The sequence below is a fragment of the Natrix helvetica genome, assembly GCF_964273705.1.
Source record: "Natrix helvetica genome assembly, chromosome: Z".
Taxonomy (NCBI): Eukaryota; Metazoa; Chordata; class Lepidosauria; order Squamata; family Natricidae; genus Natrix; species Natrix helvetica.
In genome coordinates this window covers 31722056-32010413 of record NC_138554.1, presented here as the reverse complement: position 1 = coordinate 32010413, position 288358 = coordinate 31722056, and the positions used below count along the sequence as shown (strand labels likewise).

General features: G+C 40.8%; 14 protein-coding genes and 3 pseudogenes across 17 annotated transcripts; 1 reads left to right on the top strand and 16 right to left on the bottom strand.

Annotated features, from left to right (window-relative positions):
* Window positions 1-18312: 18312 nt before the first annotated feature.
* Window positions 18313-25278, bottom strand: LOC309401404 (olfactory receptor 14A16-like; the record flags this gene model as incomplete). Its single annotated transcript, XM_081970471.1, has 2 exons — window positions 18313-18825; window positions 24856-25278. The coding sequence occupies 2 exons, from the start codon at window positions 25276-25278 to the stop codon at window positions 18313-18315; spliced, it is 936 nt and encodes a 311-aa protein (XP_081826597.1).
* A 9672-nt stretch (window positions 25279-34950) lies between these two features.
* On the bottom strand, window positions 34951-35891 carry LOC309401403 (olfactory receptor 14A16-like; annotated as a pseudogene). Its single transcript has one exon. The product of its transcript is annotated as an olfactory receptor 14A16-like (transcript).
* A 9845-nt stretch (window positions 35892-45736) lies between these two features.
* Window positions 45737-46678, bottom strand: LOC309401402 (olfactory receptor 14A16-like; the record flags this gene model as incomplete). Its single annotated transcript, XM_081970470.1, has 1 exon — window positions 45737-46678. The coding sequence occupies one exon, from the start codon at window positions 46676-46678 to the stop codon at window positions 45737-45739; it is 942 nt and encodes a 313-aa protein (XP_081826596.1).
* Window positions 46679-70320: 23642 nt separating this feature from the next.
* LOC309401401 (olfactory receptor 14A16-like) lies at window positions 70321-71090 on the bottom strand (annotated as a pseudogene). Its single transcript has one exon. The product of its transcript is annotated as an olfactory receptor 14A16-like (transcript).
* Window positions 71091-77324: 6234 nt separating this feature from the next.
* LOC309402061 (olfactory receptor 14A16-like) lies at window positions 77325-78239 on the bottom strand (the record flags this gene model as incomplete). Its single annotated transcript, XM_081971569.1, has 1 exon — window positions 77325-78239. One exon carries the CDS (start codon window positions 78237-78239, stop codon window positions 77325-77327), a length of 915 nt encoding a protein of 304 aa, XP_081827695.1.
* Window positions 78240-99409: 21170 nt separating this feature from the next.
* Window positions 99410-229560, top strand: LOC309402056 (uncharacterized protein). The gene is made up of 2 exons (XM_081971564.1): window positions 99410-101431; window positions 229542-229560. Exon 1 carries the CDS (start codon window positions 100199-100201, stop codon window positions 101129-101131), a length of 933 nt encoding a protein of 310 aa, XP_081827690.1. The 5' UTR covers window positions 99410-100198; the 3' UTR covers window positions 101132-101431; window positions 229542-229560.
* Window positions 117839-118753, bottom strand: LOC309402062 (olfactory receptor 14A16-like; the record flags this gene model as incomplete). Its single annotated transcript, XM_081971570.1, has 1 exon — window positions 117839-118753. One exon carries the CDS (start codon window positions 118751-118753, stop codon window positions 117839-117841), a length of 915 nt encoding a protein of 304 aa, XP_081827696.1.
* On the bottom strand, window positions 128880-129794 carry LOC309402065 (olfactory receptor 14A16-like; the record flags this gene model as incomplete). The annotated part of the gene is made up of 1 exon (XM_081971573.1): window positions 128880-129794. The coding sequence occupies one exon, from the start codon at window positions 129792-129794 to the stop codon at window positions 128880-128882; it is 915 nt and encodes a 304-aa protein (XP_081827699.1).
* Window positions 142876-143787, bottom strand: LOC309402071 (olfactory receptor 14A16-like; the record flags this gene model as incomplete). Its single annotated transcript, XM_081971581.1, has 1 exon — window positions 142876-143787. The coding sequence occupies one exon, from the start codon at window positions 143785-143787 to the stop codon at window positions 142876-142878; it is 912 nt and encodes a 303-aa protein (XP_081827707.1).
* Window positions 158981-159898, bottom strand: LOC309401400 (olfactory receptor 14C36-like; the record flags this gene model as incomplete). Its single annotated transcript, XM_081970469.1, has 1 exon — window positions 158981-159898. The coding sequence occupies one exon, from the start codon at window positions 159896-159898 to the stop codon at window positions 158981-158983; it is 918 nt and encodes a 305-aa protein (XP_081826595.1).
* On the bottom strand, window positions 165568-177189 carry LOC309402075 (olfactory receptor 14A16-like; the record flags this gene model as incomplete). The annotated part of the gene is made up of 2 exons (XM_081971584.1): window positions 165568-165768; window positions 176476-177189. The coding sequence occupies 2 exons, from the start codon at window positions 177187-177189 to the stop codon at window positions 165568-165570; spliced, it is 915 nt and encodes a 304-aa protein (XP_081827710.1).
* On the bottom strand, window positions 182718-183632 carry LOC309402066 (olfactory receptor 14A16-like; the record flags this gene model as incomplete). The annotated part of the gene is made up of 1 exon (XM_081971574.1): window positions 182718-183632. One exon carries the CDS (start codon window positions 183630-183632, stop codon window positions 182718-182720), a length of 915 nt encoding a protein of 304 aa, XP_081827700.1.
* LOC309402073 (olfactory receptor 14A16-like) lies at window positions 189400-190306 on the bottom strand (annotated as a pseudogene). The gene has a single exon. The product of its transcript is annotated as an olfactory receptor 14A16-like (transcript).
* LOC309402064 (olfactory receptor 14A16-like) lies at window positions 206151-207065 on the bottom strand (the record flags this gene model as incomplete). Its single annotated transcript, XM_081971572.1, has 1 exon — window positions 206151-207065. One exon carries the CDS (start codon window positions 207063-207065, stop codon window positions 206151-206153), a length of 915 nt encoding a protein of 304 aa, XP_081827698.1.
* On the bottom strand, window positions 212731-213645 carry LOC309402068 (olfactory receptor 14A16-like; the record flags this gene model as incomplete). The annotated part of the gene is made up of 1 exon (XM_081971578.1): window positions 212731-213645. The coding sequence occupies one exon, from the start codon at window positions 213643-213645 to the stop codon at window positions 212731-212733; it is 915 nt and encodes a 304-aa protein (XP_081827704.1).
* Window positions 229561-242694: 13134 nt separating the features above from the next.
* LOC309402070 (olfactory receptor 14L1-like) lies at window positions 242695-243609 on the bottom strand (the record flags this gene model as incomplete). Its single annotated transcript, XM_081971580.1, has 1 exon — window positions 242695-243609. One exon carries the CDS (start codon window positions 243607-243609, stop codon window positions 242695-242697), a length of 915 nt encoding a protein of 304 aa, XP_081827706.1.
* A 24308-nt stretch (window positions 243610-267917) lies between these two features.
* On the bottom strand, window positions 267918-268829 carry LOC309402072 (olfactory receptor 14A16-like; the record flags this gene model as incomplete). The annotated part of the gene is made up of 1 exon (XM_081971582.1): window positions 267918-268829. The coding sequence occupies one exon, from the start codon at window positions 268827-268829 to the stop codon at window positions 267918-267920; it is 912 nt and encodes a 303-aa protein (XP_081827708.1).
* Window positions 268830-288358: the final 19529 nt, after the last annotated feature.

Genomic DNA, 288358 nt, shown 5'->3' with positions numbered 1-288358 from the left:
ACTGACTGATACTAACATGGATACTGAATAGAGGGTGACATCTAGTGGATCAAAACAGGAACCTGTGGTCTGGAAAAATCAGTAACCTTTTATTACCTATTACCCTTATAACTGTTACACTGGAGAGATATTAATCTGTATAAGAAAACTATGTGAATTTGACGTTAAGATATATGATAATTAAGGATTTAAATAGAATGGAAAAATACATAGGAATGTGTAGATATTGAAACATGATATTAAGGAAGATTATTACTAAATATTGAGATAGAAAATTTATTGATAAAATTGTTAAGTCTGAGAACATTGATACGATGGATAAAGTAGAAGCTAAGAAGAACTTATATGCAAGTGTGGACAAGGATAATTAGGGGGATAAAAATGGCAACCTCAGGAAAGCTAATTAAAAAAACCACAGCTAATACGACTATGGCAACACCTCCCTCCTCAAACCAAAGATCGATTGCGAGCGCACTAGGTCTGGAGAAAGGTGGAAAGATGGCAGAAACAGCAGGGCCAGCACCAACTTTGCAAAGTATGCAATTAATACTCCAAACGATACAAGAGATGCTTATAAATAACCAAGGAGTGACAGCTGCAAATCATGAAGAGACAAGGAGGAATCATGAAGAAGTGAAAAATGAAATAGGAGAACTAAAAGGAGATATTAAAACCGTGGATGATAAAATCGAAAAGATACAGACCGCCTTAGCAATCAATGAGCAGAAAATCCAGAACATTGAAACAAAAATAGAACAAACAGACCAGAAGGTGGAAAAAATGGAGCTAGAATATAGACAATTGAATAAAGAGAGTTATCAATAATGCGACTTGAAAATGAAAGAGCTGCATTCTATTTAAGATTCCAAAACATACCGGAAGAGAAGGAGGAATTTCTGAAAGTAAAGATGACTGAGTTTTTTGCCGAAATGCTACAGAGAACAGAACACGAGTTGAGAGGAGATATTGATGAAGCCTATCGAGTCCATACTAATTATGCCAGAAGACACAGGCTCCCAAGAGAAGTAGATGTAAGGTTTGCCAAAAAAACAACCAGAGATGAGATATACAAAAAAACCAGAGAAGGGACGTTTACATACCAGGGAAAAAAGTTGATCACGCTTAATCAGATTCCACGGAGAATCCGTGAACGTCGTAGACAATACCAATTCCTAACAAACCAGTTAAATAAAAACAGAATAATTTACAGATGGCTGATACCAGAAGGGGTACTGGTGACATGGCAAGGGAAAAGATATAAGATAGAGAATATAGAGGAAGCGCAGGAATTCTATGAAAAATACTGTACAGGGGAAGAAGAACAAGGAAGTGAAGAGGCCAAGAGGAAGAAACATCAGAAGATAAAGAAAGAAACAGGAAAGAAGAACAGAGGCAAGAAAGAGAGAGAGCAGAAAAGGAGGGTGCGAGAGGGAAGAGTCAGATACAAACTAGAAGTAACAAGAAAAACCCCATCTAAGGATGGACCAGGAAATAACAGTTATCTCATTAAACTTGAATGGATTGAATGCACCAAAAAAAAAGAGTGCAGATGTTTAACAAACTGAAGAAACTAAAGGTAGATATAATCTGCATACAGGAAGTGCATATTAAAAGGGACCATAAGAACTTATTGGAAAATAAAAAACTAGGGAAATTATATGCAACACTAGCAGAAAAAAAAAAGAGGGATAGCAACCTACATAAAGGAAAAAATAAATTCCAAAGAAGTCTATGCTGATGAAGAAGGTAGGATACTAAGGACTGAATTAGAGACAACAGAAAAACCGATACTATTAATAGTCATATATGCACCAAATCAGAAACAAGAGGAATTTTACAGGAAACTACACAACAAAATAAACGAATTAGAATATGAAAATATTTGCTTAATTGAGGACTATAATGCAATAGCGGACAAGAAAAGGGACTATGAAAGCAAAAAGAAAAACAAAACAAAAAAAATATGTTGCCCAAAGCCTTCTTTGAGATGGCAATTGAATACAAATTACATGACATTTGGAGAGAAAGGCACCAAACAAGAAAGCAATATACCTTTTACTCGAACCCCCATCAGTCACTATCAAGAATTGACATGGCTTGGATCTCATCCAGACTATGCAATCAAGTAGATGAAATTGCAATAGAACCAAATGAGTGGGCTGGTCATAATCCAATAAAATTAAGATGGAAAGGTCAAAGAAGAAGAAAAAGATGGATGATGAGTTCAAGCATCATAAATGAAATAGAATACACCCAAATGCTGGAGAAAGAACTAAAACACTTTTTTAGAATAAATAAAAGAGAAGACACCTCAATTCAAAATATCTGGGACACTATGAAAGCATACATAAGAGGCCTTACGATTGCCTATATGGCAAGGAAAGCTAGAAATCAAAAAAAGCAACAAGAAAGTATGCAAAGGGAACTCATGGAAGCCGAAGATGAACTCCAGAAAGACCCAAAGAATAAAAAGAAAAAAGAAAAAAAGAGAGATAATCAAACATAAGCTCAACCTAATAAATCAAAAGGAATTAGCGCAGAAAATTAAAGCAGCCAGACAAAGCTATTTTGAACAAGCCAATAAACCGGGATGATGGCTGGCATACAGACTGAAGAATGAAAGAGAAAAAAGGATGATATACCAATTGAAAGACGAGAAGGGAACGATTCAATACAAAGCAGAAGAAAAGAAGAAAATTATACATAAATACTTCACAAAATTATACACACAAGACAGTATGGAGGAAAATAAAATAAGGCATTACTTAAACAAAGCAAAGATAAACCCAATCTCAAAAGAGCAAAGGGAGTTGATAAACAGGCCAATAACATTAGCCGAAGTGGAATCAGCTCTGAAAAACCAGAAAAGTAATAAAACACCAGGACCAGATGGAATACCGGTGGAGCTATACAAAAATAATAAAATAATACTGGAAGAATTAGGGGTAGACATGTTTAATGAAATCTTAGGAAAAGCCAAGATACCGGAAACATGGACAGAAGCAATATTTTCGTTAATCCCAAAAGAAGAACCCAGCCAACAAGAAATTCAAAATTACAGACCAATTTCATTATTAAATTCTGACTATAAAATATTTGCAGCAATTATGGCAGGAAGAATCAAACAAGTTTTAAATGAACGAATACACCCAGACCAAAACGGATTCCTACCTCACAGATACATCAGAAATAATACGAGAACCATCCTAGACATAATAGAGTATTATGAGGCGCACCCAGAAAAACAAATGGTACTGGTTTTCCTTGATGCACAAAAAGCATTTGACAATGTAGTTTGGAAATTTATGATAACAGTATTGGATGAGATGAAATTCGGTGAAAAATTTATAAAAATGATAGAAATATTTTATAATAACCAGACAGCCAAAGTTCTGTTGAATGGAGAACTAATAGAGAAGATTGAAATAAAAAAGGGAGTCAGACAGGGATGCCCCCTCTCTCCTTTGCTGTTCATACTGACTTTGGAAATCTTACTAAATGAAATCCAGAAAGACCAGGTCTAAGACTCAAAAATGAAGAATATAAGGCACAAGCCTATGCCGACGACTTAGTATTTGTTCTAGAGGACCCTTTAGATTCTAGTTGGAAATTAATTCAAAAATTAGAAGAATACGGCGAAGTGGCAGGATTAAAGATCAAGAAAAACAAAACAAAAATGATAACCAAAAACATGACCAAAAAACAAAAAGAGGAACTGGAAATAATAACCAATATGCAAATAGCTAAGAAAGTAAAATACCTGGGGATCTGGGTGTCGGCAAAATGTTCCACAATTAAAGATGATAACTATAACCAATTAGTGATACAAATAAAGAAAGACTTAGAAAATTGGAAAAATATTCAACTATCACTCATGGGACGCATAGCGACAATCAAAATGAATATTTTACCAAGAATTTTATTCCTGTTACAAGCCGCACCTATTCACCCAGGTAAAAAATTCTTTCAAGAATTAAATAACATAACCACTAGGTTTATTTGGCAGGGACGAAAAGCGAGGATCAAACTAAAGTCATTGCAGGACAGCAAAGAGAGGGGAGGTTTAGCATTACCAAATTGGGATTTATACGCATTGGCAGTATCAATAACATGGGTGAAGGATTGGATAGAGCTAAAGAATAAAAGAATTTTGACCCTGGAAGGCCATGATTTGCAAGCAGGCTGGCACACTTTCCTATGGGATGATAAAAATAAAACACACAAATACTTTCAAAAACATTTAATTAGAAGAGCGTTATTGCAAAAATGGCTCAGAATAAAAAAAATCCATTATGGCTCAGAATAAAAAAAATCCATTACGTGAAAATCCCGAATTGGCTATCACTAACAGAAAGGACGACTCACCCAAATTTTATAGATTGGAACAAAATACTAAGATATAGAGACTTAATTGATAGACAGGGAAACTTAAAAACAGTTGAAGAATTGGCAGAACGGAACATGAAAGTGGACTGGTTAACCTACTTGCAAATCAAAACTAAATACAATAATGATACCAAATTATATGACATTGTAACAGAATCATACGAATTGGATAAAATCATCCAAAGCCCAGATAGAAAATTGATAGGGAGAATATATAAATTTCTCCTGAAATACAAAATGGAAGAGGAAATTGTGAAAGAACAAATGATAAAATGGGCACAGAACTTTGGACACAATATTGAATTAGACAAATGGGAAAAATTTTGGGGAAAAAACTTAAAAATGACACTCTCGGTCGCATATAAGGAAAACCAGTATAAAATGTTTTATAGATGGCACCTAGCACCAACAAGGTTAGCTAAAATATCGGCAAATACATCCCCAAAATGTTGGAAATGCGAATCAATACACGGAACATACTACCACCTATGGTGGACCTGTGAGGAGGCTAAAAAGTTTTGGAAAAAGATCCAAAAGTGGCTGGAGGCAATAACGGGAGTTAAAATAGATTGGAAACCAGAAATTTTCTTATTAGGATTACTGCCTATAAAATACAAAAAAGAAACCCAGTACTTAATATTGCATATAATAACGGCGGCAAGGATTGCCTATGCCCAGAAATGGAAAAACAAACTAACTCCAAGTGAAGAGGAAATAGTAAGAAAGATGATGGACTGTGCCAAAATGGACAAACTAACTAAAGAAATCCAGGGAAAAGAAGAATCAGAATTCTATCAGATATGGGATAAATGGTATAGGTGGATGGAGGAAAGAAATTGGAATCCTAGGCGATAAATAAGCAGAATGTGGTAGCTCTTATAGATTGTTGTCGGTGTTAAAAGGTTTATTCATTGAATAATATAAATATGAATGATTTTGGATAAAAGTACTTTCAAACAAATGTAGTTAAAGGAGAATGTTGATATATTCTTTGATTTAAAATTCACAACTTAATTTGAATGAAGTATAAAGAATGATTGTAGTAATGCACAGAATTCAAATGTAACCAATTGACATGCTAGCTGGAAGACGTATTGAAGAGTGTTTTGTGTGTGTGTTATCCGACTAATTAAAACAATAAAAAAAAGAAGTAAAATAGACAACTTTAAAAAAAAAACAGCCATTATCACTAAGATTAATTTTTGCCTTATACTCTTTTATTGTCAAGCTGAACCTCTTCTGAGCTTAGGCTGCTCCAAACTTTAATTCACAATGAAAAAAATCAAGTTAGAAGTTTTGGGCATCCCTTAAACAAACGAAGCTCTACATAAAGCTTCTTTCTTTAATTAATGTGAGGAAAAATTAAATACCTTTGAAAAATCTGTCTCATGTATGCAGTTCTGCAGGTTTAACTCATTTTTCCTTTTTTTTAAATCAAAGGATTGTTTATTTTAGATTCTGCTTATGGTCAAGCATTTGAGACATTTTTTTTTTTTAAAAAAAGATCCAGCAGACAATTACAACTTTTATATATTTCAAACTCTGGACAAACACTTCATACTTACCGGACTCTCTAAGTTCCTCTTTCTTTACAGTATATTTCTCTCTTCAAAGTTAATTAATTCTGTAACATGCATAACCTTAACTATTGTTTTTATCTGTGTTCCATTCTCAAGAAAATGCTATATCCAAGTCAGACATGAATATTAGTAGAAGAATGTTTATTTGAAAGGATTTATCTCAGTTTCTTTTCTAATTATGTTAAATGACTATTTCCCTGGATATCATAGTTCAATTTGTTGTATAATCACTAGAGAATCCTTGAGCGGTCCTTAATGTTCTTTGAGCTTGGTTTTTTCCTTGTAGACATTTCATTATCCAAACTAGGTAATATTATCAAAGGGTGTGTGTGTGCTCTCAGTTTATATTCTAATGGTTTGCCCTGTTAGTGTTGATGGGAATGTTCTTGGGGGTTCTTTTGTGGACTTTCCACTGTTAGCTTGTTTGGCAGTTCCTTGAGTGGGTATTGTTTACTTCTTGGATGTTGGTCTCTTGGAGTTAGGTCTGGGTGTTGATTACTGGTGGAGAGCTGTTTTGGTCTTTTTGTTTCCTTATTGGCTGAAGCAAAACAAGCCAGCAATCAACATGTAATATTGCATCATTTGCCAATGGGAGTACCTGTTCAATTTATGGTCACAAGTGAAGGACTATCTGTATATATTATATAAAATTCAACATAAAATAGCTACATATTGTATGGTCACCTGCTTAAACTTAACATATCTGAAAAAAATCTTAATGCCTCTGAAAAGGGGATAGCTTGCAAGGGCAGTTGTAAGCATCTCACAGTTTGCCTATATCACATTACTGTTGCAGAACGTGTACTGGCTGCGAGGTTCTTTCCAAATTCTGGTTATTCCCTTCACAGTCCTGAGGATACCTGCTCACCACTCCATATCAGATAGAGTGAGTACTGATAACCCTCTTTTAAATATTTTATCTGGCAGACCCAAGAAGTGGGCCTTCTCCATAGCAGCACCTTATATAAGGAACAGCCTCCAATGCTGAAATCTAAAGGCTCCTATCTTGCTGACCATGTGAAATACTTGGATAAACATTAGATAAAAAGATGTATGCAGTTGCAGGGTTTAAAAAAGGGAATTGTAAAATTTCTTCCTTAGGAGATTATGTGATGCTAGCAGATGTTTATTTTTAGGAGGAGGAGGAGAGAAGGCAATCCTGCAAGGAACTTGGCATTATATCATATAGGAATTTCAAAACTTGTACAGTTATATTGCAACTTTAACTTTTAACTTTTATTTGATTTCTAGACCGCCCCTCTCCCAGAAGGGACTCAAGATGGATGGAATGAACTGCACACATAACTATCTGTACCATTGTATTCTGGATCAATTGAAGCTTATGAATGGTCTTCCAAGGGAATTTCATGTAGAGCAGGATGCAACTAGAAGGTTTCTAAAGTGTGAGTGCCCTTGAGCAAGGCCTCCTAGTATAGAAATGGGAGCAACTGGTCACCTACAGTCACCTTCCCTCTCACCCATGTGAAACCAGGTCTGGAGGAAGGAAAAATCATTGCACAATAATGCTCCTTGCATTCCCAATCCCCTAAATTGGTTTAATATGTCAATGGTACTGAAGGCTGCTAAGAGATCAAGCATTATCCCTAACGCAAGCTTGCCACAAGTCATTAACAAACATGATCAAAGCTGCCATAGTAATGTACCATCATCTGTACATATACATATACATATACACATACATACATACCAGTGACGTGCAGTCAGGGGAGGCAAGGGAGGCAGAGCCTCACCGCTCTCATGAAAAGAAAAAAAATGTAAAAGGGAAAAGGCGAGTGCTGAGGTGAGGCTTAAAAAAGCTTCTAAAAAGGAAGGACTGTGACAACTTTGATCTTTGCAAGCATGCAAGCAAAATACCCCAGGATCACAGTGGCAGGGACAGCAACTTCTTCCACTGCACTGCGGAGAAGAGCCACGCTGTGCCGGAGGCTTCTCAGGGCTAGCTTCAGATCAGCATGAGCCGCGGTCCCCTTCATGTTGGCTCAGGAAGGAGGGGAATGGGACTGCAGCTCATACTGATCTGAGGCTAGCGCTGAGGAGCCTCCTGCACACGTGGTCCCATTCCCCTCCTTTTCATGAGAGGGGTGAGGCTCTGCCTCCCCTGCCTCCTCTGACTGCACGTCACTGGTATGTATGTGTGTGTATATGTATATGTATATGTATATGTATATGTATATGTATATGTATATCTATATCTATATCTATATCTATATCTATATCTATATCTATATCTATATCTAATCTATATCTATATCTATATCTATATCTATATCTATATCTATATCTATATCTATATCTATATCTATATCTATATCTATCTATCTATATCTATATCTATATCTATATCTATATCTATATCTATATCTATATCTATATCTATATCTATATCTATATCTATATCTATATCTATATCTATATCTATATCTATATCTATATCTATATCTATATCTATATCTACCTGCCTGCCTGCCTGCCTGCCTGCCTGCCTACCTACCTACCTACCTACCTACCTACCTACCTACCTACATACATACATACATACATACATACATGTATCAGTGGTGTATTTCAAACATTTTTAGAACCTATTCTGTAGGGGTGGCCTGTTTTATAGGAGTGGCTTGGTGGTTATGTGACTGAGTGGGAGTGGCTTGGTGACCATGTGACCAGGTGGGCATGGCCAACGTGGAAAATGTGGTGAAACCTAACAACGTTCCTGCTTAGCAACCAAAATTTTGGGCTCAATTATGGTCATAAGTTCTTTCTTTCTCTTTCTTTTTCTTTCTTTCTTTCTTTCTTTCTTTCTTTCTTTCTTTCTTTCTTTTTTTTCTTTTCTTCCTTTTGTCTCTGTCTCCCTTTTTCTTTCTTTCTTTTGTCTCTCTCCCACTTTCTTCTTTCTTTCTTTCTTTCTTTCTTTCTTTCTTTCTTTCTTTCTTTCTTTCTTTCCTTTTTTCTCTTTCCCTTTCTTTCTCTCTCTTTATCTTTTTATCTTTGTCTCTCTCTCTCTTTTCTCTCACTCTCCCTCTTCCTTCCTTCCTTCCTTCCTTCCTTTCCTTCTTTTTCTCTTACTTTCTCTCAAGCAAGATGTGCATCTTGCTTCTCCCACGCCCCATCCCGCCCCACCTGTCAGAGAAAAAATGGCAAGAATCATGGCTGCTTTAGGTTACAGCTTTATTGGCAACTCTACCAAGCACACACTGGGGAAAGGGCTCAAATGGAAGCGAAAGAAGACAGCACTGGTTCCTTCAATTTGCTGAGCAACCTGCACCTCAGGTTTCCAGTTAACCTTAACATTAAAATAATTCTTATTCTCCTCAGTACAAATAAGTGAGATTTCTGTTCCACGCACATTTTAAAAGCACCCATTCTATGACTACCCAAGTAGTCACCCATTCTTTTCAATTCCATTGTATTCGCACATAGACATAGGCAAATTAAAAGCCCTTCTTGGGTGGTGTAATTTCTTTTGTGAATAAATAACAAAGGAAAGGATTTCCTACTGGATTTTAAGTTGTGATCTTGGAAGGCAGGAAGTAATATGCAGTCTTTGGAAGGTTGTTTCTTTATTCAATTTATTGAACTTATGTTTCCCACCCTTTATCTATGGGGGCAGGAAAAAGAAGAGAGATTCCTCCAGGAATGACCACGTGATTTCATTGTGAAAATCACGTGGCAAGGGAAATGTACAAAGCCACCTTGAAAATGTTAAATCTGCTTTAACTGTGAACGTGATCATACCCATCTTCCCCTCTGCACCACAATTCTGGCAACATTCGTCTAGATCTAACTGCCAATTTTACTCAATAGGTCAGGCATGCCCCCTCTCCTCTCCCAAGACAAAGAATGGAAGAGAAAAGTGAAGTCATTTTGGGCTGCAAGATCATTTGGTCTGCTGGTGCAGTAGATCGAGCCAGGCTTCCCCCCCCCCCTGCTGCTCCCACAAAACAAATGCACGAGTGCAAAACAAGCCCAGCTGGTCTTGCAAGGAACCAAGGCTGTCAATGGCCCCGCCAGGAACCTGAAAAAGGTCAGGAGAACCCTACGGAACCGCCACCTCTCCTTCCATTCACCCACAGGCAGAGAAAGGCCTTACTAGTGCACGTGGGTGGTGGTGGATGGGAATCTTCCCATTTTTTCAAACAGTCACTTTGAGAGTCCTGCAAGGATAGGTGGCCAGTTTCCTGCACACCTCGGCTGCAACCTAGAGCTGGCACTGTTGTTGGGAGCAGCGAAAGAAGAAAAGCAACAGGTCCTGCACGGCCCCCGGGGAAAGCAAAGCCAGTGCCGGTTTTCTTACCCAAGCAACTCATAACTGATTGAGGCGGCAAAAGCAGCTGGACGCCCAATGCACCTCAGGCCCCCTTCAAGAACTGCCTTACCTCTATTGGTTGCCAAAAGTTGGTTGGCCCCAACCGACCTGCAGGCTCCCTTGGGTGAAGCCTGCAGCTCAGTGCTTGAGAAGGTCTGGTGGGGGGGGAAGACCCTTTATGCAACACAGCCTCTTTTTCAAGTGGACAGGAAGCTCCCTCCTACTATGCAATGGCTGGTTGAGAATCAGGCAGGTGTGGGGATTGTCTGCAATTCTTGTTACTGTGACAGGCTGCATGTTGCAAAGAATGGAGCAAAGTGCAGGGGTGTGGGGGTGGAGGACAAAGCAAGGCAGGGGCTGCGGAGCTGCCCTAAGGCCCCACACCGGCTTAACTGAAGGCCCTTCAGCCAGGATCTTGATTATTTTTCATTTAAGTATTATTTCTTCAAGAATTAGCATTAAGGGAAGAGTTGCACACAGAATCTTGGCAAATGAATATGCAATTCTCCAATCCTTTTAGACAATTCCTTAAACTGGGGTCTCTATGATTTGTTTGAACTTCTTTTTTTCCAGATTATCTAATTAAAGGACCGATATTTTACAACATAAGATTCGAAGATTCATATGCTTTTTGTTTTTCATGTTTGAAATACTCTTTTCTCATGCTTTCACATCTTGATGTTCTTAGCTCAGTTATAGTTAACTTTGCTGGTCTGATATGGTATTCTGATATTTAAGAATATGTATGTATGTATATATGTATGTATGTATGTATCAGTGGTGGGTTCCGGATTCTATTCCAACTGATACAGTTGGAATGGCCCCGGTGTCACCCACAAGCATGCGTGTGTGCACATGCATGCGTTGTAGCTGGAAACGATGCTTCCACAAGCCTCCACGATGCTCCAGTTGCTCAGTGGAGCGTCGCACAGGCACCATGCGCATGCACAGAAGCACCAACAGCTTTAAAATATGGTAAGGAGAGTGGGTGGGCAGGTGAGCCCTCCAGAGCATCATACCAGAATGGTATCCGGTATTCCAGGCAGGCTCCGGTACACCCATACCGGGGCATACTGCCTGCAATACTTGAGAGGGTCTGGTGGTGGGAAGACCCTTTATGCAACACAGCCTCTCTTTCAAGTGGACAGGAAGCTCCCTCCTACTATGCAACAGCTGGTTGAGAATCAGGCAGGGGTGGGGATTGTCTGCAATTCTTGTCACTGTGACAGGCTTCACGTTGCAAAGAATGGAGCAAGGTGCTGGAGAGTGGGGGTGAAGGATAAAGCAAGGCAGGGCTGCAGAGCTGCCCCAAGGCCCCACACCGGCTTACCTGAAGACCCTTCAGCTAGGCCACCTATGCCAAACCCTCCCCCCTTCCCGGGGGAGCTACATCCCTTCACTAACCTGCTGCGCGTTCAGGACAAGAAAATTAGTCTGTGCGACTATGGCAAAAAACAAAACAAAACTTGAAATTCAGACCTTCCAATTTCTTGCAAAAAAAAAAAAAAGTCTTGCTAAGTTGGAAGCAGTCCCACAGACTACTTTTCTTGCCCTGCACATGGAAGTTGAGAATGGAGCAGTAAGCAGGTTAGTGAAGAGATGTGGCTGCCTTGGAAGGGGTGGGGGGTGCGGGACCTGTGTGTGTTTGTTTGTGTGTGAGAGAGAGGGAATGTTAGATATTAGCATATATCGGGATAAGTCTTCCCTCAGGTCCGCTCCTACAGCGGGAAACAGGTATTCCTCTGATTGGTCAATGGGCGTGCCTCATCCCTATAAAAGGGGAACCCTCCGACCACAGAGTAAGCTGGATCACTACTATCACTAATAAAGAGCTATTAAGTCACTTCGTGTCCGCAGTCTGTCTCTCGTTACCCAGATCTAACATTGGCGACGAAGGTGGGATTGAGAGTCAGATAGGACGAAGAACGCTACTCCAGAATCTCCGGATTTGATCCAGCCCAGGAATTCGGCAGCAATTCCGACAGCCATCTCAGATCACCGCAGCGCGGCAAATTCAAACTGAGAAGATGGCGATGCATGCTCCCCCCGCTCCTTTCGACCCAGAAAACGACGAATGGGAAGCTTTCATGATTCGTTTCGAGTGTTTCCTCGAAGCAAACGAATACACGGGGATCACCGATGCGAGGAAGAAAAACATCTTCCTCGGCTACTGCGGAAAGGAAGTCTTCAATACGGCCAGAGACCTCACTGCGCCTACTCCAATACAGGCAGTATCGTGGACGACGTTGCAACAAACTCTGCAAACTCATTACGCGCCAAAACCTTCCCGCCATGTCTGCCGCAAGGAATCCTTGAGCCGGTAGATCACGCGCGCTGGGAAACGCCCATCGTGACCCCAGTCAAGCCAGACGGATCAGTCCGCTTGTGCGCAGACTATAAATGCACAATTAATGTCGCGCTACAACAGAGCGCATATCCGGTGCCCGTAGTACAGCACCTATTGCACTCATTGGGGCCAGGAAAAGTTTTCGCTAAATTAGATTGGCACAAGCTTACCAGCAACTGCCAGTAGATAGCGCCACAGCGGAGGCCCAGACTATAGTGACGCACAGAGGAGCGTTTAAATGCAACCGGCTACAATTCGGCGTAAGTATTGCTCCAGGATTGTTCCAGAGCGTCATGGAACGACTGTTGCAAGGGATACCGGGAGTCGTCCCATATTTTGACGATATCTTGGTGTCCGCTGCAAACGAGGAGCAACTAAACAAAAGAGTCAGATCGGTTTTGGCCAGAATCAGAGAGAAGGGTCTCCGCCTGAAAAAAGAAAAATGCCAAATTAACGTGCCTAGCGTAGAATTCCTGGGTTATAGAATTGATGGTCAGGGAATTCACCCCACTGAAAAGAAAATTAAGGCGATCCAGGACGCCCCCACACCACGAAATCAAACCGAGTTGCAGGCCTTCCTCGGATTACTTAATTTCTACAGCGTTTTTCTGAGACAGAAGGCGACCGTTGCTGAGCCACTACACCGTCTACTCCAGAGGAACGCACCATGGAGATGGGGACGAGCAGAAGCTGCAGCATTCGCCGGGGTAAAGCGCCTGCTCACCACTGACTCACTACTTGTACAATACAGTCAGACCCTCCCGCTGGTATTGACCTGCGACGCATCGCCGTTCGGGGTTGGAGCAGTCCTCAGCCACAGGATGCCCGACGGGAAAGAAGCACCCATTGCTTTCTACTCCAGAACTCTTTCATCGGCCGAAAGGAACTACAGCCAAATGGACAGAGAAGCATTGGCTGCCGTTGCAGGTGTGAAACGTTTCCATGAATACCTCTACGGCCGCGATTTTGAACTCATTACTGATCACAAACCGCTGTTAGGACTTTTGGCGGGGAATCGCCCCACTCCGGTCTCCCTTTCTCCACGTATGACCAGGTGGACTGTTTTCCTGGCTGCGTACTCTTACAAGTTAATTCATCGACCGGGCTCCACTCTAGGGCACGCAGATGCGCTAAGCCGTTGCCCATTACCAGACATTTTGCCAGACCCCACTCCAGAAGTACCGGTATTGCTCATTGACTGTTTGGATTCGGGACCGGTTTCTTCTTACGACGTTGCAAGGTTCTCCTCGAAGGACAATTTAATAAAACAAGTGCAAACTTGGGTATGGAGGGGGTGGCCAAAGGGAAATGTGGGCCCGGAATTCAAAATGTTTTGGTCTAAACGGGACGAACTCTCCGTGTTACAGGGATGTTTGTTGTGGGGGGATCGAGTTGTTATTCCTTTTGCGCTACGAAAAAAGGTATTGAATGCTTTACATATGGGGCATCCGGGGATCGTGAGAATGAAAGCGTTAGCGAGAAGTTATGTGTGGTGGCCCAATATGGACAAAGAAATAGAGGAGTGGGTGGCCACTTGCGATCCATGCCAGGAGTCGAGACCAGCACCCCCGGAAGCGCCCGCCACAGAATGGGAGAAACCCAAGGCACCCTGGTCACGCATTCATATTGATTTTGCAGGGCCATTCCAGGGTCAAACCTTCCTCATAGTTGTAGATGCTTATTCTAAATGGTTGGATGTAGTCCTAATGACATCAACCACGGCAGAGGCAGTTATAAAGGTTCTTAGGCGGCTTTTCGCCACCCATGGTCTACCAGATCTGTTAGTATCGGACAACGGGCCCCAATTCACGGCCATGCAGTTCGAAACATTTTTAGCAGGGTTGGGAATCAGACACGCCCTCATCGCGCCATTCCATCCAGCGTCCAATGGTCAGGCAGAAAGAATGGTGCGGTTCGCGAAAGAGGCCCTCGCCAGGATGGGCCCGGGGGATTGGCAAACACGCATTGACCATTACCTCCTCATTCAACACATTACCCCGAGCGCAACGACGGGTAGAAGCCCCGCTGAACTACTAATGGGTCGCCGCCTACGATCTCACCTGGACAGGCTCCACCCGAATTATTCTACCTCGGCTCCCCCAGACTCTACAAGTAAGGTCAGATCTTTTAGAGAAGGAGACACTGTTTATGCTCAAAATTACACAGGGGGGACATTGTGGATACCGGCAAGGGTCATTGGCATCATGGGCCCTCGATCGTATTTGTTAGAGCTTGAAGATGGGCGGAATTGGAGAAGGCACATCGATCAGCTTCGAGGTCGCCTAGCACACTCCAACTTAAGGGATGAGGGCGAAAGTTTCCTGTCCACAGAAAGACAACCGCAGGGAAACTTCATCCCAGGAAACGACGACACCGGCGAGCTAAGCGGGGGACAGGACATCACGCACGCAGCGGAGCAACCCCCCGTCATCACAGCCGCTGAGCAAACCCCCGTCATCGCAGCCGAACAAGATACCAGGGAAAAGAGCATCGAAAACGCAAGACCTCCAGAAACAGAAAAAGCACCCGATCCTGCAACTACTTCAAACCAACAGGAAACCAATCCTGCAAGTACTTCAACACAACCTGAACTCCGACGTTCCTCCCGAGCAAGACAAACACCCACCTACCTAAAGGACTATGTCACCTACCGCAACGTCCCATCTAGGAGGGGAGGGGTGTTAGATATTAGCATATATCGGGATAAGTCTTCCCTCAGGTCCGCTCCTACAGCGGGAAACAGGTATTCCTCTGATTGGTCAATGGGCGTGCCTCATCCCTATAAAAGGGGAACCCTCCGACCACAGAGTAAGCTGGATCACTACTATCACTAATAAAGAGCTATTAAGTCACTTCGTGTCCGCAGTCTGTCTCTCGTTACCCAGATCTAACAGGGAATATGGAGAGAACATTGCTGCCAGCCCTGGATAACTCTCTGAGGTTAGATCGGATCTCTCCCCCCCCCTCTCTCTCTCTCACACACACACAAACACACACACATACACACACACACCATTCTTTTTTTTGGATAACAGCACAGATGCCCCTCCCAGGATTGCAAGGCTGAAGGCTTTGGATTGAAGCTTTTGAGGGTGTGTTTCTGGTGCTGCGATCCCAATAAAGAATGATCAGAAGGAAAAGGGGGAGGATTTTCCTGCAGCCTGTCCTTTCTCCCTTCTCTTTGACAGCTGCCTTATTTCCATTGGAGGGAGGGGGGAATCCATGCAGAGGGAGGAAAAATGCATGGATTTCCCCCCCTCTCCATTGGAAATGAGGCATCTGTCAAAGAGAAGGTAGCGCACACCACGTGGGATTGTCCAACAGCTGAGCCCTCACTCCTGTTTCTTCTTCGGCTGTTGGACAAGCCCACATGGCGCACACTGCCTCCTTCTCTTTGACAGCCACCTCATTTCCAATGGGGGGATCCTTGCAGAGGGAGTAAAACCCCATGGATTCCCCCCTCCGAGGTGGGGAATCAAAGAGAAGGGCAGCTGTCAAAGAGAAGGGAGCACGTGCCACATGGGCTTCTCCCAATCCTTTGCTCTGGCGAAGGAAGTGGGTTATAGACAAACATCATAATTCCTCTGTAACTGCTATGGTTGCAAGAACAAATTAAAGTTGGTAGATTCTCTCTCTCTCTCTCTCTCTCTCTCTCTCTCTCTCTCTCCCTCCCTCCCTCTCCCTCTCCCTCTCCCTCTCCCTCTCCCTCCCCCCTCTCTCTCTGCGTCAAATGAAGATGAAATGACATATAAAAGTTATTGAATTACAAAGAGCCTTAAGTGTTTACTATGAGTGAACATGTTATTATTCAATATATAATCTTCTATCCAAATATCTCCATTTTCTCTGGTTTTTCATCCTTCAATTAAGAAGAATTTTGCAATTAAGAAGCAATTGGAGGATGTTCTCTTCTCCTGAAGAGATTCAAAGTAATCTCCACCAATTTTGTTTAATTTTTTTTTTGCTTAATTCTATTTCTATTATATAATAATGGCATATAGGCGGGTGTGTTTATTATTCATTTAAGATGTTTATATAATTCACCATTATTGTCTACTTCCATAGTCTGTATAAATACTGGATCCTTCTATTAAACTTCTTTCTTGGCCCTTTGTCTCATTTAAGGCACAAATAACCACACTCAATTATCCCAGCTGGATATACTTTTGGAAGGAAGGAAGACTAATAGCAAGGTGGATCTATTCAGTTATAGTGTTACAATTTGAAGACCTGAAAGACCAAATTAGGGGCACATTGTCATTAACAAAATCTGTGTGGTCATTAGGAGTCAAAAGATTGTATGGCACAAAATAATCACTCAGCTCTATCTATGTAACTACAGATATACAACCAGGCTCTATAAAATTATACATGTGAAGTTATAGAAGTATGTATATACTCAGCTATGAACCCATTACATTTCTGCCCCATTTCAGAAATAATTAATAACAGAACAATAAATTTTATTTTGTTTTGTATCTTTCCTTATTTCTCCTAATATTCACATTCTGGTTTACAAATATTTACAAATCTGTCTATATATTTTTCTACCCAGTGTTTCAATTGAAACTGTATAAGTAAATCTGGAATAATTGCAAACATAACAGAATAATGGAATAACATTGGAAGTAATCCTGGAAGTCTTCTAGTCCAGCCCCCTGAACAAGCATGAAACATTTAAGGCAAATGGTTGTCCAATGTCATCTTTAAAAAAACCCAATTTTGGAGTACCCACAACTTCTAGAGGCAGTCATTCCACTGATTAATTGCCTATCAGGACAATTTCTCCTTAGTTCTAGGTTGCTTCTTTCCTTGATTAATGTCCATTCATTGCTTCTTGTTTTGCCTTCAGGTGCTTTGGAGAACAGGTTGACCTCCTCTCCTTTGTGGCATATTAGAACAGTAATGTTCAGTAATATGCTTTAAATATTAGAACAGTGATGCCATGTCACCCCTAGTCCTGCTTTTCATTAAACTAGACATACTCAATTCCCATACCCAGTATTCATACCCAATAGCCATAAAGGAGCTCAGTTACAGGTTGAGGCTGTTGAGCTTGGAACAATCCTGGATTCCCCCCTTGTGTAGGGGGTTGAAATGGAAGGCCTCCAAACTCATTTCCAATACTATAAATCTATGATATTTTTTTTTATAACACATTGTGAAACATTTTTTTTGAAACACATTTAAGTATATTTATCAGATAGCTAGAGACACTGTGTACAGAAATGTAGATATAGAACTACATAGAGATAAGGATATAATATCTATTTTAAAAGAATACAAACTGTTTCTATATCTCTACTCAAGCACTCTAATTAATAAGATCTGCCTTGCTTTTCAAAGAGAATTAATGGAGGCTACATTTTTCATCTTACAAAGCATGGAGGGAAAGTTGATTTACCTAGACCAGCCACTTAAACTAAAGGCCCCTACAGCTAAAAAAAAGTTAAAATACCAAAGTGAAATGATCTAACAACATATAATACTAGTACATTTTATGGATTTTTCTGTGGAGTGAATGCATAGAATTGAATTACCCAATTAAAGTTTTAGACAGTACAAATAAACATGCTATTGACTTTCATTGCACCATTTGTTTATGAAATTGGTTTTTCTTTCTAAAAGTAAATACCCTAATGTTAGAAATCCATTTGATAATGAAAAAATAATTATATTTTACTTGATGTAATGTCACACTTAAACATTTTCCGCAAGGCAACTTTGATTTCTCTGTTTCTCATTGTATAGATAATTGGATTCATCAAAGGAGGAATCACAGAATATAGTACAGTGATTACTGTGTCCACATCTGAAGGAGAGGCTGAAGTAGGCTTTAAATAGGCAACACTTCCAGTGCTGATGAACAAGGAAACAACAATGAGATGGGGAATGCAAGTTGAAAAAGCTTTGCTCTGTCCTTGTGAAGTAGGAATTCTAAACAAAGATTTGAAAATCTGCACATATGAAACAATTATGAAACTGAAGCAACCAAAGACAATGAATGCACTGAATAGAATAACTCCAACTTCAATGAGGTATGAATTATCACATGATACCTTCAGAAGTTGTGGGATTTCACAGAAGAACTGATTCAGAACATTGGAACAAAAGTTGACTGCAAAAGTGCTACAAGTATGCAAGGCTGAATAAAGAAGACCAGTTATCCATGCAATAGCTGCCAGCTGAAGGCAGGCTTTCCTATCCATTATGCTTTCATAATGCAGTGGGTCACAGATAGCAGTGTACCTATCGTATGCCATGCCTGTAAGGAGGAACAAATCTGATATCAGGAAGAAAAATAAAGAAAATACTTGTGTGATGCACCCATAGTATGAGATCTCTCTGCTGTTCAAGAATGCATTTATCATGGCTTTTGGAATAGTGACAGAAATAGAACCAAGATCAACAACTGATAAATTCACTAAGAAAAAGTACATGGGTGTATGAAGTTGTTGGTGGAAAGACACTGCTAAAATAATGAGAGTATTTGCTATCAAAGCTGCTATATAGATCACTAAAAAGAGAATGAAATATAGCATATTTTGGTCAGAAAAATCCAGGAGAAGAAAAGTAGAGAAGTCACTTATATTAGGCATTTTTATTGAGAATGATTCCTGGATTCCTGTGTAAAAAATAAAAATAATTTCAACAGATCAGATAGTAATTATGAACAACATTAAAATTAATGGGTGTTGGAATATAAATATGAAATACAGTTGTATCTTCCTTTTCTCATATTTAAGATCCAGAAAGAGTTTAGCAATTAAGGATATGGACATGGGTATTCCATAAAGTCACCAGGAATCAAGTTCAATCTAGATAATATTTTGCTTTACCTTTTGGAATAATTTCAATTGTTTCATCAACTAAATAACTTCTTCTTCCATGAGATCAAACCCCTCTTTAATTAAATAGTAACTAAGTTAATACACAAACATTTTCATTGTGCTGTACCATGGATTATGCTTTCCAAATAAATATGTGAGAGATTGTTCAGAGAAAATAATTATGTGAAATAACAATACCACTTAGACTTATATGCCACTTTACAGTGCTTTATAGCCCTCTCTAAGTGGTTTACAGAGTCATCATATTGCCCCCAACAATCTGGATCCACATTTTACCAACCTTGGAAGGATGGAAGCCTGAGTCAACCTTGAGCTGTTCAGAATCAAACTCCTGGAGTGAGCAATGAGTTAGCCTGCAGTACTGCATTCTAACCACTGCACCATCATTGCTCTTATAGAATACAGAGAAGAAGAGAGAAATTACCTTTCAATTCCACATTTTTGATTATCTGATTGGCGCCTTCAGTAATAGAAGACTTATGCTTTCTGAATATGAGTTGGGTGATATCATAACCATTATGTGTCCTTTGAAACTACAGTTTATACATCTTTCTAAAAATACCACAGGGCCCATGATCACTTAATCACTTCCCGAGAGTATTCAGTAGCATTAGGAATCTGAAATATATCTCAAACAAAAATATGAAGTGCAACAATATGCCTACAGATGTCCTGTGCTTTGAAGGCTTTGGGAAAAATAAGTTTGGCTTCCTTTGAAAAGTATATGTCTTTAAATACAAGATGACCACCAAATAGGAAAAGAGGAATGTACAAAATGATGATTTTTGACTTTGAAATGGCAAGCCAATCTGAGTGATCAAAACTCTGCTTCTTTTTAACAAACATTGCATTCAAATAGATAGGACTGCTTCAGTCACGGTCATGCCTCACATGTTTCAAACTAAGTATATCACAAAACAGACATAAGACAGACATGATAGGTAGGTAGGTAGGTAGGTAGGTAGGTAGGTAGGCAGGCAGGCAGGCAGGCAGGCAGGCAGGCAGGCAGGCAGGCAGGCAGGCAGGCAGGCAGGCAGGCAGGCAGGCAGGCAGGCAGGCAGGCAGGCAGGCAGGCAGGTATATATACTTAAAACCTATGAAATGAGAAATAGGCCATCTTTGATTAGATATTTATTTGAGAGGTTACTAGATGGAGAGAAATCCTAAAAAAATAATATGAAATATATTGAACAGTTCTCTATATAAATTAAAGAAGGAATTTGGTGTTCCCTTAATATTTTTTGAAAATATTTTTATTGAAAAATTGTATTACAATAGTAAAAGCAAAGAAAAATATGACATCTGTGACATCTGATCTTTATAACATCTGGCAGCTTTATAACAGTGACATCAGATCTTTATAACAACAAATATGATCAATATGATAATGTTACAAACAAATATCTGTTCTTCCATTATCCTATCCCTCTTTCCTCCCTTGTCATTCTCTCTCTCTCTCTTCATATAGCAGCAACCTTGTAAGAAATGCCCCCACTAAACCACTTGTTAAACCTGTGGTGGTTTGCATGGCCATTCTAGACTGGAAGCAGGTAACAATTAATTCATTGAAGTGAAAGTGAAAGGCTTGTTAGTTCACAATTCATGTTTGGCAAGCAAATAGCAGGGCATTCTGGATAACAAGTAGGAAGAGCTAGCTTAATTAAGTGACTTTTTACTATAAAGTTAATGATTAAAAGCAGAACAGAAAAACAATGACTTTTGGTTTTCATCTTTTCTGATTGTTCACTTTTGTGCTAAATTTGCACATAGTTATTTATCATTTCCCCAAATATAAGCTCATCTGTACACATTTGTCTCTTGTGTATTTTTCATCCTACAGTTTCAGTTGAACCTAAATTATCAAACTAAATAGCATCATCATTCAATATTACACTGTAGGAAGTGTGCATTAGATTAATTTCTTTAAAGTTTCAGAACTTCTGAGAGCCAATAACATTGATAATATAAATTAATTCAGCTGCAGGTTGAGACATTCAGCTTTTTTGGCTGAAGGGGATCTCAAAATCTTCTATCATCCTCAACTAACTAAATTTTTCCATTTTTTCATTATTTCTACTTTTTGCTCTTGCTGTTTAACTGTAGACAAAATAAGGAATCTAAATTGTATATCTTTAAATGTACTCAGCCAGTGTAATTGCTTGCATTTCATTGCATACATTGCTTCTGAGAATGAACAAGAGAATGAACACAACATCCTCTGAAACTTCTTGAAACAGTTGTGACATTCTTCAGGTGAAGGTGAAAGTTCTAGAGGACAGATATGCAAGCCCAGTAAAAGATACAACAGTTTTTAAGCAGAAGAAGATAAATGTAATGGTTGATTGGAATGCCATGCATCAGTGATGTACGGTGAGGTTTATGGCTGGTGAGGCACGGATGTCATCAAATGATCATCATGCAGGGAGGACTGTGACAACTTTGATCTTTGCAAGCATGCAAGCAAAATACCCCAACATCACAGTGGCAGGGACAGCAACTCCTGCTGCGCTGTGGAGAAGAGTCATGCAGTGCAGGAGGCTCCTCTGCGCTAGCCTCAGATCGGCGTGAGCCACGGTCCCCTTCAGGTTGGCTCAGGAAGGAGGGGAATGGGGCTGCATGTGCAGGAGGCTCCTCAGCACTAGCCTCAGATCAGCGCAAGCCACGGTCCCCTTCATGTTGGCTCAGAAAGGAGGGGAATGGGACCAAATGTGCAGGAGGCTCCTCAGCGCAAGGCTCAGATCAGCGCAAGCCATGGTTCCCTTCATGTTGGCTCAGGAAGGAGGGGAATGGGACTGCGGATCACGCTGATCTGAGGCTAGCGCTGAGGAGCCTCCTGCACATGCATTCCCATTCCCCTCCTTTCTGAGCCAACATGAAGGGGACCGCGGCTTGCGCTGATCTGAGGCTAGTGCTGAGGAGCCTCCTGCACAGCATGGCTCTTCTCCGCAGCGCAGCGGAAGGAGTTTCTGTCCCCGCCACCATGATCCTTGCACACTTGCAAAGATCAAAGTTGTCACAGTCCTCCCTTTTTTAGAGGCTTTTTTAAGCCTCACCTCAGCACTCGCCTTTTCCCTTTTACATTTTCTTTTCTTTTCATGAGAGCGGTGAGGCTCTGCCTCCCCTGCCTCCCCTGACTGCATGTCACTACTCTGCATAGAGGATTCCTCCTCTATGCAGGGCATTGAGCTGGAACATATCCGATGTCTTTTCTATCTCTCTGATTATATTATTTTTTCTTAATATGCTTTTTTCAAAATACACTTATTTCTACTTACAAGAGAAGTTGAAAAACAGTTGGAAAGGGTTTGACCATTCCTTTTTGCCACACAAAAATGTGATGGATTAGAAAGCAATACCACACAAATTGGGTAGAAGTTGAGTTTATTAAGCAAAGGCGTTTATTAAGCAAAGGAGTACAATATCAAGAAATATCCACAAACAATGCAGGGGAAAAAACAGCATATTCAATAAAGGAGCTTAAATGTGTAACAAAATTTCATATCCCTTTAGCTGAAATCTCCTTACCCTCATCAAAGGAAGATACTGATGTTGCCTAGATAATTCCACTAATGACATCTTTCTGAAGTACACTTATACTAAGCAGTCGTATACATAACATCAAATCTAGATATCATATTTGGTATGCCTTATCAATAGCCTTGATGAAATTCAGTCATTCTCAAGCTATTCCATGCTAATGTACATCTATTTGCACTTGTTCCTTCAGGTGTTGGACCAGGGAGCATAGCTCATCTCTTCCAATTTGTATGAAGTTGTGAGATTTCTGAAAGGTTATATGATATTTTATTGGAATTTTGAATCATCCTAATTATATTTCTTATCTTTGTAATTTCTTGTGATTGTCAAGGTACAAGATAGTGCCAGCTTATCCATCATACCCACATTGCCAGATATCTAATCTTTCCTAAGAACTTCTAAGGAAAAGAGATAGTACTCCTGAGATAAAGTATGTAAAAAACAATTTGATGTGGTGCTTAAAGCTTCAGGCTAGGAACAGGGAACTCGTGAGTTCTATTCCACCATATGCATGGCAAACCCCTTTGGAAATAGCTTGCCAAGAAAAATGCATGGACTTGTGTAAGAAGACACCAGGAACTAAGACTGACTCAAAGGTGCAAAATGTATGTGCAAATGACCATTGAAGGAGAGAAGAAGGTAGAATCCTGTGTACTTGTGGAAAAAACTAAAGCTTTAACTAGTCAAATTATGTGCAAGCATTAAAGGGGAAGTCAATTCACTTAGGAAAGTACTGGGAAAAATAGTCCACATCATTTAAACTTTCCTTCTATTGCAGGTTTTTTCCATAATCACTTTGCACCTTTATTTCATTAAATTAGGATTTGTTAGCTTGTGGCATGCCAGAGGTTGCCAGACATATACATTTAGCATCTATAAAGTACACTGATAGTAACTAGGGATGCAGGGTTTTTGCTGAGCAACTACCAGAATTCACTTCTTCTGGATGAAGAGGTTGAATCTGTCTCCATAGAAGGTATGTTTCCATTTCATACTTACTGTTTTAGTCAAAGAAGTAAAGAAATGACAAGAAATATAAATTTCTGTTGAATAGAATATAAATACTCTGTTTCCCCAAAAATGAGACCTCCCCAGACAATAAGCCTAATTGGGCATTCGAGTGCATGGACTAAAATAAGCCTCCCCTGAAAATAAGCCCTCCCCAAAATATTGCAACATAGCAGCAGCTATGAGGTGACCATGCTTGCCACTTCCTACACCACAAAAATAATAAGACCTCCCTGAAAATAAGGCCAAATGCTTATATTATGGGTCAAAATAAAATAAAATCCTGTGTTATTTTTGGGAAAACCTGGTAGCACTAAAATATTTTTTTTAGAATTTCAAGAGTTTAGAAAGAACAAATTTGATATTCTTATTTCTCATGCTATAGATGATTGGGTTAAACAGGGGTGGAAGAAGGGAATATAGAACCGTCAACCCAAAATCTAAGTATGATGGAGTGTTAGTGGGAGGCCTCAAATAGGCAAAAAATCCAGTTAATAAAAACACAAACACTACTGTAAGATGTGGAATACACGTTGATAAGGCTTTTTGTCTCCCTTGTTCAGAAGGGATTTTAAGCACTGCCTTGAAAATCATAGCATATGATATGATAATAAAAATAAAACAACCTATTCCTACAATGACACTCACCACTATAATTCCAATCTCAATTAGATTGAAACCAGAGCATGATAGTTTTAGTAAATGGGGAATTTCACAGAAAAATTGGTTGACAACATTAGAACAAAAAAGAACCGAAAAAGTGCCAGTGGTATGCAATGTTCCATAGAGAAGACTTATAATCCACACTAAAATTATTATTTCAATGCAGGCTTTCCAGTTCATCACCATCTCATAGTGCAGTGGATTGCAAATGGCAACATACCGATCATATGCCATGACTGTCAGGAGGGAGAAATCAGAAGCAGCAAATGAGACGAAGAGAAAGACTTGAACCATACATCCTAAGTAAGAGATGTGTCTGGTGTCCATGAGGGAATTCACTATGGATTTCGGAACAATAACAGAAACTGAGCCCAGATCCTGCACAGCCAAGTTCATCAAAAACCAGTACATGGGGCTATGCAGTCCATTATCTATAGCTACTGCAGAGATGATAAGAAGATTTGCTGTTATAGTTGACACATATAACACAAAGAATAAACAGAAATGTAAAATCTGCAAATGCCAATTTTTTGAGAATTCCAGGAGCAAAAAGGAAGGTGCTGTGGTTTGATTATCCATTGGCTTATGACTTAATTTTATTTAACTTAATTTAATTTATAAGCAGAGATTGGGGATGTAGTTAGTTAAAAACAGTGAGCATATATAACTTGCTATAGCAAATATGAAAGAATGAAAACACTGTTCTGAAAATGGATGCAATAAATTATGTGTCTAATTACAGCTATTATTTATATATTTCAAATTATCCTTGACTAAACCCCAAACCATAAATCACAATTTTATTTCATTTATTTTCCTTGTTGTATATATTAAAACTTTGGCCTAAGACTTGAAAGAACTTTTCAAGTAACTTTAACTAGAAGTTCCCAGGAGTTTTTGGACCAGTAAGTGTCTCTTATCACTCTTAAAGAATTGTTACAATAATAGAAAATTGAAGACAGAATCCAATATAGAAACAATAGAATTAGTTGTTATGTCTTTTATTTTGAAAAATTGAAGGAATGGACGTTCAATTGGCTGAATTTGTATAGCACACATAAAGAAAACAAATGACACACACACATACAGAGACAGAGAGAGAGAAAGAGAGGGAGAGGGAAAGAGAAAGAGAGATTATAACAGTCAGTCTGGGAATGTTGTCATTGACAAAAATAACTTAATGCATCAAGTGAGTGTTTTTCACCTTGACACTCTTTAAGATGCATTGACTTCAACTGGGGTATTCCAAGAGTTCAAATCCACCTACTTTAACATTGCCAGGTCTGAGAAACACTGCCTTGAGTAAATAAATATTAGTTGACAAGCAAATAATTGAATGAATGTGTGTGTGTGTGTGTGTGTGTGTGTGTATGCAGTATGCTCACACCCATATTTGGGCATACCAAATGCTTTGACAAATTTATATATATATATATCCACACACACCTTTAAGTATATTAAGTATATTAATGGTGCATTAGAATTTTTCAAGACAAAACATGATAATTCACACTGGTATTGTACCAGGTGGTCCTTAAAATTACAGTACATGAGGAGGCATATTCATTAAAGCATATTCATCTCAAGAGAAATGAAAGCTAAGGAGGATATATTCATATTCTAATCAAAATTCTCTAGTTAACATTTCCTCAACTTAAACCTTTGCAAAAGTTTCAAAAGTAAGATCAGTTTGATATGGAAACCAATTGCCGAGAATGGAGCTGATTTATCTTTAGTAAATGTTTTCAAGCACTGGCTGGACAAGCATCTGTCAAAAATACTGTAATCTGGGTTCTCTAAAATACTCTATTGGATTCAATATCCTATGTAATCTCTTGATACCATAGTATACAGTAGTTTTGTGAATCTTGGTTGCCAAGATTCATATTTTTATATATATATATTGAATTACTTTTATTTTATTTTTCATTGTTTCCCAGTTTTTATGTAAGGTGAACAGTCACAGATTATGATATATATGTCTACTAAACTACTATCACATTTACACTTTCTAAATTAATAAAGAACTTAATAATAATTAATAATTTATAAATATAAAATGAAATAAGGTCTTATTAATATAAGATTGGCATCTTTTTAACAGTGTAGTGCCAACATTTACCAATACTAACACCATTTATACATTTTTAATCGAAATGTACAAATGAATCTTAAAAAAGAATTTGATTATGCTAAATCAAAGTCAAAGTCACTCAATCCATTTTATTTCAATATTGAAAATAGGTTTCTAAATGTTTGCAAACTATAAGTATCTCTGCCATTAACCATTGGTATCAGTATATTTAAAAAAATATTTTCATGCCTAATATATATTCCATTTAGTATTTAGAATACAATAACTTTGTGTGTGCATTTTATGTATGTTTTTGTGCATGTTTGTGTGTGTGTGTGTGTGTGTGTGTATGCATGCATGTATGTATAATACTTTTAATCTAACCTTTGTCCAAATGACTTAAATTATATCTCTCCTTTTTGTCTTCATTTGTATAACTTATTTTGTGATAAAAGAATAATAACTTACATATCATTTCATTGTATTCTTTTCTCAGTGGGAAAATTATAGTAGCTAAACTAAGTACAATCATTTAATGTAGATTTAAATAAATGCAAGAAAAGCAATTGCTTTTTCTGTCAAATGGCAAATATACTTTCCATACTATACTTACTAGTTTTCTTCACAGAATTGTTGTGCCTTTTGATGTATACTTTTTAGATTGTTAAACATTGGTTCTTCAATAGATGCAACCACACTATTGCTCAGATCTGTCTTCCGGAGAAAATATTGATTTTATATTTAGCAGTCTTATTAATCTTTTTGTTTCCCTCAAGAGGCAATTAAATAAAATATGCAATTAAACAATATATTTTTTTAAAAAAATGACCGGAGTTCTTATGAAAGTAATTAGCCATTAATAGCTGCTGCATTTGAGAATATTCTAATATCAGTTATCCCATTGCATTATCAATTCATCTTTAACTTACCAACAGAATTGGAGTTCAAGTTGTCCAAATCTCACTTTCCAATGGAGAATACAAACTTAGATTATATCAGAAAAGCTACCAGAAGCATATCCTGGAAGACTTTTATTCATTTGGAGCTTTATTTTATCTTTAGCTTTTTAAGGTGTCGATTGTTGAAAGTATATTAAAAATGCAAAAAAGTAAAGAAGGAAGAAAAATAATGATTTCCAATTTTCTTTAGTACATGTATCAAACACTCTAAAATTAACAATAGCTTACATTATTTGCATAATCCCAAATATGATGAAATCAAAAATATCAAAATTTCATATTTTTCAGTTTCTTGGAAATTGACATATTCCACTGGAAAACAATTTCAATTGGATCTTTTTGAGAAGATAAATTGATTTTGCAGAATGGGTTTACCATATTCAACCAAACAATAATTGATAAGAGATATTATTAAGAAGCAAATGAAGATATTTGATCTGGGATGATCCAGAATTAATTGTAGTGATTTGGGATAGATAAGAAGCTGTGGTAAATTGTTAACAGAGCATTTTGAAACTTGAATTTTGTTGTTGTTCTATTTGTTAAATATTCTGTTATTAATATAGTGAATAAATGACAGGTCAATAAGTTGCAAATAGAGTTAGAAGTTAAAAAATGTTGGGGCTGCTTAGCAAGGAGAGGGGGAACTAATATTGTTGCAATATATTTAATGTTCTGTTTAATTTTTCTACTTATATAAACATTTTTTTGGAGTCCATATTTTATTTTATTTTTTGAATAAAAATAAAAATGTTGCAAGGGAAAATCCATTCAGAAGTGGGACTTCTCTGGAACAAATGAAAAACTGGCACAGCTGGCAAAGTGACAAAATGAAGAGCCCTATTCTATAATTCCTCTCCGGATAAGGAGTGGAGTTGAGATCATCCTAGGAGTTGTTGGTCATGAACAATTCTTATTGTCATAAATTGTAATATTTAATAAAAGTACTATAAAAGAGAAACTGCATCTCAAAAGACCTTTTGCATTACAAAGTTACTCGAACATCTTAGGTGGGGCAGAATTTATAATATGTAATATTCTCTAATTGATTTGAATGAGGAGCCTTAATATTGTTGGGTAAAATATCAAGGAAAGTGAATATAAAAGAAAATGACAGAATGATTAGAATTAATAAAATTTTGTAAATAAATTCTAATATTTATATAATTGGATTGATGCTAACTCAGTCATCCATGGTAAACCCCAATAGAAGCAAGGGAAAAAATCCATAGAATTGACTTACAAAATGAGCTTTTATGGAGCAGATCTTGTGTTCCCTTTCTCCCTCCCTCTTGGAATTATCCTCCTGATAAAAGGAAAATTAGCAATGAGAAAATTGAACACCATTCATATTTAATGTCTATAATTAAAGAATAGGACAAAAAATACATTGACAGCTGCAAAGTAGTACAAGCCAGGGGTGATATTCACTTACTTTCCCTACCGATTCACATGTGACTGTGCATGAACTAGTGCATGCTTCGCTTACACCCCTGTAGACCAGGGACGTGCGGTCAGGGGAGCTGCCGTCTTTCTGTAAGTCTTGGTGGGAGGGGATGGGGTGCTGGCTTTGTTTCAGTAAGTGGAATGATTGGTTGTGTGGTTGTATCATGATAGGTAGATTGGTGCTGATTGGTGCAGGCTGTGTGTGCATTGTTGTTTTGTATTGTAATGGCTTGGGTGATGGGTGGTGTTCGTTTGTAGGCTAGGGCTGGTTTCCAGATGTTTGGTAGGCGGGAGGTATCATCATGTTTGTTCATGTTGTGGGGGTGTTTCTCTATTTCGATGGCTTCCATGATTATTCTCTTGTGGAGGTGTTCTGTTTTGGAGATTAACCTGGCTCCTTCAAAGTTGATTTCATGTCCTGTAGCTTTAAGGTGCTGGAAAAGGGAGGAAGTTTTTTCTTTTTTTCTTACTGCGTTCTTGTGTTCTGTGATGCATGCATTTATCCTTCTGTTTGTTTGTCCTATGTATATTGCTGGGCAGATTTTGCATGGTATTTTGTAGACTCCTTGGTTTTCTAGCTGGATTTTGTCTTTGGGGTTTCTTAAGATGTTGGCTATTTTTTAGTCAGTGGTGAAGGCTGTCCTGATATTGTGCTTGTGGAGAATTTTGCTGATTTTATCTGTGGTGCCTTTGATGTAAGGGAGGAGGGCGATGCCATTGTCCTGTTCTGTGTCTTGGTTTTTTGGGGGATCACCACCCTGCACAGATCAACTCTGTAGACAAGACCCTCATCTCCAGAACCAAATGCCTAGCCGACAAAGACCACCTGAAAACTGAATTACACAAACTCACAAATGTATTAACCTCCAATGGATTCCAAAGAAAAACAATCACCAACCTAATCCAAAAGGAGACTCCCCAAAAAAACCAAGACACAGAACAGGACAATGGCATTGCCCTCCTCCCTTACATCAAAGGCACCAGCCGCCTGAATGGGAAAGCAACGAAAGGGGCTGCGCTTTCACCCCACTCAAGCCTTGCCGCCTGCATGGGAAGCCGCCTGAATGGGAAATGGGAATGGGAAGCGCAGCCTCCTGAATGGGAAAGCAATAAAAGGGGCAGCGAGGGCGGGCGGTGGCTGCAGGCAGCAAGGCTTGAGTGGGGTGAAAGCGCAGCCCCTTTCGTTGCTTTCCCATTCACCCCGCTCAAGCCTTGCCCGAGGGAGCTGGGGATCGGGCTTTGGGTTGGTGGGAGACCTTGAAGGAGTGGGTGGGGGAAGGGACTGGCACCGGTGGAGGAAGCAATGCTACGCGGATCAGTGCACTCCGCGGTCCCCTTAATGTTCACTCAGGAAGGTGGAGAATGGGACCACGTGTGCTGGAGGCTGAGGCTGCCTCAGCCTTCTGCACACGTGGTCCCATTCCCTGCCTTCCTGATGACGTCACCAGCCTCACCAGCCATAACCCTCACCGCACGCCACTGCTGTAGACACATATCCACAGCTGTCCGTGCAAGTGCTTTGCTCATGTATGCACCTTGCACACATGTGTGCGACTTGAACACATGCCTAAATATGACGGTATAGAGCCAGAGTGGGTGGGCAGGCCGAACCGGCTGAATACCACCTCTAGTACAAACTATATCCCTTGTTAAGCTTCTGACATGGGTCATGCATGAAAGCAGATAACAATTAACATTAAAAATCAAAATATAATGTTTGCTTTTTCATGTCTAATGCTTGGCAAGCAAATAGCATGCTATTCTAGAAAACAGGGAAGAAGAGCTAGTTTGTTTAAGCAGATTTTTAAAAACATTTTTGAAAGATTAAAAACAGAAGAACGTTAAATGGTTTGCAAAATTTCCTGTTATACACTTTGTCTGCTGAAACTGCACTTTCTCATTTATAACTTTCATAAATGTATACCTAACCACAGAGATTTGAATCTTGTATATTTTTGTACCCGCTGTTTCAGTTAAAATTAAATTACCAAACCTGGAGAAATGTATAAGCCAAAGCATCATTGTTCTTTATTAAATTATGACAAGTGAACATTAAATCAATTTCCATAAATATTTACAAATCCTGAAATCCAGTGACATTCTACCATCTTCCATTTTCCAACAGTTTCTTTTTTCTATTGTTTCCATTTTTCTCTCGCTGCTTGAAGTTTATATTTGCAGGACTATCTTGAGAATTCTTGTGATGCCATGTCATTAATTACATGCAAACAGTTTCTCACATCATACGTACTTCATCAGAGTAGAAGAGAATGGCATATCCTAGAAAATGTGCATTCTAATGTTACAGACCCCAAAAACCTACAGCAGTAAGAATATGCATTCAATTTTTCCATGGCAATCTGGTGTCTATAGACCTGTGGAAAATCCTATTATTCTAAAATATGTATCTTTACTTAAATGTGAATTCTCTCTATCCCATTATTTCTTGTCATTATAATCATAATTGACTGTAGGAAAAATAAGGAGTTTAAATTATATATTTTGGGTCTCTATAAGGAATTTGATCTGATTCCAAAAAGGGCTTTAGAGGACATAGGAGAATGAACAACATTCTCTGAAATGCCTTAAAACAGTTGTGACATTCTACAGGTGCAGGTGAACATTATTGTGGACAAGTATGCAATTCTAGAAAAAAGATACAGCTGTTTGAAAATGCTGAAGATGATGCAACATTTAATTGGGATGATCTGAGGATTCTTCCTCTATGCTGGGATGGAGATAGAAGATGTCCAGTTTCAATTGCAATTCAAAAAGGTGCCTTTTTGAAAACAGATATACTTGGAATTACCAGACATATTTTGTGTACTGGTTAAGGCATCAGGCCAGAAACTAGGAGACCATGAGTTTAACATTGGTGCAAAAGTTAATTGCAAAGGTGACACAAATGTGCAAGCTTGAATAAAGAAGAACACTTATCTATGCAATAACTGCCACCTGAAGGCATGTCTTCCTACTCATTATGATTTCGTAGTGCAATGGGTCACAGATAACAATGTATCTATCATATGTCATGCCTGTGAGAAGAAAGAAATCTGACATTGCAAATAATAATAAACCATTTATCATGTCTTTGGGAATAGTTACAGAAATAGAGCCAAGGTCCGTAACAGGTAAATTCACTACAAAAAAGTACTTGGGAGTATGGAGTGAATGGTGAATAACATGGTAAGGATTCTTTTCATTATGGTCTCTTCCTATTGCACTACTAATAGCTATGAATCCCAATAAAGTATATTTTTCTCAATAGAGTTGTGACTCTGTCCAAAATTATAATTTGAACCGAAATCAATCCAGTTCATAGAGCAAATAGAGCAACAATGAAATTTCTGCTCTGGTGTACTAAGCCTTTTTTATGCTATAAAGCTTCTCCAGCTGGGCATCACATTCTAAGGTATTACTGGGACTCATCAAGATCCTGACAACCTCACACTTCAAACCAATGGGAGACATTGACACTAGTTTCACTTAGCTGTCAAATATATGAGGGTGGGGGATAAGCCCTAAGACAGCCTACATTGGAGCAAGCATGGCTTTAAATACTGTTTTCCTTTGACTACCTTCCTAAAAAGGGGTTCTTAAGATTTCATTCCTGCAAATGCTCCACAGGATAGATGATAGCATCAAATGTAGGTAATCTCTCAAATGACATGAATGTAAAGGAAAGTAGAAGGTTTGTTATTTCATATTTCATGATTGGCAAAAACAACATGATATACTGAAAAACAGGGCAGAAGGATTACTTTGGTTATACAGGCTTTTTACCATTTTTGAAATGGTTAAAAACAGGTGACTATATTCTGGTTTGCATCATCTCCTGACATACACACTTTTCTGCTTGAAACTGCACATTCTGGTTTATCACTTTCCCAAATGATTGCATGTCTATAAATACATGTATCTTCTATATTTTTGTATCCATTATTTCAGTTGAAACTTAATTACCAAGCCTCCAGAAATATACTAGCCAACATAATGTTATTCTACTATATTGCAGTAAGTGTGCATTGGATCATTTTTTCATAAATATTTATAAATCCTGAAATCCTATGAGAGGCAGCCCCTTTGCATTTGTAACATAGGTGTTCAGTTGTAGGTTGAGGTTATCTAGCTCATTCAGCTGAAAGGAATCACAGGATCTTTCATATTCAAATAACCAAAACTCACATTTATTTTTCATTGTTTCCACTTTAACTGCATCTCTAGTTGCTTCTATATTATGTTTGCAGATGCCATCATCATAGATTTCATAATACTACTACACTTACTACATGTCACTTTCTCAAATTATACATCAGGGTAATGGAGGCTGATTGAAAGGAAGCAGAAATTAAACAGCTAGAGGCATGTACAAACATAGATATAGAACTTCATGAAGGTAAGGATATAACACTTATGCAAATAGAATACAATCTGGTTAAGTATTGTACTTCAAAGCACTGGAATCAGAATAGGAGAATAACAGTGTTGTAAGGGACCATGGAAGTCAATCAGATCAATCAGAATAGAGCTCGAAGGGACCTTCAAGGTCTTCTAATACAGCACCCTACTCAAGCAGGAGACCCTGTACCATTTCAGTCTCCTCTTTAAAAACTCAAATGATGAAGCACCCACAACTTCTGAAGGTAAGCTGTTCTATGGGTTAATTATTGTCACTGTTCGGAAGTTCCTCTTAAATTTCAGATTGCTTCTCTTCTTCATTAGTTCAATTCCATGCTCAAGCAGAAGTCTCTATAACAGCGATGGTGAACATTTTTTTAGCTTATGTGCCATAAGCGGGGGGAGTTCAGGGGGATCGTGCATGGGCGTGCTGAACCCATAATGAACTTGCGACCCCCCCAGTGTGCATGCATGCATGACAGGTGCTCCCCCCATTTTTGCATGCTTTTTTGCCCTCCCCAGGCTCTAGAAGCTTTATAGGGTGAAAACAGCCTCCTCTGCCCACCCGGAGGCCCTCTGGAGCCTTCAGGGACCTTCAGGAGGCTTCTGAAGGCTCTGGAGGACTAAAAATGACCCTACGAGCAAACCAGAAGTCATTTCAGGTTTGCTCGTAGGGTTGTTTTTAGTCCTACAGAGCCTTCAGGGAAGCCTCCTGAAGGTCCCTGAAGGCTCCGGATGGCTTAAACTGACCCTACGAGCAAACCGGAAGTCCGTTCCTGAACTTCCAGTTTGCCCATAGGGCCAGTTTTTTGCACTCTGGAGGCTTCAGGGACGCTCCTGAAGCCTCCAGAGGGTCTCCGGGGGGGGTGGGGGCTGTTTTTGCCCTCCTCAGGCTCCTATAAAGCCTCTGGAGCCTAGGGAGGGCAAAAATGGCTTTTAAAAAAATTGAACTCACGTGCCTTGATGAGTGCCATAGGTTCACCATCCTGGCCCTATAACAATTCAGACAAATGGCAGTCCAGTGTCTTCTTAAAAACCTCCAGTAATAAAGAACCAGAAATTTGAAGGCAAGCTGTTCCACTGGTTATTTTTTCTCACCATTCAGAAGTTTCTCCTTGGTTCAAAGTTGTTTTTCTCCTTGATTAGTTTGAAAATTGCCATGTTTTTCAAGAAGAGTCAATAAAGGCTACACATCCCAGCTTGCAAAGCATGGAGGGAAAAATGAGCAGCCATACAATCTAATGGGAATTCTGCAAATGCAGCTAAAAAAACCTAAATAGTGAAGTGAAATGACATAATTTTAAACCAGTACCATAAATCACTTGTTCGCATTATGAATTTTTCAGTTAAGTGAATGTACTAAATTACCTTACACTATGATTGATTCCTAGATTTAATAGTAGATTTGAACATATCACACAATGCAACTTGGATCTCCCTGTTCCTCATAGTATAAACAATAGGATTCATCAAAGAAGGAACCACAGAGTACAATATGGTGATTACCATTTCTATATTTGAAGGGGAGACAGAAGGAGGTTTTAGTAAATTAACACTTGCCATGATGACAAAGAAGGAGACAACAATAAGATGTGGAATGCAAGTCGAAAAGGCCCTATTTTTTCTTTGCAAAGTAGGAATTTTAAAAACAGACTTGAAAATCTGAACATAGGAAACAATTATGAAACTAAAGCAAGGAAAGGCAATACCAGCTATACTGAATAGAATAAATCCAACTTCAATGAAATATGAATTGTCACAGGATATTTTCAGAAGTTGTGAGATATCACAGAAGAAATCATTGAGAACACTGGAACAAAAGTTGATGGCAAAGGTGCCACAAGTGTGCAATATTGAATAAAGAAGACCACCAATCCATGCAATGACTGCCAGCTGAATACATGTTTTCCTATCCATTATGATTTCATAGTGCAATGGGTCACAGATAGCAATGTACCTATCATATGCCATGCCTGTGAGAAGGAAGAAATCTGACATCCCAAAGAACAATAAAAAAATACTTGTGTGATGCACCCAGAGTAAGAGATCTCTCTGTTATTCAAAGCAACATTTATCATGGCTTTGGGAATAGTCACAGAAATAGAACCAAGGTCTGTATCTGATAAATTGACTAAGAAAAAGTACATGGGTGTATGGAGTGGATGGTGGAAGTACACTACTGATATGATGAGAACATTTGCTATTAAGGATGTTATGTAGATCATGAAAAACAAAAACCAGTATAGTATATTTTGCTGAAATTTGTCAGAAAAGCCCAGGAGAATAAAAGTAGAGATGTGACTTGTATTAGGCATTTTTTTTTCTTGAAAACGTTTAATGCACTGCTGTGGAAAGAATAAAAATACTGATTGGTTAGCAATTATGAACAGCAGTAATATTAATGAGAGTTGCAATAAAAATGTAAACATCTGAAAAAGAGATAGATTTTCCTTTTCTAACATCTAAGACATAGAACAAAAGCATGGTTTAGAATTTACAGATGTGGATAGGGCTTTTTAATGAAATTTCCAGCAATCAATTTCAACTTGGAGAATATATTCCTTTACCATTTCAAAATAATAAACAATATTTCAATCAATTGTTTTATTATAACTTTAACATATCTATTGTAATGCTCCAACATTTTTCCTTCTTTAAATTTAGTAGGATTAAACAAGTTGTTTTCTAAATGTGGATACAGTGTTAATACACAAATACCTCAATTGTGTTAGATTGTTTATCATACTTCAAAAAGAATTTATATCTAGAAGAATAGGAGTGATGACACAGAGATTATACAAAATACAGAGAAAAAGAGAGAAATTACCTTTCATTGTCACACTTCAATTCATATCTGTGATGATTTCAATACAACTGTAGAAAATTCATGCTTTCTGAATGTGAGCTGGATTACATAGAATAATTATGTATTTTGTTGAAATTGCACTTTATAGATTTGTCTGCATATCCCACAGAGACAAGCATTGTTGAATAAATTCCCAAAAGTAATCATTAGCATTAATAGACTGAAATGCATCTCTAATGAAAACAAATGAATTTGTTTTTTTATAACTCTGACAAACAATATAGTGGGCTTCCTTTGAAAAGTCTATGTCCTTCCGTACAAGATGATCCCTTTCTAAGAAAAGGTGCACTGGATGATCAAAATCCTCTTCTCTTTAAGTAACATTGTATTCCAATCTGGGTCAGTCACTGGGATTAGTGGTTTCGTTTTCAAAGCTTTTGGACTCATGCTGGAACACATCTTTATGAAGACTCATGCTTGCACCTGTCTGAAATGGCCTCTAGCATGTCCAAAAGCTTGGAAGACAAAACATCTGGTCCTAGTGACCAACCCATTTTAGATCCTGCTACATTATCCTGGGACACATATATTTACTGACATTTTATTTATACCAAAACATGGTGGAACCATGATCATACTCAGGCATTTGACAGATGTATAGTTGGACACAAGGTTATATGTTTAAAATAAATGGTACTATATACATATATACTGTAGTTTTACATCTGATGATCATTAAATAGTTATTGGATAGGTTCTTGAGTATGAGAAAATTCCTGAAAAATTGATGTGAAAAATATTGAATGACTTATATTAATAATTTAACAATTTCCAATTGGCACACTCTGAAAGTTTATTGTATTGTAGCCAATTACTTGTTTTGCTATGGCCTTCATTGCTTAAAAAATAAGTTCTTACAGTATTTTCTTTAAAAAAAAGACTTTCAGGGAAGAAAAGGCAACGTGATAGAGGAAAAATTTTGGCAAAATGAAGAGCTGACAAGCAGATCTGCTATTCATAATTACTCTCTAGATAAGGAGTAAACTTGAGATCATACACATGTATTCCAGACAATTTTTTCTTCATGAGCAAATATTATTTAAGTTTCTAAGAATCAGATACAGTTGAATGATTTTTAAAAATAGGTGAAGCCGAAATGCAAATGTGAATGATTGTATTGCATTAGCATCTTTATTGACATCCCTTGAAAAAAACCTACCTTTAATATTTTTTTCTGTTCCAAGAGCTAAGTTATCTCAAAGGTGCTAAGGAACATACTGTATTTGTAGGATGATTTCAGAAGTTTGGTCCACTGATTCCCAGCTGTTCAATTTAGATTGGCCAAATGGTATTCTTGATATCTCTTTTTCCTTTACAATGCAACATATATTTTAGTCACAATTGAAGGTAGCCCAACCTTCATTCTTAAATAGGCAGAACAAGTGCCCTGAAGGAGACCCAAAATCTTCCTAGTGAAATTGTTTTGGACTACTTCCAATAGGAAATGATCTTCTCATTCCACCCCCAGATCTTGGTCACATAAATATCTCATTTAACTCAGCTTTGTAACATCTTAATTGCAGGGGCGTCTAGTTGCTATTCTTTAAAAGAGAAAAATTGCAGAATAATGCTCATTGTATGCTGGGCAGTGTAAAACTATATCTAAAGTATTTTCCATAAGAGGGATTTATGAAAGGTGATGCCCATTTATATCACAAAGGATTATTGCTATATTTGTTGAACATTAATTGTCAGTTTATGTTTAACATTATTTCTGCCAAAACCTGCTGCCTTTGTTTTATTATGATTTATTTTAATACTTCTTTTTCATAGTCCAATAATCTAAAGCCAGAAAATACATTAACATTGAAATTTTCTGTCCATTGTGTAAGGTTTTCTGACTTCATGGCCACAATAATATTGATATAAACATTTAATAAGAAGGTAACAAATAAAAGATTTGACAAGCACCCATGTGGTTCCATTCTTACTCTACTTGGAAAGTCAATGGAGGAGGAGGAGGAGCTTCCGGAGGAATGGAGGTCTGCCTCTGAGCTCCGCTTAATGCGGAGGGCTCTTTGACAGGCAGGGATGCTGCCGACCCTCGTTTCCAACTTGAGGGTCGGGATTTTTGCTGCTGACCATACTGGCTTTCGTCCTGGACCCAGGCTGACCCGCTAGGTTGGTCTGACAGCCCGACAAAAGGAGGATGGTGCGCCGGTTGGCGTGGTGACTGGCGTTTTTTGAGCAGAGCGGTACGGAGCGGCGAAGCGGTGAAGGCTCTGAGCGGAGAGGGGCTGGAGGACGGCATTGGTCTGAAGCAGAAGGAAGAAACATAGCTGGATGGCGGCGACTCATGAGAGCCGAGCAGCCCGAGCGGCTCGAACAGTGACCAGCTGTGAGCCCAGACCAGCGGGAGGGCCGCGGGAAGAAGAGCGAGGCCCGAGCGAGGCCCGAGGCGCCGGAAGGAAGAAGGGAAGGAGAGTGAGACCCGAGGCACCAGAGGGAATTGAAATATCTGCAGGAAGGCCGCAGGGAGGCCGTGGGGAGGCCGGAGCGGTCTTTCGGGCTCGGAAACAACAACAACAACGGCTTTGGGTTGTCGAACAGGCGGAGGACTATCTGTACAAAGGCAGGCCATGGGGACGGAGGCGCTGGAACAGCAGAGGCCTAAGCAGAAGGTTTGACTCTGCACCCCTGCCGCGCTTATTACAACCCGCCCCCCCACTCATTTACCACTCATTTACCTCGGACTATCTGCCCCCTACCGCCCACTACAAACCATCTCCCAGTCCCCTTTATTTACCAGCTGGCTTTCTCATTATTCCATCAGCCCATCATCGCCATCAAGATGTGGACTATTTCCATCTACCTATCCCTTAGCCAGGACTATCCCCTTAGTGGGAAATTGTGGTTAGCTAACTCATATTAACATCGACAGCACCCACTGACAAGCTTTGGCCCTGTTTAACATGTTATATTCGAGGTTAGACCTACTGCAGCTGCTAGAGTCCCCCCTCTCACAGCTATGGCCTCCAGCCCTTTCAAGGGCCCACCTTGAGGACGGGTTGATTAACCCAGAGAGGTGGAGGAAGCGTACACTGAGGGGTTTTTTAATTAACTGTTTTTTAAAAAATTGTAAGGGGTTCCAGGGATGGGGGGGGATGGACCAGGTCAGGAAGGATGGTAGAGCCAGGTGATTAGGTGCGGTCAAAAGAGGAGGGAGGGGAGAGGGGGAGGAGAGGGAAGACAACATTCCATTACAGGGCTCTGTGATACCAACGGTCGTAGGGAGGGGCAGGTGCGAGGACAGATTAAGAATGCATAGTCGGTTGGGAGACCAGGGTTATTGGTTATACCCGGTCACTTGTACCAACCCCCGCATACTAGGTGGTCAGGATCTACAGACCCAAGGCCTGAAGCTGTTGTTATGCAATGCGAGGTCCGTTGTCAACAAGGCCCCCCTCATCTATGATCTAATTCTGGAGGGAGAGCCGGACCACGCAGGAATAACTGAGACCTGGTTGGGTCATGAGGGAGGTTTACCACTCGTGGAAATGTGCCCACCAGGTTATCGAGCATTTCACCAGCCTCGGGCCCAGGGAAGGGGTGGTGGGGAAGCAGTGATTATCTGGGAAGACTTAGAGCCGAGAGAGTTCACTGTGCCGCAGACATCCGGGTGTGAGTCGCTTGTCGTGAGATGGGGCCCAGGGAGGCAGCTGGGCCTGCTGATAGTATACCTGGCTCCTCGCTATACATCAGCGGCCCTGCCTGAACTCCTCGAGCTGATCGCATCGGTGGCGGTTGAGACCCCCAAACTTTTAGTGATGGGGGATTTCAACCTGCCGTCGATGGGAAAAGCGTCTGAGGGGGTTCGGGAGTTCATGGCTTCCATGACAGCCATGGACCTGACCTAATTAATTCAGGGCCCTACCCATGAAGGGGGCCACACGTTGGACCTTGCTTTTGTCTCTGGCCAGTGGACGAGTGATCTGGGAATAGAGGATCTAACTATCACTCCCCTGTCATGGTCAGATCACTCACTTCTCCGACTTGACTTCCCTGGTGCTACCCCCTGCTGCGGGGAGGCGGAGCCGGAAGGCATCAGATGGTTCCGCCCCAAGCGCCTGATGGAACCAGATAAGTTCCAGACGGAGCTTGGGCCACCTCCTGTAGACCTGACCCGCCCCCGGGTGGAGGACCTGGTAGCCGCATGGAATAGTGCGACTGCCGGGGCCCTAGACCGAGTGGCGCCTTTGCGGCCTCTCTTGCGGCAACGTACCACCCTGGCTCCTTGGTTTACCGAGGAGCTAAGGGTGATGAAATGCCACAAGAGACGCCTAGAGAGTCGTTGGAGAACCGCCCGCTCCGAATTTGACCGAGCACAGGCACGAACCTACTTAAGGACGTACCTTGTGGCATTAAGAGCGGCCAAACGACAACATTGTGCAGCTCTTATTGCGTCCGCAGATAACCGCCCTGCTGCCCTGTTCCGGGTGACCCGCTCCCTCCTGTTTCAGAGGCCGCGGGAAGCCCCTCTACAGGGCAGAGCAGAGGAATTTGGGAAATATCTGCAGGACAAAGTCGCTCAAATCCGGAGGGGATGGGTCCCTTTCAGTGGTCCAGTGGAGACGCCCGAGGTGAGTTTTGAGAGACCATTCTGGGAGGAGTTTGACTCGGTTGCCATTGAGGATTTGGACAGGTTACGTGGACGTCTGCGACCTACCATATGTTTATTGGACCCGTGTCCCTCCTGGCTGGTACTGGCATCCTGGGAGGTTACACGTGGCTGGCTCCTGGGCCTAGTGAATGCTTCATTGGGTGAGGGGTCTCTGCCGGCCGCCTTGAAAGAGGTGGTTGTGAGACCCCTACTCAAGAAGCCTTCCCTGGACCCAACGAAGCTAGCTAATTATCGTCCGGTCTCCAACCTTCCCTTTTTAGTGAAGGTTGTAGAGAGTGTGGTGGCCCAACAGTTTCCACGTCACCTGGAGGAAGATGGTTATCTAGACCCGCGCCAGTCCGGCTTCCGACCCGGGTACAGCACAGAGACGGCCTTGGTCGTGTTGGTTGATGATCTCTGGAGGGCCAGAGATAGGGGTTGTTCCTCTATCCTGGTCCTATTAGATCTCTCAGCAGCTTTCGATACCATCAACCATGGTATCCTGTTGCACCGACTAGGGGGGTTGGGAGTCAGGGGCTCCGTTTTACGGTGGTTCGGCTCCTACCTCTCCGGCCGGATGCAACGTGTTTTGGAAGGGGAGCAGAGATCGACCCTGAGGCCCCTCACTTGTGGGGTGCCACAGGGGTCGGTTCTCTCGCCACTCCTGTTCAACACATACATGAAACCGCTGGGCGAGATCATCCGTGGCTTTGAGGTGGGATATCATCTGTATGCTGATGATACTCAGCTATACATCTCCACCCCGAACCACCCCAACGAGGCCGTCGAAATGATGTCCCGGTGCTTGGAAGCCGTACGGATCTGGATGGATGACAACCGACTCAAGCTCAACCCCTCCAAGACGGAGTGGCTGTGGCTTCCGGCCCCCCGGTTCAACCAGTTGCTTCCATCTCTGGCCATCGGGGGCGAGCAACTGGCCCCCATGGAGCAGGTGCGCAATTTGGGCGTCCTCCTGGATGCCCGGCTGTCCATGGATGACCATGTAACAGCCGTGGCAAGGGGGGCGTTCCACCAGGTCCGCCTGGTGAGCCAATTGTGCCCCTTATTGGACCGGGATGCCTTACGCACAGTCACCCATGCGCTGGTGACGTCTCGCCTGGACTACTGCAATGCTCTCTACATGGGGCTTCCCTTGAGATGCACTCGGAGACTACAGTGGTCCAGAATGCGGCCCCGCGGGTGATTATGGGGAGGACTAGGCACTCCCATGTAACACCTCTCCTGCGCGAGCTGCACTGGCTTCCTGTGGTCTATCAGGTGCGTTTCAAGGTTTTGATCATGATCTTTAAAGCGTTCCGTGGCACAGGACCTAGTTACTTGCGGGACCGCCTCCTGTCCCATACATCCCTACGACCAATTCGCTCACACAGAGAGGGACTACTCCGGGTGCCGTCCGCTAAACAGTGTCGGGGGGCTACACCCAGGAGCAGGACCTTCTCTGTGATGGGCCCAGCCCTGTGGAATGACCTCCCCCTTGACATCAGGATTACTTCCGATCTCCGCTCCTTCCGTGTAAAGCTCAAGACCCACCTCTTTAAATTATCTGGCCTAGCTCAACCGTAGTTTATCCTTTTCCTCCTGACAGTCCTTTTTAATTTGTATTATTATTCCGGGTTATTTTTAATGGCTAATTTTTATTATTATTAATGTAATGTATATTTAATTATCACCTCCTCCATGCATGTATGTATATGTATGTATATGTGTGTATCTACATGTTTATATGTATGTATGTATATTTTTATTGTACGCTGCCCCGAGTCCCTTGCGGAAAGGGAGCGGCTAACAAATTAAATTATTATTATTATTATTATTATTATTATTATTATTATTATTATTATTATTATTATTATTATTATTATTATTATTATTAATGTGAATTTCTATAATTGATTTATTGCTTTCTTTTCTACTTTGTCTCATGATTGAAACATGTCAATGCAATTAAAAGCAGAGGTAAGGTCAATAAAAATGACATAGAAATATTTTGTATGCGAGGACCATTGATTTATTTCTGAATAAGGGGTTAAAATGGCATTGTGATCTCCTGTGCTATGTTCTTTTTTTGACACCCTGCTTCTTCTGAATGAAAGAATTTTGCTTCTTCCTCTCAGTCTTGTAATGTTCAACAGAAGATATCTGCAACAGTGCTCTGAAGAAATATCTAGCAGGTTAATTTGACAATAATTGGCAGGAACTTTTGTGAAAATTACGTATATTTTTCTTTATTTCCAGTAAGGAGTTACAATACCTATTTACAGTATCTTTTTCTCAGAATAGTCTAATAATAAGTTTATGCCAGGATATCTCTGGAGGGGAGGAACTAGATCCTCTCCACAGACTTTTCCAATATGAATGTTGTAAAGAGCTGCATAAACCCAATTTTGAGATTGCTGACCACTTTGACATTATGATTAGTTGAATAGAGAACGTTATTGGCTCAGCATATTAGGAGATGTAAATAGAAGAAGTATATAGGGTCCACCTTTCTGATGATATGCCTGTATGAGACATGATACTGTGGGTGGAAATACCATTAGCGATCAAATCCCCAAAATTTCATCTTCTTCTTTTTTTTGATAAAGTTGGGGCCAGGTTTCCTCCATTGATCACTGTAGTCTGATAACTTTTTGATCTTTGTATCCATAATTCATAATCATAATTAAATCAATGATTAAAACAAGGAATCTTCCCTTTCTTTTGAGAAACCCTTCTGTGGTTTCTCAGAATGGAACTTTTATTTCTTCACTCTTGATCTCATCATCCCTTATGAGAGATGTAATAATATTATGTATTAACATTCCTTCTAAAATGAGAAGTATATGTTAATCAGGAATCTTACCACTCTATTTAATCAAGTAAAAATTAAAAAAAATACATTTGAGTTGGATTGCAATGCATGATGTCTTTGGCCTTGTGGCATATTTTAAAAATCAGTGATTTTTCTCATGGAGGTTGGACTTCCATTTGAGATTGTATTTAAACTGGCTAATGTCTTCAAGTGTATGAGAAGCCACAGGAGAGAAGGACTATATCAGCCAACTAGGTGAGAACCAGTACTAGATGATCACTCTTTGTTTTGACGTGGACATCAAAGGAATTAGCCCAAAAAATGTAGGAGAGATCCTAAAGCAATTGATGTCATTGTATTCAAATGATCTTACAAAGGTATAATCCACATTTCAACTGCCAAAGTTGGAGCCATGAAAACTGTACAGCCTATATTTAAAGCCAGGTTCAATAAGGAAACATCTTGTTTCTTTAGTAGTTTGTTGAGAACCAAGGCAGCTTCCATTCAGCCTCTGGAATGAGCCATACATTATTTACATTAACTTCCCATTGTATTTAAATCATTTTTACTTAAATTATTTTGTCTAAATGTACTATTTTCTTTTTCTGATTTTATATTTTCTTTTAACACTGGCAGCCACCTAGGATTAATAATGAGCAGCTATATATAATATAATTTAATATAATAATCTAATATAATAATAATCCAATATATAATATACTTTAATATAATAATCCAAAATTATCATGGTTTTTTTTAATTGCTTCCACTTTTAACTCTTTCAAATTATGTTTGTGGGTGCCATCTTTAGAGTTCTTATGATACCACTGCAATAACTACATGCAAACACTGTCTAAAATCATATATATTACATCAGAGTAATAGAGATGGAATATCAAAGACAATTTACATTCTAATGTAACAGACAACAAGTATATGCATTACAAAAAAATGGATCCCATTTCTCCATGACAACCTGGTATCTAGAGACCTGTGGAAAGTGATTAGAATCCCATTGCTCTAAAATACATCCCTTAAGTTAAATGTGCATTCTTAAACTTAACTTAAATGTGAATCCCACTATTTCTCATCATTAAAATCATAGTGAACTATGGGAAAAATAACAGATATTAATCGCACATCTCTAAATGTATGAGTTTTCTGTACTGAGTAGGATCTGATTCCCAAAAGTGCTTTAGGGAATGACATGGCATTCTTTGAAGTGCTTTAAAACAAATGAGCTATTCTCCAGGTACAAGTGAAAACTGCAGAGGTCAGAAATGAAATCTTAGGAAAAGATACAGTTGTTTGAAAGAGCTGAAGTTGGATGCAATGATCAATTGGTTGTTTAAGTTTGTTCCTCTGTGCAGGGATTTAGCTGAAGATGTCCAATATCACTCCCAACTCTACAAATCTTTGATTCTATTTTTTCAACATGCTTTGAAGCAGCTTTTTGAAAACAGTTATACTTGCATTTACCACAAAGGATGAGAACCAGTTTTCATCCAGTTTGAAAAAGACCATGGAAGTCTTCTAGTCCAACCCCATGCTCAAGCAGAAGAGTCTGTACCATTTCAAATAAATCACTGTCCAGTGTCTTCTTAAAAACCTCCAGTGTTGGAGCTCTCATAACTTTTGAAGGCAAGCTGTTTCACTGGTTTTTCTCACCATTATGAAATTTCTCCTTAGTTCAAGGTTGTTTTTCTTAGTTTGAAGTTTGTCTTGTCTTTCAAGAAGAATCAATAAAGGCTACACATCCCATCTTGCAAATCATGGAGGGAAAAATGAGTTACATTGAGCAGCCAGATAATCTCAAGGAAATTCTGCACTTTTTCACCTTATGGATTTTTCAGTGAAGTGAATGTACTAAATTACCATCTTGCTATGATTGATTCCTAGGTGTAATAGCAGGTTTAAACATATTACACAATGCAGCTTGAATCTCTCTGTTCCTCATAGTATAAACAATGGGATTAATCAAAGAAGGAACAACAGAATACAATACAGTGATAACTGTTTCTACATTTGAAGGGGAGAAAGAAGGTGGTTTTAGTAAATTAGCACTTGCAGTGCAGACAAACAAGGAGACAACAATAAGATGTGGAATGCAAGTTGAAAAAGCCTTATTTTGTCTTTGAGAAGGAGGTATTCTAAAGACAGACTTGAAAATATGAACATAGGAAATAATTATGAAACCAAAGCAAGGAAAGAGAACACTAATTAAACTGAATAGGATAAATCCAACTTCAATGAGATATGAATTGTCACAGGACAATTTCAGAAGTTGTGATACATCACAGAAGAAATCATTGAGAACATTGGAGCAAAAGTTGATGACAAAGGTGCCACAAGTGTGCAAGGCTGAATAAAGAACAGCACTTATCCATGCAATGACTGCCAACTGCAAGCATGTCTTCCTGCCCATTATGATTTCATAGTGCAATGGGTCACATATAGCAATGTATCTATCATATGCCATGCCTGTGAGAAGGAAGAAATCTGACATTGCAAAGAACAATAAGGAATATACTTGTGCGATGCAGCCAGAGTAAGAAATATCTCTGCTGTTCATGAAAGCATTTATCATAGCTTTAGGAATAGTCACAGAAATAGAGCCAAGGTCTGTAATAGACAAATTCACTAAAAAAAAGTACATGGGTGTATGGAGTGGATGGTGGAGGAACACTACTAAAATGATGAGAACATTTGCTATTAAGGATGTTATATAGATCACTAAATACAAAATGAAATACAGCATATTTCTCTCCACTTGATCAGAAAAACCCAACAGAATAAAAGAAGAGATGTCACTTGCATTCAGCATTTTTTTAAAATTATGTTTATTGTATTGCTGTAGAAAAGGTAAAAATAATTTCAACTGATCAGGTAGTAGTTATGAACAGCACTAATATTAGTGAAAATTGCAGTTAAAAAATGATGGATCTTCCTTTTTTCATATCTAAAACATAGAACAAAAATATAGTTTAGATTTTTCAGATGCATACAGGGCTTTTTAGTTTCCATCAATGGTTTAGTCATAATTTTAAAACATATCTGTTGCAAAATACATTATAATGTGCTGTAACATTTTTCCTTCTTTCAATTAAGAAGGATTTAATGAAATCTTTTCTAAATGTGGAACCAATTTTAATGCAAAAATGCTACCATTATATTAGACATTGATCATATTTCAAAAAAGAATTAATATCAAGAAGGATAGGAGCGATGGCACTGAGAGAATGACTGCACTGATTGGAATGTTTTTGCAGACTTGGATGAACTCACAGATACTGTAACATCATATGTCGTTTTTTTGTGAAGACCTATGTGTGCCGACCAGAAACCTGCAAATATACAGTAACAATAAACCTTGGTTCATACTAAACTTAAGCAGCTACATTGTACCAAAGAGGAAGCCCACAGAAAAGGTGATAGAATGCTGTAGAATCAGGCCAGAAATGTATTAACAAGGGAGGTCAGAGCAGCAAAAAAAAAAGTGACTCTGAAAAGCTAAGGAATAAGTTCTCAAGGAATGAACCAGCAAACATGGGAAAAACTCTTCAAAATATCACCGCAACTCTTCTTACCATGCTGAAGGAAATCAACAACTGGCAAACGACCTGAATGTGTTTTACTGTAGGTTTGAGAGAAAACTACTGCCACTCATCTCCATAATCCCCATCTCAAACACATCAACATCAGCCAAAGCTCCTACAACCTACCCTATGCCATTGGGCCCACCACCTCTGGTGATTACAGAGAATGAGGTGGAAGGTCTATTTCATAGACAAAAGCCAGGAAAACCACCAGGCCCAGTCAAGAACATTCCTCCTTGCTTAAAAGCTTGTGGTGACCAACTGCCCTCCATCTTCACCCACACCTTTAATAAATCTCTAGAGCAGTCATTCTCAACCTGTGGGTCGGGACCCCTTTGGGGGTCGAACAACCCTTTCACAGGGATTGCCTAAGACCATTGGAAAACACATATTGTCGATGGTCTTAGGAACTGAGACACCAATTTTATGGTTGGGGGTCACCACAACATGAGGAACTGTATTAAAGGGTCGTGGCAATGGGAAGGTTGAGAACCACTGCTCTAGAGATATGCTATGTTCTTTCTTGCTTCAAATGCTCTACTATCATCTCAGTGCCAAAGAAAGCCTTCATCAAGGAACTGAATGACTTCAGTCCAGTTGCTCTAACACCTGTAGCTATGAAAACCTTTGAAAGGCTGGTGCTGGCCCACCTGAAAACCATTATAGATCTACTGTTAGGCCCTTACAATTTGCCTACAATAGATGATTCTGTTATATGACTCTGCAGTACATCCTACAACATGTTGACTCTCCAAAGACCTATGCATGGATCCTCTTTGTAGACTTCAGCTCAGCATTCAATACCATCATTCCAGATATTCTTCTAATTAAACTGAATCAGTTAGCTGAACCTGACCACACCTGTAAGCTTCCTAACAGACAGGAAGCAGCAGGTGAAGCTAAGCAAAATCACATCAGATACCTGCACAATTAGCACAGGAGTTCCCGCTAGGCTGTGTATTCTTTCCGCTTCACTTCTCTCTCAACAGTAGAGACCTTCAAGTTTCTAGGTTCTATCATACCTCAAGATTTAAAAAGGACACCTAACATCAAAAACGTCATCAGGAAAGCACAACAAAGAATGTTCTTTCTGTACAAATTCAGAAAGCTCAAACTGCCTAAAGAGCTGCTGATTCAGTTCCACAGAAGAATTATTGAGTCTGTCATCTGCATCTCTATAACTGTCCGGTTTGGCTCTGCAACCAAATAAGACAGACACAGACTTCAAAGGATAATTAGAACTGAGAAAAAACATTTGCTACCAACCTTCCTTCCATTGACGACCTGTATATTGTATGAATCAAAAAGGGGGCTGTGAAAATATCTACAGACCCCTCACATCCTGGACATAAATCGTTTCAATTTATACCCTCAAAATGAAGCTATATGGCTCTGCACACCAGAACAACTAGACACAAGGACAGTTTTTCCCCCGAATGCCATCCCTCTGCTAAGCAACTAATTGCCACAACACTGCCAAACTACTTACTAAGACTGTATTACTATTATTCTTCTCATCCTTCCTAGTGCCTATCTCTTCCCACTTATGGCTATAACCATGTAGCTTGTATCTTTACAATTTATATTGTTTTATTGTTTCCTGGTATGATTTGATTGTTTATTAGTGTCCTATGACTATCACTAAGTGTTGGATCTTATGATTCTTGATGAATGTGTGTGTGAGAGAGGGGGTAGAGAGGGAGACACTGAGAGGATATGCACCAAAGACAAATTCCATGTGTGTCCAATTACACTTGGCCAATAAAGAATTCTATTCTATTCTGTAAGATATAGAGGGAAAAAAGAGAAATTACCTTTCAATGCCATACCTCAATTCATATTGATGATGGCTTCAATAAATCGCTAGAAAAATCATGTTTTCTCAGTATGAATTGGATTATACAGAGAAATTATGCATCTTAATGAAAGCTTTATAAATCTGTCTGTATATACCACAGAGACAAGCACTGTTGAATAAATTCCCAAGAGTTTTCAGTAGCATTGGTACTCTGAAATAGGTCTCTGATTAAAAATGAACTGCCAGATGGTTTGTATTTTTTATAACTCTAATACTAAAATATATTCAGTTTCCTTTGGTGTCCTTGCATGCAATTTGACCCCTTTCTAAGAAAAGGAGCATCTGAAATGATGACCTTTGGCTTTGAAATGGCAGGTTAGACTGGGTAATCAAACACCTTCCTCATTTAAACAGACAGTTTATTCAAATAAAAACATGATGGAGATTTATCCTTACTCATTGTCTATTGTGTTTACACCATGCTCAAGGAAAAAGCAGGCATACAGATGCACAAACAGTCATACATTCAAAACAAATGGTACAAGATATACATATATTGTAGTCTTACTTCTGATGATTATTATATAGTTTTTGGATATGTTCTTGGTTGGGAGAAAAGCCCTAAAATATTAATGTGAAAAAATTGAGCAACACATTCTAATAGCCTAATAGCTCTGCATTGAAACTATCTGTTAATTTATTGTATAGTAACTGTTTACTTTTTGCTATACTTCTTAACTTAAAAAAAAACCTTCCTTCTTTCTTTTCTTTTCCAGGGAAATAAAGGAAAAGTGATGGAAGCAAAGAAGGGCAAAATGAGGATCTGGCAAGCCAATCTGCTATTTCATAATTCCTCTCTGGACAAGGAGTGGACTTGAGATCATCCACATGTTTCCCAGGCAGTAGTTCTTCATGAGCAAATGTTATTGTTGTAAATTACAATATTTAAGATCAGTTCTTAGAGAAAAGGAAATGCAATCAAAAGGCCTTCTGCATTGCAAAGTTTCTCAAGCATCTTAAGTAAAACAGAAATTATTATATTAAATGTCCTCTATCTAATTTGAATATGAAGCCTGAATATTGGTGGGTAAGATATGAAATAAATAAGACAGCAACATAATTAATTAATTAATTATGTTATTAATTTTATTATTAGAATTAATGAAAGTTTAAATTTAAATTAAGCCTTAATACATTTGAAGAAATGTTACTCAAGTGGGCCAGGGTAAATCCCATAGCAATGAGAAAGGAATTCTATAGAATTGACTCACAAAATGGATTTTTATATAAATAAAAGTGATTTGTAGTTCAGAGTTGAAATGATCCTTGGTGCTCTCTGAGCTTCCTTGTTTTCTTGTAAACATTTCATTAGCTAAATTAGGTAACATCATCAGTGCTAATCAGGAATGTGATTTGGTTGAGCTGTTTACTATTGTCTCTTCAGCAATTTCAGGATTGGGATATTGCTTATTTGATTGTTGGTCTGATGCAGGGGTGGGTTCCAATTTGCTCATGGCCATGCTGAGCTTGATGTGTGCTGCACATGCATGCACAATGCAATAAAAATTGTTCTGTGCACGCGCAGAAACAAAAAAATAGATGGTGGCACCTATGACATCACAAGAACCAACTTGAGCTTGTGGCAGGCCTGGGTCGTTGCCAGTTCCAGTGACCCAGGCTGCCAAACTGCTACCGGTTCGGCCGAACCACTCCAAACCTATAGGAACCCACCATTGGTCTGATATTAACCTTGGGGTTAAATATGCTTTATTGGAGTCCTGATTGCTGGTAGAGAATGCTTGTGTCTTTTTGTTCCCTTTTAGGCTGGTTAGTTGTCTTTTTTGCATAGTCTATAGATTTTAATGTCTCTGTGTCTATTAATGGTTAATTTGTCAGAATGCCAGGCCTCTAGATTTTTATATCCCTTTATATCCTATCCATTGAAAAACTCATCCTGATCAGAGATAAATATGAAGGTGAACATTTATCATATTTAGACTCTAATGAAACACTTCTACTGAAACTGCACTATTTTCTGATCTATTTTCTTTTTTTTTAAAGGTTTTTTATTTTTATTCTCTTATATATAGTTACAAGTATACATTCAGAGATTATTCTTATTTATTTTATCACTTTTACATATTTGTTTTTCCATATAAAAGGTTTAAATATATATTCTGGGTTGCTTTGTTTACCATCCCATATACCTATTTTGTATTATCACCACCCCCATTTTCTTTTTTCTTTTCACCCTCCTTCCATTCTCTACTTTCTTCCTTCCTCCTTTCCTTTCCCTTTCCTTCCTACCTTGCCTCTTTCCTACTCATCTCTTCCTCTTCACTCTCCTACCCTCTCTTTCCTTCTCTTTCTATCCCTTCCCTTCTTCTTGTTCTTTCCTCTTTCCTCCTTCTCTCCCCCTTCCTCTCTTCTCCTCTCCTCTTCCTTTCCTTTTCTGTTGTTGTGGTTATCCCTTTTCAATTCTCATCTGGTGTATTTTCAGGATGGTTTTCCCGCAAATCCTATTATAATTTTATGCTTATCCTTTCCTATTCGCTTTTCTTCACTATCATGTCCTAACTATTTTTTCTTCTATATCTCACTCATGAACATATACCTATGTGTTGTGGCCCAGCAGGAGCCGTTGGAGCTGCCACCAGACTCCGAGAGTGAGGGTCCCTATGAGTTGGCTCTGGAGAATGAGGAGGACTGTGGGCAGGGTTCTGACTCTGAGTAGGGATCGGAGAGTCTGGTCGGCCACCAGGAGGCACCTGAGGCATGGAGCAGTGGTGAGAGCCAAAGGAGGGGGGCTCCTGATGCCATGCCTTGGAGCAGTGGGGAGGAGTCATGGGACAATGACTCAGAGATCAGCAGGGAGTTCTTGGATCCTCGTTACCGCCGCGCCCACAGACGCAGGGAGCAAGGGCGCAGTTATCGGCGGTAAGGGCTCTCAGCTGCTGATAAGTAGACTCCCCCTCCGGCTATAAAAGGATTGACTGAGCATACACCCTTTGCAGTAGTCAACGAAGGAATTCTTCAAGAAGTTTGGTCTTGGAAACGTAGCCTGCTGGATAGCTGCTTTCGTGTCTTGTGTCTGTAGCCTTGTCGTGGTGGTTTACTGCCAAGGATCTGTCTGTCTGTCTGTGCAATAAACCCTGTTAAAGTAGTATTGTTTCGGGGCGTGTTCTGTGTGGGCGAGGGAAGAAGGGGGGTCAGAACACCTACGTATTAATACTTTCTTTTCTATTTCTCCCCTCTTCCTCCCCTTTTCCATTTAATAGTGTCTTCTCTGGGTTCTATATCTCTCTCTTGCTTTCTTTTCTAGATTTCTTTCTCTAACCAATTATAAAATCTTTCCCGTGTCTTGAAGTACACTGATTCCTCGTTATCCTTTATTCTCAAAGTTAACCTGTTCATCTCTGCACAATCTATTTTTTTAAAAAAATATCTCTTCTTCTTTTTGTATCTTATCTGATTTCCAATTCTGTACAAATATAATCCTTGCTGCCATAATTACAAGTATAATCAAATATGTATCTTCTTTTTTATATTTCTCTGGAAGTATACCCAATAAAAATACCTCTGTCCTGAGCTCTATATTTCACTGTAACATTTTCGCTAACCATGTTCTTATTTTAATTGAATAGTTCCTTGCTTCTGCACATGTCCCCCACATATGATACTATGAACCCATACATTGTTGACATTTCCAACATTTCACTGATTTATTTTTAAACATCTTTGCTAGCTTTTAAGGTGACATGTGCCATCTATAAAACATTTTGTATACATTTTATATGCTGTTAAATTTAACATAGTTAAATTTAACATAGTTAAATTGTAATTCATTTCCCATTATTGTTGCCATTTCTCTAAGTTTCCTTTTTAAATCAAACTCTTGGTCAGGAAGTGGTATTCTTTTCTTATACCTCTAACCTTCCTTAGCACTTACTTCAGCACTGCTATCTCTCTAGTCTTGTATTTTATCATAGTGTTTCTGGATGTTTGCAATATTTCATCTTCAAAATTTTCTTAGTAAATCTTACATATACCTCTCTAGGCAAATTATTTCTTATTGCATATCTTGTGTGTACTCTAAATATTTCATCAATACCATCTAATATATTTTCCTTAATTACCTCTATGGCCTCTGATAAAAACTCTGCAAACTCCTCTGCTAGATTCTCTCATTTCTCTTCAATATTCTGTAATCTTAAATAAGTAAGCTATCTCCCATAGTAATTTATTTCTCTTCTGACTCTTATCAGTTATTATCAATCTATATTCCATCTCCTCTACTTTTTTCTCAGTTATTTCCATCTTTTCTTCCACTCTCTATAGTCACTGCTCCTTTCTCCCATCATTTCCTTGACTTAGCTCATCTTCCCTTTGCCCCACTCTTTAAGATCTTCATGCATGGCCTATAGCATGCTTTTAACTCCAAAGTGGGTTTATCTTATTGTGTTTTGTGTTTGTTGCTTTCTGTGATGCAGGCTGGGAAATGTTGCTGTTGCTGATCCATATCATGTTATTTTCTTCATCTTAGCACTAACTTCTTCTATTTGTTATATTTGAATTTTATAATCCAGGACTCAAATTTAGTTGTAACTCTAAGATCACTACACCGGCCACATTCAAACCCCAGGTAGACCAATCTTTGCTCCAGGTCACAATCTTCAGGTTCTTGCTATCTTAATCCACCTGCTCTTTAATGCCGTTATGAGAAAAAAGAAAAAAAAGGAAAAAAAGGAAAAAGCTTCCCCTAAAAAAAAAACAATTAAAAAGAGGGTGATAAAAAAACAGTAAAAAGGGGCCACAAAATTAATTCATGGTGGCAATGTATGCCCCCTATAAGAGGCAAGGGAAGAAAAGAAAATAAAGAAAAAAGAAAAACTTTTAACCAAATTATCCAAGTTGTCTTCAAAAGAAAAGCGAAGAAAAACAAAGAAATGCAGTTCTAGCAGTCTATGTAAGATTATTTTAAAAAAATAGAAGGCAACAGTAGTGTTTACAAAGTTGGCCTTATTTTCCCTTTTAGCAGGATTTTTTAAATCATCAATCTGCTTATTCCATTCCAGTCCAAGTCCCTCTTATCAGCCTGCTTTTTTCACCAGTTTCGTTTAACATTGTTAAATTCCCTTTTAATACCACTAGAAAATTAGAGTATAGAAAGTTAGATTCAGCATTTCAGCCTTTAAGCTGGGTTTAACAAAAGCAATCACAGGATTTTCCAAATCACTCAGTCTTAAAGTCATAAAGTAAAAATCAAAAATCCTCCTTCCAATTTGCTTTCTATTCTTTCAACATTTCTCAAAGTCCATTATTCCTTTATTATTTGTATAGTTAATGACCTCGCTCTTTCACCACAAGACCGGAAGTGAAGGAGCTGACAACAGCCTGCTCCCCCCTCTCTTACTTTGCCACTCTTTCTTTTCAAAGTTTGCAACCAGAGGGTTAAAGTAAATTAAGAAAAGCTGTACTTCAAGCAGATTTCATGTTTTCACCCAGCCGATTCACAACACAAATTCTCTCTCTTTTCTGTGGCTGCCCCATCTTTTGACAGCTCACAATGGCTGTTTTCCCTGCTGTTGAGTCTGGAGGCGATTGTGGGCATTTTAGGGGATTTGTGGCTTCTCTTTCCACATCTGCTTGCCCTTCACTGTCCCTTCAAGATGGTTATGGTCCTCAGGAGACCCCCAGGACAGCAAGGACTTTGGTGGTTCTTTGGAGAACCCAGAGAACATGTTGTGCCACTGGCTATGCTGGCCACACTTCCCTGATCTACTATTTTTTTTAAAAAAAAATGTATATGTGTCTGTACAATTTTGCATCTTGTACATATTTCAAATCAGTGTTTCAACACTTGAAATTGCAATACTAAGCCTGGAGTAATACATAAACCAAAACATCATTGTTCTGCATTATACTGCAGGAAGTGTGCTTTAGATTAGTTTTCTTAACAATATATACACTGCAGAGGTAAAAATAAAGTAACAAGGGAGTTTAGTTGTAGATTGTAACTGTCCAGTTTGTTTGAGTGAGGTTGATCTCAGAATTTATTATATTCAACTATCCAAACATTTCTCTCTTTTTTCCCACTGTTTCCATTTTCTCTCTTGCTGCTTGTTGTGCTTGAAGGTGCTTTTTTCAGAATTCTTGTGAAAGCAGTTGACTAACTACATATAATTCCCCTCTCAAACACTATTTCATAAGACTTGTAACTTTACCCAAGACAACATAAATTTCAATGTAAAAGGCCCAAATTATACAAAGCACAAAATATTTGAACACCATTTATCCATAAAAATTTAATATCTCTGTGCCTGTTGAAGATAATTAGAATCCCATACCCTAAAATACAACTCTTCTTAAATCCACATTCTATTCACTCCATTATTTCTTATCATTATAATAGTAGTTAACCACAGAGAAAATAAGGAATTGATATTGTATATCTCTAAATGTATTAGGTCTGCATAGTAGCTTGCACCTGATTCCAAACAGTTCTTCAGTACACAAGAGAATGAACACAACATTTTCTGAAACTCCTTAAATCAATTGTATCATTCTTCACCTGCAGGTTAAAAACTACAGAGGACTCATATACAATACAAGAAGCTGCACCTTTGCAAAAATATTTCAATGCAATGGTCATTTGAGATGATCTGAGGACTCCTCCATTGTGCAAGATTTGAGTTGAAAACATCCAATGACAAATCTAACTGCAAGATTCAATCTGTGATCCTGGGACACTTATATTTGCCTTCTCTCATTTTTGACTCTACAAATCTACAATCCTATATATTTATTTATTTGCATTTACTAGAAAGGTTGAGAACAATTTGGCGTAAAGACAACTGGACTGCTGTTGTTTTGCCAGGAGGAAGAAGAAGAAGAAGAGGAGGAAATGTTTTGCTTCTCATCCAAGAAGATTCATAAGTGGGGTGAAGAATGAAACTGAGTGGTGTGGGATGGAAGCAAAGGTTCTGATAGGAAGGTGATGGGGTGGAAGGATTGCATTTGTACAGTGCATATTAAGGAAGATAGAAACCTTAACATTGTTTACAACAGAGAGAGAGATATCAGTATTTACATTTTGATTCTCACCATCCATTGGAACACAAAATGGGAGAGATGAGAACTTTATGTCACTGAGCTGAAAATTTACCTACCAGTAATGAGGGAAAATAAAAGAACTAAAACACATCAAGGAATCCCTCAGAACTTTTACTTATCCTAATTGGATCTTCATCCAATTTTAAAAAGTCCCAGCAAGAGCCCTTCTATTACAAAGAAGAGAATAACAAATTTACCAATATTGTCATTCCATACATTGCAGAAATATCTGAAAACCCCATGAGAATTTTCAACCAACACAACATATATGTACACTTTACACCCAAGAATACACTCAAGGATAAAACATCCAGACACAACTTGAACAAGGTGATATATGTAATATAAAGCAACGTGCAGATCTCTATGTTGGTGAAACAAAACAACTCACTTCACAAGCACACGGTACAACATAGGAGGACAAGATTCAATGATCCATCTATATTTGAAAGACAATATTCTTTTGAAGACAACAAAATCCACATTTTGGATAGAGGGGACAATTGGTTTGACTTGTTCACATTATGCAGCAACATGGTAGCTTCTGGATGAACACCATTCACTTGTGTTAGCAGTGATTCCTACAACCTTGATTAGACTGGCCACATTGTTGTAGAAGCATACTCATCTTGGCAACTATAGAAGTTGGTGACACTTCTCTGATCTGTGACTTGTACACTTTCATGTAACAAGTTCTACTCCTGGAGTCTAGATGTCAGAAGTTCAGCACATGATTTAATAAGACCAAGGTCTCTGATCAGATCATTGAAGTCTTGTTGGCTGGGTATGGCTTCCTCTCCTCAGCCATATCTGTGAAATTGTAATATGTATCTGCAACATCTTCCTTGATTTCTGACTTAATTCTGTCTCCTAAACATGGTTGATCCCTGTCCGGAGAGTGGGATGGGAAGCTGAAGGCAGTGTGCTACCAGGGCAATAGATGAAGGAATATCTGAAAATATGATAAGAGGCAAACTCTTGCCATTTCAACATTTGGGGTCCACCATGCAGAAGTAGTAGTTGCTTGAGTGGTCAGTAAGTTCCTGCCAAATTCTTAGAATAGCAAACTTCATGGCTCTCTTTTTACCCTAATACCAGCCTGTAAAAATAGCCAAATTATATATATTTTTTAAAATGATGTTTCACATATTGCCTAATAGTGTGCAATATATAACTATAGGGCATAATATATTATTCTGTATTTTCATAGAGCATTGAAAATAGTAAAAACTTAAACTGTAACAAATCCATCCACTAAAATTCCATCCAGTGAGCAACAATTTTTCATCTTACCTTCAGAAGGTTTGTTCAATGTGAAATGGCCAGGGCTTGTTTTTATCTCCAACAGATATGCCAAAATACGCTTTGTAGGCCTCACATATGTATCTTAAAAGACTCTTTCATTGAGTACATTTTCAGTCTTGTCTTGATAAATTGTCCCCATACATATCAAAATGCATCTGCTGGAGGCAAGTAACGACTTGATGCCATCTAAATCAAATATTACTATTCACTATTCTCTTACTCAGCAATTAGACAAATTTAAATGTTGGTTTAAGGCACTTTTATAATTCTATGGATACTACTGGATAGTCACAGAAAGTGCTATAAAGTTCTAAAAGATTCCAGAAAGATCTAGAAAATTCTGTCCAATTCTAAAAACTTCTGAACAGTTCTTGCAGTTCCAGAATATTCTAGAAGTGTACTCAGCACTCAATGTGAATTGAGAATGTTCTTGAAAACAGATAAATTAAAAAGTATCACTGCCCTGACCACAGAAGCAAAGTTTTTTGTGGAGCTATAGCTGTGTTCTATTTATTTTAGGCATACTATATTAGGAAAACACATTTGGTACCCAATAACAAAAACTAAATTGAAATTGGTTAGGTAGTGTGCTGGGATTATATATGTATGCCAGAATTCACAGAAATATTTTATTCATGCTCAAAATAAAATGCATTAAGATTTTAATAAGTCTTTGTTGTATAATTGTGCTTACAATACTTTCCCCTGCAAAGAATGATGATCTAGTTTACAAGCACAGTAAAAACCAGATTTAAAAAAATAAAAAAATATTTAAAAATACAAGCAAACAAAAACTCTATGATAATAAAGTACAGGAAAAGATGAGAAATGAAATCTATATCCCTTCCCTTTCCATATTCATTACATTTATCCCTAATTTTGTTACATTTCTATCTTTATTGACTTGAATACTCTAGAGGCATTTCCTGGGTACATGGAGGAGGTGGTTATGGACTGTTAGGTCAGTCCTTAGCATTCAACTGAAGCAAACTCACATTTGCTTCAATAAGAGTACAAATCTGTGTGAAGCTGAGAGTTCTGCTTTAGTAACATCTCACATTATTTAGAGGAAGATGACTTGTGCAGTCCTCTTTTGCCTATCAAACATGACCCAAATTCACTTAGTCACCTGTTGTGCATATGGCAGGAGAACAACTCATCATTCCTGTTGCAAGAATAGAATACATCCTCTCTTGGTTATTTGCCAAAATCAATCAGCCAACTTTCATGCAAATTTCAGGACTCGAACTCACCATCTACTAGAGATCTGACCAGTACACTTTCATGCCTGTCATCCATATGGCAGGAGTAGAAGTCAACATCTATTGCTTATTGGTACAAAGTTATTCAGCTGCCTGTCATGCATATTGAAGAAATAGTACTCAATGTCTACTGGTGATCTTAACAAAGTCACCCAGCCCCCAGTTGTGTGTACTATAGGAATAAAATTCATGTCTTCTGGTGATTCACCCAAAGTCACTGAGCTGCCAGTCATTCTAATTGCAGAACTAGAACACATGGTTGACAGCTTATTGGTCCAAAATGACACAACATGCCTATCATGAGTTGTGAAGTCTTAAAACTTACCATGCCCATTGGAGAGCTACAAAGCACTATCTCTTTGTGATTGGCCCAATGTCATTCAGCCACAAGTGATGCATATTGCAGAAGTAAAATATACCTTCTCCTGAACCCAAATTCACTCAGGTGACAGTAGAGTATATTTGCAGGGGTAGAACATTCCTATTGCAGGAATAGAAGTAACTTGATCTTGGTTATGGAACAAAAATCCTTAAATCAGTTCGTATATATTCTAGGAGTAGAACTTACTGATTGCTGGTGATTGGTCCACTGTGCATTCAGCTTCTTGTCCTGCATATTGAAGGACTAGAACTTATCATCCCTACTGGAGAAATAAAAATAATCGTCTCTTAGTTATTGGCTCCAAAATCATTCTGCCACCTATCATGCATACTGTAGAGTACAACTCACCTTCTCTTGGTGATTGACCTAAAGTTCTTTAGTTGCCAGTTGAGTATAATGCAGGAAAAAAACTAACCATGCCTGTTACAGGAAGAGAAATAACAATTTGTTGGTTATTGCCCCAAAGTCACTCAGCCAGCTGTAATTTGATAGGAGTAAAAGTCACCTTTTCCTTCTGATTTCCCCAAAATTATTCAGTCAGCTTTCATTGTATTGCAGAATAAAACTTGCATACTCATGTTGATTAATCCTGTCACTTATCCACCAATTATGCTTATTGTAGGAGTAGAACTCACCATGCCTGTTGAAAGAATGCAAGTCTATTGGTTATAGGCCCGAAGCTACTTAGCCAGTTATCATTCATATTGCAATTAAAACTCACCTGATCATGGATATCTTCCCAAAGTGACTCAAATACCTATAGTGCTTATTGCAGGAGTAGAACTCACAATGCCTACTGAGGAAACAGAAGTCACCATCTCTTGATTATTGGCCCACTTATCATGAGTATTTCAAGACAAACCTTCTCTTGTTGATTAATCCAGTCACTTTTCCACCAGCCATGCTTATGGCAGGTATGCAAACTCTCATGCCTATTGCAAGAAGAGAAATATCAATATCTTGGTTATTGTCCCAAAGTATCTCAACTAAATGTCATCCGTACTGCAGGAGTAAAACTTGCCTTTTCTTTCAGATCTGCACAAAGTCATTTAGCCAACTTCTGTGCATATTGTACATTCGAACTCAACTTCTCCTGTTGACTTACTTAATTTTTCATCAATCATGCTTATATCAGGAGTTGACAAAAAAACCAAGCTTGTTGTAGGAATAGAAGTCATCATCTCTTGATTATTGGTTCAGATCACTCAACTGGTTATGCTGAGTATCACAAGAATTGTACTTACCTGTTCTCTTATTGATTAACCTTGTTGTATTTCCATCAGTCATGCTTCCGGTTGTGTAGAAATCATCATGCCTATGGCTGGAATAGAAATAACAATCTGTTGGTTATTGGTTTAAAGTCACATAACTAAATACCATGTGTAATGCAGGAGTAAAACTCACTTTTTCCTTGTAAGCTGTATTAAATCTTTCAAACAGCTTTAGTGAGTATTGTAGAGTAGAACTCACTTTCTCCTGTTGGTTTATTCAGAAACCTATCCACCAGTCATGCTTTTTGAAGCAGTAGAAATAACCATGCCTATTTCAGGAATAGAAGTTATCATCTCTTGATTATTGGCCCAGATCACTGGATATGCTGAGTACTGCAAAAGTAGAACTTACCTTCTCTTACTGACTATCCTAGTCACTTTTCCACCGGTCATGCTTACTGCAAGTATACAACATCTTATGCCTATGGCAGTAATAGAAATAACAATCTATTGGTTATTGGCCCAAAGTATCTCAAAAATGCCATCTGTACTACAGAAGTAAAACTCACCTTTTCTTTCTGATGTGCATGGTCAGCTTATTGTAGGTGTAGAATTCATCATGTCTATTGCATAAATAGAAATAACCATCTCCTGGTTATTCGCCCAAGTCACTTAACTAAATACTGTGTATACTGAAGGACTAAAATTCACCTTTTCCTTCTCATCTGCACCAAGTCATTTAGCCAGCTTCTGTGTGTACTGTACAGTTGAACTCAACTTCTCCTGTTGATTTATTCAATTTAGTCATGCTTATTTCAGGAGTTGACAAAAAACCATGCTTGTTGCAGGAATAGAAGTCATCATCTCTTGTTTATTGGCCTGATCACTCAGCTGGTTACACTGAGTATTGCAAGAGTAGTACTTACCTTCTCTTGTGGATTAACCTAGCCACTTTTCACTAGCCATGTTTAATGCAGGTGTAGAACTCATCATGCCTATTGCAGGAATAAAGATAAATATCTATTGGTTATTGGCCCAAAGTCACCCAACCAACTATTGCACATGCTGCAGGAGTGAAGAGAGAAGGTTTGTATTGAAATACTCATGATAAGTGGGCCAATAATCAAGAGATGGTGACTTCTGTTTCCTCAGTAGGCATTGTGAGTTCTACTCCTGCAATAAGCACTATAGGTATTTGAGTCACTTTTCCACCAGTAACGCTTACTGCAAGTATACAACATCTTATGCTTATGGCAGTAATAGAAATAACCATATGTTAGATATTGGCCCAAAGTCACTTAACTAAGTATCATGTGTATTGCTGAAGAAAATCTTACCTTTTCTTTCTTTTTTTTATTGTTCAAATTTTATTGATTTTAAAAGTTTTACAGGGAAAAAGGGTTAAAAGGTTATAGAACATTTTGAAAGCTACATCGTGGGGGGGGGCAGAGGCCCCCCCAGGTCTCACAACTTTTACAAACAAAAATAGAAAAATATCGACATTTGCATAAGTATTAGCAGTTTTAAGTTTAACACAAAATCATTAGTATGTTTCAATCATTTTGTTTTATATCACTTCCATAAAGGTACATTGTAACAACAATTGCAATAATGTTTCAAATCACTTTTGTGATCTGAGTCTTCTAGTTGTCACATCCTCCCCGCTGTCCACTGGCAGAGCCTCAGCCCCTCCCTCCTTTGTTTCTTGTGTAACATCCCGCATTTCACCTAAGAGAGCACTGTGTTTTTTAGTGAAAGCCTCTGCTTCCACTACTGTGTTGATTCAATTCTACTGCCCTCCCAGAAAATCAACATGCCTTCTGGTAACAGCCACCTAAACCAGACCCCATTATTGTATATATATTTTGCTAAGAAGTAATATTGCCTTCTCATATCTCTTACGTTCTTTGGGATCTGTTTAAGAATGGTTATTTCTTTATCCTTACATTTTAATGGTCCTCCCCTTTCAGCTCCTAGAACCTCATCTCTTGTAGTTTTTCTAAGAAATTTAACATGAATTTCCCTTGGAACATTGTGTGTTCTTGCATAGGCTGAATATCCCACCAAAGCTGTTGTTTATCTCTGTTAATATATTCTGCTAGTATTGTGGTCATAATCTCCTTAAGATCTTCATTCTCAACTTCTGGCAAGTTTTGTAATCTAAGGAAAAAAGACATCCTTTCAAATTCCATTTTTATCATATGATTTCCAAATTCTACATTCCCCCTTTGGATTGTCTTCATCTCGTCTCTCATCCCAACCGCACCTCCTCCAGTACCTATCCTCTGTTCATTCCGTATGGTTTGTTGTTTCGTCTCTCTGAGCTGTTCATTTAAGTCCTGCAGTTGTTGTTTTTTATTTTGTCCTGTCCCTTTAAGATGGATTGAAGCATCTGATGAGTAGATAAATCCTTTGAACTCTCTTCAGAAGCTTTAGGTTGTAAAAAAGATCCCAGTTGTGACTCGTGAGCAATGGGGCTGGACGTGAAAGATGTTGGGGCCGATGAGGCCTTACCAGGCGGTAACTTCTTTGGACCCATCATGAGGCTCAGAGATAGTTATTGTTCTATACAAAGAAATAGAACCACCTCACCGCGCTTCAGCTGTTTCATTCAAATTGATCATTTCCTTCCAGGCTGCGTTCGGCGAAGCATGCGGTGGCATTCCGTGCACTTACTACGCTTTCCGGCTCCTGGGGCAAAGCTGGAGACCCCCCTGCAGCTGCCACCATTCCAGGGGGTCCCAGCAAGCCGCCCCTACGTAGGCACCCTGTGCTCCCCCTAGACTTCAGGGGAGCCCACTGAAACAGCGAAAAGGTGGACTCGTGCGTCTGTCACCTTCGGCTGCCAGAAGTCGTCTCCCATCTTACCTTTTCTTTCTGATCTGCATGAAGTATTTCAGACAGCTTTTGGGAGTATTGTAAAGTAGAACTCAACTTCCCCTGTTGATTTACCCAGAAACCTATCCATATTAGGTTTCTGGGTAAAGTATATACATATTTTTCATACATATACAGTTTTGCTCTCTATACTTTAGACACACAGCCTAAGGAACCCCATCATTCTTTTCTTTAAAAATCATAGGAACTGCCATCCTTAATTTGGCCAGTTGAATGGTGCCCCTGACCAAATTTTTGTCTATGAATGTACAAAGGTTGTCTATCTCTCTGGGCATCATTGAATATACCTTTGGTAACTTGGCCCTAGGCAGGATCTCAATTGCACAGTTTATGTGGCAGTGGGGTAAAAGGGTGTTGGAGATGTCCTTTTTGCTAAAAACTTCATCGAGGTCATAATACTCTTTAGGAATCAATGGATCTGATCCATTTCCTCCCTCTATTTTATTGGCAGGTTCCACTTTCACTTTTTTTAACCACAGGCATGGGACAGTTTCTTAAAAGTTTCCAAAAACTCTTGTTGGTTTGATACTTTCCTTTGCATCTGCCTCTTGTCTCTATCCCAATCAATAGATGTGCTCCAATTTCACCATCATGCCAGCCTAGTACCATAGCCTTTGTCATCCTGAGGGCCACAATAAATCAAATAGTCTCTGTGTGGGTGGACTTCAGGTTCATAGGATTGGTTAGGCATGTTGCTGGCACTCTGCCTGTTATCAAATCATCTAGCTGGGAAAATACTATAGGCTTCCTAAGCTTCATCCCTAGCTTCTCTGTCATTTGAGGACTCACCAGGTATCTGGTGCACCCCAAGTCCAACAGGGACATAATGATTTCCTTTACACTTGAGGAGAATATCAAAATCTTCACCCTAGTTGTCATAAGGATGATGTTGCAAATTACCATTGGATGATCTTCTCCTTCATTGCCAGCAACATTGAAGATTGGCCCCATCTTGACAAAGATTGGAGTTCCCTCTCCCACACTGGATGAAGGGTAGAACTCTATGACTTGCTGCCCTGCACAGGTTTTCTCTTGGTGGAGCTTTTTTGCTTCAGTTGGCTTGGAGGCTCTTGGAACAGTCATTGGTTGTTGCATGAGACACTCAGCAGTTTGGTGCCCTTCCTTTTCACAATAAAAGCAGCCACCAAGTTTCTGGTGGTGTTTCTCCCCTTTGGCTGGAAGTTTACCTTTTTTTCTACTCTGGGAGCCATTCATTTCTCTTCTGGGTGGTGGGGTCAAATCTCCTGTCCTGTGTGTTCATGGAACTCCTTCATGTCAATCTCTACCTCAGTGGCCACGTGGTACCACATTTGAAGGTTGCAAAGCATCCTTAGGTGTTGCCAATGGAATTTGAAAGGATGTCTTTTTTCCTTAGGTTCCAAAATTTGCCAGAAGTTGAGAACGAAGATCTTAAGGAGATTATGACCACAATACTGGCAGAATACATTAATAGAGATAAACAACAGCTTTGGTGGGATATAGATTTGATTTATAAGATTAATTCAGCATATGCAAGAACACACAATGTTCCAAGGGAAGTTCATGTTAAATTTCTTAGAAAGACTACAAGAGATGAGGTTCTAGGAGCTCAAAGGGGAGGACCACTAAAATATAAAGATAAAGAAATAACCATTCTTAATCAGATTACAAAGAAAGTAAGAGATAAGAGGAAGAAATATTCCTCTTTAGCAAATATGAGTCAAGAAATGGGATAGGCAGTTTGGGGGTCCATCAAAATGGGCCATCATGGGGGTTTCGTCCCATACAAGGATGAACCCCCTGGGGTGAGATACTGTCTGCTGCTACAGATGCCAGTGCTGGAGCTCTGACCTCAACTGGGGACACCAGTGGCAATGTAAGAGGGGTAGTTGTGAATCCCCTGCCATTTGTGCTGGGGTTACAGCCATGGCTGCTGGTGCCACCAGATGAAGAACAGGAAGAGAAGAAGAAGCCAGGGGTTTTCACAACTCCCTGCCCTGTGGCATCCCACCATGGCCATTGCACAGATTTCCATCCCTTCAAACTTCTTTCACAGCTATTCCACAGACAGGCTAAGATCAGTGACCAGGACCTTCAATTCAGGGTCATCCCATTCAGCTAGCTGTTTTGCCCACCATCTGCTGTGTCAGACCATGTTGACACCAGAAGGGAGAAGTGGGTCATCAGCTTTCATTGCCTTGCCCACATTTTTGGCCCAGTGGGTCTATGGCTCATGGTTTGAACCATCCTTAATTTGCTTCTTTGTGCCTGCAGATGGTTACTTGGTATTCTCAGTTTTTGGATTTGGATCCATACTAGTGGATTGTGCTCCTCTTGTGGTTTGAAGTGGTGCCAGCTCTTTCTGAGCCAGGGTATCTCCTGGTTTCTTCTTTTCCTCCAAGTCTTTGCCTATAGCTGACATCTTGAGGGTGACCTCCAGGTAGACTATTTCTTTGCAAACTGACTTAATGTCAACCATCTCACTAATATAATTAGCAAAAGAAACTCCTGGGACATTCTTTTAACCAAAAGTATAATTTAACTGAATATTCCCCATGGATATAAAGAAGTTTTAATGGTAAAGCCAGTTCTAATGCTTTTGCATAAAAACACCATAGGAAACCCCCCCCCCCCCTGGACCTCCCATTGTACATTGTACATCAATTATTTACACTCTCTTTGTTTTGGGAATGATCTATCTGCCTTAAACTTCCTCAGCTGGTGATCTTGAGGTGATGGATTTGTCTCAGCTTCCAGTCACCATACTGGAAATTCCAAATTTTACACATTCCAAATTTTCCTCCTAAACCTTCCTTATATTCCAATACCTTCCTTGCCTCCTCTTGTTACAATTGTCTGATTTCAAGTGAAACTGTGTAGTCAGTCAACTCTAACATGACCATCTCTTGGTTATTGGCCCAAAGTCACTGAGCCAGCTCTTGTGCTTATTACAGAATAACACTATCTATTGCTGCTCTTTTTCACACAGTTGTCTGTCATGTGCATTGTAGTAGTAGATCTCATCGTCTATTGCTTATTGTTGCAATATCATTCAACTACATGTCATACGTCTTTCAGCAGTAGAACTCACCTTCACAAGAAATCTAAGTCACTGTTTCCATTCTTTCTACTGTTATTGGCCCAAAAACCTGCAGCCAACTCTCATGCATATTGCATGGGTAGAACTCACTATCTTTTGCTTATCGATATAAAGTCATCCAGGGGCCTAGCATGCATGTTCCAGGATTAGAAATCACCATCTACTGGTGATTAATCCAAGCTGTCTGTCGAGTATATTGCAGGAGTAGAATTCACAGTCTACTGCTTATTTGTACAAAGTCACTCAGTAGTCCATCATGTGTATTAAAGCACTAGAACTTACCATATCTGTTTTGGGACTAAAAGTCACCACCTCCTGGTTATGGGCCCAAAGTCAAAGAGGGCTTTCTTGCTTAAGGTTCAACCAGAACTCACTGTCTCCTAGCGATTGGCCCAAAATCACTCAGCCATCTGTCCTCTGTATTGTGGGAGGAGAACACTATCATGATCTGCCCAAAATCACTTGACTATCAGTCTTGGGTCTTGCAGGACTAGAACTAGCTAGAAACTAGGAATAGTATCTAGCTTATTACCTTGATCTTTAAATAAAACTGTCCCCATTTAGGGAGACTTTGTGTGCCCATCTCTTGTCATTGGCTCAGCAGTTCAGCACAAGCTGCCACTTGTCCTCACCCTAGGGGCTGATGCTTATGCAAGTGATCTGTGTTGGGTATTCTCTTCTCTGATGTCACAATAGAGGTAGGGGAGGAGGTAGGCAGATCTGTGATTGGCAGGGAAGACAAAGCTGCCCCTGATCCCTGACCATCCAGTGACGATATTATAGTGTCATCCTATTAAAACAGAATATAGTTTTGGGGTAATTTTTAAAGTGATAGTGGATGAATTTATATTATAACTGCATAATAATGAGATTGTAAGTTACTGCTAAAAACAAATAGAGTTTCCAAGAAGGATTGTAACTGGCACAGTAATCCAAGTTGATAAGGATTCTTTAGATTATGTTGTCTTCTTATTTCACTAGATGGAGCTGTGAGTCCCAATTAATAAACATTTTCCTCTACAGGAGTTACGACTCTGTCCAGAATTAACATTAGAACCAGGATCAAGTCAGGTTGTTTACTCATGAAAAATGATTGGTCAGTTTAATTTAAGTTTTTTTCATCGTACTGGCAAACTGGCAGAATTGATGATTACCACAAAATGAAAATCCAGCAAATAGACCTGCTCTTCATAAGCTCTGTGGGCATGGAACAATCATACACAAGTGCTCCAGACTGTTGGTTCTGGAGTAATACATAGGCCAAGCATACTTGTACTACACTATACTGCAGAACATTTGCATTAGATTGATTTCCTTAAAGATTCAGAACTTCTGAAATACAATGATATTGAAAATATGAATGAGTCTAGCTTTGTCTGAAAGGAATCTAGACCCTTCTGTCACCCTCAACTATCCAAAGAAATCATTTTTCCCAGGTTTCCATTTCTGTCTCTTGCTGCTTGCAAGTGCCTTCTCCCAAGTTCTTGTGATACCATTTGACTAACTAAATAACAACCCATTCTCAAAACATACCTATTTCATCAGAGTCTAGAGGTGGAACATCCTAGACCAGTGTTTTTCAACCACTGTTCCGCAGCACACTAGTGTGCCACGAGATGTTGCCTGGTGTGCCGTGGGAAAAATTGAAAAATTCAAAAGATTAAAAAAAAAAACCAGGAGGACCGGAGCAGAAGGAGACGGAGTAAATATAAAAGTAATAATAAAAGTAAGGGCTCGCCTCTTGCACACGGGCGTTCCGATCAGATCCGCCTGGCGGGGACAAGAAGCGAGGAGGCAGAAAAAGAAACGGAGGCTAAGGAGCTTTCCCCCGCCCCCTCCCAGCAAAAATCTAACCGGGGAGCCGGGCGGGCAGTAGCAAATTAGCCGATCACGCCGCGTGATCAGCTAATTTGCTACTGCCCGCCGGATCCCTGATAAGATTTTTGTGGGGTGGGGGGAGAAGCTCCTTGCCTCCGTCTCTTTTTCTCCCTCCTCGCTTCTTGGGGCTCCACCAATGGGGGAGCAAGGCCCGCCCAGCGCCAGGCTTTGGGCTAACACAGAGGTCTGCAAAGGTGGCTGTTTTAAGACTGGTGGACTTCAATTCTCAGAATTCTGGGAGTTGAAGTCCACCAGTCTTAAGAGCCAATTTTGCAGATCCCTGCCTGGGCTAATATGATTGATGCCCTTGGTGGACTTCAACTCTCAGAATTCTGGGAGTTGAAGTCCACCAGTCTTAAGAGCCAATTTTGCAGATCCCTGGGCTAATATGATTGATGCCCTTGGTGGACTTCAACTCTCAGAATTCTGGGAGTTGAAGTCCACCAGTCTTAAGAGCCAATTTTGCAGATCCCTGCCTGGGCTACTATGATTGATGCCCTTGGTGGACTATAAAAACTAAATACAGAGAGAGACTGAGAGCTGTTGACGAAGAGCTACGTGTGTGTCTTTCTTCGATTCCAGCCAGAATATCAGCTTTGTGTTCAGCCAAACAGGCCCAGGTTGCGCACTGAATAAAGTATTTTATAATTTTTCATATTTCTGTTTACTTACTATTTCATAATAAAGTAATTATAAAATACTTTCTTTGTGTTTATTTGATTCCTATTCAAGAGAATTACTTTATATATAGTCAATATAGGCACAGAGTTAAATTTTTTAACATTTTCTAATGGTGGTGTGCCTCGTGATTTTTTTTCATGAAACAAGTGTGCCTTTGCCCAAAAAAGGTTGAAAAACACTGTCCTAGACAATGTACATTCTAATGTAAGAGACCTAAAGTACATGCAGCAAAAATATTTGCATCTCATTTTCCCATGACAACCTGTTATCTGTAGACCTGTTGGAAAATAATTTGGATTCCTAAAATAAGTTTTTTAACTTAAATGTGCATTTTATGAATTATACTATTTCTCTTCATTCAGATTCCTCAGCAATCATTTTAACTGTAGGAATAAGGAATTTAAATTGTGTGTGTATAAATGTATGAGGTGTGTGTACTGCCTTGCACCTCTTTCAAAGAGAATGAACATAGTTTTGTCTGAGATTTTTTAAAAACAGCTGTGCTAGTCTTGAGGTGGAAATTAAAACTACAGAAGACAGATGTGCAATCCCAGGAAAGAAAACACAGCTTTTTAAAAATGCTGAAGATAGAAGCAATGATCAATTGGAACGGTCTGACAATCCATCCTCTCTGCAGGGATTGAGCTGGAAGGCATCCAAATGTATGATTTGAAGGTTTTTTAAATGTTCCTTGAAACACCTTTTTTGAAAACAGATTTACTGTATGTACGTTTACCCAACAGATTGAGAATCAGTTTGATGTAGAGGTTAAAATATCATGGGCAGAAGCTGACCTCATGGGAGACGATCAGTTAAACTCCTGCCTTAGGGACAAATGCTTATGATAGTCACTTTCTATCCAGCAACAAAAAAATGGGGAAATACTTTTGGAAAATCTTGGAATAAAAACTGCACAGATATGAATTACACCTTATTGAGTGAAAAAAATTGGACAGGAAGGGTTATGTATGAAAATAGATAAAGATAGTTATTCATGAAATTAAGAATATAAAATCTATGCAAAGAGATTTAAGTCTGGTAGAATATTGAATTTCAAGGATTATAACTGCCTTTCAAAAATGAATGGAAGTTACACTTTCCATTTTGCAAAACATGAAGGGAAAACTGGCTTACCTTGACTACAAGCAGTTTAACTATGATAAAATAACAAAGTAAAATAACACAATTCTGATTCAGTAAGATAAAAGACTAGTTCGCCTTATGGAATTTTCAATGGAGTGAAAATAGTGAGTTGCCTTCTCACTAGAAATGATTCCTATATGTAATACCAAACATATTATACAATGCACTTTGAATCTCTCTGTTCCTCATAGTATAAACAATCGGATTCATCAAAGGAGGAACAACAGAGTAGAATACAGTGATTGCTATTTCTACATTTGGAGAGGAGAAAGAAGGAGGTTTTAGTAAATTAATACATACAGTACTGACAAACAAGGAGACAACAGCAAGATGTGGAATGCAAGTTGAGAAGGCCTTGTTTTGTCTTTGCAAATTAGAAAGTCTAAACACAGACTTGAAAATCTGAATATAGGAAACAATTATGAAAACAAAGCAAGGAAAGGTAATTGTTATACTGAATAGAATAAATCCAACTTCAATGAGGTATGAATCATCACAGGATAGTTTCAGAAGTTGTGAGACATCACAGAAAAAATCATTGAGAACATTGGAACAAAAGTTGATTGCAAAAGTGCCACAAGTGTGCAAGGCTGAATAAAGAACAGCACTTATCCATGCAATGGCTGCTAGTTTTAAGCAGGCTTTTCTGTCCATTATGGTTTCATAGTGCAATGGGTCACATATTGCAACATATCTATCATATGCCATGCCTGTAAGAAGGAAGAAATCAGACATTCCAAAGAACAATAAAGAATATACTTGTGCAACACACCCAGAATATGAGATCTCTCTGCTGTTCAAGAAAGCATTATCATGGCTTTGGGAATAGTCACAGAAATAGAGCCAAGGTCTGTAATAGACAAACTCACTAAAAAAAAGTACATGGGTGAATGGAGTGGATGGTGGAGGAACACTACTAAAATGATGAGAACATTTGCTATTAAGGATGTTATGTAGTTTGCTAAAAACAAAATGAAGTATAGCATATTTTTCTTAACAAGATCAGAAAAATTTAGGAGAAGAAAAGTCGAGAAGTCAGTTCCATTAAGCATTTTCTCTTGAGAATGTTGATTACGGTGGAAACAGTTAAAAGTAATTTCAGCAGATCAAGTAGCAGTTATGAACAGCACTAATATTAATAAGAGTTGTAGTAAAATATTTTTAAAAATCTGAAAAAACAGACAGATCTTCCTTTTCTCATATCTAAAACACAGAAGAAAAATAGGGTTTAGAATGTTCAGATGTGGATAGGGCTTTTGTAGGAAATTACCAGCAATCAAGCTCAATTTGGAGAATATATTGCTATACAATCTTTTATAACAATAGTTTCCATCAATTGTTCAATCATACTTTTAACACAATTCTGACCCAATATATATTATAATGCTGCATTTTCTCTTCTTTCCATCCCCTTATTAATTTATTAAGATTTAAAAGCATCTTTTCTATATGTGGAATATATAGATGTGGAAACAGTGTTAATATACAGATGTTTCCATTGTGCTAGATTGTAGATCATACTTCAAAAATAATTAATTTCAAGAAGGATGGAAGTGATGATACAGTGAAAATTTGTCATAGGGAAGAGAGGAATTACCTTTCCATGCAACAATTCAGGTCATATCAATGATGATTTCAATAAACAATAAAATAGTAGAAAATCCATATTTCCTAAGTACGAGATGGATTACAGAGAAAAAATATGCATGTTGTTGAAATTACACTTTATAGATCTGTCTGCCTATACCGCAGAGCCAAGCATTGTGTAATAAATTCTCAAGAGTAATCAGTAGCATTAGTATACTTAAATAGATCTCTAGTGAAAGAAAATGAACTGCTAGAATGTACTAGATGTGAAAATATGACTTTTTAAATATATTTTTATAATTATCACAAACAAATGACAAGACAGAAAGGTTGATTAAGTCCCTGTATTCATTGTATTTTATTTTAGTAAAAAATGGTGAAGCTTCATCTCTAATCATGCATAACATGTTTAAAACTATACCATCCTCAGGCATGAGACAGTCATAAAGATGGACAGACAGTCATGCATTCAATATAAATGGTAATAATACATACACTGCAGTCTTATTTCTGATGATCTTTAGATGATCCCATTTGATAGGTTTTTTGTTGGGAGAAGAATATTGATGTTGAAAATATTGAACAACTATCAACTAGACCAGTGGTTCGGGACCTCTTTGGGTGTTGAACAACCCTTTCACAGGGGTTGCCTAAGACCATCGGAAAACACATATTTTTTGAAAAAATACGGAAAACATAAAATAATTTTATGGTTGGGGGTCAGCACAACATGAATAACTGTATTAAAGGGTTACAGCATTAGGAAGATTGAGACCCTGGATGTCACTTCTGGGATCGGACGACGACAGACATGTTTGTCTGCCGCTCGTCTCCCCGGTGGATCCCTTAGGGGACACAGGAGCCCTTGTAGGGGGGTCCTGCCGAAGGGCGGCTGGCCGAGGCACCCTGCATGTGGCGGCAGCCAGCTGGGGTGCTTTTTGGCTTCACCTAGGATCTGGGGAGAGGAGGGGGGGCGAGAGACAGCTTTGCACTGCCCGCCCTCTCATCAGATGGCTCCAGAGGCTAAAAGAAAAGTTGGAGAAGTGCAGCTGGAGACTGAAGGTGGGGATCCTGACTGATGCTCTTGGAGAACTTAGGAGAAAAGCAACAATCACTTTGTGAGTCTTTTGTGTTTCTGTCCTTGAAGAGAGATTAGAGGGGGGGTTTACCATTCCCCCCCTCGGACTAAGCGGCTTTGAAAATGGACCCTCGGGAAGAGAGAGGTTAAAAGACTGATTTATTTGACTTTTAATTGAAAATGACTTTCACAATTGCTGAAAACGACTCTGAACTGTTGCTTTAAAACAAAAAACTTTTGGCGACTTCTCTCCCTGCGAAGGGGAGGGCCAAGATGGCACTCGCCCCTCTTTCTTTGTCTTTATGCAAATGAAGTCTGTCCTCTGAAGTTACTCCCAAAGAGAGAATAAAGAAAAGTGGATTGCTTGTTTACTCTCCCAAAGGGAAACTGGGACCTCCTCCTGTGTAGGATCTTCTGATCTTTGGCTGACTTTTCTCTCCATTCATCTTGGTGTATTTTACTCTTGGAACTGCAAATTGGGTGCCGTTGTGATTGTTTTCCTTTGGAGACCAGCATAGCTGTGAAACCCTCTGACACCACTTCCCTTGGCAAGGATTTGCATCTTTGAACTTAAACAAATGGCAGCAAGGAAACCCCCTACCAGCAAAGTGCACTCAGCCCCCCCATCGGCTGCCCCAAGTCCCACGATGCAACAGTCTAAGATATCGTCAATGTTGCAGAAAACAGTGGCTGGGGAGGATCCTAAGGAATTATCTGTTACAGAAATTTTTAAAGAACTTATGAAGAGACAGAATGAAATGAGGGCTGAGATCAAAGAAGAACTCAGAGTGGTTAAAAAACATATAGCTGGAAGTACACAACAAATTTTGGTGTTAGAGGATGGAATGGCGGGGCTGGGGGAAGAAGTGAAAGCAATGCATAAGGGAAATATAGATATGGAAAACTTTCAGACAAAAGTAGAATTTGAAAGAATGTCCTTTTTTCTTAGATTCCAGAACTTACCAGAAACAGAGAATGAAAACCTTACAGATATTATAAGTACAATTTTAGCAGATTATCTCAAGAGAGATAAAAAACAAATATGGTGGGATATGGATCTAGCTTATAGGATAAATTCAGCATATGCTAGAAGACACAATGTTCCGAGGGAGATACATGTTAAGTTTGTCAGGAGATCCACAAGGGACGAGGTACTTGCGACCCAAAGGGAGGGACCATTGAAATATAAGGGTGAAGAGATCACCATTCTTAAACAGATCCCGAAAAAAATAAGAGATAGAAGGAGGAAATTTTCCTCCCTAGCAAAAACTTTATATGAAAAAGGGATCTGGTTTAAATGGCTGATTCCGGAGGGGATGTTAATCTTCTGGGAGGGAAATAGGATCAGAATCAATACAGTCCAGGAGGTGGAGGCCTTCATGAAAAAGAATTTTCCACTCTCAGAGGAGGAACAGAGTGGGAGTACTGAAAGAGACAGTAAAACACAAGACAGTAAGATGCAAGATGGGAAGGAGGGGGGCACTGAGGCTCTCTCTGGCGACAGGGAGGAAGAAGCAATATCGAAAAGGCTCAGATCTCAAAAATAAAATTATTTGGAACAATAGCAGTTAGTGATATATTAGAAAACGACAAAGAGAAACATGTAGGAACACAAGACTAACAATAAGATTTGGTTTACTGTTTTCTTCTATAAATATGTTGTACAATGTTACATAAATGAGTACGGTGCTGGGATCTCTACCAGCAGTATGAAAGCTGCCCAAAAAATTTGTATACCTACTTACCCTTCCCTATATATTTGAAAACCAATAAAACTTTGTTTATAAAAAAAAGGAAGGTTGAGACCCACTGAACTAGACTGTGGTCTCCAGCAAGTTGAGACGTGAGATGAGGGATACAGGTGATGCTTGACTTATGACCAGATGGTCTGGAACTGTTTGAAATTATAACGGTGCAAAATGAAGGATTATATGATATATATTTGAAGTTACAGCTGTTATAGTGCCCCTGCAGTCATATGATAGTAATTCAGATCAAGAGTGAAATTCATCAGGTTCTGACAGGTTCTGGAGAATCAGTAGTAGAAATTTTGAGTAGTTCAGAGAACCGGCAAATACCAACTCTGGCTGGCCCTAGAGTGGAGTGGGAATGGAGATTTTGCAGTATCCTTCTCCTGCCAGCAGTTTAAAAATTTGAATTTTACCACTGATTGAGATCTCAGGAAACTGAACACATATGAATGACTGCAGATATTTTCTACTTCTCTCACTCACTTCTCTTTTACCCATCCTGTTAAATCTCAGAGTACTTGGGCCACCACCCTGCCCCAGCACCCCATTCCATGCTCACCTCTTCTAAGGATTGCATTTCTAAAGGTGCACCTTGTTGTTGAAATGCATGGTCTTCCTAGATAGGCCATCTTATCCCATTCCGGAAATAGATTCTATTCTGGATGTTGGCGCCTTTTTCACAATCTCTCAGAAGAGCAGAATTTTTAAAACTGCACCCTTTGAAGAGATCAAAGATTGGCATCCCCTTTTAGAAAGGTGTAATGGATCTTGGTGGGTGGAAACTATGCAGTGGTACCCTCAGGTGGTGAGAAATGTCCTTGGAGACCATGCACTAGCCACATGTTAGCTGGGGTAATACTGCCGTGTGAGCCTGAGATTGCCTCTTCTCCATTTATCCAGTGAGGGACCCCATACATCACTTAACAATTCACACAGTCATTTAACAATCATAACAGGGAAAACCAGAATTGGAATTATTGAGCAAGGCAGACATGCTAAATGACTGCAATGGCTTTTTACTATAATTTGAAATGTGGAAACATGTTGAGAACTGACAAATGTATTTAAGGTGCAGAGAAATTTGAAATGAGCTTTTGGAATTATTTATAAAGAATCATTTCCATATTTCATATTTAGGGAAAAAATTCCCCTTCTGTGAATACATAAAAACTGTCCTCTTTTGCTGAAATTTCTTTTTCTGAAAGAAAAATAAAATAAAAAACTGCTTTGTAATTTATCATTTCCTTATTTACACAACTTGCTAAATTATATTTCTTTAGTTTGGGGGTTAGCATGTTATATGAACCATAAATATTTTATAACCATCATTTATGACTTAGTTTTGAGGCAGAAAAATGGCTCCATTTTGTGGTTTATTTCATAATAAGCCAATAATCGTCATTTTTCATCATATATGATACCATTTCTGAGAATAAAATATACAGACAGGAATTAGAAAATCTCTTGCAAGTATAAGGGTTAACTCATTTTAGTCACACAAAATTATGAATAGGAAATTCATGAAAGCAATAGTCACACAAATTATGTAAACAATAGAAGATTTCATTAAGCAGAGCAGGACAAAATAAGTTTAAATGCAAAGTATAGAGGAATATAAACATCATATCCCTTTAACTGGAAGCCACTCACCTTTACCAAAGGAAGACACTGATTTTCTCTAGAAAATCAGTACCTGACACCTTCATAAGTGCACATAGTGAACCCCAAAATATTTAACAAATCTTCCCTCTTTCAATCTAAGATCTCCTTCACTGTGTACTTTTATCTATCCTCCTTTCTTCAGGTATTGGATCAGGAATTATAAATTATCTCTTCCAATTTGTATCAGTTGTAAGATTTCTGAAATACATACAAATGTTTTGTTACAATTTTGCAATATCCTAATCACTCTTCTTGCCCTTCTCATTTCTTGTAGTTATCAACATGTTATATGCTCACCCATTCTGACCTTTCTGCCTAATGTCAGGTCTTGTCAAAACATTCCTAAAGAACAGAAAGTTAAATTATGTGAGAACCAATTTGGAATAATGGTTTAAGGCATCAGGTTAGAAAGTGGAAGGCTGCAAGCTCTAGTCGGCCTTATGAAAAAAACAGCTGGGTTTCTTTGGGCCAGTCTCTCTCTCTCCCTCCCTCCCTCCCTCCCTCCCTCCCTCCCTCCCTCCCTCTCTCTCTCTCTCTCTCTCTCTCTCTCTCTCTCTCTCTCTGCCTTAGGAAGGAGATAATGGCAACTCTCTGTTAAAAACCATTGCCAACTGAAATGCAGGGACTTCTCCAGGCAGTTGTCAGGAGTCCATATTGATTCAAAGGAGAAAAATATTAAAGTATGCAATCAAAGGACCATTTAAGCTTTAAATTTTAAACTTCCTCTCAATTCTACTTCTTTTTCATAATCATATTACAGCCTGATCCAATTTCAGGAAAGATCAGGGGTTGTCTGCCTGTGGCATGCTAGAAGCTGCCAAACATCTTCATTTAGGCACTGAAAACTGCATTGATTAATTAGGGAAACCAGGTATATGCTCAGAACTTTTTGGAGTTTTACCATTCTTCTGGTTGAAAGGTTGGATATATCTGGATCTTAACTGTACTTTTTTTGGTAACTTACTCTTAATTCAAAGATGTAAGGAAAAAGACAGGAAAATGGAAAACTGTGATGAATAGAACAGAAATAACATTAAAGGTAATTTTCAGAATTTCCACAGTTTTGAAAGAACCAATTTGATGTTCTTATTTCTCATGCTATAGATGATTGGATTGAACAGGGGTGGGAGAAGGGAATACAGAACAGTCAACCCAAAATCTAGGTAAGATGGAGCATTAGAAGGAGGTCTCAGATAGGCAAAGCAACCAGTTAATAAAAACATAGATACTACTATAAGATGAGGAACACAAGTGGATAAAGCTTTTTGCCTTCCTTGTTCCGAAGGAATTCTAAGCACTGCCTTGAAAATCATGATATAAGATGCAATAATAAAATTAAAACAACCGATTCCTGCAATGACACTAGCCATAAGAACTCCAAGTTCAACTAGATTGAAGCCAGAGCAGGATAGCTTTAGCAACTGTGGAATTTCACAGAAGAATTGGTTGACCACATTAGAACAAAAAAGGATTGAAAAAGTGCCAGTTGTATGCATTGTTCCATAGAGAAGACTGGTGACCCAAACCAGAATCAACATTTTATTGCAAGCATTCCAATTCATCACCATCTCGTAGTGCAGTGGATAGCAAATGGCAATATACCGATCATATGCCATGACAGTCAGGAGAGATAAATCAGAAGCTGCAAAGGAGATAAATATGAAGACTTGAGCAGCACATCCTAAGTAGGAGATGTACCTGGTGTCCATGAGGGAATTCACCATGGATTTTGGGACTATGACAGAAACTGAACCTAAGTCCTGCACAGCCAAGTTCATCAGAAACCAGTACACTGGGCTATGTAATTGATTGTCTAAAGCTACTGCCAAGATAATGAGCAGATTTGCCATTATAGTTGTCAGATACAATACAAAGAACACAAAGAAATGTAAAAGCTGAAGATGTCTATTGTTTGAGAATTCCAGGAGTAAAAAAAAGGGGACTGTTGTGTGATTATTCATGTTTATGGCTTAATTAAATTCATTTATAAACATTGATGTGACACATAAAATAGCGATCTAATTTCATGATACATTGATACAAACTGTGAACAGAATGGAAAAATACCCTGAAAATGTGAAGAATGAAAAGAGAATCACACAATTAAAAGAATAGATACAATGCATCTCTGTACCCAATAACAGCATTCTTCCCCTACTTGATTGATTAAATTCTAACTTATCAATCACAAGCTATTTTCTTCTTCTACTTCATTCTTCCTGGTTGCACTGTGTAGGACTTTGAAGACCTTTTCAAGTCCATCTTCTTTGGAAATTTCCTGAAGCTTTAGGATCAGTAATTATTTCTTACTCTTCTTGCAGAATTGTACAGTGATGAAAAATTGGAGATAGCCTCCAATATATAGAGTGAGCTCCTAATGGATAGATGGAATAAAGGTCTAGAAGAGAAATAAAGTAATTAATAGTTATATGTTAACTTGAGGGAACAGATTTCCAAGTGCTTTTAAAAAAATCAATTTTATTATTTTTCTATAATTACATTTCTTAGTGCTTAATAAACATCGTGTTGTCTGGGTATTTAACTTGCTTAGCAATACAGATTCTATTCTTACTCTCCACCCCCTTTTCCCAACTATTGGTAAAAGAAGTTCCATGTTTGATAATATTCTGTGTGTTCTTTCTGTTTGATTTTCAATGTAAGTCTATCCATTTCTGCACAATCTATTTTTTTAATTATGTCTTCATCTTGCAGTATTTCTTCATTTTTCCAATATTGTGCGAAGATAATCCTTGCTGCTAAAACATGTAATACTAAATACATACTTTTTATCATTTTTTTCTGACATAATCCCTAATAAAAACAGTTCAGGTTTGAAATCTACATGTTCCCCTATTATCTTTTCTAGCCATCTGTGTATTTTTGCCTATTTTTTTTTAGCACAAGTCCATCACACATGATAAAATGTGCCTGGTTTTTTATTACATATTTTTAAACATTTTAGCTAACCTAGCAGGTGATAAATACCATCTATAAATCATTTTATATACATTTTCTTTATCATAAATTCCATAGTTCCTTTCCCATAAATTTTGCCATTTCTCTAATTCTATGTTATAGCCATAGTTTTTTTCCCCCATTGTACCATTTTATTTTTTTAATTGTTCATCCGGCTCCTGAAGGATAGATGGAATAAAGATCTAGAAGAGAAATAAATAAATTAATTGTTATATGTTAACTTGAAGGGACAGATTTCCAAGTGCTTGAATTTGTATAAATCACACACACAAACAAAAACAGGGACAGAAAAATACATACACAGAGATTATAATTTTAACAGTAATTCTGGGAATGTTGTGGCTAAAAAATATAATCCTTTAAATAAATTAATATTAGTTGACAAATATCTATATAAAAAAATATCTATATTAAAACACAATAATAGTTCATTGAAATTTTACAAAAGAAAACATAATTCTCATATCATATTCATCAGGTGATACCTAAGATTACAGTACATGAAGAAATCATATTTTTATGAAGAGAAATTAGAACTCAGAACAATATCTTTACAATTCTCCAGATAAGATTTTCTTTTTAACATTAAATATTTATGTTTAATATACACTTGATTTGCTATTTAGGATACAACCACCAACAATAGATTCTCTTTTTTCTGATTTATAAGAAGATTGTTTCCAGATTTAATTATCTTTAATCTAGTCTGTCTTTAGGGCCAAATGTCTGAAAATAAATATATCCTTGTTATCTTCCTTCCCTTAACATACTGTATTTTATTCTAGAACACTAGAGTATAATATTATTTCATTAAATCCTTTTCTCAGTGTGAAAATTAGCTTTAGAAACTAATGAACAGTCATGTAATTTTTATTTAAATAAATGCTAGTTTAACTCAATAAGAGATAATTGAACTTTGGTTGAATCGCTAATATGCACACCATGCCATACTTACTCTACAATTTTTCTTCATAGAAATATTGTGCCTTCTGATGTATGCTTTTTAGAGTGCTAAATATTTGCTCTATAATACATGCAATCAAATCATGCTCAAATCTATCTTCAGAGAAAAAGGCTGACTTCATATTCACCAAGCTTATTATCATTTTGTTTCTCTCAAGAGACAAATACATATCATAAAATACACATTCAAAACTAGACAAAATAAATCAGTATGAGCTTTTGTGAATGCTATTAGCCATTAACAGCTAGTGCATTTGAGAATATTACCCATCCCATTGCTTTAGACAATCATAGATGATGTTACCAAAAGGACTAGGGTTGAAACTCACAAATTCTTACTTTCTGAACTGAGAACTCAAATATAGATCAATTGAGAAAATCTGCCAGAAGGAAGTTCAGAAACAGATTTAATCATCTGGGAGTTTATCATTGCTTTCTAAATTATTGGTTGTTATAGTACTTTATAATATCAAGGATTATATAAATTAATTATATACTGTATATTGGAACTCTTATCCATTTAATTAGCCTGTTTCCAATATTGTGCTATTTATATATTTAAATTATGCATCTAATTGTGCTACCGCATGGGAAGGTTTACCAATATCTACCATATCTGTATTTAGCCAAACTTAAAGAAGATAGATGCATGGTTTCAAATATTGTATGCTCTACTACTAGGACAGAGAAATTGACAGGGAATTTTAAAATTCCCCTTCAAGATTTGCAGAGAGTAGATTACTAAAATGAAAATTTGGATGGCAATACTTACCGGCATCCCACTTTAAAAAGCCTAATTGTAATATTTTCTCTGTTACAAAAACTAAGTTCACTGAAAGGTGTTAGAGAATATATTTGTATGATCTATATCAAAATTTTCATCCATTGGTTCCAAACTGTACAATGGAGGTTGGCCAGATAGGATTCCTGAAGGCTTTTAACATCTTGCACTGTCCCACCAATGCAATATGTATTCATTTTATTCAACAGCAATGGAAGATAGCCTTACCAGAATCCTATAGTAGATAGTGGAGATTCCATGTGAGAGGCACAAAATCTTCTTAATGAAGTTGTTTTGAATTATTTCCAGCAGAAATCAGAATTCTCATCACAAACCCATCTCAGCTCTATACAATATCTGCCTTATCATCTGCCTTAAAATATTTTAATTGCAGAGATTACCAGCTGCTCTTCTTTAAATAGGAAAAAAAACCAGAATAGTGTTCACAGCATGCTTGGCAGTTGCTAAGAAAGAAGTTAAATGTGTTTTTCATTAAAGAGACTTGAAAGTGAAAGGTGATGCCCAGGTATTTAGCATTGGTCTATCTATCTGTTTGACATTAATTTTCCATCTATGTTTAATATTGATTCTGCCAAAAACTCCTAGAACTACTATTTATAAGTCAAAAAACTACCACCACTACTACAAAACCTACTATATAATTTTGGTAAATTTTATCTTCAGTTTTTCCTTTTCACAGTAAACAGATAAACAGCCAATAATCTTCTAAAGCCAATATCAGCACAAATAATAACAGCAAATAAGAAATAAGGGACATCAACATACATTAATATTGAAGTTTCATATCCATTAAATGAAGTGGAGAAGTTTTTTTCCCTAACTTTGTGGCTATTACAAGATCAGCAATATAAAAATTGAGTAAGAAGCAAACAAATAAACAGTCCTGTTTAACTCTTCTCTCCAATAAAATAGACTCTAACAAGGACCCATGTTGGTCTACTCTTATGTTGGCTCTAATGTATGTAATTCAATTATTAGTTTGTGAAGGCACTAATTGATACCTGCCCTAATTAGTTTTTCCCATAACCTATCAATGCAGTCAAGGACAGAGATAAGGTCAGTTATGTGGCAAAGAGTTATTTGGTCTGGTATATTTCGCTAAAAGGGCCTTCAAAATGGTATAATAATTTATTGTGTGATATTCTTATGATATCATGTCTGTTTTGGATAAAATAGGTTGCTTCTTCTTTCAAATCCTCTAGTTTGCTCAAAAGTTGCCTGGAATTCAGTTTAGAATCCAACAATCAAATTGAATGATAATTTACAGGTTTTTGTTAATTACCCTATTTGAAGTTTAGGCATATTGTACTTTATTTCCATTGAGGAGGTACAATATATTATTTCTGAGAACAACCTAATCAAGATGGACACTCACCAGGAATCACTCATCTTATGTACTTCTGAAGGAATCATCTCCTTACCAGAAGCTTTTCTAAGCCCACTGTTAAAACATCCTACTCATATCCAGATTTGGAGACAAATGGTAACTCTGTAGTATGTTTAGTTCAATAGAGAATTTTATTGGCTGAGTGTATAGGCAGCTATAATTAGAAAAAAATGAGATTCAACTTTGAGATGCATGCATATGGCATGATTCGGTGTTGAAATTTCATTAGCTATCAATTCCCAAATTTGCCTTTTATTTTACTTTTAATTTAGCTGATTTTTGGTTCCTCCATCAATCCCTATAATATGATAATTGTCTTTAATAATTTGTTGTATTGAGATGGAAAATGATTGAATCCTTTCCTTTCTGCCTGCTTCAAGTTTCAGTTACACTCATACATGTGATTTCTCAGGAGATTACAATTTTACTTCAAGGCTAGAAAGTTAACAATGAACCAAAGGAATGTAAACAAAGCAAAAGCTTGTCCAAAAAGTTTGTTTTGAAAAATAAGCATGCAAAAGAGTCATTCAAAGCCCAAGTTTCATAGACATAGACCAAATTTGTTAGCCAGTCCAAAGGTCAGAGGTTCAAGAGCTAAATGAACCTATATGAGTGATGCATGAGTCAATAATCATATGTTCAGACATTTCTTCCAGCAAAAAGACATGCTTAGAGTTGCTTCTTACATAAGACTATAGGCAGTTGTTATTAATTAGGTTTGTTTGTTTGTCTATGAAAGACCATAATAAACATTTGCTGTTTTGCTCTCCTCTCTACTCATCAAGTGCATGGGTTGAGAGGTTTCATATAATTTGCTCAAGTGATGCTTATGTTTGATCAGCTTCATGTAACTCCTGACTTTGTCCTTTCTTGAGGTTGACATTCCAGAGGTTCAGCTGGAGGATCTTCTTCAGCATCACATTCAGACTATGAATTTAAGCCCTGAGTCTCAGTCATGAAATTCTGAACTCTTCTTGGTAGCTTTCTGAGAGCTTTGGTTTTATTTCTATAGACATGCTTAAAGTATGAAATACATTGAAATTTGACTGCAATGGAAATTGCCTTTGATTCAGCATGTGTGGGATATTTTTTTTTAAAAAAAATGTTTCTCACTGACATTGGGGTTCCATCTGAGATAGTATGTAACCTGTTCATGCCATCAAGAATAGAGGGTCAGAACTAAGGGTAGATGATCACTCTCTGTTCTCCTGCGGACTTCAAGGAAAGAAATGCAGAAGAGATCTGAATCTAATAGTTGATGCTGGCTCCAAATGAGCTTAAAGTCAAATTCAATAAGGAACCCTTTGTTTCCTTAGTATTTTTTTCCATTTGTTCCCATTCCCTGCAACAGTGTTTTATTAAAAAAAAATTTTTTTGGCAACTTTTAGATGTATGGACTTCAGAGCATGAAATTCGACAGTCTACACATCTTCAGGTTATCAAGTCTGAAAAGCATTAGCAGAAGGATTAAATTTAATTTAGCATGTGATGAACTAAAAAAAACAACACATTGGACTTCTTTCTGTACTGAATTTTTTTCCATTAGGATTCATCTTCCAACAGTTAAAATTCCCCCAATGGAAAATCTTCGGGTGTCAGATAATTCAGGAGATTCATTGACATGTTTGGCCAATATTCAGAGACGGGTTGATAGTTTCACAGATGAGGTAATTGACTGGAAGGCATAGGCTTGGCTCAAGACTGAAAGGAACAAAACAGGTTTAGAAACAGGCAACAAAAAGAGTGAAGAAGAATGGCTACTCATTTTTATTTGGCTGTTGCAGTTCCATGTTGCCAATGTTGCCATGTTGCCAATGAATAAGGAAAGTTAGATTATTTGAATATGTACTTATTTTATTTCTGAATACGAGTATATGGTTCCTTTTAAAATACCTGTCAGACTATTGTGACAGAGACAATATAATGGTTGGTCTGTGTCAGCTTTCCTATAAGAGTCAGAGTGTTTCAGTGTAATAGATGATGATGATGATGATGATAGATAGATAGATAGATAGATAGATAGATAGATAGATAGATAGACAGACAGACAGACAGATTGATAGAAATAGATAGATAAATGGGTAAATGGGTAAATGGATAAATGGATAAATGGATAAATGGATAAATGGATAAATGGATAAATGGATAAATGGATAAATGGATAAATGGATAAATGGATAAATGGATAAATGGATAAATGGATAAATGGATAAATGGATAAATGGATAAATGGATAAATGGATAAATGGATAAATGGATAAATGGATAAATGGATAAATGGATAAATGGATAAATGGATAAATGGATAAATGGATAAATGGATAAATAGATATATATGCTGCCCATCTCACTGTGGCAACATCTCTTGGTGACTTGCAGAATGATGAAAATCCCTCTGGGGATTGGGGGGGGGGGAACACTGTCCGACTACCCTCTCCTGAAGCAACCTTGGAGGTTTTCAAGCTCATCTGGAGAAGCATTTTTTTTCTTTTAAGAAAACCTCGAGAAAGCTGCAAGATCCAGAGCTGCCAGTCTCTGGTAAGATGCACATCTCATGGACTGCCCCATTCCATCCACTGCCCCACCTGCCACCCCCAAAATGCACCTCACTGCAAGCGTCTGCAAACCATTGTGTTCAGGAAAAATCCATGCACATTGAAGAATTTTTTTTTGTGAGTGCAAGAAGTTGTTAAATGTCTCACACTCATGAGAAGTTTTTCTTTACTGTGGAAGGTGTTTCCCTGCACACAATGGCTGAGAGGCACGATGAAGCTGCTAGACTCTGGTAAGATGTGCGTCTCACAGTAGGGTGCAATTTGGGGGTGGCAGGTGGGACAGGGAATGGGGTGAGGCATGGCTGCTAAAGGAAGGAAAACAGGGGTAACTGGCAAAGGGAGGACGGGGGTAGATAGGTAGAAATTTCAAAGAAAATTGTACTTTTTCCTATGAGCATGGCTAGGTGGGGGTCATGTGACTGAGGGGGTGTGAGTGATGTCTAGTTGGCCATGCCCATTCAGTCACATGCCCCCCACCTAGCCACTCCCAGTGAGCTGGTAGCAAAAAAATTTGAAACCCACTACTGCACAGCAGGATCTTCTCCTAGACCCCACAAGCCAAAATTCTCTAGCAGAAGGGATCCAAAGTACATCTCTGACACTGGAATAAGTGGGATCAGAAAACACTATTTATGATGCCATAAAATCTAACACCTTGAAGAGACAAACTGGCAACCGGTGCAGCTCATGCAACAACTGTCTTATATATTCCCTGCTAGGACTGTCCATGCTGCTGCATACTGTATCACTTCTAACTTCTAAATGCCCTTCAAGGATCACCCCATGTAGAGAATACTCTATATTTTTTTATTTATTCAACCTATATGTCACTCATCTCACTTGAAAAATTTGCAAGAATCCAAATGAGACATGATCAGGACATGTGACAACATGCAGAATCTCACATTATTGGTACACAACAGGGGTGGGTTGCTCCCGGTTCTAACCGGTTTGGTGGCAGAGGTTCCTCAAAGCTACCGTGTCATTTAGAACCCCTTCCACCAGTGGGACAGACCAGAACGCCTGCCCCGTCCCCCTCTCTCACTCCCCCTGACTGCCCGGTCGCTGGCTGCCTGCTCGCTCCCCCTGTCCCTCTGCACCATGCTTGCCCGCCCACCTATAAGAGCCCTATCTAAACCTACTTACCTTTTTTCCTGCTTAGTTCTCTGTTGCTGCCTTCCAAGTAGGTAAGTAAGCTACAACTAAGCGCCTTTTCTATGGTGATTATGTGTAGTGGTGTTAGTAGTAGCACGAAAGAAATTATACTTACAGACTGCATTTTCCTGTAGATTGTGGTATGAATTTATTTTTTTAAGCAACAGGCCAGAACCTGTTCATATTAATTAGTAGGAAATCTGTTGGACATCAAATTTATTTTAAAAGTATCATTATGTAGAATTCTTTTTAGTAGTCTGGATTATGGAAGAATTGCAGGAAAATATTAGTAATACATATAAGACAGAAACAAGCTAAAACAGGGGTGGTGGTGGTGAATCAACTTCTTGTTTATTGCCTATGTTTTGTTACAAACCACTCTAACTGCTGCCTGGTTTTTTTTAGCAATAATGATTACATTGAATATGATATTAATATATAAAGCATGTGATATGGTTCCAGGATCAGAGCTAGTCTACATTTGAATGGCCTGAAGGTGTGTTAACATTCAAGGAAGCTAAAGCTGCAATCTAGGAAAGGAAATTCTTGGCCCTTTAAGTACTTGGAAAATAGATCACCTGTGAACCATATGTAAAACCACCCTGATCGCCATATAGAAGGAAGTATGAAATAGACCTGTATAAATCATTTGGTAGGATTTCAAAACATTGGAAAGTTGTGGGAGTACTTTGGAACATCTGCTTCATTGACCAGATCTGGAGGAGTGCTCAGAGCCCTGTAAAATAACTTTCCTAGCTTTAGTACAAATGCTAGGACTGCATGGTACTTTGGATTCTGTTCCAAATGAAGTACTGAAGAGAATACAAGACTGCAAATATAGTACCAAACCACCCTCTTTAAAGTAGATATTTCATGAATCCAGGAAAAAGGTGCCGCTGTTTTAAAAAATACCAAGTAGATGCTGTGGGCTTTACATTCCTATATATATTCAAAAACAATGCATAGCCCTAACAAACATTATTATTTAATGAATTTAAGTTGTTGCCACTGCTTTGAAGTTAAATTCAGATGTATGGATGCCTCTTTCTTTTCAGTGTAATTTATACCTCTATCTAAACTGGAAATGCTGACATCATCTTGGCCACTCCCACCCAGTCACATGACTACCAAGCCACTCCCACTCGGTCACATGGCTGCCAAGCCACTCCCACCAGTCACATGGCTGCCAAGCCACTTCCATCCGGTCACATGACTGCCAAGCCACTCCCACCTGGTCACATGGCTGCTAAGCCACTCCCACAAAGCAGGCTACACCTACAGAAGAGGTTCTAAAAAATTTTGAAACCCACCACTAGTACACAATATGAATTTGTGCAAAGATTCTCCTAGCCAGATCTTTGAGAAGTAGTCATGGGACTAAGACAGTAGAGCCCAAAGTTTTGGGTACCAGAGACTGGACTATAGGGCAGTTCTTCCATGGACCAGGGATGTGTCATTTTGTACACTGTCTGGATCCCATGCGTGTGTGGATGGAGCTTCACTTGCTTCTGTGGTTTGGTTCCTGGAGAGCTGAAGACTGCCAATCTGCAGCCAGGAGTTGGGGACCCCTGGTCTAGGAGAATCTTCAGATTGTGCATGGAATGTGTCAGGCCTGCAGCTATCTTTTTCTTTGGATCTTTGACCTGCCATTCTTTCTATTATTCTACTATTCATTTTCTATCGTGGGAAAATTGGAGGGGAGATTGTAGGAGTGGGATGCTATGTACCCATAGCAAAATTCTTTTAGAAAGCCAAGGTCATCCTTTGCCTTTGTACCTCTGCACCTGACTGGAACTGGATGGGTGGAACTGGCAGCATGGCAGTGGAAGATTGGACTATGTGATGGACTTGTGGGTGTGGAGGCAAGATCTTGAACTTTCAAGTGGGTGGGGAAAACTAAGAAGCTTTCAGATTTGGGTTTCCCCAGATGCGCCAACATGGCTCTCTTAATAAATTGGAACTTTGAGCAATACTTTGCCTTGGACTCTGATGTACATTTGGATGCTATTTGGAACCCTGACAGAATGTATATCATATAATAGTTACTTGAATCTGTGTGACACTGTTCTTGTTTCTTTATGATATAAGTAAAAGCTATAAAAAGTTCACAAATATGAGTGTGACAATTTCATAACAGATGTTCCAGAAAGAAAGGGAAATAGACTCCTAAGTAACTGACCCTGACTGGGGGAAGATTTACAATACAATAATACAATAGTAGAGTTGGAAGGGACCTTGGAGGTCTTCTAGTCCAACCCCCTGCCTAGGCAGGAAACCCTATACCATTTCAGACAAATAGCTATCCAACATCTTCTTAAAGACTTCCAGTGTTGGAACTTCTGGAGGCAAGCTGTTCCACTGATTAATAGTTCTAACTGTTCTCCTCAGTTCTAAGTTGCTTCTCTCCTTGATTAGTTTCCACCCATTGCTTCTTGTTCTACCCTCAGGAGCCCTGGAAAATAGTTTAACTCCCTCTTTGTGGCAACCCCTGAGATATTGGAACAATGCTATCATGTTTCCCGTAGTCCTTCGTTCTCTTAAGCTAAACATACCCAGTTCCTGCAACCATTCTTCATATGTTTTAGTCTCCAGTCCCCTAATCATCTTTGTTGCTCTTCTCTGCACTCTTTCTAGAGTCTCCACATCTTTTTTACATTGTGGCGACCAGAACTGAATGCAATATTCCAAGTGTGGCCTCACCAAGGCATTATAAAGTGGTATTAACACTTCACGTGATCTTGATTCTATCCCTCTGTTGATGCAGCCTAGGACTGTGTTGGCTTTTTTGGCAGCTGCTGCACACTGCTGGCTCATATTTAAATGGTTGTCCACTAGGACTCCAAGATCCCTTTCACAGTTACTACTACTGAGCAAGGTACCACCCAACATAAACCATATCAGAGGAGAAATAGATCCTGTTGGAGTGAATCTTTAGAATAAATAATTTATATGCTAAAATAGGATGTTTAATAAAACTACCACCACTTTACAATGTATTACAATCTTTTTACCTTTAAATTTACAATTTACTCAATAGTCAATAGTCAATTTTGTGTACAATGCAATTTATGCTCAAACATTTAAAAGGATTTTTTAAAAAAATTGACACCCTTGTAAAATGCTCATGAGAATATTGCTACATGCAACTATTTTGCACAAATAAAACCTGTGCTTTGCCTCTAGGAAAGTATATCTATATGCAAACATTTTGCACAAATTTAGTCTATATGAAAGGCCAGCTTTGTGTTACCAAGCCAAAATCTCACATTAGCTCCAAATAGAAATCCTATTCATAACACTTTTTAAGAGTGTGGGGCAAACTTTCATCTAATAGTGCTTTCCTAATGTCAAACACAAGAGACATTGTGGTCCTCAGATGACTCTAAATACAGCTCCAAATGCTTACAAGAAGGCCAATGATTAAGGATCCAAGAGGTTGGCTCAGAAACATTCAATTACAAAATGCGTAGCCTCCAATTCAGCTTGACCTCTTTCTGCAATTTCTTCCTTTTAGCAGGAAAATGAAAGTAAAAAATAAAGGTACAGTTATATCACACACAAAGGAAAGCGCAAATGAAAGAAATTTTCAAATTTCCCTAGTTTAGACAGAATTTTCTTATTTCTCATACTATAAATAATTGGGTTGAACAGAGGTGGAAGAATAGAATATAAGACAGTTAACATTAAATCTAAGTAAGATGTGGAATTTGAGACAGGCCTGAGATAAGCAAAGATCACAGTTATTGTAAACATAGAAACAACTATAAGGTGGGGAGCACAAGTAGAAAAGGCCTTTTGCCTTCCCTGTACTGACGGGATTTTCAACACTGTGTTGAAGATAGAGACATAACTTACAATGATAAAAATAAAGCAACCTAACCCACCAATGGCACTTGCCACAAGTACTCCACCTTCAACTAGATTAAAGCCAGAACAAGATAGATTTAGTAAATATGGAATTTCACAGAAAAACTGGTTGACAATATTAGAACAATAATGGACTGAAAAGGTGCCACTGGTATGCAGCATTCCATAGAGAAGACTGGAGACCCAAACCAGAATCATTATTTCAGTGCAGGTTTTCCAATTCATCACCATCTCATAATGCAGTGGTTGACAAATGGCCACATACCGATCATATGCCATTGCTGTGAGAAGAAAGAAATCAGAAGCTACAAAAGAAATAAAGAGGAAGACTTGAGCAACACAACCAAAGTAAGAGATGCACCTGGTATCCTTGAGGGAATTTATCATGGATTTGGGAACAATAACAGAAATCAATCCCAGATCTTGCATAGCCAAATTCACCAGAAAAAAGTACATGGGTATGTGCAGTCGATAGTCAAAAGTTATTGCAAAAATGATTAGAAGGTTTCCTATTATTGTTGCGAAGTAGAATACTAAAAATGAGAAGAAGTGTAGAAGTTGCAGCTGTCGAGTTTTTGAAAATTCCAGGAGCAGAAAATAAGAAGGTACTGTGGTCACATTATCCATTTTTCTTATATATGGCCAGACCAGAAGCATATCATATCTGCAAAGGAGCAGAGGGTAGTTAAAATAAAATAAAATGTTTATTAAGCTTTAATATTTAGTTAGAATAAACATAAAATTGAATACATCCTAGGAAAAATAATGCATTTTTAAAATATTTCTGTCCATGTGAAGGAAAATGAATCACCAACTTTGAGTTACCTTTTCCCATTAATCCATAACCTTTTCCCATAATCCTATTCATAATTATAGTCAAATGTTTGTCTAGGATTTGAAAGACTCAATTCAGTTCACCTTCAATTATGGAGGTTTAGTGTTTAGCTTTGAATAATTCCTATAGAGTTTTGATAATGATGAAAAAGGAATGATATGGTGGGTGCCTTGAAGTCCTCCAAAATAGGCAGAATCCAATTTTAGTAAATCAGTGCATAAAGCAAACTGTTGTTTTTATGTTGCAAATTTGAGGGCCAGGATTCTCCAGTAGCTTGTATGACTGAAATAGCATGCATAACATAAAAATTGATTAAGAGAGGGAGAGATTTTGCCAGGGAATCTGGGAACATGACTCAGATGCTGACTATAAAAAAGAGAAAACATTGCTTTAAACAAATAAATATTAAATTCTAATGGAAAGGAATCAAAGGCCTTAAAAGAGAAGATGAATTTATGATTTCATGGCATTTTTTATATCCATATATCTGGAACTAGCAAAAAAAAATCCATAGCAACAGTACTACATAGGACTTCATTCTTATGGAAACACACACCCTACCCAAATACACACTCAGATCAAATAACCTAGAATCATGGACCCTATCCATCTCTACTTCATGATCTGCTTTTAATATGATGGTCAAACATATCAACAAATAAGACAAATATCCATGGAGTCACACTCAGGTCTCAAAGCAAAGACTGTAATGAAACATCTGGAAACTATAGCACTCCTGCACATAGTATCAAATATATGGGTTCAGTACGTAGATGACACCTTTGTCATAGTAAAAAAAGAAACAATTAAAGAAGACACATGAAACAACTTCTTCAAAGGTATAAAATTCACAAGGGAAGAAAATGCACTGCCCTTCTAGATATTCTTATCAGTAGAGGAAATAATGGAAAATTGGTAACACAAGTCTATTGAAAAACAACCCACACTAACCAAGTATTCCATTATGAAGTAATGATTCAACCTCCCACAACAGGAGCTCTGTAACAATATTATTCAGATAAGTACAAATGCACTGTAACAACCTAGAATATAGAAAAGGGAACAGACTGCCTACACAGCACCATAACATGGACAGCTATAAAACTTTATCAAAATGATGTGCCTGACCATTCAACCTGGATAAACAATGGATAACACTACCATACTTCAAAAATATCTCAGAAACTGCAAACAAATTATTAAAGCCATATGGCTTTACTGCAGCATATAAACAAGCTAAAGCCCTCAAAAGCATCTTAAATTAGCCAAAAGACCCAGTAGCCCCAAAAGAAAAAAAAAAGACATTTCATTTACAACATACAGGGTAACAGCCACTGTACAAGACACTAGCAAAGTGCATCCATGAACACCAACTAACAATCAGAAGATATGATGAAAACTCTATAATCTCACAACACAGGCAGACTCAGTTTCTCAGATAGTTTCAACTGGGAAATGACAAGCATCCTAGACCAAGACTGTCAAATTCCCAGCACATGGGTTGGATGTGTATAATGCTGGCCATGCCCATGCCCAGTTTAGCAAAGGTGGGAAAAGTCTCAATATGTGACACCACCACAACAATGTGAGTTTGACACCCCTGTCCTAGACCAAGCCAATTCAAAATGCTAGGAAATTCCTGGAAACCTTATATTCAGATAAATCATCCACATACGTATAAATAAATCACATTTGCACATCTTTCAAAAGACAATTTAAAAAGTAAGAAGAAAACAAAGACTAGAAAACATCCTCTTCAGTAACCAACGCTCTAAAAAGCAGGGATTAGCACCAGACAAATATTCAAATAGAAAACAATATTTTAATCAAGAAATTACCAAGGAGAAAAGTATGTCCCCACCATCACTGGCAAAGCAAACTACTGTATTTAAACAGAAAGCAAATCATTTCCATATTCACTAGCAATGATTTCGTTCATTCATTCGTTTGTTCGTTTGTTCATTCGTTCATGCATTCATGCATTTATGCATGCATGCATGCATGCATCGATCCATCCATGCATCCATCCATTCATTCATTCTATTTCTATCCACCCATATCATCTAAGTGATTCTGGGCAGCTGATGATGTTACTTTGTCAATTAATGAAATGTGTGCAGCAAACAACTAAGTTGGGAGACCATCAAGAACTACACAAATATGAAATTAATGTATAATATTGCATAAATTTAAAAATGAAAGAATTATATTTAACTTAATTATAGTTACAAATCTTTTCTATATAACTATTTTATGATACTTAATGCAACATTGTAAGTACTGTACTTACAATCACAGCATTCACAAGCTAACCATTAAAAGAATATTACACTCTCAAAACATTTTTTTTAACTTACATGAGATGCAAAGAAAATAAATTAGTAAAAAACTGTCTTCCAGTAAACTGAAATCTAAGTAGAATACATGCTCTTTCTTACAGTGGCTTTCTCTCACTGTATCTCATTTTTGTGACCACTATCCCAGATATCTCAAAATAAAGTGTTATGTCCCTTTATTATTTAACTTACATGTACCTGTATTTAGTCATCTTTGGCTGATTATACTTGATCACTGCAATGAAATGTGTGAACCAAACAACAATAGTTTACTTCTCATACTACATAGCATCCCACTCCTACAATCTCCCCTCCAATTTTCCCACGATAGAAAATGAATAGTAGAATAATAGAAAGAATGGCAGGCCAAAGATCCAAAGGAAAAGATAGCTGCAGGCCTGATCAGAAATTTGTCATAAAACATAATTCTTTTCAATTCTTGCACTAAGGATGGAATTGGGTTAAGTAGCCAGAATGTTTCCTTGCTTGATACACTTCCATTATTCTACATAGTCATCCACATTGTTTTCATAGTTTACTTCGTGAAATGCTATTATAGTTTTATAACCATGTTCAATCTTACTGATTTTGTAAAAGAAGCATTGTGTGCCAAATTGACAGACATTACATAATTATATATTTGGGTATGTACGTCTAACTAATCTTTTTATGTGTAAAAATTATTTTTGCAAGAAATGAGATGGAAAATCCAAAGCCACAAATTCTAATTCTCAGAATCCCTTTGAACAAAACTCACACAACAAAATTATACCTAATATTGTCAAACATTTAACAGCAAATATGGTGTTTTAAGGAATAACACTATCCATTATTTTTTATATATATGGACCAAGCTAGAACTTATTCTGGTGGTGCTACATTTATCTACTAGTTACTAAGTCACCAAAATAATAAAGAAGAAACAACTTTGTTTCTTTGTTAGAAAGAATATAACAAAACAGTATTTGGTTACAATGCAATAAATTCAAAGTCTATTAGATGTTGTGGAAAATCCTTAAATATAATGATAAACCAAATTTTTGCTTCAACAAGAATAAGAAAAAATTGATGAACTTTATTTTGTGGACAAATTCAATTTGAAAACAAGATGTGTTGCTTGTGATTGGAGATAGAAGAGAACAGAATAACAGAGTTGGAAGGGATCTTGGATGTCTTATATTCAAAAACCCCCACTCAAATGGGAGACCCTATAACATTTCAGACAAGTGACTGTTCAATCTCTTCTTAAAATCCCCCAGTGATGGAGCATCCACAAATTCTAAAGGCGAGCCATTCCATTGGTTAATTGCTCTCACTGTTAGGACATTTCTCCTTAGTTCTAGGTTGCTTCTCTCCTTGATTAGTTTCCATGCATTGTCTTTCCTTCTGGTGCTTTGTAAAATAGGTTGAGCCCCTCTTCTTTCTAGCAGCCCCTCAAATATTGGAATGCTGCTATCATATCACTCGTAGTACTTTTCACCAGATTCCTGCAACCATTCTTTATATGTTTTGCCCGAAGCCCCCCAAATAATCCTCATTGCTCTTTTCTGCATTCTTTCCAGAGTTTCTAAATATTTTGTATGTTGACCAAAACCAATTAGAAAAAAATAGAAAAAAAACATTTCTTTTCCTAAATGTTACTTACTATTTTTTTTCAAAAAATACTTTAACTTAGAATGTATGCTCCATTGAATGTTGAATATTAACACAATACCATTTTCAGACAGTAAAGTTTCTTTTTGTAAAGGACGTGGAAATTTTATATCCAGAATATTTTTTTTAAAATTACTATGTTGTTTTCCTCCAGTCTCTTAGGTACCAATTAAAAGAATTAATAGGTATCAATATCTGCAATTAGCACATATATGATTATCTTACAATGATTTTATCAACCCAATTAGTACTTAAACATTAACAATATTCCAAATTGTGAAACATATATCAAAACAAAAAAAAACATGTATAAAAAGACTCCCATATTTATTTGGCTGTATTGTATTCAATAGAAATATGGATGTACTGTGAAAGTAACATTTGATTCAAAAGTGGACGTATTTAGGAAATTTGATCATAGAGACAAACCTCAGAAGACATGTTACATTTATAAAGACATCAACAATCAGTTACAATTATAACTTTTTTCTGGAACAGAAATTAAGAAACATCAAAGTCCCAGTGGCAGTACATTCCAAAAGCAATGGACAATTGGCTGAAAAGAGAGCAAATTTGAATCCTTACCAATCCATGCTGCCATTCCTCATGCTTAATCTACCCATGTGGCACCTTTTGCACACATCATGCACCCTTCCTGAATCATACAGCACACCCCACACATCCTCATATGCTCTCCCTGACTCTCCATTCACACCTTGCCACACTTACATTTATCTGACCTTGGACTTGCAACTTCCTCCTGCAAGCTTCTCACAAGCAAAGTAAATGAGGAAGCCAGAATAAATTTGTTGGAGGGAAGGAGATAGAGACAGAGAGGGGGGGATGGAGGGAAAAGGAAGGAAGGAAGGAAGGAAGGAAGGAAGGAAGGAAGGAAGGAAGGAAGGAAGGAAGGAAGGAAGGAAGGAAAGAAGAGTAGGATCTTATTTTGTCTAATAGTTCCCATAAAACCTGTTAAGATTCAGTCAAATTTTATTTTCTTTCATGAGATAGCCCTTCTGCTTTTCAATATTGCCATTGTAAAGATCTCTGACAGCTTACAATTAGTCAATGGGAAATTTCCAAAACTGATTAGAAGGTGAGTTTTGTGAACTTAATGTCTATGCTGTCTCCCAGCACTCAAACCCATAGAAAACCACTGCCATGTGGTCTCCTCATGAGAAGCAACAATACAGAGCACATTTGGATGGCACCTACAGTATCCTCTCCTTATCCTATGACAGTGATGGCGAACCTATGGCACATGTGCCACAAGTGGCACGTGGAGCCATTTGTCAGGGCACGCGAGGCGCTGCCCTGTTAGCTGGCCAGCGCTCATGCGCGTGCTGGCCAGCTGAGTTCACCTTTTTAAAAGCTATTTTTCGCCTTCCCCAGGCTCCAGAGGCTTTATAGGAGCCTGGGGAGGGCGAAAAGAGCCTCCCCGCCCCCCCCCGGAGGCTTCAGGGACCGTCCCTGAAGCCTTCGGAGCGCTTAAAACCACCCTCTGAGGAACCCAGAAGTCTCTTCCGGTTTGCTCGGAGGGTGGTTTTAAGCACTCCGAAGGCTTCAGGGACCGTCCGAGGCTTCCCTGATGCCTTCGGAGCGCTTAAAACTACCCTCTGAGCAACCTGGAAGTCACTTCCGGTTTGCTCAGAGGGTGGTTTTCAGCGCTCCGAAGCCTTCAGGGAAGCCTCCGGATGGTCCCTAGAGCCTCCGGGGGGTCAGGGGAGGCTCCTTTCGCCCTCCCCAGGCTCCTACAAAGCCCCTGGAGCCTGGGGAGGGCTGAAAAAGCATGTAAAAATGGGGGGTCGCGCGTTGTGGGTGCATGCGCACTGGGTGGGGGTCGCGCATTGCATTATAGGTGCGGCACGCCCGCACTCGATCCCCCTGCGCTCCCCCCACTTGTGGCACGTGAGCCAAAAAAGGTTCGCCATCACTGTCCTATGAGATTCCAAGGACTTGTTCTCCTCATCAATTCCTTGGTCTTTATTGCAGTAATTGGCTCATGTTTCACAAAACTGTCTTGAATTTGCCATACATTCCTAGAAACACCAAGCAATGTCAATTCTAAAGATGAATATTTTACATATTCCCATTAACAACAATTTTTATATATTTAAATTTATTCCTACTTTATTTCTATTCCTTGACTTCCTGATCATTTGCATTTACAGATATTAAAATAATATCATCAACACAGCAGAGGTTACTGATATTTCTTCTTCCTGATTTAAAGCTATAATCTTCTAATTCAATTCAATTCAACATATATTTCCCAAATAGGTTAAATAGATATTGGTTGAGTATACAGTCCTTTCTCATTCCTTTGTGAAGTTTCAGTAGTCTGCTTTGCAATACACAATCCACACTATGGGTTCCTGACTCTGTATATACTTCACATTAGGACAATGAGATGTTCTTGGATTTCATTTTTCTAAACATATTCCACAGTTTAATATAATCAATACGATCACCACATTCATAGTAAGATAAAGTTGAAAACTGCAAAACGATTAGTAATGCAATTCATGATTTTTCCAGGTTGAAAGCACTCTGACATTCTATACTAAACTATAAGCTCATCCTCACATCTACTGACATATTCATAACTGTTTTTAAGAACATGTGATCATAATGTCACCCATGTTATTTTCAGAGCACTACAGACATAGTCTAAATTTCTTCTAGTTCTTATTTGTTTCACTGCCATTGGGTGATTATGAAAACTCAAGGGGGCACAATTTTCTTTGGCTGATTTACTTTGCTTCCTACAAGCAAAGTAAATGAGGATACCAGCAGAAATGGGAAGGAGGGAGGGGGGAGAGAGAGATAATGAATGAATGAATGAATGAATGAATGAATGAATGAATGAATGAATGAATGAATGAATGAATGTCATTTCATGGCAATGCATCCAAAAAGTAAGTAGGATATTATAAAATTAAATTTGAGGTCACTTCATTTTAATGTAGTTTATCAGTGTTTACTTTCCATAGAGCTATTTTTTCTTTTTATTGTCATTTTGAAAACTTTAATTTCATTGTTCAATTGATTCCATTGATTAGTGTTGAGATGCTAGGGTTTTCATGGCTCTTCCTTACCAGGCTTGGATAGGATTCTGTCAGTAGCTACACCACATTCATTTACTGTAATCCACTTTTCACTTTTGAGTCTTTTGGGACCCTGCCATGATGAAAAAAAATATTAGACCAAAAATGAATGTCACATCATCATGATAGAAGTTTTCCCATTTTGTATGTGCATTGTGGGCACACATAAACATGCAGAAAAATATGTGTATCACTGGCATGATGCTTACTTGATAATTTTGAAGAAATAGCTAGATTCTGCAAAAATCTTGGATTCCAAGGTTACCAACATACCTCAAAAGATTGTGGTTGCAGAGAAACCTTCATGTTTGTTGCATTGAATTATTTATAAAAATGATAAAGAGGAAAAATAAATAAATGATAGATAGATGATAGATAGACAGACAGAGATTTACCAAAGTTACTGTATATGTAAGAGTCCAATTCAATTTTTCCAAATAAATATTTTCTAACAACAATAGGAATAATGTTATTCTGATCTTTGGAAAAGGTTTATACCTCTGAAGAGCAAACATAATTTTTTTTATTCTCTTACATAGCATTTTAAGTATACATTCACATAGTTGTTATTCTTCTATACATTTATCATTCTTATACATTTGTTATTTCATTTAATAGATTATAATATACAGTTTGGGTTGCTTTATTTACCATCCCTTCTTCCTGTTGTAACACCACATCATTTCCCCTTTCTTTTCTCCCTTCATCCCTTCTCTACTTTCTTCCTTCTTCCTCTCCTTCCCCTTCCTTCTTCCCTTACCTTTCTCCTACTCCTATTCATCTTCCCCTTCCTACCTATCTCCTTCTATTTCTCTCCCTTCCATCCTCATCTCCTCACCTGTTTCTTATTTCCCTATCTTCCTTTCATGTTCTCCTCCTTTCTCTCTTTCCTTCTAATATTGGAGGTGTCTCTTTCCGGCCAGTTTATATTATCTTGGGATGGTATTTCCGCAGACCCAAATATAATTTGATTTCATTTCTTATTCCCTTACCATCGCTAATCTATCCTAGCTATATTTTCCTCCCTTTTATATCTTGCTTTGGATGTATACTTATATATTTAATATTTTCTTTTCTGTTTTCCCCTTCTTCCCTCCCTCCTTTCCATTTAACAGTGCCTCATCTGGGTTCTATATCTTCTCCCTAGTTTTTCTACTTTCGTTTCTCTAGCCAATCATAGAATCTTCCCCATGTCTTGAAGTACTCCAATTTCTTTTTATTCTTTATTTTTATTGTCAACCTATTCATCTCTGCACAATCTAATATATTTTTTATTATCTCTTCATCTGTTGGTAGCTTATTTGATTTCTAATTTTGGGCACATACAATTCTTGCTGCTGTTATTATGTATATAATCAAATAGGTATAATCTTTCTTGAATTTCTCTGAGATAATACCTAATAAGAATATTGTCAACTTAGACTTCCGGTTCCGGCGGCTACGGCGACAGGCAGATCGCTGCCTGCTCCAGCTCTCCCGGTGGGCTTCCCCCGCTTCTGGGGGGGCACAAGACGCCTTGGAGGGGCGTCTTGCCGAAGGAACGGCTCGCGGAGGGTCCTGGCGTCGGCGGCGGCTGGCGGGGGCTCCTCCGCTTCGTTCTAGGCATCGGGGAGCAGTTTTGGAGGACGTGCGTGCGCACGCGTCTCGCCCCATGCCGATCGGAGAACACACTTCCGAACGAAGCAGCGGCAGTATGGTGAGAGGCTTCCTTTCTGCATTCCTTCGCTTTTGAATTGATGAACTTTTCAGCACTTTTAAAAAGTTAAACTTTCGGATCCCTGCTGGAGGTGCGGCTAGAGGGAGGGGGATTTCCCCCCCTCCCTCGGACAAGCGGCTTGAAAAGACTTTCCTTCCATCCCCAGAGAGGAGGAGGGGGGAGAGCCAACTAATGATGCCTCACCCCTATAAAAGTGATTTTCATTCGACCTAGCTCCAGAACTAATGGATGAACTGAGAACTTTTTGAACTTTTAAAAATTTTACTATGCCTCTGAGCCCAAAGCTGGCAGGGCAAGATGGCACACTTCCGTTGTCTTCATGAACTGTGAAACCTGACTCCACCTTTAAAATTCAGGCTTCCGGTCTTTGTCTCCGAGTCACCCAGAGGAATTTCTTGTGGATTGCTACTTTTTGAACTCTTTGGAGAAAAAAAACTTTCATCTACTGCTAGAGTGACTAAAGAAATCCCCATCTGTTTGGATCCTCTGCCTTCTGAATTCGCCTGCCTGCTCTACCTCTCCAGCTGCCCAGTCTCTACTTTGACTGATCTCCTTGCTTCATAAACCATGTCTCCAAAAAGACCACCTCCTGGAAAGCCTGGCTTTGCTACTTCTGCTCCAACGTCTGCAACGTCTAGTCCAGCTACACAGTCAAAGATATCAGAATTGATGCAACCCAAGACTACAGAGATAGACTTCCAACAAATGCTTCAACAAATTTTACAAGGCCAGGAGGAAATTAAGAAACAGTTAAGGGAAATGAAAGATGAAATTAAACAGAATCAAGCCCAAATCTTTAAGAACTCACAGAGACTGGACCTTGTGGAGGGTGGGGTGGCGGAGGCGAGGGGGGGGGTAGAGGCCTTACAGAAGGGGAACAAAGAACTTGATATCCAACAAATGAAAGCAGAGTTTGAAAGAATGTCCTTTTATCTTAGATTTCAAAATGTAATAGAAGCAGATGGGGAAAATATAAGGGACATTATGACTAACATTCTAGCTGAATACATACACAAAGATAAACAGCAGATGGAATGGGAGATAGATCTAGCTTATAGAGTGAATTCAGCATATGCCAGAACACATAATGTACCCAGGGAGGTTCATATTAAATTTCTTAGGAAAACCACAAGAGATGAAATTCTGGGTGTACAAAGGGGGCAAACACTGACATACCACGATAGGGAGATAACCATTCTAAAGCAGATTCCCAAAAAAATTAGGGAAAAAAGGAAAAGTTATTCGCAATTGGCGAATAAATTATACCAGAAGGGGGTGTGGTTTAGATGGTTGATGCCTGAAGGTATGCTGATATTCTGGGAGGAGACAAGAATCAGAATCAACACACCCATAGAGGCACAGGCCTTTATGGAAAAAAACAAAGCGAACCTAGAAAAAACAGATGACACTACAACGGTTATACAGGACACGGGAGGGGCCGGAGCTCTGCCAGCGGGGGGTGAAGGGGCAACACCAAGAAAGCTCAGATCACAAAAATAAATAAGAAAACCACAATGTTATAAACAGACCGAAAGTATTAATGAATTTACAACTAGACTATATATTATAATTATATAAACTGATTGAAAAGTATTTTTTCTAGAATTAATATGCTGATTTTTTTTATGACTATGTAATAAGGTTTGATATTTTGATGTAACCTAGGAGTCTGGAGGGAGGGGGCGTCTGCCATACTTGCAACTGCCAAAATTTGTAACTATTCCACTTACCCTTTTCCGCATAAATGTTTTTAAAAAAACCAATAAAACTTCTTGGAAAAAAAAAAAAAAAAAGAATATTGTCAACTTGTAAAGCATTTCCATGACTACTATCAAGTTGACATAGAAAAAGGGAGGAAAGGGAGGAAAATTCCATGTATACCTTTGGCCAAAGTCAAGTCTCATATTCCTACAGCTGGCGTGTGAAATGTGCGTGTTCATAGCCTGCTGCAGCACCTGGTTGGTGGATGTCATTTATGACACAGATAGAAGGGAGGGGATACAGGGGTAAAGTTCAAATGCAATTAAGCAGAATTCAGTTTCGGCTCCACAGAAGAACATGCCAAAATGTTGGTCCTAATAAATGAATGGATTTTTTTTAACTTTGTCTCGAGACTTGTAAATTAATTAGGTTATCTTTTAGAAATTTCAGAGAGAGCCAAAACTGACTTTTAAAATCTATCAAGATTTCTGGGCTTCCTGAATCTGTCCAGTCACTTCCCAATATTTGAGGTGTTTGGAGGGAAAATCAGACAACCATGGCATAAAGTGGATTATCAGAAGAAAGCCTGATTTCAGCTAGGAGTTTGGCCAGCCCCCGACATCAAATCTCCAGACATCACAGGTCCAGACATCCAAGCTGCAGTGCCTTTCTCAGCGGCAGAAGCAAGAAAGGATGAGTACTGGTGGAAATTTCACCCCCAAGCAGCTGAAGTTGAGTTGGCTTATCCCAATTCCCAGATAAAGGAAGGGTCTTGAGCAAGTTGGTAAGTGTGGACAGGACTATGCACAAGCCAGGCTCCCAAAGCCCCAGATGAAATCCCTGGAGAGTCAATGCAGCAACTGAGGGAGGATTTTGACCAGACAACACTTCATGAGGAGGGGCCATCATGCCATCTAAAAGAGAGGGGAGAGTAATCTGATCCAGTTGAAGGGAAGAGATACATACTGGAGTGCAGCCCCTCTCCCCCAACCAATAAAAGGAGAAGGAGCCCAAAACTGCAACCAGTGCCTGTCCCAAGCAGCAGGCAGGCTGCCCAGAGCAGGCAACCCACTCCCTATCTCCATACTAGAGGTGAAGAAGATGGTCAGCCATATCAGGCACAAGCATACATACAGAGGCCGACAGGAGATTGGAGGCATAGGGCTGAACGACCCCCAATTCAGGGGAAAGTTTGATGGGGACTCAGACCAGCTAGCTCTATTCCTTGATTCAGCTGATATCCACTTAGGATGCTATGGGCACCTCTATTCATCCCCCAGAGCCATGGTGAATACTATCTCAGAGGGGCTATAGGAGAAGCAAGGGAATGGCTAGCAGCCCTCCACAAGAGGAGAGCTCCCCAACTGCAAAACATAGATGACTTCCTGCAACTGCTAGAGGTCAGGTTTGAGGAGGAGGACCCTTATGCAGAAGAGGAACTCAGCAACCTAAAGAAGAGGGGCCGCTCCATCAAAGAGTGCATCCATGAATTTAGGATGATCATTGGAAGGCTATCCTCTTTACCAGAGCAGATGCTGATGCACTTTTTTAGAACAAGCCTGGACAAGAAAATTGCCCTGATAACCACATACCGCGACATCTCAAATCAACTCTCTGAGTGGTTCTGAGTAGCAACAAAAGTTGATAGTGGGCTACACGCCAACAACATAAGAAAGCAACCGGACACAAAAGAGAGAGGTCAACCAGACTTGAAACCACCCAGCCGATGGGGAACCACAGCACCATAGCGGGCCCTGAGATCAGCCCTCCCTTGGAGTCTGCTGAAATGCTACAGATGCAGGGGATGGGCCACATGGCATCTGTGTGCCCAACCACAGCCCCAAAACCAAGGCCAGACCCACTGCCCAGTGCATGGCCAGAATGACCAAAACATCCTGGAAAGCCCTTCAGGTTGCAGAGGCCCCTCAAGTGAAAGCAGTGGAATCCCAGGCAATTATGACCAGTCGCATGAATCCTATGACAGCAAGGACGAGGGAGAAAACAACTCAATGGTGAGTGAACCAATTCACCTTTCCTTTTTTCAATATGCCTCACAGCCCCAAAAACAGGAAACCAGGGGGATTTCCAAGCCCTAATAGACTCAGACTGCACTAGGTGCTTGATCAACCTAACCACAGTTCTGAAACTGAGGATCAGAGCAAAAGACTGGCCCACCCGATCTGGTTTGAGCAGGTCAATGGGTCCCTAATGGGAAGAGTTTATGACACCCATCTAACTGAACCAGTGAGGCTAGAACTAGTGGATCACTGGGAAATAATTCAATTTATAATAGCCTCCAAAATCACCGACACAGTCATAGTGGAAATCTCATGGCTAGACAAGTGGGGACCAACCATATGGTGGCAAGGGAGTACCTGCAGACTTAGGATATTAAGGGGCCCTCAACCCCTTCCACACCAGCAAGCAGAAACACCACCCACATTGGAAGGCCTCCAAAAGAGCTCACAAGAACATCTGGCAACCACATCCAACAAAACCCCAGAGGTCAAACTGATTCAGATGGAATAGCAGGACCTCACAGAAACATTCAGCAAGGGTGAGTGCAATGTTCTGCCTCCTCACCATGAGGCAGACTGTGCCATCGAAATCAACCCTGGGGCAAAACTACCCAAGCTCAAACTGTATGCCATGGTGCCCCAGGAAAAGCAAGAGATGTGCAGCTACATAGACAAAACCTAGGAAGAGGGTTCATTGAGTCAGCCAAGCACGGGTCGTGGCACTGGTCCTCTTCAAAGAAAAAAAAAGATGGAACGATAAGATTTTGTGTGGGCTTTCGAGGGATAAATGGGGTGTGCATACACAACCTATATCCCCTCCCCCTCATGAAGAACATGCTATCTCATCTGGCCAAGGGAAAATTCTTCACCAAACCTGACCTCAGAGAAGCATACTACCAAGTACGTATCAGAGAGGGAGATGAGTGGAAAACAGCATTCAACTGCCCCCTAGGGAGCTTTCAATTCAAAGTGATGCATTTCGGAGTGCAGTGGGGCCCAGTTGTATTCATGCAGTTAATAAACAAGGTGCTGCAAGAGCATCTCTAAAAGGGGGTTCTCATCTACCTGGTGACATCCTCATCTACATTGAGACCATGGACGACCACATACATTGGCCTGCCAAGTACTGAAAAAACTTCTGGCAGCCAACCTATACGTCAAGGTATCAAAATGCGAATTCCACTGGGCATTGTTAGACTAGCTGGGTTAACGAGTGTCAAATGAGGGAATAGTGATGGTCCCAGCCAAAGTACAAGCTGCCCTAGGCTGGCAACCCCTTCACACCCACAGACAGCTACAAAGTTTCCTAGGGTTAGCGAACTTCTACAGGCAATTCATCTCCTCCTTTGCAAAGATTGCCAAATCCCTAGCAGACCTCCTGAAGACAGGGAGCCCAGGAACAAAACCTCATCTGGGACAACCCCTACTGTGGGACCTAAGCTGCCAAGAGACATTAGAAACACTAAAAAAAATGTTTGCAAAGGAGCCGGTGCTGAAGCATCCTGACCCTGAGCAACCCTTCATGATCCAGACAGATGCCAGCGACATGGGAGTGGGAGCGATGCTACTCCAAAGAAACAACCAAGGAAACTTACAACCCTGTGCCTACACCTCCTGCAAGCTCACAGACACAGAGAGATGATGGGCTGCTTGGGAAAAGGAGGCTTTCGTAGTGAGATATACACTGCTAACCTGGAGACACTACACTGCTAACCTGGAGACACCTTTTGGAAGGGGGCCAGAAACCATTCAAAGTCTGGATTGACCACAAAAATCTGGAGGCATTTAGGACCCCACGGAAACTATCACCCAAATAAGTTCAATGGGCTCAATACTTCAACCATTTTGATTTTGTTTTAAAGCACATTCCAGGTTGGAGGAACCTTCGAGCTAAAGCCCTGTCCCGCATGCCTCAGTACAAATGTGAACGAGAGCACGTACTGGACACCATCATTCCCTCTACTCAAACAGCTGTCCAAGTGACTACCAGGTGGCAATGTCGTGACCAGCAAGACCAACCCACAAGTGACCTAACCACGAGACTCAAAACCAAACTGCTAGCAGACCCCCGGTTCCGAAACAACCAACAAATCTTGACAAAAAGAGACAACCTTGCATGGAAGGGGGCAAAACTCTATGTCCCAGAATCCCTACGTACCCTAATTATCCAGAGGAGTCATGACGCCAAACCGGCAGGCCACTTTGGGTTCCTAAAGACTTTACACTTAACCCGGAGGCAATTTTGGTGGCCTGGCATAAAGAAAGATGTGGATAGTTATGTGAAAAGTTGCATCATCTGTGCCACAATGAAGAGATGACTGGGAAAACCCCCCGGACTGCTGCAAACAGTAGCAGAGCCAACGAGGCCATGGAAGGAGATCACAATGGACTTTATATTAGAGTTCCTGAAAAGTGGGGAAAACATGGTGATTTGGACTATAATAGACCTGTTCTCCAAACAGGCACACTTCATACCTGCAGTGGATTACCCTCGACTCAAAAGCTGACTAAACTGTTCATGAAGCATATCTACTGACTGCATGGAGTATCTCAAAAAATTATTTCAGACAGAGGGGTCCAGTACACGGCTAAGTTCTGAAGGGAGTTCCTGCAGTCCAGTGGGTCATCTCATGGTCTTAGTTCATCTTTTCATCTGAGCACCAATAGGGCAGCAGAGAGACATGGTATGGCAGTACCTGAGGTGCTACATGAACTTTCAGCAGTCCAATTGGACAGGCCTTTTATCTTTTGCTGAGGTTGCATACAATAAAGCTGTTCACAGTAGCACATGACTCGTGCCATTCAAAGTAGTGAGCAGCATGGACTTTGTCCCAATGCCTGAGTATCCAAGGGATCCCCCCTCCTAAATCAGCTTGACTGATTGGATGTCAATGCTGAAAGCAGCCTGGAAAAATGTCAATAAAGCACTGGCTAAAGCAGCTCAAACCTATAAGAAACAGGCAGATAAATACCGGGCTCCACAACAGCCATTCCAGGTGGGAGAGAAGGTTTACCTCTCCACAAAATATTTGAGATTAAAACTGCCTAGTAAGAAACTGGGGCCAAAGTTTATGGGACCATTCCCCATAGTAAAGATCATCAACTCAATCGCAGTGTAATTGAAACTGCCTCGATTTCTGCCTCGAAGATATATCCGGAATTTCATAGTAGCCTCTTAAAACCCATGATCAGATTCACTCTGAACCACTACCACGAGAACCCCTGGGGCCCTGTGGTCATAGGGGGCCAATCCCATTATGAAGTTCAATGAGTCCTTGATTCGAGGTGGCACAGGACACAACTCCAATACTTAATGAAGTGGAAGGGCTACCGCTTATCAGAGGCATCTTGGGTAAAAAGTAGAAATATCCAGGCTGATCACCTTATAGCAAAATTGCATGCAGAAAATCCAAGAAAGCCTGGGGGAGGGACGCATTCCTAAGTTATACACTTGTAGTCAAATTGTTTTGTTTCACACAGGTTGCTTTCGGGAAGTGAGGGAATCTGGATGTCAACTTGTAAAGCATTTCCATGACTATTATCAAGTTGACATAGAAAAAGGGAGGAAAGGGAGGGAAATTCCATGCATACCTTTGGCCAGAGTCAAGTCTCATATTCCTACAGATGGCATGTGAAATGTGCGTGTTCATAGCCTGCTGCAGTATGTGGTTGGTGGATGTTATTTATGACACAGACAGAAGGGAGGAGATACAGGGGTAAAGTTCAAACGCAATTAAGCGGAATTCAGTTTCGGCTCAACAGAAGAACATGCCAAAATGTTGATCCTAATAAATGAATTTTCCATATGTATGGCTTGCAACATACTTTTCAGCTCCAAGGTAGCTTTCTCTTGTTGTGTTGATATACTTATAGCTTTCTGTGTCGCTGGACTTGACAGTGTCGCTGTTATAGATGCATATGATGTTATTTTCTTCATCTTGGTGTTTGTTTCTGACATTGTTGTGTTTGAACTATAATCCGATTTTATAATCCAAAAGTAAATTGGTAAATTAATTGTAATCCTGGAATTGCCCACAGCAGCTCAAACACCAGCTTTCAAGAAAAAAAAAAAAACCAACCCCCATTCTTGGTCCCAGCCTTCAGGTTCTTGCTACCTTAATCCATTTGCTTTGTAGTGCCAACATGTGGTTAAAAAAAAACCTGGGTGAAAAGGCTCTCAGTTCAACAACAGAGAGAGAGAGAGAGAGAGAGAGAGAGAGAGAGAGAGAGAGAGGGAGAGAGGGAGAGAGAGAGAAGCCCCAAAATTAATTCCACAATAAACCACACTTCCATGCAAAAGTGAGGTGGGGGAAAGGAAAAAAAGGAAGGAGAAAGATAAAAATTGTGTTAGAAAAGGACCAAAGTAGACAAGTAAAAAAGAAAAAAGAAACCCTTTAGTTTGAGTTGTCTGATATAACCAAATTTCTTCTTCCGATAAAAAAGCACACCACTTGAAAACAAAGTAATTGTCAAAAATTATTAGTGTTACTAGAAAAAGAAATGTGCAAGGTAAAAGTCATTTGCTTTCTAGCCCTTCAACAGTTAAATAGTTCTCAAGATTTATCATTTCTTTTATTCTGTTAGTAGTCTGTCTTCTGTTCGCTACTAGCCTGACAGTGGGAGAGCTTTCTAACGCCTGCCACCCCCTATCCCCTGCCACTCTTTCTTTTTAAAAGTTTTTTTTTTCAACCGGATGTTAAGGTTAATTACAGGAATGTTGTAATTTCAAGCAATCTTGTTATCTCACCCAGATGAAGCACTTCATTGATTTTCCAAACTGCTCAGCCATGGAAGCTCATAATGTCTGCCTTTCCTGCTTTAGGTCCAGGAGCAACTGCATAGCAATTTGCAGGTGTTTTAGAGGAGTTGTGGGTTCCCCAACCAGACCTACTTGTGCTGCCCTTCTTCATTGCCCCCACTTATGAGGGTGTCATGTGACTGAGAGTGCATGAATGACATCAAGTTGGCCAGGCTCACTCAGTCACATGTCCTCACACATAGTATTAATTTATCATAGCACTGCAAGTATTCTTTCATTGGACAGCTAGATTCTGTTTCCTATATCACTTGATGGCTTCAAGAGGGTTTCAGTTCCTACAGATCTTATCGTCTCTGGTCAAACAAGGAAATTTCTTCCTTATTGGTATTTGGGATTGAACTTTTATATTGTTCTTATTGTACAAATGTGCTTAAATACAACATGTCTTAATATAATGTCTGTAACCAGTGGAGAAACAATGCGAAAAGCATGCTATAATCTAGGAAATGTGTGTCTCTCTGTGTGTGTGTGTTGTATTTGTGCTGATAAATAAATAAAGGGAGACTAGTATGGATCCATTTCAAGCTATTTAGCTTTCATCAGCTAGCCATACCCTTACTGGGATTCGAACCAGGGCTGTATTGCATATTAGGGCGATGTAATTGCCACTAAGCCACAGGCTCTCCTTCTTTACCAGCTAAGCCAGGGAAATAGGTATGTATTTGTGTTACAACCCCTGGTATGCCCAAATATGGGAGGGAGCTCACTACTCCCTCTTTCTGTCATTCGGCTCATCACAGAAAACCATCCAGGTGTGTGTGTGTGTGTGTGTGTGTGTGTGTGTGTGTGTGTGTGTTGGTTTGACTGCCCTGCCAGAAAACAAAAAAATGATTTTTGCTCAAATTCAGAATATAATTCTATCTTACGGCATGGGTAATAGCATCACTTCCTTTTAATGTGTCTATCTCAAACACAAAATGACATTGTGTCTACAATTGTTCCCTATAAGTGATAGTCAATAAAATACTGCGAAATTTAAAAAAAACATGGCAACATGTGATATGTGAAACCAGCCAGAATAATTTGCTAGATGATACCTTCCTTCCAAACAAGACTTTAGAAACTCTGTGGAAAACTATAGGTTCATGTGTAAATAGTGTGCACAGATTGAACTTCAAGGTTGGCTTCTTCAGAATGCGGGTTGCCTTTGTTTCTGCAGAATCAAAAAAATCCTGTGGGGCTTTCCCCCTGGAACTCCAGTTTCAGAAGTTATTTTTAAAGTATGAATTTGGTAGGTGAGTTGCTTGATAGTAGCTTTGTGAATGTCAAAATCACTTGTTATCGTAGGGCACTTGAGATTCTGCTGAATCTCACACCTAGCACTTCTAGGAAGTATGGCCTACAATATTGCAACCTAACAATGTTTGGGTTGAGTGATTAAACCTCAATCTGCTTCCTTTGCAGTGATTGACTTTTAATGAAGGAGAAATCAGGAAAGAACAAAGACTTCTGCCAAAAGAGGCGAGAGGAGAGGAGAGAGAAAGGACTAGAGGATGGATGGAAATAAGAAGGGAGGGAGGGAGGGAGGAAGGGAGGAAGGAAGGAAGGAAGGAAGGGGGATAATTAATATTTTTATTTTTCAACTATAGATAATTGGATTGAACAAGGATAAATGAATGGAATATGGGTTAGTAGCAAACCTCCAACTTCTTAAATCTCTAAATAGAAATTATACTTAGCTCCAGTGATTTAGAAAGGTATAATTTTATGAGAAGTCAAGTGTATTCCAGTAATGGAAAGCCAAAAGCAGAGAATCGTGCACCAGAATCCCTAAATTCAACCTTCCTTTCCTTAGCTGTCTGCCATTGCCCATCTGAAGTGATCAATCAGATTGAGGCAAGATATTTTCATAATGGTCAGTCTAAGTATAGTTTGGTATGCACTTCCCTCCTTCTTCCATCCAGCTGACCTTGTGGCAGTGTCTTGAGAAGAGATATATTTTACTTTCATTTCCCCAAACAGTCGTCCCTTCATTCTCTCTCCCCACAGTTCATGGCAATCTGTCATTGCATAGCAGCTAAGCACAAGCAGCATAAGCAGCAGCTGACAGATCATGCTAAATCTAAATAAATTGGGGTGCTAGATGAAGGTTTTAGATATGCAAACATACTAGTTTATAGAACAGGGAACTACTGTAAGGTAAAAAACGCAAGTGAAAAAGGCATTTTGCCTTTTTTGCACAAAAGGGATTCTCTACACTGTTTTGTGATGTTAACAGCTACAACAACTCAAATTCCAATTAGATTTATAGAGTAGAATGGCTTTGGCCATGATGGAATTTTACAGAAACACTTATTAATATCCTTAGAACAAAAAGACAATTCTGGTAAATAACATTCTATAGAAAAGTCTGGTAACCCAATTTCAATGGAGAATTTCTGAATAATTAATATCTCATACTGCAGGCATTCCAAATGGCAACTTACCATTCATATGTCATAATTGTGAGGAAGTGTAATGGTGATGTGGAAGACAATTGTATTTGAAGAGTTTAATGGCAGTTTTATTTCTCCATATTAAGAAAAGTCTAAAAGTGTAAAGCTGAGCTAACTTCCATGACTTTGACTCTTGCTTCATGAATAAAGTGTGTGTGTGTGTGTGTGCGTGCGTGTGTGTGTAATCTTCACATAGCTGCAGATCTTTATCTGTGAAAAATCTCTGATTTTTGCTTCCCATATCAGAGTCAGGTACATCTCCAGTTGGGACTTCAAATAGAAAAGCTCTTGAATGTTTACTCCTTTTTGCCAAATGAACATGTATAATTCAACAAATATATAGCAGATACACTACAAGTCTTTTATATGTTCATCTCCATAGTACCAAATTATGTCTTTTTTTTCTCTTTTGCTATAGCAGACAAACAATTAATTATCCTTTCTTTGCAAGTAATTTGCTATTCCAATAACCTTCCATAAAGAAAGAAAGAAAAGGACAAAAATGAATGAGTGTCAGACTACTGTGATAGACGTTTTCCCCTTTTGCATGTGCATTATGGCCACACTTACCATATATATGAAGAACTTTTGTAGCACAAGCATGATGCTGACTTGATCATTTTGAAGAAACAGCCAGATTCTGCAAAACCTTGGATTCTAAGGACATTACTAGACTCAGGGGCTAATGCAATTTTCCCAAATAAACATTACAATAGGAATTGTAATTATATTATATGCTCCATCTTAAATATTAGTAAACATAATTAGAATGTCAAGTATAAGCTAGGTGGCATTGAATTGGCTGATGACCCTTGCTTTGTCAAGGACCTAGGTGTACTTAACTCTGATGATCTATGCTCCAAAGTTCACTCTAACAGGGTTGCTAAAAAACCCTTAAGAGTTGTAAATTTAATTTTGCACAGTTTTTTTTCTGGAAACATTGTATTGCTAGTTAGAGCTTATAAAACTTATGCTAGACCAATCTCAGAGTATTGTTCAACTATTTGGAATCCCCACCATATATCTGACATCAGTACAATTCAGCAGGTTCAGAAGTATTTCACAGAAATTTTTTGCATTCTTCTTTACTCAATAGAATTTCCTATACTACTAGGCTCGAAATTCTCAGTTTGGATAAGTTAGAACTGCGTCACTTGTGGTCAGACCTAGGTATTGCATACAAAATTATACATAGTAATGTTTTGCCTGTAAATGACTTTTTCGTTTTAATCGCAAAAATACATGCAGTAACAACTGCTTTAAACTCAATGCTTACAGTCATTTTAAACTTGACTGTAAAAAATATGATTTGTGTAATAGAGTTGTCAAAGTCTGGAATGCTTTACCTGATTCAGTTGTTTCAGTTACAAATTTTCACAGTTTCAGTTTCAAATTGACTTCCGTGGACCTTACATCATACTTAAGTGGTTAGTAGAGAAGGCATGCATAAGTGCACTAACATACATATCGTCACTGTCACTGTATTTTTATTCTTTTATTCTTGTTCTCATTTTTATTTGACAAATTCTAATAAATAAATAATGTGATCTTTGGGAAAGGTTTGTACTCCTGGAGGGTATCTGAGTATAAGAATTCAGCAAAATTCTTTTCCAATTTATTATTCAACATTTCCACATATATTTTATTTCCCAATATGCAAAGCAATACATATAAAGGAGGAGGAGCTTCCTGGAGCAATGGCGGTCTGCCTGAGAGCTCCTTAGACACGCGAGCTCTTTTAAGGGAGCAGGGGTGCTGCCGGCCCCCCATTTACACCATGGGGGCCAGGTGTCCAATAAACAGTCACCCTGGGTTTTTCTATGACCCAAGGGGGGTCTCCCAGGGTGGTGTGAAGATCTGGAAATAGCTCGGAGAGCGGACTGGGGAGCTGCCGAGGAGAGACGCCGCCCAGGAATGCCGTTTGAGTTGGAGGAGTTGAATTTGCCGTTCTGGGAGCGGAGAGGTACAGAGGAGCTCGGGAGAATGGCAAAAGGTGGAGAAACGGCATCCGGAGCGTGCGGGGGTGTGTTATTGTCGCTTTGGAGGCTTGTGGCTTGGAGCGAGCCGAAAAGCCGAACGCCAAATCCCCCTAGCCTACAGCAGACTGGAGAGATGTGGGAGATGCTGGAGGTTGAGTTGGGAGGACTGGAGGTTGATTGGATTGGACAGGACTGGAGCAGGAAGGACTGGAGGCCGGTAGGAGCGGCGTTGGGGCTTGAAATGGCTGGAGTGCTTAGAACATGGATGCAGGCCTAGGCAAGACTTGAATGCCGAAGGCCGGTAGGAGAAGGGCAGCTTTTCAGGAGGCCGCCTGGAGGCCGGGGGGGGGGAGGCTTGCTGGAACTGGCAGGCTTGTTGGGAACTGGCAGGAGGTTTAACATCAGACTTGGCAGGAGAGCTTCTTCCCCTGCCAGCCACCTCCTTGACTGTTCCGTTTATTCCCCCCCCCCTGCTGACTTTTGGACTAACAGCTGCCCCTGCTTTTCATCCGTGCGCGCCTGGAGGTTTTTACCGCCCTATTTTCATCTGACTGACCATCTGCCCCTCCCCATTATCAAGCAAAAATCCATCTACCCCTCGCCATCCACCACTGACCACCTACTAGCCCCCACTTAGTGACCGGCACTTGACCATCTTATTATCATCATTACCCCCCCCTCATCTTGGACTGGATGACTTTTTATACTGATACCCGGCTGTTACAATTTTACTGGACTATGGCATACGATCATACCATCTGCAGCACAGAGCCTAGGCCCTAATGAACTTTTAACAGCATATGTATTCCAGGCTAGAGAGAGGGAATACCCCCTCTCGCAGGTGTGGCCCTCCGCCCTTTCTAGGGCCCACCTTGATGACGGATTTCTTAATCCCGAGAGGTGGAGGAAGCGGAGACTTAGGGGGTTTTTAGTGAAATGTTTTTTAAATTCTTTTAGGGGTTTAGGGGTTGGGGGGGTGGGCCAGATCAGGAGCGATGACGGAGCCAGGTCACCAGGCGGGGTCTTGAGCAGAAGGAGCAGAGAGGAGGAGGGGGAGAGGATATCATTCCCATACAGGGCTTCGTGATTCCAACAGTCGTAGGGAGGGGCAGATACGAGGACAGACTAACAACCCGTAGTCGGTTGGGAGACCGTGGGTGCTGGTTACACCCGGTCGCTTGTACCAACCCCCGCGTTCTAGGTGGTCAGGATCTGCAGGCCTAGGGCCTGAGGCTGTTGTTATGCAATGCGAGGTCCGTTGTCAATAAGGCCCCCCCCATTCACGATCTGATTTTGGAGGGGGAGCCGGACCTCGCGGGAATAACGGAAACCTGGTTGGGCCACGAGGGAGGGTTACCCCTCGTGGAAATGTGCCCACCAGGTTACCAAGCATTTCACCAGCCCCGGGCCCGGGGAAGGGGCGGTGGGGTAGCAGTGATTATCCGGGAGGATTTAGAGCCGAGGGAGTCCACTGTGCTACAGACGTCCGGATGTGAATCCCTGGTTGTGAAATGGGGCCCTAGGAGGCAGATGGGCTTGCTGATAGTATACCTGGCTCCCCGCCATACATCAGCGACCCTGCCTGAGCTCCTCGAGCTGATCTCATCGGTGGCGGTTGAGACCCCCAAACTTTTAGTGATGGGGGATTTTAACCTGCCGTCGGTGGGAGAAGCATCAGAGGGGGCTCAGGAGTTCATGGCTTCCATGATAGCCATGGACCTGACTCAAATGATTCAGGGCCCGACACACGAGGGAGGTCACACCTTGGACCTTGTTTTTGTCTCTCGCCAGTGGTTGAGTGATCTGGGAGGAGTGAATTTAACCATCACTCCTCTGTCATGGTCAGATCACTCACTCCTCCGTCTTGACTTCCCTGGTGCTACTCCTCGCTGCGGGGAGGCGGAACTGGAGAACACTAGATGGTTCCGCCCCAGGCGCTTGATGGAACCAGACAGGTTCCAGACGGAGCTTGGGCCACCTCCTGCAGCCCTGACCCGCCCTCGAGTAGAGGACCTGGTGGCCGCGTGGAATAATGCGACTACCGGGGCCTTGAACCGGGTGGCGCCTTTGCGGCCTCTCCGGCGGCAACGATCCACCCTGGCCCCTTGGTTTACCGAGGAGCTAAGGGTGATGAAGCAAGAGATGCCTAGAGAGTCGTTGGAGATCCTCCCGAACCGAACTTGACCGAGCACAGGTATGAGCCCATTTAAGGACGTACCTAGTGGCATTGAGAACGGCCAAACGTCAATATTGTGCCGCTCTCATTGCATCCGCAGGGACCGCCCTGCCGCCCTGTTTCGGGTGTCCCGCTCTCTTCTGTTTCAGAGGCCACGGGAGGCCCCTTTACAGGGCAGGGCAGAGGAGTTTGGGAAATACCTGCAGGATAAAGTCGCTCAAATCCGGAAGGATTGGGTCCCCTTCAGTGGCCCAGTCGAGACGCCAGTGGCGAGTCTTGAGAAACCTTTTTGGGAGGAGTTTGACTTGGTTGTCATCGAGGATTTGGACAGATTGCGTGGGCGACTGCGACCTACCACATGTTTGTTGGACCCGTGTCCCTCCTGGCTTGTACTGGCATCCTGGGAGGTTACACGCGACTGGCTCCTGGACCTAGTGAACGCTTCGTTGGGTGAGGGGTCTCTCCCGGCCGCCTTGAAAGAGGCGGTGGTGAGACCCTTGCTCAAGAAGCCTTCCCTGGACCCTATGGAGCTGGTCAATTATCGTCCTGTCTCCAACCTTCCCTTTTTGGCGAAGGTTGTGGAGAGTGTGGTGGCTTCTCAGTTTCCACGACATCTGGAGGAGAATGATTATCTAGACCCGCGCCAGTCCGGCTTTCGCCCTGGGCACAGCACTGAGACGGCCTTGGTCGCGTTGGTAGATGATCTCTGGAGGGCCAGAGATAGGGGCTGTTCCTCTATCCTGGTCCTATCACACCTCTCGGTGGCTTTTGATACCATCGACCATGGTATCCTGTTGCACCGACTGGAGGGGTTGGGGATCCGGGGCACCGTCTTGCGGTGGTTCGGCTCCTACCTCTCCGGCAGGACGCAACGTGTGTTGGCAGGAGAGCAGAGGTCGACCCTAAGCCCCCTCATCTGTGGGGTGCCACAGGGGTCGGTCCTCTCGCCACTCCTGTTCAACACATACATGAAGCCGCTGGGTGAGATCATCCGTGGTTTTGGGGTGGGATACCACCTGTACGCTGATGATACTCAGCTGTACATTTCCACCCCAAACCACCCCAACGAGGCCGTCGAAGTGATGTCCCGGTGTGTGGAAGCCGTACGGGTCTGGATGGATGACAACCGACTCAGGCTCAACCCTTCCAAGACGGAGTGGCTGTGGGTTCCGGCTCCCCGGTTCAACCAGATAATTCCATCTCTGGCCATTGGGGGCATTCAACTCGCCCCCGTGGAGCGGGCGCGCAATTTGGGCGTCCTCCTGGATGCCAAGCTGTCCATGGATGAACATGTGACAGCCGTGGCCAGGGGGGCGTTCCATCAGGTTCGCCTGGTGCGCCAATTGCGCCCCCTATTGGACCGGGACGCTCTACGCACAGTCACCCATGCGCTGGTGACGTCTCGCCTGGACTACTGTAACGCTCTCTACATGGGGCTTCCCTTGAAATGCACTCGGAGACTACAGTTGGTCCAGAATGCGGCCGCGCGGGTGATTATGGGGAGCACCAGGTACTCCCATGTGACACCACACCTGCGCGAGCTGCACTGGCTTCCTGTGGTCTATCGAGTGCGTTTCAAGGTTTTGATTACGATCTTTAAAGCGCTCCATGGCTCAGGACCTAGTTACCTGCGGGACCGTATTCTGCCCCATACATCCCTACGACCTATTCGCTCGCACAGAGAGGGACTTCTCCAGGTGCCGTCCACTAGACAATGCCATGGGGCGGCGCCTAGGAGCAGAGCCTTCTCTGTGGCGGGCCCAGCCCTGTGGAATGACCTCCCCCCGGATATTAGGACCACTACAGACCTCCGCTCCTTCCGTGTTAAGCTCAAGACCCACCTTTTTCAAATATCTGGCCTGGCCCAACCATAACTTCGTTACGCTCCTGAGGGGTTTTTAATTCAGCAATTTTATTTAGGGGATTTTAAACTGTGTTTTAACTGTGTTTTTAGCTGTGTTTATTGTCTTTCACTTGCAGGTCTACTCTCCTCCATGCACAAATGTAATTGTCCTTGTTTTTTCATATGTATGTGTGTCCTATGTGTATTTTATCCTTGTGATTGTACGCCGCCCCGAGTCCTTCGGGAGAGGGTTGCGGCTAATCAAATAAAATTTGACTTGATTTGATTTGATTTGATAAAGTCACAGAACTCACATTTCCACCTGTTATAAAGAACAAATTCCATATTCCTATTTGCAATGATATTGGATTGAGCAAAGTGAAATAAATATCATTGCAAATAGGAATATAGAAAAATTAATATTAATCTAGGTAAGATTGAGTATTAAAATTGTCTGATAGGTAGAAGCATGCAAATATAGGAGGGAAATGTAAGGTCAGAAAACTATTAGAAAAGTCCTTCTGCCTTCCTTGCATAGAAGGTATTTTCCATACTGTCTCAAGACTCAAGATGTAGGATACTTTGATAGAAATGATACATTGATTAAAAAGAGGATGTTCATTTTATTCAGGAGAAATTACAGGAAAAAATGATCACATTTTTAAAACCTCCTTTCTGTTATAAAATATTTTTTCCATAATGACATTATACCTGATCCTCATTTCATCCACATTTAGCATCTGTATCATTCATTGAAAGTAATTACAGAAATTTGCACAACATTGGAAAGGTGTGGAGATCCCCACAGATGATAAGATAGTAAAAAAAAAAAACAGAATGTGCAGAAATGAATAGATTAACACTTGAAATTAAAGAAAAGGAAGACACATAATATTTTGAATAATGAGATTTGTTTTATCTATGGTTAAATAACAGAAACAGAACTTAGAACATTTAAAATTATAAACAAATGATTAATATTACAATGAGGGCTAATTATGATGTGTTTATTATCAATATGATTTAGTATTAACAATTAAGTATTATTATTTTGAGAAAATACTGTTATTATATGACCATTACTAATGAACATTTTTATTATTATGAGGAAGACTATTGCTCAAGCTCACTGTAACCAGACAACACATTGTTTATATATTGTCTATGTAGAAAAGTCAAAGAAAATACAAGAAAATGCCATTGTGCTGAATAAAAGAGAACCATTAAAAGAAAATTTCAGAATCTCCACAGTTTATACAGGACAAATTTGATGTTTTTATTCCTCATGCTATAAATGATTGGATTGAACAGGGGTGGAAGAATAGAATATAGAATAGTCAACCCAAAATCTAAGTATGATGGGGTGTCAGAAGGACATCTCATATTGGCAAAAGATGCACTTAATAAAAGCATGGACACTACTGTAATATGTGGAATACAAGTTGATAAGGCTTTTAGCCTTCCTTGCTCAGATGGGATTCTTTGCACTACTTTGAAGATTGTAGCGTATGATATGATAATAAAAATAAAGCAACCTAGGGCAACAATGATATTGACCATAACAACTCCAAATTCGACTAGATTGGTTCCAGAGCAGGATAGCTTTAACAACTGGGGAATTTCACAGAAAAACTGATTTACAATATTAGAACAGAAATGGATGGAAAATGTACCAGTGGTATGCAAAATTCCACAGAGAAGACTGGCAATCCAAACCAGACATAGAATTTCAATGCAGGATTTCCAATTAATTAGTGTCTCATATTGGAGTGGGTTACAAATAGCCACATATCTATCATATGCCATCACTGTAAGGAGGAAGAAATTTGAAAGTGTAAAGAATGCAAAGAGAAAGACTTCAGCAACACAACCAAAGTAAGAAATGTGTCTGGTGTCCATCAGAGAATTTATCATGGATTTGGGAACAATGGCAGAAACAGAACCTAGGTCCTGCAATGCCAAATTCATCAGGAAGAAATACATGGGTCTGTGCAATCGATGGTCAGAAGCTACTGCAGATATGATTAGAAGGTTTGTTGTTAGAGTTGCTGAATATAACACAAACAACAAGAAAAAATGTAAAAGCTGCAATTGCTGATTTTTTGAGAATTCCAGGAGGAAAAAGTGAGATATTGTGGTTTGATTATCCATGCCTCATTTATGACAAAGTTGCACAATATAACTGCAAGGAAGAGATGCAATTTGACAGAGTTTGGCAAAGGGCATTTTGAATTGTGTTAAGAACAGAAAACAAAGAGCAACTTAAAGACTCAAGAGACTAAACAGAAGATCACACCTTGGAAAGATTCATTATAGGATGAAAATGTTGGACCCTACTCAGCTAATGTTTATCCACCTGTACTCAAGAACCAACCACCAACCCCACATATTTCCTTCTTTCCTCTTTCCTCTTTCCAGTTCTGTTACTTCATCTACTGATCAAAGGAATTAGGAAACCCTGCTCAAATACATTTCAACCATGGAAGATTACTGGGAATATTTGGACTATTCACAATCTCTCACCAGTTTTACAGGCTTGTGATATGTTGGAAAATTGAAGGATGCACTTTGTATGTGCCTTGTGCTTTTAGAGGAAAGACAATGGAAATCTAGCAAATAAATATAAAAATTAATTGTTAGATCATTTACTTGGAAATCTTCAGGTCAGAAAATGCAACATTGTTTTTTGTCTGTGTGTCTCTGTGTTTATGTGAGAAACATTTTTTTTTTCTTGGTTGCCCTAGCAAGGAATTAAGAAAAATAGCAGAATAAGCTTTTAAACAAAGACATACATTTTATATTCCTAAACATATATTTAATGGTACACATTTAAAAATGGAACTTTACTTACAACAGAACTGGTATCTTGATATTCATTAGATGATATGTTTGATTATCCCATTGTAAATAATTTCTAAAGAAATCACAAATTAGCAGAATAAATTAATGAATTTTCTTGTGAAACAATCAGAAACTTTTAAAAACAAAAGATAAAAAAATATATTGGGAAATGTTATCATCCATTATTTTATTCAGAGAGATTTAAAATGTCTTTTTTCTCCCACTTATTTAATTTCATGACTAAATTATTTCAAATGCATCAAGATTTGATATAAATTTCTGCAAATTTGAACTGTTTTAAGGAACAAACATTGATTCATTCCATACAGTGTACATGGAAATCTCACCAAACTTGCTTCTGATTCACAATATACTATGTAAGGTCCAAATTTTTGAAAATAATATTAAAAAAAACCTTTGTAGTCTCTCTGAAAATAGCCTAACTTCTAATACCACCACATAAGGCAAGCATTTGATTAAATTCTCTTACCAGTCAAAAAATTAAATCAAACCTGAGTTATAAAATATTTAAATAAACATTAATTTCACATAAAAAGGGAAACTTTTCTAAACTTTTTACTTTTAGAAAATTTTGTCTTTTATTATATGGTTTTAAGAGTATTAAATATTTCTCCAGGAAATAAATGTTGTTTCAGTAATTTTCATCTAATTAAATAACTACGCAGTGAAAGATGTTTTTATTTTAAATATTTATTAATATCTCTTCCATTTCCCTCAAGAGTCTTGCACAAAAAAGATAAAAACAAACCTGACTTTGTGTGCTTATTAACATAATTGGCTATTAACAACTCTGTAGATATTTCTGAATGCCTCAGTACCAATTGTCACATTGCATAATAAGCCCTTACAGCAAAATGAACAGATTTTATTATTTTTCATACTCTGGTACTTTTTACTTGAGTAATGAATATTTGCAATAATTAAAAGTAATGTTGAAATATTTAAGAAGTATGCACACCATGATTCAAGAATCAGAAGATCCTTAGCAGTGGGGGGTTGCAGGCGGTACTTCCCGTACTGGCATACCGGAGCCTGCCCGGAGCACCGGATACCATTCCGGTAAGGTGCTCTGGAGGAACCACCCGCCCACCTGAGTTCCTTACTGGTCTTTCAAGTCCTTAGCACTTCAGCGCATGGCATGTACAGTGCCCGTGTGATGCTCCGCTGAGCAGCTGGAGCATCGCAGAGGCTCACGGAGGCATGCTTGTGCTGCATGGATATGTGCACACGCTGTGTGCATCCATGTGGATGCTGCCGGTCCCGTTCCAATTGTACCAGTTGGAATAGGATCTGGAACTCACTACTGATCCTTAGAGGCAGATTATTATGATGACCAAACCTTCCTCCATATCTGGCAACTTTGACTGAGAGGAAGGAAACAATAATTGGAAAGTGCACAAAAATTGAATATTCCATTTGGGAATTCACAGCATATGTGGGGGGAGATATGGATTACATATGCTCCACTAAGCAAACAGAGACAAAGACAACAGTGTCCATAGGTGGAGGGGCAAGTGTGGTCACATTGATACTACAGCAATGCTGCTTGTGAGATATACATATATTTTCTACAGGTGTTTTCTACAACTCTTGATGATCTCAAGAGGGTTTCAATTCCTCCAGTACTCACTGACTCTGGTCAACCTCATGAGAAACACAGTGATTCATGAAATTAAAATGTTGGGTTGACAATTTGCAAGCCCATGTTTGAAACCCGAGTACTGCTATATGTTGAGGTAAGCTCCCACCGTTTGCTCTAGTTCGTACTCTCCTATCAGTTCAAAAGTGGGCAAATGTGAGTAGATTAGAGGTACCACTTTGGTGGCCACATTAATGGGGACATGAAAGGAGCCCCTAACTGAGCATTCCCTGGGCAATGGTTATATACCTAACTAATCTTTTCAACCTGGAACCACCAACCTGGAAGCACCAACATGAAAGCAGAAGCATTCTGCTTTCTTCCTTATTTGTATTTTGGATTGAATCTTTATCTTATTCTTATTTTACAAACACAACATGTCTTGACATAATGTCTGTAACAAGTGGAGAAATGATGGAGCCACAGTGACCTGCTTTAAACTTGGAAATAAGGACAGCATTAAAAAAACTGCCTTGTGTATAACAGAAAGGAAATGAAATGAAAGCAGAACCAGGCTTTTCAGATTATAAAAATATAATTCCAGTTAAAAGTTGAGAAGTTGATTTCCTTGACTGCCCTACCTCAAAAAGCAAATATCTGCTGCTTCAGAATAAGATTCTATTTTACAGCATGGCTAGTAGTAACAGCTCTTCTTCATCATAATGAGTCATTCTCAAATGCACTAAGGGACTTTATCCAGAAAATTTCTCCTTCTCCAGAAGTGATAGTTAATAAAGTAATGTGTCATTTAAAAAAACATGGCAATATGTGATATGTGAAACCAAGCAGAATAATTTGCCAGATGAAATCTTCTTTTCTTCAAAGACTTTGAAAACTCTGTGGAAACCTCAGACTAGACATTCATGTGCAAATAGTTTCCATTGTTTGAACTTTAATGTTGGCTTGTTTGGAATTGTTGGAGCTGCCTTTTTTTTTTCTGCAGAAGGAAATAAATCCCATACAGATCTCCCATTGGAAATCCAAGGCTAGAGTTTATTTAATATACCAATTCAGTAGTTAAATTGATTCAACCAATGATTTTGTGAAATTCAAAAGCAGTTATTATTCTGGGGTATTTGAAATGTGGCTGAACATCATTCTTAGAGTCTCTAAGAAACATGGCTTGCAATGCTCTAGTTAACAAAGATTCTGTTTGAGTGGTTAAACCCTCATTTTAGGTTGCAGTCCTTTTGAGCTATTTACTTTAAAGAAACAGAGAAAACTGGCAAGAAAAAAGTCCATTTCCATGAAAGAACAAGCAAGAAAGCAAGAAAGATGCATAATTTATATTTTAGTTCTCATTCTACAGATGATTGGGTTGAAAAGGGATAGATGAGAAGAATATAGGTCAGAATAAATTGGGGAACTAGAATAATCTTTTAAATATACAAACAAACCAGTTTACAGAATATGGAAATTATTGTAAAGTAGGAAACACAAGGAGAAAAGCATTCTGCCTTTGTTTCACAAAATGAATTGATGCTTTGAAATGCTATCAGCTACAACAATTCTATTTCCAGTTAGATTGAATATAGAATAAAACAGCTTTAGCAACCAGGGGATTTTGCAAAATAACAACAACAACCCTCTTAATATCTTTAGAAAGAAAGGGATTGAAAAGGTACTTCTAGTAATCAACATTCCATAGAGAAGATTGATAACCCAAACTGGAATCACAATTTCAGTTCAATATTTTCAACTAATTAATGTCTCATACTGCAAAGCACTCCAAATTGCTGCATTTGATTCATATGAAATAATTGTCAGGCAGTATAATGGCAATTGAGAAGACATTTTGAAGAGTTTAATAACATATTTTGATTTCTCATTTGTATTAAGAAAGTCTGCAGGTTTAAAGCTGAGGTGACTGGAAGCATTGTTTTGACTCTTATTTCCTGAATAAAGGATGAGAGAGGATATGTGTGTGTGTAATCTTCACATAGCTTCAAAGCTTTTCTTATCTTATGTGAAAGTCTCTGACAGACATGTGAATAGGGACTTGATGGATTAGAAAGCAATACCCACACAAATTGCATAAATGCAACTTTGCCATACACAATCTACGCTATGGATTCTTGACTGTGTATAGGTTTCACATGAAGACACATTCTGGGATATCATTTCTTTAAAAATATCCCGCTGCTTAACATGAACAATGCATTAATTACATTCATGATGAGTCAAAATTAGAAGTTAATAGCACTCTATGATTTCTCCAGGTTGAAACACATTGTGCTATTCTATGTAGAGTATAAAGTCATCCTCATATCATATAGACTGTAGCATGAAGATCTTGTAACTGTTTTCAGGCACATGTCATAATAATGCCATCCATTTAATTTTCAGAGCACTATAAAGGTAGTCTAGGTTTTGTATAGGTCTTATTTCTTCCACTACTAACTACTAATGCTATAAGATCACCAAAACTCAAATGTGCATAATTTTCTTTGGCTGACTACATTTTAAGGTAGTTATCAATTTTTGCTTTTCATAAAGTGTTTCCCCCCTTTATTGTCATTTTGAAAACTTTAATTTAGTTGTTGAATTGATTCCATGGTTAGATTTCAAATACTAGATTTTTACATTACTTTGCCATCCTTAGACTTGGTTGCTATCAGCAATTCCACCATATTCATTCATTCCAATTTACTAATCCCTCACTTTGGAGTTCTCTGGGTTTACTGCAAGAGCTCCTTTGCAAGGCTGAACAAAGATGCAGCAAATATGAGCAAGAACCATCCTTAAAAAATTGTGTCCCTATGGCAAATCTAGTGACAGATACTGTCCAAATGATTTTCAGTCTTCCACAGCAGAATCAGAAATTCCCAAGGTGTCCAACTGTCATAATTCCATCCACAAGGACTGCCTCAAAATATGTGGTGCTTATCTTTTTTGTTTCCTATTAGGTCAAAGGCAATGTTCTAATTATGAATGAATCTCCATTCAAATTATATTTATATTGATTTTATTTTGGAGCAGTTATGTGATTGCTGCAGAATCAAGTATCAGTGGAAACTTCAAAGAAAATGCAATCATAAAAAGTAAAAAAAAAGGTAAACTACAAGTCTTGTAAATGTTCAATTCCATAATAGGACCATTTATCAAATTATGATTTTTTTTCTCTTTTGCCACTGGAGACAAACAATTGATTAATCTTTCTTTGCAAGTCATTTGCTATCCCAATAAACCTTTCATAATGAAAAAAAGTTAGGCAAAAAATGAATGATCTTTGGAAAAGTTTTACACTAGAGAGCACCTGAGTGTATGAATTCAGCAAAATTTGTTTTATTCAACCTTTCTGAATTTATTTTGTTGTTCAATATGCAAAGTGATACATTTAAAGCCACAGAGTTCATATTTCCACTTTTTAGACAGAATAGATTTCATATTTCTGAGGCTATTGATAATTGGATAGAGTAGAGGTAAAAGAAATGAATATGGGAAATGTAATTTTAATCTAGGTAAGAATAAGCATTAAAGAAAGTTCTTGGACAACCAAAAAACATGCAAAAATATTTTTAAAAATGTAAGGTGGGGAAACTAGTGGAGGAGGATTTTTGCATAGAAGATATTTTCCACATTGTCTTCAAATTCAATATGTAGGATACACTCACAAACTTGACACATTGATTAAAAGGGGGAAGCTCATTTTATACAAAAAGATATAGGGAAAAAATAGCACACATTTTAAAAACCTTTAAATAGCATTGCACCTGATCCCCATTCCATCCACATTTAACATATCTAAAGTATGTTAAAATAAATTACACATTCTATTTTTTTGGGGGGGGGGGTTGAGGGCTAGATTTCCCTGCATCCCAACTATGTAGAACAGTCAAAGAAAGACAATAAAATATAATTTTGCTGAACAGAATTGAAACAACATTAAAACAACATTTCAGAATCTCCACAATTTAAAGAAGACAGATTTTATATTCTTATTCCTCATGCTATAGATGATTGGGTTGAAGAGGGGTGGAAGAAGGGAATATAGAATAGTCAAACCCAAATCTAAATCAGATGGGGTATCAGAGGGACGTCTCATATTAACAGAGAATCCAGTTCATACAAAGATAGATATTACTGTAATATGGGGAATGCAAGTTGATAAGGCTTTTAGCTTTCCTTGTTCAGAAGGGATTCTTTGTACTGCCTTGAAGATCATGGCATATGATATGATAATAAAAGTAAAACAAGCTAGTCCTACAATGGCACTGACCAAAATAATCCTAACTTCTATTAAATTGATTCCAGAGCAGGATAGTTTAAGCAATTGTGGAATATCACAGAAAAACTGGTTTACAATATTAGAACACAAAGGGCTGGAAAATATGCCAGTGGTATGCAACATACCATAGAGAAAACTTACAATCCAAATGAGACCCACAATTTCAGTGCAGGATTTCAAACTGATCAATGTCTCATATTGGAGTGGATTACAAATTGCAACATACCAATCATATGCCATTGCTGTGAGGAGGAAGAAATCAGAAGCTGTAAAGGAGATAAAGAGAAAGACTTGGGCAACACAACCCAAGTAAGAAATGTATCTGGTATTTAGGAGGAAATTCACCATGGATTTTGGAACAGTCACTGAAACAGAGCCTAGGTCCTGCAGTGCCAAATTCATTAGAAAAAAGTACATGGGTCTATGCAATCGATGATCAGAAGCTACTGCAGATATGATGAGAAGATTTGTTGTTAGAGTTGCTAAATATAACAGAAAGAACATGAAAAAATATAAAATCTGCAGATGTCGATTTTTGGAGAATTCCAGGAGCAAAAAGTAAGACAGTACAGTTTGATTATCCATGTTTTATTTATGACAAAGCTGTATGGCAAAACTGCAAGGAAGCAGAGGAGGGAGGTGCAATTAGACAAAATTTGTGAAGTAGCTCTTTGATATTGAGAAAATAAAAAGAAACATAAAGTATGGAAATAATAAACAGAAAATCACCCTTTGGAAAATATCAATATCAAATAGACTACACTGTCAATTTATATCTATCTATATCCAAGAACCAACCACCAACCTCAATATTTCCTTCTTCCCACTTTCCAGTTCTGTTAATTCATGTACTTATCAAAAGGAATACTAGGATTAAGAAAACTCTGTTCCAGTCCATTTTCATCTATGATAGTTTACTGAGAATATATGAACCAGTCACATTCTCTCACCACTTGTACAAGCTTGTGGTAGTGTTGGAAAATTGGAGGATGTGCTTTGTATATGTGTTGCGCCTTTAGAGGAAAGGGCTTGTAAATCTAGCAAATAAATATAAAAATAAATTGCTATGGTTTTTTTTTTACTTGAAAATCTTCAGGACAGAAAATACCACATTGTTTTGTTTATTTGTGTGTGTGTGTGTGAGAGAGAGAGTGAGCACTTGTGCAAGGGTGTTTATGTGATAAACAAATACTTTTTTCTCAGTTGCTTCTTAACAGAATAAATGTATTGCAATATATGACAGCTATGAATTCTGGCATCTCAGCATTTCTTTCAACAATGTAGATGCACATTTCCAACCATAATATTTAAAACGTTTTTAAAAAGAATAAAAATATGTTTTGAAATCTTACCATCCTGGAAATTTCATTTAAATATTCTCTTTTATGCATTGTGGTTTGAGATATATATTTTTGTAAATTGTAAATATCTTTACAATCTCTGAACTTAGCATTTGAAAGTGTTAATATGATAAATATGGAATAGTGCCTAATTTTGTATGATACTCCTATTTATTCTGATTCACAATTATGTTAAATCCAATGTTTCAGGTTGAAATTTCCAGAAAAACAATCCTCTATTGTCTTCTCCCAAATAACATATCTTGCTCTACATCACATAGGTTTGTGAAAAAGGTGATGGAATCCTCTTTTAAATCTGCAAATTATAGAAGCAAGATTTACATATAGTCAAGTCAGCTAAATTATTGGAAGAACAGCAATTAACTATTTTCTTATGACTTACTATTTTTCTTCATAAAATATTTTTCTTCGTAATATTAAAAAGTGATATATCAAAAAATTTAATGGTATGTTGCTCATTTTCAGGAAGTGAAGCACATCTACAGTGTAATAAGAGGTTTATATTCAAAATGTGTATGGATATATTTTTGTGTGTCCCAAGTGTCATGTGCAGCAAATTAAAGCTAATTTATGCATGCTTGTTAGCATCATGAACAATTTGCAATTCCATAGCTATTTAGAATGCTCTGGTAGCAATTACCCTATTGCATATTAACATCTCATAATTGGATCTGAAGAATTCCAGCATTTCAAACATGGATCAGTTGTGAAGACTTGTTCTCCCCCTTCACATGTGCATTATGGCCCCCATACATCTACGTGTAGAAGAACTTGAGTAGCACTGGCATGATGTACACACATCATGGTTTTGAAGAAATAGCCAGATTCTGCTAAAACCTTAAATCCCAAGAATGTTACCAGATTCATCTAAAATGGTTCCAATATAATTCTTTCAAAGGTGTTATCTCCCAGGAGTGTACCTGAATGAATAAATTCAGCAAAATCCACTTGCAATGAAATAATCAATCCAGAATCACAGAAGCACATTTCCACATATATCATATTCCTAAATTTGATGCTATGGATGATTGGATTGAGCAAAGGTAGAAGAAATGAATAGAGGAAAATTAATGTTAAATTAAAATAAGATTGAATATTAAAGGAGGTTCTCAGATAAACAAGGCATGTAGTTAAATAAAATATGGAAACATTTGTAACATTCTACCATCTTTGTCTAGAAGGTGTTTTCCACAGAGATAGAAATTTGTAGCTTAGCATTGAATTGTGAGGGATTTTAGTGCTCTTTGAGGTTGGTAGTTTCATTGCAGACATTTCATTTCCAAACTAGGTAACATTGTCTATGCACTGATGATGTTACTTCATTTGGTACCGAAAAATCTGAAAGAAAATCACTAAGTTCAGAGAGCACATTTTCCACACTTACAATACAATACAATACAATAGTAGAGTTGGAAGGGACCTTGGAGGTCTTCTAGTCCAACCCCCTGGCTAGGCAGGAAACCCTATACCATTTCAGACAAATAGCTATCCAACATCTTCTTAAAGACTTCCAGTGTTGGGGCATTCACATCTTCTGGAGGCAACTTCTGTTTCACTGATTAATTGTTCTAACTGTCAGGAAGTTTCTCCTCAGTTCTAAGTTGCTTCTCTCCTTCATTAGTTTCCACCCATTGCTTCTTGTTCTACCCTCAGGTGCCTTGGAGAACAGTTTGACTCCCTCTTCTTTGTGGCAACCCCTGAGATATTGGAACAATGCTATCATGTCTCCCCCAGTCCTTCTTTCTCTTAAGCTAAACATACTTCTAAATCATGATATAGGAGACATTGATAAAATTTATGCATGATAAGGAAAAGCCAATTTTATATAGGAAAGCCAATGGGAAAATAGATGGCATAATTTAAACCTCCTTACAATTACTATTGATTTCCATAATCACATTATACTACAATGGTTACTTCAATTTTTTAAAAAATGGGGTTGTCAACCTGTGCCATGCCAGAGCTGCCAAACATCCACATTTAGCATCTAAAAAGTGCATTGATAATAAATAAAGATATATAATTTTTGCTAAGCAACTTTCAAGTTCTACCATTCTTTGAGTAGAACTTTTAGTGAATTATTGAGAGGTTATCCCTCCCCATAGCTATGTCTTCCAATTTAACCTAATCTTTTATTCAGAGAATTAAAGAAAAAGAAAGAAAATAATGGAAACCACAATTTTTTTTTCAAAATCTGCATAGTTTAGAAAGAACAAATTTGATAGTCTTATTCCTCATGCTATAGATGATTGGATTGAACAAGGGTGGAAGAAATGAATACAGAACAGTCACCCCCAAATCTAGATAAGAACTGGTCTTAGAGGAAGGTCTCAGGTAGGCAAAGAATCCAGTTAATAAAAATATAGATACTACTATAAGGTGTGGAATACAAGTGGATAAGGCTTTTTGCCTTCCTTGTTCAGAAGGGATTCTTAGCACTGCCTTGAAGATCATGGCATAAGATACAATTATAAAAGTAAAACAACCAATTCCTGCAATGATACTGGCCACAAGAACTCCAACCTCAACTAGATTGAAGCCAGAGCAGGATAGTTTTAGCAACTGTGGAATTTCACAGAAAAATTGGTTGACCACATTAGAACAAAAAAGGATTGAAAATGTGCCAATTGTATGCAACATTCCATTGAGAACACCTGATAACCAAACCAGAATCATCATTTCAGTGCAGGCTTTCCGATTCATCACTGTCTCATAGTGCAGTGGATGGCAAATGGCAACATACCGATCATATGCCATGACTGTCAGGAGGGATACATTAGACCCTAGAAAGGAGACAAAGACAAAGACTTGAGCAACACAACCAAGGTAAGAAATGTGTCTCGTGTCCAGGACGGAATTTATCATGGATTTGGGGACAATGACTGAAACACTGCCCAGGTCCTGCAGAGCCAAATTCATTAGAAAGAAATACATGCTGCTGTGTAATCGATGGTCAAATGCAACAGCACAAATGATGAGCAGGTTTGTTGTTACAGTTCCCAGATATAACAACAAGAAAAAGAAGAATTGTAAAAGTTGCAGATGCTGATTTTTTGAGAATTCTAGGAGCAGAAAATAAGACACTGTTGTGTGATTATCCATTTTCGTTTATGACAAAGCTGCAGGCTTAGCTGCAAGAAATCAGAGAAGTGAGATGCAATTAGATAAAAGTTTGGCAGTGGCATTTTGATATGTGATGAGAATAGAAAACAATTAGAAACAATTAGAAACCATTAACAGAATTCATAGCGGATCAGAGCCTGGAAGAATTTTAAGTAGAATGGGCATATTACAGCATACTTTTGTCAATTTTTATCCATTTGTATGCAAAATCCAATCACTAGTCACACATTTTTCCTCCTTTCCATATACATGAAGTTTTGTTACTTCACATACTGATCAAAATGATTGCCTAGGGTTAGGAAAATATTGATTGTCCAGTTTCAATTATGAAAGAGTTCTGGCAATATTTGAATCCCTCATAATCTCTCACTACTTGTACAGGTTTGTGGTAGTGTTTGAAAATTGGGAAATGTCCTATGTGTAGTGCTTTGGGCAATGAAAATCTAGCAAATAAATGTAAAAATAAATTGTTCTGTGTTTTACTTGGAAATGTTGGAGACAGGAATTTCCCACTTGTACAATTTAAATATTTGTTTCTGGGTGTAATGTGCCAGACAGATAGAAATTTTTTGTCCATTATCTTAGAAGATAGTTACCCCCCCCCAAAAAAAAAAACACATGATGAACTTTTAATCTAATAGATAAATTATCAGAATAAATCAACACATCTACTTTTCTAACAATCATAAGAAAGTGATAGCTCACATTGAAAAAGTAATGTCTCATCAAAAACAAACCTACATTCCCTCCAGGAGAGTTTGGCCTGAAAATAAGAAACAAATTATTACAGCTATAAAATCTGATATCTCAACATTTCTTTAAACAATGTGGAATGCTATGTACAAACAATTTCAATGATAACACTGAAATGTTTTTAAAAATTAAAAAAATAGAAATATTACTGTCCATTTCTTTAATTTATATTCAAAGAAATAGCGAAATGTCTGTGCTGATGCTAATTTCCATTGAAAAATCTTTCATTCTTTATAATTATCATGTGGGAAATATATCAACATGTTAATTATTTATTTAAATCATTTTTAGTATCTGTATTGAAATCTCTAACAAATTGGATTCTGATTCATAATATCTAAACCTATTCTTAAGTCCACAATTCTGAATAAAAATCTTTAAGAAAACATTTGTTGTATTCCCTAAAATAGCCTAACTTCTTTTGCTGTTACATCTGAACACTACTTTGTTATCATTTAATTAGCTTATCTGCAAAATGAAAAATTATGATAGATAATTATATAGATAATAAGCCAGACATATTTAAATAAATACCAATATGCTCCCTTTCTGTTAAGCTTTTCATATATGAGTAACTTATTATTTCTTCCATAGATTTCATCTTGTTATATGCTTTAAGAGTGTTAATATCTCTCCACTGAGGAAAATCTGTCCCCCTAATTTTCATGTAGTGAAACAACAATTTGCTGTTGAAGAGATTCCTTTTTTATATGTAGAGTCTTGTACACCAAAATAAAGCCAGCTTCTGTGTGCTTATTAACATAATTAGCAAACAAAAATAAAATTGACTAATTAACTAAATTAGACATTAACAACTATATATTACCTCCTCCATGACTATTTATCTTACAGCATAATAATGTCTCAGAATGATATTAATAGAATTGGGGCTGCTGTCATACCAGCAGTCAAAACTGTAAGAGGCAAAGTATGGATCAAGTGAGAAGACTTGACTAAAGCAACTTCTACAACAGTTTTAGTATTTGGGATTCTATATCGCTTCCAATTTTAAGAAAGTCCATTCTTAATCCTGCCCACCATGGATGGGAGAAGAGCTAAGAACTGGGCCAGTTAAGTCCACATCATTAATACAGGGGTGGAAAATTCAAGCTTGTCTGTAAAACAACTAGAGGAAAGATGGATATGAAGCTTAAAGAAATCAATAGAAATCTTGAAATCTTGCCAATAGAATAAGGTACATAATAAAACCATAGAAACTGTTAGCATTTGTGGTGGCAGCCCAAACAAGCAAGATGATTAATACGTTGTTCAATTCCAAGCTACACCCCTTTGTAGTCTGCAATTAGCTGTCTAGGCAACTTCAGATATATACTAAAAAAATGGCTCATAATATGAGATACAATGTAAACCTACAGAGACCTATAAAATATCAATTATAGCATAAGAAGTGCAGTAAATGTAATAGAAATGAATAAAAAATCTCAAAGAACAAGATACACAGCAAATAAAATATATAAAAAGAGTTATATAAGTACATGTGTTAGAAACCAAGTGTATATATCCCCAGTTTTGTTGAGAAATAACCTTTGTTTTTGGCAATAAATTGTTCCCTGCAATAAGATAATGTTAGATATTTTCCCTCTCCCTGCACTCTGTATTATTAAGAGCCATAGTGGCACAGCAGTTAGAATGTGTGCTGCAGGCTATTTCTGCTGGCTGCCAGTTACCAACAGTTTGGCAGTTTGGATCTCACCAATTCAAGATTGACTCAGCCTTCCATCTTCTGAGGTTGGTAAAATGAGGACCCAGATATTTGGGAGCAATATGTTGACTGTAAATCACTTCGAGAGGGCTGTAAAGCACTATGAAGTGGTATATAAGTCTAACTACCATTGCTATTGCTACTTCCCCAGAAGAACCTATCCTCTTCCCCTCTCTCCTCAGCCTTCAAGGCATCTTCAGCATCCAGAGGCAGCACCGAAGATGAAGTCAAAACAGCCACCGGCACATCCACCTTAGGAACCTGCACTAAAGTCAAAAGGTCAGAATCAATCAAATGGAGAGAGTTTTAGGAAGAAGTGGGCCGAGCATTCTTAGCTGTAGCAATCCACTGCCTCTTAATTACATCCAGAAACATCCCAAGAATGGGAAGTGTAGAGTCCTGGCAATGACGTCAGGAGCTTTGCCTGAGTCTGCCAGCAACAGCCAGGTCGCGTCTGATTGGATAAGACGTGACCTGGCTAAACGTGGGCAATCCCCGCTTCCTAATTGGCCGCCCTGCCTGACAGCTCCATATAAATAGCTGTCAGGCAGGGACAGCTCCTGCTTCTCTCCTGTATTGTTGTTATTGCTGCCTGTGAATAAACGTCTGTTGAATTTACCTCACAGCATCTGTCTGCGTTCCTGCCTATCTAACACTGGCGATGAAGGTGGGATCCAGCCGCCGCTGACCCACCACGCGTTCCACCTCGGCAGAACCAGACAAATATTTTTTTTTCTTTTCTCATCTTTCCCTCCGTCTCCACGCATCCCTGAGGCAAGAGGATGGCTTCCTTGCCACCGTTGGCCCCGTTCGGGACTGCGGGGGAGACGTGGGAAGTGTTTTTAGAATGCTTTAAATGCTTCCTCATAGCCAATGGAAAGAGGAACATTCCGGCCGACGAGAAGTGCAGCTTTTTCCTCAGCTGCTGCGGCCCCTCGATGTTCGGCGCTGCCCGGGCTCTGGCGGCTCCCCAGCCTGTCCACACGCTCGACTGGGAGACTCTCACCAGAAGACTGCAACACCATTATGCCCCTACGCTGTCCTGGATCGCCAGATGCTACCCCTTCAGGCGTTGTGTCCAAAAACCGGAGGAAACAGTCAGCCAATTCCTCCAATCACTCTGCACATCTGCCATGCAGTGCGAGTTCTCTAATATCGACTCAGCACTAGTGGAGCAGTTTGTGTGCGGAGTGAAGGACCTGCGCCTCCGGCGGTGACTCCTATCCCAGGCAGATGTCACATTCGAAGGGGTCATCGCAGAAGCCAGAGCTGCCGAATTGTCAGACGAGCCGATGGCTGAAATGTTTCAGCTGCCCCCGCCTCCAGGCCACACCTGCCTGGTAGATGAGCTGGTGCCCCTGCCCGACAACTACCCCGAAGAAGGCATGGTGGCCTGCCTCGGCCAGGCTGCAAGACGGCGAGTGCCTCAACCAGCCCGTCAAAGCGCAACTGCCTGTCTGGGCTGCAGCGGCACCCACGACCGCTCCGTTTGCCCATTCAAGGCTGCCGTCTGCCGCTGCTGCCTGAAGAAGGGTCATCTGGCGCAGGTCTGCAGAGTGTCCCTACCGCTGCCCCAATGAGCTGACGACGGTCCACCTCCGGCAGCCAGCGCGTCAAGACCGGCAGCCCAGCAAAACCAGCACCAGCAGAAGTTGCGCGATGGCTGCTTCGCTGTTGATGCCGACCTACCTGCCACCCCTGCAGTGTCTGCCTTCCACGCGTCCGCAGGTGCGGGCCGCATCAAGGCTTCGCTACTGATCGAGGGCTCCCCATGTACTATGGAGGTGGACTCGGGCTCGTCCCGATCCCTCCTTTCCTGGGCAGAGTTCTCTCGCCTCTGCCCAGGCATTTCTAAAACTCAGCTTTCCGCCCCGGACGCTTCCCTACGGGACTACCAGGGGACTTTAATTCCCACCCTGGGCTGTTACTCAGTGCGGGTGGAGTACGGGGAATTTTCTTGGTGTCTGCCATTGCTGGTGGCTGAAAAGCCCTTGCCTGCCCTGCTCGGCCTGGATTGGTTTCCCGCCTTGGGCCTCTCTGTACATGGGGTGCGACAAATAGTGGCCACGCCTCCTGACGTGGCCGACGTCCTGGCACAATACGCCGACGTCTTTGATGGGCAGCTAGGGTCCTACAAGGGCACCCCCATCTCCCTTAACCTAGAACCCCAGGTTGCCCCTATTAGGCTGAAGGCCCGTAGGGTGCCTTTCGCCTTGAGCGCCAAGGTGGATGCCGAGCTTGGTAAGCTCATCGCGAATTGGAGCCAGTCTATTACTCCCAATGGGAGACCCCAATAGTGGTCCCAGTCAAAGCGGACGGCTCCATACACCTCTGCGCGGACTTTAAGTCAACCATCAACCTTGCCCTCCAGGCGAACCCCTATCCAGTCCCTGTAGTGCAGCACCTGCTCCATTCCTTGGGGCAGGGCTGCATTTTTGTGAAACTGGATATGGCGCAGGCCTACCAGCAGCTCCCCGTGGATGACAAAGCGGCAGCTGCGCAGACCATCGTGACCCACCGTGGAGCCTTCCGCTGCTGCCGTTTACAATTTGGTGTTTCCGTTGCCCTGGGGATCTTCCAGAGCCTCATGGAGCGTCTGCTCCATGGGCTCCCTGGCGTGGTTCCGTATTTTGATGATGTCCTGATCGCCGCTAGCAGCCGATCAGGCCTCATCGAAGTACTTCAGAAGGTCCTCGACCATTTCTGGGGCGTGGGCTTAAAACTCAAGTGCAGCAAATGCTCGTTTGCTGTGCCGTGAGTGGATTTCCTGGGCTTCACTATTGACGCCCAGGGAATTCACCCCACCCCCTCCAAAGTAGCAGCCATCCGGAACGCCCCCACGCCTGCCTCCAAAGCAGAGCTGCAGGCGTTCCTAGGCTTGCTCAATTTTTACGTGCCTTTTCTCCCTCATAAGACATCACTAGCTGAGCCGCTGCATCGGTTGCTCGACCAATCGACGGCCTGGCGCTGGGGCAGCCGTGAAGAGCATGCGTTCGCGGCTGTCAAAGACATGCTGATGTCAGAGGCAGTCCTTGTACAATACAGTGACAGGTTGCCTCTGACTCTAGCTTGTGACGCTTCCCCCGTGGATTTGGGGGCGGTCCTGAGCCAGGTCATGCCCAATGGCTCGGAGGCCCCCATCGCTTTTTACTCCCGGACACTGTCTCCAGCGGAGCGGAATTACAGCCAGATAGACAAGGAGGCTCTGGCTGCAGTGTCAGGAATTAAAAAGTTCCACGACTACCTGTATGGGCGGCACTTTACGCTGTTGACCGACCACAAGCCACTCCTTGGGCTTCTGGCCGGAGACAGGCCGACCCCCCATCCTGTCACCACGGATGACCAGGTGGACAGAGTTTCTAGCTACTTACAGCTACTCCCTTCAGTACCGCCCTGGGAAGCACATTGGGCATGCTGATGCTCTCAGCCGTTGCCCCCTCCCTGTCACTGACCCCCCGACAGTGCCATGCCTGTCGGTTTTGGCCATAGCCAACCTGGACCTGCCACTCTCCTAGGGAGAGGTGGCCGCCCAGTCCAGGGCGGACCCCGTCCTGTCACAGGTCATGACGTGGGTCCTGCGGGGTTGGCCTGATGGGCCGGTGTCTGAAGACCTCCGGCCCTTCAAGGCCTGGCAGCTAGAGCTGTCACTCCACAGTGGGTGCCTCCTGTGGGGTGACAGGGTGGTGATTCCACCCAGCCTGCGCCATCAGGTGCTGTCCCGTCTCCACAAGGGCCATCCGGGCATAGTGCGAATGAAAGCACTTGCTCGCAGCTATATCTGGTGGCCCCAAATGGACGACGAGATTGCATCCTGGGTGGCCGGGTGCTCTCCCTGCCAGCGTTCCCGGCCAGCGCCTCCAGCTGCCGCACCCAGGGAAAGGGAGCTTCCCCGGGGACCTTGGTCTCGCCTCCATCTGGACTTTGCGGGCCCGTTCCGGGGCCAGGTGTTCCTGGTCGTGGTGGACGCTTACTCCCGCTGGGTGGAGCTCATTCTCATGAGTTCCACCATGGCCGAGGCCACCGTCAGAGCGTTGACTAGGCTTTTTGCCACCCATGGCTTGCCGGACGTCATCGTCTCTGACAACGGTCCTCAGTTTGCGTCCACTGTGTTCCAGGTTTTCCTGGCGTCCCAGGGCATCCGCCATGCCCCAGTCGCCCCTTACCATCCTGTCAGCAATGGTCGGGCGGAACAGGCCATCCGCTCGGCCAAGGAGGCCCTTGGCAGGATGGAGGGGGGCGACTGGCCTTCAAAGGTGGCTGCTTACCTATTGGTACAGTATGCCACACCTTGCCCCCTCTCCGGAAGGTCTCCAGCCGAGCTGCTGATGGGCCGGCACCTGCTGACCACATTGGATAGGTTGCACCCACTCTATTCCAAGGAACAGCTTGGCAACCTGGGGCCCCCTCCCCGTAGCTTCTTGGTGGGGGATCTGGTTTGGGCGCTGGCATTTTCTGGGGACGTTAGGTGGGTGCCTGCCACCATCACCTCTGTAACCGGTTCCTGTTCCTACAGGGTCCACCTTCCTGACGGGACCGAATGGCGGCGCCACGTGGACCAACTGAGGCACCGCCGGTTGTCTGAGACCAGCGACAACCCCGCAAGGTCGGCCGCCGGCATCTCTCTGCCAGCTTCCACTGCCGTGTCGCCCCATGATGCTCTTCCACCATGGCCATCTAGTTATCCCCAGTTGCCCGGGGATTTAGTTGCCTTGGACGCCGCCTCCCAGCCGTCCGAGTTAGAGGACGTCCCCCCGTTGGCCGGACTCCTCCTGGTTTACCATTTCCTTTGGCCTTTCCCAATTCAGGCCAATCCTACCCAGGGAGCTTTCCGCCATGCCCCATCTCAAGCCCGCCTTCGGCCGCACCCCCTCGGCCCTGCCTACCTGTTGCAGAGAATCCTTTGGCTGCAGCAGGCCTCAAAGATGGCGCCTGGAGCTCCACTCCCTTGCGGGAGGAGCTACCACGGGCACCTCCTTCTCCGCCGACGACTCCAGCAACTCTGAGGCGTTCTGGGCGGGTCCGGCGCCGCCCAGCGTATCTTTGTGATTACGCATGCATCACATACACGCATGCGCCCTCGCTGGGGGGGAAGGGGTGTAGAGTCCTGGCAATGACGTCAGGAGCTTTGCTTGAGTCTGCCAGCAACAGCCAGGTCGCGTCTGACTGGACAAGACGCGACCTGGCTAAACGCGGGCAATCCCCGCTTCCTGATTGGCCACCCTGCCTGACAGCTCCATATAAATAGCTGTCAGGCAGGGACAGCTCCCGTTTCTCTCCTGTATTGTTGTGATTGCTGCCTGTGAATAAACGTCTGTTGAATTTACCTCACGGCGTCTGTCTGCGTTCCTGCCTATCTAACAGGAAGAGCATTTCAGCCACTGTCTTTTCCGTAAAGAGGAAATCAACAAATGGAACAGTATCAGGAACGGTTGGAGCCTTCCCCAAGCCGTTAGTGGTCTTCACTTTTGACAGCAGGGACTTAAACAGAGAAGGATTAAACAGGCCCTTAGAAACTGGTAATGTAGCCTGTTCTCCGTCTCCCTCAGAAAACTCACCCTCCCCCAGGATTTCTCCATCAGATAAAGGAGATGGACTCCTAGCCGAAACCCCAGGAGAAGATGGTTCAGTCCATGCTCCCTGATAATCTGGGGGATTCCCCCCGCCCAGGGCAGCCTCTGTGCTGCTGTGAATCTCTATGTGTCTGATGGTCAACCCCCTGAGCTTGCTGAAACTCCTGTCCAATTGCATGTGATATCCATCTTCTGAAATATTTAGACATCTCCTGTTCTGTCAAGTTCATTGGGGGGATCCCCGCATCAGTGGGCAATACCTTCGCCCCCTGTGTCTCCCTGTCTGAAATTTCCCTATTAGACCTTCTATCGATGGACAAAGCCCTGACAGAGTTCCGGGACGTAGGTGGACCAGCTGCTGTATCCAGTTCTACATTGTCAACTTGCTGACTAAGAGTATCAGGCGATCAAACTATAGATGCATGCTTGGCTCCTACAGTTTTAGATCACTTAGTGCCTTGAGATTGCTTGTTGATCCTGTTAAATTCAGGATCTAAGGCCTTTTGCGTCTGCTTGGCCGCTTTTTCTCCCACTCTAGCGGCTCTTTTTTGAGCCTTGGCCTTAGCTTTGATCTTAGCGGCTGCTGCTACACTAGCTGACCTAGGCTTGGTAATAGTATTAGTATTAACTTCAGACCCCAGAGAAGAGTCAGCCTGATCCATGCATGACAAAGTGCTGTTGTCAGCCATTCTTGCTGGATCACTGAAACCTTGGTATTAGAAGGAAGATGATTATAGATATGAATCACCACTGAGTTGCCACAGCTGTGGCCAGTAAAATTCAGAAATAAATCCCCTCCCAATAGGAATTGGCTGGGGTTAGTCACTTGGGGTCAGTCTAGATGACCTTTTAAAGGGGGTCAGTCTAGATGACCTTTTAAAGATTTTCCCCACACAAATTCAGAATTTGAATTGGCTGAGTTCATTGACATGGGAGTGGTCTAGATGACCCGAATCCCCCGCTCTGTAAATCTAATGAGAAATCCTGTCTCTGTCAATAAGCTGTCTAGTCACAAATTAACCACTTCTAATAGAAGACTGCCCATACTTCTGAATCAGGTAGCCCATGCACAGTAAAACCCGTTGGAAAAATGCAGAAAAGAGAACCTTGTCACAAAATGGCTCATTGGGCTCATTGGGCTGTCAATGCTGAGGCAAATGCTGTGGCTGCGGGTGAAGCAGCAGCCTCATTAATAGTGCTACTCCAATTGTGCAGCCTCTCCCCTTAGCAGTGAAAGTCAGATCTGTCAAAAAAGGATTTCCAACACAGGAGAGAGGAACTGCTCCACTGCCGCACTGTAGCAAGTAACAAGCAATAAAGCAATTCAGCAAGCAATAAAATGCCAAGCCTAAGATGAAAGGCGTACTGTAGCCGCCCTGCTGTTCCTACAAGTGGCAAGAGCCCTTTAAACAGTCAACTTTTTTTCTCTTCCCTGTGCTTGTTCCATAACTGAAACCGAGCCTCCGAAGCATGCGCCTATACATATACTGTTTAAATCAGCAACTTTCTGTCAAGTGAAGAATATTTGCTTTGATTATAAAGTAAGCATTCGATCTGTGAGAAGCACACATATTAAGACAGATTGATAGGATGAGAAACCTCACTATGTATTTGTCAATTTCACAGCTTTAACTGGGTTGAAAGGATAAAAGTCATAGCCATAAAATGAAGAAAAACTGAACACCCCATTGGGAGGGCAGAGCATATACGCAGTGGTTCTCAACCTTCCCAATGCCGCATCCCTGTAATACAGGTCCTCTTGTTGTGGTGACCTCCAACCATAGAGGAGCGATGTCTCAGTTCCTCAGACCATCAAAAATATGTGTTTTTCGATTGTCTTAGGAAACCCCTGTGAAAGGGTTGTTCGACCCCCAAAGGGGTCCCGACCCACAGGTTGAGAACCGCTGATATACAAGGAAGCATAAAAATCATATATTTATTTTATTTATTTCTTAGATTTTCTGCTAAGCAAATAAAAATAAAGAATGAAGTGTTTTTAATTGGCAGTAAAGGAAGTACATTGACAAAGTCATTATAGCACTACTGTGATGTAAGCATAACTCCTGTTATATATGCACCAAAAACTCACATTTATATATGACATACTTCTTTCATTGGATCAGTGGATTTTTTTTGTCCCCCCAGAACTCTTGACCTCAAAAGTGTTTCACATCCAGTAGGCCTTATTGGCTGTAATCAATCTCATTTCTTCCTTGTTGCCATTTTGGATTGAAATTTTATCTTATTCTTATTTTACAAATCATGCTTAAACAAAACATGTCTTAACATCATGCCTGCAAGTGGAAAATTACATAGCAGCAATGACAAAAACAAATCTTACAACCTGCTCCAGGAAACGAGGAAAGCATAACAAAAAACAAACAAACAAACAAACAAACAAACAATCTCCAAGTTAACTCCCCTCCCTTTTTATACAAAGGAAAGAAAGGAAAACACAATCAGTCTTTCATAACTATAAAATATAATCCCAGTTAACTTGTAGAGTTGGTTTCCTGAGTGACCTTCCTTAAAAAGCTGTCATCTCCTCAAATAAAAATAAATTTTGTGTTGCAGCATGGGTAATCATGTGGCATAATTCTGAGGCAGAGTAAGGGCAATGCAGATGAGCACTACATTTTGAGGAATGCATTGATGTATTTTGATTTTCCATATTTAAAAAATAAAATTCTTAGAGACCATTCTTCCTCATATATGGTGAATAAAGAGGGTTGTGAATCTTTACAGAACTCCTAAGTTCTAGTTCTCTGTTTATTCCCTTCCCAGCGTCCTGGACATCTCTTGAAAAGCGTGGGTTGAACATGCCACATAAAAATCTGAACATGATGTTCATAAATTAGAAAGTAATACCCACACAAATTAGTTAAATGTCCAAATACTTTATTGAGGAAAGTTACTTGAGTAAATATAATGTAGACAAGAAATTTCACAAATAAGGAAATAAAAAACAAGGAAATATTCAATATAGGAGTATAAATAAAGGAACAATTTTTTATTAGTACATTTACATGGAATAAATTTTAAAAGGCATTGGACAAATGGTGGCATAGATAACACAAAACCTGAATAAATATTTTAGTATACTTTATCAGCAGCTTGGATGAAACAATTCTCAAGCTTCTTTTAATAAAATATTATTCTGGTGTATGTCTATTTACATCTATTATAGATTCTTCAGTTATTAGACAATGGAGTATTTATCTCTTACAATTGACATATTGTTGTACATTACTGTAAGATTACATGATGTTCTATTACAATTATGACATAGACTTCTTGATTTTTCATATTGTTGTGGTTATAAAAAAAAGTAATGGTAACTAGTACCAGCTCACCATCATGCCCACCCTACCAAGTGCCTGGTTTTGTCAAAGCATTTCTAAGAGGAAAAAAAAGAATACTCTTAAGTTAAAAAATATAGTAGAAACTCTTTTGTGTGGTGCTTTAGGCAGTACACTGGAAACCATGAGACAGTGGTGTGTAATCCTCTGTAGGAATGAAACCAGATGGAAGACTTTGGATCAGTCACTCACTTTTTCAGTCCTAGGAAGGGGGCAAAGGAATATCCCATCTGAAAAACCTTATCAAGAAAAATGCATTGATTTTTTCCAGGTGGATGGAAGGAGTTAAGACTGACATAAAGGAACAAAATGTCAAAGTGCGTGAACAATGAACATTTAAGGAGAGAACAGCATAAAGTCCTGTGAACTCTTGGAAAACGAAACTTTAACTAATCATATTGTATGAAAGCACTGTAGGGGAAATTATTTTCTACAGAAAGCACAGAGAAAAATAGGCCACATAGTTTAAACAACTTTCACTTAAACAAATTTAAAGAATTACACTTGTTTTCCACAATACTATTGCATCCTTCTACTCACTTCACCAAAAATCAAGAGTAGTTATTCTATTGCAGTGGTCCACAAAATGGAGCCAATTCATAGTCCCTCAGACTATTAGGGGGCTGGATCAGTTGGGTGGACATGGCTCGGTGGGCATGGCTAAGTCATGTGACTATGTGTGTATAACCAATTTGACAATTAATTGAACATCGCACACAAATTAAACTTTATTTTTTTATTTGCTTTTGTTTGCATGTCGCTCTTTTGGTTGCCTTTTCTTTTTTCTATATCATTTTTTTCAGTTGTTTCAGAGTCTAGTAGTCCATTTAGGGAAACTTTGTTTTGCAGCAATTCTTCTCAGCTCCAATGTGTTTGAGAAATCTCTCTCTCTCTCTCTCTCTCTCTCTCTCTCTCTCTCTCTCTCTCTCTCTCTCTCTCTCTCTCTCTCCCTCCCTCCCTCCCTCCCTCCCTCCCTCTCTCTCTCTCTCTCTCTCTCTCTCTCTCTCTCTCTGTGTGTGTGTGTACCTATCTTTATCTATCTTTCAGAGGCAGGGGAGGTGAAAAACAGGCTGCTTTGGCCAGTTTTTGCCTTCTGGGGCATCTATGTGCTCTGTTTTTCACCACCACCACCCTGAAGCATTCAGTAGGCCAAAGGCAGGCAAAAACTGCTTGTTTTTTGGCCAAAAATGTGCCATTTTCACCCCCTTTATTGGGTTCCTGGGGCATCTGTGCACCCTGTTCTTCACCTCCCCCACTTCCAAAACATTTATGCAGGCCAAAATTGGTGTTCATGAAGATAATTCCTGCACTCGGTCAGAGGGTGGATGGGGCAAGGTGGGCGGGGCAGCCTTGTGGTCCTGTGTGGGCTGGATTAATAGCTTCAGTGGGCCACATGCAGTCTGCGGGCATAGTTTGAGGACCCATGGTCTATGGCAACACAGAAGCTGCCAATCACCCACATTTAGCATCTTTAGAGTAGAGAAGAATGTTTGCTAAGTAACTTCTTGAGTTCTACAATTCTTCTGGATTAAAAGGTTGGATGTGCCTGCATCCCAGTCACTGCATGTCTCCCTTTTTAACTTATTCCTGTATTCAAAGAATAGCCAGGAAAATGCAAAATTGGGATGACCAGATTAGAAACCATGTTATTTTTTTCAGAATTTCCATAGTTTAGACAAGGCATATTTGATATTCCTATTTCTCATGCTATAAAGGATTGGATTGAACAGAGGTGGAAGAAGAGAATACAGAACAGTCAAGCCCAAATCTAAGTAAGATGGGGTGTTAGAGGGAGGTCTCCCATAGGCAATGCCTGCACTTAATACTAACATAGGCACTACAATAAGATGGGGAAGACAAGTGGATAAGGCTTTTTGCCTACCTTGTTCAGAAGGGATTCTTAACACTGTCTTGAAGATCATAGCATAAGATATGATAATGAAAGTAAAACAACCTATTCCAACAATGATACTGGCCACAATAATTCCAAGTTCAAATACATTGAAACCAAAGCAGGATAGTTTTAGTAATTGTGGAATTTCACAGAAAAATTGGTTGACAACATTAGAACAAAAAAGCATTGAAAAGGTTCCACTGCTATGCAATATTCCATAGAGAAGACTTATAATCCACACTAGAATTATTATTCTCTTGCAAGCTTTCAAATTCATCACCATTTCATAGTGCAGTGGATTGCAAATGGCAACATACCGATCATATGCCATGACTGTGAGAATAAATAAATCAGAAGCTATAAAAAAAATTAAGAGAAATATTTGAGCAACACAGCCAAAGTAAGAGATGCATCTGTTGTCCATCAGAAAATTTATCATGGATTTGGGGACAGTGACTGAAACAATGCCCAGGTCCTGTAGAGCCAAATTCATTAGAAAGAAGTACATGGGGCTGTGCAATCGATGATCAGAAGCTACTGCAGAGATAATGAGAAGATTTGTTGCTAGAGTTGCCAGATATAACACAGAGAACAAGAAAAATTGTAAAAGCTGTATATGCCGATTTTTTGAGAATTCCTGCAGCAAAAAGTAAGAAATGGTTTGATTCCTCATATTTCATTTAGGACAAAGATGTAATAACTGCAAGGAAACAGAGAAGGGAGATGAAGTTACATAAAATTAGGGAAATGACATTTTGACATGTGTTTAGAACAGTAAATGAAAAAGATATCTGAACAGAATGAAGAGAAAAAAAGATCATGGAAAAAATAAACATATGATGTGCATATTAAAGCATCAGAGTACTTTCTTATTCATTTCTATCTATTTGTAATCTACCTGTACTAAATAACCAACCACCAACCTCATATTTTCCATCTTCTATATTTCCAGTTTGATTATTTCATGTCTTGATCAAAAGGATTGCCTAAGATTAGGAAAATTGTGTTGAAGTCAACTTTTAGCCCTGGAGGTGGACTAGGAATATTTGGATTAGTCAAAATCTCTCATCATTTGTACAAGTTTGTGATTATGTTGAAAATTGTGGAATGTATTATGTATGGTGCTATGTGCTTCTAGAAGAAAAACAATGTAAACTGACAAATAAATATAGCAATACATTGTTCTTGCTTTTATTTGGGAATCTTGACAGTAGAAATTGCCCTCTGATACAAGGTCTTTGTGTGTTTCGTGTGTGTGTGTGTGTTTTATGTGACAGACATATAGTTCTGTTTTTCTCAGTTCTCTTAGCATCTATTTGGGGAAAAAAGCAAATAGTAAATTCTAAATTTCATACATAAATGCTAGATTCCTAAACATGCATTTAATGAAATATAATTGAACAGAACAAACAACTTTTATGTACAACATAACTCTTATCTTGATTTTAACTAGCTGGTATTATACATAATAAACATATTGGAAAACATTTTTAAAAAGAAATCAGATAGCATGGGCAAAATGAATTAATTATTCCTTTTGTCAAGAGAAGGAAAGTCATAGCACAATTTGAAAAACCAGCCTCCTATTAAGTACAAACCACTATTCCCTCAAGGAGAGTTTGGCCACAATATGAGACACAGACTATTATAACTATGAACTCTGACATCTCAGTACTTCTTTCAACAATGTGGAACAGGATTTTCAACAATTATAGTTTAATTTTTAAAAATAAAAAAGACACTTGGAAATATTAAAAGTGTTTCTTTTATTCATATCCCGAAACATTTAAAATTACTTTGCTGATGCTATTTTTTTCCACAATTCGTCTAATTTTCATATAGTGAAACAGCTATCTGCAATTTAAGAGAATCTGTGTTTTTTAATTCAAGAATCCTGCAGACCAAAATAAAACTGATTTTTATGTGCTTATTAAGATAATTAGTAAATAAAATGACTTCTGTGTGCTTATTAAGATAATTAGCCATTAATAACTATAGCTATCCCAAATGCTCCAGTACGAGTTATTGAATAACACAAAAATATATCAGACTGATGTTAGCAGATTTGGGACTTCAGTGATTCCAGCAGTCCAAACTGTGAGAGATAAAACAGATAACCCTAATCCATAAAAAACTAATAGATTTCAATAACACCATAAAACCTGATGGAATTGGTATTCAGAGTGCAAACAAGCAAGATGATAGCTCATTATTGTATTCCTTGCCACACCCCTTTCTAGAGTCCGTTTTACTACTTGGGTACACTGCAAATATAGACCTAAATCATGGCTCATAGAATGTGGTGTAATGTAATCTCATGGAGACCTATAAACTATCTATAATAGACTAAATAACACAATAAAATCATAGAAATCAATAAGAAAACTCACAGAAGAAAAGCAGTAAATAAATTTAAAAAGGCAGTTTCTAAAGAGAGATACATGTTGGAGACATACAAATCAGTGTATGCATCCTCAGTTTTGTTGTGAATTATTGTTTTCAGCAATACATTGTTCTCTGCAATAAAGTAACCAGGAGAAAATTTCCTTTGTTTTTTTCTACAATTTCAAGAATATGAATAAATAAATCCCGTGTCAATCAGAAGGAAAGTCATACCTCAATTTGGAAAAAAAACACTCTTCCATCAAGTACAAACCTCTATTCCATCCAAGAGAGTTTGGCCACAAATTGAGATGCAGCCTATTACAACTATGAACTCTGAGATCTCAGTATTTCTTTCAGCAACGTGAACCTACATTTTCAATAATAATACCTTAAAAGTACTAATGCTAACACTAAAAAAACAATACTAATGTTTAAAAATAAAACACTTTGAAATATTATCACTTATTATAATATATAGATATTATTTTCATTCATATCCAGGAAGACTTGAAATTAGTTTGCTGATGCTAATTTTCCTACAATTGATATAATGTTCAGGTAGTGAAACAGCTATCTGCAGTTAAGAGGATCTTCTTCTGAATGTTTATTATGTTATTTTTTTTCCTCAAGAGTCTTGAAGACCAAAATAAAACTGACGTCTCTTTGCTTCTTGAGATAATTAGCAAATAAAATGACTTATCTGTGCTTATTAACTTAATTAGCTATTAATGACTCTATAGCTATCCCCAAAGCTCCCATGCCAGTTATCTCATAACATAAAAATATCTCAGAATGATGTTAAAAAGAATTGGGGTTGCAGTGATTACAGCAATCCAAACAGATGAAATATGAATCAGGTGAGAAGCACTCTCTGAACCATGCCTCATCACTTGGGATTCTCTTTCATCTCTAGGTTTTTAGAAATCCCAACCTCTCTATCCTCCCTAGGAGAACAGCTGATTAAACCAGTTAGTTAAGCCCAGTTAAGCCCAGACCATTAACATAAGAATGGAAATAAAAAGGGAAGAGGAAGAAAAGAACTTCAGGAAACCCATAGACATCTGATAGATTACAATAAAACCATAGAAACCATGGAATTTGTGATGGGAGTACTAACACACAAGATGATAGCTCATTGTTGTATTGCAAGCCTGTCTATGGTCCATTTCAATACTTGAGTACATTGCAGTGATGTGTTCTGTAGGTGTGACCTATTTTGTGGGCATGGCTTAGTGGTCATGTGACCGGGTAGGAGTGGCCAACTTGTAAAACGTGGTGAAACAATGCTCTTGCTTAGCAACCAAATTTTTGGCTCAGTTGTGATCATAAGTTCTCTTTCTTTCTTTTTTCTTTCTTTCTTCATTCCTTCCTTCTTCCTTTCCTTCCCTCTTTCCTTCCTTCTTTCTTATATCTCTCTCCTTTTTTCTTTTCTTCCTTTCTCTTCCTTCCTTTTTTCTTTCTTGTCTCTCTCCCTCCATTTACTTTCTTTTTCTTTCTTTCTCTTTCTCTTTCTTTCTCTATCTCTCCCTCTTCTTTCCTTTTAATCTCTCTTACTCTTACTCTTTCTCTTCTCTCTCTCTCTCTCTCCTCTCTCTCTCTCTCACACACATATACCTTCCAGTTGGTGAAAAAATCTGTTTTGCCAGCTGGGGAGCTGGCAAAGAAGCCTCGTTTTCCCTGCCACCTGCAGCTCTCAGAGGAAAAAGGCAGGAAAGTGAGCCCCGGGCCTCATCTCTGCCTCCTACCTCGAGAGCTGGCTTCGGGGCTATCTCCAAAGCTCCAGTGCCAGTTATCTCGTAACATAAAAATATCTCAGAATGATGTTAAAAAGAATTGGGGTTGCAGTGATTATAGCAATCCAAACAGGTGAAACACGAATCAGGTGAGAGATTCTTCCTGAACCATGTCTCATCACTTAGGATTCTCTTTCATCTCTAGATTTTAAGCAATCCCAACCATTTGGAGAAAGGAGCTGACATTGCAATGGTATGATGTGCAACTTCGGAGCTCCGAGATCGCAGTCGACACTTTTGCTGCTGGATGGTTCCTCTGGACCTAAACTGTCCTGAAGAGATGGTGACAGGGAAGAATACATCTTGCTGATCTCAGGGACATCGCAAAGCCCCTGATTGATCCAAAATAATCTCTTCTAGCTGGTGACAAAAAGCACAGTCTCAAGCTGCTGAATTTGAGACAGGTCCACAACAGGAGGAAAGCGGAAAGAGAAAGTGTGTCCATCTGGTGAGGAAATCTTATTTTTATAAAGACTGCCCAGAAAAGATTGAAGTTAAATTAAACTGATAAAGAAAAGGAAATAAGTGGCAAAACTGAGCATTATTGGACAGTGTATTACCTTTTTATTTTATTTTTTTCTATCGATGGAAGTTTTTTTTTTTTCAAAAAAATTTATTGGTTTTTTTAAAACATCTATAAGGGAAAGGGTAAGTGGAATGGTTACAAATTTTGGCAGTTGCAAGTGTGGCAGACGCCCGCTCCCTCCATACTCATAAGATATATCTATGTATAAAACATTAATACATAATCATAAAAAATCAGCATATTAATTCTAGAAAAAAGAGTTTTCAATCAATTTATATAGATATGATATATAGTCTAGATATTATTTCATTATTACTTTCGGTCTGTTTATAACATTGTGGTTTTCTTATTCATTTTTGTGATCTGAGCTTTCTTGGTGTTGCCCTTCACCCCCCGCTGGCAGAGCTCCGGCCCCTCCCGTGTCCTGTATGACCATTGTAGCATCTTCTGTTTTTTCTAGGTTCGCTTTATTTTTTTCCATAAAGGCCTGTGCCTCTATGGGTGTATTGATTCTGATTCTTGTCTCCTCCCAGAATATCAGCATACCTTCAGGCATCAACCATCTAAACCACACCCCCTTCTGGTATAGTTTATTCGCCAATTGCGAATAGTTTTTCCTTTTCTCCCTAATTTTTTGGGGGGTCTGCTTCAGGATGGTTATCTCCCTGTCATGATATGTCAATGCTTGCCCCCTTTGTACACCCAGAATTTCATCTCTTGTGCTTTTCCTAAGGAATTTAATATGAACCTCCCTGGGTACATTGTGTGTTCTGGCATATGCTGAATTCACTCTATAGACCAGATCTATCTCCCATTCCATCTGCTGTTTATCTTTGTGTATGTATTCAGCTAGAATATTAGTCATAATGTCCCTTATATTTTCCCCATCTGCTTCTATTACATTTTGAAATCTAAGATAAAAGGACATTCTTTCAAACTCTGTTTTCATTTGTTGGATATCAAGTTCTTTGTTTCCCTTCTGTAAAGCCTCTACCCCCCCTCTCGCCTCCGCCACCCATCTTCCACAAGGTCCAGTCTCTGTGAGTTCTTATAAATTTGGACTTGATTCTCTTTAATTTCTTCCTTCATTTCTTTTAATTGTTTCTTAATTTCTTCCTGGCCCTGTATGAGTTGCTGGAGCATTTGTTGCAAATCCATCTCTGTACTCTTGGGTTGCATCAGTTCTGTGATCTTTGACTGTGTGGCAGGACTGGATGTTGCAGATGTCGGTGCAGAAGTAGCAAAGCCAGGTTTTCCAGGGGGTGGTCTTTTTGGAGACATGGTTTATAAAATAAAGAGATCAGTCAGTGTAGAGACTGGGCAGCTGGAGAAGTAGAGCAGGCAGATGAGTCCAGGAGGCAGAAGATCCAAACAGGTGGGAGTTTCTTTAATCAGTCTAGCAATAGATGAAAGTTTTTTCTCCAAAGAGTTCAGGAAATAACAATCCACAAGAGATTCCTCTGGGTGACACGGAGACAAAGACCGGAAGCCTGAATTTTAAAGGTGGAGTCAGGTTTCACAGTTCATGAAGACAACGGAAGTGTGCCATCTTGCCCTGCCAGCTTTGGGCTCAGAGGCATAGGAAAAATTTTAAAAGTTCACAAAGTTCTCAGGTCATCAATAAGTTCTGGAACTAAGTCCAATGAAAAACACTTTTACTGGGGTGAGGCATCATTAGTTGGCTCTCCCCCCTCCTCCCTCCCCTGGGGGCGAGAGCAAAATTTTTTCAAGCCGCTTGTCCAAAGGGGGGGGAATCCCCCTCCCCTCCAGCCGCTCCTCCAAGAAAAATCCGAAAGGTTAACTTTTAAAATTACTGAAAAGTCCATCAACTCAAAAGTAAGGAAGTTTTGTGTATATATATATATATATATATATATATATGTGTGTGTGTGTGTGTGTGTGTGTGTGTGTGTGTTTTCGTAGATTTTCACGGGTGTAGGTATGCTGGTTTTATTGTATTCGGGTCTTTTCCCCTGTAAGGTTGAGATTGTCTTTGCAACGTTTCGGCAGGATCACACCTGCCATCTTCAAGCTGTGGGCTTAAAATGGGAACGGAGCTGCCGTCTTTCTGTAAGTCTTGGTGGGAGGGGATGGGTTGCTGGCTTTGTTTCAGTAAGTGGAATGATTGGTTGTGTGGTTGTATCATGATTGGTAGATTGGTGCTGATTGGTGCAGGCTGTGTGTGCATTGTTGTTTTGTATTTTAATGGCTTGGGTGGTGGGTGGTGTTCGTTTTTTGGCTAGGGCTGGTTTCCAGATGTTTGGTAGACGGGAGGTATCATCACGTTTGTTCATGCTGTGGGGGTGTTTCTCTATTTCGATGGCTTCCATGATTATTCTCTTGTGGAGGTGTTCTGTTTTGGAGATTAACCTGGCTCCTAATCTCCAAAACAGAACAGTTGAGCCAAGCAGAGAAAAATAATAACTTTTAACAGTGAATAGACAAAATAAAATTACAGATAAGGCAAGAAAGCAAGATTGCAAAATGCAATATTTCATTATAAATGGAGGGTAAATGTTCATATTCCTTTAGTTCAAAATAGTGCTATGGTTTTTCATATAGATTAAAAGTAAATTGCTTGAAACTCATTATTTTTACAGTATATTACAATAAAATATTATCCTTGGTATAAATCTATCTCTTCCCTTCTCCAAATATTTGACCACACAACATATCTTATCTCTTTTACTTTGTATCAAGTTGTAAAGTTTCTGAAAGCGTATTTAATTTTCTAATAGAATTATGCATCATCATAACTTAATTTCTTGTTTCTTTTATTTCTTGTAGTTGTCAAGTAATTAGGTGAGATAATATCAATTCAATTTGCCAGGTATCTGGCCTTGCCACAACACATCTAAAGGAAAGAAATAATATTCTGAGCATAAGAATCTGAAAGCCATTTTCATGTAGAAGTGAAGGTATCAGACAGTTGAGAGACTTTGAGCCAGGCTCCTCACTCAGCCATTCAAAAGTGGCAATGGCAAACCCCTTCTGAAAATTGTTGCTAAGAAAACTGCAGAGCCTTGTTCAGTCAGTCACCAGGAGTTGCGGCTGACAAATTAACAAAGTTTGTCAGCAAAGGACCATTATAGGAGGGAAGAACTATAGAGGCATTTGGAAGCGCTAAAACTTTAGCTAGCTATATTATGGGCCAGAATTAGAAGGAAGCCAATTTATACAATACAATACAATAGCAGAGTTGGAAGGGATCTTGGAGGTCTTCTAGTCCAACCCTCTGCCTAGGCAGGAAACTCTATACCGTTTCAGACAGATGGCTATCCAACATCTTCTTAAAGACTTCCAGTGTTGGGGCATTCACAACTTTTGGAGGAAAGCTGTTCCACTGATTAATTGTTCTAACTGTCAGGAAATTTCTCCTCAGTTCTAAATTGTTTCTCTCCTTGATTAGTTTCCAACCATTGCTTCTTGTTCTACTCTTAGGTGCCTTGGAGAATAGTTTGACTCCCTCTTCTTTGTGGCATCCCCTGAGATATTGGAACACTGCTATCATGTCTCCCCTAGTCCTTCTTTCTATTAAACTAGAAATACCCAGTTCCTGCAACCGTTCTTCATATGTTTTAGTCTCCAATCCCCTAATCATCTTTGTTGCTCTTCCCTGTATGCTTTCTAGAGTCTCCACATCTTTTCTACATCGTGGTGACCAAAACTGAATGCAGTATTCCAACAGTTGCCTTACCAAGGCATTATAAAGTGGTATTAATACTTCACATAATATTGATTCTATCCCTCTGTTTATGCAGCCTAGAACTGTGTTAACTTTTTTGGCATCTGCTGCACACCACTTGTTCTGTAGGGAGAATGGGCCGACCAGGAACTGAGGTAAGGCAGGTTGAAGCTAACACAACCTTTATTTACACAAAGACAACAGCTCAGAATCACAGCAAATTCAGTAAGGCAAACAACAGCACAAATGACAGATTACAGCTCTTTTATACCCGAGCTGTCAAGGAGCAATCCAATCGGGAGGCTGGACTTTCCCACCGGCTGGTAGTGCATCTTGGCCAATCAGGAGAGGCCAAGGCAAGTCTATGGCAGAAGATTTCGCAAGCAAGTAGCAAGCTACAGAAAGTTAGGAACACTTCAGTCCGCAGTTAACAAGCTAGTGAAAGTGAGGAACGTTTCAATACACAACACTGCTGGCTCATATTTAAATGGTTGTCCACTAGGACTCCGAGATCCCTCTCACAGTTACTACTGTTGAGCAAGGTACCACCTATACTGTACATGTGCATTTTGTTTTTGTTGCTTAAATGTAGAACCTTACACTTTTCACCAATGAATTTCATTTTATTAGATAGTGCCCAATGTTCAGGTTTGTCAAGAGCCTTCTGTATCTTTATCTTTTGAAGTGTTGGCTATTCCTCCATCTTGGTGTCATCTGCAAATTTGATGAGTTCCCCATTTATTCCCTCATCTAAATCATTGATGAAGATGTTGAAGAGTACTGGGTCCAAAAAAGAGCCTTGAGGTACTCCACTGCATACTTCCCTCCATGAAGATGCAGTTACGTTGAGGACTACACATTGAGTGCGGTTGGTCAGCCAATTACGAGTCCATCTGGTGGTGATGCTGCCTAACCCACATTCTTCTAATTTATCTGGTAGTAGGTTATAGTCTACCTTATCAAATGCCTTACTGAAGTCCAAGTAAACTATATTGACGACATTCCTTTGCTCCACTAATTTTGTCACTTTGTCAAAGAATGCAATAAGATTAGTTTGACATGACCTGTTTTTGACAAACCCATGTTGGCTTTTGGCTATTACTTTGTTTACTTCTAGGTGTTCACTAATTTGTTGTTTGATTATCTTTTCCAGAATCTTTCCTGGTAGTGAGATCAGGCTGATAGGTCTGTAATTTCTTGGGTCTGTTTTTCCCACTTTTTTGAAGATGGGAACCACATCAGCTCTTTTCCAGTCCTCTGGCAGTTCCCCGGTGCTCCAGGTTCTCTGAAAGATATAGTACAGTGGTTCTGAGATCTCGTCTGCCAGTTCCTTCAGAACCCTGGGGTGTAATCCATCTGGTCCTGGTGATTTGTACTTGTCTAGGGTAGACAGATGCTCACTTACCATTTTTTTCCCTATTTCAACTTGTGTTCCTAATCTGATTTTTGTGGTGCTGTTTTTGATAGGTTGGACTGTTTTATCCCTTTGTGTAAAGACAAATGCAAAACATGAATTAAATAGTTCTGTTTTCTCCCTGTTGTTTGTCACCTTCTTGCCACTTTCTCCCAGAAATCGACCAATTGTTTCCTTAACTTTTTTCTTGTTCTTAACATGTTGGAAGAATATTTTTTTTGGTTATTTTTTACTTTTGTGGCAAGCCTTTCTTCATTGTGAGCCTTAACTTTCCTTACTTAATTTTTACATGCTCGGGGTATTTGCTGATATTCTGCCTTAGTTATGTCCCCCTCTTCCACTTTTTATAATTATCTTTTTTGTCTTTCAATTTGTCAGAGGGTTCTTTATGCAGATATGCTGGTTTTTTGGGAGCTGTTATTTTTCTTCTTCATTGGTATTGTGCTAGACTGGGCTTTTGTAATCTCATTTTTCAAAATTTCCCAAGCTTCTTGAGTTGTTTTCCCCTTGAGGATTCTATCCAAGGAATTTTTCCCAAGCTCTCTCTAAGTTTATTGAAATTAGCTCTTCGAGTTTCACTTTGTTCTACTACTTGTGTTTGCATAATGTTGAATTCTAATATTTCATGGTCACTTGCCCCCATGGTTCCTGTGGCTTCAACACCTTCTATCATTTCCTCTAAGTGAGAATTAAGTCCAATATGGATGATCCCCTTGTTCCCTTCTCTACTTTTTGGGAAACAAAGTTGTCTGCTAGGTTTGTTAGGGACCTTTTGGATTTTCCACTTGGTGTAGAGTTTGTTTCCCAGTTGATGTCAGGGTCGTTAAAATCCCCCATTACTATTGTGGTGTGCTTCCTACATACCTGAGTTAGCTGACTAGCAAAAAGTTCATCTACTTCCTCTGCTTGGTGGGGTGGTCTGTAGTATAGACATATGGCAATGTCATTTCCCCCCCTCCAACCTTTAATATTGACCCAAATGCATTCGAGGTAGTTCACATCATTGTTGTGCTCTATTTCTGTAGAGAGGTAATTATTTCTTATATATAGTGCAACTCCACCTCCTCTTTTATTTGGTCTATTTCTTATAAATAAATAATTTAAATCCTTCTAGCTGTACATTCTATTTGACGGTTTCATCCCACCAAGTTTCTATGATGGCAACAATATCATAGCCACCCTCTTTTACTTGAATTTCTAATTCGCCCTGTTTATTCCTCATACTCTGTGCATTGGTGTATAGACATTTTAGTCCATTTTGATTGACCCTGTGTTTACTGTCTACATAACCTGTGCTATGCCTGACTGCCCCTATTTTCTCGCCACTTATATGATTCATGCACATGGTATGGCACTCACTCTTAAATGCTTGGTTTTGCTTGACAGCGGGAGTGATAATCTTACCCGCACAAACATCTGTGTTACATGCACTTATGAATTTTAATAATAATAATAATAATATATTTATTTCTTAGCCGCACCCTCTCCCGAAGGACTCGGGGTGGCGTACAACGAAACATACGAAATAAATATGTAAATAAAACAAACATATAACAAAGACATACACTGAAACATACACAAGGAGGAGGTCGATTGATAAAACAATTAAAATACAGTATTTAAAACCCCTAGAAATTAAATATAATTAAAATACCCAGTTAAAAACCTGTCAGGAGCGATATGGTTAGATCAGAGTTGAGCCAGGCCAGCTGCTTGAAATAGGTGGGTCTTCAGCTTAATACGGAAGGAGCGGAGGTCAGAGGTATTCCTAATATCCGGAGGTAGGTCATTCCACAGGGCTGGGCCCGCCACAGAGAAGGCTCTACTCCTAGGCGCCGCCCCACGACATTGTCTAGCGGACGGCACCTGGAGGAGCCCCTCTCTGTGCGAGCGAATTGGTCGCAGGGATGTATGGGGCAGAATACGATCCCACAAGTAACTAGGTCCTAAGCCATGGAGCGCTTTAAAGATAGTTATCAAAACCTTGAAACGCACCCGATAGACCACAGGAAGCCAGTGCAGCTCACGCAGGAACGGTGTCACATGGGAGTACCTAGTACTCCCCATAATCAGCCGCGCGGCTGCGTTCTGGACCAACTGCAGCCTCCGGGTGCATTTCAAGGGAAGCCCCGTGTAGAGAGCGTTACAGTAGTCCAAGCGAGACGTCACCAGCGCATGAGTGACTGTGTGCAAGGCATCCCGGTCCAGTAGGGGGCGCAATTGGCGCACCAGGCGAACCTGGTGGAACGCCCCCCTTGCCACGGCTGTCACATGGTCATCTATGGACAGCCGGGCATCCAGGAGGACGCCCAAATTGCGCGCCCGCTCCACGGGGGCAAGATGAATGCCCCCAATGGCCAATGATGGGATTAATTGGCTGAACCGAGGGGCTGGTACCCACAGCCACTCCGTCTTGGAAGGGTTGAGCTTGAGTCGGTTGTCATCCATCCAGATCCGTACGGCTTCCACACACCGGGACATCACTTCGATGGCCTCGTTGGGGTGGTTCGGGGTGGAAAAGTACAGCTGAGTATTATCAGCGTACAGATGGTATCCCACCCCGAAACCACGGATGATCTCACCCAGCAGCTTCATATATGTGTTGAACAGGAGTGGCGAGAGGACCGACCCCTGTGGCACCCCACAAGTAAGGGGGCGTAGGGTCGACCTCTCCTCCCCTGCCAACACACGCTGCGTCCGGCCAGAAAGGTAGGAGCCGAACCACCGCAAAACGGTTCCCCGGACCCCCAACCCCTCCAGCCGGCACAGCAGGATACCATGGTCGATGGTATCAAAAGCCGCCGAGAGGTCTAATAGGACCAGGATAGAGGAACAACCTCTGTCTCTGGCCCTCCAGAGATCATCCACCAACGCGACCAAGGCCGTCTCCGTGCAGTGACCGGGGCGGAAGCCGGACTGGCGCGGGTCTAGATAATCATTTTCCTCCAGATGCCGTGGAAACTGGTAGGCCACCACACTCTCTACAACCTTCGCCAAAAAGGGAAGGTTGGAGACAGGACGATAATTGGCCAGCTCCAAAGGATCCAGGGAAGGCTTCTTGAGCAAGGGTCTCACCACCGCCTCTTTCAAGGCAGCCGGGAGAGACCCCTCGCTCAGCGAGGCGTTCACTAGGTCCAGGAGCCAGTCTCGTGTAACCTCCCAGGATGCCAGTACAAGCCAGGAGGGGCACAGGTCCAATAAACATGTGGTGGGTCGCAGTCGTCCACGCATTCTGTCCAAATCCTCGATGGCAACCAAGTCAAACTCCTCCCAGGTCGATTCCTCAAGACTCGCCACGGACGTCTCCATTGGACCACTAACAGGGACCCAATCCTTCCGAATTTGAGCGATTTTATCCTGCAGATATTTCCCAAATTCCTCTGCTCTACCCTGTAGAGAGGCCTCCTGCGGCCTCTGAAACAAGAGGGAGCGGGACACCCGAAACAGGGCGGCAGGGCGGTTCTCTGCGGATGCAATGAGAGTGGCACAATATTGGCATTTGGCCACTCTCAATGCCACAAGGTACGTCCTTAAATGGGCTCGTGCCTGTGTTCGATCAAGTTCGGAACGAGAGGATCTCCAATGACTCTCTAGACGTCTCTTGCGGCATTTCATCACCCTCAGCTCCTCGGTAAACCAAGGGGCCAGGGTGGATCGTTGCCGCCGGAGAGGCCGCAAAGGCGCCACCCGGTTCAAGGCCCCGGAAGTCGCATTATTCCACGCGACCACCAGGTCCTCTACCCGGGGGCGGGTCAAGGTTACAGGAGGTGGCCCAAGCTCCGTCTGGAACCTATCTGGTTCCATCAGGCGCCTGGGGTGGAACCATCTAGTGCTTTCCGGTTCCGCCTCCCCGCAGCGGGAGGTAGCACCAGGGAAGTCAAGACGAAGGAGTGAGTGATCTGACCATGACAGGGGAGTGATGGTTAAGTCCCCTCCTCCCAGATCACTCAACCACTGGCCAGAGACAAAAACGAGGTCCAGAGTGTGTCCTCCCTCGTGTGTCGGGCCCTGAATCATTTGAGTCAGGTCCATGGCTGTCATGGAAGCCATGAACTCCCGAACCCCCTCTGATGCTTCTCCCATCGATGGCAGGTTAAAATCCCCCATCACCAAAAGTTTGGGGGTCTCAACCGCCACCGATGCGATCAGCTCGAGGAGTTCAGGCAGGGCCGCTGATGTATAGCGAGGAGCCAGGTATACTATCAGCAGGCCCAACTGTCTCCCAGGGCCCCATTTCACAACAAGGGATTCACATCCGGACGTCTGTGGCACAGTAGACTCCCTCGGCTCTAAGTCCTCCCGAATAATTACTGCCACCCCACCGCCCCTTCCCTGGCCCGGGGCTGATGAAATGCTCGGTAGCCTGGTGGGCACATTTCCACGAGGGGAAGACCTCCCTTGTGGCCCAACCAGGTTTTAGATTGCTGGGGACAGAAATCTTCTGTATCAATTAATTCTATGTCTCCGCTGCTCAGTTTAAATGTTTATCCAGAAAATCTGTGAATTTAATGCCTAGTAACTCCGTCACTTTCTTGGATGGGTGCAAACCATCTCTTTTGTACAGTTTTTCATTGGACCAGCTGAAGACATCATGACTAATAAAACCAAAGCCTTCCCTTTTACACCACTCCTTTAGCCACACATTAAACTCTGCTATACACTGGGCCTTACCTTTTTGTTCTTATATACTAAACCCTTATATACTGCTAAAACCTCTGAAAAGATAAGCCTACAACCTATACTACTAAGTTCATACCCCAAGCTCTGGAAATCATTCTTCACAAAAAGTATATCTTTTTGGGACAGATCATTTGTGCCAAGATGTATATTAGCATCAACTTGCATTCTTGACTATTTTAAGAATACGCCTCTTGTCTCTGCTGGCAGTAGTACCTGGCAGACATCTGACTTCTTTTAAAACTTTCATATCCTTTCCTAAATGTACATCCCTTATGATTGAATCACCAACCAGAAGGTGACTTCTCTTTTTGCATATCTTGCTCTTATTGTGCGACAGATGTGTGATACCTGGTTCCCCATTTCGCCTTTACGAAATAAGTTCTTCATCATGGACCATGATCCCCTGCTTATTTGAGTCATCATTATCACAACTACCTTGACCTGTCTCTTTGGTGTCCCCATTAGGGTCAGCAAGGGTGCTATATCTGTTATGCTGGGTCACAGCAAAAGCTTTGTGTTTATGGTTCACAACTCTCACCCTGACAGATCCCACAGTTGTCCAGACATCTCTTCTCCTGCAGGATCTTTGCGGTGTGTGTGTGTGGGGGGGTGATAGCGTGGCATCTCCATAGAGTGGAATGGCCGAATTGGACACCTAATTTCTGCTTGGAGAGCACAGACTAGAGATTCTAGATAGGTAATCTGTCTATGTAGACTAGTAATTTGTTTACAAAGGGAACAATATCCAAGTTTGAAAAGAGTTTTGTGAAAGATAGGTGCAAGTCAGCTATTACATTGAACTAAACCAGTCATTTTGAAATAAAATAAAATCACCACTTCAAGCACACTAATCCAGAATGTATAATTACTATTTTGGTTTATGGTGTGTGGGCCACTACCTACTCCTCTTTGTCTCTCTGCTTTCCCCCTTCCAGCCAGCAGCTCCAATCACCAGCCACAGGAAAGTTCAAATGAAATGGCCACAGCTACAGGAAAATTCAAATGAAATACCAGAAAGCACAGAGGGGAAAATAGGCCACATCTTTTAAATGTCCTCTGCCTTTCATGTTTTCCTCCCATTTGCATTAAACCTGATCCTGGTTTCAGGAAATGTCAGAAAATGCCAGCCTACAGAATACCAATGGTGCCAAACACCCATATTTAGCATCAGTAAAGTACATTAACAGTCGTTAGAGATACAATTTTTTTTTTGCAAATAACATCTAGCCCTCTATGGTTCTCCTGATTTGAAATAATGAACTTGCCTCCATCCCAAATATTCCTTTTTACCTTTGCTCCTTTATTCAGAGAAGAAAAAGGAAAGTGAAGAACATGGGGGGGGGGGAAGTAGTGAACAGGATATATCAAAAAATTAAAAATCTGTCAAAATCTCCATAGATGAGAAAGGAAATATTTGATATTCTTATTTCTCATGCTATAGATGATTGGATTGAACAGGGGTGGAAGAATGGAATACAGAACAGTTGACCAAAAATCTAAATAAGATGCAGTGTTAGAGGGAGATCTCAGATAGGAAAAGCTTCCACTTAATACTAATATAGACACTACCGTAAGATGGGGAATACAAGTGGATAAGGCTTTTTGCCTTCCTTGTTCAGAAGGGATTCTTATCACTGCCCTAAAGATCACTGCATAAGATACAACTATAAAAATAAAACAACCTAGTCCAACAATGATACTGGCCACAAGAATTCCAAACTCAAGTAGATTTATGCCAGAGCAGGATAATTTTAGCAAATGTGGAATATCACAGAAGAATTGGTTGACCACATTAGAACAAAAAAAGATGGAAAAAGTGCCAGTGGTATGCAACATTCCATAGAGGAGTCCTGTAACCCACACTAGAAGAATCATTACAATGCAGGCTTTCCAATTCATTATCATCTCATAGTGCAATGGATGGCAAATGGCAATATATCGATCATATGCCATGACTGTCAGGAGGGAGAAATCAGAAGCTGCGAAGAAGAGAAAGAGAAATATTTGAGCAACACAACCAAAATAAGAGATTTGCCTGGTGCCCATCAGAGAATTGATCATGGATTTGGGCACAATGACTGAAACTATGCCCACATCCTGCAGAGCTAAATTCATGAGAAAGAAGTACATGGGGCTGTGCAGGTGATGGTTGAAAGCCACTGCAGTGATAATGAGAATATTTGTTGTTAGAGTTGACAGATATAACATAAAGAAGATGAAGAAATGCAAAAGCTGCAGATCCTGATTTTTTGAGAATTCCAGCAGCAGAAAATAACTGTGGTTTGATACTCCATGTTTCATTTATAATAAAGCTGGAATAACTGCAAGGAAACAGAAAAGGGAAATGTAGTTAGATAACTTTTGGGAAGTGGCAATTTGATATTTGATAAGAATAGAAAACATCAAGAAATGTAAATAATGTACAGAATGGATCAGATCATGAAAATTTAATTGGGATCATCCCCCCAAAAAACCACCTAATTTTGGGTAAAATTTTCATTTTTATCATTGCAATTCTTCCAAATAATGATAATTTTATTTTCTCATATTTGTCTATTTTATCTTTTAAACCCTACCATATATTCTCTGGCATATATTTCACTATTTGTGATTCTCTTTGACCTCTAGTTTTTTTTTTTTTAAATCTCACCCTGTATCCTGCATGCCACATGCAGAATGATGGATAATAGTAAGTATAAAAAGAAAAGGCCAAAAAGAAGTATCAGGAAAACTATAGAAATCTAGTTACAGGTCAATAGTTGCACAATCAAATAATAGAACATGGTGACATTTGTATGGGAGTCCAAAAAATCAGAATTATTGTACTCTTGAGGTGAAACATCAATCAGGTGAGAAGATCTCCCTGAAACATGTTTCATCACTTGGGAATCACTTTCTGCTCTACCTTTTAAGAAATCCTACCCTGTATTCTGCCTATTACAGCTAGGAGATCTGTGCTAGTTAAGACCATTTAAGCCCCGACCATTAACACAAGTGGAAAAATCAAACATTCTGGAAAATAAAAAGGAAACAGGGTGAAAAGAAGTTCAAATAAACCCATAAAAACCTAATGAATTGCAATAACACCATAGAAACCAGTGGAATTGTTGGTTGGAGCAATCAAAAAACAAGATGATAGTTCATTGTTGTATTCTAAGCCACACCCATTTCTAGGGTCCATTTGGCTGCTTGAGTACACTATAAATACAGACCTAAAACAAATAGCTATGATAAGTAATACAGCAAATCCATGGAAGTCAATAGAAAAAACTCACAGAAGAAACACAGTTTATATAAATACATGTTTTAGAAAATCAGTGTACATAGTCTCAATTTGTTGCTGCTAATGAATGTGAGAGACTGGCTGAGACAGGGGGAATAGTGAAATGGGGAATTACTCTGGAATCTAGTCTGGAATTAATCAGGACCATGCAGCAATGGTCAAAAGCTACTGAAGATATAATGAGAAGATTTGTTGTATAAAACTAAGAAGTGCAAGATTTGCTGTATTAAAAATAAGTGCAAAAACTACATATTCTGATTGTTTTTAATAATTCCAGCAGCAGAAAATAAGGCATCATGATTTGATAGTTTTATTTATGACAAAGTTGGTATAACGAAAAGGAAACAGATGGATATGTAGTTAGATAAAATTTGGGAAGTGGCATTTTGATATGTGATAAGAATAGAAAACATCAAGAAATGTAAAAAGTGGACAGAATGAGTACATGATCAGAGCATGGAAAACAGATATAGGATGGGAATTGGAAATTTCAATCCACCTATACTAAAGAGCCAGTCAGAATCTTTACATTTTTCCTTCTTTCCTTTTTAAGTTCTGTTACTTCATGTACTAGCTAATTGCTTAGGAATAGAAAAAATATGTTCAGGTTCAATGGAAGTTTACTTGGAATAATTGGACCCACCATTGAAGAATGTCATATATGTTGCTTTGTGCTTCTACAAGAAAGACAATGTAAATCTAACAAATAAATAATGAATTAATATGCCAATATGGAAATCTTGAGAACAGACATTTCCGCCTTATATAATTTCTCTCTCAGTGTGCATTTTTTCTGGATTTTTATGTCTTTATTTAAGTGGTAGAGATGATTTTTTTTCTCAATTTCCCTAGCAGATTTTAGGCTAAAAATAGAATAAAAAGCCTTTAAACTAATATATATAAATAAAACTCTTCATGCATTTAATAGTATATTGTTAAAAATGATATAACTTTACTTACATTTCTGGTTGGATATTTCGGCAAATTATAACTGTCTTTTATTCTATTCCATTATCATGTGGAACAGGTACCAACATCTGCAATTAATTCATTGTTTACTATCTATATAGAAATCTCTCCAAATTGTATTTTGATTCATAATGTATTTAAATGTCCTGTCTAAATGCAATTTCTGGAAAAAAAAATTATATTTGCTCTCATCTCCAAAACACCCTAACTTCTCATTCCGTTATAGTAGAAAACTAACTTATGGAACTTACTTAAAGATTTTTCTGCAAAAACATTATAAAGCCAAACGTGAGATACAATACATAAGGCATATTGAAATAAATACCAATTTGTTCCATTAAAGATGGAAATAAAGTTTCTGTAAAAAATTATATTTATAACTGATTTATTTGTCTTTATAGATTATGTCTTCTATGCATTAAAGAATGTTAAATATCTTACCATTAAGTCAATACTGTCCACTAATGATCATGTAGTGAAACAATCTGCAATCATAGAGATTTCTATTCTGAACATTTATTATTTTTTGTTTCTCTCAAGAGAGTGGTACATAAAAATTAAACTGACTTATTTGTGATTATTAAAATAATTAGTAAACATGAGTAACATTGATTCCTTTGTGTGTATTAACATAATTGGCCATTAAGACCACAATAGCTACTGTTAGGACCAGTTATAATATCACATAGAATAATAATATTTCAGATTATTAACAGAATGGGGGCTGCAGTGTGAACTGTGTGAGGTGAAAACAATCAAGTGAAAAGACAGCCCTGACACATATTTCATCATTTGTAATTATCTTTGAGCTCCAGTTTTTTTAAAATCCCAACCTCTCTTCTTCATGCCACAGGCAGGGGAACAGCTTGACCTTTTCTAGGTATGTCCACATTATTAAAGCACAGGTTGAAAATATTTCTACAAATTACAAAGAGAAAAGGCAGAAAAGAAAGATCAGGAAACCCATACAAACCTAGTGGAATGACAATACGTAGTTACACAATAAAATCTGGTATGCAATATTGCATAGAGAATTCCTGTACAATTCCTAAACTAGAATTATAATTTCAGTGCAGGATTCCCAAGTCTTCACCATCTCAGAGTGCAGGGGATAGTAAATGGCAACATATCAATCATATGCCATGACTATCAGGAGGGATAAATTAGAAGCTTCAAATGAGAGAAAGATTTGAGCAATACAACCAAAGTAGGAGATGTGTCTGGTATCTATGATAGAATTTATGGTGGATTTGGGCACAATGACTGAAATAATGCCCATGTCCTGCAGAGCTAAATTCATTAGAAAGAATCAAATGGGGCAGTGTAGTCGATGGTCAAAAGCTGCTGAAGAGATAATGAGATTTGCTGTTACAGATGTCAGCTATAACACAAAGAAGAACAAGAAATGCAAAAGCTGCACATTTTTTGAGAATTCCAGGAACAAAAAGTAAGAAACTGTGGTTTGATTCTCCATATGTCTTTAAGAGAAAGCTGCAGGGAATAACTGAAGGAAGTGGCATATTGATATATAGAGATAATAGTAAACAAAAAGAAGTGTATCCCCCAACCATTTCTAATCTAATGATTGATGCTTAGGACATCTTTTTGAAAGCAAAGAAGCTTTTTGTATTTCTATACAGGTAATCCTTGATTTACAACAGTTCATTTAGTGATCATTTAAAGTTTTTTTTCCACAATAAAACCACTGATCTTTATTTAATCTGATATGGGAGCTGATTCTAATAATAAAACATCCCAAGCAATTTCACCTCTTATCTCTTTCATAACTTCAACAATTGGAGAAGGCATGGGGGAAATTGTTCATAAACAGATTTGCAGAAATCTAATATCTGATTTATCTTTACCCTTTATAGAATGCTGACTTTTTCACCAAGCTAAAGGTTCACACAGACAGACATCCTTAGATGCAAGTGGCATTACAAATTAGAAAGATACTTAAAGGGGTATGGAATCATTCCTTTTCTCCACACAAAATTAAAATAGGAGGTTCGTGGATTAGAATGAAATAATCACATCCTCCTAAAAGTTGAGTTCATTCAGCAAAGCAGGGCAAAATCATAACTATAACAGTTCTATAATGTAGACAAGACAAATCCACAAATAAAGCAAGAAAACAAGAGCACTATAAATGTATGAGAAAATTTCATATCCCTTTTGCTGAAAGCCCCTCATCTTCCTCTAGGTAAGTTACGTATGTCACCTAAGATTCAATAAGTACCAACAAATGCATTTATACTGAGCCCCAAAGTACATGGTGAATCTTCTATTTTGTTTACATTTACAAAAATATTGTGAGGGTGGTAGCAGAGATATCAGAAAATAGTGATATTGCTTTTTGTATATATTATTAGCAGTTTGGATGAAATTCAATATTTCTCAAGGACACTTCATTAAGATATCATCCTTGGTTTCCCTGTTCCCTTCCCCAAGTATTGAACCAGAGAACATGCTTTATCTTTTCCATTTTGTATTAAGTTGTAAAACTCCTGAAAGCTTTTTTGATGTTCTAGTATCTAGTAGAATTATGCATCATCTTAATTTAATTTCTTGATTTTTTATTTTTCATGGTTATCAAAAGGTTATATAAAATAGTATTAGTTTACACAGAGCTTGCACACTCTGCCATATGTCTGGTCCTGCCAAAGCATTTCTAAAGAAAAGAAATATTCAGAGCTAAATGATCTGAAAACCCACTGGACGTATAAGTTAAGGTATCAGGCTAAAAACCAGAAGATTAGATTGGATTGGATTTATTAGATTGAAATCTCTATTCCATTTTAGGAATTTAGCCAGCTTTATGCCTTTGGGCCAGTCCCTTTCTGTCAGACTTTGAAATGAGGCAATGGCAAACCCCTTCTGAAAAAAAATGTTTCCAGGAAAAATTTAGTGACTTGTCCAGGCAGTTGCCAGACTTGAGGCTGACTGAAAGAAGCATAATACCTAAGTTTGTGAGGAAATGACCATTTCAAGAAGGGAAGTGTTACAGAGGACTATCTATTTTGGAAACTAGGAAGTTTTAGCTAGCCATATTATTGACCAATCAATCAGAATAGGAGGTCTTCTAGTTCAACCCCTGGTCAAGCAGGTCCAGTCTCTTCTTAAAGCATGAGAGGGACCAGCACTAGAGGGGAGCCATTTCATACAGGAAAACAGATGAAAAAAATAACTCATATTAACCTCCTCATCATTTTGCTTCTGCATTTTACTATGAGATAACAGTTGCACAGTGAATAGAATGCATTACTGCAGGCTACTTCTGCTGATCACTGGCTGCCAGAAGTTTGGCAGCTCAGATCTCAGTGGCTCAAGGTTGACTCAGCCTTCCATATTTCTGAGTGGGTAAAATGAGGATCCAGTTTGTTAGTGGCAATATGCTGATTCTCTAAAAACCTTAGAGAGGACTTAAAGCACTGTAAAGTAGTATATAAAACTAAGTGCTACTGCTATTGCTACCTGTTTCTCCCAGTCACATTACACTTTGATATTCACTTCACTAACATAAAGAATGATTAGTGTGTAGGATAACAGAGCTGCCTTAGCATCTGTAAAGCATATTGACAGTAATTAGAAGTGGAGGATATTGGCTAAAGTTTGCCTCCATTCCACATAGCACATTATGCCATATTTTCACATAAGTAAATGAAAAGAGAGGAAAAATTAAAAAAAAATAGAATATAAGCAATGTAAAAAGAATTTGTCAGAATCTACACAGTTTAGAAAGGACACATTTGATATTCTTATTTCTCATGCTATAGATGATTGGATTGAACAGGGGTGGAAGGAGGGCATACAGAACAGTCAGTCCAATATCTAAGTAAGATGCAGTGTTAGAGGAAGGTCTCAGATAGGCAATGCATCCACTTAAGAATAACATAAACACTACCGTAAGATGGGGAATACAAGTGAGGCAGCAGGTAAATAACCCCCTCATTTGAAGGGTATAGGAGCCCCTAGACTCCTTGATAAAACTCCCTGATAAAAACATGGATTAAGTCTGCATATTAAAAGGACTTCTGTAGCTGGCATAGGATATTACACATTTTAGTGACACAGAGCTTAGGAAACGCTTTATGGAAGGGCACAGAGAAAAACAGATGTGGTAAGATAAGAAATAGGGAAGTGGCATTTAGCATTTTACTCACCTTTATGTAGAGATCGCCTAGGCTAATACATTATTTCTGTTTTTCTGTTTTTCTGTATAATGTTAGCATTTTCAACTTCTCTTTTCTTGTAATCAACAAATTCACTTCTGTTTTTGTTAAATGTCAAGGAGCATATTTGTAACATTTTACTGTAAAAGTTGTGATGATGATGAATCTAAAATATACCTCCCCTTGACCGAATGTACCTCCCCTTGACCTTCCTTTTTCCTTTGGGCAAACACGCCTATGGAACCCCCAAAACGTCTGAAGGGGTATTAAAGTTCTGTCCTGGCCTACCCAGGACAGTTCAGACTTTGCAGTGTTAAACGCTCTGAACTCTGATGCATCATTAAAAACCTGTTTCTCTTTTACCTTGTGGTCTCGTGTCCTATGTTAGGCTGACTGAGGTTTCCTGCCACAGTCTGCCGCAACATTTCTGGCGACTCCAAGCCGGGACTGTGAGGGGTTTTGGAACCCTCTGGTGTGTCGGCCCCGGTGCTGCTCGCCCGGCTGCTCCTAGGGACTTCCCCCTGGCGCCAACGGACCTTTGTTCCGAGGGGCTTTCCAAAGGACTGGGGGGCCACGGCACCTGCGGCTGACGACTCCAAGAACCACGTGAAAAGGACTAGAGACCAGGAGCTCACAGACGCCGGCCGGCTGGGACAAGGGGATTCAGACAGGCAAGTATTGCGGGACCCCTCTCCCCTGAAGTTGACCCGGACTCGTTAAAGAGCCGGACCAGAACGCCCGGATTCCTTAGTGAACCGGAGGCGCGGGCTGATCCCCCGACGCTAACTGAACAGGTACCTCTGGGTGGATTGTCTAAGCATAAGTGTTTTTTGAGGCTATTGCGGTTCCCTACGGTGACCCTGTTGATCGGGCACCCTGGGCCAGTAGCAGGTGCGTGAAGCGTCCGCAGTTCCCTACGGTGACCCTGGTGATCGGGCTCCCTGGGTCGGACGATTGTTTGTGTGTGTGTAAAGGTGTTACGTTCGCAGTTCCCATTGGTGGCCGTGGTGAACCGGGACCGTGGGTCGGACGTGTGAGTGAAAGCTATTTGTTTTGTCTGGGGCCCCGGGAGGACCATGGGTGGCAGTGAAAGTACACCCCAGACCCCCCTCCAATGTATGTTAGACCATTTTAAGGCTGAATTTATGTCTCAGGACTATGGCATCAGGTGGAGTAGGCACAAACTCAGGGTATTTTGCACTTCTGAATGGCCCACTTTTGGCTTTGATTGGCCAGCCACAGGCACATTTGATCCCCAAATTACTTTAAAAGTTCATCAGTTGGTGTTTCATCCTGAATTAGGCCACCCTGACCAGGCTCCTTACATAGATGTGTGGTATTTCCTGGTGCGAAGACCCCCTCCCTGGATGAAAAAATGCCAAGCCAAAGCAGTCAACGTTATGCTGTCTCGTACACTGACGCTGAAACGCCCGAAAATAAAAGTGGTTCCTCCCATAGTGGCCAGTGCTCCAGAAGAAGTGCCCCATCCCCCACCTTATGAAGTCTCTCAGGTGGAGGCACCTCGATTGGCTGTGGCCAGGCCACCCCCGGTGCCTGCGTTAGTGCCCCAAGTGCACCATTCAGGTGCCCGTCCACGCAGCATAAGCTCAAGCGGAACCTCGGGGGTTACATGGATGGAAGAAAGGCTGGATGACCTAGCCCCCCTACTCTCAGCCACCAGCTCTTTCAAAGGCTCCCAGGACCTGGCTTCCTCTGAAAGACCAGTATCCCCAGAAGCAAAAAAAGAAGCAGAAGAGGGGGAAGAGATGGAAGCAAGTGGAGGCATACCCATGAGGGAAAGTCAGGATCCCCCCATTTCTACCCGTACCAGGGCAAGAAAAACTGAAACAGCCCTTACGGCCCCCTTGAGAAGGGTGGATCAGCTCCTAGTGGATCGAGATGACCCTACCAAAGTGCTGACCAGTCCTCTGTTTCAGCACGTTCCTTTTTCTACATCAGACCTCCTTAATTGGAAGCTCCATTATGGACCCTTTAGTGAAAAGCCAAATGATGTAGCTGATCTGTTTAAAACCATCATGGACACCCACAACCCAAACTGGAGGGATCTCCAACAGCTGCTTGCCACTTTGTTCAACCCAGAAGAAAGGGAAAAGATCCGAATAGCAATTGGTCAGATTTTGAAGCCTGATGTCCCTGCTCATACCACTTTGGCCCAGTTTATTGAGAGACGTTTTCCATCTCAGGATCCCCATTGGGACCCTTATGAGCCCCGCCAGATGGCTGAATTGCGTCAACTCCAGCAGTTAATTGTCAGGGCCATCCGGATGGCTGGCAAACCAACTACCAACATGTCAAAGCCCTCCCTCGTCCATCAGGAACCAAATGAAAGCCCCGAGGCATTCTATACCAGACTCATTGATGCCTACCAAATGTATACTCCCATAGACCCCACTTCGCCTGAAAATGCTCGCATGTTGGCTATGGCTTACATTTCCCAAAGCGCCTCAGACATCCGTCGGAAGCTTCAAAAGCTAGAAGGTGCCTTGGGCAAGCCCATGAGTGAGCTAGTGGAAGTGGCCCGCAAGGTGTTTGTCAACAGAGAAGCTGTGGAGGAAAAGAAGAAAGAGTCCAAAATGCAACGTAAGGCTGAACTCCTGGCAGCTGCCTTCATGACACTGCCACCAGGAGAAGGAAGAATGAGAGGAAGAGAGAGTGGAGGGCCCTTGGGACGCAATCAATGTCATCAATATGGACACTGGAGGGAGGAGTGCCCCCAAAAGGCTAGGGATGGCGCAGAGGGACCAGCAAGAGGATCTGGACGACCCAGACCACCCAGAGACCCTCGTCTCCGCCCCACCAACCGGGGGCGCGGAGGCAGAAGAGGCTTCCTTCCCCCTGCCCCCCTTATGCAGTTGGGCCACTTAGAAGAGGAAGACTGAAACCGACCGGGTTCCAGCAGCCTCCCTGAACCTATGGTCCATATTAAAATTGGGGGCACAGAAATTCCCTTCCTTGTTGACACCGGGGCTACCCACTCCGTGCTTACCAAACCCTTGGGCCCCCTCTCTAATCAATCTATCAACATCCAAGGGGCCACAGGAGGCCCTCAGAAGCGTTCACTCCTACAGCCCCTGCTTTGTAAAACGGGAGGAAAGTCCATTCTTCATCAATTTGTGTATTTGCCCGAATGCCCACTCCCCTTGTTGGGCCGAGACTTACTTTGCAAACTACGTGCTCAGATCTTCTTTACTGAGGATGGGGAGATGGATCTTAAATATGGGCGGATGAATTTGGAAGTGCCCCGGGAGGAGGCTTGGAGAATTATGACCATCATGCAAGTACCAGGAGAAAAGTGGCATGAATTCAAGGTCCCCGAATTATGGGCAGAGGACAACCCCCCTGGCTTCGCAGCTCATCACCCACCTATCATAGTGGAAGAGCTCCCCTTTAAAAACCCTGTCAGGATTCGTCAAAGACCCTACCCCAGACCCATAGTGGCAGCCATCCAAGAAGTCATTGATCTGTATTTGGACAACCATATTCTGGTTCCTACTGATTCCAAATGGAACACCCCGATTCTGCCTATCCCTAAGGGTGAGGGTCGCTTTCGCTTGGCGCAAGATCTACGCCCCGTGAATTTGGCTACAGTTACCATACATCCGACTGTCCCAAACCCATATGTACTGTTGGGTCTGATTCCTCCAACTGCTAAGTGGTTTTCTGTCATTGATCTGAAAGATGCCTTCTTTTCCATCCCCATACATCGCAAGAGTAGGCACTTGTTTGCCTTTGAGTGGGAAAGCCCTGTCACGGGTCGCAAGCAACAGTACACCTGGACTCGTCTCCCACAAGGTTTTAAGAACTCCCCCACTCTGTTTGGAGAAGCCCTGGCAAAAGACCTTGAGTCATTACAAATCCCTCGGCCGGATGTATTGCTTCAATATGTAGACGACTTATTAGTCACCGGACACAACCAGGAGCACTGTCACAAAAACACATCAGCTCTGTTGAATTTGTTAATGGAAAGGGGATACAAGGCTTCTAGGAAGAAGGCTCAGTTAGTCCAAACAGAGGTCAGATATTTGGGCTATGATATACAACAAGGTCAAAGGGCATTGGGGCATGAACGGAAAGAGGCTATTTGCCAATTACCAATCCCCAAGAATCGCAAGGAGCTGAGAGGCTTTCTGGGGGCAGCAGGCTTCTGTCGTATTTGGATCCCTAATTTTGCCCTATTAGCTAAGTCACTGTATGATGCCACAAGAGGACATGAAAAAGAACCTATGCAATGGGGAAAAGAGGAACAAGCCAGCTTCTTGCAGCTTAAGCAAGCTCTTACCCAAGCACCCAGCTTGGGCCTTCCGGATTTGGACAAACCTTTTCATTTGTTTGTGGACACAAAACAGAACATGGCTGTGGGAGTGTTAACTCAGAAATTTGGTACCTGGCATCGTCCTGTGGCCTATCTGTCCAAACAGTTGGACCCTGTAGCAAAAGGATGGCCCGCTTGCCTTAAAGCTGTTGCTGGCACGGCCCTCCTTACCTACGAGGCTAATAAATTGACTTTCGGCCAGGACCTGAACATATACACCCCACATGCCCTTAAGGCTGTCTTGGACCGAAAAGGCCATCAATGGCTCACAAATCCACGGATGCTCAAATACCAAGGCCTGATTACTCACAATCCTGCTGTCACATTGATCCAATCGCACGCCCTCAACCCAGCTACTCTTCTACCTGAACCTGATGTCCAAACCACCCATGATTGTTTACAAACCATTGCTGAGACTTATGCCAGTCGCCCCGACTTGAAGGATGAGCCCCTCCTTCGCCCTGATGCTTCTCTATACACAGAGGGCACCAGTTTTCTCCATGAGGGAACCCGCAAGGCTGCCTATGCAATTGTCACTCTCGAGGAGGTATGGGAAGCAGAGCCCCTTCCCCCAGGAACCAGCGCTCAATTGGCTGAGCTACATGCTCTCACACGGGCTCTGGAATTAGCTCAAGGCCTTCGAGTCAACATTTACACAGACTCCAAATATGCCTTCCTCACTGTACAGGTCCATGGGGCCCTCTACAAAGAAAGGGGGCTTATCACGGCAGGAGGAAAAGATATTAAATATGGCCCACAGATTCTGAGGTTATTGGACAGTGTCTGGGCACCTAAGGAGGTGGCCGTTATGCATGTAAGGGGACATCAGAAGGGCACCACGGACACTGAGCGAGGCAACAATAAAGCTGACCGCACGGCCCGTGCCGCTGCTCTCCGCCCTATGAACTTACAAGCTACATGCCTTACCTTGTGGACCCCAGACTCATCCCATCCACCTTCATATTCGAACCAAGAAATCCAACAGGCCGTAGCCATAGGAGCCCATCTTCAGGAAGGATGGTGGGTCTTACCTGACAACAGAGTTTTTGTTCCTCAACATTTGGCATGGGAAGCAGTTACCTCCCTTCATAGGAACCTACATCTGGGGAAGACTGCCCTACAAAATGCTTTGGCCAGAGAAGTCTACATTGAGCACCTTCCTAGCATGGCAGCTAGTGTATGTGCCAGATGTCAAATTTGTGCTGCCAATAACCCTCGACAAGGTCCTTCTCTTCCCCAGGGACACCAACCAAGGGGATCCTATCCTTTTGACTCCTTAATGATTGACTTTACAGACATGCCTAGGTCAGGTCCATACAATGCCATGTTAGTCTTAGCATGCACTTATACTGGCTGGCCTGAATGTGTCCCCACTAGGACGAAGAAGGCCTTCGAGGTGACACGCGCCCTCATGTGTCTTATAATTCCTCGTTATGGCCTCCCGTCTCGTATTTCTTCTGACAATGGCCCGGAATTTATTCATAAGGCCACGCAACAGGTGGCTTCGATCTTAGGGATCACCTGGAAGCTGCATTCGTCGTTCCACCCTGAATCTGGAGGTTTTATCGAAAGACGGAACCGCACTATTAAGGACAAGGTCGCTAAAATTTGTCAAGAAACCCACCTTAAGTGGCCAGATGCCCTGCCTATGGCTCTCTTGGCGGTTCGTTGTGCTCCAAGCAGGGGTCTTGGTCTCTCGCCCTTCGAGCTGTTGTATGGGCGGGTCCCCAACCTCTTGGCCCCTAACTTGCACCCGACCGCTCAGATAGCTGACTCCATTAAAATTAAACAATTGCAAGCCCTGAATGCCATAGTCCTCCAATTGCAAAAATATGTATTGACCTGTCGGCCACATGTTGTTACCACTCCGGTCCATTTTTTCCACCCTGGCCAGGAGGTCTGGGTCAAGGACTGGAAAAAGGAACCATTGGGCCCCAAGTGGAGAGGACCATATACTGTTGTCATATGTTCTCCCCTTGCTGTTAAGGTTGCTGAAATCAAGTCGTGGATCCATTGGTCGCGAGTTAAGTTGGCAGCAACTTCCCAGTGGCACGCTGCCAGCAACCCACACGATCCCTTGAAGCTCACTCTGCGTCGTCATCGGAACCCCGACTTGAGGACTGTCACCTCTCTTGACGACAGTCGGGACGCTGTCTCTCGACGGACAGGTGACCAACGCTCTCCACCCCCTGCAGGTGGTCTACCAGGCGTGATCACCCATCGCACGGGCAACTTACGACGTCTCCCGTGGACTCTTCGCTCATCCCGACGTTCCAAATAGCTCGATGGAAGCCACCCAGCGCCTGCGCCAAACGGCCTGGATCAGACGAGGCCTTATGCCCACCGTCTGGGTGGTAGTCGTTCTTCTTCTTATTTCAATTGTAATTAACTCTATGTATTTGTACCGACTTTTGCGTGCCCAGGACCCTCCTCTGGTTCTGCCGGAGGGATTCCCCGAGTCGGTTGACCCTCCAACAGGGGGGAATGGGACACACCCCGTATATGAAACTATGGGACCGGGCCCCTTTCCACCCTGTGAGGAGTGTTTCGTGTACGGTCCAGGGGGAAAACAGTTCCTTCATAGTGATTCTTGGTTCCCCGAATGCCATAAGGAGGAAGGGCTCTCCCCTTGTGAGTATGAAAAGACTAACTTTTGGCAATGCAGAATAGACCCCAATGGTACAAAATGGGCCCCCAATGATATTTACAACTCATCCATCATGTGTCACTTGCTAAGGCCCACTCAGGTACCAATTTCTGGTATCAGACATACCAGACATAAACGAGCCAAAGTCACACCTACTAGCAAGGAATCCACTAAAAAGGACCTCCACACCCTTCAGAAACACATGTCAGCCTGGTTGACCAATTTCATGAGCAAACACGTGCAAGAGACGAAAGAACTTGACAAAAGCAAACACACCCGAGTTAAAACCACCCCCATGAATGAATTTAGGACCCCCCAGGGAAACACCATTATACATATTACCGAGGGGGAACATGCAGGTCCACCAGACAGGGCCTCACTTGATGAGGTCAAGAGAGCTTGGGCTAACTCAAATCTAACAGTAATACCCAAGGAGCTCCCTCAGTGCATTTCATGCATGACGGGCCAAGGTAAAAACATTTTTAAGTTTAAATTGGGCCTGCCCCAAGAGTGCAGAACTTCACCTGAAACTGCTTCACTGCCGGACTGCACTTTTGGGAAGGATCACCCTCAGGTAAAAATATGTAGGGGTCGGGCTGGCATTAGAAACTGTACTCAGGTCCCCTTAAAGCCCCAGGTATACAAAAGATGCCAGGGCTCCACCGGTATCATCTGCTACCTTCCAAAATCCCAAGGTTTGTACAGCTGCACACCTTGCATGAAAAAGGCATGGGTAGGGGCTCGCACCATTGAAACCCTGATCTACCACACTGAGGCCCCTCCAAATTGTGTACCCCAGGCCACAGGGTGCACCTCCAATGGCACCATGTACAGTTACTGTTTGCAGGGAACTGATTTGGTGTGCTATAATCCAGAACTCCCTGTGCGGATGAATGTTTCTGTTTGGGCAGGCCTCGGCCTTACCTCTCAGGAACACTCATGGCTCTATTACCTAAACTCTACAATAGCCCTGAAGCAAGGAACGCAGCCCCTGACTGTTGTCTTTGATGTGTGCGCTGCCATGGACAAAGCGGTCCATATTACCTGTGGGGACAGTAGCTGGAGAAATCTCTATCAATCTGCACACAAATACCTATGTCCACGGAATCTGGACCCGCACAAGGGCAATCCTGATGATTTCAGCCCTTGTGACAACCGAATGGTATGTACAGGTTGGGATTGTGTATGTAAATACACAGGCCAAGGAACACACTCTGGTTGTCCGCACATTGTCAAGTTTGAAAGGATCCCCGATAGTAATCTGGTAGCGATCCAGGTGTCTCGAGACCATCCCCCTCAGGTTAGTTATGGTATTGGGATTGAGGGGTCAGGGAGGGATCCTGTTACCTATATCACCATTCGCCTCCAGACTAAGAATGATGGGGAAATAAAGTCTCTTGGATGGTCAGTTTATGACAGCCTTCGAGAGTTGGAAGAACCTCTCCCTCTAAGTACTAAGGCAGTCAATTTGTTTGTGGAAATGGCTGAGGTCGTTGCAAAGTCCCTCGCAATTAAAAACTGCTTTGTGTGTGGTGGAACCAACATGGGAGAGCAGTGGCCATGGGAAGCTTTGGAAACTAGCCCTGAAGTATATAACAACATGAGTCGAGATGGCAATATCACCACCAGAACTGATCCATCGGGCATAGTCTGGACGCTCACCACAAACCTGGTGGGACGAAATTGCTTTGTCCGGAATGGGTCATTCCCGGTGGGCCATCTGATATGCCTAGGTGCGTGGGATGTCAATTATACCAGATGGACATCGCCATCCGATTTGCCAGCCCCTCCAAAGTTCAACAGCACTTTCCTTCCTTTCGTTAGCTCCAACTCTAAGTTCCCAGGCCCATGGGTTGCCCCTGCAAATATGTATTGGATTTGTGGCAACACTGCCTATGAGGTCTTGCCACTATATTGGTCTGGGTCATGTGTTCTGGGGTGGATAAAACCTTCTTTTTTCCTACTCCCCATCCAAAAACGCCAAGTTTTGGGGGTCCCTCTATATGAACACATTGGGCTTCAAAGGAAGAAGAGGGACTCCGAACATGCATTCTCCAACTTCCCTTGTAAAGAATTGGCCCAATACGAAGAACAAACATTCTGGGATTCGGAACGTATTGTTTGCACCTATGGGAAGGCCACTTGGGCTGAGGATGGGTCCTGGGGGTATCGCACTCCTATATATATGCTGAATCGCATCATTAGGCTCCAGGCAGTGTTGGACCTAGCAGGTGAAAGGATTGATAAGTCACTTAACATTTTGGCCTCAACAGCAGATAAACTAAGGACCGCTGTATATCAGAATCGGCTGGCCCTGGACTATCTGCTGGCCAAAGAGGGTGGGGTGTGTGGAAAATTTAACCTTACCAACTGTTGTCTCCAAATAGATGAAACTGGCTCAGTTATAAAGCAATTGACTACTGAAATGAGGCAGCTCACCCACTTTGAGGGGCAGGATTGGAAAGGGTTTGACTTCTCCTCAGCTTTTGGGTCTTGGTTTCCCAAACTCCCTGGACTGCAGGCAATAGTGGCTTTGATTGGCCTAATTGCTGCTGGATGTGTTATTCTGCCTTGCATCCTCCCCATTTTTGTGAGAACCATTAGTAACAGTCTCTCACTTCTGGTCGACAAAAAGGCCTCTGTAAAGGCCTTAGCTCTGTGTGACTTGGAAGGTGAGTATGTCACCTTGCTCCGGCAAGAAAAGGAGGAACCCCCTCTCTGGCGTACTTGGGATGATCCCAACGGTGCTTATGAAACTCCCCAGTAAGCTATCACATACAGGTGAAGTTTCAACAGGGGGGAATGAGGCAGCAGGTAAATAACCCCCTCATTTGAAGGGTATAGGAGCCCCTAAACTCCTTGATAAAACTCCCTGATAAAAACATGGATTAAGTCTGCATATTAAAAGGACTTCTGTAGCTGGCATAGGATATTACACATTTTAGTGACACAGAGCTTAGGAAACGCTTTATGGAAGGGCACAGAGAAAAACAGATGTGGTAAGATAAGAAATAGGGAAGTGGCATTTAGCATTTTACTCACCTTTATGTAGAGATCGCCTAGGCTAATACATTATTTCTGTTTTTCTGTTTTTCTGTATAATGTTAGCATTTTCAACTTCTCTTTTCTTGTAATCAACAAATTCACTTCTGTTTTTGTTAAATGTCAAGGAGCATATTTGTAACATTTTACTGTAAAAGTTGTGATGATGATGAATCTAAAATATACCTCCCCTTGACCGAATGTACCTCCCCTTGACCTTCCTTTTTCCTTTGGGCAAACACGCCTATGGAACCCCCAAAACGTCTGAAGGGGTATTAAAGTTCTGTCCTGGCCTACCCAGGACAGTTCAGACTTTGCAGTGTTAAACGCTCTGAACTCTGATGCATCATTAAAAACCTGTTTCTCTTTTACCTTGTGGTCTCGTGTCCTATGTTAGGCTGACTGAGGTTTCCTGCCACAGTCTGCCGCAACACAAGTAGATAAAGCTTTTTGCCTTCCTTTTTCAGAAGGGATTCTTAACACTGTCTTGAATATCACTGCATAAGATACAACTATAAAAGTAAAACAGCCTAGTGAAGCAATGACATTGGCCACAAGAATTCCAACCTCAAGTAGATTTAAGCCAGTGCAGGATAGATTCAGCAATTGTGGAATTTCACAGAAGAATTGGTTGACCACATTAGAACAAAAAGGGATGGAAAAAGAGCCGGTGGTATGTAACATTCCACAGAGGAGACCTGAAACCCACACTAGAATTATTATTTCAGTACAGTATTTCCAATTCATCACCAACTGATAGTGCAGGGGATGGCAAATAGCAATGTACCGATCATATGCCATGACTGTCAGGAGTGAGAAATCAGAGGCTTCAAAAGAGAGCAAGAGAAAGCATTGTGTAATACAACCAAAATAAGAGATTTGTCTGGTGTCCATGAGAGAATTTATCATGGATTTGGGGACAATGACAGAAACAATACCCAGATCTTGCAGACTCAAATTCATTAGAAAAAAGTACATGGGGCTATGTAGTCGATGGTGAAAAGTGACTGCAGAGATGATGAGAAGATTTGCTATAACAGTTGCCACATATAACAGAAAGAAGAAGAAGAAATGCAAAATCTGCAGATGTCGATTTTTTGAGAATTCCAGAAGCAGAAAGTAAGGCACTGTGGTTCGGTTCTCCATGTTTTATTTATGACCAGCTAGCATAACTGCAAAGAAAGAAAGGAGGGAAATTCAGTTAGATAAAATTTTGGAGGTGGCATTTTGATATGTGGTGAGATATGAAAACAAACATAAGGAGAGAGTGAAAAGAGAATCAGAACAAAGAAAACAGGGATGTAGGATGAGGATAAAATTACTTTTTTTTTCAATTTTTGTCCACCTGAACTAAAGGGGCAACTACCAACTTCACATTTTCCTTCTATCCTCTTTTCAATTGTATTATATCATGTAGTTATCAGAAGCATTGGCTAGGGAGTAGAACAACACTGGTTCAAGTCTATTTTTATAAATGAAATTTACTCAGAATAATTAAATAACACCAGGATTGTGGTAGTGTTGGAAAATTGGCAAAAAATCTATCTATGGTGCTTTGCGCTCCTAGAAGAAAGGCAATGTAAATTTTACCAATAAATATAAACATAATTTGCTATGTCTGTTACTTGGAAAGAGCAGACATTGCTCCTTGTATAATTTCTCTATGGGAATTTATGTAAATGATGGTGGTGCGCTTTTTTTGTGTGTGGGGGTATACTCTCTAACATATATTAGGATAAAGTAATAGAATAAAAACCAGGGGTGAAATCCAGCAGGTTCTGGAGAACCAGTAGTGGAAATTTTGAGTAGTTCGGAGAACTCGCAAATGCCGCCTCTGGCTGACCCCAGAGTGGGGTGGGAATGGCGATTTTGCAGTATCCTTCCCCTGCCATGCTCACCAAGCCATACCATGCCCACAAGCCAAACCCACAGAAGCGGTAATAAAAAACAATAATTTCACCAGTGATAAAAACCCATGAAAGTAATGGGTTTTTATCACTGGTGAAATTATTGTTTTTTATTACCGCTTCTGTGGGTTTGGCTTGGTGGGCATGGTATGGCTTGGTGAGCATAATAGATAAAATTAATACAAATATGTTTAATGACATATTGTTAAATAAAAATTTTGGTATTCACTTGATGATAAAGACACAATTATACTATTTTGAAATATAGTTAATCAATAGATTTCAAATATTGGCACAATAAATTAATAATTTCCCATCTCCAGCAATCAGAAGGAAATGGAAATGCAACTTGAAAAGACAGTATCACATTCAGTACAAACCAATAATATCCGTAGTGGAGTTTGGACAGAAAATGAGATACAACCTATTGTACCTCTGAACTCTGACATCTCAGCATTTTTTTCAAGTGTCAAATGCCAAACACATGTTCACCAATAATATTTAATGTTTAAAAACAAAGAAATAAAGAGAGACATAGGAATCTTACCATGCATTTTTTTACTGATATACAGATAGATGATGAGATAACTTTGTCAACACTAATACTTTTATTAGTGATCAGTTCATGCATGAAGGTTTGGTCCAAATTTCTGCTGATTATAACTATTTTTTATTCTTCATAATTATGAAAAGGAAAAGGTACTAATGCTAAATATGTAGTTAACCCCTTTTTTTAAAGTCTACACAGAAATCTCTCCAAATCTCTCTCTACCACTGTCAATGCTGTCCTACTAATTTTCATGTAGTGAAACATCTCCCTGTAGTCATAGATATTTCTCTTTGAATGTTTATTGATTTTGTTTTATTTCTCTCAAGAGACGTGCAAAAAAATAAAAATGACTTCTGTGGGCTTATTGACACATTTAGCAAATATAAATAAAACAGACATATATACTCATTAATATAATTGGCCATTTAGAACCCAATAGCTTCCTCCAGGACCAGTTATCATATCACATGCAATAATAATAATATCTCATATTATTAACAGAATGAGGGCTGCAGTGTAAATTGTGAGAGGTGACACATTCAAGTGAGAAGAAACCCCTGACACATATGTAATCATTTGTGATTCTCTTTGACCTCTATCTTTTAAAATATCTCACCCTCTATTCTGCATGCCACAACCAGCAGAAGAGCCTGACCTTGGCTAGATGTGTATGTGTGTATGTGTGTGTGTGTGTGTGTGTCCCAAAGCCGAACTGGGAGCTTCTCTTCTCAGAGTTTTTGCTGACACAGCGAAGAGGGATAGTGATAGAGGAGTGCTCTAGACAAAACAGAATAGCTCTTTGGTGAGTCAGAGAAATTTTAACAGCTGGCATATACATACTATATATGTATGTATGTATGTATGTATTTGTGTGTGTGTGCGTGTGCGCACACGTGTGTATGTATGTATGTATGTATGTATGTATGTATGTATATGTATATATATTTGTGTTGTAATTGTACTGATAAATAAATAAAGGGAGACTAGGATAGATCTATTTCGAGCTAATTAGCTCTCATCAGCTAGCCATACCCTTACTGGAATAAGGGTATTTCCCAATAAGGGTATGGCTAGCTGATGAGAGCTAATTAGCTCAAAATAGATGTATCCTAGTCTCCCTTTATTTATTTATCAGTACAATTACAACACAAATATAAAAAGGCAACAGTAAAAATAAAAATATGGTTTTCTGCCTGCATGGTCTTTGTGATAAGCCGAAGGACAGAAAGAGGGAGTAGTGACCTTCCTCCCATATTTAGGCATACCAGGGGTTGTAACACAAATATATATATATATATATATATATATATATATATATATATATATATATATATATGTGTGTGTGTGTGTGTGTGTGTGTGTGTGTGTGTGTGTGTGTGTGTGTGTGTGTGTGTGTGTGTGTGTGTGTGTGTTTGTGTGTATGTATGTATGTATGTATGTATGTATGTATGTATGTATATATATGTTGTATTTGTGCTGATAAATAAATAAAGGGAGATTCAAGCTATTTAGCTCTCATCAGCTAGCCATACCCTTACTGGGATTTGAACCAGGGCTGTATTGCATATTAGGCTGATGTAATTGCCACTAAGCCACAGGCTCTCTTCCTATATCAGCTAAGCCAGGAAATAGGTATGTATTTGTGTTACAACCCCTGGTATGCCCAAATATGGGAGGGAGCTCACTACTCCCTCTTTCTGTCATTCGGCTCATCACAGAAAACCATCCAGACAGAAACCCATATTTTTATTTTTAATGTTGCCTTTTTATATTTGTGTTGCTTAGTGGCAATTACATCAGCCTAATGTGCAATACAGCCCTGGTTCGAATCCCAGTAAGGGTATGGCTAGCTAAACTTTAAGAAAAAAAGTTTAAATAAACCCATAGAAACCTAATGAATTGCAATAACATCATAGAAACCAATGGAATTGGTGGTGGGGGCAATCAACAAACAAGATGATAGCTTATTGTTATATTCCAAGCCACACCCCTTTCTTGGGTGCATTTGGCTGCTTGAGTACATTTTAAATGCAGACCTAGAACATGGTTCATAAAATGAGATATAATGTAATCTCATAGAGGCCTATAAAATACTGATAATAGACTAATACAGTAAATCCATAGAAACAATAAAACACTGACAGAAGAAACACAAATGTTCTCAATAAAGTTTAGGAAGACTGCAATGGAGACATATGCTTTAGAAAACCACTATATACATACTGAGTTTTGTTGTTAATTTTTGATTTCAGCAATATATTGTTCCCTTCAATCAGGAGAGATTTTTCCTCTGTGTCCTCAGCCACTTCTCCAGAGGAAACCATTACAACCCATATGGCCAAGAAAGAGATTACAGCATTTTTATTATTTCAGAGTTTTTATTATAATTTTTTTTTAAAATTGCAAGGATTAAAAAGTAGTCAAAAAGTTTTGAGGAATGTACAGAGTAAGATACAAGCATAAGAAAATACCTAGAGAACGATTCTAGTTGGGTTGGCTCTCTGTATCTGACAATTCTGCAGCTTTAACTGGAATGAATGGGAAAATAGCTAGAAAATGAAGAAAAAGTGAGCATACCATTGGAAGGTTTGAGGATGTATTGGAAAACACAAGGTACATCCACTCTGCTAATGTAGGCAAGAGACTGGCTGAGTCAGGGGGAGTAGACAAATGGGGAATTAGTCTGGAATCTCTATCTGGTATAAGAGGGCAAATCTGACATCCTCACCCCCTTTGAATGCTGTTGGACCTTATTGTTGAAGCCTGCACCCAAGGAGGAGGCGTCACTTGCTGAGGTAAACAGAAAAGCTTTTATTTTCAATTGAACAAGCTCAAAGCAACTACAAAACAGTTCAGTATCTTGCTCTGCTTGATAGCTATTTATACAGAGCTGCCAAGCAGAGCAGCCAATGGTAACACAGCAAAAAGCCCGCTTCCGACCAGACGCGTCTTAGCCAATAGGCATGAGCCCTTGGTTGCCGAACAGTCAGATGTTGAGGATTTGCAAGTAGTCATAAGTCAAGTTCTAAGGACCGGTTGCAAGCAGAGGACATTACACTTATCTACTCTCAGCCAGGTGCCAACTGTCAATTTGAGAAGATTCCTTTGTATAGATTTGACAAATAAAATAGCTAATTGACCTCTTCATGTTTAGGTCTAGTTAGTATTCCTGGTAGCTAAGCCGGTAGAAACAAAAACAGCAGTGTCCATAAACAGGAGTAACCTCATTGATAACATCAGGTTGTATAATGATGCAAGAACACTACTCTTACATAATTTGTGGACAGACAGCATCACCAGCAGATGTATTTGTAGCTAGCTGACAAACCTTATTCAGTGTATAGTCGTCAACAGAACTATATCAACATGGAGAGAAGTAAGTATTGGAACACCCCAAGGTTCAGTTTTAGGCCCAGGGCTCTTCAATATCTTAATAAGTGATGTAGATTAAAAAATGGAAGGGAAACTCATCAAATTTACAGCAAGCTGGGAGGGAATATCCAACACTCCAGTAACTAGCCTCAAAATCCAAAAGGATCCTGACAGACTTGAACATTAGGCCCTACTTAACAAAACAAAATCCATTAAAGATAAGGTTCTACACTTAGGCAAGAAAAGCCAACTATACAGGTATAGACGAAGTTAAACGTGGCTCACACTAGGTCTCTTCAAAGTCTGTTATTCGATGAAATTCTATATACATTAAAATCTCCCATTTATACTGAAAGGGTGAAAATATAGCCTTTGATGTCACTGCAAGTCTTTTTTCATTGGATTGATGATTTGGTTGCCTGGAACTCTTGATAACCTCAGGAAGGTTTAGTTCCTGAGTTCTTATTGGATCTGGGCAACCTCAGAATAAAATACCTCTTTGCTGGTATTTTATCTTGTTCTTATTTCACAAGCCATACTTAAACACAGTGTGACTATTAATATTCTTAAAGCATAATTCAAAACCACAATGTCATTTTCCCCAGTAAGATTCCCAAGCCTGTGAAATTCCAGAGCTACCAAATATCCATATTTAGCATTGGTAAAGTAAATTGACAACAATTACGGATGCAGGATTTTTACAAATAACATCTTGAGTTCTATAGTTCTACTATTTGACAAGTTGGATTTGCCTCTATTCCAACTATGCATTTCTACCTTTATTATTTTATTAAGAGAAGAAAATAATGAAATAATATAAATATAAATAACATTAAAATAATTTATCAAAACTTCCACAGTTGAGAAAGGACACATTTGATATTATTATTTCTCATGCTATAGATGATTGGATTGAACATTGGTGGAAGGAGGGCATACAGAACAGTCAATCCAATATCTAAGTAAGATGCAGTGTTAGAGGAAGGTCTCAGATTGGCAATGCATCCACTTAACATTAATATAAACACTACCGTAAGATGGGGAATACAAGTGGATAAGGCTTTTCCCCTTCCCTTTTCAGAAGGGATTCTTAACGCTGCCTTGAAGATCACTGCATAAGATACAATTATAAAAGTAAGGCAACCTAATCCAGCAATGATACTGGCCACAAGAATTCCAACCTCAAGTAAATTTATGCCAGAGCAAGATAGTTTTAGCAACTGTGGAATTTCACAGAAGAATTGGTTGACCACATTAGAACAAAAATGGATGGAAAAAGTGCCAGTGGTATGCAACATTCCATAGAGAATACCTGTAACCCACACTAGAATTATTATTTCAGTACAGTATTTCCAACTCATCACCATCTCATAATGCAATGGATGGCAAATGGCAACATACCTATCATATGCCATAACTGTCAGGAGGGATAAATCAGAGGCTTCAAAAGAGAGAAAGAGAAAGTATTGAGTAACACAACCAAAGTATGAGATGTATCTTGTGTTCATGAGAGAATTGATCATGGATTTGGGGACAATGATTGAAACAATGCCCAGATCCTGTAGAGCCAAATTCATGAGAAAAAAGTACATGGGGCTGTGCAGTCGATGGTCGATAATGACTGCAGAGATGATCAGAAGATTTGTTATTACAGTTGTCAGATATAACACAAAGAAAAAGAAGAAATGCAAAAGCTGCAGATGCCGATTTTTTGAGAATTCCAGAAGCAGAAAATAAGGCACTGTGGTTTGATTCTCCATGTTTTATTTATGACAAAGCTGGCATAACTGCAAGAAAATAAAGGAGAGAGATTTAGATTAAATTTTGGAGGTGGCATTTTGATATGTGGTCAGAATAGAAAACGTTAAGAAACATAGTACATGGGTGGAATGAACAGAGGATCACAATATGGAAAAAAGAGATGTAGGATGGTCATATCAGAGTACACTGTTTCCCATTTTTATCCATCTCTACTAAAGTACAAACACCCAACCATTTTTCCTTCTTTCCTCTTTCAAGTTGTGTTATCATGTAGTAACCAAAACCATTGGCTAAGGGTAGAACAAAGTTGGTTTAGGTCCATTTTCATCAATGAAAGCTAACTCAGAAGAACTGGATCCATCATAATTTGTCTGAGCTCTTGTTGGTTTGTGGTAGTGTTGGATAATTGGAGAATTCCCATGTGTTTCTAGAAGAAAGGGAATGTAAATCTATCCAATAAATATAAAAATAATTTGCTATATCTCTAACTTAGAATTCTTGAGAACACACATTTCTTCCTTGCATAATCTCTGAGTATGTGTGTGTTTATGTAAATGATGGCACTGTTTTTATCTCAATTTCCCTACCATATATTAGGCTAAATTAGTAGCTAAAAAAGCTTTTAAACTAATACATAAACACAAGTTTATTAAATATGTGTTTGATAACATAGTATTAAATAGATAATGATAGAACTTAAGTTGCAACATAGCTGCTATTTTGATATTAACGCTGATAAACACACAATTATATCAGTGTTAAATACATTTAATCAAAAGACCTCAAATATCAGCAGAATAAATTAATAAATCCTGTTATCCAAGAATTAGGGGAAAAAAAGAAAACTTGGTTGGAAAAGATAGTATCCTACCAAATACAAACGATGTTGAAAGCCATGTTAGCACATATCCAACAATAATACTTAACTTGTTTAAAAACAGAGAAATAAAAACATATTTTACCATGCATTTCTTTTTTCCATATAAAGATAGATTATGAGACAGTTGATGCATGAAGATTTGGTCCAAATTTCTGCAAATTATAACTGCTTTTTATTCTTCATAATTATCATTATCACAATTATCAGTATCAAAGGTACTAATTCTTACTTCATTATTTAAAGTCTATGTAGAAATCTCTCCAAATCTGTCTTTACCAATAGGTCAATGCTGTCCCACTAATGTTCATGTAGTAAAACATCTATATGCAGTCATAGGTATTTCTATTCTGAATGTTTATTGATTTTATTTCCCTCAAGAGATTTGTACACCAAAATGAAACTCACTTATATATGCTTGTTAACACAGTTAGCAAATGTGAATAACACTGACTTCTGTGTGCTCATTAATTTAATTGACCATTAAGAACACAGCAACTTCCTCCAGGATCAGTTAGCATATCACATAGAATAACCATATCTCAGATTATTAACAGAATGAGGGCTGCAGAGTAAATTGTGAGAGTTGAAAAATCAAGTGACAAGATTTCCCTGGCAAATGTTTCATCATTTGTGATTCTCTTTGATCTCCAGTTTTTAAAAATCTCACCCTCTATCCTGCATGCCACATGTAGGGGAAGAGCTTCAGCTATCTTCAACTATCTTCTCTCAGCTATCTTCTTAGGAAAGCATGACTCTCGAAACAATTCATAGTTCAAAAGGTACTTTTACTGAGAGAAGTGATAGCAGAGAAGTCAGGTGGAGTCTGGAGATTCTCATGCAAAATGTTAAGCTAATTTCCCCTGGTCAACCTCACCCAGTGCTCCATACTCACCAATAGCCAATATGGTGCTACCAATAGCCAATACGGTACCATGAGAACTCTGAGGTAGGAAGTTGATAACAGATCATCCTCAGGGTGCCTTGGGTAACAGGCTGGAAATGGCTGGAGGGAATGCATCCTGATCGAACAATCTCCCTTCCTAATTCCCATGCAGTTACAGCAAAAGTGAAAGCATTCAAAGCATTCAAGTCCAAGTAGCATACCCACAAGAAACATCCCTCCTTTTCAGAATGGCAGCATTCCAGCAGGAACCAGATATTGACCTTGGCTGGGTATGTCCATATATCTAGAAGTGGATAACAATTCTGCCAATTACAAGGGGGAAAGGACAAAAAGAAATATCAGGAAACCTAGAGAAACCAAGAGGAATTCTTGTAGTTATACAACAAAATACTGTATTTTTGGACTATAAGACACACCTTTTTTCCTCAAAAAAGTGGCTGAAAATCAGGGTGCGTCTTATACACTGAATACAGCATTTTTTTGCCTCCCGAAACCTTCACCAAAATGGCCTTGCGTACCCTTATCGAGGCTTTCAGACAGCTCCTGGAGGCTGGGGAGGGCAGAAATGAGCAAAAAGCGGGCCATTTCCCCCTCCCCCCACCGCATCCTCCAGCAGCCCTCCCTAAGGCTATGCATGCAATTTATTTGACAAAAAAGAGGGCCGTTTTCATGAAAAACGGGACATTTTTTGCTCATTTTGCCCCCATCCACCAGAATAACTTTACTGCCCCACCAAGGCTATTTATGGCTTTAAAAAAAAAAAGTCCGTTTTCACGAAAAACGTGCTGTTTTTTTGGGAAGTTTGCAAAGTGCAAAAAAAAAAATTGTTCCCTTTTGGAAACCTCTTTAACTGATTATTGAGAATTACATTGATCAAGTGCTGTGCCCGAAGAAACAAAGTCTTTGGTGCTGCAAATTGTCAGTGATATCCTTCTCTAGCACATGGCTAAATACACCTGGAAACATCTACCAACCTACTTTCTCTCTCTCTCTCTCTCTCTCTCTCTCTCTCTCTCTCTCTCTCTCTCTCTCTCTCTCTCTCTCTCTCTCTCTCTCTCTCCCTCCCTCCCTCCCTCCCTCCCTCCCCCCCCCCTCCCTCCCTCCCTACTTATCTAGTGTATTTCTCTCTCTCTCACTCACTCTATCCCTCTACCTACCTACTCTATCTGTCTCTGTCTCTGTCTCTCTGTCTCTGTCTCTCTTTCTCTCCTTTATCTACCCATCTTTTTTCACACTTATGACCATTGCAGCATCCCCACAGTCATGAGAGGCCAGGGGAGGCGAAGTGCCCCTTGAAGTGAGTGACATCAAGTTAGCCATGCCCACCCAGTCACATGGCCAACCGGCCATGCCTACCCAGCCAGACATTAGATCTGAGAACTGGTTGTTAAATTATTTGAATCTCACCACTGGGTGAATCCATGTTTCCATGTTTCATTTATAATAAAAACAAATGTTACACCAGTAAATAGCAGAAGTGGGAGATCAAATTAAATACAATTTGGGCCGCTGTAATTTTAGACTTAGTGAAAGCAGAAAGCGAAAGAGAGAGGGAGGGGCAGATAGAGGCAAAAAGAAAGGAAAAGAGAGAATTACGGTAGCACATTATAACTTGCACTTTGGTATGGAATGTGATAAATAATGCTAAAGCTAAATAATTTTGGATGCTAGTGGGAGATCTCAAATATGCAAACAAGCCAGTTTAAGAAGTAGGCAAATTACTATAAGGTAGGGAACTGACTGCCATGTAGGTTGGATATTTGTAATATTTGCAATATGGATTTTGTAGTACTGTTGCACTGGGTGACTAACATGGATTTTCAATTTGCCTTTTTAAATGTATCTTTAATAGAATGCTGACTTTTAATTTGATTTTGAGATTAGTATGCTGTTGTGAATGTAGTTAATTACTTTTATAATTGCGATTTATGACTTTGTTTTGAGATTCCAACAGATTATAGGTTTTTTTCTCCACAATAAAACCACTGATCCTTATTTAATGTGATATGGGAGCTGTCTCTAATCATAAAACACCCCAAGCAATTTCACCTCTTATCTCTTTCATGACTTCAATAATTGGTGAAGGCATGGGGAAAATTGTTCATAATCAGATTTGCAGAAATCTAATATCTACTTTATCTTTACTTTTGATAGAATGCTGACTTTTTAAGCAAGCCAAAGGCTCACACAGACAGAAATCCTCAGAGGCAATTGGCAGTACAAATTAGAAAGATACTTAAAGAGGTATGGAATCATTCCTTTTCTCCACACAAAATTTAAATAGGAAGTTCATGGATTAGAATGAAATAATTACATCCTCCTAAAAGTTGAGTTCATTCAGCAAAGCATGGAAAAATCAGAACTATAACAGTTCTATTATCTAGACAAGACATATCCACAAATAAAGCAAGAAAACAAGAGCACTATAAATGTATGAGAAAATTTCAAATCCCTTTTGCTGAAAGCCCCTCATCTTCCTATAAGTAAGTTCCGTATGTCACTTAAAATTCAATAGGTACCCACAAATGCATTGATACTGAGCCCCAAAGTACATGGTGAATCTTCTATTTTGTATACATTTACAAAAATATTGTAGCAGATATTTCATAAAATAGTGATATTGATTTTGTATATATTATTAGCAGTTTGAATGAAATGCAATGTTTCTCAAGGACATTTCAATAAGATATTATCCTTGGTTTCTTGGTCCCTTCCCCAAGTATTGAACCAGAGAACATGCTTTACCTTTTCTATTTTGTATTAAACTGTAAAACTCCTGAAAGCTTTTTTGATGTTCTAGTAGAATTATGCATCATCTTAATTTAATTTCATGATTTTTTTTATTTCTCATGGTTATCAAAAGGTTATATAAAGTAACATTAGTTCACACAGAGCTTGCACACCCTGCCACATGTCTGGTCCTGCAAAAACATTTCTAAAGAAAAGAAATATTCTGAGTTATTCCACTGGATGTAGAAGTTAAGGCATCAGGCTAAAAATTAGAAGACTGAAACTTCTATTCCATTTTATGAATTTATCCCGCTGTATGCTTTTGGGCCAGTCCCTTTCTGTCAGACCTTAAAATGAGTCAATGGCAAACCCCTTCTGGAAAAAAAATCTTGCCAGGAAAAATATAGTGACTTGTCCAGGTAGTTGTCAGACTTGAGGCTGACTGAAAGAAGCCAAATATCAAAGTTTGTGAGGAAATGACCATTTCAGGAGGGAAGTGTTAGAGAGGACTTTCTATTTTGGAAACTAGGAAGTTTTGGCTAGCAATATTATGGACCAATCAAACAATCAGAATAGAGCTTGCAGTGGACCTTGGAGGTCTTCTAGTTGAACTCCCTGTTCAAACAGGAGTCCAGCCACTTCTTAAAGCATGAGAAGGACCAGCATTAGAGGGGAGCCATTTCATACAGGAAAACACATGAAAAATATAACATATATTAAACTCCTCGTCATTTTGCTTCCACATTTTATTATGAGCTGCAGTTGCACAGTGAATAGAATGCATTACTGCAGGCTACTTCTGCTGATCACTGGCTGCCAGCAGTTTGGCAGTTCGGATCTCACTGGCTCAAGGTTGACTCAGCTTTCCATATTTCTGAGATGAGTGAAATGAGGATTCAGTTTGTTAGAGGCCATATGCTGACTCTCTAAAAACCTTAGAGAAGACTGCAAAGCACTGTAAAGCAGTATATAAATCTAACTGCTAGTGCTATTGCTACCTGTTTCCCCCAGTCACATTACACTTTACTAAACATAAAGAATGATTAGGGTGTAGGATGCCAGAGCTGCCAAACATCCCTATTTAGCATCTGTAAAGTATATTGACAGTAATTAGAAGTGCAGGATATTGGCTAAACTTTGCCTCCTTTCCACGTAGCATATTATGCCATATTTTCACATAAGTAAATGAAAGGAAAGGAAAAATAAAAAACAATATAATGAATAGAATATAAACAATGTAAAAAAGTATTTGTCAGAATCTCCACAGTTTAGAAAGGACACATTTGATATTCTTATTTCTCATGCTATAGATGATTGGATTGAACATTGTTGGAAGGAGGGGATACAGAACAGTCAATCCAATATCTAAGTAAGATGGCGTGTAAGAGGAAGGTCTCAGATAGGCAATGCATCCACTTAATACTAACATAAAAACTACTGTAAGCTGGGGAATACAAGTAGATAAAGCTTCCTTTTTCAGAAGGGATTCTTAACACTGTCTTGAATATCACTGCATAAGATACAACTATAAAGGTAAAACAACCTAGTCCAGCAATGACATTGGCCACAAGAATTCCAACCTCAAGTAGATTTAAGCCAGTGCAGGATAGATTCAGCAATTGTGGAATTTCACAGAAGAATTGGTTGACCGCATTAGAACAAAAAAGGATGGAAAAAGTACCAGTGGTATGCAGCATTCCACAGAGGAGACCTGAAACCCACACTAGAATTATTATTTCAGTACAGTATTTCCAATTCATCACCAACTGATAGTGCAGGGGATGGCAAATAGCAATATACCGATCATATCCCATGATTTTCAGGAGGGAGAAATCAGAGGCTTCAAAAGAGAGAAAGAGAAAGTATTGTGTAATACAACCAAAATAAGAGATTTGTCTAGTGTCCATGAGAGAATTGATCATGGATTTGGGGACAATGACAGAAACAATGCCCAGATCTTGCAGACTCAAATTCATGAGAAAGTAGTACATGGGGCTATGTAGTCGATGGTGAAAAGTGACTGCAGAGATGATGAGAAGATTTGCTATAACAGTTGCCACATATAACAGAAAGAAGAAGAAGAAATGCAGAATCTGCAGATGTCGATTTTTTGAGAATTCCAGAAGCAGAAAGTAAGGCACTGTGGTTTGGTTCTCCATGTTTTATTTATGACCAGCTGGCATAACTGCAAAGAAAGAAAGGAGTAAAATTCAGTTAGGTAAAATTTTAGAGATGGCATTTTGATTTGTGGTGAGATATGAAAACATTAGGAAACATGGAGAGAATGAAAATCAGAATCAGAACACAGAAAACAGGGATGTAGGATGAGGATAAAAAAACTTTTTTTCAATTTTTGACCACCTGGACTAAAGGGCCAACTACCAACCTCACATTTTTCCTTCTATCCTCTTTTCAGTTGTATTATCTCATGTAATTATCAAAAGCATTGGCTAGGGAGTAGAACAACACTGGTTGAAGTCAATTTACATAAATGATAGTTTACTCAGAATAATTAGGCCCATTGCAAGGTTTCTGCACACCAGGATAGTGGTAGTGTTGGAAAATTGGGAAAAAATCTATCTATGGTGCTTTGCGCTCCTAGAAGAAAGGCAATGTAAATTTTACCAATAAATATAAACATAATTTGCTATATCTGTTACTTAGAAAGAGCAGACATTGCTCCTTGTATAATTTCTCTATGGGAATTTATGTAAGTGATGGTTGGGCACTGTTTTTTTGGGTATTCTCTCTAACAATATTGGGATAAAGTCATAGAATAAAAACCAGGGATGAAATCCAGCAGTTCTCGAGAACCACTAGTGGAAATTTTGAGTAGTTCGGAGAACTCGCAAATGCCGCCTCTGGCTGACCCCAGAGTGGGGTGGGAATGGCGATTTTGCAGTATCCTTCTCCTGCCATGCTCACCAAGCCATACCATGCCCACCAAGCCAAACCCACAGAAGCGGTAATAAAAAAACAATAATTTCACCACTGATAAAAACCCATGAAAGTAATACGTAAAATTAATACAAATATGTTTAATAATATATTGTTAAATAAAAAATTGGTAAATTAATAATTTCCTGTCTCCAGCAATCAGATGGAAATGAAAATTCAACTTGAAAAGGCAGTATCACATTCAGTACAAACGAATAAGATCCGTAGTGAAGTTTGGACAGAAAATGAGACACAACCTATTGTGTCAGGGTCAGTGACGTGCAGTGAGGTTTATGGCTGGTGAGGCAGCAATTTTTTAGACTTGTGGACTTCAACTCCCAGAATTCCACAGCCTGGAAAAGATGCCCGCCTGAGGAAATAGCCATTCACATCTCTGAAAGCCAGCCGGGGTAGGATCCCTCCAGTATGGGTGCAGGTTCAGCTTCCAGAGTGGACAGTGCGGGCGCCAGTGGACTCCTCCGGGCTCCTGCCTTTCCAAAGTGCATCCCTGTTTTTGCGGAAAGCAAAAGAATGGAGAAGAAACAAGGAAGCTTCGGGTGTGAAATGAGGCCATGTTCACCAGCAAAGGGCAAAACTCTCTTCCACAGCCTCATTTCATACCCGAAGCTTCCCCGTTTCTTCTCCATTCTTTTGCTTTCCGCAAAAACAGGGACGTGCTTTGGAAAGGTGAGAGCCCGGAGGAGCCCATCGGCACATGTACCGCCCATGTAAGCCGAACTGCCAGCCAGGACTCCCCAGCTCAGCTGCTTCCTGGGCCGGCAGCGCCTGCCAGATGGGGCAACGGGAGCTGTGAGGGAGCGCCGTGCTTGGCAGAAGAGCTCCCGGGGCTCTGAGTGTCCACCTGTCACCACCCACCTTTCGCTTCACAGAGAAGAGCCAAGCAGCGCCCTTCCGGCTCCCCCGACCGCGCCCTCAGCACACCCGAGTCTCCGGTCGGGGTCAAACAAGGCCGGTCTGGCTCGGGGGAGGCCAGCCACCCCGTGAAGAGTCTGGCCCGGCCTCCCTCTGCCCCGGGATTTGGCCACGGCACCACCCGCCAGAGCTACGCAGGAGGGGCGTGGACAGAGCAGAGGAAGCCTCTTTCCCCCCACTTCCCCCACCAGAAAGAACAAAGATAACCTCTGCCACCGCTTGGGCAACCTAGCCAGCCTCTCTTGCGGCGGCTTTCAGGCACCAAGCCTGGGAGTACCTGGAGGAGCTGAAGGGGGCTGCAAGCGCCGCAGGCTGGACTGGAGCCGGAGGTGACCCCCCTCCTGCCAGGTAAGGTGGGCTGATCTCCTTGCCTCGCCTACCCCCTTCCCTCTCTCACTCAAACAAACTCTCTCTCAAACAAACACACACACACACACAAACAAAGCTTCTCAGAAGAAGCCCCGCCCAAACGAGCACCCTCTACTATGAGGCAGGAAAACTGGGTGCCTCCCCTACGTCAGGAATTTTTAGGCTTTTAACCCTTCCTTAACTTAAGGGTTAAAAGCCTAAAAATTCCTGACGTAGGACAGGCACGCAGTTTTCCTGCCTCATAGTAGAGGGCATTTTTTAGAGGCTTTTTAAAACAGTTAAGCAGTCATCCATGGTGAGGCAGGCTCAGGCAGCAACTAGCTCAGTCTGACCTCAGCTCTCGCCTTTTTCCCTTTACATGTTTTTTTTTCTTTTCATGATGGCAGTGGTGAGGCTGTGCCTCCCCTGCCTCCCCTGACTGTACGTCACTGGTCAGGGTAGCCTCCGTCAGTAACCAAGAAAGAAACCACTCAAGTCCATTTTTCGGAATTAAGAGTACTTTTACTGGTTATGAGTAGATAGATATCAATATGTGAACCAGCTCCCTCCTCCTAGTGATCCCAACCCCCAGTCCAATCTGCACACCCAACAGGTATCATGTGGGCTGCACTTTCAAAACCCATTATCAGGCTGGTATGCCAGACGGTTGGCCTTGGCGGCAATTCCATATCTACAGCATGCGCAGTAGATGGTGAGAAAACGACTCCCTTCTTCATACACTCCTGTGCTCAAGCTTCCCCTCCCAAATATCATTTCTCTCCCCGCCCTCCCCGTTTCAATGGCAGCTGAAAGCAGGCAGCAAAGTAGAGACTGACATATTGTATCTTTGAACTCTGACATGTCAGCATTTTTTTAAAATGTCAAACGCCAAACATATTTTCAGCAATAATATTTAACTTGTTTAAAAACAGAGAAATAGAAAGAGATATTGGAATCTTACCATGCATTTTTTTTACTGATATACAGATAGATGATGAGATAACTTTGTCAACACTAATAATTTTATTAGTGATCAGTTCATGCATGAAGGTTTGGTCCAAATTTCTGCTGATTATAACTATTTTTTATTCTTCATAATTATCATATGGAAAAGGTACCAATGTTAAATATGTAGTTAACTCATTTTTTAAAGGTCTACACAGAAATCTCTCCAAATCTCTCTCTACCACTGTCAATGCTGTCCTACTAATTTTCATGTAGTAAAATATCTCTCTGTATCATAGATATTTCTCTTTGAATGTTTATTAATTTTGTTTTATTTCTTTCAAGAGACTTGTGCACCAAAATAAAAAAATGACTTCTGTGTGCTTATTGACACATTTAGCAAATATAAATAAAACAGACATGTAGGCTCATTAATATAATTGGCCATTAAGAACTCAATAGCTTCCTCCAGGACCAGTTATCATATCACATGCAGTAATAATAATATCTCAGATTATTAACAGAATGAGGTCTGCAGTGTAAATTGTGAGAGGTAAAACACATTCAAGTGTGAAGAAACCCCTGACACGTATTTAATCATTTGTGATTCTCTTTGACCTCTACGTTTTAAAATATCTCACCCTCTATTCTGCATACCACAACCAGGGGAAGAGCCTGACCTTGGCTAGGTGTATACGTGTATGTATGTGTTGTTGTGTGTGTCCCAAAGCTGAACTGGAAGGTTCTTTTCTCAGAGTTTTTATATACAAACATACATAGAGAGATATGCACACTGGAATATAGGAGAGATAATAATACATTTAAATAGATTGGGGTGCTAGAGGTAAACTTCTATAAGGAAGAAAACTGACTGCTATTTAATGTGGACTCTATACTACTTGCAATATGGGTTTTGAAGAACTGTTGCTTTGGCTAACTAACTTGTCTTTTCTTGTATTGTATATATGCCTTTATCAAATGTATTACTAAAAAATTGCCATTAGTGTTAACTATGGGAATTCCCCCCCCCTCCAAAAGAAAGAAATACTTTGGAAAATGTTAGCTCAGGTGAATAAAAGCAACTCACACTTCAGAGTAACAAACAGCTCTTTATTAGCACAAGCCAACTATGTCCAATCCAGTGAAGGTTCAGTCTGAAAGCAGCCCTTTAATAGGGAGCTGTCAGACCCTTCAACCAATCAGATTGAATCTTTGTTTCCGCCGGAATAGAGGACCTTGGTGTAAACCATTACCAAAGTTTCTGGTATCTTACACCCCTCCCCTTTTAGATGGGCTCAACCAACTTGTGACATAGTCATGAAGGTAGGTGGGCTTTCTGGTGGCTCGCTGAGACCTGCGTAGATAAGTTGGTGGGTGTTCTTCAGTCAGGTCGGATGGACCTGTTGCCTCCGCAGCTTCGTCTGATGGAAACTCCTGGAACTTCTCACAGGCCACGGCTGGAGTTTCTGGAGCTAGGTCACTTCGAATTTACTGCAGGCCTGCAACAATTTCAGATCAGTGACCTGGTACCTTCGGGATTGAGTTATTTGTGGAAGGAGTGCATTTGTTATCTTTTTGTGAAGGGCTGCTAAATAGGTCTTGAATTGCATGGCTGTAAATTGGGGCCCATTGTCAGAGACCAAAACATCAGATAGGACGTGTGTGGAGAAAACTATCCGTAGTGCCATGATGACCACATCTGCCATGGTAGAGGTCATGAGGACTACTACTAGCCATTTTGAGTAGATGTCCACAACTACCATAAAGGTCTGGCCAAGAACAGAGCCAGCAAAATCTATGTGCACCCTAGACCATGGTGCTTGAGGTCGCTCCCACTCCTTAGTGGGCGCCTGTGGGGGAACTGGTCTGGACTCCTGGCATGGTGTGCAGGTAGCCATCCATTCTTCTATCTCCCTGTCCATGTTAGGCCACCACATGTAACTCCTGGCCAAATATTTCATCCTGACAATTCCAGGATGCCCTAAGTGCAAGGCTGATAATACTGCAATGCGCAGTTTGGGTGGAACAGCTGTCCCCCCACAGTAAAAATAACAATTTTTACTGACAGTTCATCATGTTTGCAGTAAAACATTTTAAATTCAGACCCCACAGGACCCTTGCCCCCCCCCTCTGCATCCAGTTCAAAACCTGTCGGATTGTAAAGTCTTTTGCTGAGTGGCAGACAATGTCACAAGACATGATAGTACCAGCCTCAAAAAAGTCAACGAGGAGGACTGGCATCTTGGGGTAGGGTCTGTAAGCAGTTCAGGCAGTGGGCATTGACTCAAGGCATTGGCATGCCCCAAGGTAGAGCCAGGTCGATGGACGAGGCTATAACTATAGGCCACAAGGAAGATTTTCCATCTGGTCATTCATGGCAACAAAGAAGCAGGGGTAGGCCGGTCCCCAGACAGCAATCCCAGCAATGGTTTGTGGTCCGTGATAAGTTCAAAGTCAAGGCCATAGATGTACTTGTGGAATCATTTCACGCCACCAACTGCAGCCAGAGCCTCACAGTCCAGTTGGCTATAGTTCCGCTCAGCAGCAGATAATGCTTGTGAATAGTAGGCGATGTGCACTTCGGTTCCATTGGGCATTCGGTGACTGAGGACAGCTCCTACGCCAAACGTGAAACCAGTGCACATTAGAACAAGTGGCAGGGTCTGGCTATATTGTACCAAAAACGTGTCTGCTGACAGTAGTTTCGGTCTGATTGTGAGGTGTAGGGGCATCCTGGATTGCCTTAATTTTTGTATTGGTCAGGTGAATCCCAGAGCCATCGATGAGGTATCCAAGGAATTCAACCTTTGGCTCTTTAATTTGGCATTTTTTTTTTGAGGTGGAGGCATTTGTCTCTGATTCTGGCCAGAACAGTTCACAATCTTTTAAATAATTGTGCCTTATTTGCAGCCAATACCAATATGTCATCAAAATACGGGACGACTCCTGGAATCCCCTGCAGAAGCTGTTCCATAACGCTTTGGAGCAGTCCAGGGGCGATACTAACTCCAAATTAAAAGTGGGTGCATTTGAATGCACCACTGTGTGTCACAATGGTTTGGGCCTCTGCTGTGGCACCATCTACAGGCAACTGCTGGTATCCCTGCACCATATCTAATTTTGCAAAAACTTTTCCGGGGCCTAATGAGTGCAGTAAATGCTGTACAATGGGTACAGGATAAGGTCTTTGCTGAAAAACTTTCTTTATTGTGCACTTGTAATCCATGCAGATACGGACAGACATATCAGGCTTGATAGGTGTCACTATAGGGGTCTCCCAGCGTGCGTGATCTACCGGCTCTAGAATTCCCTGGCCAATCAATTTGTCTAGTTCCAAATCAATTTTAGAGCAGAGAGCAAAAGATATTCTCCTGGGTTTTAGCCTGATGGGGGCTACATTGGGGTCAAAGTTAAAAGATATTGGAGTCCCCTCATACTTACCTAGACCGGTGCCAAAGACATCCTTGAATTCCGTAAGGAATTCCTCAGTGCTTTCATCTCGTATGGCATTGATTCCGGTCACTTCTAGGCCCAGGGGTTTGAACCAGTCAAGCCCCAGGAGGCTCTGTAGGTCTCCGTTGACTACTGCCACTGGTAGCTGGCCGCAGAAGGTCTTGAATCTTATCCGGAACATCCCCTGGCTCACAATGTGGACTCGGTTCCCCTGGTAGTTGCAAAGGCGGATGTCTGGAACCCGCAGCTGATGCTTTTTAAGGCTAGGGACAGCCTGTTTGAGCGCTGACCAAGACATTATGGTCAAGGATGACCCCATGTCAATCTCCATATTGCATGGAGAGTCCTCAATGAGGACTGTGACTTTCAGCTTTTTGGCCGATTCATGTGGACTTGACCTATGGAGCCTAAACTCACAGTACGCTGCAGCCTTTCTGAGAACTGCAACGTATTCATTGATGGATTCTCCTTCTTTTTTGTTACGGATGTTGAATTTGTGCCTCCGCACATATTTAGACGGTCTGGGAGCATAGTGTGTCCTCAGTGTCTGTTGTAGAACTGAACAAGCGACCAATTGAAGTGGAATTGGCTCGGATAAATCCTTCGCCATCTCAAACAACTCTGGTCCGCAATAACTCAGGAACATATGCTTTTTGCAACCTTCAGTAAGGCCCATGAAGTCATTGGCTTTGTGGAAGCAATCAAACCTCATCATGTAGGATTTTCAGTGTTCAGTGGCTAGGTTGTACAGAGTCGGTGGGGCGTACATTGTCATCTGCTGTTCCTGAGCACATTTGAATTTGCCACACAAAGGTGGCTGCTTGATGCTGCACTGTGCTCAGAGCTGGATTGACTTGCTGGATTGTCATGCTTTTTTGGCTGCCTAGTTGACTTCCCATCCCATCCTCATTGCAAGTGTTAGATTGGGTGAATGAAGGCACACTCAGACTTCAGAGTAACAAACAGCTCTTCATTAGCACAAGTCAACTATGTACAACCCAGCGAAGGTTCAGTCTCTCAGCAGCCATTTTATAGGGAGCTGTCAGAACCATTGGCCAATCAGATTGAATCTCTGTTCCTACCGAAACAGAGGACCTTGGTGTAAATCATTATCAATGTTTCTGGTATCTAACAGAAAATATATAAAAAGGCAGGATAAAATATTTTCCCTAAACGAAAAATGGAAAAAAAATCTTAAGGAGGCAGAAACCAGCCCCAGTTTGACTGTCCCAAACAGAAACTGAGGTGCCCAGCTTTTATTAATGCAGATTTGGTAATCCATTCAGAAAGACTGGGTCAAGACAGAAATTCATGTACGCAACAAGCAAAAGGTTGAGAAAACTACCGCAGACAAACACTTAGGATTTGCATTTCCCGTTTTGCCTATAGAGCAGACCCCTACATGACTCCATAGGAATCCAGAAGCCATCCACTCTTAACTCCATTTTGTAAGCTGCCCAGTTCCATAAATCCTGATGGTTCTGTTCACCAATAAATGGACCTCCTTTCAAATCAACTTTTGGACTCCATTTTGATTTCAATGTCTTTCTCCAGCTTGAAACTGAACCAGATGAAATTTTCCTTCCAACATAATTTTCTACAACAATGTAGACAGCCTCCCTTTTAGAAACCAGGATGTGAAAAGTGAAATAAAACTTATTTCTGTGTGCTTCTCAACATAGGTGGCCAATAACTTTATTGCTATCTCCAAAAGCTTCAGTAGCAGTTATCCCATAAAATAACTATATCTCAGAATAATGTTAACAGAGTTGAGGCTGCAGTGAATCTAGCACTCCAAATTGTGAGAGGTGAAACATTACTGTTATTAAGTGAGAACATATCCCCAAATTTTGTTTCATTACTTGGAAGTCTCTTTCACCTCTAGCTTTTAAGAAATCCCACCCTGTATTCTGCCTACCAGAGCTGGGAGAACAGCTGAGGACTGTGCTAGTTAAGCCCATCTAAGCCCTGATCATTAACACAGAATTTTGGAAAAAATAAAAAGGGAAGAGGAAGAAAAAAAGTTCAAATAAACCCATAGAAACCTAATGAATTGCCATAACATCATAGAAACCAATGGAATTGGTGGTGAGAGCAATCAACAAACAAGATGATAGCTTATTGTTATATTCCAAGCCACACCGCTTTCTTGGGTGCATCTGGCTGCTTGAGTACATTTTAAATGCAGACCTAGAACATGGTTCATAAAATGAGATGTAATGTAATCTCATAGAGGCCTATAAAATACTTATAATAGACTAAGTAATACAGTAAATGTACAGAAACAATATGAACACTGACAGAAGAAACATAAATCTTCTAAATAAAAATTAGAACGATTCAATGGAGACATATGCTTTAGAAAATCAGCATATGTATACTGAGTTTTGTTGTTAATTTTTGTTTTCAGCAATACATTGTTCCCTTCAATCAGGAGAGATTTTTCCCCTGTGTTCTCTGCCACTTCTCCAGAGGAAGCCATTACAACCCATATGGCCAAGAAAGAGATTTTAGCATTTTTATTATTTCAGAGTTTTTATTATAATTTTAAAAAAATTGCAATCATTAAAAAGTAGTCAAAAGTTTTAAGGAATGTACAGAGTAAGATTCAAGCATAGAAGGATACCTAGGGACAGATTCTAGGGGGATTGGCTCACTGTATCCGACAATTATGGTCTTTTATGTATTCGCGGACAGACCTGATTTTACTGCGGGAGTCCCCCCTCTCGCAAGTATGGCCCTCCGCCCTTTCGAGGGCCCACCTTGATGAGGGATTTATTAATCCAGAGAGGTGGAGGAAGCGAAAACTGAGGGGTTTCTTAATAAAATGTTTTATATATATATTAGGGGGTCCCAGGGTGGGGGGTGGGATTGATCAGGCTGATGGAGGGGCTAGTGCCAGGCTGACAGGTGAGGTCGGTAGGGAAGTGATCGGGGCTATGAAGGGGAGGGCGAATAGCGATATTCCAGCAGAAGGTCTTGTTATCACAGTGGTCGCGGGGAGGGGTAGGTGCGAGGGCAGACGTAGATCTCATTGCTGGTTGGGAGACCGTGGTCGTTGGACATGACCAGTCATCTGTCCCAACCCCCGCGCCCTAGGTGGCCAGGACTTACAGAGCTAGGGCCTGAGGCTGATGTTGTGCAACGCAAGGTCCGTTGTCAATAAGGCCCCCCTCATTTATGATTTAGTTTTGGAGGGGGAGCCGGACCTTGCAGGGATTACGGAGACCTGGTTGGGCCATGAGGGGGGTCTCCCCCTCGTGGAAATGTGCCCACCGGGGTACCGTGCATTTCATCAGCCTCGGACCCTGGGTAGGGGTGGTGGGGTAGCGGTTATTGTAAAGGAAGGACTGGAGCCGAGAGAGTTCACTGTGCCACAGATATCCGGGTGTGAGTCCCTTTGCGTGAAGTGGGGCCCAGGGAAACAGTTGGGCTTGCTGATTGCATACCTGGCTCCTCGCTATGCATCAGCGGCCCTGCCAGAGCTCCTCGAGGTGATCACCGAGATGGCGGTTGAGACCCCGAAGGGGATGGGAGTAGGGGGCACCGTTTTGCAGTGGTTCTGCTCCTACCTCTCCGACCGGACGCAATGTGTGTTGGCAGGGGAGCAGAGGTCGACCCTGAGGCCACTCACTTGTGGGGTGCCGCAGGGGTCGGTCCTCTCGCCCCTCCTGTTCAACACATACATGAAGCCGCTGGGTGAGATCATCCGTGGTTTTGGGGTTGGATACCATCTGTACGCTGATGACACACAGCTGTACATTTCCACCCCAAACCACACCAACGAGGCCATCGAAATGATGTCCCGGTGCTTGGAAGCTGTTCGGGTCTGGATGCGGGACAACAGACTCAGACTCAAACCCTCCAAGACTGAGTGGCTGTGGCTACCAGCACCCCGGTTCAACCAGTGGATTCCATCGCTGGCCATAGGGGGTGAACAAGTGCCCCTCGTGGAACGGGCGCACAATTTGGGTGTCCTCCTTGATGCCCGGCTGTCGATGGATGACCATGTGGCAGCCGTGGCAAGGAGGGCGTTCCACCAGGTTCGCCTGGTGCGCCAATTGCGCCCCCTATTGGATCGGGATGCCTTACGCACGGTCACTCATGCGCTGGTGACGTCTTGCCTGGACTACTGCAATGCTCTCTACATGGGGCTCCCCTTGAGATGCACCCGAAGACTACAGCTAGTTCAGAATGCGGCCGCGCGGGCCATCACGGGAGGGACAAGATACTCCCATATAACACCACTCCTGTGCGAGCTGCACAGGCTGCCAGTGGTTTTTCGGGTGCGTTTCAAGGTGTTGGTTACTATCTTCAAAGTGCTCCATGGCACGGGACCTAGTCACAGAGAAGGCTCTGCTCCTGGGCGCCGCCCGTTGACACTGCTTACTGGACGGCACCCGGAGGAGTCCCTCCCTGTGAGAGCGGATTGGTTGCAGGGATCGCATCTCACCTCATACATCCCTGCAACCAATCCGCTCTCACAGGGAGGGACTCCTCCGGGTGCCGTCCAGTAAGCAGTGTCAACGGGCGGCGCCCAGGAGCAGAGCCTTCTCTGTGATGGGCCCAACCCTCTGGAATGACCTCCCCCCTGATATTAGAACTACCACCGACCTCCGCTCCTTCCGACAGAAGCTTAAGACCCACCTGTTCCAATTAGCTGGCTTAACTGATTTATAGTCCCAATTTAACCTCCTGGCAAACATCTTATTGGGTAGTTTTTAAGGGTATTTTAATGTTTATTTGTATTTTATTTTACATATTGTACAGTCCACATCCTACCTCCTCCGCGTACTTATTTGTATATTTAATGTATATCTATATTTTGTATTCATACTGTTTTAATATGACTGTACACCGCCCCGAGTCCTGTTTAGGAAAGGGTGCGGTTTATAAATTAAAGTTTATTATTATTATTATAACCTGCTGTCGACAGGGGGATCATCCGAGGTAGCTTGGGAGTTCATGGCTTCCATGACAGCCATGGACCTGACCCAAATAATTCAGGGCCCCACACACGAGGGAGGCCACACCCTGGACCTTATTTTTGTCTCTGACCAGTGGAGGAGCGATCTGGGGGTAGGGGAACTAGTCATTACACCCCTGTCATAGTCAGATCACTCACTTCTCCGGCTCGACTTCCTAGGCGCTACCCCCCATCGTGGGGAGGCGGAACCGGAATGTCCTAGATGGTTCTGCCTCAGGCGCCTGATGGAACCTGATAGGTTCCAGACGGAGCTTGGGCAACTTCCTGTAGTCCTGACCCACTCCCAGATGGAGGACCTGGTGGCCACATGGAACAGTGCGGCTGCCAGGGCCTTAGACCGGGTTGCGCCTTTGCGGCCTCTCCTGCGGCAGCGATCCACCCAGGCCCCTTGGTTTTCCGAGGAGCTGAGGGTGATGAAGCACCACAAGAGATGCCTAGAGAGCAGATGGAGATCTTCACGCTCTGAATCTGACTGAACACAGGTAAGAGCCTATTTACGGACCTACCTTGTGGCATTAAGAGTGGCCAAGCGTCGATATTGTGCCCCTCTTATTGCGTCCGCAGACAACCGCCCTGCCGCCCTGTTTTGGGTGACCCGCTCCCTCCTTTCACAGAGGCCGCAGGAAGCCCCTTTTCAGGGTAGAGCAGAGGAATTTGGGGAATATCTGTGAGACAAAATCGCTCAGATCCGCAGCGAGTGGGTCCCCTGCAGGGGGCTAGGAGGGACGCCAGAGGCGAGTCTTGAGGTTCCATCTTGGGAGGAGTTTGACTCTGTTACTGCTGAAGATATGGACAGGTTGCGTGGTCGACTGCGAGCCACCACATGTTTACTGGACCCGTGTCCCTCCTGGCTTGTACTGGCATCCTGGGAGGTCACACAAGGCTGGCTCCAGGAGTTAGTCAATGCCTCCTTGAGAGAGGGGTTCTTGCCAGCCATCTTAAAAGAGGCGGTGGTGAGGCCCCTACTCAAGAAGCCTTCCCTGGATCCAGCTATATTAGCTAACTACCGTCCTGTCTCCAACCTTTGCTTTTTGGCAAAGGTTGTAGAGAGTGTGGTGGCACAACAGTTCCCACGCCACTTGGATGAAATTGATTATCTAGACCCGTGCCAGTCCAGTTTCCGGCCCGGCCACAGCACGGAGACGGCTTTGGTCGCGTTGGTGGATGATCTCTGCAGGGCCAGAGATGGGGGTTGCTCCTCCATCCTGGTCCTATTAGATCTCTCGGCTGCTTTTGATACCATCAACCATGGTATCCTATTGCGCCGTCTAGAGGGGTTGGGGGTGAGGGGTACCGTTTTGTGGTGGTTCTCCTCCTACCTCTCTGGCTGAGCGCAATGTGTGCTGGCGGGAGGGCAGAGGTCGACCCTGAATCCGCTCACTTGTGGGGTGCCGCAGGGGTCGGTCCTCTCGCCTCTCCTGTTCAACACATACATGAAACCGCTGGGTGAGATCATCCGTGGTTTTGGGGTTGAGTACCATCTGTACGCTGACGATACTCAGCTGTACATATCTACCCCGAACCACCCCAACGAGGCCATCAAAATGATGTCCCGGTGCCTGGAGGCCATACGGGTCTGGATGGGCAGTAACAGACTCAAACTCAACTCCTCCAAGATGGAGTGGCTGTGGTTACCGGCGCCCCGGTTCAACCAGTGGGTTGCATCACTGGCCATCAGGGGTGAACAGCTGGCCCCCGTGGAGCGGGCGTGCAATTTGGGTGTCCTCCTGGATGCCCGGCTGTCAATGGATGACCATGGTACGGCTGTGGCAAGGGGGGCGTTCCACCAGGTTCGCTTGGTGCACCAATTGCGCCCCCTATTGGACCAGGGCACCCTGCGCACAGTCACCCATGCACTGGTGACGTCCCGATTGGACTACTGCAATGCTCTCTACATGGGGCTTCCCTTGAGATGCACCCAAAGGCTGCAGTTGGTCCAGAACGTGGCCGCGCGGGCAATTATGGGAGGTACCAGATACTCCCATGTAACACCTCTCCTGCGCGGGCTGCACTGGCTACCTGTGGCTTTTCGGGTGCGTTTCAAGGTGTTGACTACCATCTTCAAAGCGCTCCATGGCACAGGACCTAGCTACCTGCGGGATCGCATCCTGCCCCATACATCCTGGCGGCCAATTCGCTCTCACAGGGAGGGACTCTTCTGGGTGCCGTACACTAGGCAGTGCCAGCAGGCAACACCCAGGAGTAGGGCCTTCTCGGTGATGGGCCCGACCCTCTGGAATGACCTCCCCTCCGACATTAGAATAACGACTGATCTCCGCTCCTTCCGTAAAAAACTTAAGACCCACGTGTTTAACTTAGCTGGCCTGGCCTAACTGTAGCTTTTGTGTCCCTCTAGCCTATATTTTAAATTTTAAATGCTTAGGAATAGATTTTTTAGGTTACTTTAATTTTTAACTGTAACTGTACAGCCTATCATATAATTTGTTTTAATGGGTATTTATAATTATCTAAGTTTGTATATTGTTTTATTGTGGTCTGTACACCGCCGTGAGTCCCTTTGGGGAGAGGGGGCGGTCTATAAATTTAATAAATTGAAAATTGAATTCAGAAGCTTTTACTGGAATGAATGGAAAAATAGCTAGAAAATGTAGAAAAAGTGAGCATACCATTGGAAGGTTTGAGGATGTATTGGAAAACACAAGGTACATCCACTCTGCTAATGTAGGTAAGAGACTGGCTGAGTCAGGGGCAGTAGTCAAATGGGGAATTAGTCTGGAATCCCTATGTGGTATAAGAGGGCAAAGTCTGACATCCTCACCCCCTTTGAATGCTGTTGGACCTTATTGTTGAAGCCTGAACCCAAGGACGAGGTGTCAGGCTTGCTGAGGTAAATGGAACAGCTTTTATTTTCAATAGAACAAGCTCAAAGCAACTACAGAACAGTTCAGTACCTTGCTCTGCTTGACAGCTATTTATACAGAGCTGTCAAGCAGAGCAGCCAATGGTAACACAGCAAAAAGCCCGCTTCCATCCAGACGCGTCTTAGCCAATAGACACGAGCCTTTGGTTGCCAGGCAGTCATATGTTGAGGACTTGCAACTGCTCATAAGTTGAGTTCTAAGGACCGGTTGCAAGCCGAGGACATTACACTTATCTACTCTCAGCCAGGTACCAACTGTCAATTTGAGAAGATTCCTTTGTATAGACTTAACAAATAAAACAGCTAATTGACCTCTTCATGTTTAGGTCTAGTTATTATTCCTGGTAGCTAAGCAGGTAGAAACAAAAAGAGCTGCATCCATAAGCAGGAGTAACCTCATTGATAACATCAGGTTGTATAATGATGCAAGCAGCACTACTATTACATAATTTGTGGACAGACAGCATCATCAGCAGATGTATTTGTAGCTAGCTGACAAACCTTACTCAGTGTATAGTCATCAACAGAACTACATCAACATGGAGAGAAGTAAGTATTGGAATACCCCAAGGTTCAATTTTAGGCCCAGGGCTCTTCAATATCTTAATAAATGATGTAGATTAAAAAATGGAATGGAAACTCATCAAATTTACACCAAGCTGGGAGGGAATATCCAACACTCCAGTAACTAGCCTCAAAATCCAAAAGGATTCTGACAGACTTGAACATTAGGCCCTACCTAACAAAATGAAATCCATCAAAGATAAGGTTCTCCACTTAGGCAAGAAAAGCCAACTGTACAGGTATAGACGAAGTCAAACTTATCTCCCCTAGGTCCCTTCTAACTCTGTTATTCTATGAAATTCTATATTCATTAAAATCTCCCATTTATATATGAAAGGGTGAAAAGATAGCCTTTGATGTCACTGCAAGTCTTTTTTCATTGGATTGATGGATTTGGTTTCCTGAAACTCTTGATGACCTCAGGAAGGTATAGTTCCTGAGTTCTTATTGGCTCTGGGCAACCTCAGAATAAAATACCTCCTTGCTGGTATTTTATCTTGTTCTTATTTCACAAGCCATACTTAAACACAGCACGGATATTAATATTCTTAAAGCATAATTCCAGTTAAATTTGAGGAGTTTCTTCACTGGCCTAGCTCAAGTAGATGACATCTACTCAAATTCAGGATAAAATTCTATGTTACTACATAGTTCTAATATCAGTAGAATTCCTCACAAGGGGTCATTATCAAAACCACAATGTCATTTTTCCCAATAAGGTTCCCAAGCCTGTGAAATTCCAGAGCTAACAAATATCCATATTTAGCATTAGTAAACTAAATTGACAATAATTATGGATGCAAGATTTTTGCAAATAACATCTTGAGTTCTATAGTTCTCCTATTTGACAAGTTGGATTTTGCTCCATTCCAACTATCCATTTCTACCTTTATTATTTTATTAAGAGAAGGAAAGAATGAAAAAATATAAATATAAATAACATTAAAATAATTTATCAAAACTTCCACAGTTGAGAAAGGACACATTTGATATTGTTGTTTCTCATACTATAGATTATTGGATTGAACATTGGTGGAAGGAGGGCATACAGAACAGTCAATCCAATATCTAAGTAAGATGCAGTGTTAGAGGAAGGTCTCAGATAGGCAATGCATCCACTTAATACAAAGAAAAACACTACTGTAAGATGGGGAATACAAGTGGATAAGGCTTTTTGCCTTCCTTTTTCAGAAGGTATTCTTAACACTGCCTTGAATATCACTGCATAAGATACAACTATAAAAGTAAAACAGCCTAGTATAGCAATGATACTGGCCACAAGAATTCCAACCTCAAGTAAATTTATGCCAGAGCAAGATAGTTTTAGCAACTGTGGAATTTCACAGAAGAATTGGTTGACCACATTAGAACAAAAAAGGATGGAAAAAGTGCCACTAGTATGCAACATTCCATAGAGAATACCTGTAACCCACACTAGAATTATTATTTCAGTACAGTATTTCCAACTCATCACCATCTCATAATGCAATGGATAGCAAATGGCAACATACCGATCATATGCCATGACTGTCAGAAGTGAGAAATCAGAGGATTCAAAAGAGAGAAAGAGAAAGTATTGAATAACACAACCAAAGTATGAGATGTATCTTGTGTTCATGAGAGAATTGATCATGGATTTGGGGACAATGATTGAAACAATGCCCAGATCCTGTAGAGCCAAATTCATAAGAAAGAAGTACATGGGGCTGTGCAGTCGATGGTCAATAATGACTGCAGAGATGATCAGAAGATTTGTTGTTACAGTTGTCAGATATAATACAAAGAAAAAGAAGAAATGCAAAAGCTGCAGATGCCGATTTTTTGAGAATTCCAGAAGCAGAAAATAAGGCACTGTGGTTTGATTCTCCATGTTTTATTTATGACAAAGCTGGCATAACTGCAAGAAAATAGAGATAGATTAGATAAAAATTTTGGAGGTGGCATTTTGATATGTGGTGAGAATAGAAAACATCTAGAAACATGAGCAGAGGATCACAGTATGGAAAAAAGAGATGTAGGATGGTCATATCAGAGTACATTGTTTTCCATTTTTATCCATCTCTACTAAAGGACCAACCACCAACCATTTTCCCTTTTTTAAGTTGTGTTATCATGTAGTAACCAAAACCATTGGCTAAGGGTAGAACAAAGTTGGTTTAGGTCCATTTTCATCAATGAAAGCTAACTCAGAAGAACTGGATCCATCATAATTTGTCTGAGCTCTTGTTGGTTTGTGGTAGTGTTGGATAATTGGAGAATTCCCATGTGTTTCTAGAAGAAAGGGAATGTAAATCTACCCAATAAATATAAAAATAATTTGCTATATCTCTAACTTGGAAATCTTGAGAACACACATTTCCTCCTTGCATAATCTCTGAGTATGTGTGTGTTTATGTAACTGATGGCACTGTTTTTATCTCAATTTCCCTAGCAAATTAGGCTAAATTAGTAGCACAAAAAGCTTTTAAACTAATAGATAAACACAAGTTTATTAAACATGTGTTTAATAACATAGTATTAAATAGAAAATGATAGAACAAATTACAATATAACTGCTATTTTGATATTTACTTGCTGATAAACAGACAATTACATCAGTGTTAAATACATTTAATCAAAAGACCTCAAATATCAGCAGAATAAATTAATAAATCCTGTTATCTAACAATCAGCAAAAAAAAAAGAATACTCAGTTGGAAAAGATAGTATCCTACCAAATACAAACAATATTGAAAGCTGTGTTAGCACATATTCAACAATAATACTTAACTTGTTTAAAAATAGAGGAATAAAAACATATTTTACCATGCATTTCTTTTTTCCATATAAAGATAGATTATGAGATATATTTGCCATTGCTAATTAAGCTATTAGGGTTCAGTTCATGCATGAAGATTTGGTCCAAATTTCTGCAAATTATAACTGCTTTTTATTCTTCATAATTATCATTATCACAATTATCAGTATCAAAGGTACTAATTCTTACTTCATTATTTAAAGTCTATGTAGAAATCTCGCCAAATCTGTCTTTACCACTAGGTCAATGCTGTCCCACTAATGTTCATGTAGTGAAACATCTATATGCAGTCATAGGTATTTCTATTCTGAATGTTTATTAATTTTATTTCCCTCAAGAGATTTGCACACCAAAATGAAACTGACTTATATGTGCTTGTTAACATAGTTAGCAAATATGAATAAAACTGACTTCTGTGTGCTCATTAATTTAATTGGCCATTAAGAACACAACATCTTCCTCCAGGATCAGTTAGCATATCACATAGAATAATAATATCTCAGATTATTAACAGAATGAGGGCTGCAGAGTAAATTGTGAGAGTTGAAAAATCAAGTGACAAGACTTCCCTGGCAAATATTTCATCATTTGTGAGTCTCTTTGACCTTCAGTTTTTAAAAATCTCACCCTCTATCCTGCATGCCATATGTAGGGGAAGAGCTTCAGCTATCTTCAGCTATCTTCTCTCAGCTATCTTCTTAGGAAAGCATGACTGTCGAAAGAATTCATAGTTCAAAAGGTACTTTTACTGAGAGAAGTGATAGCAGAGAAGTCAGGTGGAGTCTGGAGATTCTTGTGCAAAATGTTAAGCTCATTTCCCCTGGTCAACCCTCACCCAGTGTTCCATACTCACCAATAGCCTATATGGTGCTACCAATAGCCAATACGGTACCATGAGAACTCTGAGGTAGGAAGTTGATAACAGATCATCCTCAGGGTTCCTTGGGTAACAGGTGGAACTGGCTGGAGGGAATGCATCCTAATGGAACAATCTCCCTTCCTAATTCCCATGCAGTTACAGCAAAAGTGAAAGCATTCAAAGCATTCATCTCCAAGTAGCATACCCACAAGAAGCATCCCTCCTTTTCAGAATGGCAGCATTCCAGCAGGAACCAGATATTGACCTTGGCTATGTATGTCCACATATCTAGAAGTGGACAATAATTCTTCCAATTACAAGGGGGAAAGGCCAAAAAGAAATATCCGGAAACCTACAGAAACCAAGTGGATACAACAAAATACTGTATTTTTGTACCCTTTTTCCTCAAAAAAGAGGCTGAAAATCTGGGTGCATCTTATACACTGAATACAGCATTTTTTTCCTCCCAAAGCCTTCACCAAAATGGCCATGCATACCCTTATGGAGGCTTTCAGACAGTTCCTGGGGGCTGGGGAGGGCAGAAATGAGCAAAAAGTGGGCCATTTTTTGCTCCACTGCAGCCTCCAGCAGCACTATATAAGCCTCCATAAGGCTATGCAGGCAATTTATTTGACAAAAAACAGTGCCGTTTTCATGAAAAATGGGCCATTTTTGTTCGTTTTTGCCCCCCACCTCCCAGGAGCACTTTGCAAGCCCCAACAAGGCTATTTATGGCTTTTTAAAAAATATGGGTCCATTTTCATGAAAAACGGGCTGTTTTGGGGAGGTTTGCAGAGTGCAAACAAAAAATTTTTTCCACTTTTGAAAAGCTAGCTCTTTAACCGATTATTCAGAATTGCATTGATGAAGTGCTGTGCCAGCAGAAATGAAGTCTTTAGTGCTGCAGATTGTCAGTGATTTCCTTCTCCAGCACATGGATAAATACACCTGGAAACATCTACCTACCTACCTACTCTCTCTCTCTCTCTACCTACCTATCTACTGTATTTCTCTATCTCTCACACTCTATCCCTCTACCTACCAACCTACTTAGTCTATCTCTCTCTCTCCTACCTATCTAGTGCATTTCTTGCTCTCTTTCTATCTCTCTATCTCTCTCCACTACCTACCTACTGTATTTCTCTATCTCTCTATTTCTCTCTCTCTCTCTCTGACTTTATCTACCTACCTTGATTCACACATATGACCATTGCAGCATCCCCACAGTCATGAGAGGCCAGGGGAGGTGAAGTGCCCCTTGAAGTGAGTGACATCAAGTTAGCCATGCCCACCCAGTCACATGGCCAACCGGCCATGCCTACCCAGCCAGACATTAGATCAGAGAACTGGTTGTTAAACTATTTTAATCTCACCACTGGCTGAATCCATGTTTCTGTGTTTCATTTATAATAAAAACAAATGTTACACCAGTAAATAGCAGAAGTGGGAGATCAAATTAAATATAATTTGGGCCACAGTAATTTTAGACTTAGTGAAAGCAGAAAACAAAAGAGAGAGGGAGGGGCAGATAGAGACAGAAGGAGAGGAAAAGAGAGAATTACGGTAACACATTATAACTTGCACTTTGGTATGGAATGTGATAAATAATGCTAAAACTAAATAATTTTGGATGCTAGTGGGAGATCTCAGATATGCAAACCCGCCAGTTGAAGTAATAGGCAAATTACTATAAGGTAGGGAACTGACTGCCATGTAGGTTGGGTATTTGTAATATTTTCAATTTGAATTTTATAGTACTGTTGCACTGGGAGACTAACATGGATTTTCTTGTATTTTCAATTTGCCTTTTTAAATGTATCTTTGATAGAATGCTGACTTTTGATTTGATTTTGGGATTAGTATGCTGTTGTGAGTATAGTTAATAACTTTTATAATTGTGATTTATGATTTTGTTTTGAGATTCCAACAGATTATTGTTCTTTTTCCACAATAAAGCCACTGATCTTTATTTAATGTGATATGGGAGCTGTCTCTAATCATAAAGCATCCCAAGCAATTTCACCTCTTATCTTTTTCATGACTTCAACAATTGGTGAAGGCATGGGGGAAATTGTTCATAAACAGATTTGCAGAAATCTAATATCTGCTTTATCATTACCCTTGATAGAATGTGACTTTTTCACCAGGCCAAAGGCTGACACAGACAGACATCCTCAGATGCAAGTGGCATTACAAATTAGAAAGATACTTAAAGAGGTATGGAATCATTCCTTTTCTCCACACAAAATGAAAATAGGAGGTTCATGGATTAGAATAAAATAATCACATCCTCCTAAAAGTTGACTTCATTCAGCAAAGCAGGGCAAAATCATAACTATAGCAGTTCTATAATGTAGACAAGAAATATCCACAAATAAAGCAAGAAAACAAGAGCACTATAAATGTATGAGAAAATTTCATATGCCTTTTGCTGAAAGCCCCTCATCTTCCTCTAGGTAAGTAACGTATGTCACCTAAAATTCAATAAGTACCCACAAATGAATTTATACTGAGCCCCAAAGTACATGGTGAATCTTCTATTTTGTTTACATTAACAAAAATATTGTGAGGTAGCAGAGATATCAGAAAATAGTGATATTGCTGTTTTGTATATATTATTAGCAGTTTGGATGAAATTCAATGTTTCTCAAGGACATTTCATTAAGATATCATCCTTGGTTTTCTTGCTCCCTTCCCCAAGTATTGAACCAGGGAACATGCTTTATCTTTTCCATTTTGTATTAAGTTGTAAAACTCCTGAAAGCTTTTTTGATGTTCTAGTATCTAGTAGAATTATGCATCATGTTAATTTAATTTCTTGATTTTTTATTTTTCATGGTTATCAAAAGGTTATATAAAATAGTATTAGTTTACACAGAGCTTGCCCACTCTCTCATATGTCTGGTCCTGCAAAAACATTTCTAAAGAAAAGAAATATTCAGAGCTAAATAATCTGAAAACCCACTGGATGTAGAAGTTAAGGCATCAGGCTACAAATCAGAAGACTGAAACTTCTAATCCATTTTAGGAATTTAGCCAGCTGTATGCCTTTGGGCCAGTCCCTTTCTGTCAGACCTTGAAATGAGGCAATGGCAAACCCCTTCTGAAAAAATAAATGTTGCCAGGAAAAATATAGTGACTTGTCCAGGCAGTTGCCAGACTTGAGGCTGACTGAAAGGAGCAAAATATCATACTTTCTGAGGAAATGACCTTGGACGTCTTCTAGTTCAACCCCCTGCTCATGCAGGAGTCCAGCCTCTTCTTAAAGCATTAGAGGGGCCAAGATTACAGGGGAGCCGTTTCATACAGGAAAAGACATGAAAAATATAACATATATAAACCTCCTCAGCATTTTGCGTCTGCATTTTACTATGAGCTGCAGCTGCACAGAGAATAGAATGCATTACTGCAGGGTGCCTCTGCTGATTACTGGCTGCCAGCAGTTTGGTAGTTCGGATGTCACTGGCTCAAGGTTGACTCAGCCTTCCATATTTCTGAGATGAGTGAAATGAGGATTCAGTTTGTTAGCGGCCATATGCTGACTCTCTAAAAACCTTAGAGAGGACTGCAAAGCACTGTAAAGCAGCATATAAATCTAACTGCTATGCTATTGCTACCTGTTTCCCCCAGTCACATTACACTTTGATATTCACTTCACTAAAAGTAAAGAATGATTAGTGTGTAGGATGCCAGAGCTGCCAAACATCCCTGTTTAGCATCTGTAAAGTATATTGATAGTAATTAGAAGTGCAGGACATTGGCTAAACTTTGCCTCCATTCCAAGTAGCATATTATATCATATTTTCACATGAGTAAATGAAAAGACAGGAAAAATAAAAAATATAATGAATAGAATATAAACAATGTAAAAACAATTTGTCAGAATCTCCACAGTTTAGAAAGGACACATTTGATATTCTTATTTCTCATGCTATAGATGATTGGATTGAACAGGGGTGGAAGGAGGGCATACAGAACAGTCAGTCCAATATTTAAGTAAGATGGAGTGTAAGAGGGAGGCCTCAGATAGGCAATGCATCCACTTAATAAAAACATAAACACTACCGTAAGATGGGGAATACAAGTGGATAAGACTTTTTGCCTTCCTTTTTCAGAAGGAATTCTTAACACTGTTTTGAATATCACTGCATAAGATACAATTATAAAAGTAAAACAGCCTAGTGAAGCAATGACGTTGGACACAAGAATTCCAATCTCAAGTAGATTTAAGCCAGTGCAGGATAGATTCAGCAATTGTGGAATTTCACAGAAGAATTGGTTGACCACATTAGAACAAAAAAGGATAGAAAAAGTGCCAGTGGTATGCAGCATTCCACAGAGAAGACCTGAAACCCAGACTAGAATTATTATTTCAGTACAGTATTTCCAACTCATTATCATCTCATAGTGCAGTGGATGGCAAATGGCAACATACCGATCATATGCCATGACTGTCAGGAGGGCAAAATCAGAAGCTGCAAAGAAGAGAAAGAGAAATATCTGAACAGCACAACCAAAATAAGAAATGTTTCTGGTATCCATGAGAGAATTTATCATAGATTTGGGCACAATGACTGAAACAATGCCCATGTCCTGCAGAGCTAAATTCATGAGAAAGAAGTACATGGGGCTATGCAGTCGATGGTCAAATGCAACTGCAGAGATGATGAGAAGATTTGCTATAACAGTTGCCACATATAACAGAAAGGAGAAGAAAAAATGCAAAATCTGCAGATGTCGATTTTTTGAGAATTCCAGAAGGAGAAAGTAAGGCACTGTGGTTTGGTTCTCCATGTTTTATTTATGACCAGCTGGCATAACTGCAAAGAAAGAAAGGAGGGAAATTCAGTCTGATAAAATTTTGGAGGTTAGAGGAGAACGCTGTAACTTTCCTTAGTTAACCTTCTGGTGACTGATTGCTATGATGCTATGATCAATTCTCTTATGTCTCTTTTTAGTACTTGTGTTTTGGTCTGTGACCGTTAATATATACTGATTGAAATTTTGGAGGTGGCATTTTGATTTGTGGTAAGATATGAATATGAAACATGGAGAGAATGAAAATCAGAAATCAGAACACAGAAAACAGGGATGTAGGATGAGTATAAAAAAACTTTTTTTCAATTTTTGCCCACCTGAACTAATGGGCCAATTAGCAACCTTACATTTTTCCTTCTATCCTCTTTTCAGGTGTATTATTTCATGTAGTTATCAAAAGCATTGGTTAGGGAGTAGAACAACACTGGTTCAAGTCTATTTTCATAAGTGAAATTTGCTCAGAATAATTGGGCCCATTGTAATGTGTCTGCACACCAGTATTGTGGTAGTGTTGGAAAAGTGAGAAAAAATCTATCTATGGTGCTTTGCACTTCTAGAAGAAAGGCAATGTAAATTTTACCAATAAATATAAACATAATTTGCTATGTCTGTTATTTGGAAAGAGCAGACATTTCTCTTTGTATAATTTCTCTATTGAAATTTTTGTAAATGATGGTGGTGCGCTTTTTTTTGGGGGGGGGGGGTATTCTCTCTAACACATATTGGGATAAAATAATAGAATAAAAACCAGGAATGAAATCCAGCAGGTTCTGGAGAACCAGTAGTGGAAATTTTGAGCAGTTCGGAGAACTCGCAAATGCCGCCTCTGGCTGACCCCAGAGTGGGGTGGGAATGGAGATTTTGCAGTATCCTTCCCCTGCCATGCTCACCACGCCATACTATGTCCACCAAGCCAATTCCACATAACCGGTAATAAAAAAAATTAATGTCACCACTAATAAAAACCCTTGCAAGTAATACATAAAATCAATATACATGTGCTTAATACAATATTGTTAAATTAAAATTTTGATATTCACTTGGTGATAAACATACAATTATACTATTTTGAAATATAGTTAATCAATAGATTTCAAATATTGGCCCAATAAATTAATAATTTCCTGTCTTCAGCAATCAGAAGGAGATGAAAATTCAACTTGAAAAGGCAGTATCGCATTCAGTACAAACCAATAAAGTCCTTAGTGGAGTTTGGACAGAAAATGAGACACAGCCTATTGTACCTCTGAACTCTGATATCTCATTATATTTTTCAAGCGTCAAATGCCAAATACATTTTCAGCAATAATATTTAACTTGTTTAAAAACAGAGAAATAAAAACGAATCTTACCATGCATTTTTTTACTGATATACAGATAGATGATGAGATAACTTTGTCAACACTAATACGTTATTAGTGATCAGTTCATGCATGAAGGTTTGGTCCAAATTTCTGCTGATTATAACTATTTTTTATTCTTCATAATTATTATATGGAAAAGGTACCAATGTTAAACATGTAGTTAACTCATTTTTTAAAAAGTCTACAGAGAAATCTCTCCAAATATCTTTCTACCACTGTCAATGCTGTCCTAATAATTTTTCTGTAGTGAAACCTCTCTCTGTAGTCATAGATATTTCTCTTTGAATGTTTATTAATTTTGTTTCATTTCTCTCAAGAGACTTGTGCACCAAAATAAAAATGACTTCTGTGTGCTTATTGACACATTTAGGAAATATAAATAAAACAGACATGTGTGCTCATTAATATAATTGGCTATTAAGAACCCAATAGCTTCCTCCAGGACCAGTTATCATATCACATGCAATAATAATAACATCTCAGATTATTAACAGAATGAGGGCTGCAGTGTAAATTGTGAGAGGTGAAACACATTCAAGTAGAAGAAAACCCTGATACATATTTAATCATTTGTGATTCTCTTTGACCTCTATCTTTTAAAATATCTCACCCTCTATTCTGCATGCCACAACCAGGGGAAGAGCCTGACCTTGGCTAGGGGTGTGTGTGTGTGTGTGTGTGTGTGTGTGTGTGTGTGTGTGTCTGTCTGTCTGTCTGTCTGTCTGTCTGTCTGTATTGGGCATACCAGGGTTTGTAACACAAATGCATACCTATTTCCCTGGCCTAGCCGATAAGGAAGAGAGCCTGTGGCTTAGTGGCAATTACATTGGCCTAATATGCAATACAGCCCTGGTTCAATTCCCAGTAAGGGTATGGCTAACTGATGAGAGCTAAATAGCTTGAAATAGATCTATGCTAGTCTCCCTTTATTTATTTATCAGCACAAATACAACGTATATATACATATACATACATACATACATACTATGCATACACACACACACACACACACAGAGAGAGAGAGAGAGAGAGAGAGAGAGAGGGAGAGAGAGGGATATGCACACTGGAATATAGGAGAGATAATAATAAATCTAAATAGATTGGGGTGCTAATGGTAAACTACTATAAGAGCTATTTAGGGTAGACTGTGTACTACTTGCAATATGGGTTTTGTAGAATTGTTGCCCTGGCTAACTAACTTGTCTTTTCTTGTATTGTATATATGCCTTTATCAAATATGTTGCTATAAAATTGCATTTTGTATTAACTATGGGAATCCTCGCCCCCCCTCTCCAAAAGAAAGAAATACTTTGGAAAATGTTAGATCAAGTGAATGAAAGCACACTCAGGCTTCAGAGTAACAAACAGCTCTTTATTAGCACAAGTCAACTATGTCCAATCCAGTGAAGGTTCAGTCTGACAGCAGCCCTTTTATAGGGAGCTGTCAGACCCTTCAACCAATCAGATTGGATCTCTGTTCCCGCCAGAAGAGAGGACCTTGGTGTAAACCATTACCAATGTTTCTGGTATCTAACACCCTTCCTCTTAGATGGGCTCGACCAACTTGTGACAAAGTCAGTCAGGCTTTCTGGTGGCTCACCCAGACCTGTGCAATTCAGTTGGTGTGATGGACGTGTTGCCTCCACGGCTTCGCCTGGTGGAAGCTCCTGGAACTTCTCACATGCTGCGGCTGGAGTTTCTGGAGCCGGGTCACTCCAAACTCGCTGCGGGCCTGCAATAATTACAGATAAGTGCCCCAGTATCTTCGGGATTGAGTTATCTGTGGAAGGAGTGAATTCATGCTCCTTTGGTGTAGGGCTTTTTGTAGGGCTGCTAAATAGTTCTCGAATTGCATGGCTGTAAATTTGGGCCTGTTGTCAGAGACTAAAACATTGAGTAGGCCATGAGTGGAGAAAAGTGTCCATAGTGCCTTGATGACCACTTCTGCCATGGTAGAGGTCATGAGGACTACTTCTATTGATTTCGAATAGGTATCCACAACTACCATAAAGGTCTGGCCATGAACAGGGCAAAAAAAATCTATGTGTACCTTATACCATGGCACTTGTGGTCGCTTCCATTCCTTAGCTGGCGCCTTTGGGGGAACTAGTCTGGACTCCTGGCATGGTGTGCATGTAGCCACCCATTCTTTTCTCTCCCTGTCCATGTTAGGCCACCACACATAACTCCTGGCCAAATATTTCATCCTGACAATTCCAGGATGTCCTATGTACAAGGCCACTAATACTGCAATATGCAGTTTGAATGGAACAAAGACCCGGTCCCCACATAGTAAACAACCATTTATAACTGACAGTTCATCACATTTGCAGTAAAACATTTTAAATTCAAACCCCATAGCCCCCTTGGGCCACACCCTCCATAACCAGTTCAAACCTGTTGGAATGTAAAGTATTTTGCTGAGTGACAGGCAATGTCACAAGACGAGATAGACCAGCCTCAAGACAGTCAATGAGGAGGATTTGCATCTTGGGGATAGGGTATGCAAGCAATTCAGGCAGTGGGCATCGACTCAAGGCATCAGCATGCCCCAAAATAGAGCCAGGTTGATGGATGAGGCGATAACTGTAGGCCGCGAGGACCACTTGGCATGTTTGCTGAGAAGCCAATGCAAAGGCTCAGCAACCGTGGCTTTCTGTCTGAGAAAAACACTGTAGAAGTTAAGAAGGCTGAATAATGCCTGAAGTTCAGTCTGATTGCGAGGTGTGGGGGCATCCTGGATTGCCTTAATTTTTTTGCTGGTAAGGTGAATTCCAGAGCCATCTATGAAGAATGCTAGGAATTCAACCTTTGGCTCGTTAATTTGGCATTTTTTCTTTTTTGAGGCGGAGGCCTTTCTCTCTGATTCTGGCCAGAACAGTTCCCAATATTTTAAATAATCATGCCTCATTGGCAGCCAATACCAATATGTTGTCAAAATAGGGGACGACTCCTGGAATTGCTGGTATGCCAGCACCATATCTAATTTTGCAAAAACTTTTCCGGGGCCTAATGAATGTAGTAAATGCTGTACAAAGTGTACAGGTTAAGTGCTTTGCTGCAAAGCTTTGTGTATTGTGCACTTGTAATCTCCGCAAATGCAAACAGACACATCAGGTTTGACAGGTGTCACTATAGGGGTCTTTCAGCATGCGTGACCTACCAGCTCTAGGATTCCCTGGCCAATCAATTTGTCTAGTTCCAAATCAATTTCAGGGCGGAGAGGAAAGATACTCTCCTGGGTTTTAGCCTGATGGGGGCTACATTGGGGTCCAAGTTAAAAGATATTGGAGTCCCCTCATACTTACCTAAACTGGTGCTGAAGACATCCTCAAACTCCTTAAGGAATTCCTCAGTGCTTTCAACTCATATGGCATTGATTCTGGTCACTTTTAGGCCCAGGGCTTCAAATTAGTCAAGCCCCAGGAGGCTCTGTAGATCTCCGTTGACTATTGTCACTGGTAGCTGGCAGCAGAAGGTCTTGAATCTCACCTGAAAGGTCCCCTGGCCCACAATGGTGACTCAGTTCCCCTGGTAGTAGCGAAGGTGGATGTCTGGAACTCGCAGCTGATGTCTTTTAAAGCTAGGGATAGCCTATTTGAGCACTGCCCAAGATATTTTGGTCAAGGATGACCCCATGTCAATCTCCATGTTGCATGGAGAGTCCTCAATGAGGACTGTGACTTTCAGCTTTTTTGGCCGATTCATGCGGACTTGACCTATAAAGGTGTGGTAGGTGACTCTGGTGTCGCCTTCTATTCAACAGGGTGGCAGCTGCCATGCCAATTGGTTGGGCCTCTGCTGGTGGTTAGGTATGCTTTTGGGCTTCCAGTTTCTAGCGGGGCAATCGCTTCTGCAGACCTTGGCGATGTGCCCCTTGAGTTCACAGCATTGAGAGATGGCATCGCAGAAACGGGAATGTGTTCTGAGGTGGTTTCTTCTGCAGCTGGCACAAGGCAGGGAACACAGTTCAAATTTTTGTGCCAGCTTGGTGCGATCACTGCACATACGTTAGCTGTCATCTTTGCTTTCCGAGCTTCAGGCTCAGTGGCCTCGCGATGCATGTCTGCGCTCTTCCACAGGCTCTTTGGACTATTTTGTTGCTGCAGAGTTTTCGTTGATTTCATTGAAGTTGATTTCAGTAGCCCTGGCTTCATCTAGGGCAATTTGGAGAGTAAGATTAGTCTTTGCTAATAACCTCCTCTGCAGGGCAATGTCACTAACAATGCATATGATGCGGTCAAGTAATAATTCATCAAGATCTCTAAACTCACAGTACGCTGCAGTCTTTCTCAGTGCTGCAACATATTCGTTGATGGATTCCCTTTCTTTTTGGTTATGAATGTTGCATTTGTGCCTCCGGACATATTTAGATGGTCTAAGAGCGTAGTGTGTCCTCAGTGTCTGTTGTAGAACCAACCAAGAGACCGATTGGAGTGGTGTTGCCTCAGACAAATCCTTTGCCATCTCAAACAACTCTGGTCCGCAGTAGCTTAGGAACATATTCTTTTTCCAGTCTTCAGAAAGGCCCATGAGGTCGTTGGCTTTGAGGAAGCAATCAAACCTCATCATGTAGGATTTCCAGTGTTTGGTGGCTGTATTGTATGGGGTCGGTGAGGCCTGCATTGTCATCTTTTGTTCCTGAGCAAGTTTGAATTTACCGCTCAAAGATGGCTGCTCGATGCCGCGCCATGCTCCAGGCTAGATTGACTTGTTGGATTGTCATTCTCTTTTTGTCTGCCTAGTTGCCTTCCCATCCCATTCTCGTTGCCAGTGTTAGATCGGGTGAGTGAAGGCACACTCAGGCTTCAGAATAACAAACAGCTCTTTATTAGCAGAAGTCAACTATGTATAATCCAGCAAAGATTCAGTCTGAAAGCAGCCCTTTTATAGGGAGCTGTCAGACCCTTCAACCAATCAGATTGAATCTCTCTTCCTGCTCAAAGAGAGGACCTTGGTGTAAATCATTACCAATGTTTATGGTATCTAACAGAAAATATTTTAAAAGGCAGCATAAAATATTTTCCCTAAAAGAGAAATGAAAAAAAAAATCTTAAGGAGGCAGAAACCAGCACCAGTTTCACTGCCCCAAACAGAAAGGTGCCCAACTTTTAGAAATGCAGATTTGGTGATCCATTCAGAAAGACTGGGTCAAGACAGAAACTCAGGTACGCAACAAGCAAAAGATTGACAAACTACTTCAGACAAACACTTAGGATTTGCATTTCCTTTTTTGCCTATAGAGCAGACCCCTACATGACTCCATAGGAATCCAGAAGCCATCCACTCTAAGCTCCATTTTGTAAATCCTGATGGTTCTGTTCACCAATAAATGGACCTCCTTTCCAATCTAGACTCCATTTTGATTTCAACGTCTTTCTCCAGCTTGGAACTGAATCAGATGAAATTTTCCTTCCAACATAATTTTCTTGAATAATGTTAGACAGCCTCCCTTTTAGAAACCAGGACTGCGAAAAGTGAAATAAAACTGATTTTGTGTGCTTCTTAACATAATGGCCATTAATAACTTTATTGCTATCTCCAAAAGCTTCAGTAGCAATTATCCCATAAAATAACAATATCTCAAAATAATGTTAACAGAGTTGAGGCTGCAGTGATTCCAGCACTCCAAATTGTGAAAGGTGAAACATTACCATTATTAAGTGAGAAGATATCCCCAAATTATGTTTCATTACTTGGAAGTCTTTTTCACCTCTAGCTTTTAAGAAATCCCACCCTGTATTCTGCCCACCACAGCTAGGAGAACAGCTGAGGACTGTGCTAGTTAAGCCCATCTAAGCCCTGATCATTAACACAGAATTCTGGAAAAAATAAAAAGGGAAGAGGAAGAAAAAAAGTTCAAATAAACCTATAGAAACCAAATGAATTGTTATAATAATTGTTAGAAACCAATGGAGTTGGTGGTGGGAGCAATCAACAAACAAGATGATAGCTTTTATCATAAAAGACAGTCCTTTTAAATTTTTTAAATTTTTAAATTGTGTTATTACTAATGGGGTATTTTAATGATGATTTTTAACTGTCTAAATGTGATGTAATTTGTTACCTCCTCCGTGCATGTATGTCTTTGTATATGTGTATGTTTATGTGTTTGTACATATGTTTCATGTTTTATATGTTTTATTGTACGCCGCCCCGAGTCCTGTCTGGAAAGGGAGCGGCTAATAAATTCAAATTTATTATTATTATTATTATTAGCTTATTGTTATATTCCAAACCACACTCCTTTCTTGGGTCCATTTGGCTGCTTGAGTACATTTTAAATGCAGACCTAAAACATGGTTCATAAAATGAGATATAATATAATCTTATAGAGGCCTATAAAATACTGATAATAGATGAATACAGTAAATCCTTAGAAATAATAAGAACACTGACAGAAGAAACACAAATTTTCTAAATAAAAATTAGAATGATTCAATGGAGACATATGCTTTAGAAAATCAGTATTTGCATACTGAGTTTTTTTTTGTTAATTTTTCTTTTCAGCAATACATTGTTCCCTTCAATCAGGAGAGATTTTTCCTCTCTGTCCTCTGCCACTTCTCCAGAGGAAACCATTTCAACCCATATGGCCAAGAAAGAGATTTCAGCATTTTTATTATTTCAGTGTTTTTATTTTATTTTTTAAAAAATTGTAAGGATTAAAAAGTAGTCAAAAGTTTTAAGGAATGTACAGAGTAAGATTCAAGCATAGGAAGATAGCTAGAGGCAGGTTTTAGGGGGATTGGCTCACTATATCCGACAATTCAGAAGCTTTAACTGGAATGAATGGAAAAATAGGTAGAAAATATAGAAAAAGTGAGCATACCATTGGAAGGTTTGAGGATGTATTGGAAAACACAAGGTATATCCACTCTGCTAATGTAGGCAAGAGACTGGCTGAGTCAGAGGGAGTAGTCAAATGGAGAATTAGTCTGGAATCCCAAGGTGGTATAAGAGGGCAAAGTCTGACATCCTCACCCCCTTTGAATGCTGTTGGACCTTATTTTTGAAGCCTGAACCCAAGAACGAGGTGTCAGGCTTGCTGAGGTAAATGGAACAGCTTTTATTTTCAATAGAACAAGCTCAAAGCAACTACAGAACAGTTCAGTATCTTGCTCTGCTTGACAGCTATTTATACAGAGCTGTCAAGCAGAGCAGCCAATGGTAACACAGCAAAAAGCCCGCTTCCAACCAAACGCATCTTAGCCAATAGGCCCTAGCCTTTGGTTGCCAGACAGTCATATGTTGAGGACTTGCAACTGGTCATGTCGAGTTCTAAGGACCGGTCGCAAGCCGAGGACCTTACACTTATCTACTCTCAGCCAGGTACCAATTTTAGAAGATTCCTTTGTATAGATTTGACAAATAAAACAGCTAATTGACCTCTTCATGTTTGGGTCTAGTTATTATTCCTGACAGCTAAGCAGGTAGAAACAAAAACAGCAGCATCCATAAGCAGGAGTAATCTCATTGATAACAACAGCTTGTATAATGATGGAAGCAACACTACTGTTACATAATTTGTGGACAGACAGCATCATCACCAGAAGTATTTGTAGCTAGCTGACAAACCTTACTCAGTGTATAGTCATCAATAGAACTACATCAACATGGAGAGAAGTAAATATTGAAATACCCCAAGGTTCAGTTTTAGGCCCAGGGCTCTTCAATATCTTAATAAATGATGTAAATTAACAAATGGAAGGGAAACTCATCAAATTTACACCAAGCTGACCAGAATATGCAGCAGTCCAGTAACTAGCTCCAAAATCCAGAAGGATCCTGACAGATTTGAACATTAGGCCCTACCTAACAAAATGAAATCCATTAAAGATAAGGTTCTACACTAAGCAAGAAAAGCCGACTTTACAGGTATAAATGAACTCAAAACTTATCTCCCCTAGTGTGAATGCATGACAGTAGTTTGGTTCAGGCCTTGTTGAAGCTGAAACGAAAGTAGGCCATGAGAATGTGACCTTTAACATATATAGTGCTTGCATAGGTTGTTGGTTAACTGCAAATATCTAACTGTGTATAGGATGTTTGCTGACCACAATATTTAACTAACAGTTTATCTAGCTTAGCATAGCGTTTGTATAGGCTGTTGGTTAACTGCAAATATCTAACTGTGTATACGATGCATTATTAGGGATGTTTTTGAAAACCCCTTAACTGCTACATACCTATTAATTATTTTCTTGTGGAAAATTGCTGAATGTACTTCTTTGTATGTGTCCACTCCCCCGCCCTAAAGAAACTGCTTAATAAAAAGGTCTGTGCAGAACATGTCAGGAGGAATGTAGCCATACATCCTCCAAGCACTGTGCTTGCCTACCTCGAACTAACTCTTTGTGTGGTGTCTTAATTTGCGGCCTTCGTCCACGTGTGGACCCTCCAAATTCCCGGTGAGGACCGGGGCTCGTTCTCCCACCCAAGGGAGAACCCTGAAGGCCCAGACAGGCGAACCCGGGCTCAAGTATGTCGCGACCCTTGCAGCGACATCTGGGGGCTCGTCCAGTCCTGTATTAGCGACATCTGGGGGCTCGTCCAGTCCTGTCTTGGCGTCTTCATGGGCACGATCGTTGTCTAGCGGTGTGCTCTCCTTCACTCCTGTGAACTTACCCGGCCGGACGCGCCACTGTGCACACGTAAGTCATGGGCTCCTCGGGCTCAAAAGTTTCTGCTCATCACCGAGAGGAACTTTTCGCTGTCGTGAAGCGTATTAATTCTCTCCAAAAGATTAACAGCATCACTGTCTATCCGCTTTCTCGAAAATCTATTGCTTACTCTCTATCCTAATTCTCCTTCAGACGATTCTTCCGTTTCTTTTGTTCCTAATCCTTCTCCTTCGGATGAAACCCCGAAGGTTTCACCACCTCCTTATGAGGCCCCCAAAGTCTCAGTCGCTTCCTCCGCTCCCCTGGTGGAGACTTCTGCTTCTTTTCCTACTGAAACTCCTACTGACTTTCCTGACGTAAGATCCACGGGCTGGCTCCTTTTCTGCCTTTGTTGCCTTGTATGTATGTCTGAAATGAAGGAAGTTCCTACTAAAGGTTTGCCTTCAACCTGAGTAAAAACCCTCTGCACATTTTTCTGACCAACCTACTCTATTAGTCCTAAAGTAAAAACCTGGCCTCCAGAAGGCAGTTTTGATTTAGATTTTGTCAACAAATTTGCTGATTTCTTGGCCACCATCAGATGAATCAAGGGCCCCACCCAGATGCAAATGATGTGTTAATGAAAGTCTCCATACATCTTGGATCTTTAAAAATATGCCAGCATGAGCCAACCTAGAACCCTGGCTGAATGCAAACAATGTGTGGACAAACATCTCTGTACATTGTTTTTATACATCTTGATATTTAAACATGCCAGCGCGTGCTGGGATATCAAGATAGAATTTGGATCTTTAAAAATTAGCCAACGTCCGTTGGCAGATCCAAATTAAGAAACGAACACCCCAGGGCAGAGACAGGCATTAACAATCTAGTGTGTAATCATCTCCAGACCTGGAGGGAAGTTGAGATCCTTTAATAATAGAAAATGGAGCTCATTGGCTTATGTACAGCTCCCTGAAGTAATTGTAATAACTGCCTTGCATGAAGAAAGAATGAAATGGGATTTTTATATGTGAAATTAATGATTGTAGTGCAAATGTGAGTAGGTTGATGGTAAAAGTTGGTATGAATGTAGTTTGATTCCCTTTTATATAAAGAATGGTATGTGTGTGTATGCATGTGTGTTATCATTTCCAAATTGTTTGGCATGAGCAAGCATGAAGGTTTGATTGCAGTATGAATGTGAATATGTGTCTCCCATGTCCCAGGGAGTGATAAGTGAATGGCTCCAGAGGTCCACGTGATTGCCTGTGTGAATTTCCCCCTCCCCCCACCCACTCTTCCTTCTGGGTCATTCTTTGGAGGGAAGCAGGAGGAGCGGGGAGAATGAGTGTTTGCTCATTTTTACCATGAGTGTGTGTATGAAACGCCCCAGTGATATCTGTGAATGCCTCTAAGAGCAGTTGGTCAATGGAACGGCTTGCCTCCAGGGGTTGTGAATGGCCCAACACTGGAGGTCTTTGAGAGGATGTTGAATGGTTATTTGTTTGAGATGGTATAGGTTTCCTGCCTAGGCAGGGGGTTGGATTGAAGGACCTCTAGGGTCCCTTCCAACTCTGTTATTGTATTGTATTGTATTGTATGAATTGTAGATAGTTTTAATAAAGCATGACTGCATAAAATGTTATAGTCTTTTTTGTTCCAACCTTTTTTGTTTGAAAGGAGTTATTTTGCTAATTAATTTATGGCAGCTATTGGGGAATCTTTGTTTGGATTTGTCCGTTTTTGTCTGCCGCTATCTAAAGTTTTTTATTTGATTTATTTTTTCTTTTTTTTGTGCCCTTGCCACAGTTCAAAAGATTAATGAGATTTTGAGCATTCCATTTGTGGTTTGCGTAACTTGTCAGCTAATTCTTTTGATGTTTTTTTTTTAAAGACAACAGACTCCGTTTTAAAATGTCTTGCCATTTTTTTAGGTAGTTAAATTAATAACCTTGGGTTTTTTGTAGAAATTGGACTGATTTTATTAACATTATTTTTTCTATTCCAAAATTTGATTTTTTTATTTTATTTTCAAAATAATTTTTTTTCAGTGTCTTTTAATTGACTATGTGGTCTGTATGACTTTTCTGCTTGCCTATTGTTCTCAATTCTTTGCTTTCATAAGACTGTTTTTTGTTTTGTTTTTTGGATGGAAGATGAAATTGTTTATAAGGACTCTTATGAAAGTTTCCTACCTTGCAATATTGTTGTTCTTGTAACACTAAAAATTGTTTTTTGCTATTTTATTTTTTCACATCTTTTTTTAATAAGCTTTTTAACTATATTTCTGACTTTTATTATGTGTGTCAATTTATTTTTAATTTTTTAGAACCTATGTTTTTTTTTTTCTTTAGATTTATTTTTGATTATTTTTTTCTCATCAAAATGCCTGGGGACTGGCACAATTTTGCCATATGCCACTCAACCAGGCCAAGCAAATTGTTTTATTTTGTTCCCAGTGTTTTGGGGCATCCCCCTCTGGGGACAAAGAAGTTCATTTTTATGATTTGGCCTCTAATCACTATGGCAAATGGATGTCACCTATGTTTTCTTTTTTCTGGCTCCTTAGAAATAAATTCATTTATTTAGTTAGGGGGTTGGACTAGAAGACCTCCAAGGTTTTTTCCAACTCTACTATTGTATTATTATTGTATTATCTATTTTTAATTTTTGGCCACATTTTTTTATTTTATTTTTCAGCCTTTATTGCCTTGGGCAAACTTTTTTTAAAAAAACTGACAATGGCCTGGCCTATTTTTCATTGGCCTTTTTGTAATTTTGTACTAATTGCACCAGTTTTAATTTTTGGGTTTTTCCTTATAATTCCACAGGTTAAGCCATTGTGGAACGTGTTAATTGGTCCTTCAGGGACTGTTTTTTCAAACATATAAAAAAGGAGGGATTTTGGGTACCTAGTAATTTGGTGTACCCCAATTTGGCTAATTTGGCATAGGTAACATAATAGATTTAAAAAGTTTGTTTGCCTCCCCCGCAAGGGGGACGAGGATATGCTGTGCTTGTTTTTACAGATTTTTATGGATTCTAGTACGTGATGTTTGTCTAGACAAGAATATTGTCGTACCAGTTCCCAAATCCAGTTCCAGAGATGACCAAGATGACTTTACAGACAGCACAGTGGCCAATACGATCTTGCCAAAACAGCTGTCCAGTGATATGAAAAACCAAAAACCACCAAAGCAGTGCTGAAACAACGACACGACAACTTATGTGCTGCCATTTTTGCCAAGTTTTTAGTCATCATTAGTCATCATTTGTTTATGTTTACTTGTTTTGTCATCTCACCAAAAAACTCATTTGAACAGTGACTGCAATAAAAATCTATGGGTGCAACTAACATTACACACACTGACTTGAACTGTACATGAAACATTTGCTTTTTATATGCTTGGATCCTGTTTGAATTTTGCCTGCAGTAATTCAACACTTCATTGGTTCGAATTATAAGACTATCTTTCATTGAGGATTAATTGCTTATGATCCTCCCTCTGATGCAATTGCTTTGTATATATTGATAGTAGCAGTTCCTAAAAATGTAACATGTGTTAAAGTAGTTAACTGCATATTTTTAAGTAATAAGCCTTATTGTCTCTTATTTCTTCCTCCTATTTTGCTCTTAATAACAGTTATGCCTTTCCTAATGCTGATCCGGAGTGTTGGATGTGCCTTTCTTTTTTTTTCCCAACCACCATTTTATGAGGCCATAGGTTCTGCCGTACCTTTTCAATCTATGGTTGCTCTCCAGAATTCTCTTACTTCACTATCTGAAGTTGTTTTACAGAATAGAAGAGGATTGGATTTGTTATTTTTGAAACAGGGCGGCTTATGTGTAGCTTTAAAAGAAGAATGCTGTTTTTATACTGATAGTTCAGGCATTGTGCTTGATTCTATGGCAGAATTAAATACCCGATTGAAAGAGAGAGAGTCAGAACGCTCCAAGTCTCACACATGGTATCAAGGAATGTTTAACTTTTCTCCATGGCTTACAACTTTGCTTTCAGCCCTTATAGGTCCTTTGATTTTGATTTTGATTGCTTGTATCATTGGTCCTTGTGTTATGGGAAAACTGCTCAGGTTTTTGCGTACTCGCCTGGGTGACATAGATAAAGAAGTTGATGCTACTCGCAAAGATTTAAACCTACTGCAACACTTGTTACCCTCCTCGTATGACACCTGCAAACAACCGTTGTTAACATTTTCGGATTCAGACTCCGATACAGAAAGTGAGCTTCAATTCCCGGATAAGGTGAATGGTTCTTCTCACTGCATGCCGGAGGGTGGGCTGTTAGAGGAACGCATAGCCTTGGAGGGATATTGACCTCCTTTTAAAACAAAACAGAGGAGATGTGAATGCATGACAGTAGTTTGGTTCAGGCCTTGTTGAAGCTGAAACGAAAGTAGGCCATGAGAATGTGACCTTTAACATATATAGTGCTTGCATAGGTTGTTGGTTAACTGCAAATATCTAACTGTGTATAGGATGTTTGCTGACCACAATATTTAACTAACAGTTTATCTAGCTTAGCATAGCGTTTGTATAGGTTGTTGGTTAACTGCAAATATCTAACTGTGTATACGATGCATTATTAGGGATGTTTTTGAAAACCCCTTAACTGCTACATACCTATTAATTATTTTCTTGTGGAAAATTGCTGAATGTACTTCTTTGTATGTGTCCACTCCCCCGCCCTAAAGAAACTGCTTAATAAAAAGGTCTGTGCAGAACATGTCAGGAGGAATGTAGCCATACATCCTCCAAGCACTGTGCTTGCCTACCTCGAACTAACTCTTTGTGTGGTGTCTTAATTTGCGGCCTTCGTCCACGTGTGGACCCTCCAAATTCCCGGTGAGGACCGGGGCTCGTTCTCCCACCCAAGGGAGAACCCTGAAGGCCCAGACAGGCGAATCCGGACTCAAGTATGTCACGAACCTTGCAGCGACACCCTAGGTCTCTTCTTACTCTGTTATTCGATGAAATTCTATATACATTAAAATCTCCCATTTATACATGAAAGGGTGAAAAGATAGCCTTTGATGTCACTGCAAGTCTTTTTTCTTTGGATTGATGGATTTGGTTTCCTGGAACTCTTGATGACCTCAGGAAGGTTTAGTTCCTGAGTTCTTATTGGCTCTGGGCAACCTCAGAATAAAATACCTCTTTGCTGGTATTTTACCTTGTTCTTATTTCACAAGCCATACTTAAAAACAGTGTGAATATTAATATTCTTAAAGCATAATTGCAGTTAAACCTGAGGAGTTTCTTGGCTGACCTATCTCAAATAGATGACATCTACTCAAATTCAGGATAAAATTCTATGTTACTACATAGTTGTAGTATCAGTAGAATTCCCCATGGGGGGGTCATTATCAAAACCACAATGTCATTTTCCCCAATAAGATTCCCAAGCCTGTGAAATTCCCGAGCTACCAAATATCCATATTTAGCATTCGGAAACTAAATTGACAATAATTAGGGATGCAGGTTTTTTGCAAATAACATCTTGAGTTCTACGGTTCTCCAGTTTGAGAAGTTGGATCTGCCTATATCCCAACTATCCATTCCCTACCTTTATTACTTTATTAAGAGAAGGAACAAATGAACAAAGATAAATATAAATAACATTGAAATAATTTATCAAAACTTCCGAATTTCATTTAGTAAGATTTCCAAAGTCAGTATGAACAGCAGAGAGAGGGGGCATCCCTGTCTGACTCCCTTTTTTATTTCAATCTTCTCTGTTAATTCTCCATTCATCAGACCTTTGGCTGTCTGGTTATTATAAAATCCTTCTATCATTTTTATAAATTTTTCACCGAATTTCATCTCATCCAATACTATTATAAATTTCCTAACTACATTGTCAAATGCTTTTTGTGCATCAAGGAAAATCAGTACCATTTGTTTTTCTGGGTGCGCCTCATAGTACTCTTTTGAGATTGGGGTTATCTTTGCTGTGTTTAAGTAATGCTTTATTTTATTTTCCTCCATACTGTCTTGTGTGTATAATTTTGCGAAATATTTATGAATAATTTTCTTCTTTTCTTCTGCATTGTATTGAATCCTTCCCTCCTCGTCTTTCAATTGGTATATCATCCGTTTTTCTCTTTCATTCTTCAGTCTGTATGCCAGCCATCATCCGGGTTTGTTGGCTTGTTCAAAATCGCTTTCTCTTGCTGCTTTAATTTTCTGCGCTAATTCCTTTAGTTTCTTCAGTTTGTTAAACATCTGCACTGTTTTTTTGGTGCATTCAATCCATTCAAGTTTATTGAGATAACTGTTATTTCCTGGTCCATCTTTAGATGGGGTTTTTACTTCTAGTTTGTATCTGACTTTTCCCTCTCGTACCTTCCTTTACTGCTCTCTTTCTTTCTTGCCTCTGTTCTTCTTTCCTGTTTCTTTCTTTATCTTCTGATGTTTCTTCCTCTTGGCCTCACCTTCCCCTTTCTAGCTCCTCTTTACTTCCTTGTTCTTCTTCCCATGTACAGTATTTCTCATAGAATTCCTGCGCTTCTTCTATATTCTCTATCTTATATCTTTTCCCTTGCCATGTCACCAGTACCCCTTCTGGTATCAGCCATCTGTACATTATTCTGTTTTTATTTAACTGGTTTGTTAGAAATTGGTATTGTCTACGTCATTCACGGATTCTCTGTGGAATCTGGTTAAGCATGATCAACTCTTTTCCCTGGTATGTAAATGTCCCTTCTCTAGTTTTTTTGTATACCTCATCTCTGGTTGATTTTTTGGCAAATCTTACATGCACTTCTCTTGGGAGCCTGTGTCTTCTGGCATAATTAGTATGCACTCAGTAGGCTTCATCAATATCTCCTCTCAACTCATGTTCATTTCTCTGTAGCATTTCGGCAAAGATCTCAATCATCTTCCCTTTCAGAAATTCCTCCTTCTCTTCCGGTATGTTTTGGAATCTTAAATAGAATGCAGCTCTTTCATTTTCAAGTTGCATTATTGATAACTCTAATTCTTTATTCAATTGTCTATATTCTAGCTCCATTTTTTCCACCTTCTGGTCTGTTTGTTCTATTTTTGTTTCAATATTCTGGATTTTCTGTTCATTGATTGCTAAGGCGGTCTGTATCTTTTCAATTTTATCATCCATGGTTTTAATATCTCCTTTTAGTTCTCCTATTTCAGTGGTGGGCAATCTTTTTTTTCAACTGAGCCAAATCTCGCCAAAACCACGATTGAAATTTATTTGGAGAGCCGCATTTTGAAAATATCTCTCTCTCCCTCCCTCCCTCTCTGTCTCCCTCTGTCATTTTCTTTGGGTGTCTATCTGTCCCTCTCTCTCTGTGTATCTCTCTCTCTCTCTCCTCCTTCCCCCATCTCTGTCACTCTGTGTGTGTGTGTCTGTCTCTGTCTCTCCCTCTGTCTCTCTCCCCTCCCTTCCTCTCTCTCTGTCACTCTGTGTATGTGGGTGTGTCTGTCTCTCACTCATTCACTTAATGACTCACTCTCTGTGTGTGTCTCTCTCTGTCTGTCTATCTTTCTCTCCCTCCCTCCCACTCTCTGTCTCTGTCTCTGTGTGTGTGTGTGTGTCTGCCAGTCTCTCTCTGATTCCCTCCCTCACTCCCTCTCTCTGTTCCTCTCTCTGTCTGTCTGTCTCACTCACACACACACACACTGTGGTCAACAAGGTGACACAGTGTGTGTGTGTGTGAGTGAGACAGACAGACAGAGAGAGGAACAGAGAGAGGGAGTGAGAGAGGGAATCAGAGAGACTGACAGAGACGAATCAGAGGCGTACTTTTAACTACCTGGCAGCAGCGTTTTGCCTTGGGGGGCTCCTCAGAACTTCCCAAGATTTCGGAGGGAAGTTTACAGCCCTTCCTCGGAACGCTTCGGAGGGAAGCTTCTGCAAAGGCGAGTGACAACAAGTCTCCCAGGCTTTAATTTGCCGAGCTGTGCGCACGCGCCTGTTTTCCACGGCGTAGAGCAGCAGCGAGATTCTGCACGGCGAACGATGATTCCAGGGGCCATCCGGGAAGATGAGGAACGCGAGGGGGGACCCTGCCCCCCCACTGATGGCCCCCGGAATCATCACTCGCCGCCCAGAATCTCGCCGCTGCTCCACGCCGTGGAAAACAGGCGCCCGCGTACAGCTCGGAAAATTACAGCCTGGGAGACTTGTCATGCCCGGGCTTTTGCAGAAGCTTCCCTCCAAAGCCCGAGAGGAGGGAGGGAAGCGGGCGCCCGGCACATAGAAGAGCCGCATTAAAATGTGCAAAAAGCCGCATTTGGCTCGTGAGCCGCGGCTTGCCGACCACTGTCCTATTTCATTTTTCACTTCTTCATGATTCCTCCTTGTCTCTTCATGATTTGCAGCTGTCACTCCTTGGTTTTTTATAAGCGTCTCTTGTATCGTTTAGAGCATTAATTGCATACTTTGCACTGTTGGTGCTGGCCCTGTTGTTTCTGCCATCTTTCCACCTTTCTCCAGACCTAGTGCGCTCTCAATTGATCTTTGGTTTGAGGAGGGGGGTGTTGCCCGAGTCGTATTAGATGTGGTTTTTTTAATTAGCTTTCCTGAGGTTGCCATTTTTATCCCCTTATTATCCTTGTCCACACTTGCATATAAGTTCTACTTTGCTTCTACTTTAGCAACAGTATCAATGTTATCAGTCTTATTAATCTTATCAATAGTTATCTATCTCAATATTTAGTAATAATTAACCTTCCTTAATATCACGTTTCAGTATCTACACATTCCTATGTATTATTCCATTCTATTTGGAGGAGGAGGAGCTTCCGGCGATGGCGGTCGCCTTCCTAAGCTCCTAAGCTTGCCATGGAGCGTCCCGACTGGGTAGGAGGTTGCTGCCGGCCCTCATGTCATTGGAGGGCCGAGAATTGGGTAGTCCGACCACCCTGGCTTGTTTTGGGCTCGTTTTAGCCCACCAGGGTTGGTCGGAGAAGAACGAGAGTGGAAGGAGTGGAGCAGCTGTGAGCGGCTGAGGAGGAAGCCGGGAGGCAATGGCGGCGGCGCGCGCAGCGGCGGAAAGGCGCGAAATTTGAATTGCGTTGCGAAAAAAATGCAAAAAAATGGGAAAAAAGGAAGAGAATGGCACCAAAGAGAACAAGGTTCTCCCTACGACTCCAGAGAAGACAACGAGGCACTGGAGGCTCCGGAGAGGTGAGCAGATCAGGAGACAGTCAGGAACAGCAAAGGGAGATGGCTGCAGCATTGGAGGTGTGGAAAGAGCTGCAGCCAGGGACTCCTCTAGGACATTAGGCTGTAGCCTGGCTGCTCCCATGCTCCCGGGAACCTGGAGAACCTGGAGAATGTTCCTACAATTTTTGAGAGCTTTACCCAAATTGCAATGATCACTGAGGCGCCGGATGGGGACCAAGATGAATGTGTTGGGGAACCAGAAGTGAGGAGAGGAACTAAAATAAGAGCTAGGGATGGCCTAGAACTTCAGAGGCCACTGGAGGCCCGTTTCAGGGCTATGGATGGGCCTGACTGATTGCCTAGATTAAAAACAGCTGGGCTCAGAATGCCCCCTCCACCCACTAAGGATCCCACATCTGTAATTATATCTATCCTCAACCACCTTAGACTGGTTCCATTTTTATGACATCTCTGCCTTGCTCCACTTTGGGAATATTTGAACATTTCCCCCCCGCCCTCTTTCCAAGTACTATCTGGATACTAAAGCCTCCAGCTTTAGTATCCCATTAAGACCTTAGCCCTCCGGCTATTGACTTTTACTACCTGCACCCTTACCCAATTGGGCTTTAATATTCTATCAATTTATTCAAGGTTAGACCTGCTCCGCCTGCGGGAGGCCCGTCTCTCGCAGGTATGGCCCTTGGCTCTTACAAGGGCCTGCCTTGATGACGGGTTTGTGAACCTCGAGAGGTGGAAGAAACGGAAGCTGAGGGGATTTTTAGTTAAATGTTTTACATTGTTTTTAGGGGGTTCCAGGGAGGGGGGGTGGGTGGGTCAGACCAGGAGCGATGTGAGAGCCGGGCCTCCAGGTGTGGTCTCGAGCAGAAGGGGCGGAAGGGAGGAGGAGGGGGAGGACACCATTCCTATACAGGGCTCTTTAATTCCAACGGTCGCAGGGAGGGGCAGATACGAGGACAGCTTAAGAACCTACAGTCGGTTGGGAGACCGTGGTTGCTGGTTACACCCGGTCGCTTGTACCAACCCCCGTGTTCTAGGTGGTCAAGAGTTACAGACCCAAGGCCTGAGGCTGCTGTTATGCAATGTGAGGTCCGTTGTTAACAAGGCCCCCCTCATTCACGATCTAATTTTAGAGGGGGAGCCGGACCTCGCGGGAATAACGGAGACCTGGTTGGGCCACGAGGGAGGTCTTCCCCTCATCGAAATGTGCCCACCAGGCTACCGAGCATTTCACCAGCCCCGGGCCCAGGGAAGGGGCGGTGGGGTGGCAGCAATTATTCGGGAGGACTTAGAGCCGAGGGAGTCTACTGTGCCACAGACTTCCGGATGTGAATCCCTTGTTGTGAAATGGGGGCCTGGGAGACAGTTGGGCCTGCTGATAGTATACCTGGCTCCTCGCTATACATCAGCGGCCCTGCCCGAACTCCTCGAGCTGATCGCATCGGTGGCGGTTGAGACCCCCAAACTTTTAGTGATGGGGGATTTTAACCTGCCATCGATGGGAGAAGCATCAGAGGGGGTTCGGGAGTTCATGGCTTCCATGACAGCCATGGACCTGACTCAAATGATTCAGTGCCCGACACACGAGGGAGGACACACTATGGACCTTGTTTTTGTCTCTGGCCAGTGGCTGAGTGATCTGGGAGGAGGGGACTTAACCATCACTCCCCTGTCATGGTCAGATCACTCACTCCTCCGTCTTGACTTCCCTGGTGCTACCTCCCGCTGCGGGGAGGCGGAACCGGAAAGTTCCAGATGGTTCCGCCCCAGGCGCCTGATGGAACCTGATAGGTTCCAGACGGAGCTTGGGCCACCTCCTGTAACCTTGACCCACCCCCGGGTAGAGGACCTGGTAGTTGCGTGGAATAATGCAACTACCGGGGCCTTGAACCGGGTGGCGCCTTTGCGGCCTCTCCGGCGGCAACGATCCACCCTAGCCCCTTGGTTTACCGAGGAGCTAAGGGTGATGAAGTGCCGCAAGAGACGTCTAGAGAGTCGTTGGAGATCCTCTCGCTCCGAATTTGATCGAACACAGGCACGAGCCCATTTAAGGACGTACCTTGTGGCATTGAGAGTGGCCAAACGCCAATATTGTGCCACTCTCATTGCATCCGTGGAGAACCGCCTTGCCGCCCTGTTTTGTGTGTCCCGCTCCCTCTTGTTTCAGAGGCCGCGGGAGGCCCCCCTACAGGGCAGGGCAGAGGAATTTGGTAAATATCTGCAGGATAAAATCACTCAAATCCGGAAGGATTGGGTTCCTGTCAGTGATCCAATGGAGACGTCCATGGCGAGTCTTGAGGTATCGATCTGGGAGGAGTTTGACTTGGTTGCCATCGAGGATTTGGACAGATTGCGTGGACGACTGCGACCCACCACATGTTTATTGGACCCGTGCCCCTCCTGGCTTGTACTGACATCCTGGGAGGTTAAACGAGACTGGCTCCTGGGCCTAGTGAATGCTTCGCTGAGCGAGGGGTCTCTCCCGGCCGCCTTGAAAGAGGCGGTGGTGAGATCCTTGCTCAAGAAGCCTTCCCTGGACCCTTTGGAGCTGGCCAATTATCGTCCTGTCTCCAACCTTCCCTTTTTGGCGAAGGTTGTAGAGAGTGTGGTGGCCTACCAGTTTCCACGACATCTGGAGGAAAATGATTATCTAGACCCGCGCCAGTCCGGCTTCCGCCCCGGTCACAGCACGGAGACGGCCTTGGTCGCGTTGGTGGATGATCTCTGGAGGGCCAGAGACAGAGGTTGTTCCTCTATCCTGGTCCTATTAGACCTCTCGGCGGCTTTTGATACCATCGACCATGGTATCCTGCTGCGCCGGCTGGAGGGGCTGGGGGTCCGGGGCACCGTTTTGCGGTGGTTCGGCTCCTACCTTTCTGACCGGACGCAGCGTGTGTTGGCAGGAGAAGAGAGGTCGACCCTACGCCCCCTTACTTGTGGGGTGCCACAGGGGTCGGTCCTCTCGCCACTCCTTTTCAACACATATATGAAGCCGCTGGGTGAGATCATCCGTGGTTTTGGGGTGGGATACCATCTGTACGCTGATGATACTCAGCTGTACTTTTCCACCCCGAACCACCCCAATGAGGCCATCGAAGTGATGTCCCGGTGTGTGGAAGCCGTACGGATCTGGATGGATGACAACCGACTCAAGCTCAACCCCTCCAAGACGGAGTGGCTGTGGGTACCAGCTCCCCAGTTCAGCCAATTAATTCCATCATTGGCCATTGGGGGCATTCAACTTGCCCCCGTGGGCGGGCGCGCAATTTGGGCGTCCTCCTGGATGCCCGGCTGTCCATGGATGACCATGTGACAGCCGTGGCAAGGGGGGCGTTCCACCAGGTTCGCCTGGTGCGTCAATTGCACCCCCTACTGGACCGGTCCGCCTTACGCACAGTCACTCATGCGCTGGTGACGTCTCGCTTGGACTACTGTAATGCTCTCTACATGGGGATTCCCTTGAAATGCACCCGGAGGCTACAGTTGGTCCAGAACGCAGCCGCGCGGGTAATTATGGGGAGTACTAGGTACTCCCATGTGACACCGTTCCTGCGCGAGCTGCACTGGCTTCCTGTGGTCTATCGGGTGCGTTTCAAGGTTTTGATAATAATCTTTAAAGTGCTCCATGGCTCAGGACCTAGTTATTTGCGGGATCGTATTCTGCCCCATACATCCCTGCGACCAATCCATTCGCACAGAGAGGGCCTCCTCCAGGTGCCGTCCACAAGACAGTGTCGGGGGGCGACACCTAGGAGTAGAGCCTTCTCTGTGGCGGGCCCAGCCCTGTGGAATGACCTCCCTCCGGATATTAGGAATACCTCTGACCTCCGCTCCTTTCGTATTAAGCTTAAGACCCACCTATTCCAAGCAGCTGGCCTGGCTCAACTTTGATCTAACCATATCGCTCCTTACAGGCTTTTACTGGGTATTTTAATTATATTTAATTATCTAGGGGTTTTTAAATATTGTATTTTAATTGTTTTATTTATCAGCCGACCTCCTCCTTGTGTATGTCTCGGTATATGTCTCTGTTATATGTTTGTTTTGTCCATATTTATTTCATATGTTTCATTGTACGCCGCCCCGAGTCCTTCGGGAGAGGGTGCGGCTAAGAAATAAATATTTATTATTTTATTATTATTATTATTTAAATCCTTAATTATCATATATCTTAACGTTATATTCACACAGTTTTCTTATACAGATTGATATCTCTCCAGTGTAACAGTTATAAGGGTAATAGGTAATAAAAGGTTACTGATTTTTCTAGACCGCAGTTTCCAGTTTTGATCCACTAGATGTCAACCTCTATTCAGTATCAATGTTAGTGTCTGTCAGTTAATATAACCAGTCCAGCTGCCAGGGGAAATAAGGGTGGGTGATTGGGAAGTGGGACGCTCTGATCATTCCAGAAGAACAAGAAAAAAAAGTCAGCAAATTGATAACCAACCCCAATGTTGAACACTTCTTTCGTACTTTCCAAGTCTTTTCAAAAATTCCCACTCCTATTATCCATGCCGGGATTTTGCTTTCTCTCTGGGCTATTTAGTTGAAGTTCTTTACGCTGTCAATTCACAGTTCGTAAATCTGCTCTCACAGCTTCTCGGCAAAAGTCTGACAAAATCTCCTTCTCATAGCCTCCTTCTTTCCAGCTCACCTTTCTGACAGATATGTGTTGTTTCTCTCTTCTTTGGGTTGTAGTAACGGCTACTTCGATTTCAGCTGCTCTGTATATTCGCTTCCTTCTTATGTGGCCACCATTGTTCAGTCCTGACAAAGTGGCAGGGTGATTCCTCCTCCATTTAGTAGGCTTCTCCTGCCGCTGGGAGGATTTGCCTTATCGTCCCAGCGTCTTCAGAGTTTCCCCCTTAATCTGTTGCTCCCTACAGAATCAACAGCACTCCAATATGAGCCCAAACAAAGAAGTTGGAGTTAAAGATCAGGAGAGCTCCTGTTCCTCAGCTCCAGACACGCTGACGTAACCACAGGAAGTTCCTTTTTCAGAAGGGATTCTTAACACTGCCTTGAAGATCACTGCATAAGATGCAATTACAATAGTAAAACAACCAAGTACAGCAATGGCACTGGCCACAATTATTCCAACCTCTACTAAATTTATACTGTAGCAAGAGAGTTTTAGCAACTGTGGAATTTAACAGAAGAATTGGTTGACCACATTAGAACAAAAAAGGATGGAAAAAGTGCCAGTGGTATGCAACATTCCATAGAGAATACCTGTAACCCACAGTAGAATTATTATTTCAGTGCAGTATTTCCAACTCATAGCTATCTCGTAATGCAATGGATGGCAAATGGCAATGTTTGTAGTAGAGTTTAGACAGAAAATGAGACATAAACTATTGCACCTTTGAACTTTGACAGCATTTTTTCAACAATATGTGTGCTCATTAATTTAATTGAGCATTAAGAACACAACAGCTTCCGCCAGGATCAGTTAGCATATCACATAGAATAATAATATCTCAGATTATTAACAGAATGAGGGCTGCAGAGTAAATTGTGAGAGTTGAAAAATCAAGTGACAAGACTTCCCTGGCAAATGTTTCATCATTTGTGATTCTCTTTGATCTCCAGTTTTTAAAAATCTCACCCTCTATCCTTCATGCCACATGTAGGGGAAGAGCTTCAGCTATCTTCAGCTATCTTCTCTCAGCAATCTTCTTAGGAAAGCATGACTCTTGAAACAATTCATAGTTCAAAAGATACTTTTACTGACATAAGTGATAGCAGAGAAGTCAGGTGGAGTCTGGAGATTCTTGTGCAAAACGTTAAACTAATTTCCCCTGGTCAACCTCACCCAGTGCTTCATATTCACCAATAGCCAATATGGTGCTACCAATAGCCGATACGGTACCATGAGAACTCTGAGGTAGGAAGTTGATAACAGATCATCCTCTGGGTGCCTTGGGTAGCAGGTGGAACTGGCTGGAGGGAATGCATGGTAATGGAACAATCTCCCTTCCTAATTCCCATGCAGTTACAGCAAAAGTGAAAGCATTCAAAGCATTCATCTCCAAGTAGCATACCCACAAGAAGCATCCCTCCTTTTCAGAATGGCAGCATTCCAGCAGAAACCAGATATTGACCTTGGCTAGGTATGTCCATATATCTAGAAGTCAATAATAATTCTGCCAATTACAATGGGAAAAGGCCAAAAAGAAATATCCGGAACCCTACAGAAACCAAGTTGAATGCCAGTAGTTACACATCAAAATAATGTATTTTTGGAGTATAAGGTGCACCTTTTTTCTCAAAAAAGAGGCTGAAAATATGGGTGCATCTTATACACTGAATACAGCATTTTTTTGCCTCCCGAAGCCTTCACCAAAATGGTCTTGCATGCCCTTATGGAGGCTTTCAGAGAGCTCCAGGGAGCTGGGGAGGGCAGAAATGAGCAAAAAGCAGGCCATTCCCCCCCACCACATCCTCCAGCAGCACTCTATAAGTCTCCATAAGGCTATGCATGCAATTTATTTGACAAAAAATAGGGCCGTTTTCATGATAAACAGGCCATTTTTTGCTCGTTTTGCCCCCCATTCACCAGAATCACTTTACAAGCTCCTCCAAGGCTATTTATGGCTTTTTTTTTTAAAGGACTTGTTTTCACAAAAAATGTGCTATTTTTTGGGAAGTTTGCAAAGTGCAAAAAAAAAAAAAATCTCTTTTGGAAACTCTTTCACTGATTGTTGAGAATTACATTGATCAAGTGCTGTGCCACAAGAAACAAAGTCTTTGGTGCTGCAAATTGGCAGTGATTTCTTTCTCCAGCACATGGATAAATACACCTGGAAACATCTGCCTGACTACCTACCTACTCTTTCTCTTTCCCTACTTACCTACTCTATTTTTCTCTCTCTCTTTCTCTCCCTCCCTCCCTACTCTCTCTCCCTACTTATCTACTGTATTTCTCTCTCTATTTCTCTTGCTCTATTCTTCTACCTACCAACGTACCTACTCTCTCTCTCCCTACCAATCTACTGTATTTCTCTCTCTCTCTCTCTCTCTCTCTCTCTCTCTCTCTCTCTCTCTCTCTCTCTCTCTCTCTCTCTCTCTCTCTCCCTACCTACCTACCTACTTACCTACTGCATTTCTCTCTCCCTCTCTCTCTCTCTCTCTCTCTCTCTCTCTCTCTCTCTCTCTCTCTCTCTCTCTCTCTCTCCCCTCTCTCTTTCTCCCTCCCTTTATCTACCTACCTTTTTCACACTTATGACCATTATTGCATCCCTATAGTCATGAGAGGCCAGGGGAGGCGAAGTGCCCCTTGAAGTGAGTGACGTCAATTTAGCCATGCCCACCCAGTCAAATGCCCACCTAGCCATGCCTACCCAGCCAGACATTAGGTCAAAGAACAGGTTGTTAAATTATTGGAATTTCACGACTGTGTGAATCATTGTTTCCATGTTTCATTTATAATAAAAACAAATCTTACACCAGTAAATAGTAAAAGTGGGAGATCAAATTAAATACAATTTGGGACACTGTAATTTTAGAATTAGTGAAAGTAGAAAGCAAAAGACAGATGGAGGGGCAGACAAAGACAGAAAGAGACGACAAGAGAGAATTACACTAACATATTATAACTTGCACTTTGGTATGGAATGTGTTAATAAATCTAAAACTAAATAATTTTGGATGCTAGTGGGAGATCTCAGATATGCAAACAATTCAGTTGAAGTTGTAGGCAAATTACTATAATGTAGGGAACTGACTGCCATGTAGGATGGATATTTGTAATATTTGCAATATGGATTTTGTAGTACTGTTGCTCTGGGTGACTAACATGGATTTTCTTGTATTTTCAAATTGCCTTTTAAAATGTATCTTTAATAGAATGCTGACTTTTGATTTGATTTTGGGATTAGTATGCTGTTGTGAATGTAGTTAATAACATTTATAATTGTGATTTATGACTTTGTTTTGAGATTCCAACAGATTATTGTTCTTTTTCCAAAATAAATCCACTGATCCTTATTTAATGTGATATTGGAGCTGTCTCTAGTAATAAAACATCCCAAGAATTTCACCTCTTATCTCTTACATCACTTCAACAATTGGTGAAGGCATGGGGGAAAGTGTTCATAAACAGATTTACAGAAATCAAATATGATCTTTATCTTTACCCTTGATAGAATGCTGACTTTTTCTCCAAGACAAAGGCTCACACAGACAGACATCCTCAGATGCAAGTGGCATTACAAATTAGAAAGATACTTAAAGTGGTATGGAATCATTCCTTTTCTCCACACAAAATGAAAATAGGAGATACATGGATTAGAACGAAATAATCACATCCTCCTAAAAGTTGAGTTCATTCAGCAAAGCAGGGCAAAATCATAACTATAATAATTCTATAATGTAGACAAGAAATATCTACAAATAAAGCAAGAAAACAAGGAGCACTATAAATGTATGAGAAAATTTCATATCCCTTTTGCTGAAAGCCCCTCATCTTCCTCTCGGTAAGTTACGTATGTCACCTAAAATTCAATAGGTACCAACAAATGCATTTATACTGAGCCCCAAAGTACATGGTGAATCTTCTATTTTGTTTACATTTACAAAAATATTGTGAGGGTGGTAGCAGAGATATCAGAAAATAGTGATATTGCTTTTTGTATATATTATTAGCAGCTTGGATGAAGTTCAATATTTCTCAAGGACATTTCATTAAGATACCATCCTTGGTTTTCTTGCTCCCTTCCCCAAGTATTGAACCAGAGAACATGCTTTATCTTTTCCATTTTGTATTAAGTTGTAAAACTCCTGAAAGCTTTTTTGATGTTCTAGTATCTAGTAGAATTATGCATCATCTTAATTTAATTTCTTGATTTTTTATTTTTCATGGTTATCAAAAGGTTATATAAAATAGTATTAGTTTACACAGAGCTTGCACACCCTGCCATATGTTTGGTCCTGCCAAAGCATTTCTAAAGAAAAGAAATATTCAGAGCTAAATAATCTGAAAACCCACTGGATGTAGAAGTTAAGGCATCAGGCTTCTAATCCATTTTAGGAAATTAGCCAGCTGTATGCCTTTGGGCCAGTTCCTTTCTGTCAGACCTTGAAATGAGGCAATGGCAAACCCCTTCTGAAAAAATAAATGTTGCCAGGAAAAATATAGTGACTTGTCCAGGCAGTTGCCAGGCTTGAGGCTGACTGAAAGGAGCAAAATATCAAACTTTGTGAGGAAATGACCTTGGAAATCTTCTTGTTCAACCCCCTGCTCATGCAGGAGTCCAGCCTCTTCTTAAAGCATTAGAGGGACCAAGATTACAGGGGAACCGTTTCATACAGGAAAACACATGAAAAATATAACATATATAAACCTCCTCAGCATTTTGCATCTGCATTTTACTATGAGCTGCAGCTGCACAGAGAATAGAATGCATTACTGCAGGCTACCTCTGCTGATTACTGGCTGCCAGCAGTTTGGCAGTTCGGATGTCACTGGCTCAAGGTTGACTCAGCCTTCCATATTTCTGAAATGAGTGAAATGAGGATTCAGTTTGTTAGCGGCCATATGCTGACTCTCTAAAAGCCTTAGAGAGGACTGCAAAGCACTGTAAAGCAGTATATAAATTTAACTGCTACTGCTATTGCTACCTGTTTCCCCCAGTCACATTACACTTTGATATTCACTTCACTAAAAGTAAAGAATGATTAGTGTGTAGGATGCCAGAGCTGCCAAACATCCATGTTTAGCATCTGTAAAGTAAATTGATAGTAATCAGAGGTGCAGGACATTGGCTAAACTTTGCCTCCATTCTAAGTAGCACATTATATCATATTTTCACACATGTAAATGAAAAGACAGGAAAAATAAAAAAAATATAATGAATAGAATATAAACAATGTAAAAATAATTTGTCAGAATCTCCACAGTTTAGAAAGGACACATTTGATATTCTTATTTCTCATGCTATAGATGATTGGATTGAGCAGGGGTGGAAGGAGGGCATACAGAACAGTCAGTCCAATATCTAAGTAAGATTGTGTGCCAGAGGGAGATCTCAGATAGGCAACGCATCCACTTAATAAAAACATAAACACTACTGTAAGATGGGGAATACAAGTAGATAAGACTTTTTGCCTTCCTTTTTCAGAAGGAATTCTTAACACTGTTTTGAATATCACTGCATAAGATACAATTATAAAAGTAAAACAACCTAGTGAAGCAATGACGTTGGCCACAAGAATTCCAATCTCAAGTAGATTTAAGCCAGTGCAAGATAGATTCAGCAATTGTGGAATTTCACAGAAGAATTGGTTGACCACATTAGAACAAAAAGGGATGGAAAAAGTGCCAGTGGTATGCAGCGTTCCACAGAGAAGACCTGAAACCCAGACGAGAATTATTATTTCAGTACAGTATTTCCAACTCATTATCATCTCATAGTGCAGTGGATGGCAAATGGAAACATACCGATCATATGCCATGACTGTCAGGAGGGCAAAATCAGAAGTTGCAAAGAAGAGAAAGAGAAATATCTGAACAGCACAACCAAAATAAGAAATGTTTCTGGTATCCATGAGAGAATTTATCATAGATTTGGGCACAATGACTGAAACAATGCCCACGTCCTGCAGAGCTAAATTCATGAGAAAGAAGTACATGGGGCTATGTAGTCGATGGTCAAAAGCAACTGCAGAGATGATGAGAAGATTTGCTATAACAGTTGCCACATATAACAGAAAGAAGAAGAAGAAATGCAAAATCTGCAGATGTCGATTTTTTGAGAATTCCAGAAGCAGAAAGTAAGGCACTGTGGTTTGGTTCTCCATGTTTTATTTATGACCAGCTGGCATAACTGCAAAGAAAGAAAGGAGGGAAATTCAGTTAGATAAAATTTTGGAGGTTAGAGGAGAACGCTGTAACTTTCCTTAGTTAACCTTCTGGTGACTGATTGATATGATGCTATGATCAATTCTCTTATGTCTCTTTGTAGTACTTGTGTTTTGGTCTGTGACCGTTAATATATACTGACTGAAAATTTTGGAGGTGGCATTTTGATTTTTGATGAGATATGAAAAGGAAACATGGAGAGAATGAAAATCAGAATCAGAACACAGAAAACAGGGATGTAGGATGAGGATAAAAAAACTTTTTTTCAATTTTTGCCCACCTGAACTAATGGGCCAATTAGCCACCTCACATTTTTCCTTCTATCCTCTTTTCAGGTGTATTATTTCATGTAGTTATCAAAAGCATTGGTTAGGGAGTAGAACAATACTGGTTCAAGTCTATTTTCATAAGTGAAATTTGCTCAGAATAATTGGGCCCATTGTAATGTGTCTGCACACGAGTATTGTGGTAGTGTTGGAAAATTGGGAAAAAATCTATCTATGGTGCTTTGCACTTCTAGAGGAAAGGCAATGCAAATTTTACCAATAAATATAAACATAATTTGCTATGTCTGTTATTTGGAAAGAGCAGACATTTCTCTTTGTATAATTTCTCTATGGAAATTTTTGTAAATGTTGGTGGTAGGCTTTTTTTTGGGGGGGGGGTATTCTCTCTAACACATATTGGGATAAAATAATAGAATAAAAACCAGGAATGAAATCCAGCAGGTTCTGGAGAACCAGTAGTGGAAATTTTGAGCAGTTCGGAGAACTCGCAAATGCCGCCTCTGGCTGACCCCAGAGTGGGGTGGGAATGGAGATTTTGCAGTATCCTTCCCCTGCCATGCTCACCACGCCATACTATGTCCACCAAGCCAATTCCACATAACCGGTAATAAAAAAAAATTAATGTCACCACTAATAAAAACCCTTGCAAGTAATACATAAAAGCAATATACATATGCTTAATAACATATTGTTAAATTAAAATTTTGATATTCACTTGGTGATAAACATACAATTATACTATTTTGAAATATAGTTAATCAAAAGATTTCAAATATTGGCCCAATAAATTAATAATTTCCTGTCTCCAGCAATCAGAAGGAGATGAAAATTCAACTTGAAAAGGCAGTATCGCATTCAGTACAAACCAATAAAGTCCTTAGTGGAGTTTGGACAGAAAATGAGACACAGCCTATTGTACCTCTGAACTCTGATATCTCATTATATTTTTCAGGCATCAAATGCCAAACACATTTTCAGCAATAATATTTAACTTGTTTAAAAACAGAGAAATAAAAATGAATCTTACCATGCATTTTTTTACTGATATACAGATAGATGATGAGATAACTTTGTCAACACTAACACATTATTAGTGATCAGTTCATGCATGAAGGTTTGGTCCAAATTTCTGCTGATTATAACTATTTTTTATTCTTCATAATTATTATATGGAAAAGGTACCAATGTTAAACATGTAGTTAACTCATTTTTTAAAAAGTCTACAGAGAAATCTCTCCAAATATATTTCTACCACTGTCAATGCTGTCCTACTAATTTTTCTGTAGTGAAACCTCTCTCTGTAGTCATAGATATTTCTCTTTGAATGTTTATTAATTTTGTTTCATTTCTCTCAAGAGACTTGTGCACCAAAATAAAAATGACTTCTGTGTGCTTATTGACACATTTAGGAAATATAAATAAAACAGACATGTGTGCTCATTAATATAATTGGCTATTAAGAACCCAATAGCTTCCTCCAGGACCAGTTATCATATCACATGCAATAATAATAACATCTCAGATTATTAACAGAATGAGGGCTGCAGTGTAAATTGTGAGAGGTGAAACACATTCAAGTGGAAGAAAACCCTGATACATATTTAATCATTTGTGATTCTCTTTGACCTCTATCTTTTAAAATATCTCACCCTCTATTCTGCATGCCACAACCAGGGGAAGAGCCTGACCTTGGCTAGGTGTGTGTGTGTGTGTGTGTGTGTGTGTGTGTGTCTGTATTGCACATACCAGATTTGTAACACAAATACATACCTATTTCCCTGGCCTAGCCGATAAGGAAGAGAGCCTGTGGCTTAGTGGCAATTACATTGGCCTAATATGCAATACAGCCCTGGTTTAATTCCCAGTAAGGGTATGGCTAACTGATGAGAGCTAAATAGCTTGAAATAGATCTATACTAGTCTCCCTTTATTTATTTATCAGCACAAATACAACATATATATATATACATATACATACATACATACATACATACATACATACATACATACATACATACATACATACTATGCATACACACACACACAGAGAGAGAGAGAGAGAGAGAGAGAGAGGGAGAGAGAGAGAGAGAGAGAGAGAGAGAGAGATGCACACTGGAATATAGGAGAGATAATAATAAATCTAAATAGATTGGGGTGCTAATGGTAAACTACTATAAGAGCTATTTAGGGTAGACTGTGTACTACTTGCAATATGGGTTTTGTAGAATTGTTGCCCTGGCTAACTAACTTGTCTTTTCTTGTATTGTATATATGCCTTTATCAAATATGTTGCTATAAAATTGCATTTTGTATTAACTATGGGAATCCCCGCCCCCCCCTCTCCAAAAGAAAGAAATACTTTGGAAAATGTTAGATCAAGTGAATGAAAGCACACTCAGGCTTCAGAGTAACAAACAGCTCTTTATTAGCACAAGTCAACTATGTCCAATCCAGTGAAAGTTCAGTCTGACAGCAGCCCTTTTATAGGGAGCTGTCAGTCCCTTCAACCAATCAGATTGAATCTCTGTTCCTGCCAGAAGAGAGGACCTTGGTGTAAACCATTACCAATGTTTCTGGTATCTAACATCCCTCCTCTTAGATGGGCTCGACCAACTTGTGACAAAGTCAGTCAGGCTTTCTGGTGGCTCACCCAGACCTATGCAATTCAGTTGGTGTGATGGACGTGTTGCCTCCACGGCTTCGCCTGGTGGAAGCTCCTGGAACTTCTCACATGCTGCGGCTGGAGTTTCTGGAGCCGGGTCACTCCAAACTCGCTGCGGGCCTGCAATAATTACAGATAAGTGCCCCAGTATCTTCGGGATTGAGTTATCTGTGGAAGGAGTGAATTCATGCTCCTTTGGTGTAGGGCTTTTTGTAGGGCTGCTAAATAGTTCTCGAATTGCATGGCTGTAAATTGGGGCCTGTTGTCAGAGACCAAAACATTGAGTAGGCCATGAGTGGAGAAAAGTGTCCATAGTGCCTTGATGACCACTTCTGCCATGGTAGAGGTCATGAGGACTACTTCTATTGATTTCGAGTAGGTATCCACAACTACCATAAAGGTCTGGCCATGAACAGGGCAAAGAAAATCTATGTGTACCTTATACCATGGCACTTGTGGTCGCTTCCATTCCTTAGCTGGCGCCTTTGGGGGAACTAGTCTGGACTCCTGGCATGGTGTGCATGTAGCCACCCATTCTTTTCTCTCCCTGTCCATGTTAGGCCACCACACATAACTCCTGGCCAAATATTTCATCCTGACAATTCCAGGATGTCCTATGTACAAGGCCACTAATACTGCAATATGCAGTTTGAATGGAACAAAGACCCGGTCCCCCCATAGTAAACAACCATTTATAACTGACAGTTCATCACATTTGCAGTAAAACATTTTAAATTCAAACCCCATAGCCCCCTTGGGCCACCCCCTCCATACCCAGTTCAAACCTGTTGGAATGTAAAGTATTTTGCTGAGTGACAGGCAATGTCACAAGACGAGATAGACCAGCCTCAAGACAGTCAATGAGGAGGATTTGCATCTTGGGGATAGGGTCTGCAAGCAATTCAGGCAGTGGGCATCGACTCAAGGCATCAGCATGCCCCAAAATAGAGCCAGATTGATGGATGAGGCGATAACTGTAGGCCGCGAGGACCACTTGGCATGTTTGCTGAGAAGCCAATGCAAAGGCTCAGCAACCGTGGCTTTCTGTTTGAGAAAAACACTGTAGAAGTTAAGAAGGCTGAATAATGCCTGAAGTTCAGTCTGATTGCGAGGTGTGGGGGCATCCTGGATTGCCTTAATTTTTTTGCTGGTAAGGTGAATTCCAGAGCCATCTATGAAGAATGCTAGGAATTCAACCTTTGGCTCGTTAATTTGGCATTTTTTCTTTTTGGAGGCGGAGGCCTTTCTCTCTGATTCTGGCCAGAACAGTTCCCAATATTTTAAATAATCGTGCCTCATTGGCAGCCAATACCAATATGTTGTCAAAATAGGGGACGACTCCTGGAATCCCCTGCAAAAGTGCTTCCATGATGCTTTGGAACAGTCCAGGGGCAATACAAACTCCGAATTGAAGGTGGGTGCATTTGAATGCACACCTGTGTGTCACTATGATTTTGGCCTCCACCGTGGCACCATGTACAGGCAATTGCTGGTATGCCAGCACCATATCTAATTTTGCAAAAACTTTTCCGGGGCCTAATGAATGTAGTAAATGCTGTACAAAGGGTACAGGTTAAGTGCTTTGCTGCAAAGCTTTGTGTATTGTGCACTTGTAATCTGCGCAAATGCAAACAGACACATCGGGTTTGACAGGTGTCACTATAGGGGTCTTTCAGCATGCGTGACCTACCGGCTCTAGGATTCCCTGGCCAATCAATTTGTCTAGTTCAAAATCAATTTTATGGCGGAGAGGAAAGATACTCTCCTGGGTTTTAGCCTGATGGGGGCTACATTGGGGTCCAAGTTAAAAGATATTGGAGTCCCCTCATACTTACCTTAACTGGTGCTGAAGACATCCTCAAACTCCTTAAGGAATTCCTCAGTGCTTTCAACTCATATGGCATTGATTCTGGTCACTTTTAGGCCCAGGGCTTCAAATTAGTCAAGCCCCAGGAGGCTCTGTAGATCTCCGTTGACTATTGTCACTGGTAGCTGGCAGCAGAAGGTCTTGAATCTCACCTGAAAGGTCCCCTGGCCCACAATGGTGACTCAGTTCCCCTGGTAGTAGCGAAGGTGGATGTCTGGAACTCACAGCTGATGTCTTTTAAAGCGCGGGATAGCTTATTTGAGCGCTGCCCAAGATATTATGGTCAAGGATGACCCCATGTCAATCTCCATGTTGCATGGAGAGTCCTCAATGAGGACTGTGACTTTCAGCTTTTTTGGCCGATTCATGCGGACTTGACCTATGAAGGTGTGGTAGGTGACTCTGGTGTCGCCTTCTATTCAACAGGGTGGCAGCTGCCATGCCAATTGGTTGGGCCTCTGCTGGTGGTTAGGTATGCTTTTGGGCTTCCAGGTTCTAGCGGGGCAATCGCTTCTGCAGACCTTGGCGATGTGCCCCTTGAGTTCACAGCATTGAGAGATGGCATCGCGGAAAGGGGAATGTGTTCTGAGGTGGTTTCTTCTGCAGCTGGCACAAGGCAGGAAACACAGTTCAAATTTTTGTGCCAGCTTGGTGCGATCACTGCACATACGGTAGCTGTCATCTTTGCTTTCCGAGCTTCAGGCTCAGTGACCTCGCGATGCAAGTCTGCGCTCTTCCACAGGCTCTTTGGATTATTTTGGTGCTGCAGAGTTTCCGTTGATTTCATTGAAGTTGATTTCAGTAGCCCTGGCTTCATCTAGGGCAATTTGGAGAGTAAGATTAGTCTTTGCTAATAACCTCCTCTGCAGGGCAATGTCACTAACAATGCATATGATGCGGTCAAGTAGTAATTCATCAAGATCTCTAAACTCACAGTACGCTGCAGCCTTTCTCAATGCTGCAACCTATTCGTTGATGGATTCCCCTTCTTTTTGGTTATGAATGTTGAATTTGTGCCTCCGGACATATTTAGTCGGTCTGAGAGCGTAGTGTGTCCTCAGTGTCTGTTGTAGAACCAACCAAGAGACCGATTGGAGTGGTGTTGCCTCAGACAAATCCTTTGCCATCTCAAACAACTCTGGTCCGCAGTAGCTTAGGAACATATTCTTTTTCCAGTCTTCAGAAAGGCCCATGAGGTCGTTGGCTTTGAGGAAGCAATCGAACCTCATCATGTAGGATTTCCAGTGTTTGGTGGCTGTATTGTATGGGGTCGGTGAGGCCTGCATTGTCATCTTCTGTTCCTGAGCAAGTTTGAATTTGTCGCTCAAAATGGCTGCTCGATGCCGCGCCATGCTCCAGGCTAGATTGACTTGTTGGATTGTCATTCTCTTTTTGTCTGCCTAGTTGCCTTCCCATCCCATTCTCGCTGCCAGTGTTAGATCGGGTGAGTGAAGGCACACTCAGGCTTCAGAATAACAAACAGCTCTTTATTAGCAGAAGTCAACTATGTATAATCCAGCAAAGATTCAGTCTGAAAGCAGCCCTTTTATAGGGAGCTGTCAGACCCTTCAACCAATCAGATTGAATCTATCTTCCTGCTCAAAGAGAGGACCTTGGTGTAAATCATTACCAATGTTTCTGGTATCTAACAGAAAATATTTTAAAAGGCAGCATAAAATATTTTCCCTAAAAGAGAAATGAAAAAAAAAATCTTAAGGAGGCAGAAACCAGCACCAGTTTCACTGCCCCAAACAGAAAGGTGCCCAACTTTTAGAAATGCAGATTTGGTGATCCATTCAGAAAGACTGGGTCAAGACAGAAACTCAGGTACGCAACAAGCAAAAGATTGACAAACTACTTCAGACAAACACTTAGGATTTGCATTTCCTTTTTTGCCTATAGAGCAGACCCCTACATGATTCCATAGGAATCCAGAAGCCATCCACTCTAAGCTCCATTTTGTAAATCCTGATGGTTCTGTTCACCAATAAATGGACCTCCTTTCGAATCAACTTCTAGACTCCATTTTGATTTCAACGTCTTTCTCCAGCTTGGAACTGAATCAGATGAAATTTTCCTTCCAACATAATTTTCTTGAATAATGTTAGACAGCCTCCCTTTTAGAAACCAGGACTGCGAAAAGTGAAATAAAACTGATTTTGTGTGCTTCTTAACATAATGGCCATTAATAACTTTATTGCTACCTCCAAAAGCTTCAGTAGCAATTATTCCATAAAATAACAATATCTCAAAATAATGTTAACAGAGTTGAGGCTGCAGTGATTCCAGCACTCCAAATTGTGAAAGGTGAAACATTACCATTATTAAGTGAGAAGATATCCCCAAATTATGTCTCATTACTTGGAAGTCTTTTTCACCTCTAGCTTTTAAGAAATCCCACCCTGTATTCTGCCCACCACAGCTAGGAGAACAGCTGAGGACTGTGCTAGTTAAGCCCATCTAAGCCCTGATCATTAACACAGAATTCTGGAAAAAATAAAAAGGGAAGAGGAAGAAAAAAAGTTCAAATAAACCTATAGAAACCTAATGAATTGTTATAATAATTGTTAGAAACCAATGGAGTTGGTGGTGGGAGCAATCAACAAACAAGATGATAGCTTATTGTTATATTCCAAACCACACTCCTTTCTTGGGTCCATTTGGCTGCTTGAGTACATTTTAAATGCAGACCTAAAACATGGTTCATAAAATGAGATATAATATAATCTTATAGAGGCCTATAAAATACTCATAATAGATGAATACAGTAAATCCTTAGAAATAATAAGAACACTGATAGAAGAAACACAAATTTTCTAAATAAAAATTAGAATGATTCAATGGAGACATATGCTTTAGAAAATCAGTATTTGCATACTGAGTTTTTTTTGTTAATTTTTGTTTTCAGCAATACATTGTTCCCTTCAATCAGGAGAGATTTTTCCTCTCTGTCCTCTGCCACTTCTCCAGAGGAAACCATTTCAACCCATATGGCCAGAAAGAGATTTCAGCATTTTTATTATTTCAGTGTTTTTATTTTATTTTTAAAAAAATTGTAAGGATTAAAAAGTAGTCAAAAGTTTCAAGGAATGTACAGAGTAAGATTCAAGCATAGGAAGATACCTAGAGGCAGATTTTAGGGGGATTGGCTCACTATATCCGACAATTCAGAAGCTTTAACTGGAATGAATGGAAAAATAGGTAGAAAATGTAGAAAAAGTGAGCATACCATTGGAAGGTTTGAGGATGTATTGGAAAACACAAGGTACATCCACTCTGCTAATGTAGGCAAGAGACTGGCTGAGTCAGAGGGAGTAGTCAAATGGAGAATTAGTCTGGAATCCCAAGGTGGTATAAGAGGGCAAAGTCTGACATCCTCACCCCCTTTGAATGCTGTTGGACCTTATTGTTGAAGCCTGAACCCAAGAACGAGGTGTCAGGCTTGCTGAGGTAAATGGAACAGCTTTTATTTTCAATTGAACAAGCTCAAAGCAACTACAGAACAGTTCAGTATCTTGCTCTGCTTGACAGCTATTTATACAGAGCTGTCAAGCAGAGCAGCCAAAGGTAACATAGCAAAAAGCCCGCTTCCAACCAAACGCATCTTAGCCAATAGGCCCTAGCCTTTGGTTGCCAGACAGTCATATGTTGAGGACTTGCAACTGGTCATGTCGAGTTCTAAGGACCGGTCGCAAGCCGAGGACCTTACACTTATCTACTCTCAGCCAGGTACCAATTTTAGAAGATTCCTTTGTATAGATTTGACAAATAAAACAGCTAATTGACCTCTTCATGTTTGGGTCTAGTTATTATTCCTGACAGCTAAGCAGGTAGAAACAAAAACAGCAGCATCCATAAGCAGGAGTAATCTCATTGATAACAACAGCTTGTATATGGAAGCAACACTACTGTTACATAATTTGTGGACACACAGCATCATCACCAGAAGTATTTGTAGCTAGCTGACAAACCTTACTCAGTGTATAGTCATCAACATAACTACATCAACATGGAGAGAAGTAAATATTGAAATACCCCAAGGTTCAGTTTTAGGCCCAGGGCTCTTCAATATCTTAATAAATGATGTAAATTAACAAATGTAAGGGAAACTCATCAAATTTACACCAAGCTGACCAGAATATGCAGCAGTCCAGTAACTAGCTCCAAAATCCAGAAGGATCCTGACAGATTTGAACATTAGGCCCTACTTAACAAAATGAAATCCATTAAAGATAAGGTTCTACACTAAGCAAGAAAAGCCGACTGTACAGGTATAAATGAACTCAAACTTATCTCCCCTAGGTCTCTTCTTACTCTGTTATTCGATGAAATTCTATATACATTAAAATCTCCCATTTATACATGAAAGGGTGAAAAGATAGCCTTTGATGTCACTGCAAGTCTTTTTTCTTTGGATTGATGGATTTGGTTTCCTGGAACTCTTGATGACCTCAGGAAGGTTTAGTTCCTGAGTTCTTATTGGCTCTGGGCAACCTCAGAATAAAATACCTCTTTGCTGGTATTTTACCTTGTTCTTATTTCACAAGCCATACTTAAACACAGTGTGAATATTAATATTCTTAAAGCATAATTCCAGTTAAACCTGAGGAGTTTCTTGGCTGGCCTATCTCAAATAGATGACATCTACTCAAATTCAGGATAAAATTCTATGTTACTACATAGTTGTAGTATCAGTAGAATTCCCCATGGGGGGGGGGGGTCATTATCAAAACCACAATGTCATTTTCCCCAATAAGATTCCCAAGCCTGTGAAATTCCCGAGCTACCAAATATCCATATTTAGCATTCGGAAACTAAATTGACAATAATTAGGGATGCAGGTTTTTTGCAAATAACATCTTGAGTTCTATGGTTCTCCAGTTTGAGAAGTTGGATTTGCCTATATTCCAACTATCCATTCCCTACCTTTATTACTTTATTAAGAGAAGGAACAAATGAACAAAGATAAATATAAATAACATTGAAATAATTTATCAAAACTTCCAAATTTCATTTAGTAAGATTTCCAAAGTCAGTATGAACAGCAGAGAGAGGGGGCATCCCTGTCTGACTCCCTTTTTTATTTCGAACTTCTCTGTTAATTCTCCATTCATCAGACCTTTGGCTGTCTGGTTATTATAAAATCCTTGTATCATTTTTATAAATTTTTCACCGAATTTCATCTCATCCAATACTGTTATTATAAATTTCCAAACTACATTGTCAAATGCTTTTTGTGCATCAAGGAAAATCAGTACCATTTGTTTTTCAGGGTGCGCCTCATAGTACTCTATTATGTCTAGGATGATTCTCGTATTATTTCTAATGTGTCTATGAGGTAGGAATCCATTTTGGTCTGGGTGTATTCGTTCATTTAAAACCTGTTTGATTCTTCCTGCCATAATTGCTGCAAATATTTTATAGTCAGAATTTAATAATGAAATTGGTCTGTAATTTTGAATTTCTTGTTGGCTGGATTCTTCTTTTGGGTTTAGCGATATTACTGCTTCTGTCCATGTTTCCAGTATCTTGGCTTTTCCTAAGATTTCATTAAACATGTCTACCCCTAATTCTTCCAGTATTATTTTATTATTTTTGTATAGCTCCACCGGTATTCCATCTGGTCCTGGTGTTTTATTACTTTTCTGGTTTTTCAGAGCTGATTCCACTTCGGCTAACGTTATTGGACTGTTTATCACCTCCCTTTGCTCTTTTGAGATTGGGATTATCTTTGCTGTGTTTAAGTAATGCTTTATTTTATTTTCCTCCATACTGTCTTGTGTGTATAATTTTGTGAAATATTAATGAATAATTTTCTTCTTTTCTTCTGCTTTGTATTGAATCCTTCCCTCCTTGTCTTTCAATTGGTATATCATCCGTTTTTCTCTTTCATTCTTCAGTCTGTATGCCAGCCATCATCCGGGTTTGTTGGCTTGTTCAAAATAGCTTTCTCTGGCTGCTTTAATTTTCTGCGCTAATTCCTTTAGTTTCTTCAGTTTGTTAAACATCTGCACTCTTTTTTTGGGTGTGTTCAATCCATTCAAGTTTATTGAGATAACTGTTATTTCCTGGTCCATCTTTAGATGGGGTTTTTACTTCTAGTTTGTATCTGACTTTTCCCTCTCGTACCTTCCTTTTCTGCTCTCTTTCTTTCTTGCCTCTGTTCTTCTTTCCTGTTTCTTTCTTTATCTTCTGATGTTTCTTCCTCTTGGCCTCACCTTCCCCTTTCTAGCTCCTCTTTATTTCCTTGTTCTTCTTCCCATGTACAGTATTTCTCATAGAATTCCTGTGCTTCTTCTATATTCTCTATCTTATATCTTTTCCCTTGCCACGTCACCAGTACCCCTTCTGGTATCAGCCATCTGTACATTATTCTGTTTTTATTTAACTGGTTTGTTAGAAATTGGTATTGTCTACATCATTCACGGATTCTCTGTGGAATCTGGTTAAGCGTGATCAACTCTTTTCCCTGGTATGTAAACGTCCCTTCTCTGGTTTTTTTGTATACCTCATCTCTGGTTGATTTTTTGGCAAATCTTACATGCACTTCTCTTGGGAGCCTGTGTCTTCTGGCATAATTAGTATGCACTCAGTAGGCTTCATCAATATCTCCTCTCAACTCATGTTCATTTCTCTGTAGCATTTCGGCAAAGATCTCAATCATCTTCCCTTTCAGAAATTCCTCCTTCTCTTCCGGTATGTTTTGGAATCTTAAATAGAATGCAGCTCTTTCATTTTCAAGTCGCATTATTGATAACTCTAATTCTTTATTCAATTGTCTATATTCTAGCTCCATTTTTTTCCACCTTCTGGTCTGTTTGTTCTATTTTTGTTTCAATATTCTGGACTTTCTGTTCATTGATTGCTAAGGTGGTCTGTATCTTTTCAATTTTATCATCCACGGTTTTAATATCTCCTTTTAGTTCTCCTATTTCATTTTTCACTTCTTCATGATTCCTCCTTGTCTCTTCATGATTTGCAGCTGTCACTCCTTGGTTTTTTATAAGCGTCTCTTGTATCGTTTGGAGCATTAATTCCATACTTTGCATTGTTGGTGCTGGCCCTGTTGTTTCTGCCATCTTTCCACTTTTCTCCAGACCTAGTGCACTCTCAATTGATCTTTGGTTTGAGGAGGGGGGTGTTGCCAGAGTCGTATTAGATGTGGTTTTTTTAATTAGCTTTCCTGAGGTTGCCATTTTTATCCCCTTATTATCCTTGTCCACACTTGCATATAAGTTCTACTTTGCTTCTACTTTATCAACAATATCAATGTAATCAGTCTTATCAATCTTATCAATAGTTATCTATCTCAATATTTAGTAATAATTAACCTTCCTTAATATCACGTTTCAGTATCTACACATTCTATGTATTATTCCATTCTATTTAAATCCTTAATTATCATATATCTTAACATTATATTCACACAGTTTTCTTATACAGATTGATATCTCTCCAGTGTAACAGTTATAAGGGCAATAGGTAATAAAAGGTTACTGATTTTTCTAGACCGCAGTTTCCAGTTTTGATCCACTAGATGTCAACCTCTATTCAGTATCAATGTTAGTGTCAGTCAGTTAATATAACCAGTCCAGCTGCCAGGGGAAATAAGGGTGGGTGGGTGGGAAGTGGGACCCTCTGATCATTCCAGAAGAACAAGAAAAAAAAAGTCAGCAAATTGACAACCAACCCCAATGTTGAACACTTCTTTCGTACTTTCCAAGTCTTTAAAAAAATTCCCACTCCTATTATCCATGCCGGGATTTTGCTTTCTCTCTGGGCTATTTAGTTTAAGTTATTTACGCTGTCAATTCACAGTTCGTAAATCTGCTCTCACAGCTTCTCGGCAAAAGTCTGACAAAATCTCCTTCTCATAGCCTCCTTCTTTCCAGCTCACCTTTCTGCCAGATATGTGTTGTTTCTCTCTTCTTTGGGTTGTAGTAACGGCTACTTCGATTTCAGCTGCTCTGTATATTCGCTTCCTTCTTATGTGGCCACCATTGTTCAGTCCTGACAAAGTGGCAGGGTGATTCCTCGTCCATTTAGTAGGCTTCTCCTGCCGCTGGGAGGATTTGCCTTATCGTCCCAGCGTCTTCAGAGTTTCCCCCTTAATCTGTTGCTCCCTACAGAATCAACAGCACTCAAATATGAGCCAAAACGAAGAAGTTGGAGTTAAAGATCAGGAGAGCTCCTGTTCCTCAGCTCCAGACACGTTGACGTAACCACAGGAAGTTCCTTTTTCAGAAGGGATTCTTAACACTGCCTTGAAGATTACTGCATAAGATGCAATTATAATAGTAAAACAACCAAGTACAGCAATGGCACTGGCCACAATTATTCCAACCTCTACTAAATTTATACCGTAGCAAGATAGTTTTAGCAACTGTGGAATTTCACAGAAGAATTGGTTGACCACATTAGAACAAAAAGAATGGAAAAAGTGCCAGTGGTATGCAACATTCCATAGAGAATACCTGTAACCCACAGTAGAATTATTATTTCAGTGCAGTATTTCCAACTCATCACTATCTCATAATGCAATGGACGGCAAATGGCAATGTTTGTAGTAGATTTAGACAGAAATTGAGACATAAACTATTGCACCTTTGAACTTTGACAGCATTTTTTTCAACAATATGTGTGCTCATTAATTTAATTGACCATTAAGAACACAATAGCTTCCTCCAGGATCAGTTAGCATATCACATAGAATAATAATATCTCAGATTATTAACAGAATGAGGGCTGCAGAGTAAATTGTGAGAGTTGAAAAATCAAGTGACAAGACTTCCCTGGCAAATGTTTCATCATTTGTGATTCTCTTTGATCTCCAGTTTTTAAAAATCTCACCCTCTATCCTTCATGCCACATGTAGGGGAAGAGCTTCAGCTATCTTCAGCTATCTTCTCTCAGCAATCTTCTTAGGAAAGCATGACTCTTGAAACAATTCATAGTTCAAAAGGTACTTTTACTGAGATAAGTGATAGCAGAGAAGTCAGGTGGAGTCTGGAGATTCTTGTGCAAAACGTTAAACTAATTTCCCCTGGTCAACCTCACCCAGTGCTTCATATTCACCAATAGCCAATATGGTGCTACCAATAGCCGATATGGTACCATGAGAACTCTGAGGTAGGAAGTTGATAACAGATCATCCTCTGGGTGCCTTGGGTAGCAGGGTGGAACTGGCTGGAGGGAATGCATCCTAAAGGAACAATCTCCCTTCCTAATTCCCATGCAGTTACAGCAAAAGTGAAAGCATTCAAAGCATTCATCTCCAAGTAGCATACCCACAAGAAGCATCCCTCCTTTTCAGAATGGCAGCATTCCAGCAGGAACCAGATATTGACCTTGGCTATATATGTCCACATATCTAGAAGTAGATAATAATTCTGCCAATTACAAGGGGAAAAGGCCAAAAAGAAATATCCAGAACCCTACAGAAACCAAGTTGAATGCCAGTAGTTACACATCAAAATAATGTATTTTTGGAGTATAAGGTGCACCTTTTTTCTCAAAAAAGAGGCTGAAAATATGGGTGCATCTTATACACTGAATACAGCATTTTTTTGCCTCCCGAAGCCTTCACCAAAATGGCCTTGCATACCCTTATGGAGGCTTTCAGAGAGCTCCAGGGAGCTGGGGAGGGCAGAAATGAGCAAAAAGCAGGCCATTCCCCCCCACCGCATCCTCCAGCAGCACTCTATAAGTCTCCATAAGGCTATGCATGCAATTTATTTGACAAAAAAGAGGGCCGTTTTCATGAAAAACAGGCCATTTTTTGCTCGTTTTGCCCCCCATCCACCAGAATCACTTTACAAGCTCCTCCAAGGCTATTTATGGCTTTTTTTTTAAAGGACTTGTTTTCACAAAAAAAATGTGCTGTTTTTTGGGAAGTTTGCAAAGTGCAAAAAAAATATCTCTTTTGGAAACTCTTTCACTGATTGTTGAGAATTACATTGATCAAGTGCTGTGCCACAAGAAACAAAGTCTTTGGTGCTGCAAATTGTCAGTGATTTCCTTCTCCAGCACATGGATAAATACACCTGGAAACATCTGCCTGACTACCTACCTACTCTCTCTCTTTCCCTACTTACCTACTCTATTTCTCTCTCTCTCTTTCTCTCCCTCCCTACCTACTCTCTCTCCCTACTTATCTACTGTATTTCTCTCTCTATTTCTCTTGCTCTATTCTTCTACCTACCAACCTACCAGTGGTGGGTTTCAAAAAATTTTGGAGCCTACTCTGTGGGTGTGGCCTGCTTTGTGGGAGTGGCTTGCCAGCCATGCGACCGGGTGGGAGTGGCTTGCCAGCCATGTGACCGGGTGGGAGTGGCTTGCTGGCCTTGTGACCGGGTGGGAGTGGGATGTTAGAAGATCCCAAATGAAGTTAGAAAGGCTGGGTCCCAAACCTAGCTGGCTTAACTGGGATAGGGGGAATAGGGGGTAGAGGTTCACCAAGGACCCTCCTCTCCTTTCCCCCCCAAAAGCAGAGGGCATCAGTATTTAGAGGGAGGTCTTTCTCTCAACTTCCCCCCTTTGGGTGTCACTCTTTCTCTCTCTCTCTTCCCCCCCGTTTCTCTCCCCCTTTCCTTCCTCCTCCTTTTCCTCTGCACTGTTCCCACCAGTTTTTCATGCTGAGCCATTGGGGGACGTCAGAGAGAGAGAGAGACGGATTGAAGGGTGCAAAGAGAAACCCATTTTGAGAAGCCTCCCTTCCCAAAAGATCTTTGAGAGGAGGAACGGAAGGGTTCCCCACCTCACTCAGCGCTGTTTTCAATGGGAGGCTTTTCCCCCTCGCAGTTCTATCCCTTCCCAAAAGATCTTTGAGAGGAGGAACGGAAGGATTCCCCACCTCACTCAGCGCTGTTTTCAATGGGAGGCTTTTCCCCCTCGCAGTTCTATCCCTTCCCAAAAGATCTTTGAGAGGAGGAACGGAAGGATTCCCCAACTCACTCAGCGCTGTTTTCAATGGGAGGCTTTTCCCCCTCGCAGTTCTATCCCTTCCCAAAAGATCTTTGAGAGGAGGAACGGAAGGGTTCCCCACCTCACTCAGCGCTATTTTCAATGGGAGGCTTTTCCCCCTCGCAGTTCTATCCCTTCCCAAAAGATCTTTGAGAGGAGGAACGGAAGGATTCCCCACCTCACTCAGCGCTGTTTTCAATGGGAGGCTTTTCCCCCTCGCAGTTCTATCCCTTCCCAAAAGATCTTTGAGAGGAGGAACGGAAGGATTCCCCAACTCACTCAGCGCTGTTTTCAATGGGAGGCTTTTCCCCCTCGCAGTTCTATCCCTTCCCAAAAGATCTTTGAGAGGAGGAACGGAAGGGTTCCCCACCTCACTCAGCGCTGTTTTCAATGGGAGGCTTTTCCCCCTCGCAGTTCTTTCCCTTTCCAAAAGATCTTTGAGAGGAGGAACGTGTCAAGATTCGGCCATCAGTGGGGGGGGCAGGGCCCCCCTTGTGTTCCTCATCCCCCCCTTGCGTTCCTCGTCTTCCTGGATGGCCCCCTTTTCCCCCGGGCAGGGTGGTGGCGGGGAGTCAGCCCCGATGCAAAAAACGCCAAGGGGGCGGGGCAGGAAAGCACTTCTGGGTTCATTTAACAAACCGGATTGCGCGATCCGGTGCGATCCGGTAGGAACCCACCACTGCAACCTACCTACTCTCTCTCTCCCTACCAATCTACTGTATTTCTCTCTTTCTCTCTTTCTCTCTCTCTCTCTCTCTCTCTCTCTCTCTCTCTCTCTCTCTCTCTCTCTCTCTCCCTACCTACCTACTGCATTTCTCTCTCTCTCTCTCTCTCCCCCCTCTCTCTTTCTCCCTCCCTTTATCTACCTACCTTTTTCACACTTATGACCATTATTGCATCCCAACAGTCATGAGAGGCCAGGGGAGGTGAAGTGCCCCTTGAAGTGAGTGACGTCAATTTAGCCATGGCCACCCAGTCAAATGCCCACCTAGCCATGCCTACCCAGCCAGACATTAGGTCAGAGAACAGGTTGTTAAATTATTGGAATTTCACGACTGTGTGAATCCTTGTTTCCATGTTTCATTTATAATAAAAACAAATCTTACACCAGTAAATAGTAAAAGTGGGAGATCAAATTAAATACAATTTGGGACACTGTAATTTTAGAATTAGTGAAAGCAGAAAGCAAAAGACAGATGGAGGGGCAGACAAAGACAGAAAGGGAGGACAAGAGAGAATTACACTAACATATTATAACTTGCACTTTGGTATGGAATGTGTTAATAAATCTAAAACTAAATAATTTTGGATGCTAGTGGGAGATCTCAGATATGCAAACAATTCAGTTGAAGTAGTAGGCAAATTACTATAATGTAGGGAACTGACTGCCATGTAGGATGGATATTTGTAATATTTGCAATATGGATTTTGTAGTACTGTTGCTCTGGGTCACTAACATGGATTTTCTTGTATTTTCAAATTGCCTTTTAAAATGTATCTTTAATAGAATGCTGACTTTTGATTTGATTTTGGGATTAGTATGCTGTTGTGAATGCAGTTAATAACATTTATAATTGCGATTTATGACTTTGTTTTGAGATTCCAACAGATTATTGTTCTTTTTCCAAAATAAAACCACTGATCCTTATTTAATAATAATAATAATAAATTTGGATTTATTAGCCGCTCCCTTTCCAGGCAGGACTCGGGGCGGCGTACACTAAGACATATATAAACATACATATATACAAAGACATACATGCATACATGCATGGAGGAGGTAATAGATTACAACATTTAGACAATTAAAACCAGTAACATACCCCAATAATAAAAACCCAATATACAATAAAAATTTAAAATTTAAAAAGACAGTCAGGAGGAATATGAAAAATTATGGTTGAGCCAGGCCAGATAATTGAAAGAGATGGGTCTTCAGCTGAACACGGAAGGAGCGGAGATCGGAAATAATCCTGATGTCACGGGGGAGGTCATTCCACAGGACTGGGCCCATCACAGAGAAGGCTCTGCTCCTGGGTGTCGCCCCCCGACACTGTTTGGCGGACGGCACCCGGAGAAGTCCCTCTCTGTGTGAGCGAATTGGTCGTAGGGATGTGTGGGGCAGGATGCGATCCTGCATGTAACTAGGTCCTATGCCATGAAGCGCTTTAAAGATCATAATCAAAACCTTGAAACGCACTCGGTAGACCACAGGAAGCCAGTGCAGCTCGCGCAGGAGAGGTGTTATAGGGGAGTATCTAGTCCACCCCATAATCACCCGCGCGGCCGCGTTCTGGACCAACTGTAGTCTCCGAGTGCATCTCAAGGGAAGCCCCATGTAGAGAGCATTGCAGTAGTCCAGGCGAGACGTCACTAGCGCATGGGTGACTGTGCGTAGGGCATCCCGGTCCAATAAGGGGCGAAATTGGCGAATCAGGCGGACCTGATGGAACGCCCCCCTCACCACGGCTGTTACATGGTCATCCATGGACAGCCGGGCATCTAGGAGGACGCCCAAATTGCGCGCCTGTTCCATGGGGGCTAGTTGCACGCCCCCAATGGCCAGAGATGGAAGCACCTGGTTGAACCGGGGGGCCGGAAGCCACAGCCACTCCGTCTTGGAAGGGTTGAGTTTTAGTCGGTTGCCATCCATCCAGACCCGTACGGCCTCCAAACACCGGGACATCATTTCGACGGCCTCATTGGGGTGGTTCGGGGTGGAAATGTATAGCTGAGTATCATCAGCATACAGATGATATCCCACCCCAAAACCACGGATGATCTCGCCCAGCGGTTTCATGTATGTGTTGAACAGGAGAGGCGAGAGCACTGATCCCTGTGGCACTCCACATGTGAGTGACCTCCGGGTCGAACTCTGCTCCCCTGCCAACACACGTTGCGTCCGGTCAGAGAGGTAGGAGCCAAACCACCGTAAAACGGTGCCCCTGACTCCCAGCCCCTCTAGCCGGTGCAACAGGATACCATGGTCGATGGTATCGAACGCCGCCGAGAGGTCTAATAGGACCAGGATAGAGGAACAACCCCTATCTCTGGCCCTCCAGAGATCATCGACCAATGCGACCAAGGCCGTCTCCGTGCTGTGCCCGGGTCGGAAGCCGGACTGGCGCGGGTCTAGATAATCATTTTCCTCCAGGTGACGTGGGAACTGCTGTGCCACCACACTCTCTACAACCTTCGCTAAAAAAGGAAGGTTGGAGACAGGACGATAATTGATTAGGTCCGTTGGGTCCAGGGAAGGCTTCTTAAGCAGGGGCCTCACCACCGCCTCTTTCAAGGCGGCCGGTAGAGACCCCTCACCCAGCGAGGCGTTCACTAGGCCCAGGAGCCAGTCGCGCGTAACCTCCCAGGATGCCAGTACAAGCCAGGAGGGACACGGGTCCAATAAACATGTGGTGGGTCGCAGACGTCCACGCAACCTGTCCAAATCCTCGATGGCAACCGAGTCAAACTCCTCCCAAAGCGGTCCCTCAAGACTCGCCACGGGCGTCTCTACTGGACCACTGAAAGGGACCCATCCCATCCGGATTTGAGCGACTTTGTCCTGTAGATATTTCCCAAACTCCTCTGCTCTGCCCTGTAAAGGGGCTTCCCGCGGTCTCTCAAACAAGAGGGAGCGAGTCACCCGAAACAGGGCGGCAGGGCGGTTATCTGCAGACGCAATAAGAGCGGCACAATGTTGATGTTTGGCCGCTCTTAATGCCACAAGGTACGTCCTCAAATAGGCTCGTGCCTGTGCTCGGTCAGATTCAGAGCGGGAGGATCTCCAACGACTCTCTAGGCGTCTCTTGTGGCGTTTCATCACCCTTAGCTCCTCAGTAAACCAAGGGGCCAGGGTGGTTTGTTGCCGCAGGAGAGGCCGCAAAGGCGCCACCCGGTCTAGGGCCCCGGTAGTGGCACTATTCCATGCGTCCACCAGGTCCTCAACTCGGGGGCGGGTCAGATCCACAGGAGGTGGCCCAAGCTCCGTCTGGAACCTATCTGGTTCCATCAGGCGCTTGGGGCGGAACCATCTAATACCTTCCGGTTCCGCCTCCTCGCGGTGGGGGGTAGCTCCAGGGAAGTCCAGCCGGAGAAGTGAGTGATCCGACCATGACAGGGGAGAAATGGCTAGATCCCCTATTCCCAGATCACTCATCCACTGGCCAGAGACAAAGACAAGGTCCAGCGTGTGGCCTCCCTCGTGAGTAGGGCCCTGAATTAACTGGGTCAGGTCCATGGCTGTCATGGAAGCCATGAACTCCCGAACCCCCTCAGACGCTTCTCCCATCGACGGCAGATTAAAATCCCCCATCACTAACAGTTTGGGGGTCTCAACTGCCACCGATGAGATCAGCTCGAGGAGTTCAGGCAGGGCCGCTGACATATAGCGAGGAGCCAGGTATACTATCAGCAGGCCCAACTGCCTCCCTGGGCCCCATCTCACGACAAGGGTCTTACACCCGGATGTCTGTGGCACAGTGAACTCTCTCTGCTCTAAGTCTTCCCGGATAATCACTGCTACCCCACCGCCCCTTCCCTGGGCCCGAGGCTGGTGAAATGCTCGATAACCTGGTGGGCACATTTCCACGAGGGTTAAACCACCCTCGTGGCCCAACCAGGTCTCGGTTATTCCTGCGAGGTCCGGCTCCCCCTCCAAAATTAGATCGTGGATGAGGGGGGCCTTATTGACCACGGACCTCGCGTTGCATAACATCAGTCTCAGGCCTTGGGTCTGTAGATCCTGACCACCTAGTATGCAGGGGTTGGTACGAACGACCGGGAATGACCAAAAACCCCAGTCTCCCAACCGACTACGCGCTCTTGATCTGTCCTCGCACCTGCCCCTCCCCACGACCGTTGGTATCAAGAAGCCCTGCACAGGAATGCTATCCTCCCTCTCCTCCCCCACTCCGCTCCCTCCTCCTTCGACCACACCTAGGTGCCTGGCTCTCCCATCCCTCCTGACCTGTTCCCCCCCCACCCCTGGAACCCGTTACAACTTTTAAAAAACAATTAATTAAAAAACCCCTCAGTGTGCGCTTCCTCCACCTCTCTGGGTTAATGAACCCGTCCTCGAGGTGGGCCCTTGAGAGGGCAGGAGGCCATAGCTGCGAAAGGGGGGACTCCCGCATTAAAATAAGGTCAGACCTCGTATACATAATAACTGATAAATAATAAATACATAAATACACCGGGCTTAAGATGGATATTGGGTGCTAAAGGTGTTAAATAAGTCTACCCGTTAAAAATCATAACAGAACGGCAACCAAGATTATAAAATGAGAGGGATGAGAGAGATGGATAAAGAAATAGGTAGAAGTGGTTGAAAAATAAGTAGGGGCCTATAATCTACAGTTCTCAATAGTAGGGGGTTAGGCAGATCTTAAAAAACCGTAGGAGAATGAGCAGATGATCCATAGCGGGCGGGGGGGGGGCTCAACAGCTCCCCACAGTCCTTCCATGCCCCAGATGGTAAGGGGTTGAGCCGTCCTCAAAGTCTGTACAAAGATAGGCGGATAATCCATAATGGGAGGGAGGTGGTGTCGGCGGCTCCCCGTGAACCTTTCAAGCCCCAGCGTCGCCTAAGCGCCATTCCAGGCGGCCTCTGTTGTTCAATCCACACCTTCGGCCGGCCTCCAGCGCCCTCCAGCAACTCCGGCGACTCGGATGTTTCAATGTTTCAATGATTACAAAGTTACAATGTTTCAGCCCAGCTCAAACCTCCAATGACCTCCACTGGGCTTCTGGTAGGCTCGGGGCTCCCAGCAGGTCCAGCGGGTCGGGGACTGATGTTTAGAGCCCCCAATGATCTTCCGGGCCGCCCCTGCCACCAACGCCTCCCTCCGCCTTCTCTCGAGTGAGGACGCCATCGTGTCCCCGTCGCTAGCCGCTCAGGGCGTCGCTGGTCTCACCTCAGGCTGCCGTAGCTGCCGTGGCTTGCAAACACCCACAAACGCCCGCAAGCGCCCGCAAACGCCCGCAAACGCCGGCCAAGCAGATCGTAACCACCAAAACGCCAGCTCCAGCAGCCGCCGACGCCTGCAGTCTCCCGGAACAAGCCTCCCGGAACAAGCCGATGCGCACGCACGCCGACCGCCATTTCCCAGCTCACTACTGATTTTCGAAAAGCACCGGTTTGCTTCTTCCACTCTCCTGTGCCGTCCGGCCACCCTGGGGGACCACTAGGGTCCTGAAATAAGCCAGGGTGGTCCCTGGGTAGGTTCGTGGTCCTCCAGTTCGTCTAAGGACCAACAGCACCCAGCCTGGTCAAAAAGAGCCCCGAAAAAGCACGGAGCTCAGAGGCTGACCGCCATCCTCCTGGAAGCTCCTCCTCCATAACCACATTTAATGTGATATTGGAGCTGTCTCTAGTAATAAAACATCCCAAGAATTTCACCTCTTATCTCTTACATCACTTCAACAATTGGTGAAGGCATGGGGAAAAGTGTTCATAAACAGATTTACAGAAATCTAATATTTGCTTTATCTTTACCCTTGATAGAATGCTGAATTTTTCACCAAGCTAAAGGTTCACACAGACAGACATCCTCAGATGCAAGTGGCATTACAAATTAGAAAGATACTTAAAGTGGTATGGAATCATTCCTTTTCTCCACACAAAATTAAAATAGGAGGTTCGTGGATTAGAACGAAATAATCACATCCTCCTAAAAGTTGAGTTCATTCAGCAAAGCAGGGCAAAATTATAACTATAATAATTCTATAATGTAGACAAGAAATATCTACAAATAAAGCAAGAAAACAAGAGCACTATAAATGTATGAGAAAATTTCATATCCCTTTTGCTGAAAGCCCCTCATCTTCCTCTCGGTAAGTTACGTATGTCACCTAAAATTCAATAGGTACCAACAAATGCATTTATACTGAGCCCCAAAGTCCATGGTGAATCTTCTATTTTGTTTACATTTACAAAAATATTGTGAGGGTGGTAGCAGAGATATCAGAAAATAGTGATATTGCTTTTTGTATATATTATTAGCAGTTTGGATGAAGTTCAATATTTCTCAAGGACATTTCAATAAGATATCATCCTTGGTTTCCTTGTTCCCTTCCCCAAGTATTGAACCAGAGAACATGCTTTAACTTTTCCATTTTGTATTAAGCTGTAAAACTCCTGAAAGCTTTTTTGATGTTCTAGTATCTAGTAGAATTATACATCATCTTAATTTAATTTCTTGATTTTTTATTTTTCATGGTTATCAAAAGGTTATATAAAATAGTATTAGTTTACACAGAGCTTGCCCACTCTCTCATATGTCTGGTCCTGCAAAAACATTTCTAAAGAAAAGAAATATTCAGAGCTAAATAATCTGAAAACCCACTGGATGTAGAAGTTAAGGCATCAGGCTAAAAATCAGAAGACTGAAACTTCTAATCCATTTTAGGAATTTAGCCAGCTGTATGCCTTTGGGCCAGTCCCTTTCTGTCAGACCTTGAAATGAGGCAATGGCAAACCCCTTCTGAAAAAATAAATGTGCCAGGAAAAATATAGTGACTTGTCCAGGCAGTTGCCAGACTTGAGGCTGACTGAAAGGAGCAAAATATCATACTTTGTGAGGAAATGACCTTGGACGTCTTCCAGTTCAGCCCCCTGTTCATGCAGGATTCATGCTCTTGGGTTATTAGAGTTTTTAATGTACTATATTTATTATTCTATATACAGTCTTGTAACCTCCTCCACCTACGTATTTAATTATTTAACTGTTTTATGTATGTATTTTATAACGCATTTTAGTGACTGTACACCGCCCCGAGTCCCTTTCGGGAGAGGGGGCGGTCTATAAATACGAATAATAAATAAATAAATAAAAGGAGTCCAGCCTCTTCTTAAAGTATTAGAGGGACCAAGATTACAGGGGATCTGTTTCATACAGGAAAAGACATGAAAAATATAACATATATAAATCTCCTCAGCATTTTGCGTCTGCATTTTACTATGAGCTGCAGCTGCACAGAGAATAGAATGCATTACTGCAGGGTGCCTCTGCTGATTACTGGCTGCCAGCAGTTTGGCAGTTCGGATGTCACTGGCTCAAGGTTGACTCAGCCTTCCATATTTCTGAGATGAGTGAAATGAGGATTCAGTTTGTTAGCGGCCATATGCTGACTCTCTAAAAACCTTAGAGAGCACTGTAAAGCACTGTAAAGCAGTATATAAATCTAACTGCTAGTGCTATTGCTACCTGTTTCCCCCAGTCACATTACACTTTGATATTCACTTCACTAAAAGTAAAGAATGATTAGTGTGTAGGATGCCAGAGCTGCCAAACATCCATGTTTACCATCTGTAAAGTATATTGACAGTAATTAGAAGTGGAGGACATTGGCTAAACTTTGCCTCCATTCTAAGTAGCACATTATATCATATTTTCACACATGTAAATGAAAAGACAGGAAAAATAAAAAAAATACATAATGAATAGAATATAAACAATGTAAAAACAATTTGTCAGAATCTCCACAGTTTAGAAAGGACACATTTGATATTCTTATTTCTCATGCTATAGATGATTGGATTGAACAGGGGTGGAAGGAGGGCATACAGAACAGTCAGTCCAATATCTAAGTAAGATGGAGTGTAAGAGGAAGGTCTCAGATAGACAATGCATGCACTTAACACAAAGATAAACACTACCGTAAGATGGGGAATACAAGTAGATAAGGCTTTTTGCCTTCCTTTTTCAGAAGGGATTCTTAACACTGTCTTGAATATCACTGTATAAGATACAACTATAAAAGTTAAACAGCCTAGTACAGCAATGACACTGGCCACCAGAATTCCAATCTCAAGTAGATTTAAGCCAGTGCAGGATAGAGTCAGTAATTGTGGAATTTCACAGAAGAATTGGTTGACCACATTAGAACAAAAAGGGATGGGAAAAGTACCGGTGGTATGTAACATTCCATAGAGGAGACCTGTAACCCACACTAGAAGAATCATTACAATGCAGGCTTTCCAATTCATTATCATCTCATAGTGCAATGGATGGCAAATGGCAACATATCGATCATATGCCATGACTGTCAGGAGGGAGAAATCAGAAGCTGCAAAGAAGAAAAAGAGAAATATCTGAACGGCGCAACCAAAATAAGAGATTTGTCTGGTGTCCATGAGAGAATTTATCATGGATTTGGGGACAATGACTGAAACAATACCCAGATCTTGCAGACCCAAATTCATGAGAAAGAAGTACATGGGGCTATGTAGTCGATGATCAAATGCAACTGCAGAGATGATGAGAAGATTTGCTATAACAGTTGTCACATATAACAGAAAGAAGAAGAAATGCAGAATCTGCAGATGTCGATTTTTTGAGAATTCCAGAAGCAGAAAGTAAGGCACTCTGGTTTGGTTCTCCATGTTTTATTTATGACCAGCTGGCATAACTGCAAAGAAAGAAAGAAGGGAGATTCAGTTAGATAAAATTTTGGAGGTTAGAGGAGAACGCTGTAACTTTCCTTAGTTAACCTTCTGATGACTGATTGCTATGATGCTATGATCAATTCTCTTATGTCTCTTTTTAGTACTTGTGTTTTGATCTGTGACCGAAAACCTCTCTCTGTAGTCATAGACATTTCTCTTTGAATGTTTATTAATTTTGTTTTATTTCTCTCAAGAGACTTGTGCACCAAAATAAAAATGACTTCTGTGTGCTTATTGACACATTTAGCAAATATAAAAAAACAGACATGTATGCTCATTAATATAATTGGCCACTAAGTACCCAATAGCTTCCTCCAGGACCAGTTATCATATCACATGCAATAATAATAATATCTCAGATTATTAACAGAATGAGGGCTGCAGTATAAATTGTGAGATGAAACACATTCAAGTGAGAAAAAACCCCTGACACATATTTAATCATTTGACCTCTATCTTTAAAAATATCTCACCTTCTATTCTGCATGCCACAACCAGGGGAAGAGCCTGACTTTGGCTAGGCGTGTGTGTTTGTGTGTGTGTGCATGTGTGTGTGTGTGTCCCAAAGCCGAACTGGAAGCTTCTTTTCTCAGAGTTTTTGGCTGACACAGCAAAGGGGGATAGTGGTAGAGGAGTTTTCTAGACAATACAGAATAGCTCTTTGGTGAGTTAGAGACATTTCAACAGCTGGCATATACATACTATGCATACACACACACACACACACACAAACACACACACAGATATGCACACTGGAATATGGGAGAGATAATAATAAATCTAAATAGATTGGGGTACTAATGGTAAATTACTATAAGATAGAAAACTGAGGGCTATTTAGGGTAGACTGTGTACTACTTGCAATATGGGTTTTGTAGAATTGTTGCCCTGGCTAACTAACTTGTCTTTTCTTGTATTGTATATATGCCTTTATCAAAGATGTTGCTATAAAATTGCATTTTGTGTTAACTATGGGAATCTCCCCCCCCTCCAAAAGAAAGAAATACTTTGGAAAATGTTAGATCAAGTGAATGAAAGCACACTCACACTTCAGAGTTACAAACAGCTCTTTATTAGCACAAGTCAACTATGTCCAATCCAGTGAAGGTTCAGTCTGAAAGAAGCCCGTTAATAGGGAGCTTTAAATGCTTAAGAGATGTAATTGATTTATTACCTCAAGCAGCCATAAGAGGGAGCCAGAATGGCTGTTAGATCTCTGTTTTGTTAGAAGCTGATTGGTGTATTTTGAGGTATTGTGGTTTGCTACTGTTTAGCTATACTTTGTATGTTAGACTGACTATTTAATAATTGAATTACTGAACTATGTATGACTTGGACTGTTAACCGGACTCTGAATACTTCTATATTTCTACATAGTAAACTGTTGTGGCCCAGCCGGTGCCGCTGCCACCAGACTCCGACAGCGAGGTGTCCTCTGAGTCGGCTCAAGAGGAGGTGGGGGACCCTGGACAGGGTTCCGATGCTGAGCAGGGCGCAGAGAGGCTGGTTGGCCACCAGGGGGCGCCTGAGGCATGGAGCAGTGGTGAAAGCCAAAGGAAGGGGGCTCCTGATGTCATGCCTTGGAGCAGTGGGGAGGAGTCACAGGACAGTGAGTCAGACAGCAGTGAGCTATTAGATGCTCGTTACCGACGTGCTACCCGGCGTAAGGAGCAATTGAGCAATTACCGGAGGTAATGGCTCTCAGCTGCTGATCATTAGACTCCTCTCCAGACTATAAAGAGACTGCTTGTGGACACACCCTTTGCAGGAATCAACTGATCATTGGAGTTGGAGAAGCTCAGATCTGTGTCGTACTTTGGCAGGCTGGATTGCTGCTAGGTTTTACCTGGATTACTGTCAATCTGTTCCCTGGACCTTGGCTGCTAAGGTGATTATCTGGAGCTTGGTAGCTGGATTGCTGCCAAGGGGTGTCGCTGTAGCTGGATTGCTGCCCAGAGTGCTATCTTGACCTTGGCAGGCTGGATTGCTGCCAAGGTGGAACCTGTATGTCAATAAACATCTTTGAAGAGACTTTGTGTCGGAGTGTCTTGGTATACGAGAGGAGGGGGTCAGAACAGATTGATTCCTGCCCCAAACAAAACTCCATTAAGTTGCAATGGAGCACCTACAAGCTGAGACGGCCCAGTTGGCTCAACTGATTGCTTTGCTGGCTGGTCAGGTCTCTCAGCTCCAGGGGCTTGCAAACCCCCTCCAGCCAAGGAGGAAATGTCCAGTGGCTACACCAGACAAGTTTGATGGCAAACAAGCAATGTTTGCAGCGTTCCTGGGCCAATGCCAGCTGTTTATCAGCTTGAGAGCGGAGGACTTTCCCACTGACCGGACGAAGGTGGGATTTATCATCAGCTTGCTCTCAGGCACAGCAGCAAGGTGGGCCACTCCATTGCTCTCCCAACCGAGCCCCCTGCTGGACGATTTTCAGGGTTTTTGTAACCATCTCCGGCTGATGTTTGAAGATCCCATTAAGGGGGAAACAGCCACCAGACTCCTGAAAGAGTTGCACCAAGGGCGTGGTTCTTTGCAGGATTATGTCAGCGAATTCCGGCTGCTTAGTCAGGACTCTGCTTGGAATGAGCCAGCCCTTATGGACACTTTCCAGGACGGCCTATCAGATGGCCTGCAGGACGAGCTTGTGAGGGTGGACAGGCCTCCAACGTTCGACGCGTTGGTTCATTTGTGCCTCCAGATAGACGCCCGGCTGCAGAGGCGGAGGCCTCGCCGCGTGTCCCAGGAGATCAGTAGGGTGCTGGTCCCTCACGAGACTGCAGTTGCACGGGAGGAGCCCATGGAGTTAGGTGCCGCCAAACCCCGCTTGTTGCGCACGGAGATGGACAGACGGCATGCAGGGGGGTTGTGTTTCTACTGTGGGGATTTTGGACACTTGGCTTTGATTTGCCCCAAAAAGGGTAGGGGGGCTGTGCGGACTGCGGTCTCCCCTCAGCAACGTGTCGGGAAACGGGCGGGGCCCAATCTGAGGGAGACTTCAGGTCGGGCACAGGCCGGAACAGAGGCGGAGGGGCCTCCACGACATCTGATTCTTGCAGCGCACATTCTCTTGTCGGGTAGTCCGCAGGGAATTCCAGCCCATGCCTTGGTCGATTCCGGGGCTACCACGAATTTTATGGATGCAGCGTTTGTCATGAAATATCACGTCCCTCTGTGCCCGGTAGACCCTCCGATGCGAGTGGAGACCATTGACGGCCGGGTGCTTCTGTCTGGGCCCATCAAGAACGCCACGCAGCCTTTGTGCCTGATCCTCGGGGAGCATGAGGAGGCCATTCAATTTTACGTGGCTTCGGGTCTGCATTTCCCCGTGGTGTTGGGCTTGGCTTGGCTGCGGGCGCACGATCCCCAGATCCACTGGTCGCAGAACCGCATTTCGTTCCCGTCCTTGCAATGCGTGGACCATACCCGTCATGTTTGTGCGGCTCAGGTGCCCAGTTCGGCCGAGGTGACAGTGCCGCCGGATTTAGCGGAGTTCGCGGACGTGTTTAGCGAGCAGGAGGCGGATCAACTGCCACCGCACCGGCCTTACGACTGTCCCATTGACCTGGTACCTGATGCGAAACTCCCGACGGGCCGCCTATACTCCATGTCTGAACCGGAGTTGGCCGCATTGCGGGACTTCCTTGACAAGAACCTGGCCTGGGGTTTTATCCGGCCTTCGTCTTCGCCCTTGTCTGCCCCGGTTTTGTTCGTCAAAAAGAAGACCGGGGATCTAAGACTTTGTTGCGATTACCGGCGCTTGAACGCCATCACGATCCGTAATCGCTACCCGTTGCCTCTGATTCCCGAGTTGTTGGAGCGGCTCCGGGAGGCCGTGGTGTTTACAAAACTGGACTTACGTGGAGTTTACAATCTGGTTCGAGTCAGGGCGGGGGACGAATGGAAGACAGCTTTTGGCACCCGATACGGACATTTTGAGTATACGGTCATGCCGTTCGGGTTGACCAATGCCCCAGCTGTCTTCCAACATTTTATGAACGATATCTTTCGGGACCTTTTGGATCAGTTTGTCGTCATCTACCTGGATGACATCTTGATCTACTCTACGTCTCGGAAGGATCATCAACAGCACTTGCGTCAGGTCTTGCAGCGCCTTCGAAAGCATTGCTTGTTTGCCAAGCTGGAGAAGTGTCAGTTCTGGCAGACCACCATCGAGTTCCTGGGGCACCGTATATCCCCTGAAGGAATTGCGATGGAGCCAGGCAAGGTGGAGGCATTACGAAGTTGGCAATCTCCTCGACGGATGAAAGACGTTCAGAGACTTCTCGGGTTTGCCAACTACTACCGGTCCTTCATCCCCGGCTTTGCTTTCTTGACCACGCCCCTCACTCGGCTCCTGCAAAAGAAAGTGCCATTTCACTGGGGGTCCACGGAACAACAAGCGTTCGTGGCCTTGAAGCACGCTTTTACAAAGGAGCCGATCTTGAAACACCCTGATCCCCATCGCCCCTTTGTAGTCGAGGCGGATGCGTCCGACATCGCGGTGGGGGCGATGTTATTGCAGGCTCACGCCCCTGATGGCACCCTTTTCCCTTGCGCCTATTACTCTCGGAAACTCAATCCTTCCGAGCGCAATTATACCATCTGGGAGAAGGAGTTGCTGGCTATCAAGGCGGCGTTCGAAGCCTGGCGACATCACCTGGAGGGGGCCAGGCATCAGGTCGAAGTCCGGACAGACCATCGGAATCTGGAGTTTTTGACAACAGCACGGAAGCTCAATCAGCGCCAGATCCGGTGGTCTCTGTTTTTTGCCCGGTTCCACTTCAAGGTCACGTATATCCCCAGTGCCTTGAACCAGAGGGCGGATGCCCTATCTAGAAAGCCGGAGTACTCAGACCCTGCTGACTCACTGCCCCCCCGGACGGTCCTACCCATCGAGTCCTTCGCTGCAATCCAGGAACCCGTGGATTTACGGTCGTTGATACGGAATGCGCAGCGAAACGACGAGTGGGTGGAACAACGGCGGGCAGAGGTAGGGCTGACATCCCCATGGACCTTTGACGAGGACCTTTTTGAGGTATCGGGATCGGCTCTACGTGCCTGCAGGACCGCTCCGTGGATTGGTTCTCTCCCAATGTCATGACACTCCGGCAGCGGGACACTTTGGCCTGTTCAAAACTTTGCACCTGGTTTCCCGTACGTTTTGGTGGCCTCGCCTGCGACACGACGTGCAGACGTACGTCACGTCATGTGTGCAGTGTCGACAAGCCAAATCAGCGACGGGAGCTCCTCCAGGCTTGCTAAAGCCATTGCCGACCCCGGACAGACCCTGGGGAGCCGTGTCCATGGACTTCTTGACGGAACTGCCTCCGTCGTCCGGTTTCACTACGGTCCTAGTGGTGGTGGACATGCTCACCAAGATGGCGCATTTCATCCCCTGCCGGAGATTGCCGACAGCCCGCGCCACCGCCCGCATGTTCATCCAGCACGTGTTCCGGCTGCACGGCCTACCTGACCGGGTCGTCTCCGATCGTGGTACACAATTCACGGCCCATTTCTGGAAAGGGCTGATGGCCGCTCTTGACGTTCAAGTTTGTCTGTCCTCGGCGCACCATCCCGAAACTGATGGAGGGACGGAGAAGGTGATTGGGATTCTGGAACAATATCTGCGCTGCTTCGTGAACCAGGAGCAGAACAATTGGGCGGAGTACCTCGCCGTGGCGGAGTTTGCGTTCAACAACTCGCAGCACTTCTCCACACGGACGACGCCTTTCATGGCGAACGTCGGGTACCACCCTCGTTTTTTCCCTCTCCCCCCCGTGGACTCTCCGGTCCCCGCAGCGCAGGATTTCCTCTCTGAGCTTCAGGCAGTTCACCAGATGGTGCGCCGCTACTTGAATCAGGCAAAGGAGGATTACAAGCGGGTGGCGGACAGGTCTCGCCGTGCAGTGCCGGAATTGGCCGTGGGTGATCGCGTGTGGTTGTCCACGCGGCATCTTCCGTCCCACCGGCCTACGAGGAAGTTGGACCACCGGTATCTGGGGCCGTTCCCTGTGGAGGCCGTTATCAATCCGGTGGCCTATCGCCTGACCCTCCCGCGCTCGATGCGAGTACACCCGGTGTTCCATCGCTCGCTCCTGATCCCTGAGCGGTCGGATTGTCCTCTCCGACGTCCCTCTTCGCCCCTGCCGTCGTCACCTGAGGGGCACGCACAGCCATCGCACAGAGTGACCCAGATCCGTGACTCGAGATGGCTCAAGGGTCGGTTCCAGTATTTGATCGACTGGGCGGACGAGGACTCGGACGGGGGGACCTGGACCGATGCGACGGCTGTGCATGCTCCAGCTTTGGTGCGGGCCTATCATGGACAATTTCCCTCCCGACCGCATCCCGAGCGTCAGGCCCGGGGGAAAGGCCCTGCGGTGAGGGATAGTGTTGTGGCCCAGCCGGTGCCGCTGCCACCAGACTCCGACAGCGAGGTGTCCTCTGAGTCGGCTCAAGAGGAGGTGGGGGACCCTGGACAGGGTTCCGACGCTGAGCAGGGTGCAGAGAGGCTGGTTGGCCACCAGGGGGCGCCTGAGGCATGGAGCAGTGGTGAAAGCCAAAGGAAGGAGGCTCCTGATGTCATGCCTTGGAGCAGTGGGGAGGAGTCACAGGACAGTGAGTCAGACAGCAGTGAGCTATTAGATGCTCGTTACCGACGTGCTAGCCGGTGTAAGGAGCAATTGAGCAATTACCGGAGGTAATGGCTCTCAGCTGCTGATCATTAGACTCCTCTCCAGACTATAAAGGGACTGCTTGTGGACACACCCTTTGCAGGAATCAACTGATCATTGGAGTTGGAGAAGCTCAGATCTGTGTCGTACTTTGGCAGGCTGGATTGCTGCTAAAGGTTTTACCTGGATTACTGTCAATCTGTTCCCTGGACCTTGGCTGCTAAGGTGATTATCTGGAGCTTGGTAGCTGGATTGCTGCCAAGGGGTGTCGCTGTAGCTGGATTGCTGCCCAGAGTGCTATCTTGACCTTGGCAGGCTGGATTGCTGCCAAGGTGGAACCTGTATGTCAATAAACATCTTTGAAGAGACTTTGTGTCGGAGTGTCTTGGTATACAAGAGGAGGGGGTCAGAACAGTAAACTACTATATTTTTATACTATTCAGTGTTTCTGTATGCTGGTTTGTGCGTGTTATTCCATATCACTCTCATTACGCTTCTCTGCATACTCGCTCTCCTAATGGGGAGCTTAATTACTTTACACTGGTTATGGGCCCAGAGTGTACCAGACGTAGCTGAAGAGAGAGTTGGTGTTGATACGCATTACAGTATACAGATACCTGTTTAGTTTATAAGTGTTTACTATTATGGAGAAGATGGCATATGCACGATCAGCAAATTTATCACTGTTGACCCAGTTGGATGGAACAAACTATGTTTCCTGGTCAATGAAGTGCAGCTTACTACTGCGTACTGAAGGATTGTGGGATGCTATACAGAATCCACCAGATGTGACTTCTTGGAATCCAGATGACGAGGATGATGCCAGGAAGATAGCAGAGTTTCAAAGATGCAACGAACAAGCATTGTGTATAATTGGTCTAACGTTGTCTGACAACAGTTAGTTCATATTTGTGGGGAGAATTCTGCAGCAAGATATTGGGAGAATTTGAAGAAGATATATGTATGTGACACTGTAGGTGCACATATACATCTTACCATAAACTGTTTAGGGCACGTCTTCTTAAAGGTGGAGATAGGTTAGCTCATTTAAACTTTATGAAAGGAGTTTTCCAAGAGCTACATGAAAAGAACTTATTTTCTCAGAGTTACATCAAATTTTCATCTTTCTGTCATCATTGGATGAGAGTTATGATGATTTTTGTATCATCCCTCAAGTCCTAACCTGAAATGAACTAACATTGACTGACATAACTGCATGCCTGTTGAAAGAGTCCAGAAGAAGGTTGGAAAGAGAGCAGCTGAGAGAGAAACCACCACAACATGAAGAATCACCTTCAACTGCCTATACTGTTAGAAAATGTTTTTCTTAAGAGGCAAAGGGACATATAGCTAGATTCTGTAAAAATGCAATACTAGAAAGGCTAAGAAAAATCCTAATGTCAATTTTGGAATGTCTACTTTGACTTTCTCTAGAAATGCACCAATAAGCCATGATTCATGGGTTGTTGATAGTGGAGCATCACAGCGCATTACTAGAAATAAGAATTGTTTTTAAAAAATGTCTGCCAGAAAGCAACATGTATCTTTGGCAAATGGATGGAAGGTGAAAGCATCTGGTGAAGGTATGGTAAGGTGTTCATTTGTAAATGAGCATTTATCCATGTTGTATATACCTAAACTGAAATTTAATTTATTATCAGTAAGAGCTCTAGTTAAGATTGGCTATGTAGTAACCTTTAGGGGAGATAACTGTATCATAGAAAAAGAAGGTAATAGGATTACTGCAAAATTAACAAATGGTTTATATATTATAACTGATGACCATACTACCAATTCAGTGTATGACAATGTGAAACCACCTGATGAATGCACATATCTGCTACATAGGCGTATGGGACACATTAATTTCTTTTTTTAAAAAAAAAAACAAGTTTTATTGGTTTTTACAAATTTTTTCAAGGAAAAGGGTCAAAAAGGGTATAAAAAATTTTGACAGCTACATCATGTGGGGGAGAGCAGTCCCCCCAAGTCTTGCAACTTTTACGGACAAGAATAGAAATACATCAACATTTGAATAGAAATTAGCAGTTTTAAGTTTAACACTAAGTCATCAGTATATTTCAATCATTTTTTGTATCACTTCCGTAAAGGTACATTATAACAACAATTGCAATAATGTTTCAAGTCACTTTTGTGATCTGAGTCTTCTAAGTTGTTGCATCCTCCCCCTCCCCCGTCTGAGTCTTCTAGTTGTTGCATCCTCCCCCTCCCCCGTCCATTGGCAGAGCCTCAGCCCCTCCCTCCCTCATCTCTTGTATACCATCCCCCATTTCATCTAGGAGAGCACTATGTTTTTTAGTGAAAGCCTCCACCTCCACAACTGTATTAATTCTAATTCTGCTGCCCTCCCAGAAAATCAACATGCCTTCTGGAAACAACCATCTGAACCAAACCCCTCTATTATATAGTTTTTTTTTTGCTAAAGAGGAATATTTCTTCCTCTTATCTCTCACTTTCTTTGGAATCTGTTTAAGAATGGTTATTTCTTTATCTTTATATTTTAGTGGTCCTCCTCTTTGAGCTCCTAGAACCTCATCTCTTGTAGTCTTTCTAAGAAATTTAACATGAACTTCCCTTGGAACATTGTGTGTTCTTGCATATGCTGAATTAAGCTGATAAATCAAGTCTATATCCCACCACAACTGTTGTTTATCTCTATTAATGTATTCTGCTAGTATTGTGGTCATAATCTCCTTAAGATCTTCGTTCTCAACTTCTGGCAAATTTTGGAACCTAAGGAAAAAAGACATCCTTTCAAATTCCATTTTTATCATGTGGTTTTCAAATTTTACATTCCCCCTTTGGATTGTCTTAACCTTGTCCCTCATCCCGACCGCACCCTCCTCTAGTACATCTATTCTCTGTTCATTCCGTGTGGCTTGTTGTTTCGTTTCTCTGAGCTGATCATTTAAGTCTTTCAGTTTTTTTTATTTCGTCCTGTCCCTTTAAGATAGATTGAAGCATCTGGTGAATTGATAAGTCCTTTGTACTCTCTTCAGGGGCTTTAGGTTGTAGAAATGACCCAGTTGTGACTGCTGAGTAATTGGATTAGACGTAGAAGATGTTGGGGCCGATGAAGCCTTGCCAGGTGGTAATTTCTTTGGACCCATCATAAAGTTCAGAGATAGTTATTAATCTGTGCAAAGGAAATGGCATCTGTGGGAGAGCACAGCCGGTAGAGATCACAAGGCAGGCAAATCCAAGGGACAATAAATCTTGTAATACAAGACTAGATCAAACAGGTGAATCAAAATATTCCAAATCCAAGGGAAAAGCATATTTAGAGAGGCTCCTGGAGATCTCTGGGGTGGAGACTAATTCAGAGCCAAAAAATCTTCCAAAGGAGGAATTTCATTCATAAAGACAATGAAGAAGGAGGAAGTGGCCATCTTGGCTCAGCCTTTACAGGTGGTCAGGAAACAACAAGTCCAAAGTTCCCATACATAGTTTAAAGAAGAGTCAGTTCAACCATCCTTTCTCTCGCAACTGTGGTCAAAAATTATTTTTCCATTGTTTAGGGGAAGTGAAAGTAAGTTGTTAACTCTCTCTCTCTCTCCTGTGAGAGAGAGAGATTTTGCAAATGCCGCTTTTCCGAGGGGGGTGGAAATCCCCCCCTCCAATCTTAACTCTTCCAAAGGTTGAAACAAAGTTCTAAAAAAACCTGCAGTTCAACAATTGAGTAAACCAGTAAAAGACTTGGGGAGATTCCCCACCACAATTCAGCTGTGTCTTTCAAATTGATTTTTTCCTTCCAGGCTCTGTTCAGCGAAGGCACACAGTGGCATTCCGTGCGCCCCCCATGCTTTCTGGCTCCTGGGGCAAAGCTTGTGACCCCCCCCACACGGCCGCCGCCATTCCAGGGGTTCCTAGCAAGCCGCCCCTATGGCAGGGTGCCCCTCCTAGGCACCCTGTGCTCCCCCCAGACTTAAGGGAAGCCCATCGAAACAGCGAGCGGCAGATGCACGCGTCCGTCGCCTTCGGATACCGGAAGTTGTCTCCGGGGCACATTAATTTCAAAACGCTGCAACAAACTGTAAAGTTGTCAGAGGGAGTGAAATTAAAACCTTGCAGTAAGCATTTAAATTGTAATGTATGTAGTAAGGAAAAGAGCAGGGTTACACCAGCAAACAGACTTAATGGATTTAAAATGAAGGAACTTTTGGAAGTTGTTTTTGCTGATCTAATTGGACCTATAAAACCCAGTTTTGGAGGTGCCTGTTATGTTTTGAATATCATGGATCATTACTAAAGATATGGTTTCTGCTACTTAATGAAAGATAAGACAGAAACATTTCAACAATTTTTTAAATGGCTAAGATTTGCAGAAAGAAAGATAAGAGCCAATGTTATTACTGTAGTTACTGATAATGGGATGGAGTTTACAAATTATAAGTTCCAAACTATGTTAAAAACAGCTGGTATTGGGCATAAATGTTCTGCTTATTATAGACCTCAACATAATTCATTTGTAGAACGAAGGGGGCAAACGTTACAAGCTATGACTAGAATCATGTTAGCATATTCAGGATTGCCTGAAACATTATGGGGTGAAGCTATGATGTGTGCTAATCATTTACTGAACAACATTGCAAATGCTTCTACTGGAGAGATACCATTTACTTGTTGGCATGGTAGGAAACCTTATTTGAGCTACTTGCGCACATTTGGAGTTCCTGCATTGGTGCATATTCCAGCACAGATCAGATTAAAGGGACAAACTTGTGCAAGGCAGTTAATATTTGTTGGTTATGACTCAAACCATAGATCTCATAGGTTTTGGGAACATGGGACAATTAAGGTCTATCACAGTGCAAATGCGAAGTTTCTGGAGCATGTTGGTTGGAACAACCTAGAAACTAATGATGAGGTAGTAATTGAAACCCGAGTAGATCAAAACAATGTATCAGGAATACCAGAACTGTGTGATGAAGAGAAGGAGTCTACTCAGGAGGAGGAAGTGATAAAGCAGGAGGACGTTCAGGATAGTCTACCTATAAGCCCTGAGTTACCCAGAAGGTCAACCCGTGTAACGCGGCCACTTAATAGGTTCCAAACATCTGTTGCATGTAAAGTGGATAAGGTACCTGCTGCATTAAATGAACTGATTACGTATCCAACTGAGGATAAAAAAGTAGGGCAAACTGAAATGAACAGTGAGTTTAAGTCATTGCAGGATTTGGGAGTGCTTGACAAGACTGATTTACCTTCAAGTAAATATGCAAAGGGACGCAAATGGTTTTATAAGCGTAAAACTGGAGTAAATGGGAATTATGTAAACCATTATGGATGGAAATTAGGTAAAACCAAATAAGTTATGAGTTAGATGATGTTGATATAAAAGGTTCTATGTTTGATAAGAGATGCATTATGCAATGTATCTTGAACCTACATTATTTACTGTATTGTGTGTTAAAGAAAAACATAAACCATTATTGTGATGATTATGGATTTAGAATGTGAAGTTGTATGTAAATACATTGACAACCCAAGAGGGGAGAATATTAGGGATGTAACCTTAGGCTTGGCTTCGCAATGCATATAAGCTATGATTACTTTACTGTTACTTTAAATGCTTAAGAGATATAAGAGGGAGCCAGAATGGCTATGAGATCTCTGTTTGGTTAGAAGCTGATTGGTGTATTTTGAGATATTGTGGTTTGCCACTGTTTAGCTATACTTTGTGTGTTAGACTGACTATGATGACTGAATTATTGAACCGTGTATGACTTGGACTGTTAACTCTGAATACTTCTATATTTCTACATAGTAAACTACTATATTTTTAAACTATTCAGTGTCTCTGTATGCTGGTTTGTTCATATTATTCCATATCACTCTTATTATGCTTCTCTGCATACTCGTTTTCCTAACGGGGAGCTTAATTACTTAACAATTTACATCCAATTTCCTTATATTATACCCATACAGACTTATAAAAGTTATAATAGAATAAATAATAAAATAAATCCATAGAAATCAGTATAAAATTTCACAGATCAGATACACAATGTATAATATTTAGAAAAGGAGTTATGCAAATGCTTGTTTTAGAAAATCGGTGTACATACAATACACATAGACACATACATATTATAATATGTATGTATGTGTGTGTATATGTATGTATATGTACATGAATATGTATATGTGTATGCATGCATACATGTATGTATCTCCCCTATCCCAACTCCATGGCCACTACCACTTCCCAAAAAAACATTTCTCATACTTCAGCATCTTTTATTCAAGTAAAGAATGCTTGAAACTATTATTAGAAGCAAAACTTCTAAGAAAAATGCCCAGTAAGAACCTATCTAGAGGAAGATAGGTAGAATAACCACCCCCTCCAATTGTACCTAGCTTTGGCTGGATTGAAAGAATAAAACCCATTGCTGGAAAATGAGAAAAAGAATAATTGTCCTTTTGGATGGGCAGAACATGTAATGAAAGTATGATTCCAATGTTCCCGTAAGTCAGTAGAAAGAAAGACTACACTATTATTATGTAGCAACAATATCAAAAATGATCCTTACACTGAAGAAATGAAAAAAAAGGATAAAATGTTTCAAGTTAATTTTCTTCTGTATAAAAAAGGAGGGAAAAGAAAACACAATCAGTTTTTCGTGACCATAAAAGTATGATTCCAGGTAATTGACACCTCCTCAAATTCAGAATAAGATACTATCTTACAGTATGAGTAACCATATGGCATAACTGTGAGCCAGAATAATGGCAATGCAAATGAACATTTTATATTAAGGAATTTAATGACATATTTTGATTTTCTACATTAAAAAAGTATAAAAGTTTACAATCCATTCTGAGCTAACCTGCTTGTTTTTCCCTCTTACTTGCTGAACAAGGGGGTGGGGAAACTTTACATAACTCCAAAATGCTTGTTTTCTATATGTCTCATATTTTCAGTTTCCATCCCAGAGTCCTGAATATCTCAAGAGGGAGTGGCCATTGAAAGACTTTTGAAAAACTCATTTGACTATGCTACACAAAAATCTGAATACAATGTTCATGAATTAGAAAGCAATAGCCACACAAATTAGGTAAATGTTGAAACAGTTTATTGAATTAAGCAGAGCAGAATAATAACTATAACTGCAAATGATAAGGTGGACAAGAAATATCAAGGCAAGAAAACAAGAAGGAAACATTAAATACAGGAATATAAATATAGAAAATAATATCATATTACTTTAGCTGAAAGCCCCTCACCTTCAAAAAAGGCACTGATATTATCTAGATGATTCCAGTAGGCATAGGGCACCTTCCCAAAAAATTATTATATTAAATATTTTGGATAGATGGTGTCATAAATAACATAAAACCTGTATAAGCCTTTAGTATACCATATTAGCAACTAGGATGAAACAGCTCTAAGCAAATTTTAATAAAATATCCTTCTGAAGTACATCTATTTATAAACATTTCTTGAGCTATTAGAAAGCGGAGCACATCTTATTTCTTCCAACTAGCATTATGTTGCATGTTACTGTCAGCTTATATTAAGGTCTATTATAATTATGAAACTTATTATTGATTTTTTATATTGTTGTGCTTACAAAAGAGTAGTGGAAGATAGTAGCAACTCACCCATCCTCCCTATTATGCCAAGTGTCTGGTTTTGCCAAATCTCTTCTAAAGGAAAATCTAAAATGAGCAAGAACCTGTTTGGTGTAGTGGTTAAGGCACCATGTTAGAAACCAGGGCACAGTGACATCTAGTTCTGCTATAGGAACGAAGTCAGAAGGGTAACTTGAGCCAATCACTCACTCTCACAGGGAAAAGAAGAAACAGAATTCCACCAGATATGGGATAAATGGTATAAGTGGTTGGAGGAAAGAAACAAGGATCAATGAAGGAAGACAACAAAACCCAAAAATAGTAGTTAAGGAGAATTAACACATATATATGCATCCAAGTAGTTTAAACTTACTAGAGGTAATCAGCCAATATAGCAGACAGAGGAGTAAGATAAGAGGTAAAAAATGGTGACATACAAATGAAATATAATAGAAGGTGAAACAATACAAGGTAAGCGATATTGATTAGCAATTGCTATTAGAAAGAACAAGAAGCTCCTGTTCATATTGTATTGTGTAAATGTGGTGTACATCTAAGTTTTGTGTGTGTGTATTTTACATGTTTGTAAATAAAATGTAAAACTATTTTAAAAAGAGAGAGAAAGGAAAACACAGCCAGGCTTTCAAGATTATACAAGTATTATTCCAGTTAAACTTCAGCAGTTGGTTTCTTGACTGTCCTACATCAAAAGGAAACATATGCTAAAATTCAGAATGGGATTTTTGTGTTACAGCATGGGTAATCATATTCTATAACTTTGAGGCAGAGTAGTGGCAATGAAAATGACCATTGTATTTGGATAAGTTTAATGACACATTTGGATTTCTCCATATTAAGAAAAATCTAAAAGTTTAGAGTCCTTTAAAGTTAACCTGCTCATTTTTTCCTTGTACTTGCTGAATAAAGGGGATGGAGAATCTTGACATAGTTTCTTCATATTTGCAAAAGTATCAGACTTTTGTTTCCCATCCAAGAGTCTTGGGGATCCTCAGATAAAACTGGCATTAAGAAGACTCTTGAAGGGTATGGGCTCATTTCTATATGCCACACAAAAATATGAATATGAGGTAAGCTACAGAAATCTAATGGAATGCCATTAGTTACAAAACAAAATAATAGAACATGGTGGCATTTGTGTAGGAGTCCAAAAAAGCAGGATTATTGCACTGTTGTATTGCAAGCCACATATCTTTGTAGGAAGAATGTACCTGCCTGATAAGATTACTGTTACATACTGAAAACAAGGCTTGGGGAATGAGATACAATGTAAGTCCATACAGACTTAAAAAAATTATTACAGAATACATAATAAAATAAGTCCCTAGAAATCAGTATTACTGTATATCTCACAAATCAGATACACAATGGTTAATATTTAGAAAAGGAGTTATGCAAATACTTGTTTTAGAAAATCAGTGTACATACAATAAACATAGACATAATGTGTGTGTGTTTATATATGTATGTATGTATGTATGTATGTATGTATGTATGTACATATATGTATATGTTTTCGTAGATTTTCACGGGTGTAGGTATGCTGGTCTTGTTGTATTCAGGTCTTTTCCCATGTAAGATTGAGATTGTCTTGGCAACGTTTTGGAGAGGTCTCACTCACCATCCTCAGGCTGGTGTTTTTGGCTAAAACACTAGTATGAGGATGGCGAGTGAGACCTCGCTGAAACGTTGCCAAGACAATCTCAACCTTACACGGGAAAAGACCCGAATACAACAAGACCAGCATGTATGTATGTATGTATGTATGTATGTATGTATGTATGTATGTATATAAATTGTTAGGCAGTTATAATAATCTCTAAGCCACAAGCTCTCCCCCTTATCAGCTGAGCCAGGGGAATGATTAGATGTTTGTCAAGGCACCTGTTATGGGAGGGAGCATATTGCTCCCATTTTGCCTTTCAGCTGCACCCTAAGAGTGTTCCCGGCCAAAACCATTTTGTATTGAATTTTTTTGCTTATAATTATTTATCAAAATAATAATAATAATTCAGCTCTACTCCTAGGGTAGAGCTGAAAGGCAAAAGGAAAGCAGTATGCTCCCTCCCATATTTGGTCATAGCAGGTGCCTTGACAAAAGTTCTAATTCCCCTGGCTCAGCTCAGACATCTTTCTTTTGTTTCCTTCAAGAGACTTGTACACCAAAATAAAACTGACTTTGTGTGCTTATTAACACACACAGGAATACAATAGCTATCTCCAAATACCTCAGGACAAGTTATCATATCACATAGAATAATAATATTTCAGATTGTTAACAGCATTGGGGCCACAGTCCTACCAGAAGTCCAGATTGTATGAGGTAAAACATAGATCAAGTGAGAAAATTTTCCTGAGGCATGTTTCATCAGTTCAGATTCTCTTTCATCTCCACTTACAAAAATAATAATAATCACCAAATTCAGAATAAGATTGTGGCTTATAGCATAAACAATCATATGCACAACTGTAAGGCTGTAGCAGGCTGTAAAACTATAATTCTTACACCAGAGTTGTGTGCCACATGGTCAAGGTTAGATTTTGGTGTCTCATGACCACAGAAGCAGGTCCATGAAGTCATGGTGCCAAGTTCTTACACCCTAGTATTAGCCTTGAAGCTGGGAATTACTGCATAGAACTAACTATTGGGTAATGCAGAAATTGGCCACACTTGGGATAATTCTGCTATTGTTATTATGGAGCTCCTTACAGCTTATAAGAAATTTGGGTATCATCTTGTTTTTTTTAATCTTATGCTTTTAAATCAGTTTCTGTGAATTAATAGTAGAACTTATTTTCTTTTTATTCATCATGCACTGATTGCTTCTGGATTCAAAATAATCAATTGTCTGTGTACCTGATCACTGCCCTGGCACTTGGCAAAAGGCAGGAAGAAATCAGGAGCAGTAAAGACTATAAGGAGGAATATGTATAAAACAATAGAATGGAAAATTCGAAATTAGGGAGAAAATACCAATAGCGGAAAAGTGTAAAGTATAATTGTGATTTTAATGTTTAAAAAATGTTGAATAAAAATTATTTTTAAACAAAAACAAAAATAAATAAAAATAAAAGTGAATTGAGCAACACAAGTAAAGTAAGAAATGTGTAATATAGACCATGAGATAATTTGCTAAAGCCTTGAAAAATGCTTGAAGACAAAGCCAAACACAGACAAATTTATCAGAAAGAAATTCAGGATGTTGTGCAATTAATCATTTAATTTTACTGGAGAGGTGATGAGAACATTTGCTGTTGCAATTGCCAGATACGTAAAACCTAAAGCTGTTCAAATGTTGAGAATCCTTTGAACAGAAAGAAAAGTGTTTGGTCCATGTTTGTGTGTTTCATTTATAATAAAGATAAATGATACAAATGTAAAAAGTAAAAATGGGAGATAAAATTAAATACAAAATGGGAAGCATAGTTTGATATACAGAGAAAGTAGAAAGTAAAAGAAAGAGGAGTAGTGAAAGGGAAGATGAGGAATATGATAACAGTATGCAATTTGCACTTTCCTATTTGCATGTATATTGAAGAAAGTATCAGACTCTAATCATACTTTTCATCCCATGAAATCTTCAGCAAAGTTTATACTGGGTGTCAGCAACCCACAGTTCCGGACCCACATGTGGCTCTTTCATTCCTCTGCTGCGGCTCCCTGTTGGGTAATCCTATCACTGGCTGACCCCACCCCTGCCCACTTCTTGCCACTGCCATCCAGCCCCTATCTGCCCAGGAGGTGCTGCACTGCCGCCTTACCAGCTGGTGAGGAACAAAGTGGTTCCAACAGCTGGAGCCTTCCCAGGGCTGAGTGAGGAGACTGCACCCCGCAAGGCGCAATGGCCATAAAAGCCCCTCAGTGTCATTCTGCCTCCTCATTTCACTAAACAACAGGAATTGTTACCCTGTGGAATTATAGAGCAGTGAAACATGCATGTTTACCATCTGTAGAGTGCATTAATTGTAATTTAGGATGTTAACTCCACAATTCCCATGTCAGACACAACAACAAGAGCCAGACCTCCTACAACTGATCCCATCCAATTGAGCCCACCACCTCTGAGGATTACAGAAAATGAATTGAAAGGTCTATTTCACAAACAAAAGTCATGGAAAGCACCAGATCCAGACAACATAACTCCTTCTTGTTTTAATATTGTCTGCTGACCAATTGATTCCCATCTTCACCCACATCTTTGATAAATATCTATAGATGTGCTATGTTCCTTCTTGCTTCAAATGCTCGACTATCATCCCAATGCCAAAGAAACCCTCTACCAAGGAACTGAATGTCTTCAGACCAGTTGCTCTAACATCTGTAGTTATGAAAACTTTTGAAAGGTTAGTGCTGGCTAACCTGAAAACCATCACGGACCCACAGTAGACCTCTTGCAATTTGCCTACTGAGCAAATAAGTTGACAGATGATGCTGTTTATATGACTCTGCACTACATCCTACAACATCTTCAATCTCCACACACCTACGCAACAGTCCTCTTTATAGACTTCAGCTCAGCTTTCCATACCATCATTCCAGATATTCTTCTAACTAAACTAAATGAGCTAGCTGTATCTGACCACACCTGTAAATGGAGCATAAGCTTCCTAACAGACAGAAAGCAGCAGGTGAAGCTAGGCAAACCCCAGAGCTGTGTGTACTTCCCACTTCTCTTCTCTCTATACACCAATCACTGCATCTCAAATGATTCCTGTTAAAATACCTAAGTTTGCAGATGATACAACTGTGATTGGTCTCATTCGAGACAATGATGTATCTGCATACAGATGGGAGGTTGAACAACTCACCTTGTGGTGCTACCAGAACAATCTTGAACTAAACACACTCAAAACTGTAGAAATGGTGGTAGATTTTAGGAGAAACCGTTCTATACTACCACCTCTTACAATACTAGCCAACACAATATCAACAGTAAAGACCTTCAAGTTTCTAAAAGGTAAAGGTAAAAGTTCCCCTCACAAAAATGTGGTAGTTGTTTCTGACTCTAGGGGGCAGTGCTCATCTCTGTTTCAAAGCCGAAGAGCCAGCACTGTCTGAAGATGTCTCTGTGGTTTTGTGGCTGGCATAACTAAACACCAAAGGTGTTACCTTCCCACCAAAGGTGGTCCCTATTTTTCCACTTGCATTTCTGCTTTCGAACTGCTAGGTTA

Bases quoted from the DNA above. Each gene is read 5' to 3' on its own strand.
- LOC309402056 (XM_081971564.1), top strand. From the start codon at position 100,199: ATGTCTCCAAAAAGACCACCTCCTGGAAAGCCTGGCTTTGCTACTTCT.